Below are 218,235 nucleotides of genomic sequence, written 5' to 3' on the forward strand. Positions count from 1 at the left end.
GCTGAGGGTGATGGGGTGTGGCGGAGGCTTTTTAATTTAGAGATTGACACAATCAGGTTAGCATGGGGAAGATTTCTCTGGCCGCAGTGTAGAGAACACATTGCCAGAAGGGCAAGAATGAAGATGGGGCCCCATTAGGGTGCTGTCGGAATAACACAGGTGTGAGATGAAGGCCCAGATGAGGAGCAAGGAGAGTGGCGGTGGGGTCTGGAGGGGAGAGGAAAGCCTCGGGGCATTTGTAACTGAGTAAAGGCAGAGGCGAGATGGACGCCCAGGCTTCTGAACTGGGCAGCCCATGGAAGGAAGTGGCATTTCCTGAATAGGAAACCCTGGAGGGGACGCAGGTTTAGGGGCTGAAAGGCTGTGTCCAGGTTTGGACATTTTGAGTCTGAGCTATCTACAAGACAGCCTAGAGCAGGCATTCAGCAGGCCGTGGGCACCCGGGGGAAAGTCTGAGCTGAAAACTCGAGGAGGCATACACATGGGGTTGGAACCAGGGGCTATGGTAGATCAAGTTCCCAAAGATCTTCACAAGACCATCTTCCATCCCACGTGACCTTGCCAACCCCCACCCAGAGGTGCAGCCCTGTTGCTCCACCCCCTTGAATCTGGGAGGAACCTGTGACTGCTTTGACTCATAGGATGTGGGGCTGGAAGGTTTGACCAATAGAACACAGGGATGAAAGTCTCGACCAATAGAATGCAGGGATGGAAGCGGTGCCCAGCCAGGTCCAGGACTGGCCCTTAGCTGTCCTGGTAGCTTTTGCTTCCAGCCTCTCAGAGGCCAGCCACTAAGTTCCAAGTGCATCTTCCCCAAGACCCCTGTCCCATGAGAAACCCAAGCCATGTGGAGACAAAGAGAGAGGCCAAGGAATACTGAGGCCCAGCATGTTCTTAAATAAGTCACTTTATAAGTGAATCTTCCAAACCCTGCCCCTGACTGATGCCACCAAGATCAGATGCAGGCTGCCTAGGTAAACTCTTGCTGGTACCCAAGAGCTGCACAGATTTAAGCCATTAAATCTAGAGATAGTTTTTTATTCAGCAAGATAAATAATGAACCAAGATAACAGCAAATGGGTCCAATGAGTGGCTCCTGCGACAGGAAGACAGGTAGGGGAACAGAGGGTCCAGACTCAACTCTCAGAATAATCCCAGAGGGACTTCCGTGGTGGTGCAGTGGTTAAGAATCCACCTGCCAATGCAGGGGACATGGGTTTGATCCCTGGTACAGGGAGATCCCAAATGCCGCGGAGCAACTAAGCCCGTGCGCCACAACTACTGAGCCTGCACTCTAGATCCCGCGAGCTACAAATACTGAGCCCACTTGTCACAACGACTGAAGCTTGTGCACCTAGAGCCCGTGCTCCACAACAAGAGAAGCCACTGCAATGAGAAGTCCACTCACTACAATGAAGAGTAGCCCCCACTCACTGCAACTAGAGGAAGCCCACATGCAGCAACAATGCAGCCAATTTAAAAAATTTATGTGTGTGTGTGTGTGTATATACACACATATATATCTGGGATTTTATATATATATATATATATATAATCCCAGAGCCAGGAGGAGAGCGTTGAGGTATGAGTGATCGACAATATTGCTTATTCTCCAGTCTTCTTCCATAGTCTTTCCTTCTTCCATACTCTTTCCTTCTAGAGAAGGAGAGAGCTTGGATGGCAGGCATAACACTCCTAGCCTCTCTCTGCCCTTGCACCAACCCCCACCTCCTGCCCCCAGCAGGAGTTGCTCAATCTGGTTGGTGAGTTTAGAAGGAGAAAGTGGACACGTAACTAAGCCCCTTCCTCTCTCTTTCTCTGGAGCAGAGTCTGCTCTGTGCCCCACCCCCACCCCCACCACTGAGTCTTACAAGGTAGCCCTGCAGTTACCTGTGCATCTCCCTCGTGTCCTCTGAACTATGGCTACCTTGTTCTCCCCAGGCTCTCAGAATTGTCTCCTCAACTCAGGGAGTCTGCCAGGCTCTGCCTGGGTCCCGCCTCCCTACACTGCAGCCTGGAAACTCTCTCCAGGCATTAAGCTGGGACAGTCATAAGGCTCACTTCATTCGTATCCATCCTTCAGGGATCACTGTCTCCCTCCCTCCCTCCCTTCCTTCCTTCCTTCCTTCCTTCCTTCCTTCCTTCCTTCCTTCTTTCCCTCCTTTCTTCCTTCCTTCATCATTGAGCCTTGATCAGTTGATGAGGGAGGTACTCATACCCCCATTTTACAGGTACACCAATATGAGGCAGGCACCAGCATTACCCGCATGTCACAGATGAGTCAACTGAGGCTTAGGGAGGTTAAATGACTTGTACAAAGTTGCTTAGCAAGGAGCAGGACCAGAACTTGGACCTGGTTCTTTCTTTCTTCCAGGATCTTAAATACCACACTCTATTGTCTCTCCAAACGCATGCCATAACCAAATGTAACATTCCAGGTCATTCTCCACTGCCCAGGTTGTTGTCTTTCTGTGTCCTTATCTAGAACAACAGGAAATAAGAACCTGCAGAAATAATAACATGAATGTGCAAGATATACTGACCTTGATATTTATTGCAGTTTTGTTTATAATTTTAAAAAATTGGAAACAATGTAAGTGCCCACCAAGCAGAGGATGCTTACAGACTTCCCTGGTGGTCCAGTGGTTAAGACTCCCAGCTTCCAATGCAAGGGCCACAGGTTCAATCCCTGGTCAGGGAACTAAGATCCCACATGCCATACAGTGCAGCCAAAAAAGAAAAAAGGGGGTGCTTAGATACATATTGATACAAAAATACAATAGAATGCTACATAGCTGTTAAAAAGTATCAGGAAGATGTATACATAGTGGCATGAAAGATGTTCTATATATATATATGTATCCGTATAGTTCATACCTCAATGTATATACATGTATATGTAAAATGATAGTACCCTTCTTTAAAAAATCTACCTATCTATCGATCTATCCATATCTCCAGTCCTATGCAGGTCCATGAGGAGGAGTGATGCTCTGCTCCAGACAGCCATTCAAGGACTCAGACTCCTTCCATCTTCCACCCTTCATCACTGCAGAAAGAGGAGAGAGAGAGTGGAGGATCAGGTCTGGGAGGGTTTTTTTGTTTTGGTTTGGTTTGGTTTTTGGCTATGTTAGGTCTTCATTGCTGTGCGCAGGCTTTCTCTAGTTGCGGCGAGCAGGGGCTACTCTTTATTGCCATGAGCGGGCTTCTCAGTGTGGTGGCTTCTCTTGTTGCAGAGCACGGGCTCTATGCATGAGGGCTTCAGTAGTTGTGGCTCATGGGCTCAGTAGTTGTGGCTTGCAGGCTCTAGAGCACAGGCTCAGTAGTTGTGGTGCACGGGCTTCGTTGCTCCACTGGATGTGGGATCTTCCTGGACCAGGGATCGAATTCGTGTCCCCTGCATTGGCAAGTGGATTCTTAACCACTGCACCACCAGGGAAGTCCCAGTGTGGGAGATTTTTATGGGCTGGGCATGGAAGTGGCAGTCATTAATTACTTCAGCCATATTCCGCTGTCTGACTTTGGACATATAGCCACTCCTCATGGCAGCGGGAGGCTGGGAGATGCTGTCTAGCTGTGTGCCAGCAAGTGAGCTTGGTGAGCATTATGCCAACTGATATGTACCTTTTAAACCGATTCATATAAAAAAAAAGTACATAGACATTTTTAGTATGGAAAAGTCTGTAAGGATATACATTAAGCTGTTCCTTCTCATGAGTGAAAGGGAGACTCACTTTTATATGTCTTATTTTTCACAATGAAGGCATGTATTTTCCGTGATTAACACTTAAAGATTTGTAAAATGACAGTACATTGCTTTTCCAAAAATGACTGAGCCAACGGAGTTTAGGCTTCTAAATGTTCACTAGGGGGCAGGAAAGATGTGTGTTTTGTGTGCTTCTGCTATTTGCTTATCGCTGTTTACTACATTTCTTGCGTAATTTCCTCCTTCAGCAGGCCATCTGTAACATTTGCTGAACTGTTCAAGGAAATGACAGCACCTGGGCCTCTCACGCTGGCAGGCTTCAGCTGTGGGCTCAACCATCACATTTTAATCAGATTCTCAAGGCTGTGGCTACCTTATGTGTCAGGAGTGAACATGTGTCTCTTTCATACCAGCTTTTGAGTACACAGAGCAAGACGTCTGTTAACTTGCCCAAGAAAAGGCCAAAATACCATGAAGCCATCGTACTGCCTGCTCTGCTGGGATCAGTCTGGGAGATGCCACATTTAGATCATGAAGTGATGACCCAGACATCTGTCCCCACCTTTTTGATGCTGTCTATGGACATTTCCCCAGTTTCCTGAGCACAGCAACCAGATGGGGGATTAAGCCATTTAGGGGTGTGGGGCAATGTGGGGGACTCATGTCACAGGAATGAATAATGAGGTAAATCTCAATGAAAACAAAGTCACTAATGCCACTCAAAGTCACTAAAACATTTGTCTCTTCTATTTGGACTTTCCAGATGTTCCGAATTGAGATGGATACCCTCACACCGAGACAGCACGGTGGGCACCCCCTGCTGGAATGTTCCTCATAGCCAGTCTCATGGAAGAGTTGTTCAGGGGCCTGGGAGTTCCCCCTCAACTCCCTTGGAGCTCCTGGAGACCAGGACCCAGGTCTTGTTCGTCTTTGTTTTTCTCACGAGGCCAGCACACTGAGGACATATGATCTACATGAATGGAATGGAACTGAGCTGAGCTGAGCTGAATTGAACAAATATGGAGCATCATGTAAAGTCCTGTGCAGTACCTAAAGAGAAGTCTGGGTTAGGGAAGTGGTAGCACAGTGTTCAAACATGAGCCCAGGGGTGGGGGTGGGTGGATGCTAAAAAAAAAAAAAAAAAAAAAAAAGAGCCTGGAGCAGGCTGACTACTTACTAGAAATATGTCACTGTGTAACCCACTCAGCCAAGGGAGTGGGAGAATGTCTGCCTTCCTTCACCTGACCAGGAAGGTTAGACCCTAGCAGCTGTTTGGACTGTGTAACCCCGCCCACCTGGCCAGCCCCGATTGGACCAGGGGTGGGCCTCTGACTGGAGCTGGGCCAATCAGATCATCTCAGGTTTGGGATGGCGCCTCCTTCACCGGTCTGGTCTGTTGGCTGAGCTGGGAGAGGAAGGGACCTGGCGGTGGATGGATAAAGGGCCATGTGTGCGGTTCAGGTGCCGGTGCGGGCACTTGCTGCCCTTCAGTTCTACACGTGAGACACTCTTTTGCTTTCTCTCTCTCTCTCTCTTTTTTAACCCCTTTGCTTTCTAATAAATTCTTTTTGACAAGCCATTATTAAATTGATTGGTATCTGTAATTCATGACCAAACAAATATTCCCTGGTCTAGACCCCACCCTCCCAGAGTTACTGTGAGGGTTGAAGCAGTGACTGAGCATACGCCAGCCACTGGCAGTCCTCATACCATTGCTGCTATTATTAAGGGGCTCCCCTCCCCTTCTGATCTGCAATAAAGATACAGTGATGAGATCATCTCTGTCCTCAGGGCACTGACGATGTAGTTGGGGAGTTCAGGCAGGTACCTGTGAAGTGAGATAAGCCCTGGAGCCACCAGGCTCACTGTGGCTGTTTTCTACCCTAGTCTCATGAATTCCTGTTGTCTCCATAGCTGACTGTCGTCTGCAAATGCCAAGAAGAGGATGCTACCCTTTTGGGGAAGGCCCTATCTTAAAAAGGCTCTCTTAGCAGGCTCCTTGCCACCTCGCTGTCCCTTCCACCATGGAGTCTGCAGAGCTGTGTAGTGGTCATCTGGTCTGGCCTTCCCTGGCCTGTTGGGAGAGGGCCCAGCAGCACCCATGCAGGTGCTGACTGAGTTCCTTCCCTGTGTTACTGCCATGTACATGAGCCAGATAGGGTCCCAGTACTAATAATGTTTTTCATTTTCTGTATCTCATGATTTATTTTCTATATTGAAATTTTATTTTATATATTTTAAAAATTGAAGTATAGTTGGTTTACAATGTTGTGTAAGTTTCAGGTGTACAGCAAAGTGATTTGGATATATGTATATATCTGAAAATGTATATATTCCTTTTTAAAAAAATTATTTTTATGTATTGGCTGCATTGGGTCTTCTTTTTTTTAAATAAATTAATTTCTTTATTTATTGGCTGTATTGGGTCTTTGTTGCCTGCTTGCAGTGGCTTCTCTTGTTGTGGAGCATGGCCTCTAGGTGCACGGGCTTCAGTTGTTGTGGCACGTGGGCTCAGTAGCTACAGCTCGCAGGCTCTAGAGCGCAGGCTCAGTAGATGTGGCACACGGGCTTAGTTGCTCCATGGCATGTGGGATCTTCCTGGACCAGGGATCAAATCTGCATCTCCTGAATTGGCAGGTGGATTCTTAACCACTGTGCCACAAGGGAAGTCCCCGTGTTGGGTCTTCATTGCTGCATTCGGACTTTCTGTAGTTCCAGAGGGTGGGGGCTACTTTTCAGTGAACTGTGCAGGCTTCTCATTGCAGTGGCTTCTCTTGTTGCAGAGCACAGGCTCTAGGCCTGCAGGCCTATATATTCCTTTTCAGATTCTTTTCCCTTATAGGTTATTGTAGGTTATTGAGTATAGTTCCCTGTGCTATACAGTAGGTCCTTGTTTGTTATCTCTTTTATATATGGTAGTGTGTATATGTTAATCCCAGACTCCTAATTTATCCCTCCCTCCCCCGTCCCCGTTGGTAACCATAAGTTTGTTTTCCATGTCTGTCTCACGATGTTTTGACATCTTAAAAGTCTTGCTGACTTGGTAGAGGCTAACCACTTCTTAGAGGTAGGAAAGGGAGGGCGCCTTTCATATGCAAACCAACCCAACCCGGAGTCTTTAGCCCCCAACCACCTTATGAGAGGACACACCTGCCTCCATATGGTTCTCTAATTTCTTGTATCTGTTACTTAATTCTCACACACCACGTCAATATTTCCTCTGCCCTAAATCATCCCAGGGCCAGGCAACTAGAGACTACCCCCTTTACCCAGAGCCTGTAGGAATTGTTCACACTATTCAATCCTAAACTGTTTATCCCACCCTGCCTTGCCTTTCCTGAAAAAACAAAAACAAAAAACAGTAAAGATCCTGTTCTAAGCTTTCCTCTCACTCCGCTTCTGCCTCCTGACCACCCTGGTGCTCCCCAGGTGGCCCTGCATGGTATGGTGTGCCTCCTTAGCTCGGGAAATGTAAGTAATAAATTCTTCTCTCAACGGCATTGCCATCTCCTTGTTGTCACTCAGTCACCTCCATAAATTAAAATCCCATGGGTACAAATGAGACGGTCCCTGCCTGTAGGAGCTCACAGTGTCCTGAAGGGGACAGACACTAAACAGGTACAATAAATTAACTATATGGAGGTGTGTGCTATCAAGGAGACCTATAGGATGCTGCAAGCCTCTTGATGCTCCAAGATGCCAAGATGGATGTCGTGGATTTTGCCTCATTAGCATCTCTCCCTCAGGTATCGCTTTGAGCATCACTCTTCCCCACTCCCAGTTGCTGGTTGTATGGCATCCACTCCCAAGCTTTCTTGCAGTTGGTGCAATTCTCAGGCCTGGCCAATTTATGCATTCTACACACCTTTGCCTGCAGTCACTGGCTCAGGGACAGGCATGTGATTCAAACTAGGGTAAGGAGAGGAGGGAGAGAGAATATTCTAGACAGAAAGCAGCATGAGAGAAGGTCTTAAGGTAGGAAGAACAAAGCTGTGGGAATTTGTTTGCTTCACTACCTTGCATGTGTTCTGTTATAGCTCTAAACACCTTTGATGAATAAACTTTACTAAATAAGGTCCATGATCCTTATTTACAGTAATGTCCATTTATAAAAGTATTTTATTGTTTGAGGATCTCTTGTTATTTGGTAGGTCATGATTTATTAAATATATTTGGTTCAATTCTCACAAACCTCTGACTGGGCCTACTATTCAATTTTCTGCTTAAGCTGAGGCTTTTGGACTTGAATGACTGATTCAGAAACCTGGAAGGATTGGAGACAGCTTTGGGAGCATGGGGGAGGTGGTCTGGGGCCAAGGGCCCATTTTGCCTGGTGGTGCAGCTACCTAGAGAACTGAGCAGTGCCACCCTGGCTCAGAGCAGTCATTCATCAGCTTGAAAAAAGAGATGAATTTGTCAATCTTTGGCTTTGCCTTTGACCCCTAGAGAGCTGGAACTGACCACTCTGGAAATTGGGCTGCCACCCAGGGCCAGCTCTCAGTCACAGAATCAGCAAGCCCACCAGAGTGTGTGAGCAGATGTGAACAGGAATGTCTGCAACATCAGTTACCTTTTCTCCCAAACCCTGTCCCCATCACCAGATTATTTAATTTACCTGAGGGAAACAAGAGGGAAAAGTGAGTTTATTTTTTGTCACTTCTTTGTACTCCATCTTGGGCCAAGAACAGCAAGCAGGGGGCAGGATGTAAACATCCCTTGTGTTACTAAAATTTGTTGTGATTTATACTTGCATCATATGATTTAACTTTGGCTCCCCAAGTTACAAACTCTTTGGAGAGAAGAATTGATCGGGCACATTTTTGTAGAACACATAGCAGCTCACACAGTGCCTAGCCCTAAAAGGATCTTTGATTCTTAAATCAGTGACTTTACTGAACTCATTGCTGTGCTAGAAAAGGCCCACAAATGAGGTCCAGGATGGAGGATACCCTGGTCCCCATTTGGGGGTCAAATGACTAGAGCGGGCAGTGGTCGCTGTCTCCTAATGGGTTGGTCCCAGGCCTTGGCAGGGGGACTCTGGGCCTCTGCAGACACAGAACCTTAAAAGGAGTTTGGCCTAGACCTGGCCAGGTGGCTCCTGCCCTCAGGGAGTGCCTCCTCCTCTCACCTGAACCCCTGGTCAGGTCAGATCCTGGCCTGGAGCCTCTGGGAGGGTAGGGGCACTGGCTGCTGAGACCCAGGTGGATGGAGGGAGGAGGGGTTGGTTCCAGGCCTTGGCATGGACTATGGGCCTGCAGGGGGCTCTGAATCCTGGGGAGGGGGCGGGGCTCAGTCACAATCCTGATATAGAGGCTACAGTTAGAGTGGGGGTCCTGTGTTCCAAGGTGGGGGCGGGGGGCAGGCCAGGCCCTGGGCAGGGGAGGGCACTGAAGCCTGGGTTGGCGTGTCCGTCCCAAGCCATGGTATGGAGACTGCAGGCCAGCAGGCGGGGCTGTGTCTTGGGTGGGAGGATCACGACAGACTGTCAGCCAGCTGGGCAAACCAAGCCCTGGTTGGGATCAGACTCAAGGCCTTGAGCTGGAGACTCCAGTTCTCCGGCAGAGGATGCTGAGTCTGGGATGGTGTGCAACTCCAGGCCCTGGCGTGGAAGCTCCGCGCGGGCAGGGGACACTGAGTCCCAGGTGCGAGGTTGGGGCAGAGAGGGCGGGCGGGGACGGGGTGGGAGGGGTGGGGGGGGATCTCGCCCTGGCGTGGAGACTCCGGGCCGGCAGGGTGCGCTGAGTCCCGAGCGGGAGGCTCCGTCCGGCTCCGGGCCGGCAGGGGGCGCTGGGCTCGCGGCGGCGCGGAGGCCGCCCGGCAGGGGGCGCTCTGGCCGCGGCCGAGGCCGGCGGGCGGGCGGCGGCCGGCTCGCGGGCCCCGGGAAGCGGCGGCGGCGGCGGGAGCGGCGGAGGCGGAGCGGCGGCGGCTGGCGGCGGGAGCGGCGGGCCGGGGCGCCGCTGGCCGAGCGCACAGGCCGCGGCCCGCGGAGCCCGCCATGCCGGCGCGGCTCTGAGGCGCGGCGAGCCAGGGCCGAGGCGAGCGGCGGCCGCGCCGGCCTGTGGCCCCGCAGCGGCCCGGCCCGGGCCCGATGAGCGGCGGCCTCGGCCTCCGGCGCAGCCCGGAAATGTCCGGCAAGATCGAGAAAGCAGGTGAGGCGCGCGGCCGGCGCGGGGCGGCCGGGCTCCCGGGACCAGACGTGGAGGCGCCGCCGGGCCTGCCGCGCGCGTCTCGGGCGGCGGGGCCGGGGCGGGGCGCGGGGCCCTGCGGGCCGGGCCGGGCCGTGCGCGCCGCTGGGCCCGCGACGTGAACTTTGAGACAACGGCGGGGCCGGGGCCGGGCAGGGACCGCGGCCGCGTGTGCGCGTGGCCCGGCGGCGGGCGGTCGTCTCTCAGGCGGTGCGCAGAGCCGGGCCATGAGATGTGTCATTTCTGCTGAGCCTCGGGTTTAAATGGGTTTCAATTGAACCAGAAGTATCCATTTCGGAGGCTTCAAAGGAAGCTGGCAGGATGCGTCTGGGCGTTTTCAGGGCGCGGGCGAGCCTACCTCTGATATCAGGCCGAGCCCGGGAAGTGGGGCGTGTGGGGAGCCGGTCTGAGGTGGGCTAGAAGTCTGGATGCCAGCCCCATCCCTTTGTGTGTTCCTAGAAAACTCGGAGCCTCGCCGTCCGGTTACCTGGGTTTTGCCCGGCCTGGGAATAGAGTCTCCAGCTCGGGCCGTGCACCTGGGGCCCGGGGCTTAATGAGCCAGCGACACCTGTCAGGACGCATCCCTGGGTCCCAGGTGAGGGAGGCGGGCGGTCCAGGGCTCTCGTAGCGGGGACAACACTGGTTGTTGTAACCTGGTACCTTGTCATCACCTTGGCAGCCAAGCTGTGGAAGGTGGGCTGGAGAGGGGGAAGGTTACACTGATTTTGGAAGTTGCTGGTTACCGAGGTTAAACCAGGACACCTCTCTGAGAAGCGCCTTGGAAGTGGACCCAGCAGGCCTTGTAACTTGCAGGCTGTGGCTTGAGCACAGGAAGGAAATTTTCGTTGCCTTTTTTGAGGGTTTTCTATGTATCCGGCTCTGTGCTGAGCACCTTAATCTCTGAGCACAGATTCTCTGTGACAGAGAGTGTGTTCCTGGTTTGACAGGCTTAGGGGTTTGCAGGCTACCCAGCGGGTGGGCAGGGCTCTCTGTCCAGAAGCCTGGGTGCCTTCCTCAGGTGCAGGGCCCTTGGCTTCAGGTGCTGTTTCTTGGGTATTTTTCTCACTGTTCTTCAGTCCCAGCGCCGTGTCCAGGGACCACGAGTTCCCTCCCAGCGTACATGCCATTCCAGAAATACGTCTGGTTAATCTGTGCAGCATTTCTCAGGATGCGTTGTGTCTCTGAATGCTATTGTTGGGAAACTTGGCTGGTTTATTTTCAAGATAGTATTAACAGGGTTTTCTCTAATTATAAGGGTAATTGGAAAATTTGAAAATCATGGAAGAGTCAAACAAGTGCAGTGAGAAGCACCTGCCACCCCACGAGCTGCTGTCCACAGTGCAGCCCTCTCGGGTGAGCCATCACATGCGTCCTTTACTCCCTGGAGGAAGGAGGCCTGATGCCAGTTCTTTTCAGCACAGGTTATCCCCGGGCACCTCCCTCTGCCAGTAGATGCAGAATCTAGGGGTGCCTGCTTTCGGAGGAGCTTGTATAAGAGTGGGAGAGCCGGCCCCAGCATCACCTCTGGCTGCCAGGTCACAGGAGCTGTGTGGCAGCAGGAGGCGGGGCCGTGGCACAGGTGAGGGGGTGGTCTGTCTGCTGAGGGCATGGGGAAATCTCTGGAGGAAACAGTATTTGTGCCAGGCTCTGAAGAGAGGGCGAGGGTGCTCCAGGTGGTGGGGGAAGAGCCCCCCCTCCCCCCCCCCCCCCAGTGTAAGCTCTTTTGCTTGATTCACACACAAAACTGTCAAGGAAGACGGGGACACTCTGGAACGAAAGGTGCATCTTCTCGGTGGTTTCTGCTGGTCATTGTAGGTGGCCTTCAACTTTGCATTTTGACAAGATTTCCCATTCGGTTTCTGCTGGAGTTTTCTAAATGGACCTACTGTGAAGTCACCCTCAGAGGAAAGGTCCTTCTTAGGTGAAGTGGCGCCTCCTGTTAGCAGGTGAACAGTCTCTGGTAAATTATAGTCTGACACCCAGTCAGCGATCATTGTTGTTAAGTTTTGCTATTTTCTGTTGACTTGAGCAGAAGAGTTGCTTACATGTGTTTATAATGTCTTCTCTCTGAAAATAGGACCAGTGCTTTCACTTCTCAGGGCTTAAGGGAGCCAAGGTTTTTTGAGTGTAAAAGAGAACTGTGTGCATCCCTTACAGCCCCGGGACTCTTGCCCGTCCTTCCCACCTGATACCTCTCCTGAGCCAGAGCCTCTTCAGCCTCCAGGGGAGATCTTTTTGAGTCTGTCGTGCTGCTTTTCAACCTGTTTGCTCACTCAGCGGTGCCTGCCTGAGGTGGGGGGTCGCACGTACCGCCCTCCTCGGAGGGCCTAGCCTTCCATAGGGGCCAGATTGGCCAGGGGATCGAGACAATCTGGGCTCCCAAGGGTGGCACAGGGTCTGCTTGCTGGCTGGTTGGGCCTGTCCACTTAGGCTTGGTGGAGAAGGGTTGAATGTGGAAGGCCAGGAAGAGTGCTGGGGTGGAGGGGAAGGCTCCTTGGTGTCTTCCAGAGATAATGGGGAGGCGGGGAGCAAGTGGAGCCAGATGGATTAGGGAGCTCCCGGGGTGAGCTTGTGGGCAGGCTTGGCAAGGAGAAGAGGCTCTTCCCTGGGAACCAAGAGGGACTTGTCCTGGGAGACCCACACCGGCAGGAGATGTGTGCAGCACTGGGGCCACTTTGGGGGACCAGTGAACCTGGTTCCAGTGTGTACACGGTGACAGTGGGTCTCAGTGTGCTCATGTTTACTCCAGCAGACACACCGAGCGGAGGGAATTGAAGCCTTAGCCCTTCTGGAGCTGAAACACCTCTCTTGCCTGGTGATTGGAGGTGATGACTGGGGGCTGGACTCAGGCATGCATGTGTTGCGTGTGATCCATACATGTTTTCAGAGAAAAAGAAAAGAATCAGTGGTCAATATCTAAAAATCAGGAAATCACTTACAAATCTCTGGTAGCACTGAGCCCTTGTGCCTCCGAGGCCACTGTGGTGGGGGCCTCCCGTTCCCACTGCCAGCCGCCCTGCTGATTCCTGCACCCCACTTGGACTGTTGACATTTGAGTTTGCATCCCTTTCCTTGCAGAAACTACTCGTGTGTGTTTGCTTTTCATTCGGACTTTGAAATCTTTGCCCCATTCCTTCACGGGTTCATTCCGAGCCCTTTGCTCGGCACTGATTGAACTCCTCCTGTCCAGAGCTGTACGGCCAGGGAAGCGGCGGTGAACTGGGTGGACATCACACTGTCACACAGGCCTTTCCTCTGGCAGCGTGGGGAGCGCTGGGGGGGTACGAGGGATCCCATCAGATTTAGGGTGGGAGCTGCCTCTGGGAGGGGTTGAGATTTAAGGTGAGCCATTAGATGTAAATTACACAGGTTTTTTTGTTTGTTTGGGGCGGGGGGGGGGGGGGGGGGGTCTCTTTCCCTGCTGTGTATTCTCAGCAGACCCCTTGGGAGTCTGCCTAGGAGTTTCATCATTTACTGAACCCTCTGGCTGCTGTCCAGGCTCCCCATGGCCTCAAGCTACTACGAGGGGCTGAAGTGGCAGCAGGCGCAGCCAGTGCCTGGCCGGAGGACAGACTAAATACTGTGTCTCAGACGCTGCTGCTGTGTTTTTCAGATGTGTGAAGATGCTTTTGTTATAAATTAAAAAGAAAAATTTACATTGTATGCAGTCATAGTAACTTTTTGTCATTATGTACTTTTTCAGAGCAGATTAAAAGTGCAAGTACAATCTGTCACATGAGGCTGCACATTTTTGGCCTGGGGGAGAGTCCTTGTAGATCAGGGGTCACTGTATTTTGACCAATTTTAAACTCCTCTCAAATTTTACACTTCTTTTTTTCCCCACGGTTACCAGTCTTTGTGCTCAAAATGTGTCCAGTCAGTAACTACAACACTTTCATGGCACCTGCTGGCCATCCCCTCACTCATGCAGCACTTACTGGACCCTCCTCATTGGCAAACACTGTGCTGCCTTGCGGACCCCACAGAAGCCTGGCCCTCCCGGGCTCTCGGTCCAGGGGTAGCATCAAAACGGTGCTGAACATGTGTGCCGTTTCTATAGTTTCCATCCAGAGTGCATCGACAGATGACCTCATTTCACTTGATCCCCACAAAAAATCCTGAGGGACAGAGCAGGGCCAGTTATCCCCATTTTACCCATGAGGGCAACTCAGGCCCAGGGAATGTTGGTGATTTGCGCAGGGTCACAGCCTCAGTGCAGTGGGGTGCCCACCTCGGCTCCAACTCCGCCAGCCCCTTTACGGAGCATGGCTTAGAGCTTCCCATGTTGCTGGAGACACAGTAGCTTTATCTTAATTATTGTTCATGTTTCTAAGGTTTTTTTCTGGTTTTACCAAAAAAAAAAAAAAAAAGGCTCCATTAAATTAGAGTAGGCCCCATGCAGTGTTTAGGCTGCATGTGATACTAGGAACACTAATATCACCAGCAGTACTGTAAAGAGATGAGAAGTAGCACAGACACAGGCTAAATATGTTTTAAAAAATCAACCACAGTAGCCTCAGTGTTTCCTGGTCTCCTGAGCAGCTGTTGGCAGAGGTGGTTTGAACGGTATTACATGTAGCCAGCAGAGCTGATAGGAGGCCTGTGAGGCTGAGTCATGTATGAGCTTGCAGAAAAGTCATCTCCCAGACCAGCCCGGATTGGAGAGAGCCTTGAGCGCAGGGCTGGGTCTTACCTCAGTCCAGCTGAATGTGTTCCCGTTGCCATAATAAGATGACGCACTGGAAAGAGTAGCGGCCTGGCAGGGCCGTCTGCCACCGCACCCAAGTGGCCCCGACTGGGCGGGCGCCGGGCGGCTGGGACAGGTGTTCCTCTGGCTCGTCATCTACCTTGCCCCAGAGGCTGTTTTATGACTTCAAAAAAAAAAAACCCAACAGTTTGTGAATTATTAAGGGATCTGTCATCTTAGTTTGTGGTCATTTGTTTTAGACCGTTTCACCATTTACACCATTGTGACCTTGGGAGATTCTTTCCCTTTTCTGGGTCTCATTTTCTCTGTCAGTGCCATGGGGGCGGGGTGGGGGATCTAAAATTAGTGCTTCCATGTTGTGTTTTGTTTTAAAGCAGCAGGCCCTTTTTTAATACATAGGAAGGCTGTTAGCTAACCATTAACTGGGAGCACTTCAGGCACAGTGGGCCCTTACTGCTCAGCTGTGGCCCCTGAGGCCCCTCCTCGGGTCCTCCACCAGCACAGTGTGAAAACCCACTTCCTGGATGCGCTCAGCCTCCTCTACCCAAACCACCTTCCTTTGGGCTCTTCATGCCTTCCCTTCCTATGGCAGATAGTAAATTCCATGGGAAGGCCCTAGATAAACCCTTTGGATACAGTGATCATTCAGAAACCGAAGCCCCAGTTTCCTTTCCTCAAGTTAAACATCAGCAAATACAGTCGTAAATAGACCGTTAGCCCCTCAAGGGAGTGTGCCTGTCTGGTCCACTGTGGGGTTTCCATTGCTGTACTTAGAACATAGTAGGTGCTCAAAAACTTTACTAGTGAATTTATTTAATGTTGTCAAAGAATGAACTTAGGTTTCTGATTCCAGGTCTCAAAATCAGCTTTAAATGGAGCTGCTTCTGGGTTTTGAGTTGCCATTTAGGATGTCTCTTGGTAAATTAGTAGGACCAATACTCGGATAAGGTATGCATTTAGTTGGGGTTCTGTGTTAACCATATACATTCATCAGTGTTTTGGGGTGTTCTTCCGAAACCTGATGAGGAGGCTGAGGTGAAATCCACTCCCAGAACACTCTGTCAGGAGAGCTCCAGGGTGATGAGATCCTGAGGCTCGTGCAGCCCAGATAGCCTGGAGCTGCCGTTAGCGGTGACAGTGCGTGGTTCTGGGGGTGCACAGGAGCGAAGTACTCTTGGGCAGTGCTCATTCACATCAAGCAGTTGTGATTTTGCTTTTTATTTACAAACCACAGCACATGCCAGCTCTGCTCAGCCTTCCACAGTGGCGAGCGCCATGATGGGAGGCCCTGTCTGTACTTGTTATTTCTTTCATTCGGTGTCTGAGCGTTATCTGGACCAGCTCCCTGCACCGTCAGTTTATGGGGTGGCTGTACAGTGCATGCTGTCTTTGAGGGCTGGAGAGGCAGGTGTTCTGCTGGCACCCCCTTGCTTCTCTGTCAAGGGGTTGAAGCAGAGGCTCTCTTGCCACTTCTTCCTCTTTGTGGGCGAAGATGCAATGGAGAGACTTCCCTAAATGGATTAGAAATCTGTTATCAGATGGTCACAATTCCTCTTTCTCCCCACTTTTTTCTTCCAGGCTGTGGTTTGGAAGATAGAGATAGTTCTCTGAACCTGTCCTGTCCTGCAGTGTGGACTGCATCTTCCTAGAATACTGTCACTATGTCATAACAGCTCAGGCCCTCCGTTCCCAGTGATCCCTTAAAGATGCTCTTTCTCCTTGCTTTCCATTGGCTTGCTGGCTCCACACAGTCATTTTACTACAGATTAAGTTTCACAATCAGGGAGCTCTGCCCTGCCTTTAAAGCGTAGAAGATGGAGAGCTGTCAGGCCCAGGATGGCGTGTGATACTTCCTGGGCTGGGACACAGGGCAGAGTTCAGGCGTTTGGTGTGGACTTGACAGAGGAGGCGCCCGGCTGCACACTGTGCTGCTAGGGGTGGGAGCAGCCCGGGGTCCCCCTGAACATAAGTGTGGGGCTTGCCGTCTTTGGGAGAAGGAAGGCATGGACATGGAGCGGGTAGGCAGGACAGCGGAAGTCCAGTGGGATGAGATGGCGCCGCATAGCCACTTAGTTGGCCCAAACCAAGCAGACAGGAAAACCAGTGAGGCCTCTGGCTTGGAGACACGGTTGTATTCATTTGCTGGGTGTGGATCACCACGTGTGCCTCTCCCTCAAGTGGCTGTGAATGCACGGATGGGGGATTGTGCGTGGCTCAGGGAACTGTGCGTGGCTCGGGGAACTGTGCGTGGCTCAGGGGATTGGCTGCCCTCAACCCTCCTTTCAGTGATAGATACAAGTACTGAGTAGTAGCTCACACTCAGTAAGCACTTACCACGTGCCGGTACCAGGCTCTGTTCTGCATATTTTACACACGTGGTCTCCTTTCATCCTCACAGCAGGAGGAAGGTACGGTTCTGTTCTCCTTCTACAGAGGCCGAAACTCAGACACAGAGCTTTTCTTTTGTGTGTGGGATCCTGAGATCCCAAATAGCTGAGATTTGCCTATGATCATACCAAGTTGGGGCCAAGATAGGACTAAAGCCCATTTGACTAGGTCCCATTTACCCATATTTTCATTGGCTGTGATGACATTGTTCTCTTGGCTGCTGTGACTTGGCTCGAAATGAGCGTCCACATTTCCAGGAACTTCTGTGCCACTGAGGTGGCTGCTACACTGAAAGGGCCACCTGATAATGTTGGAGGGGATGGACCAGATGACGGTGGTCCCCTGGCTGTCCTGATGCAGCTCTCAGGGGCGGGGAAGTCCTGCTTCTTGCTGGGTGACCTTGGGCAAATTGCTTAATCTTTCTGAGCTTCTGGTGCTTCTGTCGTGACCTGATGTGGGGGACGACAGAGCCCTTCCTAGTGCTGATCCTTTGTGAGTCTAGTCTGCAGTAAAAAAAAAAGAGTGTGTGTGTTGGGTTGTTTTGTTGGTTTTTAATGACACTAGTGTTGCGATGAGGCACATAACTATTCTAACTATTCATCATCACGGTGAAACTTACGCAGTCCTTTGTAGCTTTCAAATCACTATAATAGGCATTCGTTTTTTTGTTGTTTTGGATTTCATTTCTCTGTTATTAAACGGTATTAGAGTAACACTGGTGAGAAGCGTAACTGCTCACGATTGTTGAGTACTTCCTGTGTGCTTGGGAGTTTACCTTCTGATACCTGTATGATTTAATTAGGTCTTTTGTTATAAAGAGAGAGAAATGGCAAGTGTGGTGCCATTTGATAGGTGAGGAAAGGGAGGCAGGTCACGAGCTGAGTGAGAGGTGGAGCTGATGGGGCACTTGGGTTTCCCTCATCACTTCTCTTCCTGCCTCCGTGTGTGCTTGCCTGGCCGCCGGGCGAATCTGGATCTGGGGTCTTCTGCTCCCCCACCACAGAGCCACAGGGAGGCTGGCTGGAAGGCTCTGTCATTGTCTTTGGTTGGAACCTGCTCTGGGATTCCCCTGGGACTTTCCAGCCTCTCTGTAGGACTGTTAAGGTGGCTTCACATCTGCCTACAGATTTATGAAGCAGCTTCTGGTTTCGCAGTTATAGAGGTGGCTTAAAAAGTGTGTTTGCTGAAAATATTGCAAGGGAATCTACTTTGGATGTAAACAGTGGGAAGTGGCCCTTAGTCGACATGGCTCTATCCACCCCCTACACACTCATCCACACATCCGGCCACCCATACATCCACCCTACTCACCTATTCACCCACCCACCCTTCCACCCACGTACCCACCGGACTCACTCACTCTTCTACCCATCCGTCCACCTAACGCCTCTCCATCCATACAACATTGGCTGAATGCTCATCGAGTGTCCAGCAGCCCACCAAGGCAATAGGGATACTGAGAAGTTTGGAGGCATCTGTGCCCTTAGGGAGTTGATAACCTGGCTACTGCCTGTGCTGTGTGCAGGAGACTTTTGATCTAGGCTTTCATACTTTTCTTAACATTCATCCGTGTTAGAGGCAGTGTGAGCCTGGGCTAGAGGTCAGGAGACCTGCTTCGTGGCCCCTGGGTCTGCACCAGTGGATCAGATCAGTGTCCCTCAGCCCTCAGTCTCCCCAACTGTGAAATGAGAGGATGGACTCATGGAGCAAGCGTGGGGGCATGGGTTTCGACTGAGTCCTAAAGCTCTATTTTGGATCCCAGTTCTGCTGTGGAACAGTGGAATCTTGGGCAAGTTGCTTTGCCTGTCTAAGTCTCAGTTCCTTATCTGTAAAATGGAAAAAAAGTGTAACAGTGCCTACCTTATGGTGCTGAGAAAGGATTAAATGAGATGATGCACATAAAGCATGTTAACAGAGTCTTGACACAGTGAACGGTAGTTTTTGTTCCTACCTTATGTCCCCTTCTGCTCTAAATTTCCTTTAAAATGGTCACATGGTAAGTGAAGTTCGGACCTCAGCACTCACAGAAGCGGAAGTCTCTGGCTATTGAGGTAGTTCCTGGAGGGGTGGGTGGGTGGGTGGGTGGGTGTGTGTGTGTGTGTGTGTGTGTGTGTGTGTGTGTGTGTGTGTGTGTGTGTGTGTGTGTGTGTGTGTGTGTCTGTCTGTCTGTCTGTCTCTCTCTCAAGTTGAATTCAAGAGAATAGGTTTTTACAGCTAAGTAGTAAACCTCCGAAGAGATCATTTATGGGACGAGGAGATTACATTTCATCTCAGCTACCCCCCGGCCCTAGCACATGCAGTTGTTGGAGGAAAGTCCTGATTGTGTCCTTTTGTAAATAAGTCTGTCTAAAGGGCCTGTGCTCGTGGGCAGCAGCTTAGCTCAGAGCCAGAGCAGGGCTGGTCACCAGCAGGTAGGTTTTTGTTCCATCCCTAGAGACACCACCTCAGTTTCTCCTTGCAGGGGTGACTCTCAGGATTAACTAAACCATCTTTGTTCAACACTGAACACTGACTGTGAAATGAACACAAGGTGTTGTTTTTGTGTTGTGACGCCTAAAACATCACGAGCCACTCGGACCTTGTGTGCAGGTAACCTATAAATCGCATTGAACATGGCAAATAGAGTGGTTTCATACCCTTTATTTCCCCTCCTTGATTAGTTTTCACAGTTAAGATAAATTCATAAATTCTAATGCATTGTTCTGAGTCTTCCTTAACCTGTGCTCTCCTGGGCCTTCTGATAAGTGAAAGTAAATGTGTGTAGTCTGCTTGCAGGTTTGTCAGTTCGACCAGCTCAAAGCACACGGCTGTTTGCAGAAAGACCAAAGCCCAGTCAGCCCTTTTCACTTTCTTCAGTCATTTGGTCCTGGAGCTAAAGAACCTCTCATTTAATTACCATAACTGCCCTAATTTGTACTTCTGCCTCAGCTTGTCGAGAGTACCTTACAAATATTAATTCTCTGAGCTCATGAGAAAACCAAAGGCGCAGATCAAAAGCATGCCTTCCTGCATGAGCTATCCTTGTTTTTTTCTGTTTATGGGGAGCTGTCTGTTAATTACCCTAAATGTGCAGGGTTGTAGAATGAAGTTTTTATATTTGACCAAGATAAGAATTGAACTAGGAACCTGGGCTCCATTTCAGACCTGTGTTGTAGGGAGACCAAAGTAACCTGGTCCCAGCTTGGCAGTGAAATGCACCTACTGCTGGGGAAGTCGTGTAGACTAAAATCAGCACGGGGAACATGTGAGTCACTGTCACCGGAAATGCGTGGAACTGTGTCATTTTTGGACGGTGGAGAGAGAACCAACCTGAGTGTCTGGAGCCTCCCCTCCTGGCCTGGCACTGTCACAGACAGTCTGTGTCCTCTGGGGCAGCCACAGCCCCTCCCTGGATCAGGAATGGGAGTGGTGGTTTTTTGTTTTTTTTTTTTTTTTTTAAAGAACTTTTATTGAGATACAGTTAACATACAGTAAACTGCATATCTTTGGAGTGTACAATTTGCTATTTTTTTTCTTATTAGCAATGTGTATATGGCAATCCCAATTTCCCAATTCATTCCCCCCCAACCCTCCCCGCTTTCCCCACTTGGTGTCCATGTGCTTGTTCTCTACATCTGTGTCTCTATTTCTGCCTTGCAAACCAGTTGATTTGTACCATTTTTCTATATTCCGCATACATGTGTTAATATACAATATTTGTTTTTCTCTTTCTGACTCGCTTCACTCTGTATGACAGTCTCTAGGTCCATCCGTGACTCTACAAATGTCCCAATTTCGTTCCTTTTTACAGCTGAGTAATATTCCATTGTATATATGTACCACATCTTTATCCATTCATCTGCTGATGGACATTTAGGTTGCTTTCATGTCCTGGCTACTGTAAATAGTGCTGCAGTGAACATTGGAGTGCGTGTGTCTTTTTGAATGATGGTGTTCTCTGGATATATGCCCAGTAGTGGGATTGCTGGGTCATATGGTAACTCTATTTTTAGTTTTTCAAGGAACCTCCATACTGTTCTCCATAGCGACTGTAGCAATCTACATTCCCACCAACAGTGCAAGAGGGTTCCCTTTTCTCCACACCCTCTCCAGCATTTACTGTTTGTAGATTTTCTGATGATGCCCCTTCTGACCGGTCTGAGGTGATACCTCACTGTAGTTTTGATTTGCACTTCTCTAATAATCAGTGATGTTGAGCAGCTTTTCGTGTGCCTCTTGGCCATCCGTATGTCTTCCTTGGAGAAATGCCTGTTTAGGTCTTCTGCCCATTTTTTGATTGGGTTGTTTGTTTCTTTGATATTGAGCTGGATGAACTGTTTCTATATTTTGGAGATTAATCCTTTGTCTGTTGATGCGTTTGCAAATATTTTCTCCCATTCTGAGGGTTGTCTTTTCGTCTTGCTCATAGTTTCCTTTGCTGTGCAGAAGCTTTGAAGTTTCATTAGGGCCCACTTATTTATTTTTGTTTTTATTTCCGTTACTCTAGGGGGTGGATCAAAAAAGATCTTGCTGTGATTTATGTCGAAGAGTGTTCTTCCTATGTTTTCCTCTAGGAGTTTTATAATGTCTGACCCTACATTTAGGTCTTTAATCCATTTTGAGCTTATTTTTGTGTCTGGTGTTAGGGAGTGTTCTAATTTCATTCTTTTACATGAAGCCGTCCAGTTTTCCCAGCACCGCTTACTGAAGAGGCTGCCTTTTCTCCATTGTATGTCCTTGCCTCCTTTGTCTTAGATTAGTTGACCATAGTTTATTTCTGGGCTTTCTATCCTGTTCCATTGATCTGTATTTCTGTTTTTGTGCCAGTACCATACTGTCTTGATCACTGTAGCCTTGTAGTATAGTTTGAAGTCGGGAAGCCTGATTCCACCAACTCCGTCTTTCCTTCTCAAGATTGCTTTGGCGATTCTGGGTCTTTTGCATTTCCATACAAATCGTAAAATTTCTTGTTCTAGTTCTGTGAAAAATGCCATTGGTAATTTGATAGGGATTGCACTGAATCTGTAAATTGCTTTGGGTAGTATAGTCACTTTCACAACATTGATTCTTCCAATCCAAGAACATGGTATATCTCTCCATCTGTTTGTGTCGTCTTTGATTTCTTTCATTAGTGTCTTATAGTTTTCTGAGTACAAGTCTTTTACCTGCTTGGTTAGGTTTATTCCTAGGTATTTTATTCTTTTTGTTGCAATGGTGAATGGGATTGTGTCCTTAATTTCTCTTTCTGATCTTTCATGGTTAGTGTATAGAAATGCAGGAGATTTCTGTGTGTTAATTTTGTATCCGGAGCAGTGGTTCTTGAGCTTTTTAAGATCCTAAGTGCTGCTAAGGATCTGATAGAAGCTCTGTGGACCCTGTCCCCCTGGAGAAAGATCACGTGTGGACGTGGTTCTGCCAACCCTAAATTCCTGCTACTGTATGATAGATAATAATTTGCAGACACCCCAGATCTTGGAAAGATCGAGTGGAATCTTGGGTATCTGAATAATCAGGACTTAGTTTCTCCTAGTTCAGTCAGACCTGGGCTCAAGTGACAGTCAATATTTATACATTTCTGCAGCTTTGTAAGGATTCCATGAGATGATGCTTGTAAGCTGCTTAGCGTAATGCCTATGTGGATAAAAAGAGAACACTTTCCCCTTCTGCATGAGAATTTCTTAAAAATTTTTACATACAGTATAATTGACCCTTTTTTGGGTGTATAGTTCTTTGAGTTTTAACTCATCTGTAGATTTGTGTAACCACTACCACTATCAGGATTGAGAACAATTCCATTGCCCCAGGGAAAAAAAAACCAAAAGCTTTCTGCTATCCCTTTGTTGTCAAACCCTTCCTCCGCTTCTGGTTTCTGGCAACCATTGATCTGTTTTCCATCACTATAGTTTTGTCTCTTCCAGAATATCATATAGCATGCAACTTTTGGAAACTGGCTTCTTTTACTCAGCATACTGCATTTGAGATTCATGAAATTCTTGTTTTTAATGAGTAGTTTATTCCTTTTTATAGCTGAGTAGTATTCCATTGTGTGGACATAATCATTGTTTATCTGCATAGAATTTGACTTTGCTTAAATAGCTCTGTTTCCTAGAAATAGATAAAGATGGCATTTGATCAACAAAAAAATCAAACAACCCAATTAAAAAACTTGAGTAGACCTCTCCAAAGAAGATGTGCAAATGGCCAATAAACACATGAAAAGATGTTTAGCATCAGTAACCATTAGTGATGTGCACATCAAAACCACAGTGAGATACCACCTTACACCCATTAGGCTGTCTGCTTTCAAAAAATCAGAAAATAACGAGTGTTGGCAGGGGTGTATAGAAATTGGAACCCTTGTGAGAATGTAAAATGGTGCAGCCACTATGGAAACCAGTGGCAGTTTCTCAAAAAATTAAACATAGAATCACCGTAGCATTCAGCAATTCCATTATACTTCTGAGTATATACCCAAAAGAGATGAAAGGGACTCAAACAAATATTTGTACACCCGATTTCATAACAGTGTCATTCACACAGCAGCCAGAAGGTGCCCATCATCAGATGATGGGTAAACAAAATCTGGTAAGTACCCACAGCGAACACCATGCAGCCTTAAAAAGGGGGTGCACTCTGACACATTTCAGCACGGGTGAACGCTGAGGACAGTATGCTGAGTGAAATAAGTCAGACACGAAAGGACAACTATATGATTCCACTTGTATGAGATACCTAAGAGTAATCAAATCATAGAAACAGAAAGTAAGTGGAATAGTGGTTGCCAGGGCCTGGGAAAAGGGAGCATGGGGAATTATTGTTTAACACTTAATTAATGTTTAAGTTCCGTTTTACAGCACAAAAAGAGTTCTGTGACTGGGTGGTAGTGATAGTGGCACGACAGTGTGAATGGACTAACTACCACTGAACTGTACACTTAAAAATGGTCAAGGTGGCAAATTTTATGTAGATTTTACCACAATTTGAAAAAAAAAATACTGTGGATACCAATTATTTTTCAATATTTATTTGTATAATACTTATTTAATCTTAAATGTCTTGTAATAAGTTATATTAAAGTATTTTTAAAGTGGTGGCATATGCCAAGTATATTACTAGGGAGCAGTGCTTATGGTAAAAATGACCTCTGATTTAATTGATTACATCTGGGCTAGGAGGACCTCTAGGTGAATGAGAAGCACCCAGTGGGATGTAGTACTCTGGGCTCCCTGAGTGCAGTGGCCCGTGTAACTGGGCATGCTTCTTGAGGGAGCCTGTGCGATTTTGAGCCGTGGGCTCCTGTGGGGCGGGAAGCTTTTAAGCCAAGGTGGATCCCTTCCCCACCAGATGTGGAGCTTCTCAGCTGTGCTGGGCTCCTCAAGGACCCTCACAGAGGGGATCGTCCAATGCCGCCCCCTGGCAACCTTTGGTTCCCGTCCTTTATTCATCTGAGTAGATCGGTGCCAAGCGTGGAAGAGAAGTCCTGGGGGCCTCAACGTCTAGTCGAGCCCCAGAGGCCGGGGGTGCTGTAGCCTGGCACACAGCGAGCACATAGTGCATGTCAGCTCCTAGTAAAGACCCTCACAGGCCTCTCAGTGGCTGCATCTGAGACTGCCTGGACGCTGTCGTCGGCACTTACTCTGAATTGACAACACAGATGGCATTCACTCTAGCACTGTTTGGCAGCATTCCAGGCTATCAGCCACGTTCATGAGAAGGTACCAGTGACTTGGGGGAGGGGAAGAGAGAGGCGCATCTATGGAAGCAGGATCAAGGCTTTCTCGAAGAGTCTTAAGGCCGGGAAGACTCTGTTAGATGGGATGGTGCCTCCGTGTGGGAGCTGTCACCTCGAGATTGTCATGATAAGGTCTCTGGTCCCATGAGTATCATGAACACATCTCCATGAATCTGCGATGATAGGCAGTCACTATGTTTTTCTGATACTATGACACCAACACATGTAAGACATATTAGTGATATAGTGACACTTCTCAGGAAACAAAGAAAAACAAAACACATTAGCAGGGTTGATTATAAAACAACTTACCCTGATTTCAAAAATTAAACTGTGAAGAAGTATACATTTTAGAATCAAGGAAATACAACAGGAAGCACTGATTCATTCTTTCAGCTGGTTTCTTGACCACTTGCTGTCTTTAGCTCATGACGGTAGATGCTGGGGACACAGTGATAGATGAGGCAGGCTCTTGCTCTCGCAGAGCTCGTGGTGACCATCCAGGGCTCCCCTGCAGGCAAGGTCTAGCCTTTGATTGGACAGTCAGACTGTAGAGCTTTGCTTAGAAACGTAGCTCTCATCCAGTCTCACAGTTAGATGTCTGGACACCAGAGGAAAATGACTTTGCGGATCACTGGGCTCATGCAGACATGACAGATGGGGCGGTGATCACACATCCCGGCTCACACCTGCTGTCCTGGCGTAATTATTAATAGCACCTCCCTGCCACTCTCAAAAGCATCCTGATTTGGATGGGAAAACAGTGAGGGAGGAATCATTTACAGCTATTGAGTTTCACACATTTGTGTTGGAGAGGGTCTTGGTTTTGCAGTGAGAGAGCTACTTCAGAAATATGGCCTGTTCGAAGGCGGGATCCGGCCCGGAGAGTCCACAGGAGGGTCAGCCGAACTTGGTTTTGGTCGCATTCTCCCTGTGGGCATCTGCCACTTCATATGTTGCAATCACTCAACTCATGGAAGCATCAGAATCTGGGACAATTTGGTTTAAAAAAACAATAAACGTGTACATACAACCAGAACGTGTTTTCCTTATGAGAAAAATTGGATTAACCAGATCTTAAATTCATATTCTTTGGAATGGATGGAAAGGATTTTAGTGTTTGTGTCAAGTCTTACAGAGAGAATTGAAAAAATAATTATGTAGGAACAGTAATCTGGGTTAAGTCAGAGATTTTCTTTTCCCTGTTGCTATAGAAAAGAGGATGGGGATTGAATTTTTGTAAGAATTTTTATTTTTATTCAAGTGATATAGTTGATGTTTAAAGAAAACAGCCAGAAAGGTAGGACGCTTTGTGTTTATGACAGAATGGCAGCTTGCAGCCGGTTACGTTAGCAGGTCACAGGATCGTCTGGGTCAGGTGGTCCTTGTCCTGAGGACCTGCTGGGTGTCCCAGAACGCTGCCCGCCTTCTCCAGTAGGTCTCAAATTCTAGCACCTGGAGGTTGCTGTGCTCCAACACCTGGTTTCTGCTTCAGTAGGTCTGGAGTTGGGCTGAGAATTGGCATTTCTAACAAGTTCCCAGATGACGTTGATGCTGCTGGTGGGGTAGGTGTGGGGCGGGGGTGGATGGTGACCCTTTGGAATCACTGCTTAATGTTAAGTATGGAGAGGAATGGAAAGGCTCCTAGGTTTTGACCTGCAAAGCTGCTCGTGGAGGGGAGGAGGGATATATGCATCGATGCCGGGAGCTGTGCTGCATGTATTCAATCCCGTCAGCAGCACTGCAGGGGGTGGTGGTGGCTTCATGTCACAGATGAGAAAACTGAGGTTTATGTGACTTGCCCATTCAGCATATGGAAGAGCTGGGCTGAACCATTGTCCGGTACTGAAACAAACCCTTTTTAAATGGGTAAGCGGCGAAGACACCACAGGTTGAAAAAGATTCTAATAATACAGGCACAGGTGAACAGTGAGAGAATGGCGAGGTTCACGGTTCTGCTACTTGCCATACATGCTTTTGTCAGCAGCTTTGTGAGGTAAAAGGCAGCGATCTAATTAGCTCTGATGAGAAGGTGGCCAGGAGATTGGCAGCTATGAAGAAAACACTTTGATGAATCTCACACTAAGTGTATATTGTGCCTTGGGGGTCATTAGCTAATTAATTAGTTTGATATATTAGTCATCATGATTAGCAAGACAATTTAAAACTAAGCATCGAGAACCAAACTCTAAAATTTAAATTATGTTTGAAGTCACACAGTAGTCACTTTAGTACTTTAAAAACATCATGGTGGGACTTCTTAGGTGGCACGGTGGTTAAGAATCCACCCGCCAATGCAGGGGACACGAGTTTGATCCCTGCCCCAGGAAGATACCACATGCTGTGGAGCAGCTAAGCCCGTGTGCCACAACTGTTGAGCCAGCGCTCTAGAGCCTGTGTGCCACAACTGTTGAGCTGGCGCTCTAGAGCCTGTGAGCCACAAATATTGAGCCCATGTGCTGCAACTACTGAAGCCTATGCTCCTAGAGTCCGTGCTCCACAATAAGAGAGGCCACCACAATGAGGAGCCTGCGCACCACAATGAAGAGTAGCCCCCACTCTTCACAACTAGAGAAAGCCCATGTGCAGCAACGAAGACCCAACACAACCAATAAAATAAATTAAAACAAACAAACAAACAAAACATCATGGTGAAAAACAAAACAAACAAAAAATCATGGTGAATGTTTACAGGCTTCTTCTGAGTTGTCGTAAGGTGTGAGTGTCCTGGTAACATGTAGACACCTCCATCTCAGCGCTCCTTTCTGGATCCTCCGCTCTTCCAAACTCTCAACTTTGGAATATCCTAGGGCCGAGTCTTCCAGTCTCTTCTTGGCAATCTAGTCCCATGTCTAAATGCCATCTAAATACTGGTCATTCCCAGATGTGTGTGTCCAGCCCTCACCTCCTCCCTGAACTGCAGACTGCCCACTTCACACCTCCACCTGGATGTCTTGTAAGCGTCAGACTCGATGTCCCTCAGTCAGGGCTCTTGGCTCACCACCTTACCTCCTGCCTGACTGGCTCCTCCTGGGGTGCCCATGACAGTAAATAATGTCATTTTTGACCTAGTTGTTCAGGCTCAGAAATCTTGAAGTTCTCCCTGACTCCTCTCTTATGGCCCATATCCGATCCGTCAGCAAGTCCTCTTGGGCTTACTTCAAATGTATCCTGCCTCCTGGTCCCTCTTACCACCTCCTCTGCCAGCTGGGGCCCAGGGCCACCACTGTCTCTCCGTGTACTGCCCTGGTGCCCTCCTAACTGGCTTCTTGGTTTCCACTTCGCCTTACAACCATCCAGTCTTCATTCAACAGCCAGAGCGTAAATTAGATCAAATCAGACCTGATCAGCATCGCCCCACGGCTTCCCTTTACACTGTGAATAAAATCCGAAGCCCCTGCCATGGCCGGCGTGTGGCGTCCTGTACTCTGGCCCCGGCACGCTTGGTCCACTGTCCCTTGCTGCTCTGTCCCAGCCGCTCGGGTTCTTGAGCTTTTCCTTCGAGTGTTCTTGGAAGATCCAAGCATACTCCTGCCTCAGAACCTGCACTTGCGCTTCCCTCTGCCTGGAACGTTCATTCCCAGGCATTGGGGTAATGCCTCCGAGAGCCTGTGGTCAGAAGGCTGGCTTCAAGTGCTGCCTCCACCATCTGCTGTTCAGGAGCCCTTGGGAAAGTCGCTCACCCCCTTCCTCCTAAAAGTCTTCCTCGTGGAGAAAATGGAGCCAATGGTAGGGTCCTTACAAGTTCACGCACAGGAAGCACTTAGGTCCTGAGTCTCAGGAAACATGAGCTGCCCTTCTGAGTGACGTTTGCTCCCTGACTCCTTTCGGGTCTCTGTTCCCGTGTCACCCCAGAGCAGCCTCCTGGAGCCACAGGATCCAAGGTAGCACTCCCACCACCGAATCTCCTCACTGTCCCCAGCCCTACTTTTGTTTGTTTCTTTGTTTAACATAGTGCTTAGTTGCTTCCTTCTCATCATCTCTCTCCTTAGGTGGTGAGCTCCTTGTCAGTTGCTGTTTCCAGAGCTGGAAAGGCACATAGGTGCTCACTAATTCTTGTTGAATGAGTGGATAAGAGCACACACTGGGTGTGGGCTCAGCCTCGTAATGGTGGGGGTTGTGTGTCTTTAAAAGCTAAGAGAGAGTTAACTGGAGGGCACTGCCGTGACTCCCACACCCGCCCACCCCGTCTAGAGGCTGCTTAGTCAAGTTGGGTGATTGTCTCTGGAAGTAGGGTGCTGTAAAGGGCAGGAGGCCACAGATCCGTAGTGAGTGAGTGGAAGGTGATGGGAGCCTTTCCCCAGGGAGGGCAGTGCCTCTTCTGACCCCGTTGTGTTGCAGGCAGAGCAGAGATTGTGTGTCCCCTTGGTGGCTGCCCATCAAGAGTCTGCTGGATGTTGACTGTTGGGTTTCATCTGCTTTGCTGGGGAGGAAGGAGGTAGGATTCAGTGCAGGCTGACAGGCAGGAGCAGGTTCACGCAGGGTATTGAGTGTTTGGCCAAAGTAAAGGCCCCTGAGGGGGCATGTGGGAGATGAAGGTGGGAGAGGTAGTTTGGGGGCTGGACTCCCAAAGGCCTCAAATGCCCGTCCAGGCACTTGACTTCCTCCTTTGGGTATTCCAGGAAGCATCGAAAGCTTTAGAAGTGTTCTCCACACATATTTAGACTTTCCCTGAGTATTCCAAATAGTATGAAATAAGTGGCAGAGGAGAAAATAACTATTTTTGTTCCCTTAAAAAAAAATAGCTCCTTTCTCGCAGTTTCAGGTAGAATTGATAAAGTCGAGGGTGTGGGCTTTCTCCCTTTTGTGTCCTGCAGGCTGGTTCCTGGCCCAGTCCTGACTTTAGAAAGAACAACAAACAAGCAGCTTCTTCTTTAAAAGTCTGGAGGCTGATTTAGCAGTGAGGACTCTGCCGTGACTGCCCTTCCTTTAGGGAACCAGCATCATCTGCAGGGCCCCGAGAACCCGAAAGCTTTCTTGTGGGAGTGCCTGCCCGCTGTGTTTTGCAGGTTAGGTCAGACCCCAAGAAACATGGACCAGCGGACTTTACAGTTCGCTATGTAGAGGGTCATTTGTGGGCTGCCTGGGCAGAAACAGAGCGGCCTTGTGTGGGATGCAGCATCAGCATCCAGTGAGCATTAGCACGCCGTTGCTGTTGACACACCCCTGCCCGAAGTGAGGCAGCTGGCCAGCTGTGGGGAGCATCAGCTGGGGTCCAATGAGGAGGGTTCTCCAGCTGTCTGTGAAACCTTGGAGAAATGTCTTTCCTTCAGAGTGAGGACCTCAGTTTCCTGGTTTTGGAATGAGAGGGTTGAACTAGCTCTGTGGATCTGAACCGTTCGGAACTCTTTGAGACTTTAAGGAAAGCCATGGACTTTTCTTCCCAGAAAAATGAATACACGTGATTTGGTCAACACTGTAGGCACCCTCGCAGCCCGTGAGTTGAAACCCTGGACCTCTAAGGCTCTGCGCCATCTGACCCCTATCCACCTGCCCCGTTCCTATTCCTCCAGCTGCACGTGCTGCTCCTGCCCAGGATGCTCTTCACCCGTTTGCTTGGTCAACTCCTGCTCGTCCTTCAAGTCTCACCCTTCCCTGACCTCCCGGATTAGATGAGGTCGCCCTGCTAGACATGCTTCCCCTCCCTGAACTTCTTAGCACTGATTACAGTGGTAACTAAGTGACTCTGTGCCCATGTTGTCTGACTTTTCCTGAACTCCACGTCGGTATTTGTGGGATGAACCTGAGGCCACTCAGGCTGTGACACTCTGAGACTGACCTGAGTGTGCAAGCATGTCATGAGAGACCCCGGTTTGTGTTTCCTGTGACGCACTATTCAAGATGTGCCTTTGCCTTCAGTGATTTCCGCGGCAACGGGCAGGAATGTCACTTCAAAGCAGGGACTAGGGCACCCAGAAGACTGGCTCCCAGACGTTCTGCCTCAGCGCTCTGCTGGCCTGACCCCCTTTTGTTTGTGCTCTGGACTGAGCTGGAACACTCACTTTGGAACATTCCCACAGCGCTTGGTGCTTCCTTGTATTGTTGTATTTTTCTCTGGAGGGGAAGTGACCAACATCAGACTTTCCTCCCAGCCTACAAAATTCCATGCACAAAGCTTCATGTCAGCTCCTGGGCACCCGCTGGAGAGCCGGGCTTCCATCTCCCTGCCCTCTGGGGGTTGGGGCGGGTGAGGGGAAGACGCGCCTTACAGCAGCCACTGGCCTCTCCCTTCTGAGCAGTGAGCAGGCCCTGCAGGGCTCCCTGACGCAAGTTTCTTCTGACTCCAGTTGCATCTTGGATTGAGGACAGGACTCTGTAAAATGTTTCAGACTTTAGTAACCACAGCATCATCTCCCTGGTGTATGTTGAGTTCCATAATCAAAAAAGTATTCTGATGATACAAGTGTTTTGAAGTGGAATTTTATTTTATTTGCACTAAGGGAGTGAGTTATTTACCAGAATATTGCAGTGGATCTTACTGTGTTAGAGGGGAAAAAAAACCCGTTGTGATGGTAAATAATTTTTCTTCAGTGTATTGTCTCTGAAACTGGATGTTCATGGATAATGAAATAAAATAAAAATAAAAACCAGCAATGGTAACTGTTTTCTTTAAGTGTGCCGGACATCTTTAAAACGTCGTATTGAAGCTTTGGACTGACCTACGAAGTAGGCAGTGTACCAGCACATATTCTAGAGGGGTGAAAAGTCAGGTCCAGGGAGGTTGAGCTCCTACCTCAAAGTCCCCCAGCTGGGAAGTGCCCACATAGAGATTCAGACCCAGCCAGCTCTCCTCCAGGGCCAGCACTTTCCACTCCTCCCCTGCCTCATCCCTCTGGTCAAGAGGAAGACGTAGCAGATTTCGCAGCCAAGAATTAAAATTCTGGGGCTGGGGCTGGCTCTCTCACTAAGGGTGTATCTCCTAGGAGGAGGTGATTTTGTCAGTCTGTGTCCTTAGGCCCTACCATTCTGTGAGTCAGTGGTCTGGGTCTTGCGGGGGTAATACCTCAAAGGGTAACTTGGCAACACATGGTCGAAGGCAGTCTGACTGAAAGCAGTCCGTGCGTCCACCGCCTCCTGGAAGCCTTTGCACAGGACACAGAGACACCTGATGCTGGCCGTGCAGCGAGCTTCCACTTCTGGTGGCATTTCGCTTCTCATGCGTCTCATCTGAGTCCCGTTTCGTCTCCCTGAGATGTGGACGGGGTGGCTCACTTGCCCGTCTTACATGTGAGCATATTCACCCTTGGGGATGACTTTAGAAGACACTGTTTCTGAGCTGGGAATTAGGGAGGAATTCTTCAGAATAGGCTATTCCATTTATCCTCCCCTGCCCCCAACCCCTGTCCAGTTCACGTGGAATCATTTTGGGAGGCTGTGGTTACCTGAGATGCAGTTGAACCACAGGGTTTTCACTTCAGAGCTGCTCTCAAGGAAATTTCTAGTTTGTTTGGAAGGTTCATCAGAAAATTAGCTGTTACAATGTGGCAGCCCCTAGCTAAGAAATGGCAGTGTTGGACTTGAGCCCAAGTTTCCCTGGTGGCCTGCTGTCCTGCGTGCGTGCAGGCACATGGGGAACTTACCCAAACCTAGTTCCTGACTTCAAGGGCTTTACAGACGAATGGGGATAAAAAAGATGTGGATGAAACTCCAAGTTGGGATGTGGCCCGAGCTGAGGGGCGGGGAGGGTGGATGGAGCAGCGCTCTGGTGGCCCACACCCTGGGTCTTTCAGGAAGGAGAGTTTATTTATGGATTAGAAACTCTGGTTAACCCATTGTAGGGTGTGGGGGGGGGGGGCATCATTTGTTTACCCATTTGTTTATTCCTTCAACTGTCTGCCCATTTTTTCAGTAGTTATTAAGCACCTACAGTATGCGGGTATTCTGCTGGTGCTGGGTGGCTTCACATGCAGAGCATTTCAGTTAAAACTTTCTTTAGGTGAAAAGAGATATTAACATGCAGGTTCAGAAGTAGAGCCTTTTTGATCTGTTATTCTTCTGTAGATATATTGAACTAAATGTCTTGTGGAAGAAATGAGGTCAGGTGTAATGTCTGGCATAGAAAACTTGCCTAAAGAAAATTGTTACCGTTTTTGGAAGGAAACAAGTCTCTTCAAAATGTATCAAAAGGGTGGGGCAGTTATTGATGGAGCTGGGGGTGGGGTGCTGAATTTGAATTGGGTGTTTTACCAGCTGTTAGGTTTCAGCAGCCCCCTCTGGCGCAGTTGGGGCGTGGGCCTTTGCTCTTTTCCAGTGGTTGCAGTTTGATTGGAAGGAGAGCTCAGCGTACAGTGTGAGGGAAGCAGGGATGGCAGTGGCCTTCACCGAAGCATTTGCTCTCCTTCCTGCCCTGTCGTTGGAGGTGTGAGATGGACACGTGTTATTTGCTTTAAGAAGTTTGGAATCTCAGGCTATGATTTTGTAAAAATGATTTCTATATTGGCAGATCAAAAGAGGAAACCATAGGATCTTATAGCGATTTGAATTTGGCGTCATTGATTTTGCATACACTGGCAGGATTATTTCTCTATCCCTCAGAATGGGCAGTGGCTGGGGCAGCATGCTGGCTGTGGCCCTGGGAGTGGTAACAGCGCACTGAACAGTTGGGTCACTAGTGCATTTAGTGCCTCTCAAACTCCATCTCTTCAGTTCTGTGGGAATATCGTCTTTAAATTTTACTCTGGCTGCCACGTTGTACCCCCCACCGCCAATAGAAGGAAATTCACTGTGATGGTGTGCCTTTGGCTAAATTGACTGAAGCCAGATAGCTGCCATCTGAGCTGCTATAGTTCCACAGTCAAAGAGTGTAACAGTGTTGGTGATAACCATTTATTTACCAGGGGCTTCCTCGGTGTCTCTTTTACTCCATCCTTGTTACAGCCGAGGAGGTGGGACTACTGGCATTATGCCCAGTCAGCGGATGAGGAAACTGAGACTGCTGTGTTCTCTTGGCAGAGGCAGAATTTGAACCCAGGTGGTTGGACCTGCAGTCACTCTCACCCACTGTGTGTGCTCCAGGGATTCTTTAAGAGCTTTCTTACCCTCAAACTCTGGTATCTAAATCAATGAAATCTTTCCATGTACCTTGACATTTTCTTTGTTTTTACCAAAAAGCATATGATTTCATGCCTTTCTTTCTTCCAGGAAACCTGTTGTTCAGAATTTAGGTGTCGCAGCATTTTCTCCAGAAAAATTAATTCCAAAATAGAGTGTAAGATTGGAGCTTGAGGTTACAAACTCCTACCTGTTTTGTCCTCTGAGGTCTTTTCTTCTTTGGAAACTGGAATGTAGCTTGCTTTTGATGTTTGCTTGTTTTTTCTCTTGGAAACACAGTATTAATGAAGTCAGTTTGTTTTCTCTGATGGAACTTGTCACATGATGCACACTGGTCTGAGGGCCAGAACTCTAAAAAGAAGGTGTGATATTAGGGTCTCTGTGAAAATGTTTCTTGTGGCACACACCCAGATTGGTCTATTTTTAACTTTGAGCCTTTTGATCATCTGATTTCCCACTCCTCCCCCAAGGAAAACAGTGTCGAAAGTGTTTGGAAATAAAGTTCATTCTTGGAGGCTGTGGCTGTGCCGATGAGTAATAGAGTGTTGAAGGAGGGCTGAGGAAGAGCTTCCTAATATAGACGGTACCAAGACCCACCTCCAGGGTGATAAAAAGCCTTTTATTCTGATTTCCTCCCTGGGAGTGAAGAGGGTTTGAAAGGCAGGAGGCAAAGACCTTTCAGAGTAGAATTCAAGTTTTTCTTGTAAGGATTTGCCAGGGCTCACCACTGGGTGATTGGGATGTCTGAGAGATGAATCCCCTTCCAGCTAGAGACTTGGTCCTTATTCGCTGTTCAGTGAAGACACCTGGGCTTGGAAGGGCCCTGTGATCCTCTGGCTTTAGAATGGGCAATGCTATTGAAAAACAGAAGCCCCTGAAACGAAGCCATCTGTGCCCCTGGAAACAAGGTAAGAAGGCCTTGCGCTTCGTCTCCAGGAAGAAGGAAGGAGGCAGCCTTCTGTTGGGATACTTTGGTTTAAAACCAGAGCTGAAGCTGCTTGGGTAAATACCTTTCAGATCAGAAAGTGCTAGCAATTCAACATACTTTAAAGAAAATTAACAGAGATCTCCTAAGGAATAAAACAATCTGCAACTCAATGTGATGGCCTGGCTTAGCTGAGAACTTAGTTCAGTTTGAGATATTTACTTACTACAGCACACGTCCATTGGTTGAAAATTTTCAGCTTTAAAAAATATCCCAAATAAAAATTTTGATATCCAGGAGTTTGAATCTTTTGTGACAGTTGGGTTTAGAGAATGTTATTAATAGCTTTTAAATATATAGCACCTTTCTTTCAAAGTACCTTCTATATAAAAAAAAAAATCTCTTATTTAACCATCCTAGATGTCCATGATAGGGGACAGCAACAGCTATTAACACCTTCTTGGTGTCACTCGGGCTTGTGGCAGTGTCAGCTTTGAGGAGGAGGAAGCCAGAAGAACCACACAGCAGTATGCTGTGGTGTGCCTGCAACTGGAGGACCCTGCATCAGTGTCCCAGGGCCCTTGGGTTTTCCAGTGTCCTCGGCTGCCCTTTTTCACTGTTATTAACCTAGCAGACCAGCAATTGGCAGACCCAGCAGGCACGAAAATACCAAAAATGGTGCCCACAGGACTCCATCAGGTATTTGGCTCTTTTATCTCCTCTTGCCAAAAAGAGTGGAGGTAGCATCTGACCTGTAGCAAGATGGTTTGACCGCAAACATATGTATGGATGTGTGTTTTTGAACAGAAGAAATAAACTGGAAGAAAATGCATGGAAATGTTAATAATAGTCTTCTTTTGTGGTCAGATTATGGATAATTTTTTTCTTAATAGGGAAAGGTAGGTTGGGATGCTACTTTACTGTTCAGTTCCAGCCCCTCCTGACTTCCCATCAGTCATTCATTCTTTTTTTTTTTTTTAATATTTATTTATTTATTGGCTGCATTGAGTCTTTGTGGGGGCTGCTCTTCATTGCGGTGCTCGGGCTTCTCATTGTGGCAGCTTCTCTTGTGGCGCACGGGCTCTAGGTGCATGGGCTTTAGTAGTTGTGGCACATGGGCTCAATAGTTGTGGCTCGAGAGCTCTAGAGTGCAGGCTCAGTAGTTGTGGCACACGAGCTTCATTGCTCTGCGGCATATGGGATCTTCCTGGACCAGGGCTCGAACCCGTGTCCCCTGTGCTGGCAGGTGGATTCTTAACCACTACACCACCAGGGAAGTCTCAGTCATTCATTCTTTGTCCAACAAGTTATTGGATTGGCCAAAAAGTTCGTTGGGGTTTTTCATAACTTCTTACAGAAAAACCCAAACAAACGTTTTGGCCAACCCAGTACTTTAAAAGAGGTGCTCTTTACTGGTCCTTGATCAAATCCTGGTTTGAACAAAACAGCGATTAAAGACATTTGGGGGACAGTTCAGGGCATTTGACTATGAACTGTGTGGTAGATGATATTTGGGAACTGTCGCTAATGTTGTTATGCGTGGTGATGGTAATGAGTCATGTAGGAGAATGTCCTTTCTGGGGTTGTTATGCTGAAGTGTTTGGGGTAAAGGGTTATGCTGGCTGTAATTTTACTCTAAAATGGTTTGGGTGACTGAATGACCACATACATACAGATAAGAAAAACAGGATCATTTTAACAACTGTTAGAATCCAGGTAATGCATATATGAGTTTTGTTATATTTTCTTTAACGTACTTTACTCATTTGGGGGAGAAAGACAAAGGTATGATGCTTACGCCATAGTACCTTGTCCTTCAGAAGAATGGATCTTAGCAGATGTGGGTGTTTACTGGTGGGCTGGGATGTAACACTCTTTCAGTGCCATGTGGGCTGGTATCTCCAGCCACCAAGAAGCAAATTGCATTGATCCAAAAACTCAAGCCACAACTTTTATAACAGGAATTTAATATTTTACTTACTTTTAAGTTGTCTGGTTTTCCTTAGAAAACTGTATGAGTTAAAATTTCTTAATACTTCCATTGGAAGCAGCTGGGCTTACAGACAAAAATTAAAGCTTTTGTGTTTTGTTGTGTTGTTTTGTTTCATTGTGTTCAGAAATGAAGGAGTTGATAGCAGGGATTTCAGGATCCGCAGTGAAATGGGGATAAAAAGAAGAGCAGCTTATTGCCCCTGGTTTCTAAGTCTTTGTAGATCCCGTTAACCAGGGCCACTTCTCTGCCAGTGTAGGGATTTGTTGGTTTGCGCAGGGTTAGACCCTGGACCTGCAGTTTGTTCTCCAGTCCAAAATCCACACTCTGCCAGGGATCCACAATCAGAGGTGTGGAGTTTATCTGTTCTTCACAGTTTATCTGTTTGTCTTTGTCTTTAAAGGTTGTTTATACTTTGAAACTGGGATTTCAGAACAACGTTTAAGAATGATGTAGTAAATCCCAGGTACCACCCTGACCCTGATCTGAGTGCATTTTTCGAAGTCCAGGCTCAACAGGATTGTGAAATCTCAGTGGATGACGGATGGCTCCAGGCTCTAGGGCAGGCAGCATGGTATCTGTGTCTGCTTTAGGGGCAGATGAAACTGGGGCACGTCCTCTTGTGCATTTGCAGCAGGCAGCTGAACAGCCCAGGCTGCCCCTGACTTCTCTCCAGTCTGTGTGTTGACCCACGGTGGCAGACTTTAACCAGAGCCAGACAGTCGTGATTAGGAAAGTCAAACCCAGAATAAATTCTGAAAGGACATTTAAAGGAAATCGTTATCTGCCTTTTGGATCATTTATGTTTCTGTTTTCATGCTGTAGACCTGGAAAGTTAAAAAACTGAGGTGATAGAATACCAGTTTGAGAAACACGAACCTCACCATTTCTGCTTGCTCTCACCCTAAAGAGCATTTTATACTTGGTAGAGAAATATCTCTCTAATGATTTTGAACAGTGTGGGACATGCACCCTTTGAAGGGACCAGCATTATGCTCTCTGACTCTTATAGTTCTAGTTTTTCTTACAGCTCTCAGAACCCAAAATAAGAAAGAAACTGTACTGCTCTTTTTGGTTTTTACGATAATGAATGCTTGCAGTGGTTGATAAATCTGAGGCATTTGTGTTACTGTTGTGAGTTCTAGCAGGCCCCCACCCAGAAAAATAGGATGGGAGATGGGATAAGGCAGTGGCTCCCTGTGATCCTGAGTGGTCCACCAGCCAGAGCTCTGCCCCGACTTGCTGTCTGACCTTGAACAAGTGAATTTGGTAATCCCAAATTGCTCCCTCAGTGTCCTTCTCCAAGTGACTGCATCTTATTGTGTTACCTATTTCCTTACAGCCCTCACCGCAGGGATTTGGGGGGGAATCTGTTTACTATACTACTGGTCATCGGGGTCATCGTTCTGTCCCCCTCAGTAGCACAGCGTATGGCACTCAGTGACCAACCTGAGTGCCGCCTGGCTCCCAGTGCCATCATGGATATAAACGATGTTCCTAGTGCGTAGTAGGTGCTCAGAAAATGGTAGTTACCAGTGCTGGCGGGTGTATGGTGGTTACATGGAAACATTCCTTCTTTGCCCTTCTCTGTCCAAAGTAGAGAAATCAGGGATGAAAACAGATACCCTTTCAGCAGTCCCACAGCAGTCCTGAATTTACAAAGAATCATTTATTGATGATTGTTCACACTGCAATGGGTTGCTTCACAAAAGGCAGTCAAGTCATAGTCAGCATTTAGTTGTTTATTCATTGACCCAGACACCTGGGGAAACCTTCAATTTAGAGCTAAATTGAACTTCTCTGAAATATACCTACTATCCTGTGCTCTCAGAAGACTTTTTGTTTCTTCTGTTCTTTTTTTTTTTCCCCAGGAATAATTTGAAGAGTTGCTTACAGTGGTCCTTTTGGCTTTTGGGAACATAACATGGGCAGAAGTTTCCTTGGGAATTAAAAATTGCAGCAGTGGTTGCAAATTGAGTTATCTCCTTCAGAAATCCCAGCAGCTCAGGGCCATACCGGCCTGGTTAATGGAAATGTTAATGATTTGCATGTTTGTACACAGTTGGGTGTGAGTGAATGAAATTAACACCCTCAGTGGAAGAGCTGACTGTGAAAAGTGTGTCTCCCAGGCCTGGGCTGACTATGGGCTTTGCAATGCTGGGAAGGAGATTGCCTGGTGGGGGTGGCGAGTCAAGGATTTGTATACATTCCGCTTGCTCTATGGTTCCTGTGCTGTAGGGGCAAATTTATAATTGTTGGATTCCAGTGTTTAGACTTGCCTCTACAGGTTTGTACCTAGTTAGGTGGTGAAGAAGCATCTGGGGCCGCTGGACGCCTGTGTGCCAGATAATTAATACGATGGCTTTTCTGGCCAAAGCTGGAGCCGGCCCACCCACCCCCCGCCGTCCCTCGGTCCGTTGTCTGGTCTTATTCCATGGCTTTGGGGCTGCAGTGGTGTCTGGTGGCAGCCTCTCTTGCAGTGCTCCAGAAATGTGCAAGGAAGGGCTGGGTGCTGCACTCAGTCACCTGGCTCAGGGCCTTCTAGCTGAGGGGGCGAGCCACACCACTAAATGTTTCCAAGCCTGGTTCCTAGTCTCTACGTGAGATTAATAATAACAGCTACCTTGAAGGACTGGGGCGCAAAATTAAATGATATAATTCATGTGAAGGGGTTGAGGCCCTTAGCATACACAAGCACTTAATGAATCGTAGTAATTTTGTTATCATACATTGCATAATAGAAAGAAAGAAAGAACCCTGGTTTCCCCAGGTCCACAGACATGGATCATGGGCCTGGATCTGTCCCAGTCCCAGCTAGCAGTATGAGTTTGGCTAACTCTACCCATTTCCTTCCCTCAGTTGAAGGGATCACATGCCAGATGACCTCAGGGGTGCCTTGTGGGCTGTGAATCAGTGACCGTCAGCACTGGTCACTGCTGTTCATACCTGCAAGCTCCCCTGGCGTTCAGTACCTGCAGCAGACACCAGTTCTGCTGAGCCCTGTGGTCACGGGGGCACTTTCATGGTGTTGAATTTCTTTGAAAATAGTTACTGCAGAACTAGACGTAGTTGAGCTATTCCTAGTTAACTAGAATATTTAACTAACCAGGCAATCCATTTTCCCCTCCTGAATAATACTGAAATGTTTTCCTCATAATTACATAGTGGTGAAGAGCCTGTACACTGGAGCCCGGATGCTGGGGTTGACTCCTTGCTCCCCCACTTCTAGCTGGCTGATTGTTGGCCAGTTACTCAACTTCTGGACCTCAGTGTCCTCAGTTGTAAATAGTACCGACCTCCCAGGGTAAGGTGAGGATCAAGGGGCTTATACACGCAAAGTGCTTAGAACAGTACCTGGCACGTAGTGTATGTCCAGTAAGCTTTTATTATTATTGTTATTTTTAGGTTAAGTACAGAGAAATTACATTTTATTTTAATTGAAAAGATGTTATTAAAGAAGAAATTGGGAAAAAATGGCAAAATGCAAAGGGGAAAATGTATATTGAGTGTCTAGATCTAAAGGGCCTAAAACCCAGTGAGTGAGCAGAGCAGTTAGCTGTTACTGTTAACCTTTTCCAGAGCTGCTGCACAGGCAAGCATATTTGTCATAGATGGTCTTCAGACCTGCTGTAATGACTGACATCCTATCGTGCTGCTGTTCCGTAACTTATTAAGTCATTCACCTGCTGCTGGACACTGAAATTATGTCCCCTTTTTGCTGTTACAGGTGAGGTGACAATAAGTAGCTGTGCTCATGTATATTTGAGATTTGCTAGATGACTTCCTCAGGGTAAGTTCCCAGCGTCAAGTTCCCAGGCCAGGAACCTGTCATGGACTATTGCCATGTTGTTTTCCAAGAGGGAGCTGTTAACATTTTCCCAAGTGGTACATAGATTTATCAGTTAGCCACAGCACATCAGTGTTGATATTATTTTGAAATTGTTTCTCTTGTAAAACTTAAACTGTTTACTAATGCCATCATGATGAGTTACCTAAAGGCATGGGGCTCAGAGAAGGGAACGGGAAGTTCAAAAGTCATTATTAGGGCTTAGAATCTACCTTGATTTCAGAATTCTATTTCTCCATGGTCTTTTGCGTTGGACTTGGCCCAGTCTCATTCAAGTGCTGAGTTTCACACAAAAAAAGGCATGAGAAGACTTTAAGGATACTCATTTACCATCGCAACTTTTTGTCTTCTATCTCCCAGGGAGCAATGATTATTAAATACTTTAACTTCCTCACATGAAAGGGACAGAGTGAGCCCAGAGAGTTATTAACATGGTTAGTATAATGCTTCCTGTAATGCTTACAGACCCAGCTCTTCCTCTCGACCGTTTCTGTTGAGGGATGACTTGTTATCATTTTCCCCAAATGCGCGTGTGTGATGGGGGCACCAACCCAGTTGTTATTAAAATAGATATGCTGCTATTAAACAGCTTACTTCAGGCCTTGCTGCGAGGGCATTTGAATCAACAGGTGCCGAGCACCAGGATGTTAATGTGATGGACAAAGATGGTGTCCACGCCTGTTCATTGTGGGTTCCAAGCCATGATTGGGTGTGACCATGCATAGGCTTCAGGGTAGGAGAAGAAGTTTTCAAAGGAAAAGTTATTTAGCATGCTTTTGGAATTAGTCTTGAGCTGGAAGAGAGTGATAAAAACCTGAAATGGTTCCCTAATTTTACCAGTGAAGAATTGCGGCTTAGAAAGAAATGACTTGTCTGAAGCCTCACAGCTAGTTTGTGGCTTCGTAGCCCCTGTGTTAGGATAGTAATATAACAATGATAATAACGTACATAACAATGATATAAAACAATATAGCATATTGTATATATAATGATTATATATTTTGTTTATATTATATATTTACATGTTCTAGAATATAACATGTTCAATACATTGTTATATGTTGTACATTATATATTGTATCTACCATAAAGTATATACTGTGATACAGTAATAGATATAATAATAATACAAAATATGTTGGATGTAATATTAAAATAATGCTGATAGTTTCTTATATGCCAGGCGTGGTACTAAAAAATCCGTATACATCATGGGCTTCCATTAATCTTTTTTTTTTTTTTTTTATTAAGTGAAAGATCAAATGTAGGAAATGGAAACTATAAGTGTGAAGGAATTTTTCTCATGAGAATGTAGGGTGTTGTTTTGGGTGTGGTAAGAAAAGGGAAGGAAACTTCGCTTTGTCATCAGATATTTCCAAATTTAGAACAATATCTATCCCTAGCCGTGGGTTTTAGGAGGTGCTTCACCCTGGGAACGTGCGTAAGATACATTTCCGTGGTTGGCTGTTTCTTTTCCAGCTGTGTAGTGGGTGTCACCAGATAGTGATGATAATAGCAAGGGCCACTGGCCACTTCATAGCTCCTTACCTTTTGCAGCTGCTTACGGGGCACTTGGTTTTGGAAGTTACTTCATGCTGAAACACCCAGGTGACTCTTTCTGGGGACTGTGTGGTCTGCAGCTGAGGAACTGGCCCCAGGGTGGCTTCTCTGTGTCAGGGGTGGGTGACCTTCTTAAAGAGCCGGGGTGAATGTTGTAGGCTTTTCTTCAATAAGTAGTGCTGGGGAAACTGGACAGCTTCATGTAAAAGAATGAAATTAGAACACTCCCTAACACCAGACACAAAAATAAGCTCGAAACGGATTAAAGACCTAAATGTAAGGTCAGACATTATAAAACGCCTAGAGGAAAACATAGGAAGAACACTCTTCGACATAAATCACAGCAAGATCTTTTTTGATCCACCCCCTAGAGTAACGGAAATAAAAACAAAAATAAATAAGTGGGCCCTAATGAAACTTCAAAGCTTCTGCACAGCAAAGGAAACTATGAGCAAGACGAAAAGACAACCCTCAGAATGGGAGAAAATATTTGCAAACGCATCAACAGACAAAGGATTAATCTCCAAAATATAGAAACAGTTCATCCAGCTCAATATCAAAAAAACAAACAACCCAATCAAAAAATGGGCAGAAGACCTAAACAGGCATTTCTCCAAGGAAGACATACGGATGGCCAAGAGGCACACGAAAAGCTGCTCAACATCACTGATTATTAGAGAAGTGCAAATCAAAACTACAGTGAGGTATCACCTCAGACCGGTCAGAAGGGGCATCATCAGAAAATCTACAAACAGTAAATGCTGGAGAGGGTGTGGAGAAAAGGGAACCCTCTTGCACTGTTGGTGGGAATGTAGATTGCTACAGCCGCTATGGAGAACAGTATGGAGGTTCCTTGAAAAACTAAAAATAGAGTTACCATATGACTCAGCAATCCCACTACTGGGCATATACCCAGAGAACACCATCATTCAAAAAGACACACGCACTCCAATGTTCACTGCAGCACTATATACAGTAGCCAGGACATGGAAGCAACCTAAATGTCCATCAGCAGATGAATGGATAAAGATGTGGTACATATATACAATGGAATATTACTCAGCTGTAAAAAGGAACGAAAATGAGACATTTGTAGAGTCATGGATGGACCTAGAGACTGTCATACAGAGTGAAGCGAGTCAGAAAGAGAAAAACAAATATTGTATATTAACACATGTATGTGGACTATAGAAAAATGGTACAAATCAACCGGTTTGCAAGGCAGAAACAGAGACACAGATGTAGAGAACAAGCACATGGACACCAAGTGGGGAAAGTGGGGAGGGTTGGGGGGGAATGAATTGGGAAATTGGGATTACCATATACACATTACTAATAAGAAAAAGAATATCAAATTGTATACTTTAAATATATGTCATTTATTTTATGTTAACTGTATCTCAGTAAAAGTTCTTAAAAAAAAAAAAAAAGAATATTGTAGGCTTTGCGGGGCCAGGAGGCACAGTCAAGACTATGATGTAGGTACTTCTTTGAAAAATGGGGAAACCATTCCTCACCAGCAGGCTATAAAGAAGGCGTCCGCGTGAGCAGCCAGGAGGCTGGCAGGAGTTAGGCTGCAGGCACGAGTGTGTCAGCCCCTCACCTGCAGGTCTTTTGGTTTGGTGCTCTTTGCTGTTGTTATGACTCGGGAGCTCAGAAGCAGGTCGCTCATCAGTCACCAAAAATATTCAGGCCAGAAAAAGGACAATAATATCATCCTCCAGGTGCCTTATTTTAAAAATCGGGATTGTTAAGCTGAGCCTTCTGGTTTCTAGTCTCTCCCACACCATTCAGGTCTTTATCTATAAAAGTGCTTCTTATCGCTACAGGGGTAAGAAAAGAGATCATGGAAGGTTTGAAGAACCTGGTGCTTTGCCTACAGAGGCCTTAAATAGTCTTCCTTTCCCATTAAATGGGGGTGCTGTACTAAAAACGGTCCAGGTTTCTGTGCATTCATTCATTCATTCATTCAACAAATGTTCATTGAATGGGTCCTGTGTCAGACAGTTTTAGGCACAGGGGGTACCTACTGAAAAATTAAGATATCATTGCCCTCTGAAGTGTATGCTTTAATATAAACAGTAAAATATATAGTCAGTTAGATGACAGGCATCATAGAAAGAAGGCAAGGAAGGTGATAGGAGGTCCAGGCCTAGGAGATGTGTTGTTCATTTCACAGAGCAGGAGGGGGAGAGTGCTCAGCTGTGAGGCGTTGGGATGGGAGAGCTGAGCCATCTGAGCAAGCGCACTGCAGGGGAGAGGGGAGCTGGTGCAGAGGGCCTGAGCTGACAGGAAGATGTAGGCCAGTGTGGCTGGAGTAGAGGGACTTGGGAGAGACTGGTAAGATATGAGGTCAGGGAGAAGCAAATCATGTAGAGCCTTGTGGGTGATGGTAAGGAATTTGAAGGGCGAGTCAGTGGGAGTTGCTAAGGGGGGAAGTATGGGATGGGAGGGAAGAAGGTGTTCTGGCCTGAGCATGTTGTCTGTTATAAACAGAAGAGTGTCACAGGAGCAGATGGGGGCAAGGAGACAGATTGGGAGTTGTGTTTGGCACAGGTCGAGTTTGAGATGCCTATTAGAGACCTAAAAGGAGGTGGCCATTAGGCAGGTGAGTGTCAGAATCTGGATTTCAGATAAGGAATCTAGGCCTTTTTGAGCCTTTGACTTTTGAGACTGGATGAGATTACCAAGAAAGTGAGTTAGAGAAGACGCTAAGAACTGAGCCCTGGGGCACTCCAGCATTGGGAGGTTGAGGTGATGAGAAAGCTCCTCTGGTGAGGTAGGAGGAAACTCAGAGACTGTGGTGTCCCGGGAACCAGGTGCAGAAAGTGTTCAGCACAGAGGACCAGTGGTAACAGATGATGCTGATTTGAGCTAGGACACATAAGGACTGAGACTTGACCATGGGATTTGGTAACTGACAAGAAGTTTGAGTGTAGTGCTGGAGGTGAAAGAGGATGTGAAAGCTAGCAAAGGGGCAGAGAGGAATTAGACGCAGTGGGCATGGGCGATTCTTTGAGGAGTTTTGCTGCAAGACAGCAAAGACGAGGTGGTAGTTGTTGAGGACAGTGGGGTCAAGGGAGAACTTTTTTCAAGGGGAGAGATAATGGCATGATTGAATGCAGGTGTGAATGGTCCAGTAGAGAAGGAGGAATTGAGGACTGGGGGGGTTACTGGGGAAGAGAGAAGGTGTAATAGCTGCGTGTTGTGAGTACTGCTCTCGCAGTCAGTCACTGCTAACACATCACCCCAGTATTTAGTGGCCTAACAACAGTTTAGTTCACGCTTCTGCAAGTGGCAGTTTAGGCTGGAGTCCTGGTCTCAGCTGGGGTGCCTCCTATGTCTGCGGTCAGCTGCTGGGAAGGCCCATCTCTGCCTCCGGCAGACAGCCCGGGGTCACTCACCTGGCAGCTGTAAGCTTCCTAGAGAGCGAGGCACACGTGGCCTCCTGAGGCCCAGGGTCAGAACTGGCACAGTGTTGCCTCCACTTCATTTCATTGGTAAAAGCACGTCCCAAGCCAACCCAGATACAAGACGGGAGAGAGACCCCACCTCTTGATGGAAGGTGCCTGAAGGCAAGGTCTGTGAGCCGAGTATATTGTGTTTGAGCCTCACAGGAGTTTTGTATGGTAGGTTGTATTTTATCTTTGTTTCACAGACGGGGAAACGGGGTCAGTCAGGGTCTGGTAACTTGCTCAAGACCACACAGCTGGTCAGTGGCAGAGTTGGGACCCAAACCTTGGTCTCTCCCGCGTCAGAGTCCCTTGCACTGTCTTCTGTGCTCCTGAGAGTGTGGGTTTACAAGTAGACCAGAGTGTTGCCTCCTCTCTTGTTAGGCAAGGGAATGATATTTTTGAAGATGATTATTGTCTCATCATTAGAATGGACTGAGGGAGGCGATTATCTTGTTGTGGTTTGCATGTTTACTGTGGGGATTGGACAGCTGTATTTACTAGAATCCCTTCGAGGTCACAGTGGTGTATGTAATTAGGGCCTTTATTGACACAAACTCATTGACTGCCCTCCACTGTCAGCTGGACTCTCAGTGCCCTATGACAGTCTTTGTGCGTGTCCTTGGTCAGCTGACCGTCCTGTTCCTTGTAGCAGCCTGTCCAGATAGTCACCACTGTCTACAAGACCCACTTCAAACCCCCTTTGCCTCCAAGCCTTCTGACTTTCTGTGTCCGCCTTTATCCCTGCCTCTCTCTTTCTGTCCCTGACATAGACACCCTGCCTCTCTAGTCCAAGGTCACCTCCCTCTGCTCAGGTCCTCCTTCCTCCAGAACCTGTCTTAGTCAACATCTCTCTCTTCAACCAGCTAGACTGCAAGCTTTCCAAGAGCAGAGTCCAAAAGGTAGAAGAACTAGTCTCAGCATAAGGGAACTTTGGCTCTGCCGCTGGTTGTGTAGTCTCGGGCAAGCCGTTTCTCCTCAGGTTCATGACCCTGAGAAGAGTGGACAAGCTGAGCCCTGTCAGAGAGCAGTCAGGGAGAGTGAGGTCTGCTTCTGTTCACATAGGAAGCCCTCGGCCTAGAGCTCGGTTCTCTCTGCAGTGGCTCCCAGTGTGTCCTGGGTCCTGTGTGTATCTGACAGCCCTTCTGGTTGCTGCAAGGGCAGCAGCATTCTCTTTGCCCTGTCATCATTCCAGTGTCAAAACTTTGCTGGCCCCGGGGCTCGAGCAGCTGCCCTCTGCTTAGCTCATTAGGGAAGCAGCTGGAGAGATGGCTGGTCTGGGTGCTGATTCCACAGTCTCAGAAAAGATATTTGGTTGGAAAGCTAAGACCATGGTAAAAATATTTTGTAAAGCTCTCTTTGAATAAAGGGAGCACATAAATGAGTATTTAGGTTAAATCTAGCATTTCAAGTCTCTACAACCTTGCTTATAGGGAGCCCAGGAGCTTCGCTCTTCTGTCCCTGGGTTGGGATTCCAGGAGGCTGAGCAGGAGGGAGTGCTTCCCTAGAGGAGAGGCCTGGGGCCAGCGGGGAGGCCTCCCGCCTGTCGGCTGTGCTCTCAGCCAGCTGCTACTCAGGCATAAAGATTCAGGGTGCAGAGTTGATCTTTGTTCTCACATACTTTGCTGTAGGAGTAAATCGTCCTGCTACTTATTTATCATGTAACCTTGGGGAAATTATGTAATTTCTGTCAGCCTCAATTTCCTTATCTGTAAAAATGAAGGCAACTGATAACCCCTACCTCATAGAACGTGAGGAGGCATGAGTGAGGGAGTATTTGGCAAGGAGTTAGCTATGACTGTAATTATTATGTAAAATTCACCTTTTGTCTTGTGTTATAAATCATTGATTAAAGATTTTTCATACTTTCATGGTTACTCTCTGCTTTAAAGATGTGTCCTTGTAGTATTTCTTATTTATTTAGTCATTCATTCACTGAGTTTATATTAATCAACCTCTTATGGGCAAGATGTGGTTGATTGTTTTCTTTCTGCTCAGGTTATGATGAGCTGTTCATTTCTTAGTGGTTGACATGATAGTGACTTTCAGAGCTGCAGTTTGCTGAGTACCTACTTCAGTAGAGTTGCTTACCTGGGGGTTAGTTTCTAAAGTCAGGGCATAGGGGAACATCACCTATAGTCAAAATTACCCTTGAAAACCCCTTAAAGCATCTATAATAGACAGTCTACATTGGGGGAGGGGGTCATCAAACTTTTTCTGTAAAGAGTAAATAATTTGGGTGTTGCAGGCCATGTATGGCCTCTGTCACATATTCTTCCCTTTAAAATGTAAAAAACCATCTCAGCTCTGGGCCCTTTAAAAACAGGCCTTAGTCTGCATGAATAACCTGTGGTTAGCAGCCTCTAAGATGGCCCCAGGGACACCCCTTCCTCTCCCCCGCCTCCCCCCGCCAGTAGTCACAAGCCCAGGTGCAGTGCCTCCCCTTTTGTATCAGGGTTGATCCCGTGACCAGTAGAAGACTATGGCAGAAGTGATGGATGGGTTGTCGCTTCTGACTGTGGGCGGGTTCTGCCCCCCTGCTTCTCTCTTGGATCTGCTGCTCTAGGGGAGACGAGCTGCCCCGTCACGAGGAGAGGCTCACGAGGTGAGGAGCTGCAGTCTCCTGCAAACAGCACGGAAGTGAGCTTAGAAAGGGCTCCTCCAGCCTTGGTCAGGCCTCAGATGATGCCGCCCTAGCCACACCTGAGACCCTGAGCCAAAACCGCTTGGCTCTTTTAAATCTTTCTGTCTTGAGGTAATTATAAAATCCTCAGCAGCACAAGGGGGAACAGTGAGGAATTCTAAAAAATGCCTGCTTGCCTGCAGAGTTTAATCCATTCATGTTTGATATTGTGTCTTTTACCAGTTATCCACGTCACCAGGTCTGTTTGTGGCCAGGGTGGTTAGGTTACCTGGGAGCATGAAGAAGCTCCTCTGGGAGGGCTGGACATGCACATGCACATGCACCGCTTAATCCCCGCAGCAGCTCTCACTAAGGTCAGTATTGGGAGCTCAGCGTCAGCTCTGCTCTGAGCCCTCCTGCTGCCTGTAACATCCACGGTGGCAGTGCACCTGTGATCTGTGGAGAGTTTGTGCTCCCACACCCAGCAGCTCCAGATGGCTTCGCTCCTTTTCAGTTGTGCCCAGAGGACCTTCTGGACTTAATGGCTCTTCCATGGGCAGCTGGCCATCGACTTATGTCATGTGGCCTGCCTTGCAAAGATGAGCTGGGCCCAGGAATTTGAACCAGGGCTCAGAGAGACAATCTAATCACTGGTGGACAATTGAGCGAAAGAGTCTTAGAGAATTGGAGTTAGGCAGCCACGATGTGCTACCAGATTAGAGTAGTAACTCAGAGGGAGCCTTTTCATAAATAAGTCAACAGTTAACAAATACTGGTTGAGCACCTACTCTGTGCCAGGTGTTGTTTTAGTCCCTTAGGTCTCCATCCTTGTGCAGCTTCCATTTCTATTGGTAGTAGGGGGAAGTAGACAGTAGGCATGTACACTACACATTAGTGAATTGCAGGGTACGTGAGAAGGAGATGAGCGCGGTGGGAAACAGAGTGAGGGGTGTGAGGAGTTCCAGGTATGAAGGGTCAGATTGCAGAGTTGAATAGCACGGACGGGCGGGCGTCCTCGTCGGGAAGGGGAGATGTGCATCAGGACTTGGAGGGAGGGAGTTGGCCCCGCAGGTATCTGAGGGACAGACATGCCAGGAGGTGCAGTGTCAGGTAGGTGTGTTCAGGGAATAACGAGGAGGCTGGGTGATGAACAGAGAGGGAGGGGCCTGTCAGGCCTTGAGGACCATTGTGAGGACTTTGCCTTTTATCAGGAGAGAAAGGGGCAGATGTTGCAGAGTGTTGAGCGGAGCAGTGAAACCACCTGACTTAAGTTTTCCTAGGGTCGCTATGTTGTGTATATAGGGGAATAATGGAGAGCCAGAGCACAGGTAGGGAGCCCTGCTGGAAGCTGGTGTGGTGACCCAGGGAGCTGCGTGCAAGTGCTGGAAAGTGGTTGGATCTGAAGAATTTTGAAGATTAGGGCCAACAGCGTTTCCTGACTGCTTGGATAAGGGTTGTAGGAGAAAAAGAGGAGTCAAGGATGACTTCAAGGTTTCTGACCTGAACATCTGAACATCTTTAAGAATGGAGTTACCATGGGCTGAGACTGTCATTGGCTTGGGTTTTAACTCTCGGCTCTCAGTGCAGTGAAAGGAATTGAAGCATTGGGTGGGTAGTTCATTGATTAATTTCTTTTTTAATTTTCTATCAGCAAATATTGAGCGCCAGCTATGTGAGATGCTGTTAGGCACAAACCTCTCCAAACCTGAATCCCTCATCTGAACTGCAGAACACAGAATTACTTGAGTGACTGTTTCCTCAGATCTTCGGGATGGTACCTAGCTAGAGTCACTCTAGATGCATAGGAGAATTCAGTTCATCCAGTGGTACCTTAGGGTCTGACTTCATTCTCTCCTCCTCAGTTGAGAAAGGCAGAAACCAAAATAGTCCCCAGGTGGGTACTAATTACAGACTATGAAAGAGGAGAACTGAAGTCTGAAGGGTTAAGGCCGAGTTAACCAGGTGAAACAAGGTGGACCTGTGGGTGGGGGTGAGGAGGCACACAACACTGTCTCGATGAGGAAACACTGTGTAAAGGCCCCAAGGACAAGGTCTGGGGGTGGTGACAAGGCCACTCAGTCGGGTGTGGCATGTACCTATCTAGTCAAAGCCTTGCGTTTAAGAGCACTGACAAGCTAAAAGGCATTGGATGTTTTATGTGGTGTGTGTGTGTATGTGCGAAAGAGACTGAGAGGTCAGATTTGTGCTTCGAAGATTACCCTGACGTCAGTGGGAGAATGTACTGGAAAGGGCAAGAATGGACTCGGAGGCTGTTAGTCGTCCCTGCAGGTGGTGGCTGCATGGATGAGGGTGGTGGCAGTGGGACAGATCGGAAGGTGAAATGGACAGGACTTGGCAGTGAAAGGGATCTGGGGATAACAGGCTTGAAGCAGGTCAAAGATGACAGCCCGGTTTTTAGCTCCTGTTAACGAGTGGTCACCATCCACTGAAATAAGAAGTACAGGAGGAAACCCATTGTTGTTTATTTGGTTTACATATGAACAGTGAATTGTGTCTCTTTTAGGTTTTTTTTTTTCTGTTTTTATTAATCACAGGAAGCAAAACGATTGGTTGCAGGTGTTCACAAACTCAGAATAATTGACTGAGTTCTCCCTGAAATTCTTAACTTATGGAATTTGGGAGCTTTTAAAGGGAGTGACTTAGAGGAACAGTGTTCCAAGTCCATCTTGAAAGGTCTTCCCTTTGCCTGCCATGGCATATCTAGCGCCATCTCCTCAAGGTAGCCCTGCCCAGGGAGATAACCGCACACGTCCTGACCTTCAAAAGCGAGAAGAGCCCTGGCTGTGGCTCATTTTCATTTCTTTTCATGGGCAGTTGGGCTCCTAATGAGAATGTTTTCCATTAGGAGGCCCCAGGATGCCTCCGTGCGTGGGTGACTCCTATGACTGTTGGGAGAACTGCTGCGTCGAGGGTGCTCCTGTGGGTCGCTGACCCTAGTCCAAGCAGCCAGAGCGTGTTGTCGTCCAGAGGCTGGGACCCGTGATGATGGGGCATCAAGACTGACAAGTGGGTTTTCTGTTTATATGGAGACAGCTAACTTCTCTTAAGGCTCGGGGGTGGGCAGTCCTGGGAGCGATGGCACAGAGGGAGGGAAGACGGGGGTCTCCTACTTGGCATTAAGTAGTTGCCAACTACCTTTAAGCTCGTCATCCTTGGCACCAACCCAGGGGTTAGGCAAGCTCTGAGTTCTAAATAGGAAGGTGCTTGTACAAATGGCTAAAGTCCTTCTGTGTCTCTCTTCCTTCTTCCAATTAAGAAAAAGCTGAGGACCGCCTCGCTCTTGAGACATTTTAAAAAATGAATTCTAAAGGGAACATACTCAGCTGAGAACAGGCTTGTGGGGAGGAGTGAATAGAGTTCCCTCTGCAAGTTACTCGGCCACTCAGAAAGAATTGGTTATTAATTGAATCCTTCGTTCGGGCTTGCCTTCTCAAATTTTCCAGTATTGTTAAGAAGCCAGCGGCTAGCAATTCGGTTTAACGTAACTGATACTATTGGTAATTTTATTATCTGTGTATGATTTTTGAACCTCAGCAGTTGAAATGTTCAGTTTATTTTATATCTTCCTTTTCATCCCCATTCATACCCCATTCACACCCCATTCATAGTTCAACTAAATAATTATAGTACGACTATGTAATTACATTCAAGTGCTGTGAATGAAAAGTATCTGGGGCTGAGGAGGCATGTAACGGGCCCTAATCTTTTACTTGATTCAGCGTTTGTTAATGTGGACTTCACGTGTGTCCAGCACTGTGCAGGGCCCTGGGAATACAGCCGTGAGCAGGAGAGAGACAGCCTTGCCTCTCGCTGCCCAGTGGAAAAGAGAGGCGGACAACTTACCTTGCCGTACAGAGCAGTGAGCTTCATGCAGAGTCTCTGAGTCACCTGGCCTAGGGGGTCAAGGAAGGGCCGTGAGGAGCAACAATTATTTAAACAGGAGCTGAGCGTATTGTATGTAGAGAGTCTGGGGGGTGACTTGACTTTGATTTCATGCTTAGTTATATAGTGGAGCTGCATTTTATACAAGAAGAGATGGGTTTGAGTAAAAGTACAATAAAACAACGGTATAGCCAAATTACTCTTGAGAATCCCTGTTGGAGACCAACAAAGTGAGCTATCTTTTCAGCATTGATACAGAATGCCTTTTCTTTCGACTGGGGGTGTGCAAAACACCACCCGTGGGGCCAAATCTCCTTGTCTTCTTGTTTTTGTAAATCGTTTTCTTGGAACACAGCCACACCCATTCATTGACACATCACCTATGCTGCTCTCCCATTAAAACAGCAGGGTCAAGTAGTGTAACAGACTGTACGCCCCACAAAACCAAAAATATTTACTCTCTTGCCCTTTAAAGAAAAAGTTTGCTAACCCCTGATTAGTTTTATATTTGGGCACCATGTAGTAGAAGGAAAATTATCTTTAAACACCAGAATCCTGTGAGTGAGGTGAGATGTTCACACCACAGAAGCCATGAAGGAACTGAGGAAACAGTCATTTCACCTCTCCTGTCTTACTTTCACCTGGGGTCATTTGCTCATTAACAGAAATGGAGAGTGATTTGCCTAAAATATTTCTACTTCTCCTTTTCCCTTCCTCCCATCCTCAGTCTGTCTGTTTTTCAAGTGTACATAATTGAATTCATCCGAGGTTAATGGAGTCCATCATATCCTCTTTGTGCTTCAGTTGTGGTGGGCTGAGGAGAAAAGAACAGGTAGAATTAATAGGTAGATGGTGCGTTTCTGCTACCTGAAAAACTAAAATGATGTCATCATGATTTCAGTGGAGAAAAGTGGTACGAGTCATCATTTTGACATAGTTAAGCATCTTGAACCCAAAACACTGTCTTGCAGCTTCCACCCTGTGTCCATATCATAACTGGTGTTGCAGTCTCAAGAAACCGTTATCTATGTGTGTAACCAATATTGGTAAATGTTTTAGGGTATAAATTTAATTTGATTTTATAACCACATAGGAACTGGAAGCATGTGGCAGACAGACTTTCAGGTGGCCCTCACGATTGTTGTCTCCTGCTGCTCACACCTTTGTTCTCATCCTTAAGTGTGGGCAGACCTGTGACTCACTTCTAACCTGGAGAATGTGGCAGAGGTGATGGGAATGTCCCTCCCTGATTGTGTTTTGTTATGGGAGACTGTCTTTCTAGCAGACACACTAGAGACATCCTTGCAAGCTTTGGAGAAGTCAGAGGCTGTGTGTGTCAGGAGCTAAAGGTGGCCTCCAGCTTACAGTCAGCAAGAAGCTGGGACGCTTAATCTTATGGCTACAGGGAAATGAATTCTGCCAGCTGCCTGAGGGAGCTTGGACACAGACCCTTCCCTGGTCGAGCCTCCAGATGAGACTGCAGCCCTGCCAACACCTTGATCGCAGCCTTGGCAGGGGACCCATCTGAGCTGTGCCTGGACCCTGACCAACAGAAACTTTGTGCTAATACACGTGCATTTTTTGGTTACACAGCAATAGAAAACTACTACAAAGCATAAGGAGTGTACACCAGTCTTTATTGGTTCATACTTAACATTATAAAAATCCAGGCTAACGTTGGGAATCTGCAGTAGGTTTTTTTCTCCCCAAAAGTTGTCCTTAAATTATTGACAAATTGGAATATGAAAGGTGGCTTAGATAACTGCGTTATGTGTTATGAAGCTGATCACTGCACTGCAGTGGTGTCGAGCCTCCCTGCTCTTAGGAACTACTCACTGAGGTATTTCAGAGAACCCACTTTGATGCGTGACACTTACTCTCAAATTGTTCGGAAAATATTTGCCTATGTGTCAAGTAAATAAATGCGTTTATGTAGTATTTTCCCCCTGCTTTTTAAATGTGAAGTCAGAGAAGGTCTAGAAGGTCTTCCCTCTTAGGGTGGAGCATTTTACCTTTTGATTTTGCTTTTGCATTTCCTTTGTGCTTTGTGTATACCTCCTGAAGCAGAATGGACAGCCCAAAGTGTCACTCAGTGTTGTTATTGTTTTGCCTAAGCAAAAGAGGCTAGTGGGTATAGGACCCCTATCCAATGTGGTTACTTGTGTAAAAAGCTTCATTCTCAGGTAAATACATATCCTCTCAGTTATTACTCACAATAGCCCTTCGTAGTGGGTGCCATCATTTGTCTCTGTTTTGCTGACGAGAATGTTAAATTAATGTCTGAGTTTTCAGAGCTAGTTAGTGGTGGAGCCAGGCTTGACCGCAGCCCTGTCCCTGCCTGGTTACCGTAGAACTTCAGCCCAAGAGTGCTATTCTTCTGTTTCTCTTCTAAACTGGCCCTGGGAAGAGGTGGACCTCTCACACGATGCTGAGGTGCAGCAGTTCACCTCCAACGGCACGTCTGATCTCAGCCCAGCCAGCTTGCCGTCTTCAGTCGTCCCCTTCTGGCCTCACCCAGCAAATCCTGAAGTGGCCCGGCAGTCATTTCTACAGTCCTGACAAGATTTTTCTGGCAAGACCCTAATGGGAGATGCCCTGCTCATGATGTTGCCGTGGTCACGGTGGAAGGGATGGACACCTCACACCAGCTAGCCCAGTGTTCTTCTGCCAGGGGACAAATGGAGGACAGGCCTGTCCTCATGCGTGTCCTCCCTGGAGTCAGCCTCATTTTCCAAGGCGTCAGCACCTGGAGACTTCATAATCCATCCTTCACACAGCTGCCTGCGTGCCCCCTTCTTGTCACTGATGAGGTTTTGGCCCGACTTCTTCCCCTTGAGCTTCAGTGGGGTCCCCACTTGCCACACTTGGGGGCTGCGTGGGTGACGGCCTTCTTGTTCACCCCTTAACCTCAGTGCCGCTTCTCCAGGCTGAGGGATTCTTGATCTGTCTTATGCGTGCTGTCTTCTTTGTCTTTCTACTGCCCTTCCAGTTTACTCACAAAAAGCTGGGGGAAATGGTAAAACCAAACCTCCAGCCTCCCTGTGTTATCTTGGCCGCATGTCTGCATGAGGGGCCCTTTGAAGAAAGATTCTCCCAGGAGGAAGTGGGCTCTGGTTCTCCTCCTCCAGCTCATCTCCCTCCCCTGCATGGGGGCCTGCCTGCAGGTGCACCTTTTGATTGGTTTTTCTTTTGCACCCGAAATCCCCGCTAGTGTCAGGAGTGCTGATAGTCCTGTGGGTGTGGACTGGGTCAGGCCTTTGTCATCAGTGCTTTAACTGCACTGAGTTTAGGGCTCCAACCGACATCTCATTTCTGCCAAAAATAGATGGGGAAAGACCACATCTCCATTAAGTTCTTTAAGGGTTATTTCTGTATTAAGCCAGAGCTCCTGGAAACAACACATCAGGCTTTATTAGCAGCTTACATTCCTAAGAAATGTATTCACTGATATAAAGTTATTGGGTTATTGGTTTTTTAATAGATAGCAGATATTAAGTGGTTATATGAAGAACATTGTAGATCTTGTAAAGCCAAGATTGAAGAGTCAATTCACAGTGTTACTTTACATCCTCCTTGAAATTTCTTTCTAGAATGTTGTACTAGGAAAAGTTTCCCTCTTCTGTTGAGTTCATGTATTTTCTTTAAATGGTCCAAAATTAACCCATCTTTCTGCCTTCTTACCTTTGCTACTAGGAAATTTAACAAGCAAAGGATCATGGCTCGGTCACAGTAACTACTGTGTTCCAAGCTTTTGATTATGTTCTCTTTTAAACCATTGTATTAGTTATGTGTTTAGTGTTGCCTAAATAAACACCTACCTAGGGGAAGAGTTGCTTTGTTCCTGCCTCTGAGTAGAAGCAGCTGTGAGGGTGTTACGTGAATTATCAGGTGCGTGTTTTAACTGGCGTAAACAAGAGCTTGTTGACCTGTGCTCTGGGTAAGATCTCTGATTTCTGCTTCTGCTCTCGGGGTCAAATCCCATGATGTAATTTTGATTGAGGAGAATTCAGTTCTGACCTGGAGTGTATCTGTGGACTTGATGCAGACCAAGACCCTCTTCTGCAGCCAGTGTTGAAGAGAAGCTCTGAAGCAGCCGGCTGTTTGTTTGCCTTCTGGCCGGGTTTCATTCACCCTCCCTGTCCGAGGGGGAAGGAAGAAAAGCCTTTGGCACAAGCTTTTAGCAGGACCCTTAGGCGTAAGGGAGGAAGCTAATTTTAGTTGTTTTTAATGTTATGGTAGTTGGGTTGCGTCTTTCCTCTTAGAGTAGAGCATTTTAGCTCTTGTTTTTGCTTTTGCATTTCCTGTGTGTACCTCCTGAAGCAAAATGGACTGCTAAAAATGTCACTTGGTGTTTAATTTGTGCCTAGAATAACAATCAAGACTTGTAAACACTGTGAGTCACTAAAATAGTTTTAGGAGGAAAGAAATGTTATCTGTGTTACTCTTTTCTGTATTTCCTTCTAGAAATTTTCCAGTGGATTTGCTCTGCTTACTTTAATTGGACACACATAGTCTAGTTCTTTCGTCCGCAGCCGTACAGTAACATTTTATTTGCTGGCACCTGGCTCTCTGCTTGTATGCAAAACACCTTATTTTTAAAAGTGCAGTGAGTTTTGGAGGAAGATCGCGGTTAAAGAGGAAAGTTGCTGGAAAATAGGGTGGTGTTGCGGGTCCACCAGCAAGCAGGAGCAAGCTGCGGGCACATCCGTCATCATCAGAGCGTGCTCACCTGCCACCTGCCACAAAACGCTCTTGGCCTCGTTCCCCAGACGTCCCCAGCACACAGTGCACGCTTCGTAAGTATTTGTTGGATAAATGAGTCAGTAGCCTGGCAGGTAGGGAAAGGGTCAAGAAGAGTGGTCTTATAAAACAACGAAGCCAGAAGGGAAATCAGCTAGGCCAGGGGTTCTCAAACTTGCTGTGTGTCAGCATCACTTGGAAGGCTGGTTAAAGCCAATCTCTGGGTCCCACCCCCCAGAGTCTCCCATTCAGTAGCTGTGGCATGGGGCCCAAGAGATTGTGCTTCAGACCAGTACGTCCTAGGTGAGGTGCGCTGCTGGTGGCGCAGGGCTGCACTTGGGGAACCACTGATACAGGCTTACTGCCCTTGTTTTCCAGATGAGACGAGAGGCTTGGAGAAATTACGCTTTGACAAAACTAATTAGCGACTGAACTGACACTAAATGCCGAAACTTTCCTCCCACTTTCTGACTTCCAGGAAAGAGAAATGTGCAGGAAGTCCCCTATATACAAACGAGTTCCGTTCTGAGAGCACGTTCATAAGTCCAGCTTGTTCATAAGTCCAACAGAGTTAGCTTAGATACCCTAGGCTAACACAATCGGCTACATAGTACTGTGCTTTAATAGCTTTATAATACTTTTCACACAAATAATACATAAAAAACAAACAAAAAATAAAGAAAGCACTTTTAATCTTACAGCACCTTGAAAAGTATAGTAGTCCAGTACAACAACTGGCACACGAGGCTGGCATCGAGTGAACAGGCAAGAAGAGTTACTGACTGAAAGAGGGAGAGGAGGTGGGAGATGGTAGAGTACTACTGTACTCTCTACAGTGCTGTACAGTAAAGTACACAAGAGCACAACCAGGTAGAGGATGCACACACGTGACAGTGTATATGCCAGACACGTGAACTAACTTACATGATTGGACATGCAAACACACATTCGCGTCTTTGAAAGTTAGCAACTTGAAGGTTCGTATGTAGGGGACTTACTGTAATCTGATGTCTCTAAATTGGCAAACTGTTATGGTGACCACATTTCCCAGTTTCTTTCTTGGGAAGAAAGACAAATTGGGGCAGTAAGAGGACAAGAGGTGTTGTTCCAAATATTGGTTAGTTACACCTGCAGAAGTGCTGTATAGCAACTGCCCGTTTGTGACTGGACGATATCTGCCACCCATCAAAGGGAGTGGTTTGTTTGGGAGCTGAGTAGAGTCCTTGTACTGTTGCCAAGTGCATCCCGTCTCTTGACTGTCTGTGAGAGGTTAGCACTTCCCTCGTGCTTGGTCAGCTGTGGATGGGACCTGCCTTGACAGAAAGTCAGCCGCCCTCACAGGTGATTTCCACACTGTGAGGTTGGTACTGAGGTTGGAGTGGAGGAGCACTCTTTTTTTTTTTTTTAATTTATTTTATTGAAGTATAGTTGATTTGCAATGTGTTAATTTCTGCTGTACAGAAAAGTGATTATTACACATTTCTTTTTATATTCTTTTCCATTATGGTGTATCACAGGGTATTGAATAGAGTTCCCTGTGCTCTACAGTAGGACCTTGTTGTTTATCCATTCTCTATATAATAGTTTACATCTGCTAACCCCAAACTCCCACTCCACCCCTCTCTCACCCCCTCCTCCTTGGCAACCAGAAGTCTGTTCTCTATGTCTGTGAGTCTGTTTCTGTTTCATAGATAAGTTCATTTGTGTCATATTTTGGATTCCACAAATATGTGGACAAATATGGTGTCTGTCTTTCTCTTTTTTACTTACTTCACTTAGTATGATAATCTCTAGGACCATCCATCTTGCTCAGATGGCATTATTTCATTCTTTTTATGGCTAATACTCCATTGTATATGTGTACCACATCTTCTTTATCCATACATCTGTTGATGGACATTTAGGTTGCTTCCATGTCTTGGCTATTGTGAATAGTGCTACTGTGAACATAGGGGTGCGTGTATATTTTCAAATTAATAGTTTTTTCCAGATGTATGCCCCGGAGTGGGACTGCTGGGTCATATGGCAACTCTATTTTTAGTTTCTTGAGGAACCTCCAGACTGTTCTCTGTAGTGGCTGCACCAGCTTCCATCCCCACCAACAGTGTAGGAGGCTCCCTTTTCTGGAGGAGCGCTCTGGATGGGCTGCTGAGTTCCATGGCCCTTTTCTTTCCTCTGGCTGGGATGGTGAGGGTCCCTGATGGGCAGCCAGGCTTGGAGCAGAAGCTGTGCAGTTTGGGCAGGAAGAGGTTATTGTAGGCGTTTCCTGTGCATACTTTTTCATTTTCCATCACCCTGGCACCACCTTCCCAGCACCTTCCCACTCAGTAACGCACAGTCACTGGTGACGCTTAAGGAAGACACTTTCATGCATGATTGAGTCAGCTTGCAGCAAAGCGAGCAGAGTCTGAGTTCAGGCTATTTCCCCAGTCACTGGGTGACTTTGGGCCTAGTTATTTTCTCTGAGCCTTGGTTTCTTCACCTATAAAATGGCTTTTACATTAATTTCTGACATAGTAAGTGCTCAGTAAATTATGGGCTATTTTAAGGAGCACATGATGTGGAGCAGGTTGGGTTTTAGGCAGTATGTAGCTAACACTTGCCTTAAATTCCTGTTTACTCTCACTTCCTGTGGTCTCTGCCGGCCTGCGAACAGCATAGCTATGCCTGCACACTTGGATTTTGCCTTGTGGCAGTTTGCATTAAGACAGGGTTGGGGGAATTCACTTTGACTAAACGGCAAGACCACCAGTACCTTGGTAATGAACCTCTTTGTTGAAAGGAAGATGGCTTCAGAGTGATCGGCTTCTCACCCTGTTGGGGACCATATTTAGATTTCTGCAGCAAGTGAAGAAAGCACGTGCTGGACCCTGTTGTACGTCACCTGCTACAGAATTCACCTCCCAGCACCCCCAGGGGCCTCAGGCTCCCTGATCCATCAGGGCCCACCTCGCTGGCCTCGGCTGCCATACTGACCTTCTGTCAGGTCTTCTGATTCACCTTGACCCTGCTGACTGTAGCCTTCTGAAACATGCCCTTCCCTCTGCCAGGAACATGTCTCCCCAGTCCAGTCCGCTAGCCCCACCAGAAAGAAAATGAAAATCTGGCCAACTGCAATGAATGTTTCAGGCATCAGTTTAAACTGCCTCCTTGCAGGGTTGAGTGTGGTTGCCCACCGTGAAAGAGGGCTTTCAAGCGCACCTTGGCTCCCTTTCCTTCCCTGTCTTCTTCCCACTCGCCGGCCAGCGTTCCCTGCATCTCCCACACTAATACCTGCACCGGAACCCTTGTCTCAGTCCACCTCTGGGGAAACCCAGGCCAAGGTTCTCGCATTCACCACCATCCCCTGGCGCGGTTAGGGAGCTTTGGCCCCACTTTTACAGCAGTTGTCACCCTTGTGGTGGTGTGTTTCAGGTCTTTCTTCCCTGTTCCTTTTAAGTATTGGTGCCTTGTCTGGCTGACTCACCGCTGCCTCCTGGGCATTGAGTACTTAGGGGTTTGAGAAGTGCCGTGTGCCGTGTTAACCTCATGCAGTCATCATCTCCACAGCATTTCTTTTCCTCCTCCTCCGAGGAGTTGAGGGGATGTGACAGAGGCTCTTCCTTGGCAGACAGCCAGCTCGGATTGGATTTTGCCTACAAGGCCCTCTCTTCATTGCCTTATGGAACAGGGAGGCAATGCCCGGGGACATCTTCATTCACCAGACAGAGGCCGTCTAACAGTTTACACGCTCCAAGCTCCTGCCACGCCCAGCCAGCAGAGTTACGTCAGCGCCCTGGGCCCCGCGTGGCTATAGCCCTGGAAGGGGGAAATCGTGCAGGAGGAAAGTTTTTTCCTGAGCCAAGTGTGCAGCACTAGATTTCTCCTTCCTGGGGGGGAGGCCCGGAGTGGGGCCTCTCATGCTTTGGGAAATTGGCCCAGGGCCAGTTGTACAGCACAGAGGTGTGAGTTGAGTTTTATGAGGCTCACTTCTTTAAGTAGGAAATCAGGATTTTAAAGCTAAACAGTGCTCCATGGGATCAGATAGAAGAGGCTGCCTGTTTCAGCATTTCAGAACTGGCCTGTCCAGGGTTGGTGTGGTTCATGGCCTCAGAAATGAAAGTTGAAGATAAAGTGGGGAACCCCATAGAGACGGACTTTAACCAAGCTTCAGGACACACAGTTCTGTGCTAATATTTTTGTTTTGATGAAAAATTTAAAAACACTACTCTCAACCTCTACCACAAAGAATACAAAAATATTATTACAAAGAAACTAAATCTATTTTGATCCCTGCTCTGTGGTGATGTTTCAGTTTGTAAAGAAAGTTGGAACTGAAACCATTTGAAAAGGTGGCCTTAAAAAAATATGCCACGCTTTCTTCAGAGTGTAGACCCATTTACAGATTCAATCCACTGATTTTCATGCATTTTTCAAACATATCCGCGAGCTTTTTAGAAGCTGTGTATTTTATTATTAAAGTGCACTTAGTTTTGAGGCCATTGTGACTGGCAGACACCAGTTGCAGAACAAAAACTATATATATACATACACACACACACACACACACATACATATATTTGTTTTTTATATTATTTTTATTTTTGGCTGTGTTGGGTCTTCGTTGGGGCATGCGGGCTTTTTGCTGCTGCGTGTGGGCTTCTCTCTAGTTGTGCTGTGCAGGTTTTCTCTTTAGTTGTGGCACGTGGGCTTCAGAGTGTGTGGGCTCTGTAGTTTGTGGGGCATGGGCTCTCTAGTTGAGGTGCAGGCTCAGTAGTTGTGGCACATGGGCTTAGTTGCACCAAGGCATGTGGGATCTTAGTTCCCTGACCAGGGATCAAACCCACGTCCCCTGCATTGCTGAACAGATTTTTTACCACTGGACCACCCAGGAAGTCCCCCAGAACTATCTTTTAGGAGATTTAAGTCACGATGATGAGTACATGACGGGCCCACGCTTCCTGGAAGAAATGAAGTGACATGTTTCTCTCTCTGGCCACTTGGTGGCTCTTGGAAACTTTGGTTGAATGCCACCAGCCTTTCTTCTGCCATACCCTCTCCTCCAAGGAAGGGGTTTCTGTAGACCCCACACAGACTGGGTGGCAGCAACATCCTACTTGCTGTCACATCTGGGAGAACTGTGCTTGGGGAGGCTGAGTCCCGGGCAGATTCCTTTCCTTTGCAGTTGATTTTGTTTTCCTCTCTAGGAAATATAAGATTTTCCATCTTAAATGTAAAATGTGGTTTTCATCTTAGAATGTGCTTGAATTTTAAAGATACTTTAAAGGATTTTAAAGATACTTCATTTTCCATGGAGGAAACAGTTCATTCATGGGTTGGGGTCGGTGTAGTGGCCTCTCACCCCCCAGCCCTAACTGTGGTCGTTCAGATACCTCAGCCCCTCCCCTTTCAGCTTCTGTGTATTTTGTCCAGATTTGCTTTCTTCGGACTGCAAATGTGAATGTGTATGAGTGTCTTGTTAATGCCTTTTTAGACCAATACCCTGTCATTGGCCCACCTCTCTACCCTCTTGAGAATCACTGTCTTAGAGAAATTGAGGGCAAAAATCACATTTTTTCCCACCGCAAAGTAGGTGCCAAATGTAAGTGAGCACGGCACTAAGCGGGAGGAAGAGCAGTGATTGATCACCTTGGTCATCGGTTCTGGGTGAAATACGTTGTCCCAAGAACTCTGCACGTGGTAGGTCCTGTGTTATTTATTGGCTTACTCAAGCTCTGAGCCCGTAGCTAAAGATTCTTGCTTGGGGTGCTGACTGGAATTTGTCAGCCGAGACTGTGGTCACCCCCTCTCCCCCAGGCCCCACGGCTGTGCTAACGCAGGTCTGCTCTAGGTACAAATCCACATCCCCGTCAGGAGGGGCTTATCCTGAGGAATGTTCTGATCTGAGATGAGACCCTCGCCTTCTGTCAGAGTCAAGGGTCCCACTGCCTGTCCCTTCCTGTGTGCACTTGGCTCTGCGGGGCTTGCAGTCAGCCCCTCCCCGTCTTTGGCCCAAGATTTGGAGTCTCTTATCACCTTTACTGCTTTCCCCCAGATCTTTGTCTTCTAAAACAGGGCTTCTCAAACTTGCGTCTGTTGCAGAGTTATCTGGAGGACTGGTTGAAGCCCAGTTCCTGGGTCCCTTCCCCAGAGACCTCAGTTCAGTAGGCCCAGATTGGGTGGAGATCTGGCATTCTCACCAGCTCCAGCTTATGGAGACGCTGCCGTCGGCCACACGGTTTCTCCCCCTTCTCCTTACGCTCAGTCGGGGGAGGGATTAAGAGACTATTTGGTCATAGAATCCACTCAGTGGATTAAAAAGTGAAAATCTAAAACTTTTAGGTTTTTTACATACTTTGTATATTTGATCGCAAAATAAAATACATTTCTTACTGTGGTATGTGGTCAGAAAAGGTTTGAAAGCTACTGGTAGCCTCTGCCTTAGAAATGACCCACCTGTTGGCACCACACCTGTGCATGAGTCTTAGTTCCAGACCCAGGTCAGGAAGCTCAGCCGGTGTCCTGGTGACTTCGGGTAAAGACTAGATTTGCCATCCTGATTGCCCCTACAGGGATCCCTGACCTGTAGCTCCTCTCTGTCCTAATGAGAGGGTTTCTCCACCCCATGCTCCCCAGGGAGAAGGGTCTTCAGCGTCTCAAGTTGGTTGTAAGTGAAATAAGATTCATGAAATATTTAGCCTTACTATCTGCAGTGCCCTCTTATATTTTGTATTCTGTTTCATGTTTTAGTCCAGGAAATTGATTTGGGGCCCTACTGGTGGGTTGCGACTTGCAGTAAACATTAGCAGGAGGAATAAACCACACGTCTGCCCCCCTGTGTAGCCAGGGCTCACTCAGCTTAGTCTCTCAAGGATGCCTTTCTCACCCAAGAAAATCCTCATCCCTTTGCATTTTTCACAGCTAGATTCTGCAGTGTCTGCTTGGCTTACAACTCTAGGGCTTCCTTCATAGATGTTTCATGGCTCTCTCAGGAAGTAAACCCTTTAATTCTTCAGCAGTTGTCTCGCCCTGCTGTGTGTGGGAGCCCTGGGTGTACGGCTTTACTTTCTTGTTAGCTTGTAAGCCACTTGAGGGCAGGGCCTACATTCCTGTTCAACCATAGACGCTCTGTGGTACCAAATGCCTGGCATCTGGCTGGTGGAAGGAGCCACGCTGTGCCCTATGGCCAGGTCCTGAACTCAGTTTTTAACATTGTTCCCGTGGAAAAGTGAATTCTGATTGCAAACAGCTGACTTCAAGAAGACACGTCTCTGCCTTCTCCTCCCACGTGGCCTGTGCATGCTCTTCCTCCCTGACCTGCCGAGATGGAGGTCTTCAGACAATTGGCAGGAAGCCGCCTCCTGTGCAAAGATTTAGTCCTTTAAAAAGACCTTCAGTTCTAGGAGACTTAAAGGATAAGGCTGCTGAGGGAGAACAAGGGAAAATGAGATTCCTTCTCAAAGAATGCACAGTGTTTCCTGCTCTGAAGATTCTAGAATGAGGCAACTGGATTCTTCCTAAAGGCATTCACTGGAGTGGGGTAGGTTTTTGGAGAGTTCTGAACAAGGGAGAGAATTTGGAGAGAGTTAGAGGAATGTTGTTTGGCTGAATCCAACATCCAGGAAAGGGGCTGGCAGCCACTGAAGAACTGTCTTTTAAAAATACATCTTGTGAGGCCATTTTGTTATTTGTCACAGATTGTAAAGGTGTAAATTCCGTGAGAACTGGGAGGCCTTTTTGACTTCAGAAAATCCCTTTCTAGCCAAATGTTGGCAACTCCAACGGTCACTGAAATATGTATTCTTCAGCAGCCTGTTGTTTAAAATAGTGTCTTGATTCCATCGATAATCCCAACCCCCAAGTTGGAAGAGTCAGTGTGTAACTTTGGCCTCTCTCCCTTAGCTGAGAGACTGCGCCTGAGATTTCATCACCGAGGGTATTTTTAGCCCAGGTGCTAGCTCCGCCAGGAGGCCTTTGATGTGATGCTGTGAGTGAGCCATCTTGGTCTTGGACTTTTCCAGAAGGGTGTGATTCACTTTTACAAGCAGTCCCGGCCTAAAAGTCTTTTCTTCTACTCTTGTGACAACTTGCTTCCCTGGCGATCAAAGCTGTGAACACTTCAAATAAACGGCATATTTGCTAGGCTGTGGCTTAAAAAAGAGGAAGCGGAGCCCACGCTAAGATGTGCATCTGAGTCGGAAGCCAGGGTGGATGGGGCAGTGGTGTTCACAGGCGAGCACAGGGCCCTGCACCCGTGGGCACCGGCTTGTATGAGTGGGACACACGAGCCCTCCTTCCTCCAAACCTGGACTCGGCTTCATTTGAGCCATCTTTAGGGTATTTACTCACTTCTCTCTCTACTAAGTTTGGAGACCGTGTGGCTGGCGTGTGAAGCCACACTGGGTTCAAATCCAGTCTGTCCCTTGTCCCTCAGCCTCAGTTTTCCTGCCCTGGAGGGTCACTGTGAGGATTACCTGAGACAGACCCAGAGAGTGCCTGGGTGGTGCTGGGCACTCACTGCACAAGAAGTAGTCCCAGCGAGTACAGTGTTGCTGTCATCAGCTTCACTTGGTGCATGCAGTACCTTGTACACGGGGGGCCCGTGCATCTGACTGCAAGTGATTTCAGGCTCCAGGCTAATGAAATTCTGGCTTTGACTAAACCAGCCTGACGTCAGATTTTCGAGGCCCCTCAGAGCCCCAGTGGGCGGTTAGGCCATCTGTGGCTGAAGTAATTCACAAGCAGAGAGTCGGTGGGTGTCCCCAGCCCTGGAGCGGGCTGTCTTCCATGCTGGCCTTCTTTGCATGTTTACTTACTGTGCTGAAGTCGTCCCGTGAGGAAGAGGAACGACTGGAAGCTGGTTAATGCTTTTCAGCCATTACTGAGGAGGGAGCCCGGGACTGGCTTTGTTCAGGAGGCCTGCGTCCCAGGCTGGCGGGAAACCAGTTCCCAGGGCCTGGGCTTCCTCGGTCAGTAGACTCAGATCCTTTCAAGCTCCCACACTTCGTGGAAGCTGAGAGCCCACCACTCACTCGGCACCTGGTGAGGAGCGGGGCCTCTGAAGCAGGGCAGCCAAGGATCACCTTGGTCCTTGATCAGCGCTTGATTCCAAATGTGTAGCGCAGAGGAGGGGTTTGTTTTTGGCCCCCATGTATGTACGAGCTGACATGATAGATATTCTTGTGAGAACAGACCCCTGGCCACGGACGTATTTGAGGGACAGGAGCAGAGGGGCAGGGTCTGTCAAGAAACACTCATCAAAGGGCAGCCAAGTAGACCCTTTACTCATTTTGTTCCAGAGCAAATGCGCTTCCTCTGGCTGGGCGAGAATAAAGGCTGCCTCTCCTCCACGCCCACCCCCCTGTCACCCCCACCCCTGTGCTTGGGAAGCCATGTCTTTGGAGAAGTGGTCATTTTCAGATCCCTCTGTGTCCTTCAGAGATTTTTGAAGCCTTTTCCTAACCAGCACCTGTTTGCTGACTGTGCTGTTTTTCATTGGCCCCATGTGAAATGTCAAAGCCTGTAGGCTCAGCTCTTTCTCCTGCCCTGCGGAGCAGGCTGGGCTTTCATGCAAGGACCCTGGGTTCCAGAGTGCTTCCACTGGCATCAGGAGCTGTCCTCCTCCTGAATGGGCTGTGAGCAGCTGGAAGGGGCCGGCTTTCACTGAGCACATCTGCACCCCAGGACTCCTCCCTGCATCAGGACTGAGGATTTCCCTGGGTCTCCCCCCACGAGATTAGGGGCTCCTTAGAGGGAGGAGCTGTGTCCTGCTCCTCTTTCTGACACCAGCACTTTGCTAGCACTTAGTGTATAAGTGTGTATGGAACAAATGAGTGAGTGAATGAACGAGGGTGCTGTTGTGCCTGCCCTGCATTATCTGATGCGCCCTGTCTCTCTGAGGTATTGGGAAGTGAGGGCACTTTACAGGTGACCCTTGTCCCTTTCGCTTTCTTCGATATTTGCCCAGCGAGCAATTCCAACAGCGTCCTGCTGGGGATTGTGACTCCCAGCTGCTTCTCCTGTTGCCTAGGAAACAAATAAGTGAACATGTGCTCACTGACAGTTGAAAATGTTGTTTTTCCTTCTGGAAGCCCAGAGGGTGACCTGACAAATCATGAGTTCTGAGGGGTCCCTGAGCAAGGCCTAGAGCAGCTGAGGTGGATGGAGCTACTGTCCGCCACAGCCTCGGCCACCTGCAGGTGCTGCTGGGCCCCGAGCGGGGCCTGGCGCCATCCAGACACGCCTTCCTGCCCCCGACTCGGGCTGCTGGGCGGGCGACACTGTGCTGCGCAGTAGGCTCGGTGGCCCTTGAGGAACGTTGTTTGATTCTAACCTGGCAGCAGGCCTAGCATACAGGTTCCTCTGAGGGGCAGAGGCTGCCCTAGCAACTCCACCGAAAGGATGAAGGCTGGGGCGGGCCGGCTTTCTGTTGTAGCCGGGATCCTGATGATGTGATGAGCTCTGGCCCTGCCTGCGTTCTGCCCTGCGTACTGGTGTGTTTCCTTGAAATAAACTGATCTCTCTCTCTCTCTCCTCTCTCGTCTCTAGAAATAACACTCTGGAGAAATGACTAATTTACATCTCTGGAAGTCTGTGAAGTCTGTGGCTTTAAGAGTCTCTGGGTCAATTCCAAACAGTCACAGAGAAGAAATCCTTCCTTGGGAGTGGGCCACCCTGGGGACAGGCTGACCTTGAGTGGTTCACAGCATGTGTTAGGGCTACAGTTGCCTTGTCTGTGATGTGTGTGTGCGTGTTCTGGGGGTGGGGGGTGGGGGATTAGGCTCCTATGACTTGGTTTCCACATCTGTCAAATGGTGCTAAGAATCCTTCCCATCCAGTGTTAATGTGAGGATGGCCCTGGACAGGGCCTGGCTTCCAATAGGGTGTTTAAACACACGAGCTGCTGATTTAGCTGCTTGATTGGGCTCTAGGAGGGAAGCATCTCTCAGTCCCAGAGGGTTCCCTTTCATCTTGTGGGATATCTGTCCATTATTTGATGAATTATTCATAGTAGGAGTAAGTGTTGGGAAAACTTTGTTCAGTGCCCTCTCCGACAGGTAGGGGCGGGAGGCTGCCCAGGAGATCATCTCCAGGCTTTGTTCACATCAGAAGTTTACCTGGCGGGGGCTGTGGTTTCTATTTAAATCCTGTAGGATACCTACTTTAGTTACTGGATTCTCCTCTTTTTTTTTTTTTTTCCAAGCTGCTAGAAATTGAGAGGCAGTTGAGCCTCAGACAAATAAAACTGTATCTAACAGCCCAGACAACATCACCAAGAATCCAGCTTGCCTCATTACTGCTCTGCTTTTTTTTCAGTGCAGTTTAATTGAAGTAAAACACTTATGTAGAAAAGCTCTCAAATCGTAAGAGCACCAGCTCAATGAATTATCCCCTCTATTTTAAAATTCTACTGTGTCAAAAAATAATAATTGCCCATTCAAAACGGTGGCATTTATCTCAGAATATTTGGGTAACAGCAGATCACATTTATTTAATGTTGTCTAATTGCCAGTACTATGCTAAGTGACTTTACATGAGTACTTTATTACATCCTTGTAGCAGCCCCGTGAGGTGAGGTAAGGATCATTCTTCCCATTGTATAAATGAGAAAAGTGAGGCCCCAGTGGGCTGCTTACTCAGAGTCACACACATTGAGAGGGTTTCACTTACATCAGAGGTGCTGGTAGGGTGGGAATGAGTTCACAGGGCTGTCCTTGGCCGTGTGTGGAGGTCAGTTGTCACCCCTTTTGCCCACATGTCATAGCAGAAGATGGGATGTCACTCCCACCATATATGTCCTTGGTCCCTGCTGCCAAAGAAAATCAGTTTGTATCGTTGGGAAGCTATGATTATCAGAAATTTCTTTTGTTGAAACAAAGTCTGCCTCCTTTACCCTGCACCTCCCGCCTTGCACAGCGAGTTTCCTCAGTCTCTGTCCCTGTACCAGGGGGTGGCTGGAATGAGATTCTGCAGGACCTCCATGTGGGCAGTGGTTAGGGGAGGGCCTCAGAGCCTGGAACTCACGTGCTGCCCTGGAGCCCAGCCTGGGGGTGAGGGGTCCCCCGTGGTGGGTCCTTCTGCATCTGCACACTGTCTGCCTTTTCGGGGGAGGCAGAGCAGCCTTAAAGACCTCAGCAGCACAGTCCGGAGCACTTGACTCCAACCAGCCCAAGGCGCTTTCTTTGGAGAGGCCAGTGGACCAGCCTTCCTCACGGGGCAGAGGAGAGCTGGCCACTCCCAGGGCCTCGAGCTGCAGCAGCGCTGGAAGTGTGTCTGGTCCAGCTGGAGACCACGTTCTGAAGACTTAGTGTGAAAGAAAAAGACAAGTGAAATGTCTTGTTGATGGTTTTTACTTAGTTACATGTTGAAATTAAAATATTGTGGATAATTTAGGTTAATTTAAAATCATATGTGGCTCTTGTATTTCTGTTGGATTGTACTGGCCCAGAGAGTCCGTGGTGCTCTGGAGACCTAGAGGGGGAGGAGGGAAAGATATGGTTTTTCTCCTGTCTTCTCCCTGAAAGCAGCGTGAACAGTGTCCCCTTAACCCAGGTGACCCAAACTGAACCACCACAGCAGACAGAGTTCTGATTGTCTCTGGCTCGTGCATTGGCATTCCTCAGAGAATTATATTAAAAATCAGTATAAACCGTCCCATCTACATCACTAATCAGCTGTTACTCTCTGGGGTTGGTTGAATGTAGTAGTTTTAGTGGTTGCAGAATTCACTCACTGGTCCTTTTGTCTTGTGTTCAGTAACCATCATTTATTTGTTTTCACCGTGTGCCAGAGTTCAAAGTGAGTAAGATTTAGTCCTGGGCCTCGAGGAAGCGTGTGCTCCGCTCCCGCCCTTCCTTGCCCTCTGCAGCAGTGAGGAGAGCGCCGCCGCTCTTCATCCTCCCCAATGCTAAGTGTTTCCTTTTTTTTTCTTTTTATCCATTCTGGTGTGTATGTAGTAGTATTGCTTTATGGTTTTAATTTATTGCTTCCTCATGGCAAATGGAATTGGTCACCTTGTCGTCTGTTTATTGGCCATTTGGATTTCATCTTTTGTGAAGTGTCTCTTCAATTCCGAATCTGTTTTTAATCCTTACCAGTTATGCAAGTAAAGCAAAACTGGTAACTCTGTCAGATTTGAGCCCAAATCCAAACTGAAGCCTGGTTTCTTCTGTAGGTGGCAGGAGCCCCCTGGGCCTGGTCTCTTCCCTGCACCCCAACTCTTCTGCTTGCACCCCGAGTCTCACTCTTTGGCACAGTCCCCGCTGGCCTGCATCCAGCTCAAGGCAGCTGGGTGGTATCTTGGCAGGTTCAGTGCTTATGCCCTTGGGCCTAGCAGTTCCATTTCTAGGAGCCTGTGTCAGACAGGTGCTGAGAGCGAGGCATGAGGGCGTTCACGCAGGTGCTGCTGTGTGAAGGGCAAGCATTAAGGACCGGCACCACCAGTCAGGAGACTGGTGACTGCGTTGGGGTCGGCCTTTTGGCAGAACATTATTCACCTGTCAGCTGTGTCCGCGTGGCAAAATGCCCACAGCATATCAGTCCATTAACAAGAACAAGTCAAGAAAATATTTCAGCTCTGCCATACATGGAGTTAGGAAGGATTTTCATTTTCTCTGTGATATATTTTTGCAGTGCTTGGATTTTTATAGTGAGGTTGTTTTACTTTTGTTACTGGAAAAAGGAAAAGGGATATGCCTAGTATCTCCTTTAGCATCCACACCAGCATCGTAGCTGCCAGTCAGCTTCCTGAACCAATGGGTAACATGAACAGATTTTCATGTCAAAAGAGCCTTTGGTGTTGCAGAATTCCAGAAATTATCTTCCCTCTGTCTTAACGTGAATAGTTCTATATTAAGTAAGAAAGAGGATCTTTTAATATGAAAATTGTTGGAAAAAATGAAACATCAGGTGACTTTGCGCTCTCCTAGGCTGGGATTATTTTTAGCCTCTGCTGTACTGAGTGTCTGCGGGGGCTTGGCCGTGTTCGCCCCTAACAGTGAGGCGTCGCGTACTGAGCCTTTGCTGCGTATCGGGTCCTTTGCTACATGCTTGACACGCAGGATCACATTTAACCCTCACAACAACCCGAGCCGACCGGGTTCTGTAGCTGAGGGACCTTCAGCTCAGAGAGGCCGCGTGCGAGGGAGAACACGGACTGCCTGACTCCAGAGCCCGCGTGCCGCCTGCCGTGCCCACGACCCCCTCACTCTCACGCTTGTCTTTGTCTTTACATTGCAGTCTGTACGATTCTAGATAAGTAAACACACCTTTAAAAAAAACCTGAAGTCGTTACGTTTAAAATAGTTCTTCCTAACATCCTTGTGTCACTTCTCCACTCTACTTGTCCTTTTAATGCATTTGGGAAACAGTGTGGATGAGGGAAGCAGAAGTGCACAACCCCAGAGCTCACGTGCGAAAGAGTGGGAGTCCTTCCGCACGCCGTCGGGACGAGGGATGAGCAGCCACTGTGTCTCCGAGGAACTGCCTCAAAGTGTTATCCACCCGCCCTGACCCTGACTATGTGGTCCCTTGTGTGACTGATATGTAGGGACTCCCCCCATCCAAGGTGAAGTTAAGCCCTGACAGAAAGCACTGCTAAGTTGGGATCCCAGCTGCTGCTGCCCATGACGTCTGAAAGGCCAGTTGATGTGTACAGTTGTCAGCACCAAGCAGAGATTGTTATTAAACCCGGCGGGAGGGGGGTGGGGGTGGTTTGCAAATTGAAAATTTAAGGTAGAAATACTGACACCTGGCAGACTTCTTGGAAGAAACTGGTTTGGCTTCGGTGTGTTTTTGGTTTTGGTCGAGACATGATTTTGTGAGCAGGTTACGTGCCTCTTCTCCAGCCCGTTCTCTCTCTCTCTGGGTAGAAAAGGGCATTCACACCACTGCCTGTCTGCAGCCTGTGATGGTTGCCCAGGGGCCTGCTGCTCTTAGTAACGCTGTGGCCATCGCTCCAGAAATTGATCGTGAGGTCACGGAAGCTTTCCTCCTCTGGAAGAAATGAGTAGCAGATTGGTCATTGGGAGTTCCAGACCCTCCTTGGTGTAAACGCCACCCCAAGCGATGCTTGAGGGTTTGTTTTCTTAAGTTCTGTCCATGACCTTTGAAGTTGTTCTGGCAGATTTGGTAGAACACAGTAAGATACACCAGCTTAAGGCACTTCCCTGTGGAGGAGGGCATTTGTTTCCTTTGTTTAGGTGTGGCCCTATGAAAAAGTGTGCCGGTCTGGCAAGCCTAGGTGTTGGTGGGGGTGTGGAGCAGCTGGGACTCAACCTTGCTGGTGGGGCTTCAGTGGCGCAGACCCTTTGGAGAAGCATCTGGCGACATCCATAGAGTGAAATGTGCTGTGTGCTCTCTAGTCCAGCGGGTCTAGTCACAGAAGCTCTTGCGTGTGTCCCAGGAGGCACGTATGAGAAGGTTCACAGCAGTGATGTTTATAAAAGCAAAAGGCCGAAAATGACCGAGTGCTCACTGACAGGAGAGTGGATAAATAAAACTGGTATTACAGAACATGTGGAATTTCACAGCACTGAAAACAAAAGCACTTACATACACTTCACCTGGTTACATGTCAGACCTACATTGAGTGAAAAAGCAAGAACATAGGAACATTTACAACATAATACCATTTGGCTTCACAAACCTATGCATTAAACTATATTTGCAGGTATAAACTATGACAGAAAGTAAGGGATGATAAGCACAAAACTCAGAATCAGTTACCCATCGTCGGGAAGGAAGAGATGGTTGTGACAGAGCGTGTGGCGGCAGCAGCGGGACTGCTGATGTTCCACTCCTAGGGCTGTGCTGTGCGGTACGGCAGCCACCAGCTTATGTGGCTGTTTAATTACATTTCAATAAAAACTCAGTTTCTTGGTCACACTAGGCACATTTCAAGTGCTTAGTAGCCTCAGGTGGTGACCACATTGGACAGTGCAAATACAGGACATTTCCATCGTTGCTGAAAGTTCTGTTTGATAGGCTAAGTTGGTGGATGCATGGATTCGATGAATTCTCTGTCCGTTGTACATATATATGTATGAAATCTTTCAAATTTTTTGTTTCGGTTTCAGTACTAGAAAATATCTAAACACACACATTGACAAAATCTGAAGTGTAACGTCCTAAATGAAAAGTCAGAAAGTGGTCGGTAAAGTTACCTGAAACTCAGCAGTAGTGTGAGAGCATCTCTTTGGCATTGTCCTCTACCCAAGGTGATTGATACACATGAGGGACGTGAGAAGAGGGGCAGGAAGTGTCGGGCGGGGGAGGGGGGCTGCTGCTGGCAAAATTACCCTAACATAGCTGCCACCTTTACTTCCTCCCACTCTGCTACCACTGGTCATTATAGTGGTTTATCAGCACTCAGATGTGTAGTTTGAGTGGCCTTGCAAGTCTCCTGAAACCTGTGTTGAAATCTATGTTGCTAAGCTATTGTTTCAGGGAAAAGGTGACCGACGGCCTGCAAGTCAAAATGTGTCCTAGCTATTGCTGTCCTTGATTTTCAGACTCAAGGAGGTTGGTTGTCATTACAAAGAACCTGCTTTCTCTGCTTGATTTATCGCCTCTTGTTCTAGAGCTGGCTGCTTTGAGGCTGTTAAACACTCCAAGGAGAGAGATTTATTGGTAGATGTAACACTTTCTTTAAATGCGGATGTGAATTCCCAGCTGAGACCAGAGTCTCAGGCTGTGCCTGGCAAAGCAGAGGTTGAGAGAGTGTGTTGTGAATATGTCCTGGGCTCTGTTTGCTCTCAGGTGGAGTTGTCCTTGCTTGGCCCCTGGGTCATGATCAGGGGTTTTGGGGGGCCTCCACGCCTTGTTTGCCTACCCTGGTTCCGCCCTAGTGGTGATGGCAAAGATGTGAATCTGGCCAGTCCCTCAGCCCCCTGCCTACCCATAGAGCAACTCAGGGCAGCAGACCAGAGGAGGCGGAAGTTGGCTCGCCCAGCCTGTGTCTCTGAACATCTTTGACCACCAAAGAAACCATGCATCCTGTCGATACTTCCCCATTTATGTCTGCTTTTCTTGCCCTACTTTCAGTCTTACTTGCCAGGGTGGAAGTCATACCCTGACATCTGACTTGGGAACCTGTCCGGTGAGGGATGTGCTGTGACTTTAGGGATGCTGAGGCCAGCATCCAAAGAAGTAGGATGGGGGGCAGCAGTAAGGGCAACATGGAAGGAGGCGCCAGAGAAGGACACAGATGAACTTCTGGTCTGGGCTGAAGGAAGAGGAGAGGGGGCGTGCGTAAGGCCCTCAGTTCCTTGGGATCTGAGTCAAATGTGCAGTGCTGCAGAGGACCCTGACTCATCTGTGAGCAGCTGGGACATAAGAATTCAGAGTTTGGTCAGACGTGCTTCCCATCCAAATCATATAGTTAGTTAGGTTAGCTCCCTGCATTGAGCAGGCTCCATGTGCCTGGGACGTGGATGAGTACCTTGCGGCATTATCCACAAGCAGCATCCCATTTAACCTGCATCACATCAGCCATCTCGAGAAGAACAATGTCATCAGCCCCATCTTCCAGGCAAAGCAGCTTAAGACTTGGAGAGGTGATGTTGAACGTTGTAGTCAAACAGTGTGACTACAAAGCTCACCCTCTTAACTACCACATGAATTATTAGACTGTGGACATTAGACTGGTCCGCATAAAGAAGGAAGTATAAACTGTCCACGGGGCCCTCCCTGCTTGGGTGGGGAGGGGAAGAGGGGGGCTGGAGCAGTCACACCATCCCAGTGTAGCTGCTTTGACTCCCAGGGGAGATGCAGCAAGCATGTAAGGACTGGTGCTGCGAGCCCCTCTGCCCTGCGCTGAGCAGTTCCAGGTGAGGAGAGAGGGGCACGCGCTTCCTGTGGATTTGTGTCCACATTGGGGCTCCAAGAAGGGCTGCCTACAGTTCTGGCCAGCAGACAGACAGCTGTGAAGCTGTGTTTGGTGTGACTCCACTTGCGAACGAAGGTCGGGCCCTGGCTTCTCTCTTTGGTGCAGAGGGCAGTGGGCTCCTAGATCATGGCAGAGGGCAGATAACGCATTTATCTGATCCTGCCTGCCACCTGGAAGGCCGTTGACAAAGGAAGTGAACTTTGGCCCTATTAAGTCACATGCAACACTAGTAGACACAGTGACATGCTTGTAATACAAGGTGCTGTATCATTTATTTGGAAGAGTGGTTTTGTGTTTTTTAATTTTTTGTTTGTTTTGTTTTAGTGCTAAATTGCTGGGAAAGTTGAAAAGGATTGTATTATTTTAAAAATACAGATACTTTTTCCATTGCATAGGATTGCATTCTCCCTAATTTTCAACCAATTTCAAGTATTTTCTGTGAATTTCTGACGTTATCCAAAGAAGCAGCCCTTTTCGTGGGGTATTTTTTCATTGGTTGATTTGTTCATTTGTTGAATTAATGTTTCCTGAGCATCTTCTATGGGCCAGATACCAGGTGAGCACCAGAGATGCAGGCTTGAACAAGGCAGGTGCCGTCTTCAGTGAGTTTGCATTCCTATGAGGAGAAACACACAAGTAAATAATTTAATAAGATGGTTTCAAACACTGGAAAGTGCTGTGGTAAATGAAGGAAGGCTGCTCGTTGGACTTGTTTTTTTAACACCTTCATTGTGGTATAATTCACATACATGACTCCTGTAAAGTGTAGAACTCATTTTTTTTTTTAATACTAACTCACTGGGTTGTGTAACCATCACCAGATTCTAATTTTAGAACACTTCTATCCTCCACCAAAGAAACCTCTTACTAGCAGCCCCTCTCCGTCCCTCTCCGTGCTCTTCAGTCTTAGGCAGCCACTAATCTACTTTCTGTCTCTATGGATTTGCCTATTCTGGACATTTCAGATAAATGGAATCGTATACTATATGGTCTTTTGTGACTGGCTTCTTTCGCTTAGCATAATGTTTTCAAGATTCATCCATGGTGTAGCATATCAGTGCTTCACCTAAGTGCAATTTTAGGCCTAAGTATTTTACTCTTTTTGATGATTGTGAGTGGAAGCTTTTTAGACATTCCTTTTGAATGTTCTTTGCTAATGTATAGAAATATAATTGCTTTTTGTATATGATCTTACGTGTGATTTTGTATATCATCTTGTACCCTGTGAGCCTACTAAATTTATTTATTAGTACTAGTAGTTTCTTAGTGGATTGCTTGGGATTTTTCATATACAAGGTTGTCATCTACAAATAGAGAGAGTTTTATATCTTCCTTTCCAATCTGGACGGCTTTGATTTGGAGTATTAGAATACAAAATCGAATAACAGTGGTGAGAATGGACACCCTCATCTTGGTCCTGATCTTGGCAAGAAACCATTTAGTCTTTCACTGCGTCCCCAAGGGTTCTGAATACCTTAGTTCTGTTTCAGTCTCTACTGCCAGCTCTGAGGCCTTACCGTATCACTTGTTGCAGTTCCCTAAACCAAAAAATGAGAAGGTTGATTCCAAAGGGCCTTCCTTTCCAGTTCTTACATCCAGCACTTCTGTGATTCTACTTTGGTTCCTTTCATCCTAGCCAGTTCCCTTGGACATTGGGTAGATCATCAGACAAACTCTATAAGGACACTTGAAAATATTTGCACGTTCGTTTTCCAAATCCATTTTGACTACTTTCAACCTGACCTAGGTGGAAACTGCAAAAATTGAGACATGCAAGCAGAAATGTTTTAATAGATCCATACTTCCCTTTCTTTGTAAGCCTGAACAGCGAAGGGGAAAGATTTGTTTGAGAACGACGCTCGTTTCCACAAAAGGTCAACGAACCATGGCTTCTTCCCACTCTGCCTCTAACAGTCATTACCTTCTTTGTTTTCAGACTCTCAGCGTTCTCATCTCTCCTCCTTCACCATGAAGCTGATGGACAAATTCCACTCGCCCAAAATCAAGAGGACGCCATCAAAGAAGGGGAAACCCGCTGAGGTGTCTGTGAAGATTCCGGAGAAGCCTGTGAACAAAGTGAGCTGACTCTCTAGGTGTTTCTCCTGGCCTTCACCTGCTTTGAGCAATAAGTTTGTGCTGTTTTTAAGCTTTTCCCCTGGGAATTGAGATTTCAGTACAGAACACGTATTCCATAGCATTCCACAGTTTCAGGCGGGGGCCTTTAGTGTCCCTGTGAAATATGAACCTTCGGGGTGATGAGTGTGTCTCCTGTTAAGCGGAGTCCAGCTTGCTTGGCTAGAACAGTTCTTTTCCAGCTGTGTCATCCTCTGGGCACTGAAAACAGCTCAGCTCATCATGGTCGCACCCCAGGGTGCTGCCTCCGTGCCTCAGACAGGCCCACGTTGCGCGTGCACACACACGCGCACACACACACGCGCGCACGCACACACACACGGAAATTTGTGATGTCCGAAACACCCATCATTCAGCTTTAGGACCCGTGCTCTGATACGTGCTAAACCCTTGAAACCCAACCAGAGATGTCCTCAAACACCAGTAACCTCAGCTGGGCCAGTTAAGCCAGATGTGTTGGAATAGCTGTTGGTTTTTGTCAGCCCCTCCCTTCAGCCTAAAACGGCCATTTCAAGCTCTGTAGGAATCCAGGTTTCCTCTCTTCCAGGAGGCAACAGACAGATTTCTGCCAGAGGGCTACCCTATCCCCTTGGATCTGGAGCAGCAGGCAGTAGAATTTATGTCCACCAGTGCTGTGGCTTCCAGGTCTCAAAGGCAGAAGGTCAGTGTGATATTAAGAACAATTGGGTTTGCCTTACCTTCTACTGCAGAATCCTGGCCCATGGTTTTGGGGATGGAAAAAAAGAATCTATTGCAATATCATTGTGTTCAGCTGGGTGGCAACTGTGGGCTTAATTGTTCAGGAAACAGTCCAAGGAGCCTTGGATAAAAGTAAGAGTTTATCCAAGCCCCCATGGCCTTTGGAGAGAGCTCAGTACTCCATGGCGAAAGCTCGGGGATTTTGGGGATTGGTTTGGGTGTGCTGCTTGGTTCCAACGGGTTCGGGGGAAGTGGGTGAGTCTCACCTCTTAAGACCAGCTCTTCTTTCCTTGAGTTGCTAACATGATGTGGATAGTTGAGAAAAGGAAGGGCATCTAAAGTGTAAGGTACTCTGTTAAATGTCTCTTGAGACTCGTGAGTGTGATGAGACTGTGTGGAACCAGTGCACTCAGAGCCAGGGACACCTTTTGTGCTGCTAACGTTTACCAAGCCTTTTCTTAGCCCCATGCTAAGTGCTTTACACTTGTTCTCTTACTTAATTCTCATTATAACCCTGGGAGGAGGAAATTTATCTTGCAGAAAAGGAAACTGGGACTGTGGAGATATTAAACATTTGGGCAGTCACACAAAGAGTGGTAATGCTGAGATTTGAATGCAGGCCATCTGACATCAAGTCAAAACTCTCTTGATGCTGTGTTTACTCTTTATGAAAGTCAGTTTATTTTTTAATATCTAACAAATCTAATGTTAACCCTCACACATAACTGAGCATAAAAACAAAATTAAACTCAGCAATGTAAAATAAAAACAAGCCTCATAAATAAGTAGATTCTTAATCCTTTAGTGACGAACCGCAGTGTAGTTTGTAGAACTGTTGTCACAGCTGTCAGTTTAATGCTACTAGCAGACACTAACCTGTTATATAAACACATAATTCTTGAATTTTGCAGCACAACTACTTTTGTTTTTATGTTGGCCAGCAGAATATCTTAAAAGTCTAGTTAAAAGTGGAGAGAATAAAGGTTTTAAGTCCGAAGTCTTTTGTTGAATAATCGTTTTTCCTGCCCCATCTGTTAACAAAAAGAGGCTAAAGAGCAAGAATGAAATACACAGTGTTTGCCAGATTGATCTAAATTCCAGATTGAAGAAGAAGAAGAATGTGGAAGATTTGGTCTGTACCACAATTATTCTTTATTACAATCTGTTTAGCAACCCCTTGGAGCTGGATTTTATATTAAACGCCAAGAAGAGTGTCACTTGTCATCTGACGCTAGTCCAGGCCGCCCAGAGTAAAATGACTTACCACTGTGTTTTGCTAGTGAACTCTGATTAGAAACTGCTTCAGCCACTCCCTTCTTGGAATTTTCCCCCCTTTCTTCATTACTCAGCAGAGGTCATAGGGGAAATGTGATACTAAAGTACCCTTTCCTTGGGAGGGATTCCTGCAGACTCCAGGGGACATTTGGCAATGTCTGGAGACATTTTTGGTTGTCACAACTGGGAGATTGAAGCAGGTGCTACTAGCATCTGGTGGGTAGAGGCTGGGGGTGCTGGTAAACATTGTACACCCCCCCCCCCCGCAACAAAGAAACATCTGTCCTAAAATGTCAGTGCCATGGCTGAGAAACTCGGTTCCTTGTGAAGGAGTTACAGATGCGATCTTCACCCAGGGAAGAGTGTTACCCCGGTTTCTGGTCGTTGCTCTTTGAGAAGGGTTGAGTCACTATGCTCTGCCCCAGGTCACCTGCATGAGATAAAGTGAGTACAAACCCACAGTGGAGGCCCACAGTCAGAACTGGAAGCGCTGGGGAAACCGCCAGGTTGTGTGACCTTAACCTGCTCTATCGGAGAAATCTTACAATAGGTCTGTCATTGGCTGTCATCCTTAATTATTACTTATTAGCTGTCTTACGCCTTAGTGTTTCCATATGTATTCTCATTTTTCCCAGGTTATTACATGGGAACGTGCAGCTCAGGTAGATAGAAATAGATTCGGAGTCATCTACAATTTACCGTGGGTCTCTCCTTGCCTGGGCCCTGTCCTGGGTCACATGCTGTCTTGCTTACTCCTCACCTTGACCATGTGCACAAGCTTTCACTGTTCTCAGTGTACAGGAGTGTGGGCTCTGGCCCAAGTGTTCTTAATCAGATCTGTTTTTCCCTTATGAAGCACTCCCATGTACATTCTCACCCAGCGCCTACATGAACCTCTTTAGGTCACCCAGGGCAGGCATTGTTCTCCACATTTTGCACATGAGGAGCCTGAAGCCCAGCAGTGCCTTCGGATCGAGGCCCTCCCCCAGCACCACTGGTCTCATGTAGTTCGCAGGTGCGTTTGCACCAGTGGTGGCACCTAACCCCTGATGCAAGAGCAGGTGCGCAGGTGAATGCACCTGCCTCTCTGAGGCCATGGCCTCGGGTTCCTGGTTCCTGGGGATACTCGGTCTGGGTGTCTCATTGTAAACTCTTCCGACTGCTGGCTGCATTTTGCAAGAAGCCATAGTTTAAGAGCTGAAGGGGACTTCCTCAGTGGCGCAGTGGTAAAGAATCCGCCTGCCAATGCAGGGGACATGGGTTTGAGCCCTGCCCTGGGAAAATTCCACATGCCATGGAGCAACTAAGCCCATGCGCCGCAACTATTGAGCCTGTGCGCTAGAGCCCGTGAGCCACAACTACTGAGCCCATGTGCCGCAACTACTGAAGCCCACGCACCTAGGGCCCGTGCTCCACAACAAGAGAAACCACTACAATGAGGAGCCTGTGCACCACAATGAAGAGTAGCCCCCACTCGCAGCAAATAGAGAAAGCCTGTGTGCAGCAACGAAGACCCAACGCAGCCAATAAATAAATAAATTAATTAAAAAAAAAAAAAAAAAGAGCTGAAGGGCTAGGGGAATGCACAGTGTTCAGAGACCATGAATTCTGGGAGTGGAATTTGCTGAGAGCTAATGGATGAAACCTGACTCTCTTAGGTTGTCAGCTCTTTTATTAGGAGCCCAGGGCAGCCCGGGTATTCAGTGGCTCATTTGATCTCTTGCAAATGACTTGCTGTGAAGCGTCTTACCCCTTTTTGGATGCCTCCCATCTCCAGGTTAGCCCCTTTCCCCCAGCAAACCTGATGACACATTTTCTTAAAATGTTTCCTCCCCACGTTTCATCTTTGCTGGCTCCTAACGCATCCCAGTGTGCTGAGACGGCATTGTTGTAGCCATAGTCCTCTTGCCCAACTGGCCAACGTGGTTTTAGTCGCATTTGATGTCTGCAAGGCACCATGATTCCTTCCTGCTGAGGTTCCTCCCGGCCCCACATAGGCCATGGCAAAGCAGAGCGCTCTTGGCCACAAGGTGAAGAAACGAGTGCCTGGTCCTTAGAAACAGACAGTAAATAAACAAATGTGTCAGGTAGTGAAAAGAGAAACGGTAAGGGCAGAGAGGCCACAGTGATGGAATGGGGAAGGGGTGCTTTTTCCTCCCTTGGAGAATTGTATCTTAGTGGTCTATAGAATACCTTTTGGGAAGTACCCCCATTGAGAGAAGTTAAATCAGGTCTTTGAAAGTTGTCTGACTAAAGGAGCTAATTACTTCTTGATTCCATATATATATATTTTTCCTTTGATATTCCCATGAAATCCACTATTGAAATTTTTTATTTAAAACGACATTCTCCATTGTTTTTTCAAAAGAGCTAGTGTTCAGAATCATAATTACTTTTATTGTGTATCACTTTTTTATCTATTTATAGAGTACAGTTTTAAATTACTTTTTCTAAAAAGTGTTTTCTTGTTCTTGGTGGTTTTTATTTATATATTCGCTGAACCTCAAAGAGCCCACAGGTGGCAGTTTTCCTCATACATACCACTCTTAATTTGCCCTGAACATATAATCAGTTCTACGTGAGTAGATTATCCATTTGGGGATTTATCCATTTTATAGATTATTCTTGAATTCCTTTTCCCTCCCACCCAGCTGGGGCCTGGGTTGTTGACATTAGGGCCAGTATAAGGAGAAAGGAACCAAAGGGGTGTGTTCACCCACTGACTGGATGCAAGGTGTCCCATGGTCAAGGAGAAGAGGTTTGGGTGTGGGAGTGTGAGTGCTGGGAAGTACAGGACTCTGCTATCTCCCTTCCAGGCGGGCTTTGCTCAGGAGCAGAGGGACCCTGAGTGCTGGTAGCACTCGCTACAGGAACAGTGTGAAAGTGGCCATCTGTCCAGCTTCTTCCCCTTTTCACCCCAGAGCATCTTGCCCCTGCTAACCCTAGGGTTTCTAGTTCCTTTGGGAGAGCCATGTCATTTCACTGAGGGAGGCTGCGTCTTTCTGTCAAATAGGGAGTCCTGGGAGAATGGGTTTTGAGCAGTCATGCCTCTGACCAGTCTTATACAGCCCCGAGGACCTTGAAAGGCCTGGGGTTTCTTGATTTGATTTACTGGATCGATGTGCACCTTGGGACTGAACTGCTGGTCATCTGCTGCTCCTCCAGCCATCAGCATATGAGTCCTCACTACCCTTACGAGATTAGCGGTGATAGCTCAGTGGGGTGGAGGAAGAGACCCCAGGCAGATCTGTCTCTGTCCAGGAAGGCAATTAGGAATCTCTGAACAGCGTTCCTCTGTCAGCCCTTCTTCTCCTTCAAGTCTAGCCTCTGTATCCTGATTGCAATCCTTGGAACAATTGGACTTGGTTTCTGCAGCAAGAAGCCTCTTCCATTGGCATCAATCTCAAACTGGTTCACAGGAAATTTTATTTTATTTATTTTAAAATTGCTCCCTTTAATCTCTCTCCTCCCTCCTTATGCTTAACATTTCCTTTCAGAACCTGAGCTGGCTGGAAGAGAAAGAGAAGGAAGTTGTCAGTGCCTTGCGCTACTTTAAGACCATTGTGGACAAAATGGCTATTGATAAGAAGGTACTGGAGATGCTTCCAGGGTCCGCCAGCAAGGTGCTGGAGGCCATCTTACCCCTGGTGCAGAGCGACCCTCGAATTCAACACAGGTGAGTTCCTCTGAAGTCCTGGGCTGTGTCAGAGCAGTGGAGGCCTAGCAGCACCTTGGTGTGGAGGCAGTTCACACTCAGTGTCTCTAGGAACAGTGAGGAGTGTCAGGAGGGAAAGGAGCCCTCCCAGCCCCTGCCCCCTCCCCTCCCCCCCGGCTATCACTTGGTATTCTCCCAAGGGTGGGGTCGTTGTTACTCATGAGGCCTCAGCACTGAGGGAGATAGCCACCATTGCTAGGGATGTAGCCACAGTTAGTCTGTGGTTATTTTTTCATACTGGCTAGCTCACTGGCAATAATCACATTGATTTGGACACGTTTTTCCCAGTACCCTGTGTTAACCGTAGTTTATTATGACATTAAATCCTGCCGATATCTAGCCTATTAGATACCTTGACTGCTTAGATTATTAGGCCAAAAGAGGTAGAGGATAACTTCATTAGAGCATGGATTAGTGAATCATTTAATTGTATCAAGCCAGATCCTCCCAAGCAGCACTTGGACGCATTGGAAGCCAGGTATGGAGGTGTCACCAGCTTTTGTTAGGTAATGCTTTTCTTGCTAGAGCTCCTTTTCCTCTGAAAGGTTCGTGAGCGGATCGCCCCTATACTTGTCAAGTACAGAAAGAAAAGAAGTATCAAATGTAATCTTCAGTGAGAGCCTAGCAGGAGCTTTTTCCTGAGAGGCTGTCAGATGCCTTTTGGCTTTGCTTTTCTGCCCTGGTACCTGTTCAGGATAAACATCTCTCTGTTTCAGTTCCTCAAGATGCTTTAGTGTCTTCGTAGCCCCACGAGGCTCAGCTTTTATGAACTGCTCTCAGAACTTGGCGACGAAGTGCATAGTTTTCTTCTTCTGGGAGATGAAACAAACAGTATCTTTATATCCAAGAAGCTCTCTGCCCTGGAGCTTCGGCTGACCCCTGTAGATGATGGTCTTTTGGCTGGAAGCTCACTGAAGCCAGTTGGTGGGGAAGGGTAAGATGTTGGTAGGGCTTTGCCGTGCTCTGTCTTCACTTCCCACGCCAGGCTGCTGTCGTGTACGAGACGCCGCTGAAGAAGCGAGTCCCTTCGGTGCCCTGTTCAGTTGCTGTATATGGAGAACTCTGTGAGGCCAAGCGCTATGCTTTTCCTGTCAATAACCCAGTGCCCAGCTCCTAAACGGCCCAGTGCTGTTCTCCTTTGAGGGAATGTGCCTGACAGTGTGCTGGGTTTCACGTGCATAGATAGCTTTTTATGAAATGCTCTCATATACTTCTTCTCACGGGATAGCCCTACCATGGGAGAGTTCAGATCTGGCTGAAAAAATCAGCTCCCCCCACTGTATGACAGAGTGCTGATTATATGGTACTGAGTGGAAGCTCTGTTGGGATTTGAAGGAGGGAGAGTTACAAGAGACTTGCACTGGTTAAACCTCCTGGGGGAGGATCGGCTGTAGCTGGACCTGAAGGAAGGGCAGGATTCGGATGGGCAGTGGGGGCAGGAGACGAGCAGAGGAACCGAGGCCAGCGGGCACGGCGTCCTGGAAGGGAAGACACCAGCAGTCACGTGAGCAGAGTGCAATCACACCAGGGCGGGAAGTGAGGGGGAGTCCCCTCGCCCGCCACCCTCAGGAGCCAGGCCTCTTCGGGAGAGTCCAGGACAGTCAGCTTCGCTGCGTCCTGCAGCAGCGTCGGCAGGTGCTGCTATAGGGTTGTCCCTTCCCAAGCGTCGGCAAGCCGCGCTGCTCGGGAAATTACTTTCTAGACACACGCCTTCTGGGCGGCTTGATCAAGTAATATGATGGTGGTCTGGGGCATTTTTGTCTACGAGGAAGCTTTATAATTACTTTATAGTTGACAAAAATTACTTAATGTCTATAGCAGTTTCCTAGAGGGGAAAAGAGAAATGCCTGGGTGTGGCCATAGGGAACAATGATTTTTTTTTTTCTTGGTAATCCTTTGACTAACACCATGTAAGAGATTTTTTTCCTCCTGAAATTCTTCTAAAGCCAATTGATTAAGCTTTTACTGATCCCCCTGAGATGATGGAAAATGCTCCCTCGAATGTTTCTTTTAGCTTCCTTCCCTCGCCTCATTCCTTCTGGTGCATTTCCTAGCTGGCAGGCTCTTCGCCACCCCCGCCTAGGTTCTGAGGGCAGCGGTGACCGGCCTGTGAACAAGCAGAGAGCTGTTCAGTATGGGAATGAATGGGGGCTTTTCCTGATGGTGGAACATTCAGAGATGCTGGAGAGGAGGATCCCTGCTTGCCCTCAGGGTAGATAGCTTTGCTCCAGTTCAGAAACAGACCAACGACTGGTCCACTGGACATTTTTATGATACAGGACCCTCCTTCCTTTTTTAATGTCCTTCCTGTGACACTAAGACACAGGAATAGTCTTCTTCCAAGCTAACGATGTGAAGGGTGGACACAGTTACCAACATCTGTAGGTGCTTTCAGGGAAGCTTAACATCCAGTACAGGCAGTGACCTCTCCCACCTCTTTCATCTAATTATCTCCAGATGCTTTGGTGGAATCCCCCACCAGCATGGGGTAGGAGGCAGCAGTCTTTGTTTAAAGAGGCCTGACCTGGCCTGGCTAGGGAAGAGGAGGCAGAGCTGCTGGAAGCACATCCCCCTCAGGACAACGTCATCTCTGACCCAGCCCCCAGGAAAGTCTGCAATTTCTGTTTTCTTCTCTCAGTCCTCCTTCCTAAGAGAATAGGTCTGACACCAAATACCTTTCATTTGTATTATCCCCTCAAGCAGCCAAACCCTGGCTTTCTTGTGGCTGCTTTTGTAAGGGGACTTGGGGAGTTTGCTTTCATTCTTTCTGACTCTTCTTTTCTCTTGTCAGCACATGCACAGAGCAGAGTGAATGGCCAAGTGGAAACTTCAGATTTCCTGGAAATTCTCTTCCTTCTTACCTATTCTAAAGAGCTTCTCATAGAGCATTGCTTGGTTCAGGAGCTTTTTTTAATGGCTTTGTTTTTAGAACGTGTTTTAATCATATCTTACAGTATTACATATTTTTCTCAAAATTACATCTTTGGGGAAAAGTATATCTTTGGCTCCCAAATGTCTGCCTCATTTTTTTTTAAGTGGAGGAGGTAGCAGCCCACAAATTTTCTACATTTTTGCTCTTCCTTCTATTGTAATACGTAATATTTAAAATAGAAAATTTGTCCTTTCCATAAATCCTAGGGAACATTATCTTTAGTTACTCAAAAATATGTGGAAGATATAAAACTTCCTCCCTTTGGTCTCCACTCCACAATCACTGGGGCCTCCAGAAGTGCTCGGGGCTTCTGTTTTGTGTAGTTGGCATCACAGTGACGTTGGTACCTCCTCCCCCCCCCACCCCCGCCACACAGATCACCTTGCCTCTGACTTGTCCTCCTTAAAATACTCTTCATTAGTGCATTCCTCTGACATCTCAGAGTTTATTGGTTTATTGCAGGGAATGACAAAGCTGAGCCCATGTTAGAAGGAATTCTAGTAAATTACGCATCTCTTTGAGCTCGTGTTTAAAGGCTGTTCCTTGGGACTTCCCTGGTGATCCAGTTTCAGACTTCGAGCTTCCACTGCAGGGGGCATGGGTTTGATCCCTGGTCAGGGAACTAATATATACGAAATAATTAATTAATTAAAGGCGGTTCCTTTAAAGGATCCTGCCCGTTAAAATTCCACAAACCTGTTGGTGCCTTGTGACACATATAATATGAATTTGTGTCTAATTCAGAACAAGAAGTGTGCAGCACTCTGACCTATTAGAAAGAGGGGGATATGCGGCACTCCTTGAGAGATGTTATCAGAATCTTGTGGGGGATGTGAAGTCTGATAAAGTATTAACTATCAGGGTGGAATTTTTATACATTATATTTAAAAACTGAAAGAAAACTTGTAACAGACTAGAATATAAAGTTCCATAAAATCTTCATTGGATGTAAGGAAATCGGTTCAGGGAGGAAAACTTTATGTATTAAAAAGAGGTGCAGATTTTATAAAGAAGGATTGAGAAACCCTAGTCACTAAGAAACTATTTCTGTGCTAAACAGATGACTTAAAGTGATGGTCATGCTTTAGATTTTTAATATTCTTTTAAAAATCTTCTCCTGCCTCCAGCTCAGCCCTCTCCTCCTGCTATAGCCGTGTGTACCAAAGTCTCGCCAACCTCATTCGTTGGTCTGACCAAGTGATGCTAGAAGGTGTGAACTCAGAAGATAAAGAGATGGTGTCAGCTGTGAAGGGGGTCATCAAAGCCGTGCTGGACGGAGTGAAGGTACGTGCAGGTTCCACACGGTCGTCACCTCATCAGGGACTTGGAGCAGCCTCCCTGCTGGGTGTTTATCACATGAGAACCTGTTCCTCAACTTTGTACGTTAGAGTGAACGTCTTCCAGTGTCTCTGCTGTTGGATGCTGCTGTGCCCACAGCTCTTTCTCTCTGGTACAAATGGCTCTTACAGCAATGCAAGCCTTCGGAGTGCTCGTCCCAAGAGTCAGAAAAGCTGCCAGAAGCAGTCACTCTTTACTGGTCCTCGTATTAAATCTACAGTGAGTCTCTATACTACAGCTCTGGCTGTGCACGCTTGCCAGCAAGACAAAGTCCGGTGGAAATTGGTTTTGCATTGACTTTTAGCAAAAGTCCCAGCATGTCAACTGCTACTGTTCATGTTCTAAGAACTTCTGGGATTCTTAGTAGAAAAGCGGGATTGAGATGAGTAAGAAATGAAACTGTCTGTATTTGAAATCCATGATGTAGTCTGTGAATTTACTACCCAGGGAAGTTAGAAATGGCATAATAGGAAATTATAAATCATTGTTAAGGTGGGAAGCGAAGTCCTTAGAGGTTCTGGAATTGAGGTCCAAAGGACAAACCTGATTGAGAAAAGAAGTCCCAGTGGATGAGGAGCAAGGCAGAGTGCAAGGCGTGAAGCAGATGAGAGGCTGCGGGTCAGAACGAGAACTATGAGCAGGGGGGAGTGGGAGGCCGTATAAGGTAGTGGAAAGAGGCCTAGACTAGAGCCCAGCTAGATTTGAATCCCAAGTTCACCACTTATTTACTAGTCTGTGAACTTGAACCGTTTACTCAAGCGCTCTGTACCATAGTTAACTTGTCTACAGCATGTGTGCAGTGATGGCGTCCTAGACCTTGGTGCTGTAGAAGGACTAAGTTAGTTAATATGTAGAAAGCTTTGGGAACCACGTCTGGCGCACCAGGCACTCAGGTCTTCGCAGCTGTTTATTATTCATTATGTGGTGCTGCACGAATGTTCTGCAAACAGATCTCTTAGCTTGAAAAACTCTTCTCCTCCTTTCTAGACCCTCCAGTCCAGACTTGTAGCCAAGGTACTTAATGCTAGATCCAAAAAATCCCTGCCCCACTCAGACATGCCATTAAACTCCTGAGAGCTGCCTCCTTGGATTGACTTTCCCCAGGAGCTCTGGAGAGTAGCATGAGGACCCCCAACGGGTACAAATTACAGGTGGGAGGCTAAGAAAGCACCGCTTAACATTACACACTGCTCCGAATGCACCGTGTTGGCTGGGGTGGTGCTGGCCCCCCACCTCCAGCACCGTGTAAGCAGGGCTGCTGTGTCTGCTAGGGCTTTCTGGAGTTCATTTAGAGGAGGGCTTGACTAGATGGCATCGCGGTATCCTCTGATGGCTGCCACTTCTCTGCATTCCCCAGAGTTACTAGGTCCTACGTGACCAGTTTTGGCCGGCGATACTTAAGGATGTAGAGCAGGGCAGCTACTGTGTGGGACCTGATGTCGCTTTCCAGACTTGGCGCACAGTCACACGTTCTCCCATCCGAGCCTCCCAGTCGCTCTCTGAGGTCAGCGGGACAAGTGAGACGTGACCTGGGTCACGCTTCTGGCTCGCCTCGTGTGCTCTTCCTGAGCAGACTTCTGGAAATGCTGTTATTGACAAGTGCTATTTTTCAGGTGACATTGTTTGGGTTTCCTTCCACCAAATTGGTTATAATGAGATGTTCAAAACAAGTCAGAACATCCAAAATAGAAGAGAGAGTTTAAGCATAAAGCTTTGTGACATTCCATTTGTGGAATCATCAAAGTACCACTGTATCAGTTGAACAATTGTCTGAAAGAAAAATTTCTCAGATTTTTCAAATTGACCAGGATAAGAGAGGGGGAGGGAGAGAGAAACAGAGAGACACCCATTGATTATGAACCTGTCAGTGTCTGAACTTTTCCACAATTGTTTTTAAAACATTTTAACCAGAACAGAGATTCTGTAGGTGAGGAGCTCTGTACAGTGTGGTCAGGGACAGGCAGGCTGAAGCCTAGAGGAAGAGCAGGAACTGGCCTGTATTGCTAGACGTTTTTCATAGTTGGAGTCAGTCAAGGCAGTAGGGACGATTTGGACGCTATAGCGTTGGCGTTTGTTGTGAAGGGCTGAGCTGTGATAACAGCTGCTGTTTATTACCCTCTTAATGCTTTCAACGACTGCCAAGGGTGTGCAGTCCCCTTCTTCACAGCTGTGGAAACTGAGTCTCAGGCAGACCCCCCCAGGCCTGCGGGACCCCAGACCCTGCGTCCTCACCATCACCCTCAGCTACCTCCCACAGGGAGGCAGTGTGTCTCCCCTCCAGGCCAGCTGGCTCCCAGCCTCTCTCACTGTCCCCATCAGGCTTAGGACACCTTATAAGCTCCTGGGAGGGACGGGACTGCGCAGAGACGAACTACATCCGTGAGGGCGTCATCCCCCTTGGAAGGAAAACGTTGGCATGTTCCTGTAGACTCACTCACCATCTTCCAATAACTCATTCACTTGTTAAATGGAATTTTTCTTTTGAGGGTTGAAAAAGTGTTTTAAAACAGGATTACTTTGTTTTTGTCCCTGAGTGAATAGTACCATCTATGATTTAAACCCCCACATAAAGGCCACTTGTTAGCTCTGTAACCTTGGGCAAGTTAGGTCACTGAATTTCAAACAGGTTTTAAAGTATTTACTTTGAAGATTTGAAGAAAGACTAAGTAAGATAATGTATATAAAGTACCCAGTAAACTGTGGGTAAGTACCGTTTTCTATAGAAATGTTACTTTCTAGAATAGCTAATAACATTTGCCAATCCTTGACAATGATGGTGGCTCTTTTCCATGTAATTTTATAATTCAGGTCAAAAGATAGACCTTTCTTACTATCTGATCTGGCCTAGGCAGGTGCTTTACTAGTGGGAGCCTGAGACTCAGTTGGTCGTGTCTCTCCAGAAGGAATTCAAAGGCCCTCACTTTCCCTTTGCTGTAGCAGCCACCTCCAGCCTAGAACTTGGCTGTTGGAAGACTGATCTTCTCAAGGTCAAACAGATACATGAGTTTGTCCTTTCAAAACCAAGACCCCAGCTCTTCCTAATTTCACCTTTTCAGCTTTTCTTCTTATCTCAGATGTACAGCTTCTTACCCATTTCTCTGGACTGTGCTTTACCCTTTTTGCAGAGCTTCTCGGCTCTCCCTTCTAAGACCTCAAGCCTCTTCCCCTGACCTCCAGCCTCCTCCCCCACAACATACACACACACACACACACACTTTTTAAATTGGGGAGGAAAAAAAAGCCTTCTTACACTGACCTTGGGGAAAAACTTTGGAATACCTGCAGTTCAGTCATTTAACCATCACCACCCAAAATTGGGCTTGTGTACCAGACTCACTTTGAATAACAGGAATATTTTGAAAGAAATATTTTCCTGACTATATCAGTTAGGGTTAGATTCGACTACAAGAAAATCCAAAATAATACTGGCTTCAAAAGGTAGAACTTTATTTCTCCTTCACGTATAAGAAGCCTAAAGATAAGCAGTCCAAGGCTAGTGTGGCATTTTTACAGAACGGCCGGGGCTGTGGTCTCCTTTCCTGCTTTCGCACCAACTTAACACATGGATTCCACCTCATGGTCCAAAGTGGCTGTTCAGTCTCCATCAATTACGACTACATTCCACCTAGCCAGGAAGAAAAGAGAGTAGGAAATTGTGGCTTTTCCATTTAAGGGTGCTTCCTCAGAGCCCTCACAAAACTTTCACTTAACATTTTGTTGGCCAGAACTTGGTCATGTGCCCAAGTAGAGCTCTGTTAATAAGGAAGGGCAGACACTGTGGGGCAGCGAGCCGCCTCTGCCACACTGACGTTTCAGATGAGCCTTCTCTTTTATTCCTTGTTCAGCCTATTTGAAAATTTTTATTCATAACAAATTTCAGACATTTGCAAGAAAGAGAACAGTATGATGAGGCCCCATCACAGCACGCTCACAGCTGGCCAGTCTTGCTTCTTCTAGACCTCTTCCTTCTCCCCTGGGTGAATTCCAGACATCGTGTCCATTCATCTGTAAATACCTTAGTCCTCACCTCTAGAACAAGGCAAACTTTTCCTGTGAAGGGCCAGATAGTAAACACTTTAGGCTTCTGGGGCTACACGTAGACTCTGCTGCAGATTGGTCTGTTGCATATTCTTTGTTTTAACTTAATTTTTTAAAACAAAGCATTCTTACCTTGAGGGCTTTACAAAAGCAAGCCATGGGCTGGATTTGGCCTGCAGGGTATAGTTTGCTGTTTTTAAACAATTTGTTTTTCAATTTCAGATCCAAATAAAGTCCAAACACTGTAATTCAATAATATTTGTCGAGAGTTCTCCCTTCTCTGTATTTTTCTCCTTGCACCTTACTTGATTTTTTTTAAAGGAAGAATTGTTTCTCCTAAAAGTCTCCCACACTCTGATTTTGCTGATTCCATCTGTGCAGTGTTACTTAACGTGTTCCTCTGTCCTTTGAATTTCCTGCAAAACTAGGCTGAATCAGATTCAGGTTTTTTGTATCTAGAAGAATGTTTCCCAGGTGCTGCCCTGCACTTCTATCTAGAGGCATCTTTCCCTTTTTGGTATTAATACTATTGATGGTTATTGCCTAGGTCCATTCATTCCTTAGGGTTGCAAAATGATGGCATTCTCATTCTTTCTGCTGTCCCTTCCTCATTCCTCAGCGGGGATACGCTAATAGAGACCTACCCTTGTTATCCTGTGTTATAATTCTCAGGGGAAGGCAGGATCAGTGCTTAATTCCTTCCTTCATTTACCAGTTATCCACATGAATGTTTCTTAGCATCCTCTGACATGAGCAGTGGCAGGAGTTTTAACACAGCATCCCGGACTCGGCAATGGAAATACAGTTTCCCCGTCCAGCCCGTTGCAGTGATTATCCTTAGTGGTGCTCACAGCCCATCTCTGGACAGTGACAGCTTCTTCAGATTTCCTGAGTTCATTTTGACCTTTGTTTTCTCACTTTGGGATATGAGAAGATCTTCCAGGTTCATCTTCTACTCACTTGTGTGTGTATGTGGCAATAGCTTTACTGGGATATAATGCCCATACCATACAAGTCATCCATTTAAAACGTATAATGTAGTGATTTTTAATATATTCAGAGTTGTGCACCCATCAACACCATCAACTTGAGAACATTTTCATTGCCTCAGAAAGTCACCCCACACCCTTTGTACTCTCCCCATACCCCACCCTCATTTCTCTTCATTCCCTCAGTCTTAGGCAACCACTGATCTGTTTTCTGTCCCTATACACTTGCCACTTTTCTTCCTTTTTTTGGCCACGTCACTTGGCATGCGGGGTTTTAGTTCCCCGACCAGGGATCAAACCCGTGTCCCCTGCAGTGGAAGCATAGAGACTTCATCACTGGACCACCAGGGGAGTCCCTGAATGTGCCTCTTCTGGACACTGCATATAAATGGAGTCGTGTGCTGTGGGGCCTCTTGTGCCCGGCTCCTGTCACTTAGCGTGCTGTTTCCGAAGTCCGTCCATTTGGTAGCATGTATCAGTACTTCATTTCCTTTTATTGCCAAATAATACTCCATTGCATGGGTATACCACATGTTATTTATTCATGGACGTTTGGACATCTCAATTGTTTCCACCTTTTGACAGTTCTGAGTAAAGCTGCTGCAGACACTCAGGTACAAGTTTTTGTGTGGGTGTGTATTTTCATTTTTCTTGGGCATACGCCTGGGACTGCAGTAGCTGGGTCATATAGTAATTCTGTATTTGATCTCGTAACAAACTACCAGACTACTTTCTAAGCAGCTGCACCATTTTGCATCCCTACCAGCAGTACATGAGGGTTCCAGTTTCTCTGCATCCTCACCAGCACTTGTTATCACTGGCTTTTTCCATATAGCCATCCTAGTGGGTATGAAGTGTCTCACTGTGGTGGGTTTTTTAAAATTTTTGTTTGTTTGTTTGTTTGTTTATTGGCTGTGTTGGGTCTTCGTTGCTGCACACAGGCTTTCTCTAGTTGTGGCGAGCAGGGGCTACTCTTCATTGCTGTATGCGGGTTTCTCATTGCAGTGGCTTCTCTTGTTGTGGAGCACCGGCTCTAGGTATGGGCTTAGTTGCCTCGTGGCATGTGGCATCTTCCCGGACCAGGGCTTGAACCCACGTCCCCTGCATTGGCAGGCGGGTTCTTAACCACTGCACCACCAGGGAAGTCCCTCACTGTGGTTTTGATTTTCGTTTCCCTGATGGCTAATGGTATTGACATCTTTCCATGCGCTTATTGGCCATTTGCATATCTTATTTAGAGAAATGTTTATTCAAATCTTTTGCTTATTTTTAAATTGTGTTATTTATCTTTTTTTTGTTGTTATTGAGTTATAATCACCTTGTACATCTCTTACCACCAACCTGGAACCAGCCATTCCTTTAAGGAGCTCTCGCTCCCTTTACTGGGGAATGGTGTTTAGAGGCCTCACTCCAAGGCTCCTCACTGCTTCTGATTGATCACATGTTTAGTTTCTTTAAGAGAAAACACTTCTTGAGTTTATACTGGTACTTCCAATTCACATTCAGGACTGCTGGAGTTTTTACTTAACCTCATCAAGCTTGTATCTTAATTTTCTTCCTCCCACACTGAAAATCCCAGTTTTCAAAAATATCAACATTTGGTTTTGACTCACTTGTTTTTGCACAATACAAACACAACAGTTTCAGAATAATAACAACTGCCTCCATCAGTGTGATTATTAGAAAGTATTAAAGATGTTTCAAAGTTATTTTTGACCTTCAGGTTATCCATCATTTTGCAGTCATTTGAAGTAGTCCTTCTCTGTGTGGCTACATGGTCCATCTTATGTATCGTGTATTTGAGTACTTCCTGTGTACAGTGATCTGAGTGTTTATTCCACTGCTTTACAAAGGAGGAGGAGGAGAGGAAGAAGAAAGGGGGAAGAGACAGCGGGTCATGTGTAGTAGGAAACCGCCATGGAGGAATTGTGTGGATATACTTTTCATAAGTCAGGAAAATCATCATGCTTCTAGTTCAGTTTCATACACTCAGGGTTTGGGGGCGCTTTTGTTGTTATGTTTTTTTAAAATAATAGGATGGCCTAAAGTAAGGTAAGCCCTCCCCAGCCTACTTTCTGAGCGGTTCAGAGTACTTTTTCTAGCAAATCTGCTGACCTGAAGCGCTGCACCGACATTGCCAGCTGTCCATCCTCGGCGAGCGGATGTAGACGCACTTTCTCCAGCTTGGGGCCGTAGCAGCAGCATCTCCCTTCCTGGCCCACATGTGTTCTGCTTGGTTATGAAGCTCAAGAGAAGGTCTTCAGTGATCTGTAAGCTTGTTTAGGGCCTTTTCTGGTGTGACCCCTGAAAGCTTTTATTGTTCGAGTTGTAGTGTTTTGCCCCAACTCATTATTTCAAAGACACCAAGTGCCCAGTTTTTAAGTTACACCCCTCCCCCCATACCAACCCGGCCTGGCACTGCTTCTGGGCTGGTCTCTTCAGCATCTTTCGGGGTGGAATTTGAGGTTTCCACTGGCTGCCTTGCTTTTAGGCTCCAGCCACTGACTCCAGAAGTCACCCACCAGCCCAGTGTACTTGGGCCTCTTGTCTGCTTCGCACTTGTGTGAGAAGGAAGACACTTCCTCTGTTCTGTCACTGCCTCACGCCTACTTAGGATGTGGGCAGGGAAGGTCCCTTTTTGTCACCATAAGAGTCACACTGGGGCTAGACAGCCCTCTGATTGCATTACACCACTTCAGTTACAGGAAACTCCCCGCTGGCCTGTATCAAGTGTCTTTAGTGAAGAACTCGTCTTAGGACAGCTCACTGGTAGAGGGTCTGTGTTGTAGCCATAAGCACAGGACCCCATGGTGACAGAGGACGGACGATGACAGGTCGGGAGGCAGCCTGAGCTAGAGCAGCTGGCTCCAGGGTGCAGGCTGGGGCGCTTCCCAGTTCAAGTATGTTTTCTCTCCGTGTGAACCTGGAGGACATGGGCCTCTCCTCATGCAACCTGTGGCCCCTCTGCTGGGCAGGGCCCGAGAAGGCAGGAACAGATAGGACTGTTTCTTACCTGAGCACTGAGCTGTGCTTTGACTGGGTGAAGGTCATTTAAGATGGAAGCATCTCTGTGATCACTCCCAATGTGAAGAGAATGAACATGGAAATGAAGTAGTATGCATTTAGAAGGGTGCTTTTCCAGATTCCTTTCTGGCTTTTGAAAGCTGCTTTTCGGTGAACTGACAGTTGTCTGGTTTACAGCCGCTGGCTCTGGGCACAGCCTCGTGTGCTGTAGGCTCAGTCTTCCCTAACCTGTGCCTCAGGAGAACTGGAAAGTCTGACAGCCTCTCAGAAATCCAGCTTCAGCAGAGGAAGTTGGGCTCTGGCCAGGTTATAGACGGTGGGCTCTGAGTGAGATGAGGGTGTTGGCATGGTTGCTGGGTGTGTGCACTTTCTAAGGGTGCCCTTCTGCCAGTGAGAGTGACGACCTCCTGGCCAGCGGTCTGTTTGTGTTTGGGCTGGGAGGTCGTGGCGAGTATGGAAAGCTGCCCCCTGCTCTTAGGCTCTTGTTGGGCTGAACTGGGGGGAGGGAGGATGGGTACTGGGGTCTGACGTCGTCTTGGAATTCGGGTGCACACGTGCACACGTGTGCCTGTCATCGCACGGTTCTTTTGCCATCGTTCTTTAGTTGAGTTCACACAGCTGCTTCTCCAGAAAGATGGCATTCTAATTATAATTGCTCAGGAATCAATGAGGAATTAGTGGAATTTTTTTCCTGCCTCAGCAGATGCAAGTGTGCAGGCTCCTCCCTTTTCCCCTTTTCCTCTGCCCTGCTTGTAAAGAGAGTGAGCTGAGTGTGGGGCTTCCAAGGTACTTTGACTCCCTCTGATGCCGTGATGCTCTTCTGGGTGGCCTGGCGATGTGCTTCTAGGATGAACTGCCTTCCCCATCCTCCTCCAGGCAATGGGTGCAGGGGGCTGCCTCCACGCCACTTGCTTTCTCTTTAATTATGTCACCTCTTGTCTCTCTACCTCGTCTGTAATCACCAGCTCGGTAGTTGTTCCTTAAATCTCTGTGAGATTATGTTTGACTTCTAGATGGTGACAACAGGAAAATGCCAGCCTTCTCCTCTCTTCTTCCAGTACCTGATTCTTGGCGATCTCAACCCTCCACGTCTCTCCAAGAATAGGCGTCGACTGTTGCGGGGGGAGATGCTGATTCTGATTATATGGAGTATGCCTTTTTTTTCTTTTTAATTAGCATTTCAGAAGTAATACATGTTCATTGTAGCAAATTAAGAAAAAGCAGAGAAACAAAAACAAGAAAATAAGGGGTGTTTCATAGCCATATTTTTTCTATTCATGTGTACTTGGTTTTGTTTTGTTTCCAAAACATACTGTGTATACACCAGTGTTCCATCTGGGCTCTTTTTCCACTTAACATTGTAGTGTCTTTCCACGCTATTACATATTCTTATTGTGAGGTTTTTTTAATGGTAATATAATGGTCCATTGTTTGATTCTGTCATAATTTATGTAATCAGTACCTAGTATTGAATATTTAATTATGGAATAGTGAGTTTGATTTTATCTGTCACATGCAGTGCTATGGTGACCGTGCTTTGTGGCTTAATTTTTGTACACATCCGTGTCATTTTCCTTGGGCTGAATTATTGTAAAATGTACACGAATATGTAAAGCTTCTTATGCATACCGAGACGTCACCTTTTAGAGAGGCTGTATCCGAGGCATTACTTCACCTGTCCTATTAACTCTGTGCCTTACCACGCTTGTCAGGATTCCTGTGTGGGGCATTGTGAGTTGGGAGAGGCTTTGCAGTCTGATTTAGGGGCACTCCGCTGCATTACCCACTTTCTTCCATTGCTGCCTCCTCTGTTCCTTTAGAAATAGACGTTCATGTTGACAGCTTGAACTTGTCATGAGACACAAGTAGGTCCTACCCAGGTGTGCATCAACAGGAGGACGGATGAAGAAGTTGTGGGTTTATCCACACACTGGGTACAACTCGGCAGCAACAGGGAACTCACTGCTCTTGCACACGGAGACGCGGGTGTTTACACTGAGCAGAAGAAGATGGAGGGATGGAGGCAGCGAGTGGATTAGTGGTTGTGGGCCAGGAGGGTAGGGGGGACATGAGGAGGGGCCACGGCAAGGTCCAGAGTTTCTCATGAAAGTCACATCGAGCCCTGAAGTTGATGGTGTTGATGGTTGCACAACCCGTGAACAGACTGAAAGCCATTGAATTGCACACTTTAAGTGGCTGAGTTTTGTGGCATAAAGCTCTTCAGAAAAAGAAGATGGACATGAAAGAGTACATACTGTGCGGTTCCATTTATATCAAGTTCTAGGCAGAAGTGATCCAAGAAACAGAAGTGAAAAAGTGGCTGGGGTGGGGCAGATTGAGTGGAGAGAGTGGTGGAAACATTACTTTTTGAGTGGTTCCCGTATGGTGATGCAGTCATCAAAACTCATCAAACCGGGGCAAAATGCATTCTAGTTGAAAAACCAAGTAGGCCCTAATCACCCCCTTTTTTTTTTTTCCATATCTAAAAAAATGTTTTCTAAAGTCATTTCTTTGCTGGTAATATGCCCTGAACTTTCTGTCCATTGACCAAGATTCCCACCCGTCGTCTCGAGGTACCAACTGCCGCCACACCCACGGCCAGCTCACTGCGGGGAGCCCCCTCCCCAGGAGCAGAGGTTTGCTTGTTCACAGGCGCATTGTGGCTGCAGAGGACTAGCGGGCAGTTCTTCTTCCACAGACTAGACTGGGGATTCTTCTGCCAGGAATTTGCTCTCTGTGGTGAACTTAGTCACTCTGAGACAGTGGGGCTAGTTCCCCTTCCAAGAGGAAGTGCCTTTATGCCTTTGAAACGTCTCGACATGCTGGGAAGGTGTTTTTGGAGGGTGGGGGACATGTCGCCAAGTCATGCGGACTACCTGAGTCAAACAGCACTTGCACATGTGGTGACTGGGGACTCTGGGGCAGCGGGGGCAGACAGCTGACCCACCTTGTTGGGAGCATTCAGCGGTGAGGGACTCTCCTCATGTCTCACTGCTTTTCTCTTGTGTGGGGTGCAGGAGCTGGTCAGACTTACCATCGAGAAGCAGGGGCATCCGTCTCCTACAAGCCCAGTGAAACCCAGTTCCCCAGCCTGCAGACCTGACAGGTGAGTGCTGACTAAACCCTCCAGTGTCTGTGGTCTACACTTGAGAAAGAAGGGGAGCCAAGTCCAGAGCCCATGTCAGGCAGGCCCTGTGAGGCCCACGTTCCCTTCTCAGTGAATTCTGGGTGAGGGCCTGCGTTACTTTAAAGTGTGTGGAGCTCACACCCGTTTTGAAATATTGCCTGATCTCCAGGTTAATAGTCAGCGAGCCCTTTTCTAAGGATAGTGTGTGATGTGCACAGTGACCCCACCTGTGCTTTTCTTGACCAGCTTCCTCTCATAATTAGAAAGAACTTGGAAGGGTTGGGTTTTAGGGGTTTGCCTTGAGAGCATTTAGTTTTATCAAGAAAGGGAGCTGAGGGTGATATGGACAGTTCTAAGGCCTTGCAATAATTTCTACTGCGAGCCCCTAGTAGAAATATAAGTCCTACATTTGGAGCATTTTAGAGCATCGTCTAGTCCAGAGATTCCTCTTACAGATGAGGAATCTGAGGTGCAGAGTCAGGGGGACTTGGCCAGGCTTCTGCTGTCTGTGGGTGATCGAACCAGACTTGAAACCCCATCTCTGCTGTGGAGCCCCGGGCACAGTGTCAGCTCTGTGTCTGGGGCCCCTCAGCCCCTGTCCCCCCATCACTTCCCTGCCCTGGTCACATCCTGATGCTCTCAGGACCTGCTCTGTGGCCTTCTGTAACCCTGCATTCTCTCCAACTCTCCAGCCAGTCTGAGCTCCCCCTGACAGATCGAGAGATGGAGATTCTAAACAAGACGACCGGCCTCTCTCAGTCAACCGAGGGGCTCCCAGACTCTACAGATGAAGAGGTCGCACCCCCCAAGCCTCCCTTACCTGGCATTCGGGTAGTGGATAATAGGTAATTTTCCATTTTTCTAGCAGCCTCCTCTGTTTATGTCATAATTTCATGAATGGATGGGTAGGATGAGCCAAAGAGAAGACAGTGCCATTAGGGTGAGAGCTTGGCCCAGCGCCCTCCCCTGCCCCATGCCCCAAGAACTCCCAACCACTGGCCTGTTAGCCTTAGCCAAGCAAACACCGGTACCGTTTCGTTTGTTATGAAAAGAAAAGCAAGGACTTTCGGATATTTGTTTCTTTGGCACGGATGGGTTTTATTTTGGCAGGGGGGAGGGGGATGGGAGTTGAAAATGTGAAAAGTAGGTGTGAAGTGTCTAGTGATGAAAGAAGCCCACGCCCCGCACCCTAGTATCTGTTTAAAGGACGTTTGCCTGGGTCGCCTGGGTTGATGGGACCCCTTGCTCTGTTTCAGCCCTCCACCAGCACTGCCGCCGAAGAAAAGACAGTCGGCTCCGTCGCCTACCCGTGTGGCTGTCGTGGCCCCTATGAGTCGAGCCACCAGTGGCTCCAGTTTGCCTGTTGGAATTAATAGGCAGGTAATTGGCCCCATCAGGAAAGGCAGAGGAAGGCTTCAGGGTCGGGGACTTGGTTCCTGAAGCTGAAAGAAAACCAGTGGTCCTCAGTCCCTGGCGTTGGTCACGGGAGGAGCTCTCCCGGGGGCTGTCAGGGTTTCCTGAGTGGTGGAAGTTCCCTCACGGGGTAGGGAGGCTGAGCCCAGCCCAGGGCCTCCCGTGCACCAGCGCCCTGAGCCTGGCTCGCCGAGGCCCCTTTCTCGGAAGGCGTGGAAGTGGTATTTACTGCCTGCAGCAAAGACGGGCCTTTCTAGCCAGTTTCTGAGCTTGGCAGCTTTTCCTTCTCCAAGTGAACACACCGCCTCCCTCCCCGGGTACTCTGCCACCGTTTCCCAGAAGTGACTTGGGTTTGTTTTTGTTTTTGCACGCGAGGACTTTGACGTGGACTGTTACGCACAGAGACGACTGTCAGGAGGCAGCCACTCGTACGGCGGCGAGTCGCCCCGCCTGTCCCCTTGCAGCAGCATAGGCAAGCTCAGCAAGTCAGACGAGCAGCTGTCCTCTCTGGACAGGGACAGCGGGCAGTGCTCCCGGAACACAAGCTGTGAAACACTAGGTGAGCCACGGGCGTCTTCATCACCACTGCTGCCTCATCGTTTCTTGCTTTCTTTGGGGTCAAACAGTGGTGCCAGTTGCTGGCCCTGCTGACCTTGGCCAAGTCATTCAAAATCTGAGCTTCAGTTTCCTCATCTGCAAAATGAGGGTACCAGTGTCTGTCTCTGAAGGGGCCTGACAGTTGAAGTGGAATAACAGTGTGAGGCCACATAGGAGATCCTGAAACAGTAGCCGTTGTTATCATTCATCTGTCACTATGTCATTTGACTCCCTTTGCCAAAATTCAGAGCCGTCCATGCTCAGAGCTACAAATGAAGGACGAGGGGTCCCCGACAACTTCTGACAGAGGGTGAAGGCAAGTGAGCAGCACACGCTGACCGCGGGCTGTGGGGCCCGATGTGGGTCTGGCGAGCACTCTGGCAGAAGGCTTACAGGGCATCACACTGTTCATGTCCTGTGAACTAGGTGTTTCACTTCTCAGAGTTTATCTTAAGAACATAAGCAGAGATTTATAACAAGAGTTCTGTCCAAAGACGTTTGTCTCAGCATTATTAAGAGTAACGATAAACTGGAAACAATCTTCTCGGTGGTGGGAGATGAAGAGACCTAAGATACGTCCATTTGGTGGAATAATGCACTGCTGTGTTAGAAACCAATTATGATGTAGTGATCAGTGGACAAAATCCAAGGCCACTTATATGGCATTTTCTCAAAGTTTAAAAAAGAAAGGAGAGAGAATCCAAGGAAGAAAAGACTTTTAAGGAAATACGGTAAGCAGAGATTATAGTTAGATTATGGGACTGTGGGTGATTTTTATTTTCTCAGTAGGGTTTTTTGGCCACGTTTTCTACAGTGGTCACTCATTTTTCCTTTTTTTTTTTTTTTTAAGTAAGTTTTAAAAATCCAGGAAAGTACAAAGAATAGGATAGCGAACAGTCGTATTCCCATCTGGTTTTACTTTTCTAAGCAGGAGAGAAATGAAGAATATAAAGGAAAGTGGGGGTCTATATGGATGAGACGGGAGATGTGTTTTCGTCACTCTGCAGTGAGCAGGGAGGAAGACTGGGAGCTTTTCCTTCTGTGGGGCCGCTGGCTCATGGTGTGTCTCTCCTTTTGTGAATGCAGATCATTACGACCCTGACTACGAATTCCTTCAGCAAGACCTCTCTAACGCAGACCAGATACCTCAGCAAGTGGCCTGTAACCTCAGCCCGTTGCCAGAGTCCTTGGGGGAGTCCGGGTCTCCATTCCTCGGCCCCCCTTTCCAGTTGCCTCTGGGCAGCTGTCCCCAGCCAGAGGGGCCCTCGGCCCCAGGGCAGCAGACGGACGTGCCGCCTGCTCTTCCTGAGAAGAAGCGCAGGAGTGCAGCCTCCCAGACAGCGGACATCTCTGGCTGCAGGGCGTCCTATGAGCGACACCCCTCGCAGTACGACAACATCTCCGAGGATGACCTGCAGAACCCGGCCTCGGTCCAGTCTGTCCCCTTCACGCCCTTTGCTGCTATTCTTCCCTTTCAGCAAGGAGGTTCCTCAGCCTCTGTCGAATTTGTGGGTGATTTCACTGTTCCTGAGTCAACGGGTGACCCAGAAAAACCGCCTCCTCTACCAGAGAAGAAAAACAAACACAGTAAGCTTTTGTTGAGCTGTTGTCGGGAAGCACCGCTTGTAACCTAAAATGGTGTTGTTTTGTTGAAACATTAGATCAGAATCAAACCAGAGGCCTTGTAATTTCATAAAAGGTAGAGCCACAGGTACATGGACACTTCCAGGAGCCTTGTGTTGTCAATACTCGGTTTCGTTTTTAAAGCCTGACAAGCTGTCCTCTCCTTATGGTCTCAACAAAACATCAGGCCTGGTCTCCGCAGTGTTTGACCTCTTGTAGATGGCAGTCAGTTGACCTTCTGGCCTGAACACATGGTGACAAAGAGAAGCAAGTATCTTGGCATTCAGGACAGCATTACAGCAACATCTGGGTAAAGCGGAACAGACGTTTGAATTAAAATAGCCCTGCTCACACCCACAGGGGTTTTCTGAGGCTCCGGGAAAGTGTGCAGGGGGATGTTTAGAGAGAACCTGGTACCACTCTGTCTTCTGTTTGCAGACACTGAAATGTCACATAATGACTTGGAATCTGAGATTGCCTGGTTGGAGTTGCTGAGGACACTTCTTGGACCAGATATTCTGATATATGATGCTATTAGGGCCCAGGGGTAGAGCTGAGATTTTGGATTTTTGTATTTTGAACATTTTCCAAGTGTGAATTTGCCATCCAGTTCCTAAGTAGAGTTCTGCTGGAATTTGCTTTTCTGCTAGCTCCCAGACTGCTCCTCCTTGCCTGTCTCCCTGCCCCGCCCTCTCCGCATGTCATTTGCCTCCTTTTCCTCGGGCAGACTGGCTGTCACCGTTTCGATATGTGTGTGGCCCCGTCAGCCCACAGCCCCAGGATTCCCTGGCCTCCGTGGAAACATCCAGCAGATGACTTCTGTGACCTGGAAATTGAGTCTCCATTCCAAATTCCCACATGAGAGCGTCTAATTGGTCCTGCCGAGAGTGGCCCATTCTCAGAACGGGAGGCCTGACCCAGTTACCGCACTGGGTGTTGCCCAGCTTGTGTCATGGCCTCGGTGGTGTGGTCCCCTAGCTGGAGGAAGAGCTGGCTCTGTAAGGCTAATGATGTCATTCCATCTGTCATGCACATTCGCTCACTAGAAACCAGGCTGCTCGCGGAGGGAGCTGCAAGCAGCAGTGCTGGGTCTGTTTCCTTCTGCACCTCTCCGTCTGCACGGCAGGTGGTGAGGTGCTGTGGGCCCCTCCCCGCCACCCACCTGGCCTTGACTTGAGCGCCGAGCCCTTGAGGGCTCACACCTTTCCTAGGAATCTTCTGAATCTGAAACCAAGAGCAGGCTTGCGTCTGTGCAAACCACAGCAGGTGTGTGGTGCCGCCCGGGTGCGGAGCCAGGAGCCTCACCCTCCAAGCTTCTAGACCTGATGTGGGTGGCTGGCCTCGTGCAGGGGCTGCAGAGAAGAGAAGCAAAGGGAGGGGCATCCACTGTTGTCTTTGAACAGCCTCTAGTCTCATGTGTCTGAAAATATTTCCTATTAATATAGACATCCATTTTTAGGCTCTGTCTCATCCGTCAATGTTGGTAGCTCTTGTACCTGCACACCTTTAAAATCTACTGAGAGCTCCAGGTGTGGTGCCCTGGGCTGAAGCCTGACGTACCCTGTCATGTTTCGTCCTTCCCAGCCTCCTGGCTGGCTGGTGTCATTAGCCCCCATCTTATAGATGAAGACGCTGGAGCTCAAAGGAACTGAACCTTTGCCCGGGATCAGCGGGCAAATGGGTGGCAGATGCGGGCTCCAGAGCAGTGTTTTCCCAGCTCAGCTCACAGCCTCACGAGCTGAGGAGGAAGGCCTGCGCCCTCCTTCCCTGAGCCCCGTTCCAGCTCCCTGTAGTGACCCCCATGCATCCTGTGGTCTCTTCAGTGCCCTGTGAAAGGACCCCAAACTTGAGGCTCCCCGAGGCTTAGTCCTGATCTCAGGTCTGCTCTTCCCTTCCCAGGGGGACCCTTGGAGAGTTTCAATCTGTGATCCCATGGGAATGGCCTCGCAAAGTTGCTTTGAGGAAGAGGAGATAATTGTCATCCTTATACTCGGTTAATGCTGGACAGAGCTTATACACGTGCAGTCCTGGTGTTGGAGAGCATCCCCGACTTCAGGTTGCTCTGAGGGTCCCCGCGCCGTGAGCCCCTTGTGCCAGCCAAGCTTCCTTGTCACTGTCTGCCCACAGCTCTGGAGCCCGCTGGGCCTTCCCATTGACACCGGTCGCTGTAACCTCTGGGCCCTTGTGCTGGGCGGCCTTTGAAACGGATTGGTCCCCCTTGTTTCTAGAAGGTGGCAAACATCACTGCTGCTTCTCTGTGCTTGGTTAGCAGTTCTCTGCAGGGACTTCAGCGTTGTGGAGTTTGTGGAGCTCCTGAGAAGATCAGCCTTATTGAAACTTTCCATTCTGGTCAGGCAGAGGCGGTTGCGCTCAGGCGTCTTAGGGAGAAATTGGTGGGCATTTGGGGTCGCCTTCCTAGGTGTGACCTTCCCCTGGAACCCATGGCGTGGGTTGTGCAGTGTTAGAGAAGAGGCTTCGTGGGGCTCCAGGGCGCTGGGGCATGAAGTCCAGCAGCAGCGAGGTTATGGGGGCGCCATCTCCTCCTGCCCACCTTGAGCAGCCAAGCGCCACTCCGTGCTTTCTGGAGTTGAGACATTCTTGTTGATTCCTTTACATAAAGAAGGTAACTTTGAACCCCCTCTTTCAGTGAAGGGTGCCAGAAAGACATATTTAGAGAAAGGCATTTCCTGTCTACCTGGACCCGCAGTGAGGTGCAGAGAAGAAAAGGGTCACCTCCCTACCCTCATGGCTGCCTTCCGCAGCAAGGTGTCTCTGTCCTTCCATTTCTGACTGGTTTAGGTCTCCAGTTAAGCCCAACTTTTTGGTTATTCGAAAATACAAAGTTAAGCCCTGCAAACTTGTCCCTGCCATGGTTTCTTAGTATCTGAACCTTGGCTTCACCTAGCAGGTGTTCATGGCACTGTGACGTGACCCAGGGGAAAGCGTCTGCTGGAGGTGGTGACTGAGAGCCCACCCCCCACCCCCACTGGCCTGCACCTGCCGCACAGGGGCCGGAGCTCCTTTACTTTCAAACTCAGAGTCTTTTCCTTTCCAGCCGTCATCATCCCTCAGCTCCCTCCCTCCGTGCGCGGTAACCCTGCAAGTTAGTGCTTAACTCCTGACACAGGTTTCAAGGGGCGTAACAGCACCTTTCCCTCCAAACACGCGTGTGTATAGAGGATGCCCTGACACGCAGGCGCTCCCTCCACTACCTAGAGAAGGGGAAGGGCGGGGCAGTTCAGGCCTGCTTTGACCTCAACTTGGCCACGGGGAGTGTCACATGCGGGATCCTGTCCACCTGGGTAGAGTGGGGTTGGAGAAAGGGCTTCTGCTCCAGTGCAGCCCTCAGCTTCGTGAGGACTCCAGATGGGTGGGCTCAGTCAGCTGCAGACTGTTGCTCCCCCCAGAACCCTCTGGAGTCTTCAGAAAGGCCAGCTCTGAAGATGGAGCTGGATCACTACCCCCCACACATCAGGAGTAAAGGGTGCGCTGATGCCCCCGCGTGAGGGCGGCAGGCTTCACGCCTGCCACCGAGCCAGCTGTCTGCGGCCCAGGGCTCCAGTGGTGATGCTGCACCGTGCGGCGCGGGAGCCTGCCCACTGCGCCGGCCCGAGGTGCAGGCAGCCCCGCCGTGAGGCCGCAGCTCCACGGCACATGGCAGCGGTGGGAAGGGCTAGGGCTTCTTAAAGGGCTTTTAGAGAGGAGGGGATCCGTACGTTTCATTATGAGCGCTTCTCCTCTCACGGTTCGTCCCTCTGTACAGGGGATGTTCCATACGGTCTCTGGGCTGGAGGAGAGAACTGAGCTTAGTGACTGTGGTTTCCTGCCTACCTAGTGGGCACGCTGTGAGCCCCTCCCCGGGGGCTGCAGCCTGGCTCAGCAAGTCACTCAGTAGGGACAGATGCTGGGGGGCATGTGTTCACTTATTCATTCATTCATTCATCCTGTAAACGTGTGTGGACACCTACTGTGTGTTAGGCACCAGTGATACAGCAGCGGACGGGACGGACAAGGTCCCTGCCCTCCTGCAGCTTCAGCTCCTGCGTGAGAGGCAATAAATCCCGTTGTATCTGCTTTGAAGATTTTTCCTGAACCGAACCACTCTTACCACCTCCACCCACACTGTGATCTTTCACCTAAACAACCACAGCCGCCCAGAATTGTCTTCCCAAGACGAAGCAGCTCCAGGCACTCCCACTTGGTGTGGGGCGGCGGGGGAGCTTCTTTGGGTTCCTTCCAGTTCAGCATCCAGCCCACTTCCTGCCCCGTTCACACAGCCTCCTGGGTCATCCCTCTCCTCTCGCCAGCTGTGCTCTGCCCACCAGACCCTCGTCCTGGCTGTGGGCCTCTGCCTGGCTGGGAGGACTCCTCCACCCGTCCTAACCCACATTCTAGAGAAGCACTCCCATTGCCACCCTATTTCACTGTCTTCCACAGGACACACATACCCCACCTCAGCCTGTTTTCTGTCTCCCCCGGGAGGGTGTGAATGCCTCGCGGGCGAAGGATTTATTTTGCTGGCCCCTGTGTAGTCCCAGCACCTAGGTCAGTGCCTAACACACAGTAGGTGCTCAGTTAAAGTCAGATGAATGAAAGAAGCCCAGCTAGCTCGGGACATGCCGTGGGAAGGGCTCAGAAGGGAAGGAGCCGGAGGCCGGGGCTGGGAGGCGGGTGAGGGGCTCAGTGAGAGTCAGGGAATCGGATCCTGAGTCACAGAGGAGGGAAGGAGTCAGGCTCTGCAGGGTTTCGGGAAGAGCAGCCGGATGGGCTCTGCGGAAAGCCCCGAGGGCGGTTCAGGAACTGAGAGAGCAGAGGGATGGCAGTGTGCGCCCTGAGCCCCGCACCCGGGCCACGGCCAGGCCCCTCGTGAGGCTGGAAACCCCCAGGGGCTTCTCAGGAAGGAGTGGAGTGCCCCCCCTTTGCTTTTTTAAAAATAGACTTTATTTCCTAGGGAGGTTCTAGGTTCATGGGGACACGGAGTAGAAAGTACCAGGAGTTCCTGTAGACCCTTGCCCTCCCCTCCCCCTCACACACACCTCCCCCAGGTGACCCTCTCCACTGTGAACCGTCACCCAGAGGCAGGCTTCGCGTTGCTCTGACAGGGGTGTGCACAGGGTGGTGTCGAATAAAGCACCCTCACCCTGGCTGCTGTGGGGGGAGGGGGAGGGGGCGGGGCCGCGTGCCCGGAGGCCCCCAGCCCAGCGCCCCCTCTGTGTCCGCAGTGCTGGCCTACATGCAGCTGCTCGAGGACTACTCGGAGCCCCAGCCCTCCATGTTCTACCAGACGCCGCAGAAGGAGCACGTGTACCAGCAGAAGAACAAGCTCCTCATGGAGGTGTATGGCTTCACTGACTCCTTCAGCGCTGGGGACGCCCCGCAGGAGCTCGCCCCACCCCCCGCCCTGCCCCCCAAGCAGCGGCAGCTGGTAAGCAGCCCCTCCCGGGCGTCCCTCTCCCTTCCAGCCCCTGGTGACCAGAGTCTCCCATCCTGATGGGCCTCTAGGAGCTGGGACGGTCCTGGGGCAGGTTTCGGCGTCTCTCCTTCCGGGCCAGGGCTCTGGGCCATGCTCTCGCTGTGGCCTGTCTCCTGCAGCCCCATCTCCCCACCCTGGGGGCTGGCGCCTTTCTTTTCCAGAGCAGCCCCCTGCAGCTGGGACTGGCTTGTACTCAGAGTGTTTGCTTTCTCTGTTGACAGTCTTTTTTCTCTCTTCTTTGGCTCCAATATAGACCTCCCAGAAAGGAGGGACTCAATCAGAGCACAGGGCACGGTCTGTGTAGGGCCATCTGTGGACTTGATTTACATAATGGGCCTAAGTCTGCCCAGTGACTTACACCCCACCCTGGCCGGGGAGGGCCCAGTGAGAAGCAGCTCTATTGAAGCAGGATGGCTTTACACAGAGTGGCTTTGTGTTTCAGGCACAGCGCACCCTTCCTCCTTTAAAAACCCCTCCTGTGTAAGGACTCCATGTAGGTAGCACAGAGGCAGGCTGTCCAGCCGTGGACCGGCTGTGAGGCTCTTGGACCAGGGGGGGGGCACATCGGGTGCGCCTCTCAACCTTTTTCTCTTTGCCACCAGTTTACCAACTGAGTGGGCTCTGGTCAGGTTTTAGGATCCAAACGTTCCACCCCGCCGTGCTCTCAAGGAGGAGTGCACCCCAGGAGGGGAGTCCCGACTTTATCAGAGCTGCATGTGCTGTCTTGCCCTTAGGCTGGCCAGGCTGCTAGTGTTTTAACCAGAGAGGGGCCCAGTGTGGCTGGTCAGGCTGCCCTTTATCCATTGCGAGAGGATGTGAGGTGCTGCCCTGACTTTTCTGGAAGGCAGCTGTGGACCAGATGGCAAAGGTCCCCAGAGAACTCCTTGAAGCTGCCTGGGCCTCAGCAGTCCTGAGATTGGGCCTCGAGCCTGTATGTGGCCCCAGGAGTCCCCAAGCCTGCCTGCACTGAGTGGGCTCTGGGGCTGGCCCTGCAGAGCCACAGCCAGCCTCTTGAGGAACAGCCTAGTCTGGTAGAGGAAGGGCCAAGCTTGAGCTGGGAGTCCTGGGTCCCAGTCCTGCCACCAGCTAGCTGTGTCTCACCAGTTGTGCTCAGGGTCTCAGCTTTTCACTTGCCCTGCTAACCTCATAAACACCTGAATATGCCCAAATGTGAATCTCAATTGTTCCGAAAAGATTTCAAGAAGGAATTGTCACTACAGAAATATAAATGCCTGCCCCAGGGACCCCTGACCTAAAATGTTTGGTTACACAGCTGGGCCAGTCTTGTTGAGATCTGACGTATTCTCAGCCCCTCCTGCCAGAGTGTACAGTGCCTGTGGGCCAACCTTGAGCACCTTCTTTGTACCGTGGAGCCCACAGGCGTCAGAGCACTGGGGAGGGATCCCCAAGGAGCGCCCTGTGTCCCAGCCCACGGGAGGGAGCCGTCAGGCTGCCTCACCTCACGGCAGAGCGGCGGTGAGGACAGCTCTGGGGAGAGGCCTGCCAGGGAGCCCAGGAGGGGGCCAGACACCCTGTCGAACACCACCCTGTGTGAGCCCCGGGGCTTTCGTGTGGCGTCGCACGATCCTCCCCACGGCCCCATCCCCCCCCACTTTAAGTAAACTGAGGCTGAGAGAGCTGGAGAGACTGACTCAGAGCCCATGGCCAGCAGTGGGAGCCGCGCGCAGCTCCGACTGAAGCCCCGGCACACACACGTGCCGCAGTCCCCGTGCCCTCTGCTTAACGCCCCTCCTCCAGCATAGATCGAGACGTGCTGCCCCGCTTTCCAGGAAAAGTGAGAATGGTCGTACACCTGTTAGCCCGTGTACGCTGGGGGGAGGCATGGTTCTAAGTGCTTCACACGTACGCAGCCCTACACCATGTTCCCCACATACTACAGATGAAACTCTGAGGCACAGAGAGCTTTGAGTAATGCCCAGGGCCAAGCAGGTCACAAGTGGTGGGGCTCAGACTAAACCCAGGCAGCCTGACTCCCGCCTTGCACTCTGCCAGAGCACAGTCACTCCCCGCAGAGGAGGACCTGGGGCCCTAAGTAAGCCCAGGAACTGGGACTCACCCAGGTCTGGCTCCTTCCACCTGACTGCCGCTTCCAGTGGACACAGACGTGAAGAGGGTACCCAATCCCCCAGGTCGCCTTCTGCAGGCATCCTCAATCCCTGAGCTGGGCCAAGAAGCCATCCCTCTCCAGAATGTCCCTGCAGAGTTGGGTAACAGCCTGCTTAGCCTTTATGTGTACATGCCTGACCGTTCTCTGCTTTCTCCCTCCTTCCCTGTCTTCTCTCTCGTTCCTCTGTCCAGCAGGCCTCCTATGCTGCTTCTTCCTTCTCCTCTGTCTCCTACTGTGTCCAGCAAACTAAAGTGGCCTTCACCCCCGAGGACGGCAGTGCCACTCAGGGCATCAGTGTGTCCGTCTCTAACTCCTTTCTCAGCCGGCACGGCAACTTACCTGTGCCCTCGGTGAGTCGCTCCCTGCTGCTCGCTACCGGGAAGCTGTTGAGCGAGATCTTTCCCTGGAGCCTGAGCTTCCCGACACATGTGCCGCTGCCCGTCGCCGGCTCCGTCCCTCCGCAGACCCCTGCACTAGATGGGAGCGGGGATGCGTGGTCGGCTGGCTGTGGCCTGAGGACTGTGTGAGTGGATGGGGTGGGCTGGGGGTGGGGAATGTTAGCGGCCGCCCTTGGAGCGTCATCACTCAGGTGTAAACTGACAGAGACGTTTTGGACTTTTTATTCTGTTCACCCCCTGGGCCTTGGGTCAGCCCTGTAGTGGTCTGTGTTTAAAAAGGAATATTCCTAACGTAGGAATCAAAGCCCTGGAGAGGTGGTTATAGCCGGCATGACGGAGTTTGAGAGCTGCATCAGTTAGCTTTTGCTAACTCTTGCTACTAACCAACCAGCCCAAAACCTTGTGACTTAAAACAACAGTAACCATTTGTCATTGCCTAGGACACAGCTTAGTACTGTTGTGCTGATCAGGGCCAGGCATGGCTGACGTGGGCTGCACTCGCTGACACTCCTGGAACCCCAGCTGGGGCTGGTCTGGCTGTGACCCCCATGACCCGTCAGCCCCTATGAGGCCAGCCTGGGCTTGTTCACATGGCAGCTGGCAGGGTTCCAAGGAAAGAAATGGAAGCTTGCAGGGCATCTTAAGGCCTAGGCTTAGAGCACTGTCACTTCCATCATGTTCTCTTGCTTAGATCACAAGGCAGCCCAGACTGGGGAAGGGGGCGTAGACTCCACCTCCACTTGGTGGGAGCTGCTGCCGAATCACTGTAGAGGGCGTGGCTGCAGGAGGAAGGATGGATGCGGCCAGCTCTGCAGACGGGTTCCTTCTGACGCCTCAGGAGGCACCGCGCTGGTCTGTTGTCTTTCGCTGGAATCTGTATCTGCCCAAGAACCTATGACGCCTCAGGAGGCACCCGCTGGTCTGTTGTCTTTCGCTGGAATCTGTATCTGCCCAAGAACCTAAACAGCTACCATTTCCTGTTTAATCTGTTCCAGTGAAACTCTGGGTGTCAGGGGAAGGGAGTTTGCCAGGGAGCACATTTGGACTCCACTTAAAATCGGTTTGTCCTTGGGCGATTTGCTTATCCTCCCCAGGCCTCAACTTCTGTCCTTCGGGATTGTACTTTCCCTTGCCTCTTATGAGACTTCATGAAGCGGGGAGGGTTGAGTAAACTCTTGGAAGCTGCCAGGCACATAGTGGCCTAGGGAGTTTATTACTGTTGCTCTAGAGTTCTGGATTCTGGCCTTGGCTCTGTTCTGATTCTGTGCACGAGAGCTTGGGCCATTGGCTCAACCTGCTTGAGCTTCCCTTTCCCCTCTGTGAATGACGAGGTTGACCTGGTGACTTTTGGAGACCTCCCCCAGCTTGGGTTCCCAGTGTGGTTTTGTGCGGCTTCCGTATCTGGGAGCCACCCAGCACCCATGTCACGCTGGGCCTGCCCATTGTGCGGACCATGGGGTGCAGTCTTCCCTTCAGTGCCAGGGCCTCACTTTTTACAGCCCTCACTAACCGTACATGCTGTAGAAAGGCTGAGTCCCACTCCCCACCCCCGGTGTACAGACGCCCTCTGTTTCCTCGGCAGGCACCTCTGGCAAGCTCCTTTCACAGATCTTGCAAAACTTGGCCTTTAGACAGTCCTAGCTCTTGACAGTTTTCTTCCCCCTCTGCAAACAGAAAGTAAGTGTGAGTTTTCATAAGAGTATCTACAATATCCCTTTTGAGTAGTTTGGGGTAGAAGACTGTCAATGAACTGGACTGTTTACTACAGAGTTAAAAAAAAAATTCGAGGGCATTTTAGTTACATTTGGGTATGAGTACGTCATGGTTTTCACCCCGGCACACAGGGGAGTCTTACGGCGTCCTGCATCGGAAATGCTGTGTCCTCAGCACCAGCTCCGCAAAGGAGCCCGAGGGGAGTGAGCTCAGAAAGGTGCTTTATTTCACTTAAAGGAAATTTAGGCCTCAGGAGCTGTTAGTAATGCCCTGAATGTATGGAACACTTGACATCTGAAATGCTGAAACCCCGTAGAAAAGAGTTAGTATAAAGCCAGCATATTCTTCGTGTATTCTCTGCTTATGTTCTAAAACGAGCCTGTGACCTTGGGCTTACACGCTGTCACAGCAGCCCTTCATCCTCGAGTGTCTTCATTTCTCTGTCCCTGGGCCTGTGTCATCAGTCCAGCATGGAATTCTCAAGCGCTTCATAGGAATACAGCAGGTGCCAAATCTGAAGACAGCTCACGCAGTTCTTGGCCCAGTGATCCGTTTCTTCTGCCGTGTAACAGGAAGATTGAAAACCTTGCCGGGGGAGTTGCAGAGCAGTAAACCTGCACTGATCAATTTAAAATGGAGTAGGTGCTGAAAGAACGTGCTCGTTCGCTCTTCCCAGGACCCCAGGATAAGTTCGATTCGGTGCGCGCGAGCCTCTCCTCGCGCGGGTCAGGCCGTAAGAAGCATCCAGAGGAGTAGGACGGCCCCGTCGTCCTTGAGAAGCCCCTGCAATCGAGTAGGCAGAGTAAGTGGAGCATAAAAGAGACTCACACCCGGGCGGGGTGTGAATAAGAGTGCAAGAGTCACAGGGGGTCTGGGGAAGCCCCATGCACAGTGGAGGCAGGACCATGTCAGGCAGTGCTTAGTGCAGGAGGGGGCACGTGCCTCGTGGTTTGAAGGACAGTTAGGATTTCAGGGAGGTAAAAGTCAGGGAAATCAAGTTAGAGTTGTTTCCATGGGGGGACCTAGCTGAAGATGGGCACTGGAAGGCCTGGCACACGTTCTGGAAGGTTGCCAAGTGTAAGCAGTCAGAACTGAGGTCCCGGGAGAGCAGGCCGAAGGGTAGTGACCACAGGCAGCCCCTCCGCGCGTCCTGCCCCTGAGCTGAAAGGGGCTCCCCGAGCTGCTCCCTCCTGGGTGCGGCCCTCCAGGACGCATGCCCGGCCTTGACCGCTCCTCCCCACTTGTCCCTGAGACGTGTTCCTGCTCCCGTTTTTGGGTGGTGCCCACCCTCCTCCTCGTGGTCGTCGGCTGGGTCTGCTCAGCCTCCCTGTCCCTCCCGGCATGTGCTGGGATCCTAAGAGACGCCAGCAGCTGCCCAGACACGCGGCCAGCCCAACGTGTGGTGTCAGGGCATTACGACCAGTTTGATAGAAGAAGGTGTTGGGGGAGATGCTGAGTGACAGAGGCCAGGAAGATGTGGAGAGCTTGGCACAGCCTCCCCCGGCTGGGAGGCCGACCCCTTGTTCCTGGTCTGATTCCGCTGGGCCTTGCGATGTGCCCACCCCTTGGCGGCACTGGTAGGTGCTTGAGTGATGGGCCCTCCTAGAAACAGCTCTCAGACGTGGTGCTGGCATCCCCTTCCTGCCCCAGATTCTCCTGCACCACTGGTACCCCCTGGGCAGTCTGCCCTGTTCTCACTGTGGCCCAGCCCGGCTGGCTGCCCACCACGCACCTCCACCCCTGTCTCGGCCCTCCAGCACCACCCTGAATTCCCACGGGCTGTCTCCTCGCCACGTCCCTTCCCTGGTTTGCGTTTTCTCTCATTCTGAACCCTTGTGGAGCAGATCTTGAAAGTTTTGGGTTCAGTCCAGATTCACGTTACCCTTAACCAAGGTATTGTTGAGAAGTTGTGAGTAACCATTAGGGTTGCTAGTGCCCTTTAGGTATTGCAACATCAGTATTAGAAAACTCACCTTCCTCCATCCCCCAAACTATTTTCTGGTACGTCCTTTCTTTGCTAACTGGTATTTACTATCACCAAGAGATCTATCTGGATGCTAGAAATTTGTTGAAATATTTTCTTTACCATCTTGACTTCCAGAATGATTCTGGAGAAGTAAAACTGCTAGAAGATCCAGGTTTTAAGAACTTCAGAAATACCCATAATAACTGTCATCTGTTTTTAAAAATCTTTCAGGTGAGAAAGTCAGGTGTGTGTCGTATTTAGGACTTCAGTTTAAAGAGGGAAGGTATGTGGAGCCACTGACAGTGGTTCTCTGGGGGCTGGGCCCCGGCTTTCGTGCCGCAGCGCCCCTGCCCTTTGAGGGTCCCGCCCCAGGAGAGGCGCGTTCTGTCTGCCCCCTCCTCAGCCTCCTGTCACAGGCATCCCAGAGACCAGGGGCACTCTGACAGGTCTAAAGAGCAAACGGGGACAGGAAAGGAGGCAGGAAAGAAGAGACAATGGAGTTGGGTGAGAAAGGAATTGTGGACCAGAGTCACAAGAGGCGCCAGGCCGCTGGGCTCGGCAGGTGTGTCCTCCTCCTGCCTCCCTCGCCTCTGCCTCTTGTTTCTTCCTGACGTCACCGTCTCCTCCCTGGCTTCTTGCCCTGGTCAGGGAGAACTCACTCAGAGAGGAGGGAGTGTCTGTGGGCAGCCCTAGGGGCCCGGGGACAGGCAGGTATGTCTCTGAGCTGACCTCTCCTGGGGGCTTTGTCCCGTCCGCCTGCCTACTCTCTGGGCTTGCCTGGAGAGCAGCCCCCAGTGCCGTCAGCCTCGGGAAAACCAGGGCTCTGCTGCCGTCCGTGCCAGAGTCTCTGTGGGCCCCTCTGTGGCCTGCTGCCGCCCAGGTGACCCAGGGCTGTCTTAGATGCCCAGAAGTCGTAGACTCTCCGGCTCTGCCTCATTCTTGGGGGCCTCACCACAGAGCGTAGCTGACCCCTCGCTAGACTCTGGGCTCCCCAGGACGAGGGATCGACCCCCACACGCCTAGCACGTGTTACGGGCCAAGGCCCTCTGTGCACCATCCTGGTGATTTCTCTGGATGTTTCCACCGTCCACTGAGTTCCCCAGGCAAGGACTGAGGTGTCATCTTGCCCCCGCCACCTCCCCCCCCCAACGTATGCACCTCGTTTACATGGGACCCGTGCACACCCAGTCACCAAGCCCCGCAGGACATCCCCATCACCCACCCCATGCTGGTCCTTCTCTCCACCCCATCGCTGCCCCCGCCATGGCCACCATGGCCTCCTTCACGGCCTTGCCGCGCCACAGCCGGTCCCCCTCCTTCCTCTCAAAGCACCACAGTCAGACAAAAGTGCCCGACACCCGCCTCAGGCCCCGCCTTCCCTCTGCTCTGTCCTGCCCCAGCCCCTTGTCACCGCCCGTCACCCTCCCCCACCCCCGTGCTCCTCTCCTCGCCCCGGCCTCTCCAACCTCCCCCAGTCCCTTCCGCACCAGGTCTTCCCCTCACTTGCTGTGTGGATTTGAACATGCCCCCCTCCCCCAGACTCCGCTTCCTCGCCTGTCGCTGGGGCATGAAGTTGTCAGGAGGATTTAAGGGAAAACGCACGTACGGAGCGTCATGTGGTGCGAGATGCACGCTGGCATTCAGTCAAAAGGGAGGAATTATCATAATATCACCGCATTGGGCAGGTTCTCTTTCTTTTGCCATGTTCAGGCTCTTTCTCTCTGAGGGTAGGGACTGGGCCTTTTATGTCCTTGCACCTCGTACCTGGGTCAGAGCCCAGCAGCAAGTCGCAGGTGCTCTCTGACGCTGCCCTGACTGGGAGCAGTGTCAGGGAGGCGTGCAGCTCTCCCCCTGCCCTGCCATCCTGGCCGTCTTTCCCTGCTTCCCAGCATTTCATCGGAACAACCTGAGCCAACTCATCACAGGATAGCCTCTCCGTCCCCATGAATCAGATGCACTGATCCCAGGCTGTTGAAGCTGCATTTACGTTCATGTTCTCAAGCCGCTTGTCGACGTGTCAAGGGGCCTTCTTTCCTGCTCTGTGATGGAATGTCTACCCCCGTTTTGGAGACGGAGACACCAGAATAGAGAAGCTGAACCATTTGCTCAGAATTTTAGGTCAGAGTTAAAGATAGAATCCAGATCTCCGTCGTGGACAATACAGTGTCAGGTGACATTTATGAATTGCTTAATGGCCGGTAAGCACTGAGACCCGATAAGGCTCAGTAGAAAGGAAAGCCCGTGCACGGGCTGGACGTTGAGAGGAGTGCCTTTGTCCTGCGTGTTCTGGCAGACTTCAGAGTGTAGCTAACGCTCTAAATAGAGTGCTAAGAATAAGTATAAATTAGAGCTCCTGTCGTGCTGTTTAAATCCAAACCGAGTAAAAATAGTTGTTGGATTTCTAGAACTAAATTCAGATCATTTTGGAATCTGTATTGCGTTTTTTTTATGAAGAGTTGATGTTATTAAGGTTAATATTTAATGACTCTGTGGAGCATCCTCAAATGTATCGGAGGATCTTGCAAGAATATAATCAGCCATGAAACCACTGGCCAAAAAGGTAGTGTTTTCAAGGAGGATCTTGTGATTCAGCTGAAAAAAATATGTACCATGAGAAGAAACATAGTAAATTTCTGCTTTCACCTGTCCTAAAATTCTGAGCAAAAAAACATTTTTGTTCTTTTACATGCTTTGTTATAAAATTACAGATTAGAACTTTGAAATGGATTTAAAAAATAGACTCCACCAAGAAGTTTATCCAAAGATCTGACATGACACTGATGTTGCCTTTCTCGGGTGAGCTGAGCGCTGTCTCGTTGTTCACATGTTGGGACCAACAGCAGTGTCTCCTCGCCTTGAGCAGAGAGACCGCAAGTGCAGAAGCTCGCGGCGTCGGCCTTGGAACCTGCCACTTTGGAAACTTTTCTTTTGACATTATCTAACATGTAGTTGTTATAAATTAACACAACCACATCAAAGAAGGAAGTTCCCTCTGGGTCTAAGACAGACCCAAAGGATGGCTTTTGTAAACACGCAGTTAACTGGGACCAGGAAAGAGGAGACAAGCAGTCTTCCCTCCAGTTTGCCACATGGAGTGACAAGGACCATTATCAAGGGTCCTTCCTAGTGACCTAGGAGGGATCATGTCCCATCTAAGAACCGAAACCAATGTGGCTCTTTCCAGGAGATCCCTCCCCAGGAAATCACAGAGGGTGTGTGTTTTGTAGCAGCTAAAAGCTTTACTTCCTTCCAAGAGAAATACCTGAGGCCCATGTTGTGTCGACGCTCACAGGCCATGGCTGAAGGAAGCGTCCTCTGTGCCCAGGACTGGCCCTGGGCTGTGGTTCCAACCGGCCCTCCATAGAGGAAGGAAGCCCAAACCACCCTAGAACAGCAGCTTCCCATGAATGTGTTTTCTCACAAATGATGGATAAAAATTTAAACCCCCAAACAAGCTGTCCAATAGCGTATCTGTTTTGCTAAGGAGCGTCCAAAAACACTGAAGTTATAAGCCTTGCTTGAGTCAAGAGTATACAGTAATTACCGATCTCTGACAACTTCTGTACTTCCCAAACACTTGCCCGCGACAGTACGTCCATTCACTCAGATGAGTGCTTTTTCCCCATGATTGAACGTTCTGCAGAGTGTGGAGCCCGAGTCACCATGGAGTAGCCGTTCCAGTCAAGGTCCTCTGGCACGTGGCTGCAGCCCTCAGCTGCTGGCGCGCCGACTGCCTCCTCTGGCTCCCCCAACTGTCTAGGTGATCAAAGGAATTAAATGTAATGTCTGTCAGATTGAGGAATCAGAATTTTTCATGTGAAGATCTGCTTTCCTGCCAGTACAGCCCAGGCCCTGTCCCGAGTCACTTTTCATGCCAGGATAGGATGGAAAGGAAGTGGCACTGAAACTGGTGCCACTGCTTCGGGTGGCCACACATCACGTCAGCCTCTTTCATCCTCTTGGCAGTTCTTTCAGGTGTATATTGTCAAAAGAGTGGGGTGCTGGCTCCTGTGTCTCGTGAGAGCAGGTCTTTGCTCTGTGTCCCTGGCTTGTATGTCAAGCCTTGGTTCGCTGCCTCTTGTAGGCTAGTCATCACAGAACACTCTGCTCAGAAGGCCTCCGAGTGGAGTGGACCCTGCAGAGCTGTGGGGCTGCGTGCTTATGACCTGTCGCGTGCCCAGTGCACAAGCCGAGCTGTGCCACGCGGTCATAGGTGCATGGCTTCCCCTGCGGCCTGTCTCTTCATCTATGTAATAAGGATCGTAACAGCACTTGGTGCGGAGTAAATGAGCGAAACCTTTAGCACCTCGTCTGACCAGCAGGAAGCTTTCAGTGAGAAGAGCCGTCATCGTCACCATTGCCATCGTGAGACGGTTCTTGCAGGTGCTTTGATGGTGTGCCCAGGGCTGACATGGGGGCCCGGTGCCCCTCTCCTGACTGCTCTCCTCCCCAGGAACTTGCTCCAGCACTCCTAGATCCTCCGCAGAAATCTGCCGTCTCCAGACAGGCAGCCCCTCATGTTACAGAGTCCTCAGCCCAAACAGTCTTACTCTGGCTATAAATAAAAATTCCTGCCGCAGAGCGCCGCAGCAAAGCCGGGCACCAGCCAGATCCTAAAATAACCTCCAGGCTGTGGTGAAGGGGTGTTTCTCCTCAGTGGCCAGCCCTGCTTTCTCCCTGTCCGTGTGACTACCTGTGATCTCAAAGGGCCTGGAAACATTTCTCTTGGGAGTCAGTGGAGACCGGATTTGTTGACTGTGGTATGGGAATGGGTGTGCAGGGCCGGAGGGGACCGCGACTCCACGCCGCCCCCGAAAGTGCTGTTCAGGCTTGGCTCCCATCCCAGCAGGACCGCATAGCTTAAATACCAGAGCAGCTGAGCCTTGTTGTTGCAGAGGGAGGGAGGGCGGGCGGGGTGGCCAGGACGCTTTGTCCTGGAGACGCCCTCCTTCCCTTCTCCTTGGTGGCTGCCCCTCTCCCCTGCAGTCTGCACCTGCGGTGGCCTCCCGCTGCGGACCTGCACCTGCGCAGCGAGAGGAGCTTGTCCACCACCCTTAACACTGCTGAGCCAGGCGATGTTCTAGGCACTTCAGTTAACAACATTAGAATTAATTCCTAAGTATTCCCTCATTCAGTAAACATGTATTGAATTAATTAAATGCCTCAGCTCTGTTTTCAGGGGAGTTCCTGAGGGTATTTTGGAGGCAAGAGAGGATAGCTGACATTGTTTGCTCGTCACACAGCAGGACCTACAGGGCGTGTCAGTAAATCCACACAGAGAGGCTGTAAGAGAGGAACTGTTGTTTTCATCCCCATTTTAAAGAGGAAGAGACTGAGGCTTGAGAAGTTACGTCACCTGCCCAAGGTCACACAGGTAGAGAGAGCGCCCAGGACCCGAGCACAGGTCTGTGTGACTTGAGAACGTGTCCTCTCAGCAACTACCCCATCCCCAAGAAAAGGCACCCGCCGTGCGTGCGTGCGTATGTGCGTGTGCATGTGTATGCCTGTGTGCAAGTCAGGTGCTTGGTTACCACAGGGCCCGCTTAGCTGCTCAACAGGTTTCCATGGGGCAGGCACCAGGGCGTCAGGACTCCACAGCTGGCATTTGCTTTAGTTCATTCAGGCAGCTATAACAATACCAGAGACTGGATGGCTTTAACAAGTTTATCCCTCCGAGTTCTGGAGGCTGGAAGTCCAAGATCAGGGTGCCAGCATGGTTGGGTGCAGGCCTTCTTCCTGGTCACTGACTTTTCATTGTCCTCACTTGGCAAAAGGGTGAGGCATCCCTCTGGAGTCTCTTTTCTGTCGCACAGATCCCATCATCTGTGGGGTTTAGGATTTTAACATGAATTTGGAGGGGCACAGACACTCCAACCACAGCAGCACTGACCGTGAGAGTCGTGGTCATAAACTAGATGGAGTCACGGCCAAGGGCGAGGTATCTGTTGGCACATCTGATAGCAGTACCTGTGTGCTGGGAACGAGCATCTGACAGGCCTGGGACCTGGGCTCCTGCCTGAGACCACGGCCACTGTCCGAAACAGGCTGGCCTCCCAGGACCCGGCCATCCCACCCCTCGGCTGATGCATTTCACTCGAGGTCTTCTCTGTGCACCTTCCCAGCCAGTGAGCAGGCCTCACTGTGGGGGAGCATCTTCCAGAGGTGAAATGGAGAGCTTCCAAAGCCAAACATGTCACCCCTTTGCCATCCCCAGCAAGGCCCAGGCCTGCGCGGCTGCTCTGAGAGGTCAGGTGAAACGTGGCGCCCGCCTGTGGAGGGCTTGTGGATGCTCAGGCTCTGCAGCCCAGGGTTGGGAGGGGGGAGAGCGGCCCAGCCAGGGGTCCACCGGCCCCCAGCTTCTCTCCAAAGAAGGGATGTGAACGAATCAAAACTATCAGGCAGCTAAGCCTTCAGTGTCAGTAAAGCACTTCCATTGACACCTGACTGTGTCCAAGGGTTGGCCTTGAGTTTGTGAGTTGGATGGGGAATAAAAATGTGCAAGGACGAGTTGGTTCCTAGGTGGGTATCCTGGGTCTGATATAAACCAGCAGCCACTGGGGTTCACGGGGTGAGAGGGCCTTGGCCCCACCCAGGAGGGGGGAGGAGCTCTGGCCTCTGACCTGCACAGCCTAGGAGGGTGGGGCTGGCAGCGGGGTACAGAAGGGGGCGTGCCTGTCCCTCTAGTAGCTGCAGCTCTCCATCCAGGTCAAAGTGTAGCTTCTTCGCAAAAACGCTTAAGGGTATGAGTGGCTTTGACCCCTCGTTAGGTTAAAACTTCATTTTTTCCTCCTCCTCTTCTTTGTCCATGGGTTTCAAAAATCCTATGCCAGAATGCGGAGGACATTTGAGCAAGTGGGTGCGTGTTTGTTTGGGACTGGCTTTTGTCATGTTCCAGCACCCGTAGTGGGAATTGAGCCTGACGGGGACTTCAGACAACCCCTGCCTCACACTCCTCCCCGTTTCCCTGGGACAGTTAGCAGACATTGTTGGCAAGCCCTTTACAGGACGTGATGACACTGTCGGATTCTTAGTCTGGCAGCCCTGGTTTCAAAGCCCCTCCATCCCTCCTGCCGCAGCAGAGCCCAGGCCCGGCGTGCACTCCTTGGCTCTAAGGAGCCGTGGGTATCTGCTATCACTCTCCAGCCTGACCTCAGGCTTTTCTCTCGAGGTGAGAATCTCAGAGAGCGTAGCCTTGCAGTTCTAAGGTGGTGTCAGAGGCATTACACTTCATTTGTTAAAAAAGAGAGAAAAAAGATTATGCAGAAGGGGAAATGAACTCAGACATGGTTAGTATTTTGATAGCACAATTCTTTCAAACATTTTTAAGGCTTATGCCCTTCCCTTCCAAAAGGATTTGAAGTGATTACAATATATAAAAGGCTGCAGTGTTTGACGTTCAAGGAATAAAACCAAAGAGATTCAGCCAAAAAACTCAAACTGAGTAAATAAGACCAGGTGTCTGGTTGCACGCACTGAATTTAGCCACAAGGTTCCTGAAAGGACAAGCGGCATAGATGGGGTTGCATGGGTGGGACCCCCATACAGTTGGGGAGGCTCGCTCTCCTTTGGGGGCACCAGCATCCTGTCGTTTAGACACTGAGGATGGCGCTGGTCAGTCTTCATTCAGGCCCTTCTCAAGGGAGCCGCGTGGGGCGGGGGGACCTCAGGCCAGAGGACCAGGGGGTGGTTTGGCCTGAGCCACGGTCCTCGTTAGAATGACTGTAAACGGCCTGTCATGGCTCAGCTGAGTGATTCTAATTACTTTTTCTTTTGTCTGTTTTCTTCTTCCCATCCTCTCGTGTCTGTGTCTGTGTTACACTCTGACTCTGTAGTATAAATCTGTGTTTAGGTCCTACTCCCAGGATTTCGTGCCTCACAGCCAAGCTTCCGTCCAGCCTTTCCTCCCGTCTACCTCCTCTTCCTCTCCACATTTCCCACCTGTCCACCAGTCTCAAAGCTCTGACTTAGTGGTGCCAACCGTAGCCAATCTGCCTCCCAGCACCCTGGACGGGCCTCTTTCATCTTCTCAGGAGAGCAGCTTTCATGGGAACACTGTCTGCCTTCCTTCCGAAACCTCTTTCACTGACTCGCCCCAGACGCCTTCGGTGAGAACTCAACACACACTTGCCTCCCCGCGGGCTGCGTTCTGAGAAAGCCTCTGCCCCCACTAGCGGTCGCGTCTGCTGCTGGCATGGGTCTGGTCGCGGCATGGCTGGACCGAGGGGTGCGAAGGTCACCAGGTGAAACCGTAGCCCGTCTGTTCCCAGAACAGAAATTGAACCTTACATGTGGAATTCCCATCCAACTATGGATTTTCCACAGACGGGTCGGTGACCATTTAGAGACAGCAGGTTGTCCTCAGCATCAGGCAGCGAGTGCTGCTGGTCTTCTGTGTGATCGGTTGTTTCCAGAGAAAGATGCAGGGCTCTCCGACAGCTCAAAGGCCGTTGCATGTTTAGTTGCCGCGGTGTGAGGAGGGAGGGCCTCTGGGCTGGGCTGTGAAGTCGGCCGCAGCGCTTCATCCGGGCACGGGGACACGCTGCCGTGCACGTGGAGGGGACCTGGCCAGGTAGATGGGGCAGAGCAGCGTGGGCCTGTGCGGCCGACGCGCCCGTGTGCGGTTGTCTGGACGTGTTGCCTCTTTCCCTCCGTATCTGGCCCCCCACGCGGGGCCCCTGCTGTCCCCACCACGGCAGAGTGGGGAGGAGCACACCTCCCCCAGGACAGTTGGGTGGTCCTTGATGTCTTTGGAGAAGCTCTGGCAGGAAACGTGGGTCCCCTCTGACAGAGGCAGGAGGTGGCAAAAGCAGCTTTGTTCCCCAACCCTGGAAGACGTCCCCAGAGAATGGAGGGCACGCCGCTGCCGTTTTCTCCTCGTGAAAGGGGCGTCCCGGTCAGGGCCAGCCTGGTGGGGGCCGTCACATGTGCATTTCCTCTCGTCCTGTCTTCCCCAGAGCGAACACGCCAGTGAGGGTGAATACGTCAGTCTGTATTCCTCTGGCCAGAGCAGCGAGGAGCTGGCCCGCTCTCGAGGAGTAAGTAACCTCGGGCTGCCTCGTGCCTGTGGCCTGGCCTGGCCAGGGTCGGGCCTGCTTCTGTCTGCCTGAGCCTCCCGGTCACCAGCAGCCCGGCCAGGGGCCAGCTCGGCTCCTTGGGGAGAGGACGGGGCTTCTGGCAGAGCCTGCCTTTGCTTTCGCGGTGTGGTGCCCCACCAGCCTGGCCGCTGGACCTTCTGGAAACCACAGGAGCAGCCTGGCCTTGGCCCTGGCCATGTGTCCAGTCGGTCTCATGGATTTCTTTCTGCCCCGTCATCTGTCCCTGCCCCGGAGGCAGGGACTCCTCTCTCCAAACCAAGCCTTCCAAGCCGACATCCCCTCCTACCCAGCATGCTCCACGCCTGTGGTCCCCGCTTCCAGGGAAGCTGGTGCGTCCGCCAGGCCTGCCTCCTGTCATGGTCACCCTTGTTGTACTGCCGTCCCAGTCGACAGTCAAGGTACAGCAGTTCTGTTAAGCAGTCAGCTTTCCAGGTTTTGCTGTAGCAGACGTGAGCAAGTGCAAAACCTTCGAAAATAACTCTGCCGCCACCCTGAGTGGGGGCCGAGTCCGTGGAGGGGAAGTGCCACGAGGACTCCATCCTCCTCAGGGGCGGCTCAGCGGGCCCAGCCCATTCAAAGCGTGGTCACTCTCGGTAAGATGGCCCCCCAGAAGGGCCCCCACAGACCTTAGATACCCACACAAGGCAAGCCCCACTTCAGGGTTAGCAAGTTATCAACATTGTGGCATTTTCACTCCAGTGGGATTCAGCCCTGTCCCTGGGAGCTAAGCTGTTTCTCCCCTGGTGTTCCCGCCTTCCCGGCCCCTCTGGTGACTCGGGCCCCCTGCATCATCCAGTTCAGCTCTGCACACGGACTCCATCCCAGGCAGGCCTTCCAGGGCCCTCCCCGCTGCCCGCGACCCCGTGCGGTGCCTGGCACCCTCCGCGAGGGTGTCCCACGTCTTCATGCCCCCCACGCCCTGTTCTCTGTCACAGCCTTGGAGGCAGACCGGGGGTGCCAGAGGGCCGTGTCATCCCTGAGTGGGGTAGGCCCAGGCTCCCAGGAGGCAGCAAGCCAGCTGGAGGAGGGGAGGGGGTTGCCGTCGTGCCTCAAGCAGCAAGACCCTTCGGAAGCATGGGGCGGGTGCTGTGGTGCGGAGGGCGCGCTGTGACAGGGAGGTCAGCAGAGGCCTGCCGCACGCCCAGGAGGGCACGGGAGGCGGGGCCACGGCCCTCCAGCTCTGGGGTCTGGGGCCGGGCCCTTCACTTCCCGCAGCCTCTGTTTCTTTGTGTGACTGGGCACGGTGATGCCAGCCAACAGGTAGGGTGTTGGTCAGGGCCAGGTGAGGAAAGGCATGCGCAGCGCCTGGCTGAGCTTGGCTGAGGGGTAGCTACTGTGACGGTCCTTCCTTCCAGGAGGTGGTTGGGATGGCTTCGTCTGGGTTGGCAGCTGACAGAGGTTATAAGTAGTGGCGCTTTTCACTCCTCCTGAAGGCAAGATGCTGCTCTGAAGAGGGCCCGTGCTTCCTGTGTAATGAGCCGCGGTCACAGTTGACGTGTTTACATCTCAGGTTGCTCCCTAGGAACTTGCACTCAAAAGCCACTTGCAGGCAGGAGTGCTGGGAAGCAGAGCAGCTCAGCGGGGCACCTGCCACACACCCAGCACTGCCTTCTCTTTTCAGGAATCACCAGCAGCGAAGGACGGACATCCCAGAGATGCCTCATTGGCCAGCAGTGCACCTGGGAAGGAAAGCAGGGACGGCGGGGACAGGTAGGAAGTGACCCACGTGGAGCCGGGTGCCCTGAAAGCAGCAGGCCCACCCACGCAGTGAGAGCCACCACAGCTGCCCCCCAGCACACCAGGCCTGCTGGGGCTTTGCGTTTACACTTGCGCTGTGCAGGTGTTGTGTTTTACACATTGAAGGTTTGTAGCAACCCTGCATCGAGCGAGTCTGTAAGCGCTGTTTTTCCAACAATATTTGCTCACTTCATGTTTCTGGTAGTTCTCCCCAGAATTTCACATTTTTCACTATCGTATTTGTCATGACAATCAGTGATCTCTGAGGTTACTACTGTAAGTGTTTTGGGGCACCACAAACAATGCCCGTGTAAGATGGTAGGCAATCGATAAACGTTGTGTGTTCTGACCGCACCACCAAGCAGCCCCTCTCCCGTCTCTCTCCCTCTTGGGCCTCCCTGTTCCCTGAGACACCACAGTATTGTAATTAGGCCAGTTAGTAACCCCACAATGGCCTCTGAGTGTTCAAGTGAAAGGAAGAGTCTCTCTCACTTTAAGTCAAAAGCTAGAAACGATGACGCTTACTGGGGAGGTGTACTGAAAGCCGAGATAGGCCTAAAGCTGGGCCTCTTGCACCAGCCAGTTAGCCAGGTTGTGAATGCAAAGAAAAGTTCTTGAAGGAAGTTAAAAGTGCTGCTCCGGTGCTTGCACCCGTGATAAGAAAGTGAAACAGCCTCCTTGCTGGTGTGGAGACAGTTTGAGTGGTCTGGAGAGACGATCAGAGCCGCCCAACATTCCCTGAAGCCAGAGCCTCATCTAGAGCAAGACCCCAACGCCCTTCAATTTTGTGGAGGCTGAGAGAGGCGAGGAAGCTGCAGAAGAGACGTCTGAAGCGGACAGGTTGGCTGAAGAGGTTTTGGGGAAGAAGCCGTCTCAGAACGTGGAAGGGCAAGGGGAGCAGGCGGTGCTGGTGTGGAAGCTGCAGCAAGTTACCCAGCAGGCCTGGCTCAGATCATCCCCGAGGATGGCTGCCCTGAGCAACAGACTCTCAGTGTAGATGCAGCAGCCTCTATGGGAAGAAGATGCCACCTGGGCCTTCCATAGCGAGAGAGAAGTCAGTGCCCGGCCTCAGGCTGACCCTCTTGTTAGGGGCTCGTGTAGCTGGCGGCTCTAGGCTGAAGCCGGTGCTCATTTACCATTCCCAAAATCTTAAGTGCCCTTAAGATTGACATTAGGGGCTTCCCTGGTGGTGCAGTGGTTAAAAATCCACCTGCCAATGTTCCCTGGTGGTGCAGTGGTTAAAAATCCACCTGCCAATGCAGGGGACACAGGTTCAACCCCTGGTCTGGGATATCCCACATGCCGTGGAGCAACTCAGCCCGTGTGCCACAACTACTGAGCCCACGTGCTGCAACTACTGAAGCCCATGCACCTAGAGCCTGTGCTCCGCAACAAGAGAAGCCACCACACTGAGAAGCTGGCAATGAAGAGTAGCCCCCACTTGCCACAGCTAGAGAAAGCCTGCACGCAGCAACAAACCCATCGCAGCCAAAACAAAAAAAAAACCCAAAACAAAAAAAACCCCAAAATCCTGGATGACAACACATCTGTTTACAACTTGGTTTACTGACTATTTTAAGCCCACTGTTGAGACCTATTGCTCAGAAAGAAAGATTCCTTTCAAAGTAGTACCACTCACGGATGCTGCACCTGGTCACCCAGAAGCTCCGGTGGAGATGATGGCTTGTGAGATCAGTGTTGCTTCCAGGCCTGCTAATACAGTGTCTGTTCTGCAGCCCCTGGATCCAGGAGTAATCTCAACTCTCAAGTCTTATTACTTAACCCATCTCATAAGCTTACAGCTGCCGTAGACAGCGACCCCTCTCATGGAGCTGGCAGCATCCGTTGAAAACCTTCTGGAAAGGAGTCACTGTTCTAGATGCCGTGAAGAGCATTCATGATTCATGGGAAGAGATCAAAATATCGACATTAACAAGAGTTTGGACAAAGTTGATTTCAACCCTCCTGGATGGCTTCGAAGGGTTCAAGACTTCAGTGGAAAAAGTGACTGCAGATGTGGTGGAAACAGCGAGAGAACTAGAATGAGAAGAGGAGCCTGAAGGTGGGGCTGAACTGCTGCATCTCAGGATAAAACTGTAACAGGTGAGGAGCTGCTTCTCACGGACGAGCGAAGACAGTGGTTTCTTAAGACGGCAAAGAGGCTGTGGAGGCTGTTGAAGTGACAGCAGAGGGTTTGGAATATTCCATACACTTCACTGACAGCAGCAGCAGGAGGGTCTGCGAGGTTTGACCCCGATTTTGGAAGAAGTTCTGCTGTGAGTAAAATGCTAGCAAACAGCATTGCCTGCTACAGAGAGCGTGTTTGGGACAGAAGAGCCAGTTGACGCGGCAGGCTTTACTGTTGTCTGATATTGAGAAACGGCTGCAGCCCCCACCCTGATCCGTCAGCAGCCACCACCCTCCAGTCCAGACCCCCACCAGCACAAAGATTACAGCTTACCGATGGCGCAGATGATGGTTAGCGTGTTTGATTAAGGTGCATGTACACTGTGGTTTTAGATGTAATTCTGTTGCACACTTAATAGACTACAGTATAGTATAAACGTACCTTTTACATGCCCTGGGGAATGAAAAAGATTCACATGCCTCACTTTATTGTGATATTTGCTTTATTGCAGTGGTTGGAATTGAGTCCACAGTATCTCTGAGATGTATTTGTACATTCTTCCCTTTTTTCGGATTCCCAAAATTATGCATGCTCAGGGTAGAAAACATGGAAAGTATAGACAAGTACAAGACAATAGGAAAAATCGCTAATAATCCCACCCCTCAGAGTCCTCCATACAGGCTGCCACTGCTCCTCGAGCGTCTCCACACACGCTGTCCACCCTGCGGATTACCCGCAGCAGCGTTCGCGTTCTCTTTTTCAGATCCTAGGCCACCCTTCCTTCTGCGTCTTCCAAGTTCAGATATAACAAAGGAGTGTAAAAGGTCCCCACCCCCCAAACTTTTCTCATGAGTTTCTAGAGGTGGTGTGTGTACTGTATGTAGTGTGTATATGAAAGTCAGTTATGGACATGACACTCAGCCCCTAAATGTTTCAGCACGCCTCCTAAAAATTTTAAATGCCTACCTGATTGCAATATGATTATTACACCCAAAAAGAGTAATAAATTCCTTCACGTTGTCTGGTATGCAAACGATCTTCCAGGTCCCTAGTTCTCCCTGATATGTCTTGTAGGCTTATTTTTGGGAACCAGGGTCAATCAGGAGTCATCTCTGCATTTAGTGATATGTCTCTTTAATCCTTGGTAACATTTCCAATATCAGCAGGAGTCAGACCTGACCAGGCTTGGAACCTGCACGTGGAAAGGATGACGTGCAGGACCTGAGAATCGACCCTGTGCCTGCGACCTTGTGTTGACCTCACCTTCTTTGTGAAATGTTCCACAGATTGAAGCTTTTCCTCCCTCTTTAGGCCAAGGTCCGGCTACGTCTGGAGTCCTGGGTGCAGAGTAGGCCGTACCCACCTGCCATTGTCAGGCCACAGCATAAATGGTTAAAGACGTGGTGAAACTAGCAAGAGCCAGGAAGAAAATAGACAGCATCTTCTAGGGGCCCACTGACAAGGGCTGCCCTCCCAGCCAGCTCTGGCCTCCCCTCGGTGCCATCCGTGCAAAGTCTGATTTGGTGGCCCAGGCTCAGGTCTCCCTGGATTTAAGGGGGGGATGGGTTTTCTGGTCTAGCACCCGGTGGCAGAGGCATCGGTGCCAAACAGCAGCAGCTCATGGGCTCCGGCTCCACTGGACCTGGGCCGCCACATTTCAGAGTCCAGGAGGCCCTCGTACGAGACACAGAGGTGAGCATGTTAGCTGGCGAGAAGCAGTCCCTGGGTGCTGTCCTCCTTCTGTGAAGGCCAGACCACAGGCCAGATGCGATGTGCAGCTGAGGGCTCTTCCCAGGACTGCACGTGGTTTTGCTCTGACCCCTCTGTGTTGTCTTACTGAAGGCCCAGGAGTTTTGGTTTGGTTTGGTTTGGTTTGGTGTGGTTTGGTTTTGGCCATGTAACACAGCTTGTGGGATCTTAGTCCCCAACCAGGGATCAAACCCAGGCCCCCTGCATTGAAAGCACGGAGTCTAACCACTGGACCGCCAGGCAATTCCCAGAAGGCCCAGGTTTTAATGTCTCAGATACTTAGGGTTAAAAATGAGGCCTGGGCCTTCCCTGGTGGCTCAGTGATTAAGAATCCACCTGCCAGTGCAGGGGACATGGGTTCAATCCCTGGTCCGGGAAGATCCCACATGCCATGGAGCAGCTAAGCCTGTGCGCCACAACTACTGAGCCTGCGTGCCGCAGCTACTGAAGTCTGAGCGCCTAGAGCCTGTGCTCCACGACAGAAAAGAAGCCACCGCAATGAGAAGCCTGCACACCACAACGAAGAGCAGCCCCCACTCACCACAACTAGAGAAAGCCCACGTGCAGCAACGAAGGCCAATGCAGCCAATAAATAAATTTATTAAAAATAATAATAATAATAAGGCCTGTGGCCACAAGGCCAGGCAGTGCCTCACAGGATCCGTCCTGAGAATGATGCGAATGTGGGAGAAAATGCGGGGGAAGTGAGGTGCCCACAGACCCCACACCCATCTGCCTGCTGTCCCACCCCCGGCTCCCCACGTGCTTCCTCTGTTTGGGGTTCTCTCCTCCTCCCCATCACCCCAAACTCCTACTCAGTGTTTCAGTCTCAGCTTGCCTGTCCCTTCCGCAGGTCCTCCCTGCCCTTGGCCCAGGCTGGACCCCTGCTCACACTGCTGCCCGCCGGCACCCGAGGACAGGGGCCTGGTTCACGCTCATCTTCGGCCCACCAGAGCAGGGGCCCTGGGAGAGACCTGGGAATGGCGCTGAGATCCTGCCGGCTTGTCCCTGTCCCACTGTCCCCTTGTCATTCTCTCCTTGCGTCCTGACCATCCGTGCAGTCGGCCTTGACACAGATGACTGAGACCATTACTTTTTCAAATTGCTCAGTGGAAGCTTCTTGATCTGTGTACTTAATCCCTTCCACTTACTGATGGAGCATCTGGAGAGAGCAGGGGCTGTCCCGAGGTCACCCAGCTTATCAGGAGCAGAGCTAGAAACCCAGTCTGTGTCCCGGCTTCTGTCCCCACCCCACCCCTGGGCCCCCTGTGGAGGTGGTGGGAAGCGGGTCTGGGCTTTAGCTGGAGCTGCAGTCTGGGGAGGACGCGTTCAGGGAAGCAGCTGTACCACACAGACCACATGCACGCACGGGGCCGTGGAGCCCAGGGCCTGTTGACGTAACACAACCCACTTCTCTCTCCAGGGCCCCAAAGTCACCAGATGCTCCCGAGGCTCAGGCGGAGGAGGAAGCAGACGAGCTGTCGCTCATCGACCACAGTGAAATCATGGCAAGGCTGACGCTCAAGCAGGAGGTGGGCTCCTCACAGGCCTTGACGTGTGGAGTCTGGGGTGGGGGCTTGGAGAAGGGAACCTGGAGGTGTCCCAGACAGCGAGGCCACAGCTGAGGGCTGACCCCCCAGGTGGCCCCCCCGGGCGGTGGGCTCTGGCATCCCATTCGTCCTGACCCTGCACCTGGGCCACCGTGGTGCTTCAGGACCCTGGGCACATGGGTGATTTCCAGGAGGAAGTGTGCTGTCCCCTTCTCTGACACTTCTGGGAAGTGATCTTGGGCAAGTGACACATCCTCTCTAAGCCCCAAATGGCAGGACTTTGGAGGGTGCCGTAAGAACAAAATCCACGTGGGTGCTCAGCACGGAGCTCCTGTGCGGTGGGCTCTCGTTAGTGCAAGATATTTTTATGTTGTTAATGAGAGAATAACCCCAGTGTAGTTTCAGCGTGGGAGGCACAGCGGATAAAGAAATTTCAGGCCTGGCACCGTGGCCCCCTCCACCCCATGTCTTGTCAGGAGCGCCTCACAGCTAAGCACAGGACCCAAACCCAGCACAGAGGAGCCAACCAGAGGGACCCTTTGGTCTCCCTGCCGCCGAGCGATCCTGGGGACACAGAGGAATGGCTCCGTGATAGCCTTGACTCCCCTTTCCCACCATCCCCAGGAGATGGCTGTGTTCTACACACACGGACGTGGCCAGGCTGCGGTCCAAAGGAAGGCAGGGCTGGCTCTTCTGCAGAGAGAATGCTGTTCTGTGACTCTTGCCAGAAATTTCTTCTGAAAAATCAGGTGGTGGGCATAGCTGCCCTGGCTTAGCTGGAAATCCAAGACACTTCCAGGACCCTGGATTCCAGGCGAAAAGCCTCGATGCCCTGGAGAGGCAGCTGCATCTCCGAGAGCGAGAGCTAGAGGCACGAGGAGGCTCTCGGGTGTGCTCTCCTTCAGAAGCACGGGGTGCGGGAGTGATGGCTGCAGGCCACACCTGGGGCTGTGCAGCCTGGGCTTCCTGGCCCTGGTGACAGCTTGTTTTGGCTCCAGGCCAGGTTTATGGGTTAAAGCCTCCATTTGCTCACACGAGAATGACTTCTTTCTTAACCAGCAGGCAGGCCACAGTCCATATACACAACATTGGGTGTAATTGAGTGTCTTTGTGGCCCTTTTCACTCCTCTAAGAAGGGCTCCCTGGAAGACCCTGTGACGTGACACGTGATTCCCTCCACCTGAGGAAGCAGGGTTAGATTTAGGGCAGCTCGCTGCAGTTTTAGGAGCAGCACATACCGAAGTGGTCTGCCACCTCCACGTCATCCTGAGAAGGGCCCATGCCGTGCCTGCCTGCCTGCCTCCCCATGGGCTTCCTCCCCCCCCGCCCCGCCCCCGCCCGACCCATGGGTTGGTGAGCAGGGAAAGACTGGAGCCATGTCCCCTGACCCAGATGTGTCCTCACAGCCCTGTGCCCTGGCACCCGTCTGCAGAGTGTGCTATGAGGTGGGTGGGCCGACAGGCATACCTGTCCTCTGCAGCCTGGCCACGCTGCTCCTGGGGTGACAGAGGGCACGGCACAGAGGACCTGGGGTCCCTGCAGCGCCATGTCTGTCATCTCATCCCTGCCTGTGACTCCTGAAACCAACATTAAGGCTGTGTCCTGCCTCACGCCCTCCTTTGCTGTGGTTTTGCAGGGCGACGACGGGCCGGACGTCCGAGGAGGATCTGGTGACATCCTGCTGGTCCACGCTACTGAGACAGACAGGAAAGGTACGGCAGTGCCGGCTGCAGCGGCCCCTGTGCCAGAGCTGCCTGGCGGGGCTGACTGTGCTGCCACGAGACACTGCTCGGCTCCCTGCCTGCTCTCTCCTCCCCTCCAGCCCCGAGCAGGTCAGAACAGCAGTCCTGGTGCTGCTGGGTCACCACAGGGAACATCCACCTGGGGGACAGGTGACCCACATTCAAAGCCAGACCCTCCACTCCCCAACCCCCTCGGAGTGTGTCCTTTGGAGGTGCAGGGTGGTGGGGACCTCGGGATCGCCGAGGACCCCAGGGCAAGTTTCAAGTGGGAGCTCGGCACCTAGTAGGTCTCTGCAGACGGTACCTCAAGTGACAACATGTTCAACAGTAGTGTTGAAATTACGCTGATGTGTGGGTAGCTTCTTATGCTTTTCCTGATGTTTGGCCCATCATATGATTCCAGGCAGCTGGACCAGGTTCCCTTTATCCCTCCTCGGGGAGCTTCCTGGAGCAGACGCTCTGTCTGGAGCGTCTGGCCTTACAGCAGCGTTACCTGCTCAGGACGGGTCTCCCCTCTTAGCGCAGAGATGCCCCTTCACCTCCTGATCCTTCTAGAGGGCTGGCAAAGCAGGGCCTGTTTTTCTGTTGGGTGGACTCTGCTAGCAGGGGAGCTGTCTTTCCAGCTGTGTTCTGGAAGGAGGAGGAAAAGGAGGGGCTGTGAGGCTGGTGTCCGTGACCTTGGTCAGGAGGGAGGGGCCTGCAGTGTGCACACGGCCCGCAGCTGGACCCGGCCTCTCCCCACACTCATTTCCTTTTTACATTTTTTAAAATATTAAAAAGATGATGGAGCAGCAGTATTAAAGTAAGGTATGAAGGAATTAAAACACCCCAGTCTTGAAACCCTAACCCTCCAATTTCATTTCTGTAAACAACCTGATCCCTGTGTCTTTATAGCAGGTTTCCCAAAGCATGTTACACAGATGACTCTGGGAATTTTTAAATTATGAAAGTAGTACAAAAATAATTGTTTGCATTGCTGAAAATCTGAAAAACAGAGAAAAAGAAATGGCTCCACAAACTCACCACAGCCATGCTTTTGCCCTCCGGGGTTTCTTCTGACCCGAGCAGCGTGTGGTCCTGCAGACTTTGAGTTTGAATCCTGCCCGTGCGTTCGCAGGCTGGGCGGCCGCTGGGCACATCCCTTCTTGGCCTCAGCTGACTCAGCTTTGTGAAGAGGTTAGAAGGTCCAGTGGGTGTGAAGACTGAAGGAGCGGGCATGTGGGATGTGCCTGGGGAGCCTCTCTTTACATTCCCAGGAGCATCCCGTGCTCTGCTGTCTGCAGTAAACCCTCCTCCGTGCTGGACAGGTCAGAGCTCCATCCTCAGCCTGGCATGAGAAACAGCTCATTTTTGTCCAGTAGTGAAAGGCTGAAGTGGGAGCTGGCCCCAGTCCTCAGCTCTAAGCAGTGAACCGCTGACCTGCTGGCTGCGGTCAAGGCCAGAGGGAGGCCCACGGCCAGGGCAACCCGAGGACCTTCCAGTCAGTGCCAGCTGTACCTGGGAGAGGAAGCTCTGCTGCCCGCTGGGGCTCCCACTTGGTTTTGTCAATGGAAAGATTTTGAGGCTCCAGTCATTTGTTCCTGGGATGGATGGTTGAGGCAGAGGCCCTGGGCCACACAGCAGGCTCCTTGCGCAGGTGGCTTCCTGCGGACCAGAGACCACACCAGTGGCCAGGAGGCCCCATGGCTCAGGGGGTGCAGCCTCTGACCCCTTCTTCCAGAAGCAGGCGTTGGCCTGTGCTGGACCCGTCTCTGCTTCCTTGCCCCTCTTTGAACAGAAGCCCAAACTTGACAGTGAGCTGGGTGGGCTTGGGGTCTAGGAAGGAACCTGAGCCCAGCGTGGCTGGCCCCCTGCTGCGACTCCAGCCCGTGAGCCTCCCTGCACCGGCCAAGCACACCCCAGACGCAGGTGCAGGTGTTGCTTTTCTCTCGCTGTCCTGGGGGGTGAGCAGCGGGGGCAGGGGACAAGAGCCAGGGCTCTGCCAGGTTAGCTGCTTAGCTGGAGAAGTGGGGTCCTTGAGGTCCCTCCACCCAGCAAGTCAGGGCAGGAATGAGAGAAAACAGGAAGGTGGTCTGTGTCCAGAAAAGAACATTTAAATAACATGTGCGTGTGTGCTCAGCCTCACGGTAAGGACCAGGCTTTGGAGTTTGAACCTCAGCTCCAGCACAGAGTAACTCTGAAGTTCACGATCCTGACCAGGTCATTGTCTCCAGGAGGGACCTGCATTTAAAACACGCCCCCCTGTTTCCCTGAGTGTCAGAGACGGCTTGGTGGGAGGGTGTGTCACAGCCATAAGTGAACGAGGCCGCTGTGACTCTGGAGAGGTTGGGAATCCCTGGCTAGAACCAGTCCCTCCAGAGGGAAGGAGAGATGCTGGGTGGGAGCTGCCAGCCCAAGTCCCACCCGACTGCCAGGCCAGCTCCTCTGAGTGGGCCTCGCCCTCCCCTGGCACCAGAGCCTGTTTACCTGTGTCCACCAGCGTGCCCAGCTGAGCCCCTCAGCCTTTTCTTAGGTCTCTCACGGTGTGGAAGTTCCCAGGATGTTTGTTCCCGGGCCTGTCTCCTAAAGTGTTACCTGTGATTTAGCCTCAGAGCCCTGCTGATGAGTTTGAACTGTATTCCTGTGCTCACAATGATGAAGACTCTTTGAACCATCAAGTTTTCAGGCAAACACGAAGCTCTCAGTGTCTGATCAGAGGTGGCATGTACTTGCAGCGGGTGGGCCCCACGCCGGTGGCAGGCCACGCTAATCAGCTGTTCTCCCTGCAGATCTGGTGTTGTACTGTGAGGCCTTCTTGACCACCTACAGGACCTTCATCACCCCCGAGGAGCTCATCAAGAAGCTGCAGTACAGATATCCTTCCTGTGCCCCAGGCCTGGCACTACCGCCTCACCGCACAGCCACTCAGCCCCCACAGGGAGTCGTGGGCGGCAGTGATGGGGGCACCTGGCCCGGCTCTGCCGTGTCCCGGCTTTGGGACCTCAGGCAAGGCTTCTTTGAGCCTCCTTCCTTGTCTGTAAAAGGGCTGAGGGACGTTATGAAGTGTCTGGAACACAGGGTGCTGTCTCATGGCAGTTGTGATCACTGGGCGATTCTGAGAAAGAATTAGAACTGTCACACCCTGAGGGGGAGGGAGCCTACGGAGACCCAGGTCACTGGCACCTGCGGCTTCTCAGAGCTGAGCCCCAGGGCGCTGGGGGTGATGGGTACGAAGTGCACAGGGCTTGGGGGAATCAGGACCCCAGGGAACCACCTCAGGGGCAGCCACGGCCATTCCCCTGGTGGCAGACCCAGCAGTGGAGGAAACCACGTCCGCGACACAGTTGGCTTCTGCCCCTCGACCACACCTGCCCCACGGGCCCACCCTTTCAAATATGACTCCCCACAGTGGTGGCCAAGATCCCAAGGCCTGGAAGGACCCTCTTTCCTTGTCTCTCTCGGGTCCAAATCTGCCCATCTGGCCGAGGCTCAGCTGGAGCTCGTGTTCCAAAAAGCCAGCCCGCCCAGGGTCCCCGCTCCTTGGCCTCCCCCTGCGTTACAGCCCGTGACTGCCATCTGCTGGACAGCCGCGTCCCTTGGGGCAGGACGTCTTGAGTCCCCCCAGCCTCGCCCCCCTCCCCCCCCCCACCCCGGTTCCCTCCCGCAGGGCCCCAGGCCTCCCCCACCCGACTTCCTCTCTCTCCTTGCCCGCCTTGGGCCCCTGGTCCCACAGAAGAGACTTCGTGCCCCCCCGCCTCACACCTCCAGTGGCCCACAGGCTGAGAACTTCCTGGTATCAGCTATGCTGCTAAGCGATTGCGGGCTGACCTCACTCAGCTGTACGGCTCTGTATGCGTATCGACCATGCGTAATGGGGCGCCACGGTGTGTTGCCTGCTATGTAACTAAGGAAACAGAGGCTCGGGGAGGCTAGGGGCCCAGCGCAGGCCTCTCTGACTCAGCAGCTCAGCTTCTCCGCATCTGCCCAGCTTAGCGCTTCAGGCGTGTTGATGGACGTGTTGAGCGTCGAGGTCCTGGGCACAGCTGCCTAGTGGGTCCTCTGTGCAGCCGGCGCTGTCCCTGGTGCGTGGCTCCTTCCTGAGAGCAGGTGGGATGGAGCCCAAGAAGGGGCTGGAGGCTCGGTGAACACAGGGCAGTGAGAAGCCGTGATCCTCAAGGTAGAACCCATGGCCTCGGGAGGAGGTGGCCAGGCGTTTGCAGGGCAGCCTCTGAAGCTGTGGAAGGATTCATGACGGGGGCGGGGGGAAACCCCTCCGGGAGCTGCGCGCCTTCCCAGGGACCTGGGGATTTGGGGGCACGTGATTTTCCAGCACCTTTCTCTGCCTGAGCTCAGCAGTGCAGCCTTCAGCGTTTCAGTAACAGAGAGGCGGGCCTGGGAGTGCAGGTCCTGCAGGCAGGAGAGGGTGGTGGTCAAGAAGTGTTCTGGGGGTCAGACGGGTCAGGGCTGAACCCCGCTTTGTAGCTCCGCCACCCCGCACAAGCCCTCTGCCCTCCCCATGCCCTCGTTCCCAGGGTTTGCTCAGCAAAGAGGACTGGAGGAGGGCGGCCCTCCCGCCCACTTCCCCGTCCCTGCCTGTGACGGCGCCTGTTTCTTTAACCCGCGCTCCACGTATGAGAAGTTCTCTCCTTTTGCGGACACATTCAAGAAGCGAGTCAGCAAGAACACATTCTTCGTGCTGGTGCGGGTGGTAGACGAGCTGTGGTGAGTCCTTCCACCCGAGGGATGGCGGGCAGGGGTCCCCACCAGGGTGCTGGCTTCCCCGCAGAGATCTGGGCCTCCCGTCACATTCGACCTGCGTCTCCCAGGCCACGTGCCCGCAGAGCCCTGCCTGAGGCCCTGGACGGGGCTCACTTCTGCCTGCTTTAACATGACCCCCGAGGGCTTGTCCCCTCAGACCCCCCTGGCCCGGCCCGGCCCTGATTTCCCTGTGGGCGCCATCCTTCCAGCACATGGCTTAGACCTCGTCCACAGGGGGCCATGCCCTGGGCCGCCGGCAGTGGTGGAGGCCCTCTCCCGCCCTCCTCAGCTTTCCATGCCCGCCCTGCCTTAGTGGTATCTGCCGTTTCCATTCATTTAACAAACACAGCTTGAGGTCCCTTTCCTAAGTCTAGAGAGCCCCTGGTAAGGAAGCCGCCCAGGCCCCATCCTCAAGGCAGTTACCTTCTGCTGGGGGGTGGCCTTAGTGACTGCAGGGCCTGGCGTAGAAAACACTGCAGAGGAAGTTCAGGGGTGTCCTAGAGGGGTCTGGTCTGCGGAGCCCCGCCCTCTTGGTGACTCACCACCCCCGTGTGACCGGGAGCTCCTCTGGGGCAGGATTTGTCTCGGTCGCCCAGGCCCCAGCACAGTCCCTGATGCTCATCCAGTGCCGGTGAGCGTCTGCGGAGAGAATGGCAGTTACTTGTTACCGTGGGACCACTCCCGCGCTCTGTGGGGCAGCCCTCTGAGACCTGCTCTGGCGCTCTTCCCACAGAGGTTTCCCAGCTCTGCAGCTAGGTGTCCCAGGGCCCTTGGGTGTCTTGAGGGGGTTCTGGACGCGACCCTCGTGTGCTTGCGTCCCTGCCCCTCACCACGTGGCCCTCGGCCCTTTAGCCTAGTGGAGTTGACGGAAGAGATCTTGAAGCTGCTGATGGAGTTGGTCTTCCGCCTGGTGTGCAACGGGGAGCTCAGCCTGGCCCGCGTGCTCCGGAAAAACATCCTGGACAAGGTGAACCAGAAGAAGCTGCTCAGGTGTGCCAACTCCGACCAGCCCCTGGCGGCCAGGGGGGTGGCAGCCAGGTGAGCCGCCCGCTGTCTGTCCTGGACTTCTCCGGGCCCTGCCTCTGGCGAGAGTCACGCCAGCAGCCGCCTCTCCATTTTGTTTCCCTTAGTCCCTCCCCCACCCCCACCCCAGGACCTCACGCCCGGGTTCTGCTCGGGCCCTGTGACAAGGTGCCTCGGGGACAGCCCAGGGGTTCCCCCGGGGCTGGGCCTCTTCTCCAGGCTGTGTTGTGTGACAGATCACCGCTTTAGCGAGAAGTGGGGTGGAGGGCGAGCGGGGGCTTACCTGGACAGGGCACAGGAGTGCCTTTCAGGCTGTGGTCAGCACTTAATTCTCTTCTGGCGGTAACGTGGCAACTGTTAGTCCTCACCGCCCCCCGTGCTCCCCTGACCGCTCCTGAGAACCTGTCACAGGCTCCAGTCTGCCGCCTGTCCTTCTCCTGCGGCTGGAGGTTTGCCGATATTTCACCTCCTTGTTGGCGTCTTGGCTGCGTTCACGCGGTACCATCTTTGTGCCCACCGGGCCAGGGTCGGGCTGTGTGATCTCAGGCTGCCGAGCCCGCCTGGCAGAGTCAGGAAGGCAGGCCCTGTGGTCCCAGGGAGGAGCGCAGTCTGGTCCTGCCCACCCCTGACCCGCTGCGTGGCCTCTGTGCTGCTGTGAAGCAAGCCGTGTCCCCTCAGCTCTGAGGCCTGCCACGCGGCCCCCGCCCTCCCATCCACTGACCGCTCGTCTCATGCCTCTGTCTTCCAGGCCCGGGACCTTGCATGACTTTCACAGCCATGAAATAGCCGAGCAGCTGACACTGCTAGATGCTGAACTCTTTTATAAAATAGAGGTATGGCCATGCGTGGGGCTGGGGGCTGGGGGCTGGGGGCAGGCTGTCCCTGGCCTGGGTGAGCACTGCTGCTCGTCCCCAGATGAGAGAAGCCACCGCGTCACAGCAGGGCCAGAAGCCCCAGTTCTATCTGGTCTACCTGCTTTTTTAGATTCCTGAGGTTTTGCTTTGGGCAAAAGAGCAGAACGAGGAGAAGAGCCCCAACTTGACCCAGTTCACGGAGCACTTCAACAACATGTCCTACTGGTAAGAAGGGGCTCGGCATGAAGCACTTCTGCATGGGTGCCTGTGCGTCCTTTGCAGAGCGCCCAGGGCAAGGAAGAGGAGGTGCCCTTTGTTCCAGCTCCTCCTGGGGTCCTGTGGACATGCGTTGTGAACCGGGGGCAGGACAAGGGCAGGGGCAGGACAGGGGTGTCTTGCATGTTTGAAGGGGCCACCTGGGGGCAGGCTGGGGAGGACTCAGCAGGAGTGGTGGGTGATGTCTGCCATCGATTGGGGGGCGGGGCTACGTTGCCACCCTACGCTGGTCGTTGCCAGTGTCCCCACTGCCAGGTGGCCTCAGGGCGGGCCTTCACCCTGACTCTGCCTGAAAGAGAACAGCAGCAAAGCAGTGGTTCTGTTAATACCTTTATTTAGCAAAGTGAAGGCCAAAAGTGCATTTACGACGTAACATAGAGCAAAGCTCTTCAAGATGTGACTCAAGGGTGCCCACAGCCCCTCGGCCTCCACTAGAGGATGGTTGGGTGTGGTGGCCAGGCAGTCTCGTACTACCCCCGCCCCCCACAGTCCATCCCCACCACCAGGGAAGAGTCTGGTGTGTTTTCAGGGCTCTAAGGACTGCTGGCTGGGGGAGAGCCGGGTCCTCCCCGACCCGCCCGCTTCTCTCCCCCGCACCACACACTCAGCCGCTCAGCGCAGCAGCCCAGCGGGGGAGGGGGTCTCTGGGGCAGACGAGCCAGCAGCCGGAGTGTGGCCTCCAGCCCACCCCTTGCTGGGCACCTGGGCTCCAGCCACACTCCCTGGGGTCTGCCTGGGAGGAAGTGCAGGTGGGGCCCCTTCAGAGCCCTGGCCCTCAAGGTGGACTCCGTGCTGGTGGCTTTTAACGAATCAGAAGAGGGGCGCTTCCTCTGGGTGACAGGCAGTGGCCCCTGTGAAAACACGGGTCTAGGCCACCGTGCGGTCCTCGTGCGAGCCTGGCCTTGGGCTTCAGTTGCTGCTAAGGCTCTGAGAGGTGTCCTCCCTCGTGGCTGGCAAGGTGGCCTCTTACCCCCCCCCCACCCCCGTGGCCCCTCATCTCTGAGCTAATCCTGAGGCCACTCACAGAGCGCTTCCAGGCGCCGTGGTGCTCGGGGTCAGCGCTCACCAGGAAAGCCCCCATCCTGGTGTTTAGCACCGGCCGCTAGATCTCTCTGTGGCCTCTAACCTACCCCTGGGGTGCCACGAGCTCCTTGAGAGCAGAGATGGGGGCTACACATGGTGCCTCGCGAGCCCAGGCACGCGGTAGACATGGGCTCGTGGCCAGCTGGTGCGGGCACCCCCATCCCATCGCCACAAGGACCAGCTAGGGGCCTGAAGGGAGATGGATCAGCTCAGCTGTCTCTTTCTGCCCTTGGTCTGTGCAGGGTCCGGTCAATAATCATGTTACAGGAAAAGGCCCAAGACAGGGAACGGCTGCTCCTGAAGTTCATCAAGATCATGAAGGTAAGGCCAGCGCCCTCCCCAGAGCCTGCCGGGAGTCCCCTGCCCCCCACCCCGCCCCGCCTGTCACCGCTCCTCCCTCTCCCTGCAGCATTTACGGAAGCTGAACAACTTCAACTCCTACCTGGCCATCCTCTCGGCGCTGGATTCAGCCCCCATCCGCAGGCTGGAGTGGCAGAAGCAGACCTCAGAGGTAGGCAAGCCGCTGTCACAGGACGTGCTTGGCCCTGCCCCGCCCCTGCCGCGAGGCTGGGAGAGCCTGCCCCACCCGGCCCTAGTTCCCTGTCTCTCATCTCCAGTCACTGGGGCTTGGTGTTAGGGCCGGGGTGGTCCCATCACTGCAAGTCCTGCTGCTGGCCGCCGCAGAGCCTGCCTGGGTCCCAGCTTTATCTGCTGTTCCCATCCTCTGCCCCTGCTTCTATAGGGGCTCCTTGGGCAGGGGTCACATTAGACGTTGAAAATGTCCTGGGTGCAGGCCAGGCCCGTTGTTAGGTGGAATTCTTCGGGGTAAGTGCTAAAGGGAGAAGGAGGGGTGCTGAGCAAGCATGTGGTCTGGCCCAGCCTGGGGTCAGGGAGGCCCCCTGAGGAGGTGTCGATCCCACCACGACCCAGATAGGAGCTTCCTGGGAAGAGAGGGGAAGGCCCATCAGAGGAGCAGGACAGACTCAGCATGGTCGCATCACAGGGGTCTTAGAGGAGCTGGCAAGGAATGGGGCCTTTATCTTGTGTGGGAGCTGTTCCTTGGGAAGAGAGGCAAAGCCCAGGGGGCGGAGTGTCGGCTGGGCTACATGGGGGTCGTCTCATGAGGCAACGTAAAGGGACACTTATGAGACAGTGGTGTTGTGGAGAAGTGGGATATTCACATCAGCTGCTCCAGGAACACAGAAACGTCCTGTGGAGGCAGGGAAGGCTTCCTGAAGGAGGTGACACATCAAGGTTAGAGATGCATAACAGCCGAAGGGGCGGGCCAGGCAAGAACCCCATGCTGCACATGCAGGAGCCACGAGGTCACGCCACCCCCGGTGGACTCTGCCTTGAGTGCAGTGAGGCGCTAAGGAGGCCCGGGGTGGGCGTGACACGGGAGTGTGTGCTTTAGAGGCTCAGCCGGGAGCCCGAGCTCCAGGTCCCGCACCCACAGTGGGCGCTGGCTGCCCAGAGATGTGGTTCTGCATCGACACCAGCGGCCTGAGTGCTGTTTATCCACCCAAGGCCTGTGGCTGGGGTGGGGCGGGGTCTGGCTCCAGGTTGGTGTGTGCTGGGGGCGGGGGGGGGGGGGGGGGGGTGGGCTCACAGACTGCACATCCCCCCTCCAGGGCCTGGCCGAGTACTGCACGCTGATCGACAGCTCATCCTCCTTCCGCGCCTACCGGGCTGCCCTCTCGGAGGTGGAGCCTCCGTGCATCCCGTACCTGTGAGTACAGCCTCCCGACTGGGTTTGCCCCTCACTTGCTCTGGGGAGGTTAGAGTGGCCCCCACAGCGAAACCCTCGCTTAAAGGTTCCAACCCAGACATTTGTCCTTCTGTTTTAACTTTAAAACATGCTCCTTATCAAACAATTTAAATGAAAGAGGGGTCTCATGAAAATGGCTCGGTCTTCCCCATCACCCAGTCCTCCTCCTCCTCCCTTCCCTCCTCTGCCGGTAGGCGTGCTGGGGCACACACTTGGACAGCCACGTGGCACCTCTTCCACCCCAGCAGGGGTGCCGTGCCGTATGCCCGTCCTCAAGCGTGGCTGCATACCACGACCGCCTGAGGGCCTCCAGTTGCCCCAGGAGCCCTGTGAGTGCTTGGCGTGAGGCAGCTCAGGGAGCGTTCCCCCAGGCGTGGGCCACGGGCTAGACTGAGTAAATAGTATTTCACCAGGAAGAGTCCCGCGTCATATAAGCTTGGGATAGAGTAAGAATCAAAGTTAAATAGGCTTCTTTGTGCGGGGCTCGTCAGAGCCCTCGGTGTGCTGGCGGACGTGGGAATCTCCAAAAGAGGTACAGGACATTCAGCGGCATCCCGGGGCCGTGTGTTCGGGGTACACCCCTCGGGCCTTCACGCCCAGAGCCCGTGCTTCCTGGCCTGTCTGCCCTCCCCGACCACGCCGCCCTTTCCCAGCCGGGCTCCTTGGGCAGCTGTGGGCTCTGCCCCTCTGGCTGGGCGCTCCCTGGTGGAGGAACTGCCCCTCATGCGCCTGGGGCTTCATGCCCTCTGTTTGAAAGCACGTGACCTCCGCCACTACCACTGAGGTTAGGGGTTTGTTATTTTTCCCTCTTGGTCTGTTACTTGCATGTTAGCGGACCCCAGCTCTGCCGGGCTGGGGCGATTGTGGAAGGGGCTCCGTAGCAGGCAGGCTGAGCCTGCTACCCGGGGACCAGTGCCCGTGAGTCAGGAATCCGCGTGGAAGCAGCACACACACCCCCAGACGTGCCCGGGCACCGCTGGTCCTGGTGGCTCAGCCCGCCAGCCAGCTCCCTTCCCAGTGGCCCTCCAGAGTGCTAACTGCTTCTCCGCCCTCCCAGGGGGCTCATCCTGCAGGACCTCACCTTCGTTCACCTGGGAAACCCAGACTATATTGATGGGAAGGTGAATTTTTCCAAACGGTGGCAGCAGTTCAACATCCTGGACAGCATGCGATGCTTCCAGCAGGCGTGAGTGCTGCCGCCCCAGGGGCCGGGCGGGCGGGGCGCACGGAGCGGAGACCCCCAGGGGCCGACACCCGGGGCTGGCTGCCAGCCTGTCCTCCGCGATCCCCAGTGGGGAGGCTGGCAAACCCTGGCCCTCCTGACTCCGGGGCAGTGGGGCCTCCCTGGGGCCTTGTGTAGAGGGAGCCTGGCTGCAGGGGGGTCGCTCCCAGAGCCCTGGCACAGAGCAGAGCACAACTCTGGGGTGCCAGCATCACACGCAGGCGCCCCAGCCCCGTGGGTCCCCTGGGGCAGTGCACGGGGCGCCTCCAAGGACCTTGGAGTTGTTGGGCCCAAACTAGCTCTCACCACCACCCCCCCCCCCCCGCCCTCCACCAGGCATTACGACATCCGGAGAAACGATGACATCATCAACTTCTTCAACGACTTCAGCGACCACCTGGCCGAGGAGGCCCTTTGGGAACTCTCTCTGAAAATCAAGCCCAGGAACATAACGAGAAGGAAAACAGACCGGGAAGAGAAGACCTAGGCGCAGCCACCACGAGTGAGGGGAACGCTCAGGAGAGGCTCTGAGGCCCCTCCGAGGCCAGAAGGGACTTCAGACCTGTTACGTGGTGGTGGCACGTGTCCTGGCCTCAGAGCCACCAAGCCCGGCTGGGCCCCTGCTGTGCCGGGCAGGCGTCCGGAGCCCGCGGCAGCTTGCTGCCTCCTTCCTCTGCAGGAGCAGAGCCCCGGCCCGGAGAGCCAGCAGGCAGGTCTCACTGCTGATGTGAGGACCGGTGGTTTGGGTTTGGGTTTGGGTTTGGTTTCTGCTTTCGCTCTGTCCTCTGCTCTCCCCCTCCCTCTCCCCGCAAGCCTGGGCGCAGCGCAGGGCCGCCGTCAGCACACAGGGAGGCTGGGAAGCTGCACCTGCTGCAGTGACAGGTGAGCAGAAGCCCGAGGACCCTCGGGGGAGGGAGCTGCTCTCCCTGTGACTTTGCATAAAGGGGACATTCAGTTGGGGGGGCAGAAAGCAGAGGAGACCTGGGGGAGACTCCTTTCACTTTCCCTGCCCTACTTTTTAAATGGAGGATGGGATGAGCGTCTCACCTGGCCCAGAAAGGTACGACAGGTGGCCCTGCGGCAGCCCTGGAGCTGGTGCTCCGGTCACGGTACTGGCCCGCCCTCGTCGGGCACGAGCAGCAGCCGTGTCTGTCATGGGTTCGCGCCTTCATCCCCCGCCCTTCCCGCTGGCCTCCCCCTCCTCTGGCACGGCGGGAGCTGGGAAGGAGCAGCTGGAAAGGAAGGACTTGACCATCCAAGAAACGCCCTTTACCTGAGCGGGGGCCAGTAGCTCTTGGTGCGTTAATTCAGGGCGAGAGGAGCGTGGAGGGGCATCTCTGTCCGGGGCGGGGGCCAGCAGCCCCTCCTCTGTCGCTTGCTGTGTGCCTTAAACTCCACCTCCTACCCCTCCCGCGCTGTGGGCTCCCCTCCTACCTTGCCCTGAGCCTGCTGGGGCTGGAGGGGCCCCTCCTCTTGCTCATCAGACCTTCTGCCAGTGTGGCCGGCTCTCCCATGGGAAGGACAGGGTGTCCCTGAGAGGCCGGGGCCTGGCTGCGGAGGCGCCTCTGGGGGCTGATGGCCTGGGCTCGCCCGCCCCACGGCACGCTTGCTCCATCCTCCGGCCGAGGCACAGCATCTTCTCCTCCTCCTTCAAAACCACTCGCTGCTGAGGTTGACAATCTGAGGCAAGGTCGGCGGGGGGGGGGGGGGGGGGGGGGGCGGTTCTCCGCACACAGAGGTGCCCAGTGGGAGCCTCCCACACCCACTGGGCTCTGTGCCAGCCAGACGTGGGCCTGCGGGCAGGCTGCCCTTCAGAATCGGACGGCTGCCCGCAGGCCGCCTGCCTCCTGTTTTATGTGATTGAGTGCTCACTGCTCCTGGGCTCGGGACTCGGGCAGGCAAACACCAGGCTTGGCCCAGCCTTAGCCCCGTTTAAACAGAACAAAGAGAAAAATAGAAAGCAACATCTGTTAACTAAAGAAACAACCATGTCACTTTGAGTCCTTAATGGGTTTTTGAACAGCTTTTATCAAGAAGCTGTTTGTTTGTCCTGTACACAGAGGGGAGGAGTCTGTGAAAAGTCGGTTATGACCCTCGGCAGCGGCGGGCGGAACGCGTCACTTTATTATTTAAAGAGTGTGTGTGTAGAGTCGCTGTTTATCAACAGTATTGTGTGTGGGGTTGGGTTTTAGTTTGTTCCCGCTTTTTTAAGTCCTCTCATTTCAGTCTTCTCTTCCTTCCCATCTTCCTCCCAGCCTGGCCCAGCTCTGCTGATGCTGCTGTGTGTGCCGTGCGGGGCCGCTGTGCACTCAGGGCCTGCGGGCTGTGTGGACCGCGGTTCCCCGGGGCCTCTCCAGAGGCGGGCGGCCGCGGATGCCATGCTTGAGCCCTGGAACCCAGCCGCAAGCTGGGCGGGGCTCTGGGGCTTCACGCCCCTGAATCCAGAACAGACCCTGCACCCGCACCTCCCCTCCTTGCCGGGAGCCCTGGGCAGGTGGTGCAGGTGGATGAGGGGCCGGTGTGGCCAGGTGATCCCTGCATGAGGACAGCAGATGCAATGTGTGTTTTAACTTATTGGCTGACAGGCTTCCCCACTTGACCTCACTGAGGCACATTCTGGCTTGGGGGGTTGCCAGCCTGGCTGTGGTTTGTCTGTCTCAGAGGCCAGGTCAGGTGTATAAGTCAGTCTTTATGACAAAGACACCCTCAGGAGGATTCGGTTCCCTGTGGAGTCAGTGCTCACCTGCAGGTATGGGTGGATCAGGGTGAGGGTAGGCACGTGCCAGGTCTGAATTAAACCCCGATTCTGAGCAGCGCCTCCCCCCCGCCCCTCCCCAGTGTTACATTGTAATATAGCCCTGACTAACCTGGCTGATCGTGGCATCTTCCTACAGACATTTCAAACCTGTAACTTTTATATGAAAGGAAAATAAACACAGATGAAAGCCATAGCCGCCTGTGTGTGCACCACATGCCGCATGTCAGTGACAACTGAGCTGCCTCCTTTCTGTGACCTCCTCGTGGGCTAGGTGTCTGCAACACTGAGGGCGGGGGGGGGGGGGTCTTCGGTCCCCATCTCTGTGGTCCCCAGTTTCTCCATCTGGACGTGGGGGTAATGACAGCTCTACCTTATAAGGTCAATGAAGGCTCAGCAAGTTATACCTGGAACAATATCTGGTGAGCTGTCAACTTATTACTTAGCATATTATCGAGTACCAAGCACTTTGCAGGCAGCTTTACCTCACTGAATTCTCTTAATTTAAAAATCATACACGTGAAACACTACAACCATAATAAGTACTACAAAGAAGAGGTACTTGACATTAAATTGGGTTTGAAATCCACCCATAAACATCAGGTCCAGGCAGGCTTAACAGGTAATTTATGCTAAACAGGTACCTTCAGTCTTAAGCAAACACCCCTAAGAACAGAAGAAGGGGAAACACTTCTCAGCTTGTTTTATGAGTGGACTACAACCTTGACATCAAATCCAGACAAGGACAATAAAGAAAATTACGGCAAAATTACTGATGCAAAAATTATAAAGTAATCTTAGCAACCCCAAACCAGCAATATGTAAAAATCAATACTCCCCATTGGGCTCATTCTCAAATACAAGGATGGCGTGATAGTAAATTGGTAAATGTACTTGACCCCTTATCCTAGACCCTTATTTGGGCATTCCCATCTGGCACACCTTTCCTTCCTGGGGAACTAACAACAGGTGTGCCACTTCCATGCTTACTTTCTCCATGATGGCAAACAGACTCTGGATGTTGAGATGGCAGAACCCTAATTGGAGGGAGCCCAGTCAGGGACCACTCCCACTGTTCCACATTGGGCTTTACAGGAATGAAAAATGAACTTGTGCTAAGCTGCTTAGATTTCAGGGCTTATAAATTTTCACAACATGGCCTAACCTCTCCTGAATAAACTGCATTAACAGATTAAAGGAAGAATACCATGTAACCACCTCAGTGGTCAGAAAGACCTTTGTTAAAAAATTAAAATACCCATTCATAATTATTTAAACAAACAAAAAAAAACATTTTTAAAAAATAAGTAGAAATCAAAAACTTCCTTAATCTGATAAAGGTTACTTTCTAAAACCCTATGCAAACATTATACATACTTAATGGTGAAATATTCAAAAAAGTTCCTTTAAAATGGAACAAGGTAAGGATCCCACTGTCAACTTTTCATTGTACTGGAGATACTAGCCAATGCTACAAGAAAAGAAAAATAACTTACAAGATTACTAAGAAAATCAAGGTAGTTACAGTCAAAAAATTAAACATGTTCCTATATACAGTGAACTACTAGAAAACATCATTCTTAAAATATCTAGTTTATACTAGCATCACAATTCTTAAGGTACTAGGAATAAACCCAATAAAAAATGTGTAAGACCTTATAGGAAAAAGGGTAATCTAGCAAGAGACTATAACATTTGCAAATATTTACGCACCCAAATAGGAGTGCCTAAATATGCAAAGCAAATATTAACAGACCTAAAGGGAGAATAAACAGCAATACAATGATAGTAGGGAACTTTAATACCCACTTACATCAATGGATAGATAATCTGGACAAAATCAATAAGGAAACATTGGCCTTAAACATATTACACCAGATGGACTTAAAGATACATACAGAGCGTTCCATCCAAAAGCAAGAGAATACATTCTTCTAAGCACACATGGAACATTCTCCAGGATAAATAACTTGTTAGGCCACAAGTCTTCATAAATGTACAAAGATTGAAATCATATCAAGCATCTTTGCCAATCACAATAGTAGGAAACTAGAAAATTACAAAATGGGAAAAATCCAAAAATCTGGAGATTAAACAATATACTACTGAACAACTAATGGGTCAAAGAAGAAAATAAGAAATACACTGAGACAAATGAAAATGAAATACAACATACCAAAACTTATGGGATGCAGCAAAAGCAGCTCTAAAAGGGAAATTCATAGTAATAAACACCTAAATCAAGAAACAAAAGGTTCAAATAAACACTCTAAATTTCAAGGAACTAGAACAAATGAAACCCAAAGTTAGTACAAGGAAGGAACTAACAAAGATCAGAGTGGAAATAAATGAAATACAGACTAAAAAGACAATAGAAAAGATCAATGAAATTAAGAGCTGGTTCTTTGAAAAGATATAATGGACAAACCTTTAGCTAAACTCACCAAGAAAAAAAAGAGTAGTCAAAATCAGAAATGAAAGAGGAGCTATTACAACTGATACCACAGCAATGCCCATAAGAGACTATTATGAACAATTATAATGCCAGCAAATTTGACAATCCAGATGACATAGATAAATTTCTAGACACAACTTACCAACACTGCATCATGAGGAAAATCTGAACAGACTGATTACTAGTAAGGAGATTGAATCAGTAATCAAAAACCTCTCGACAAATGAGAATCCGGGATCAGACAGCCTCACTGGTGAATTATACCAAATATTCAAAGAAGTAATATCAGTTCTTCTCAAACTCTTCCGAAAACTAGAAGAGGAGGGAACACTTCCAAACTTTTTTTTTTTTTAACAAGGCCAGCATTACCCTGACTCCAAAATCAGACAAAAATGCCACAAGAAAAGGAAATTACAGGCCAATATCCCTGAGGTACATAGATGCAAAAATCCTCGACAAAAAACATTAGCAAACAAAATTTAACAGTACATTAAAAGGATCATACATCACTATCAAGTCAAATTTATTCCAGAGACGCAAGGATGTTTCAACAAATGCAAATCAATACACCACATTAACAAAATCAAGGATAAAAACCAAAAGACCATCTCAATAGATACTGAAAAAGCATTTGACAAAACTCAACATCATTTATGATAAAATCGCTCAACGAGGGACTTCCCTGGTGGTCCAGTGGTAAAGAATCCACCTTCCAATGCAAGGGGACACAGGTTCAGTCCCTGGTCAGGGAACTAAGATCCCACAAGCCACAGGCAACTAAGTCCATGTGCTGCAAACTACAGAGTTCGTGCACTCTGGAGCCCATTCACCACAGCTAGAGAGAAAACCCACATGCCACAACGAAGATCCCACATGCTACAACCAAAAGTAAAGAAAATATTTTTTTTTAAATCTCTCAATAAAATGGGTATAGAGGGAACATACCTCAACATAATAAAAGTCATATATGACAAGCCCATAGCTAACATCATAGTGGTGAAAACCTAAAAGGTTTTCCCTTTTAAAGATCAGGACAAGACATCAGGGCGGGAGGGGAGGAAATTCCCTGGCAGTCCAGTGATTACGACTCAGTGCTTTCACTGATGCAGCAGGGGGTTCAATTCCTGGTTAGGGAACTAAGATCCTGCAAGCTGCACAGTGCAGCCAAAAACAAAAAACAAAAAACAAAACAAAAAACAAGATCAGGCCAAGACAAGGATGCCCACTCTCACCACTTCTATTCAACAAAAGTATTAGAAGTCCTAGCCAGAGGAATTAGGCAAGAAAAAGAAATAAAAGGCATTCAAATTGAAAAGGAAGATATAAGATATAAAACTGTTTGCAAATGACATATTATATATAGACAACCCTTGACGCAATCAAAATCTTAGAACTAATGAATGAATTCTGTAAAGTTGCAGAATGCAAAATCAATGCACAAAAATATTATGTCTCTATACACTAATAGTGAATTGTCAGAAAGAAATTAAGAAAACAATCTCATAATATACAATTTACAATTGCATCATAAAGAAGAGAATACCTAGGAATAAATTTAACCAAGGAGATGAAAGACCTGTACACTGAAAGTGAAAGAAACTGAAGACAACAACTAAATGGAAAGAGATTTTGTGCTCATGGACTGGAAGAATTAATGTTAACATATCCACACTGCCCAAAGCAATCTACAGATTCAATGCAATTCCTATCAAAATTCCAGTGGTATTTTTCACAGAAATAGGAGAAACAACCCTAAGATTTGCATGAAACCATAAAAGACCTTGAATAGCCAAAACAATCTTGGGAGAGAAGAACAAAGCTGGAGCCATCATGCTCCCTGGTTAAACTATATCACAAAGCTATAGTAATCAAAACAGTATGGTATCAGCATAAAAAGAGACACACAGATCAACAGAACAGAAGAGAGACCCCAGAAATAAACCAGCACATATATCATCATTATGACAAAGGAGCCAAGAATACACAATGGGGAAAGGACAGTCTCTTCAATAAATGGTGTTGGGAAAACCACTATCTTACACCATACCCCCAAATTAATTCCAAATGGATTAAAGACTTGAATGTAAGACCCGAGACCATAAGACTCCCAAAAGAAAACACAGGCAGGGGCTTCCTAGGTGGCACAGTGGTTGAGAATCTGCCTGCCAGTGCAGGGGACATGGGTTCGATCCCTGCTCCGGGAAGATCCCACATGCCATGGAGCAACTAAGCCCATGTGCCACAACTATTGAGCCTGTGCTTTAGAGCCCGTGAGCCACAACTATTGAGCCCATGTGCTGCAACTACTGAAGCCCACGCTCCTAGAGCTTGTGCTCTGCAACAAGAGAAGCCACGGCAGCAAGGAGTCCATGCACCACAACGAAGAGTAGCCCCCACTAACCACAACTAAAAAGAAAGCCCGCACACAGCAAAAAAGACCCAACACAGCCAATAAAATAAGTAAAAGAAAAAGAAAAGAAAAGAAAACATAGGCAGTAAGCTCCTTGACATCAGCCTTGATAACGAATTTTTAGATTTAAAAGCAGAGGCGGACTTCCTAGGTGGCGCGGTCAGTAAGAATCTGCCTGCCAATGCAGGAGACACGGGTTCGAGCCCTGCCCCAGGAAGATACCACATGCCGCAGAATAACTAGGCCCGTGCACCACAACTATTGAGCCTGCGCTCTAGAGCCCGTGAGACACAACTATTGAGCCCATGTGCCACAACTAACTGAAGCCCATGCACCTAGAGCCCATGCTCTGCAACAGGAGAGGCCACCGCAGTGGGAGGCCCATGCACCACGGCGGAGAGTAGCCCCCACTTGCTGCGGCTGAAGAAGGCCCATGTGCAGCAATGAAAACCCAACACAGCCAATTAAATAAATTAATTAATTAATTAAAAAGGCAGAGGCAACAAAAGCAAAAACTTTCAAGTTGGGACTACATCAAACTAAAGTTTCTGCACAGCAAAAGAAACCATCAACAAAATGAAATGGCAACCTATTGAATGGGAGAAAATATCTGCAAATCATATCTAATAAGGGGTTGATATCCAAAATATAGGAAAAAACTCACAACTCAATAGCAAAAAAAAAAAAAAACCACTTATAGAAAATGGGCAGAAGATCTAAACATTTTTCTAATAAAGACATATGGATGGCCAAAAGATACATGAAAAGATACTTAACATCACTCATCAACAGGGTAATGTGAATCAAAACCACAATGAGACACCACCCCATACCTGTCAGAGTGGCCATCATCAAAATGAAAAGAAATAGCAAGTGTTGGTGAGGAGGTGAAAAAAAGGGAATTCTTGTGCACTGTTGGTGGGAACATAAATTGGTGCAACCACCATGGAAAACAGTGTGGAGATTCCTGAAAGAAATTTAAAATAGAACTACTGTATGACCCAGCAGTTCTAGATATTTATCTGAAAGAAACAAAAACACAAACTCAAAAAGCTGTACATGGGTGTAGGAGAGGTTATGAATGCAGATAAATCTTTATCTTTCTGTAACAACAAACAAAAAAAGCTATATGCACCCCAGTGTTCAGTGCAGCATTATTTACAATAGCTAAGACATGGAAGCAACCTAAGTGTCCACCGACAGATGAATGGATAAAGAAGATGTGGGGTGTGTATGTGTGTGTGTGTAAAATAGAATATTATTCAGCCATAAAAAATGAAATTTTGCCATTTGCAACAACATAGATGCTCTTGAGGGCATTATGCTAAGTGAAATAAGCCAAAGAAAGACAAATACCATATGATCTCACTTATATATGGTATCTGGAAGAAAAACAACCACCACCACCACCTCACAGGTGCAGAGAACAGACTGGTGGTTGCCTGAGGTAGGAGAGGTGGGCAAAATGGGTAAAGGGGGTATAAAGGTACAGATTCACAGTTATACAGTAAGTCATGGGGGTGTCATGTACAGCACGGCGACTATGGTAAGTGATACTGTGTTGCATACTTCAAATTTGCTAATAGAATAGATGTTAAACGTTATCATGAGAAAAAAATTTCTGTAACTGTGTGGTAATGGATGTTAACTGGACTTACTGTGGTGACCATTTTGCAATATATACAAACATCAATCATTACCTTGTACACCTGAAACTAACGCTATATGACAATTATGCCTCAATAAAGTTATATATTTTTTAAATGAAAAAATAAGGTCTTATTTAAAAATAATAAAGACTGGGACTTCCCTGGTGGCGCAGTGGTTAAGAATCCGCCTGCCAATGCAGGGACAAAGGTTCAAGCCCTGGTCCAGGAAGATCCCACATGCCGCGGAGCAACTAAGCCTGTGCACCACAACCACTGAGCCTGTGCTCTAGAGCCCACAAGCCACAACTAGTGCGCCTGACAACTACTGAGCCCGACAACTACTGAGCCCGTAAGCCACAACTACAGAAGCCCACGTGCCTAGAGCCCATGCTCTGCAACAAGAGAAGCCACTGCAATCAGAAGCCTGCCCACCACAACAAACAGTAGCCCCCGCTCTCTACAGCTACAGAAAACCCACACGCAGCAACAAAGTCCCAACGCAGCCAATAAATTAAAATAAATAATAACATAAATAAAAATAATAAAGACTTTAATAGTTGAGAGATACACAAATTTATGGACTGGAAGATTAAGTTTCTTAAAGATGTCAATCATCCCCCATATTAATGTTTATATTCAAAACTATTCCAAAGAAAATCCCAACAGGATTTTATATGGTTCTTGCCAAGTTTCCTCTAAAAATGTTTAAGAAGGAATTTCCACTTCTGGGAATGGCACACTAGGTAATTCAGACCAGCCCTCCTGCTAGGAAAGCTCTACCAAGTATTTTTAAATGCATGCCTGAGTTCATCAGAGAGCTAGCAAGAGAAGGAAGAATTACTGGTTCAGGATTCAGCAGGAGACAGAAATCCGGGGCGGTAAGCCTAACATTTGGGGCCACATTCCTGCCAATTCCTGAAGAGGTGTCTGAGAAGCTCAGCTGCACTTCTGACAACAGGAAGACTTAAAAAAAAAAAGAGTCCAGAATTCACCATATTTTGAGACCCCCAAGGGATACCCTCCAGTACGACTACGAGTATACACAGGGGCTTCACAGGAGCCAGCTTAAGGTCATCTCAGGCCCTGAAAGTGGATTGCTAGCTCCCAGGCACCCGTCAGGAGCAAAGGCAAAGCCTCTCTGGAGGAGGCTGACATCATCCTAGGCCTCAAAGTATTTAGTTTTTCTTACACAACTAAAATAACCAGGAACACAAGGGGACAAGCAGCACAAACAGAAAAAGACCAGAAACAATGGACAGAAGCAGCCCTGCAGGGGCTGGGATTTGGGAGTCGCCAGATGTAGATGGGAAAGCACAACGCGTGCTCTGTCCTGCGTGTAAGACAGGACTGAGAAGGTGGGCAAAAAATTGGAAAATAGAAACAGAGGACAAGTGGAAATTCTAGAACCAAAAAAATGCATCAACTGATATGAGGCGCTCAATGAATGTGTTTAACAGAATTAGTGAACTGGAGATAGATTAGGAGCTGTGGGGGAACGAAGCGTGAAGAGAGAAAAGGATGGACAAAACACAAGGCAGGCGGAGACACGGGGATGAGAAGTCATAAGTGTAACTGGAGCACCAACAGAAGAGGGAAAGCAGCAGCACAGAAGCAGTGTCCACAGCAGAATTATTCTCCACGGCCAAAAAGTGGAAACAATCCAAATGTCCACCAACTGGCAAAAGGATGAACAAAACATATTTCCATACAATGGAACACCACTGACCAATAAAAAGGAATGAACTGACACACGACACGGAAGAATCTCAAAAGCATGGGCATGAAGGATGCTTCTGTCTAAATGAAACATACAGAAAAAGCAAGTCTAGAGACCGAGAGCAGACCGGCGGTGGCCTGCGAGTGGGGAACAGACTGCAGATGTCATGAGGGACCTTCTGGGGGGATGGGATTGTTTACAAACTGGTTTGCAGTAATAGTTACACCACTTTGTAATGTACTAAATTTAATGTTATACTCAAAATGATATGTAGAGGGGTTTCCCTGGTGGTGCAGTGGTTTATAATCCATCTGCCAATGCAGAAGACATGGGCTCAATTCCTGGTCCAGGAAGATCCCACATGCCGCAGAGCAACGAAGCCCATGCGCCACAACTACTGAGCCTGCGCTCTAGAGCCTGTGAGCTGCAACTACTGAAGCCCGCGTGCCTAGAGCCCCCACTCTCTGCAACTAGAGAAAGCCTGTGCACAGCAACAAAGACCCAATGCAGCCAATAAATAAATAAATTTTTTTAAAAAATGATATGTAGAGCATACCTCAGTAAAGCTGTTTTTAAAAAAGTTTTCCAAAACTGGTTGTGCCAATGACCAACTTCTGGTTCTTCATATCCAAATCCACCACTTATCTGCTGCTCTGCAACAAGCACTTCCCGTGTGCAGGGAGAACAGGGTTTTGTCACTGGAGGGACACTGCTGGCGGCGGTGGGTCCAGGTGTGGAGATCGCTTCTTTCTTCTCACTGTGACTGCAGGGCTACTAGAGGCACGTGTTTGGAGACATCCAGCCCTTCTGTCTCAGTCACGGCCCCCACCCCTACCCTGCTGTCTCTCAGCAGACCTGCAGCCAGGCCTGACCAGGCCATCATCTCACTGCATCTCCCAGGCCCCGTGCCACCCTCTCCGTATGCCCACCCATCATGTTTCTCGGCCCTGCCATGGGCTATAACCACACCCTCTCCAGCAAGTTCTGACTCCTAGCCTTGGGGACGTGGGTCCTAGGGTACTCACCTTCACCTGAGGGTAACTTTAGCATTCCCTTTACACCTTCATACTTACTTTTCTCTCACAGTGAATAAGTCTTTATACTAATCTTTCTCTGTTCAGATTATTCCATAGTTTATGCCTTCTGATTGGTCCTTGACTGAAAAACACCAAGCCCTAAATTCAAGAAGCCTTATGAATCCCAAGCAAGATAATGAAAAAGAAACACAGTGGTCCCTCGGCGTCCACAGGGGGTTGGTTCCAAGACCCACTGTGGATACCAAACTCCACCAAAGCTCAGGTCCCAGAGGGCACCCACGGGGTCAGCCCCAGAGTCAACCGCAAATCTTAAACACAGTACGTGACCCGCGCCTGGCTGGACCCCCAGATAGGGAAGGCTGACTGTACACAACTAAGCACAGTGTGGTTAACCTTCTGAAAGACAAAGACAAAAAGAACATCTGTCTGAAGATAGAGAAAGGAAGAAAAGGACACATTACCTTCAAAGGTACATTGAATGAGACTTCCCAGTAGAAGCACCTGGGGATAGAAGTCCATGGAATATTATCAGTACTGAACGAAAATCACCAAACACACTTCTGTGTTCACTCTAAATCTCTTTCACGAATGAAGGTAGGAGGAAAAAAGATGGTGGCGAAGTAGAGGGACGTGGAATGCATCCCTCTCCACAGATGCACTGGGAATGCACTGAAGGACGCAATAATTCCCACAGAGAACCAGCTGAACACCAGCAGACGACCTTGGACACCAGAAAGGACCGCAAGGATCCCGACATAACCGGTAGGGAGGCATCTATGATGGCTCAAAGAGGGGGAAGCGGCGGAGCTGTGGCAGACGGGAGGGAGTGAGAAACACACGGAGGGTCCGCACCGCAGCTCAGCATTCCCGGACCGAGACGTCGATCCACAGCTGAACAGAGAGTCCGGGAGCGGGAGCGTGGGAACCGGAGAGCTGGTGAGAAACATTGTTGCCAGTAAGGTGACGGACCGAGAGGACAGGAGGGAAGAGGTTGGCGGCGAGGAGTGCCCGCCCCTGAGAGCTGCCCTGCCATGATGGCGGCTGGAAGCTGCAGGCTCACGGGCGGCGGGGAGGAGCCGTGGGCATAGCCTCTCTCTCTCTTTCGGCGCCTCTGCAACAGGCAGTGGAGAGAAGCCCTGTGGGCCACCTAAGGTGCTCAGGATAACAAGCACACTCAGGCACTTGGGCGGGGCTAGATTAAATCTCCTTGGAACGCCGGCAGCAGGGAGGCTCCCGAGGGGAAAAAACAAAAAACAAAAAACCCAAGAGAGGCCCAACTCTGAGACTTTCTGTTTACACCTGAGCCACTGGCATCCCTCTGCAACAGGCACCTCCAAGCCTGACTGAAACAACAGTGCACCACTGCTCACTCACTCCCAGGGAAAGGAGCCGCTACTGTACCCTCTCCCTCCCCACACACCGACACTTACAGATGAACAATAAAGGAAGCTCTGCTGGCCACAGAATAATGCAAAAAAACCCAAGGCGAGTAGAAGGACACTTACAGCTGAGACTCTAAGGAAACAGAAATATTAGTATCAATCCTATTGAACTGGTCCATTCTGGGATCAGTTCTGGATTTTTTTTCCTTTAATAATTACAATATTAGTCCTAAGGGATCTACAAGTTTTATAACATAATTTTTTAATGCTATTTTTTATTCTATTTTTATTTTTTTCCCTTTTTATATACTTCTATTTCTAGCTAGGTTCTTGGTAGTACGGACAATATATCTCTCATACTTTCCTTCCATCCCTATCTTTTATACACTTCTATTCCTTTCTTTTTATTTGCATATTTCCAATCACACTACGCTCTTCTGTTCCCCTTTCTTCCAGCCATTTTTAGTTTATTTTATCTTAACATACTTATAAGCAACACTATCGATCTGCTCAGACTCCTTGCTCTATTCTCCAGATGACACACCACCTTGGTATTTAATATTAGGTTTTTGTCTTTATCTTAGTTCTTAGTACAATTGTCTAATTTCATTCTGAGAATCTCCATTCTGTCTGGTGGTACTCTAGCTCTTTTCTATATTTGATCCTAGCTTACAAAAATCTCCCTGGATTACTGTTGTATGTGTAAGGTGTTATTTGTTTGTTTGTTTGCTTTTGCTTTTGTCTCTGATTTGTTCTGTTTCAGTTGTCAATTTCTGTTGGGTTTCTCTTTGAATATCTGATAGCACACTGGGGTCCTGTCAGGTCTTTCCAGAGCCTTATGTCCTAATGGATTCAATAATTGTGTGTCTTATACATGTATGTGTTTCCTACACTTAGTATTTGTTTAATCCAACACTTGGACATTAGTCTGAGGCTAGGACAGTCTTTTATAAACACCTCTATCGCCAGGACAAGCAACCCCAAAAGTTTGGACAACCATGAGGAAACAAACAAACACCATGCAGGCAAAGGAGCAGGAAAAAAACCCACAAGACCAAATAAATGAGGAGGAAATAGGAAAAATGCCTGAAAAAGAATTCAGAGTAATGATAGTAAAAATGATACAAAATCTCTATAACAAAATAGAGAAAGTACAAGAAACAGTTCATAAGAACTCAGAAAAACAAACAGTAATGGATAACAAAATAACTGAAATTAAAAATACTCTATATGCTATAACCAGCAGAATGACTGAGGCAGAAGAATGAATAAGTGAGTTGGAAGATAGAATGGGGGAAATAACTGCCACAGAGCAGGAAAAAGAAAAAAGAATAAAAAGAATAGAAGACAGTCTCAGAGACCTCAGTGATAACATTAAGCGTACCAACATTCGAATTATAGGCATCCCAGAAGAAGAAGAAAACAAGAAAGGGCCTGAGAAAATATTTCAAGAGGTTATAGTGGAAAACTTCCCCAACATGGGAAAGGAAATAATGAACCAAGTCCAAGAAGCACAGAGAGTCCCATACAGAATAAACCCAAGGAGAAATACACCAAGACACATATTAATCAAACTAACGACAATTAAACACAAAGAAAAAATATTAAAAGCAGCAAGAGAAAAGCAACAAACAACATATAAGGGAAAACCCATCAGGATAACAACTGACCTTTCTACAGAAACGCTGCAGGCCAGAAGGGAATGGCAGGATATAGTGAAAGTCCAGAAAGAGAGAAACCTACAGCCAAGAATACTCTACCCAGCAAGAATCTCATTCAGATTTGAGGGAGAAATCAAAAGCTTTCCAGACAAGCAAAAGTTAAGAGAATTCAGCAACACCAAACCAGCCTTACAACAAGTGCTAAAGGAACTTCTCTAAGTAGGAAACACAAGAAAAGGAAAACACCTACAAATACAAACCCAAAACAATTAAGAAAATGGTAATTGGAACACATATGTCAATAATCACCTTAAATGTAAACGGATTAAATGTTCCAACCAAAAGACACAGACTGGCTGAATGGATACAAAAACAAGACCCTTCTATATGCTGCCTACAAGAAACCCACTTCAGACCAAGGGATACATATAGACTGAAAGTAAAGGGATGGAAAAAGATATTCCATGCAAATGGAAGCCAAAAGAAAGCTGGAGTAGCAATACTCATATCAGACAAATTAGACTTTAAAGTAAAGACTATTAAAAGAGACAAGGAAGGACACTACCTAATGATCAAGGGATCCATTCAAGAAGAACATATCACAATGGTAAATATCTATGCCCCCAACATAGGAGCACCTCAATACGTAAGGCAGATGCTAACAGCTATAAAAGGGGACATTGACAGTAACACAATAATAGTGGGAGACTTGAACACCCCACTTACATCAGTGGACAGATCATCCAAACAGAAAATAAATAAAGACACACAAGCTTTAAATTACACATTAGACCATCTTGACTTAATTGATATTTATAGGACATTCCATCCAAAAATGACAGAATACACCTTCTTCTCAAGTGCACATGGAACATTTTCCAGGCTAGATCACATCTTGGGTCACAAATCAAACCTCAGCAAATTCAAGAAATTTGAAATCATATCAAGCATCTTCTCAGACCACAACGCCATGAGACTAGATATCAATTACAGGAAAAAAACTGCAAAAAATACAAACACATGGAGGCTAAACAATTCACTCTTAAACAACCAAGGAATCACTAAAGAAATCAAAGAGGAAATCAAAAAATATCTAGAAACAAACGACAATGAAAACACCACAACCCAAAACCTATGGGATGCAGCAAAAGCAGTTCTAAGAGGGAAGTTTATAGCAATACAGTCCTACCTTAAGAAACAAGAAAATGATTGAATAAACAACCTAAACTTACACCTCAAACAATTAGAAAAAGAAGAACAAAAACACCCCAAAGTGAGCAGAAGGAAAGAAATCATAAAGATCAGAGCAGAAATAAATGAAAAAGAAAGGAAGGAAGCAATAGCAAAAATTAATAAAACTAAAAGCTGGTTCTTTGAGAAGATAAACAAAATTGATAAACCATTAGCCAGACTCATCAAGAAAAAAAGGGAGAAGATGCAAATCAACAGAATTAGAAATGAAAAAGGAGAAGTAACAACAGACATCTCAGAAATACAAAACATCATGAGAGACTATGACAAGCAACTATATGCCAATAAATTAGATAACCTGGAAGAAATGGATAAATTCTTAGAAAAATACAATCTTCCAAGACTGAACCAGGAAGAAATAGAAACTATGAACAGACCAATCACAAGTACAGAAATTGAGGCAGTGATTAAAAATCTCCCAACACACAAAAGCCCAGGACCAGATGGATTCACTGGCGAATTCTATCAAACATTTAGAGAAGAGCTAACACCTATCCTTCTCAAACTCTTCCAAAATATTGCAGAAGGCAGAACACTCCCAAACTCATTCTACAAGGCCACCATTACCCTGATACCAAAACCAGGCAAAGATGTCACAAAAAAAGAAAACTACAGACCAATATCACTGATGAATATAGATGCAAAAATACTCAACAAAATACTAGCTAACAGAATCCAACAGCACATTAAAAAAATCATACACCATGATCAAGTGGGGTTTATCCCTGGGATGCAAGGATTCTTCAATATATGCAAATCAGTCAACGTGATACATCATATCAACAAATTGAAGGATAAAAACCATATGATCATTTCAATAGATGCAGAAAAAGCTTTTGACAAAGTGCAACATCCATTTATGATAAAAGCTCTCCAGAAAATGGGCATAGAAGGAAATTACCTCAACATAATAAAAGCCATATATGAAAAACCAAAAGCCAACATCGTTCTCAATGGGGAAAAACTGAAAGAATTCCCTCTAAGAACAGGAACAAGACAAGGGCGTCCACTCTCACATTATTATTCAACATAGTTTTGGAAGTTTTAGCCACAGCAATCAGAGAAGAAAAAGAAATAAAAGGGATACAAATTGGAAAAGAAGAAGTAAAATTGTCACTCTTTGCAGATGACATGATATTATATATAGAAAACCCTCAAGACTCTACCAGAAAACTGCTAGCACTCATTGATGAGTTTAGTAAAGTAGCAGGATACAAAATTAATGCACAGAAATCTCTTGCATTCCTATACACTAACAACAGAAGAGCAGAAAGAGAAATTAAGGAAACTCTCCCATTTACCATTGCAACAAAAAGAATAAAATACCTAGGAATAAACCTGCCTAAGGAGGCAAAAGATCTGTATGCAGAAAACTTTGAGACATTGATGAAAGAAATCAAAGACAACACAAACAGATGGAGGGACATACCATGTTCCTGGATTGGAAGAATCAACATCGTGAAAATGTCTGTACTACCCAAAGCAATTTACAGATTCAAGGCAATCCCGATCAAATTACCAATGGCATTTTTCACAGAGCTAGAGCAACAAATCTTACGATTTGTATGGAAACGCAAAAGACCCCGAATAGCCAAAGCAATCTTGAGAAGGAAAAATGGAGTTGGTGGAATCAGGCTTCCTGACTTCAAACTATACTACAAGGCCATAGTGATCAAGACAGTATGGTACTGGCACAAAAATAGAAAGGAAGATCAATGGAACAGAATAGAGAACTCAGAAGTAAGCCCAAACACATATGGGCACCTTATCTTTGACAAAGGAGGCACGAATATATAATGGAAAAAAGACAGCCTCTTCAATAAGTGGTGCTGGGAAAATTGGACAGCAACATGTAAAAGAATGAAATTAGAACACTTCCTAACACCATACACAAAAAGAAACTCCAAATGGATTAAAGACCTACATGTAAGGCCAGACACTATCAAACTCCTAGAGGAAAACATAGGCAGAACACTCTATGACATACATCAAAGCAACATCCTTTTTGACCCACCTCCTAGAATCATGGAAATAAAATAAAGAATAAGCAAATGGGATCTCATGAAACTTAAAAGCTTTTGCACAGTGAAAGAAACCATAAACAAGACTAGAAGGCAACCCTCAGAATGGGAAAAAATAGTTGCCTATGAAACAACGGACAAAGGATTAACCTCCAAAATATACAAGCAGCTCATGAAGCTTAATACCAAAAAAGCAAATAACCCAATCCACAAATGGGCGGAAGACCTAAACAGACATTTCTCCAAAGAAGACATACAGATGGCCAACACACACATGAAAAGATGCTCAACATCACTAATCATCAGAGAAATGCAAGTCAAAGCAACAATGAGGTATCACCTCACAACGATCAGAATGGCCATCATCACAAAATCCGGGAACAACAAATGTTGGAGAGGGTGTGGAGAAAAGGGAACTCTCCTGCACTGTTGGTGGGAATGTAAGTTGGTATAGCCACTATGGAAAACAATTTGGAGGTTCCTTAAAAAACTACAAATAGAACTACCATATGATCCAGTAATCCCACTACTGGGCATATACCCAAAGAAAACCATAATCCCAAAAAAAACTTGTACCATAATGTTTATTGCAGCACTCTTTACAATAGCCAGGACATGGAAGCAACCTAAATGCCCATCAACGAACGAATGGATAAAGAAGATGTGGCATATATATACAATGGAATATTACTCAGCTATAAAAAGGGATGAGATGGAGCTATATGTAATGAGGTGGATAGACCTAGAGTCTGTCATACAGAGTGAAGTAAGTCAGAAAGAGAAAGACAAATATTGTATGCTAACTCACATATACGGAATCTAAAAATGGTACTGATGAACTCAGTGACAAGAACAAGGATGCAGATGCAGAGAATGGACTGGAGAACTCGAGGTTTGGGGGGGGCGGGGGTGAAGGGGAAGCTGAGACGAAGCGAGAGAGTAGCACAGACATATATATACTACCAACTGTAAAATAGATAGCCAGTGGGAAGTTGTTGTAAAACAAAGGGAGTGCAACTCGAGAATGGAAGATGCCTTAGAGGACTGGGACAGGGAGGGTGGGGGGGAGTCAAGTGAGGGAGGGAGGGAATACGGGGATATATGTATAAAAACTGATACTTGAACTTGGTGTACCCCCAAAAAATAATAAATAAATTAAATAAATAAATAAAAAGTTGGAGAAAAAATAAATAAATAAATAAAAGAATGAAGGTAAAAATCAAGAGATTGTCAGACAAACAAAAACAGAATTTATCACGAGCAGACATACACCAAGACAAGGCTGAACAGTGTTTTCAAGCCAAAGTGAAATAACCCCAAATGGAAAGTCAGACGTGCAGGAGAGAATGAAAGAGCCACAAAAAACAGCCAACATGTAGGTAACCCTAAGTGAGCGTGAACTGTAAGAAACAAGAATTGTGTCTCATGCAGTTTAAAACATGGAGAATTAAAATACGTACCAACAGGGTATGATTCAGGAAGAAGACATGTGGAGTAGTGTCGAATTGGTTCTTCAATTGTCTAGAAAGAAGAAGCACTAGGCTTTCAGAAGTCAAGAATGCAAGTGTGGAGTCTCTAGGGAACCACGAAAGAGTGAAAGAACGCATAATTGCCAAGCCAATAGAAAGGATGCAATGGAATAATACAAAAAATAATTGATTTAAAAGAAGGCAAGGAAGGAAAGAGAAAGAAACATAGCACTGGTAGGACCAGTAGAAAGCAAACAGTGAGATGGTGGGTTCAACCCAAATATGTATACATATATTTTTAACTACATTAAGTAAATGGACTAAATTCTCTAGTTGAAAGTCAGACAAAAATCTATACGCTGTTAACGAGATGTATCTACCTAAAATATAAAGGCTCAGAAAGACTGCAGAGTAGGTCTTTTTCCATATTTTTATTTTCATATACAGCCCCCACCCCAAAAGTTAGCATAGCTATATTAATATCAGAAAACAGACTTAAGGCAAAAAGCACTACTAGAGTTAAAAAACATAAGGTACACTCAACAGAAAGATTTAACAATTTCTAAATATGTATGCATCCAACTACATAGCTTCAAAATATCTAAGGCAAGGGCCAACATGGAGAAATGGACAAATCTATAATGGTAGTGGGAAGTTTTAACCCCACCCCTCTCAGGAACACTGTAGGAAATGACAAACCTCACACAGCACTTCCAAAAAGAAAATGAGAATCCCTTCCCAACTCTTGTAATGAGACCAACATAACCCTGCCACCAAAAACCAAGAATGAAAATTATAGATCAATTTCACTTATTAACACAGATGCCAAAAATCCTAAACAAAATATCCACAATCTTCAAATACATCACAATCAAGATGGGTTTGTTCCAGGAAAGAAAAGTTACTTTAACATTTGAAAATCAACATTCAGTCACCATACTAAGAAAATAAGCCGAGATAATTTTCTCAGTAGATATGTAAAAGTAATTTAATAAAATTCAATATCCGTTGATGACAAAAAAAAAACACTTAGCAAAATAGGAATAGAAAAGTACTTCCTTAATCTTAAAAAGGATATCTTTTTTTACAAAAAATGGAATATTGAAGATGTCCTTTTGAAACAAGGAAAAAGATAAGGTTGCCCTCTATCACCACTGCTATCTGTTGAGGTTCCAGCCAGTGTAGGAAGGAAAACATACAGAAGAGTAAGAACTGGAGGACTTCCCTGGTGGCACAGTGGTTAAGAATCCGCCTGCCAATGCAGGGGACACGGGTTTGATCCCTGGGCCAGGAAGATCCCACATGCCTCGGAGCAACTAAGCCCACAACTACTGAGCCTGCGCTCTAGAGCCCTCGAGCCACAACTACTGAGCCCACACACTGCAACAACCGAAGCCCATGCACCTAAAGCCCATGCTTCGCAACAAGAGAAGCCACCGCAATGAGAAGTCCACGCACCACAACAAAGAGTAGCCCCCACTTGCTACAACTAGAGAAAGCCCAGGCACAGCATCAAAGACCCAACACAGCCAAAAAATAAAAATAAATTTAAAAAACAAGAGTAAGGACTGGAAAGGAAGACAAGAAGCGCATTATATATAGATGATAATACTGTGTAAATAAAAAATTCAACAGAATCTCCAGAGAAGTTAGCAGAATAAGTGAATTTAGAAAGAGTGCTGGGTTCAAAGTCAATAATCTAGAATCAATTGCATTTTGGTACCCTAGCAAGCAACAAAAAAAGAAATATGAAAGTGATCATATTTATAATAGCATCAAAAAATCAAATACCTAAGGGTACTAACAAAACTGCAAATTTTCTGCACACAAAAAAACTCAAGGGAACTGTGTAAATGACCTACTAAACAAATAAGGCGATTCACCATGTTCGTTGGAAAAGAGCACTGTGAAGATGGCTGTTGTCCCCAAATTAATCTACAGATTTAAAGCAGAGTCAAAATCCCAGTGATTTTAGGAGGCGAAAATTAACACATTAATTCTAAAATGTATTATAAATACAAATGATTTTAAATGACCAAGACTCTTAAAGATGGCAGGAGGACCTGACCCACTCAACGTGGAGACTTACTGTCAAGTCCCAGCCATGAAGTACGATAGTGGGGACCAGAATCGACAAACGGACCTCTGGGACCTAGTCCTGGTGGGTGGCAGACCTACATGTGAAAATAACCAAAAAGCTTCTAGATCTTGAAGACAACATAAGAGGACATCTTCATGACCTAGGAGCAGGGAAATTTTTCTGAAGCCAAAAAAGCATTATCCATAAAGGAAAAGATAAATTTGAATACATTACAGTTGAAACCTTTTCATCAGATGATACCATTAAGAGAGTGAAAAGGGAAGCTACATGGTAGGAGAGGATATTTGCAATCCCTGAATCTAACATAAGACTCATATCTAGAAAACACTACAGAACTCCTCTGAACTGATAAGACACTCTAGCACAAAAACGGGCACCAGACTTGAACGAGGACGTTATAAAAAGAGAGACCCAAATAGCTCAGGAGCATAAGATAAAAAGTTCAATGTCACTCATTTGTCAGAAACATGCAAATTAAAGCCACACTGAAATACCACTACAGTTTTAATGACCAAAAGCACTAAAATGTAAGCTATTGACAAATACCAGGGGTTGGTGAGTTTGTGGAGCAACTGAACCTCCATCTGTTGCTGGGGGGAGTGCAAAATGATGCAACCACTGTGGAAAGGCAGCATCTCATTGAAGCTTTATTTTGTCCACTCGCAACTTTCTCAGGAAAGCCTTTCTTTACCACTCTCCAAGGGCTAACACCTCTATGCCACACTGGAGGGATTCTAAGACATACACATTTTAACACCTCTGAAATCAGGATGCACCCTAATGTAATCCGAGTTTTCATTCCAGATTTGTCCCAGCCACCTCTCTTCATGGCCTTTAGTAACAACACTGACAAATGTCGTCGAAATGGACTGCGGCATATGGGATCTTCCCTGGTGGAGCAGTGGTTAAGAATCTGCCAGCCAATGCAGGGAATATGGGTTCGATGCCTGGGCTGGGAAGATCCCACATGCCGCGGAGCAACTAAGCCCGTGCACCACAACTACTACTGAGCCTGGGCCCTAGATCCCATGAGCCACAACAACTTCTGAAGCCTGTAAGCCCTAGAGCCTGTGTACCACAACGACTGAGCCGACGTGCCACAACCACTGAAGCCTGTGTGCTGCAACTACTGAAGCCCGTGCACCTAGAGCCCGTGCTCTGCAACAAGAGAAGCCACTGCACTGAGAAGCTCGTGCACCACCACGAAGAGTAGCCCCCGCTTGAAACAACTAAAGCCCGCGTACGCGTGCAGCAACAAAGACCCAATGCAGTCAAAAAAAAAAAGGTGTTTCTTATTAAAAAAAAAAGACATGCACATTTTTTTCCAGTTATTTTTTAATTACACAACACATGAATACACCCATATTTTAAAATTCAGTACAAACCCTCCTAGTCCCAGTCCCTCCCCAAAGGCAGCCAGTCTCAGCAGTTTGGAATATATCCTTCTAGACTCTGTTCTTTGTACTTACATGCATATAATACATGGTACACATATTACCAATAGATACATTAGTCTACTTTCCACCAAGGTGGCAGCAATACACAACTACCAGTAATAAAATGAGAGGGTCAGGCCTTCACCAACTCTGGAATCAATCTTTCTAATTTTTTCCCAATCTTATAAGTAAAAATCATCTGATGGCTTAAGTCTGCACTTCCCTAATACACAGAACACGAATCTGTCAGTCTCTTCTTCTACAGTATTCCAGATTTTAGGAGGCCTCCCCTTTCCACACCACCTAACACCCTGAAGCTATACAAATATTCTCCTAAGCTTTCATCTACAATTAGTAGAGCTTTATCTCATACTACTTAGCTCTTTAATCAATCTGGAATTTATTTTTATGTACAATAGGAGGAGAATAATTCTTTTTCCAACCAGAGAGCCAACTCTTACTGTCAGCACTCCCTGACTCACTCAACCAAAATGCCATATTAGTCAGATATTAATGTCCCACGTATACTCGGAATGTTTTCTGGACTTTATTTTTCACGGACCCATCTCTGCCACAAAGCCACACTATGCCTTGTTTATTGTAGCTTTATCGTAAGTTTCAAAATCAGGTGAAGAAAGTCCTCCCTCATTAAACTGAAAAATTATTAGCAATTTTTGCCCATTTTCTTTTCATATTAATTTTTTAAAACATCTTCGTTAAGTTTTAAAAGCTTGGCTTTCTTGTTGGAATTTCATTAAATCTGTTTACAGAAGAAGGCTAGCTATTTTTACATTACATCTTCCTCTCCAGATATTGTGCTCTTCGCTCCTTGTAGGGCGGTTTGGGCTTTTTTGAGCGCTAGCTGTCCCAGACTCTACCACACCTCATGATACACACGCCTTTCCTTCCAAGAGAGCAAGTATTCCCTTCATTTTGATCTGGATCTTTCCTGTTAAGTTTATCCCCAGGTTTTACTGTTTTTATCACTATTGTGAGTGGAATTTTAAGTTTGTTCCACTTTTACCTGACTATCGCTATTGACTATCGTATACTTTGTATCCAGTCACTTTTCTGAGGTCTCCTATTCTAATTTTTTTCAATGACTCTTGGACAGTCTAGCTAGAGTATCACTTTGTTTCTTCTAGTTTTCATACTACAAATTTCATTTTGCTGTTCTTTACATTTGCTAGAACCTCAAAACAATGTTAAACAGAGACTCTAGGGGGCATCCACCGCCCAGTCCGGGTGATAATGGTTTTCATACTTTCCCACTTAATGCACCATACGCTGTTGGAGCATCTCTTAGCTTCTGCGGCACCTGGGAGCTCATTAGAAATGCAGGATCCTCAGGTCCTACTTACTGAATCAGGACCTGCATTTTAATCAGATTTGCCAGGTGTTTCATATATAATTTCAGGTTCGAGGAACACTGGTCTAGGTTTCTTTCTTTCTATTCTGATGTTACTAAGAGTTTAGTAACAGGAATAGCTATGGCAGTTGGGGTTTACCAAATGCTTCTTGGTATCTGTGGATCCCTAAAATACCGTTTCCTCCTCCTTTCTCATGGCAATCATGTATTTTAGGGATTGAAATCCTAATTCTGGGCCACCCCATGTCCCAGACGGGGAGGCCACCTCCCGAGCTCCAAGCATCGTCACCCCTCACTTCCTTCCACATCCCCGCCTCTCCAGCCCCTGGAGCATTTCGCGGCTGAGAGGGGATGTCCTCCCGCTTCAGCTCCTAGTCCCGGTCGGTGCTGGGCCGTGACCGACACACGGCGGGTGCTCAGGAAGCACCCGATTTAACTTGAGCTGTCAGTCTCCTGGCTCAGCCAGAGGGCCCCCTTCCTCCACGCAGACAGAGTTCCTTGCTCTCCCGTCCCCCTCGGCCGTGAAAGGCCCTCCGGAAATTCCCGCTGTCGGTACCCAGGCTGGACCTGGGGGAGGCCGGAGGCGGCAATGTCCTTCCAGACAGCTCTGAGGACAGCGAGGGCACCGATTCCTCTGCTGGCCTCTCAGGGGTCAGGTGAAGGCCAGGGCCGCGGGGGCGCTGCCAGCACAGTTCCAGAAAGGCCTCAGGCCCCCATCCCACAGCTGGGCCTGGGCCCCGGGGCCACCTCGGGCTAGGACACTGCCTGAGGCCACCTGCAGGGGCCGAGGCCCAGCCACAGACGTGCCGAGGGTTGCAAAGCCCACCTCCTTCTGACCCCGCCTGGGTTCCCGCTAGGCGACAGATGGCCACCGGCCGGGATCCAAGTCCGCAGAAAGAACCTGGCCCGGTCAGGAGTCCCTAGGCGTCCTGGCATCCCCTCAGGGCAGGTAGAGCGCTACCACCACGTAGATGACCCAGCTGGTGGAAACGAAGACCCCAAAGAGCAGGCTGAAGAGCACGAGCGAGCGGGCTTTGCGCGAGGCCTCCTCAGCCTGGGCCAGGTCTCCCCTGCCCAGGGCCGCGCGCGTCTGCAACGAGATGGGGGCGGTGAGCGGACACAGAGCCTCCACTCCCTCCCAGGGACACCATCAGGCCCGGCCCCAGTGAGCAAACTGGACAGCTGATCCCGTGCGGCGGTCGGGGGCCCACCCGGGCCACAGCTCACCAACGAGCAGGAGCGATGGAGGGGGCGGCTGCCTGCTCCCGGGCTCTGGCCGTGGGCCTGACCCAGATCCACACCCTCCACCCCATCACCTACAATCCTCACAACAGCCCTGAGTTTGGTGTCATCGCTGCCGCCACTTCGAAGATGAGGAAACGAAGGCTCAGAGAGGTTAAGTGACCCACCCTAGGGCCACACAGCTGGTGGTGGAGCCAGAATTGACAGGCAGGCAGCAGCCTCCAGAGTGCTGCCTCTGAGCTGTCCTGAGAGCTACTTTCTCCCCACAGTGCTGTCTTGCTTATGACTGGGGAGCTGGACCACAGAGGGAAGTCAGGGCTGCTGCCCAATCAGCCTTGAGCAGAAGCCCCAAGCCTTCTTACTCTATTAGAATGTCCTCACGCTGGCATCATGCCTAGTCTGCAGGGCCTAACCCCTTGCCTGGTAATGGTCAGAAACAATCAGGAGGGAGGAAGCAGAAAGGGTGTTACCGAGATGATGGATGGATGGATGGACAGGGATAGGTGGATGCATGAGCAGACAGATGGGTGCGTTACTGGATGAACAGAGGGGTGGATGGATGGATGAATAGATGGTGACTAGAGACATGGTAGATGGATGGGTGGGCAGTGGGTGAACAGACAGGTAGCTAGACAGATGGACAGATGGAGGTGCATGGGTAGAAGAAATGAGTGGATGGAGGGATGGTAGCTTCTACCCCATTAAACACAAGCCCCGCTGGACGGGCAGTTCCCTGGGCCTTAATCATTCACGCCTTCAGTGTGAATTGTTTCAGTCGAACTTTCTAGAGCAGATCTTGAGTGGTAGGGGGCAGAGACAGCAAAGGAGAGGACAAGGACCCCACAGACCACTGGGCACTGATTTTCCAATCCTGTCACCCTTCCCAGGGGGAAACACCAGGGACCCGGGTGCTGGGGAAGGGGCTGTGTGGACCCCTCCTGGGCCTGGTGGCTGCAGGCTGGGAGGTCCGTCCCAGGGGCCGCCCCACGCCCACCTACCTCGTGGGAGTAGACGATGGCAATGAGTCCGGTGAGCAGGCAGCAGAAGAGGGTTACCAGCACGGACTCCATCATGTAGTCCTTGGGCAGGGGCCTGTGCTCCACCGTGGCCGGGGCGGGCACGCCGGCTACGGGGCTGCTGTACTGCGGGGGCAGAAGCCACGGCCTGGTAAGGGAGCAGGCCTCGTCCTCCAGACACCGGAGTGAGGACACAGCCAGCGACAGCCACGCACCCCTCACTCCACCCACGGCTGAGCCCCACCCAGTGAGGCTGCAGGTCGCCCAGGGGTCAAGGTCCCCCTCTGCCCACTTCCTCAGCACCCCCAGCCTGTCACTCAGCCCCCAGGAGTCCTCGGGGTTCTGCCCTCTACAGACTGCTCAGTCCAGGGTCTAGCCACCAGTGTCTCCATGTCCCCACTGGGTCCCCACCAGGGGGTACCTCGAAGCTCTTTTCCACAGGCAGCCAGAGTTTGTGTTTTGTTTCTAAAAATCGAATCAAGTCATCTCCTATCAAAGGCCCTGGGACCCCTCATCGTGGAGCCCACCTTCCTACCCTCCCCTCCCCACCAAGCTGAACCAACCACCATCATTCCCAGAACACAGCAGCCTTGCCCGCCTGCACCCCTGGGCTGTGCGCTCCGCCTCTCCTCTGCCTCAACTCCCCAGTCCACCCCGCAGAACCCAGCTCAAATGCCCCCACTTCTGGGAGGCCTCCCCGGCCCGCCCAGGCTGAGGGAGCGCTGTTCTATTGCGCCCCTGGGCACAGAAGCGTCCCCTGCAGGGGTGGTTGCGGTGACCTCTCACCGCCTGTGCGCCAGACTCTCCCGCCCGGGGAGGGATGCAGGGAGAGAGGGAGGGATGCAGGGAGAGAGGGAGGGATGCAGGGAGAGAGGGAGGGATGCAGGGAGGGAGGGAGGGATGCAGGGAGGGACGGGTGAGTGGGTGAGGGAACGCGGGGACGCAGCAGCGGGGTGGGAGGGGTGCCCGCGGGCCGACTCACCACCGGGAAGGGCGCAAAAAGCGGCTGCGCAGCGGGCGCGGGGAAGAGCGGCGCGGGCGGCGGGTACAGGGCGGAGGCGGCGGGCGCGGGCGGGAAGAGCACGGGTTGCGGGAAGGGCGGCGGGTAGAGCAGGTGCCCGGCCTTGGGGTCGGGCGGCGCGTAGGGCGGGGGCTCGCCCACGAAGCCGATGTTGGGGACCCCGCCGGCCGCCGCCTTGGGCGCCTGCCGGGCCTCGCCCGCGGCCTGGGCGGGGGGCGCCGCGGAGGCCTCTGCCGGGGGGTCGCCCGGGGGGCCCTCCGGCGCCGGGGCGCTGCCTCCGTCCGCGGCCGCTTCCTGGCTGGGCCCTGCGTCCTCCTCCAGGAGCTGCGGGCGGCGCGGGAGCTGCGGGAGCTCGGGGCGCGCGGGGCTCCCGGGGTCCTCGGGGGCTGCGGGGCTGCCGCCGCCTTTCCCGTCCGCTCCTGGGAAGAAATGGCAGGGGCGGTGAGCCCCCCAGAGGCTGCCGGGCCAGGCGGGAGTCCTCCCCCCAGAAACACAGCCCCTCCAAGGAGAAAGTCACAATGACCATGCCCATCCTGACCCTTCGCGAACCCGGCACTCAGGCTGCTCCAAACTGGGCGCTTGAATCTTTACCCAAAGTGCAACAATGGGACAAGAAAACCAAGGCTCAGAGAGGTCAAGTGCCTTCCTGGAGGTCACACAGCCAGTACATATGGCCAGCTGGGATGGAAAGCAGGCCTTGCCCATGCCTGCCAACCAGCCCCTGGTCCAGACTGCCGCTGCGGGTAGGGCCCCGCTGCCGCAGCAGATGGAACCTGGGAAGAAGCATCAACCCAGGGCAGCCCCCCTCCACCCCCCAGGCTGTGCTGAGAACCGTCCAATGGGGGCTGGGCTGAGGCGCTGAGCTGAGCCAATCAGATTCTTGGCTCTGGAGTTATCAGACCCTGGCTAAAGGAGTGACCTCGAAGAGCCAGGAGGTCACTGAGGGCCCAGTGCCTACTGAGGCAGAGGAGGAACAGAAACATGAAGGGGGTGGGGGAGGGGCAGGGAGAAGCCAGGGGCCGCGGGTGGAGAGAAGCCCACTCAGCAGCTTGAAAGGGACTCAGAGGCCCTAAGCTGCCTTCCCTCTCTGGCCTCCAGCATCCACAGAATAAACTCTGGAGGCACCCTGGCTGGTCCCAACAAGTGCTGAAGGTCCCCCTGCAACTCCTGAGAGCGTCCTGACCAGCTGAGCACCTCTAGGCCTCAGGTAGGTCTTGGAGGAACAGTCTGGAAGGGTGCCGAGGCAGACCCCCGGACCTGGGTGGGCATTCAAGGACCCACAGCAGGGGCGGGCAGCCCAGGGCCCACGGCGTGGCTTTGGAGGCTCATTTCCTAAGTGTCTTTAAAGGTTATAGAAGGCAGAGAAATAAGTAAAACAGAGGTGACAGAGCTGGTGAGGGTGGAAGAGTCTGGCTGAACTCCCCCCTCCCATCCCTCCTCCCACCACCACCTCCCACACAGCTGGTGGGTGGAGTCAGATGCCAAGGATCCTTAGGGGAGGAGTCCCCAATGGCAGGGAGTACTGACGCCCTGAGAGCTCCTCAGCCACCTCCTCCAGCAGCCAGGGTCTCACTCAGGGCATCCGCTACAGACCCAGGCTGGTGTTCAAGCCGCCACACCTCTACCCATGCTGTTCCCTCTACTTCTCTACCCCTTGAATCTGGACTTGGCCATGTGACTTGCTTTGGCCAATGGAACCTTAATAAACAGCTTGCAAACAGAGGCCTTAAAAACCTCTGTCTCTCCATGTTGCCAGAGGCTGGTGAGGGATGAGGAGTTCCTGTTTAATGGAGACAGAGTTTCAGTTTGGGATGATGAAAACGTCCTGGAGGTGGATGTGGTGATGGTTGTACAACACTATGAATGTACTTAATGCCCCTGAACTATACACTTATAAACGGTTAAGATGGTAAATCTTATATGTATTTTACATATATGTTTTTTAAAAGCCTCTCTCTCCTGCTGATTACTACTAAAAATGCTAGACAAAATACTAAAGAAACTACCTGAAGACGCTGAAAAGCGAACAAAAGCAGGCAGATTGTGGAGTGCAGTCAAAACACAGAAGTGGGGGGCTTCCCTGGTGGTCCAGTGGTTAAGACTCCATGCTCCCAGTGCAGGGGGCCTGGGTTCAATCCCTGGTCTGGGAACTGAGATCCCACATACTGCAACTAAGCCCATGCATGCACTGCAACTACTGAGCCCACACGCCACAACCAGAGAAGCCCACACACTGCAAAGACCCAGCACAGCCAAATAAATAAATAAATATTTTTAAAAATAAACTTAAAAAAATGAGCTCCTTCTGCATTTAGAAAAACATGAAACACAGAAGTGACCGTAAAGGAGGTGAATTTCCCATTTTTTCCCTCTCATTTCCCTTGAAGCTCAAAGCTCCAGTCCCAGAGCCACATGATGGAGCAGCAGAATGAGTGGCTGAAACTCCACTAGAAACGCTGTCATTCTGGCGAGAGGAACCAGGAGAGAGCCCCTGTAGAATGGAAAGTGTGGGGAAATCCTAGAGAGGAAGTGGCTTCAGAGACGGGTCCCCTAGTTCTCTACGTGAACTGGGGTAACCAATGGATATTAGCTTGCCCAGGACTTCCTCAGGTTTACTACTGAAAATCTCGCATCCAGGCAAACCCCTTAGTCCCAGGCAAACTGGAATAGTCAGTCATCTTAGAATGGATCCACACAAGTCTCAGACTCATCCCCAAGCTGCATATGTAGGGGACAGACCTAGACCAATATAAGAAAGACTTTAAAAACTGGACCACTAAAACAGCCAGAAAACAATTAACAAAATGGCAATAAGTGCATACCTATCAATTACTTTAAATGTAAATGGATTAAATTATCCAAAAGACATAGAGTGGCTGAATGGAAAAAAAAGACAAGATCTGGGACTTCCCTGGGAGCGCAGTGATTAAGAATCCTCCTGCCAGTGTAGGTGACATGAGTTCAAGTCCTGGTCCGGGAGGATCCCACATGCCGCGGAGCAACTAAGCCCATGCACCACAACTACTGAACCTGTGAGCCACAACTACTGAGCCCACATGCCACAACTATTGAAACCCACTCATCCAGAAGCCCATGCTCCACAATAAGAGAAGCCACCGCAATGAAAAACCTGCGCACCACAACAAAGAGTAGCCCCTGCTCTCTGCAGCTAGAGAAAGCCTGTGCACAGCAACGTAGCCAATAAATTAGTTAATTACTTAATTAATTTTAAAAATAAGGCCATGAAAGGTTGATTGAGGCCCCCATGTTCGTGGGCAGAACTTGTCAACTGGTGAGCCCTATTAAAAAAAAAAAGATAAGATCCATCTATATGCTGTCTCTGAAAGACTCACTTCCAATGTAAGCACACACACAGACTGAAAATGAAGGAACAGAAAAAACGTATTCAATGCAAAAGGAAACCAAAAGGCCTGGAGTAGCTAAACTTACGTAACAAAACGACACTATAAAACAAAGACTGTAATAAGAGACAAAGAAGAGCATTACAAAACGATAAAGGGGTCAAACTCAACAAGAAGATATAACATTTGTAAATATTTATGCACCCAATATAGGAGCACGATAAATATGAAAGCAAACAATAACAGGCCTAAAGAAAGAAATCAACAGCAATACAATAATAGGGGACTTTAATACCCACCTTACATCAATGAATAAATCATTCAGACAAAAAAAAAAATCAATAAGGAAATGGCGACCTTAAAAGGACGGACAGGTTAGACCAGATAAATTCAACAGATATATACAGAATATTCCATCCAAAAGAAACAGAATAAACATTCTCATCAAGTACACATGGAACATTCTCCAGGATAAATCATGGTAGGCCACAAAGTAAGCCTTTATAAATTTAAGAAGACTGAAATCACATCAAGAATCTTTGCCAACCACAATTGTGTGAAACCAGAAATCAATTACAAGAAGAACACTGAAAAATTCACAAATACGAAGATTAAACAACATGCTACTGAACAACCAATGTGTCAAAGAAATCAAAAGAGAAATTTTTAAAAATACAAATGAAAATGGATAGAACATACCAAAACTTATGAGATGCAGCAAAAGCAGTTCTAAGAGGAAAGTTTATAACAGTAAATGCCTATACAACATCAGAAATCTCAAACACTCTAACTTTACAACTCAAGGAACTAGAAAAAAATGAAGCCCAAAGCTGGTAGAAGTTAGGAAATAAAAAGATCAGAGTTGGAAATAAATAAAATAGAGAATAAAAAGACAATAGAAAATATTAATGAAACTAAGAGCTGGCTCTTTGAAAAGATAAACAAAATGGACAAAATCTTTAGCTAGATCCACTAAGAAAAAAAGAGAAGATTCAAATAAAATAAAAAATGAAAGAGGACGTTACCACCAATACTACAGAAATACAAAGGCTCATAAGAGACTACTATAAACAATTATATGCCAACAGATTTGACACCCTAGAAGACCTAGATAAATCCCTACACACATACCAACACTGAATCACAAGAAAGAAAATCTAAACAGACTGATTACTAGTAAGGAGACTGAATCAGTAATCAAAAACCTTCCAACAAACAGAAATCCAGGACCAGATGGCTACCAAACATTCAAAGAATACCAATCCTCAAACTCTACCAAAAAAATAGAAGAGGAAGAAACATTTCCAAACACATTTTATGAAGCCAGTATTACCTTGATACCAAAACCAGAAAAGGATGCCACAAGAAAAGAAAATTACAAATCAATATCCCTGATAAATATAGATGTAAAAATCCTCAACAAAAAATATTAGCAAACTGGGACTTCCCTAGTGTCACAGTGGATAAGACTCCATGCTCCCAATGCAGGGGGCCTGGGTTCGATCCCTGATCAGGGAACTAGATCCCATGTGCATGCTGCAACTGAGAGTTCACATGCCACAACTAAGGAACCCACCTGCTGTAAGTAAGATCCTGTGCAAATAAATAAATATTTTTTTAAAATTAGCAAACAAAATTCAATATTACATTAAAAGAGTCATACATCATTATCAAATGGAATTTATTCCAGAGATGCAAGGATGATTCAACGCCTGCAAAAAAAAATCAATGTGGTATACCACATTAACAAAACGAAGGACAAACATCATATGATCATCTCAATAGATGTTGACAAAGCATTTGGCAAAATTCAACATTTATGTATGAAAAAACACTCAACAAGGTGGGTATAGAGGAAATGTACCTCAACATAATAATAAAAGTCACATATGGGAAGCTCACAGCCAATGTCATATCAGTGATAAGAAACTGAAAAGCTTTTCCTCTCACCACTTTTTTTCCACAGAGTACTGGAAGTCCTAGCCATAGCAATCAGACAAGAAAAAGAAAGAGAAGGTATCCAAATCGGAAAGGAAGAAGTAAAACTGTCATTATTTCAGATGATATGATACTATATATAGAAAACCCTAAAAACTCCACCAAAAAACTTAGAATAAATGAATTCAGTAAAGTTGCAGAATATGAACTCAATATACAAAACTCTGTTGCATTTCTATACACTAATAGCAAACTACCAGAAGAGAAATTAAGAAAACAATCCCATTATCAAATAGAATAAAATGCCTATCAAATAGAATATCTAGGAATAAATTTAACCAAGCAGATGAAAGACCTATACACTGAAAACAGTAAGCCATTACTGAAGGAAATTGAAGAAGACAAATAAATGGAAAGATATTTTGTGCTCATGGATTGGAAGAACTAATGTTAACATATCCACACTACCCAAAGCAATCTACAGTTGCAGTGCAATTCCTATCAAAATTCCAATGGCATTTTTCACAGAAATAGGAGAAACACTCCAAAAATTTCTGTGAAACCACAAAAGACCTCAAATAGCCAAAGCAATCTTGAGAGGGAAGAACAAAGCTGGAGGCATCATGTGCCCCAATTTCAAACTCTATCACAAAGCCATAGTAATCAAAACAATATGGTAGTGGCACAAAAATAGACACACAGATCAACGGAAAAGAAGAAAGCACCCAGGAGTAAACCAACACGTATATCACAAATTAATCTGTGACAAAGGAGCCAAGAATACACAATGGGAAAAGGACAGTCTCTTCAATAAATGGTGTTGGGAAAACTGGATATCCACAACCAAAAGAATGAAACTGGACCACTATCTTACACCACACCCAAAAAGTAACTCAGAATGGATTAAAGACTTGAGTGTAAGACCTGAAACCATAAAAGTCCCAAAAGAAAACACTGGTAGTTAGCTTCTTGACATCAGTCTTGACAGTGATTTTTTTTTTTTAGATGTGAAGCCAAGGCAAAGGCAACAAAAGCAAAACACACAAGTTGGGACTACATCAAACTAAAAAGTTTCTGCACAACAAAGGAAACCATCAACAAAATGAATTGGCAACCTATTGAATGGGAGAAAATATTTGCAAATCATGTATTTGATAAGGGGTTGATATCCAAAGTATATAAAAAACTCATACAGGGCTTCCCTGGTGGTCCAGCCATGCTCCCAATGCAGGGGGCCCGAGTTCAATCCCTGGTCAGGGAACTAGATCCCATATGCATGCTGCAACTGAGTCCACATGCCACAGTTAAGAAGTCTACATGCCACAACTATAAGCCCACATGTGGCAACTAAAAAAAGATTCCGCATGCCACAACGAAGATCCCTCATGCCGCAACTGAGATTCAGCACAGCCAAAAAAAATTTTAATTAAATATTTTTTAAAAACTAATAGAGCTTATACAGCAAAAAAATAAACCCACAATTAAAAATCAGGCAGAGTTTCTGAGCTGACATTTTTCCAAAGACATATAGAGGGCCAACCCAATACGTGAAAAGATGCTCAATCAGGGAAATGCAAATCAAAACCACAATGTGCTATCACCTCACATCTGTTAGAATGGCCATCACCAAAAAGAAAAAAAATAACAAGTGTTGGTGAGGAGGTGGAGAAAACGAAACCCTTGTGCACTGTTGTGGGGAACATAAATTGGCTTGACCACCATGGAAAACAGTATGGAGACTCCTGAAAAAATTAAAAATAGAACTACTGTATGACCCAGCAATTCCACTTCTGGGTATTTATCTGAAGGAAACAAAAACACCTCAAAAAGCTATATGCACTCACATGTCCACTGCAGCATTATTTTCAATAGCTAAGACATGGAAACAACCTAAGTGTCCACAACAGATGAACAGATAAAGAGAATGGTATATATATGCATACGTATTATTATTCAGCCATAGAAAAAAGAATGAAATCTTGTCATTTGCAATAACATGCATGGACCTTGAGAGCATTATACTAAGTGAAATAAGTCAGACAGAGAAAGACAAATACTGCATGATTTCACTTAGATGTGAAATCTGGGGGGGAAAAACCCCACCAAATTCGAGTTCATGGATAGAGAGAACAGATTGGTGGTTGCCTGAAATGGGGATGGGAATGGGCAAAACGAGTGAAAATATCAAAAGGTACAAATTAGGTTATAAAGTAAATAAGTCCTGGGAATGTAGTGTACAGCATGGTGACTATAGTTACTAATACTGTATAGCATATTTGAAAGCTAGGAGAGTAGTTCTTGAAAGTTCTGATCACAAGAAAACAATTTTTCTAACTATTATGGTGGTAGATGTTAACTGGACTTACCGTGGTGATCATTATACAATATAAACAAATATCGAATCATTACATTGTACACCTGATACTAATGTAATGTTACGGCAATTGGACCTCAATGAAAAAATAGAAAACTGGACCAAGCTTGGAATGATACTCATAGAAGGTGAAACAACTAGTGATCTGAAACTACCCAGATTGATTGCCTGCTAAAACAAAACAAATCACTTTCCAGGGAATTACAACAGGACTGAGAATCTACACAACATAATAGTCACAATGTACAGGACACAATCAAAAAATCATTCATCATACACATGAAAATGTGACCAGTCCTCAAGGGAAAACACAATCAACACATGTCCACCTGGAGATGACCTAGACGTTGGAATTATCAGAAAAAGCGGCCATTGTAACTAGGCTCTATGAGGAAAGACAAACACACTTGAAAAAAGTTCTCAATAAAAATTAGAGGGGTTTCCCTGGTGGTGCAGTGGTTAAGAATCCGCCTGCCAGAAGACCTAAATAGGCATTTCTCCAAAGAAGACATACGGATGGCCAAGAGGCACACGAAAAGCTGCTCAACATCACTAATTATTAGAGAAATGCAAATCAAAACTACAGTGAGGTATCACCTCACACCGGTTAGAATGGGCATCATCAGAAAACCTACAAACAGTAAATGCTGGAGAGGGTGTGGAGAAAAGGGAACCCTCTTGCACTGTTGGTGGGAATGTAAATTGTTACAGCCACTATGGAGAACAGTATGGAGGTTCCTTGCAAAAGTAAAAGTAGAGTTACCATATGACCCACCAATCCCACTGCTGGGCATATACCCAGAGAACACCATAATTCAAAAAGACACATGCACTCCAATGTTCATTGCAGCACTATTTACAATAGCCAGGACATGGAAGCAACCTAAATGCCCATCAACAGATGAATGGATAAAGAAGATGTGGTACATATATACAATGGAATATTACTCAGCTGTAAAAAGCAATGAAACTGGGACATTTTTAGAGATATGGATGAACCTAGAGACTGTCATACAGAGTGAAGCGAGTCAGAGAAAAACAAATATCGTATATTAACACATATATGTGGACTATAGAAAAATGGTACAAATCAACCGGTTTGCAAGGCAGAAATAGAGACACAGATGTAGAGAACAAACATATGAACACCAAGTGGGGAAAGCGGGAGGGTTGGGGGGGAATGCATTGGGAGATTGGGATACCAAATTGTACACTCTAAATATATGCAGTTTATTGTAAAAAATAAAAAATTTAAAAAAGAAAAAAAACCCTAAAAAAAAAAAAGGTAACTGTGGGGTGGTGGATGTAAGTAACTTGATTGTGGTAATCGTTTCACAGTGTATTTGTACAGTAAATCATCATGCTATACACCTTAAAAAAACAAACAACATATTTTACAACTTAAATACATACAATCTTTATTTGTCAATCATACCTCAATAAAGCTGGAAAAAATTTCTCAAAGAAAAACAAGCAATGAAACTGGGACAAATGTAGAGACATGGATGGACCTAGAGACTGTCATACAGAGTGAGTCAGAAAGAGAAAAACAAATATCGTATATTAACACATACATGCGGAATATGGAAAAATGGTACAAATCAACCAGTTTGCAAGGCAGAAATAGAGACACAGATGTAGAGAACAAACATATGGACACCAAGTGGGGAAAGCAGGGATGGTTGGGGGGGAACGAATTGGGAGATTGGGATACCAAATAGTACACTCTAAATATATACAGTTTATTATCTGTTAACTGTATCTCAATAAAAGTTCTTAAAAAAAAAAAAATCCGCCTGCCAGTGCAGGGGACACGGGTTCGAGCCCTGGTCTGGGAAGATCCCATATGCCGCGGAGCAACTAAGCCCGTGAACCACAACTACTGAGCCTGTGCTCTAAAGCCCTCAAGCCACAACTACTGAGCCCGCATGCCACAACTACTAAAGCCCGTGTGCCTAGAGCCGTGCTCTGCAACAAGAGAAGCCACAGCAATGAGAAGCCCAAGCACCACAATGAAAAGTGGCCCCTGCTCACCACAACTAGAGAAAGCCCGTGCACAGCAGCAAAGACCCAATGCAGCCAATCAATCAATCAATTTATTTAAAAAAAAAAGAATTAGAAAGTTTGACGAGGGACTTCCCTGGTGGTCCAGTGGTTAAGAATCCGGCTTCCAATGCACAGGATGTGGGTTTGATCCCTGGTGTGGGAACTAAGACCCCACATGCCACAGGGCAACTAAGCCCACGAGCCACAACTACTGAGCCCACATGCTCTGGAGCCCATGTGCCACAACTAGAGAGAAGCCCATGCACAGCAACAAAGAGCCCACATGCCAGGGCTTCCCTGGTGGTACAGTGGTTAAGAATCCACCTGCCAATGCAGGGGACATGGGTTCGATCCCTGGTCTGGGAAGATCCCACATGCAGAAGAGCAACTAAGCCTGGGCACCACAACTATTGAAGCCTGCATGCCTAGAGCCTGTGCTCTAGAAGAGAAGCTACTACAATGAGACCACCGAGCAACACTCGCCACAACTAGAGGAAGCCCGTGCACAGCAACGAAGACCCAACACAGCCAAAAAAATAAAATAAATTAAATTAATTTATTTAAAAAAAAAAAAGCCTGCGTGCACATCTAAGACCCGATGCAGCCATAAATAAATAAATATGGAAGGAAGGAAGGAAGTTTGATAGAAAAAAAATGAACCGACTGGAAATTGTCAAGTAAAACACATAATATTCCAATTTTTTTTTTTTTAATTCACTGACTGGTCTCAATCTCAAAATGTAGATGACAGGGAAAAAAAGTCAGTGAACTTGTGGCACCAATCTGACAAAGATTAAGGGGGAAAAAAAAAAAGAATAGCGCCTCAGGGACCTGTGTGGTAACACAAGAAGGTCTTTCCTCCATGGGTCAGTCAAGTCCCAGGACAGATTTTGAAATATATTTGAAGTCATAATGGCTGCTAACTTCCTAAATGAGGTGAATGACAAATTCATAAAACTCAGAAAATCCAGAACAGCCACTCTGTGGGAGAGAAGCGCCTAGATACATCATCGTAAAACTTCTCAGGGACTTCCCTGGCGGTCCAGTGGTAGGGCTCCGAGGTACCACTGCAGAGGGCACGGATTCCATCCCTGGTTGGGGAGCTAAGATTCCCGCATGTCTTGTGGCACGGCCAAAACAAAACAAAAAAGAATACTTCTCAAAACCAAACATGACAACAAAGCCCTGGAAACAGGCAGAGAAAAGTGACACATTACATACAGGGGAATAACACTTTGAATTTCCATAGAGAGTCAAGAGACCACCAAGGTCGGAAGACAGTGGAGCACCATCCTAAAGTGCTGAAGGGAAAGAACTCTCGACCCAGAAATCAACAGCTAAAGGAAAGGTCCTTCAGGGGTAAAGGCATGTATTCGTTTTCTGTTGCTCTGGAACAAATTACCATAAATGCAGTGACTTACAACACCCATCTACCTGACACCCATTATAATGGCTACCATTAATAAAACAAAAACCCAGAGGCTAGGATGTGGAGGAACTGGAGCCCTTGTCCACTGTTAGTGGGAACATAAAATGGTGCACCCACTATGGGAAACATATGGCAATTCCTCAAAAAATTAAAAATAGACTCTCCAGAGAATTCCCGGGTGGTCCAGTGGTTAGGACTGGGCACTTTCACTACCATGACCCACGCTCAATCCCTGGTCAGAGAACTAAGATCCCACGGTGCGGCCAAAAAGAAAACAAACAAACAAACAAATCATTTCCACAGGATCCAATAATTCCAATTCTGGGTATATACCCAGAAGAACTGAAAACAGGAGCTCTAAGAGATACTTATACCCCCACGTTCATAGCAGCAGCATTCACAAAAACTAACATGTGGAAGCAACCCAAGTGCCTACCTGCAGATGACCCGGTAAACAAAGTGTGGTCCATCCATACAATGGAATGTTATTCAGCCTTTAAAAGGAAGGGAAGGACTTCCCTGGTGGTGCAGTGGTTAAGAATCCGCCTGCCAATGCAGGGGGCACAGGTTCGATCCCTGGTCCAGGAAGATCCCACGTGCCACGGAGCAACTAAGCCCGTGCACCACAACTACTGAGCCTGCGCTCTAGAGCCCACGAGCCAAAACTACTGAGCCTGTGTGCCACAACTACTGAAGCCCGTGCACCTAGAGCCTGTGCTCCACAACAAGAGAAGCCACTGCAATGAGAAGCCCACGTACAGCAACAAAGAGTAGCCCCTGCTCGCCGCAACTAGAGAAAGCCCATGCACAGCAATAAAGACCCAATGCAGCCAAAAAATAAATTTATTTAAAAAAGAAAAAAAAGATGCTCCATGCCTTTAGTCATCAGAAACGCCTTCCAAATTAGAAATGCCAATTAAAACCACGAGATCTCACTACACATCCATTAGAAAGGCTAAAATTAAAAACAAAAGCAACCACCCTGACCTTAGCAAACGCTGGCAAGTATGGAGAACAACTGGAACTTGTAAATAGGGAGATAAAATAGTACAACCACTCTGGGAAACAGTTTGACAGTTTCTTAAGAAGTTAAACATACATATACCATAAGATTCAGCTATTCCACTGCTAGGTATTTACTCAAGAGAAATAAAAACATATGACCACACAAGTCTGCAGGAACTCTGTCTGCAACAGACCCAAACTGGAAACAAGCCGAAAGTCCACAAGCAGATGAATGGATAAAGCACCTGTGCTATACCCATACACTGGAATACAGCCTCGATGATCCCTGCCTGACAAGTAATTCTCTCCCCTTGAAGTGTCGGCTGGACTGCACGACTTTTTTTTTTCTTTTTCTTTGGCCGTGCCATGTGGCTTGTGGGATCTTAGTTCCCAGACCAGGGATTGAACCCAGGCCCTCAGTAGTGACAGCGTGGAGTCCGAACCACTGGCCCTCCAGGGAAGTCCCTGCATGACTTCTAATGAAGATACTATGGCAGCAGGTACAGGGTCACCTCTGAGACTGGGTTTTAAAAAGGTCGTGGCTTCCCGTCAATCACCCTCTCTTTGTCTCTGGCGACTCCAGGAGGAAGTGAACCATGGTGAGAGGGGCCCACGTGACGTGGCAGGACCCTGAGGCCTTCATCCAACAGCCAAGACCCCAGGAGGCACCAAACTTGCTGACAACCAGGTGAGTGAGGTTGGAGGCAGCCCTGCAGCCTCTGCTGAGTCTTGAGGAGACTGCAACCAAGGCTGATGACTTGGCTGCAACCTCAGGAGAAACTCAAGCCACAGGCACCCAGCCCAGCCGCCCCAGGCTGCACGGTAATAAATACGGGCTGTTTAAAACCGAAGTGTTGAGAGTACAGATCTTCCTTCACTCACGATGGGGTTACCTCCTGATAAACACATCACGGGTTGAAAATATCGTTAAGTCAAAAGTTCATTTAGCACACCTGACCTCCAGAACATCGTAGCCTAGCCCAGCCTACCTTAAATGCGCTCAGAACACTTACATTAGCCTAGAGTTGGGCAAAATCATCTAACACAAAGCCTATTTGATACTAAAGTGTTGAGTATCTCATGTCATTTACTGAACACTGTACTGAAACTAGCAAACAGAATGACTGCAGGGGTACGGAACGGTTGTAAGTGAATTAGTTGTTTACCCTCGTGATCCAGTGGCTGACCGGAAGCCGTGGCCCTGCCACTGTGCAGCATGGTGACTGCGTCTCATACTGCATGTCACTAGTGCGGGAAAGATCAAAATTCAAAATACAAAATACGGTTTCTGCCAAATGTACATCACCTTCGCACCATCGTAAAATCGACAGATCTGAAGTTGAATCATCGTAAGTTGGGGACCATCTGTAATTTGTTTAACAGTCACAACTACTCAGCAGTAAAAAGGAATGAACTCCGATACACACAGCAGCCCACGTGGATGGATCACTAAATTATCAAGCCAAGGAAAAGCAGCCAGGCGAAAAGAGCGTCCAGGCTATACGATCCCATGTGTATAAAAGCCTAGACTATGCCACCTGGAGGAACAGACAGCCAGTCAATGATTGCAGTGAAGGGTTACCAAGGGCACAAGGAAACTTTTTGGGGTGATGAAGATTGTTATTTTGATGTTGTGATAGCTTGACAGATGCGTAATATGTCAAAACTGACCAAAACGCACATTTTAAATATGGGCAGTTTGGTTATACCCCCAAATAAAGTTAAAACATTATTTAAAGAAAAAAATGTTCAGCACTTGCACATTGGAGTTTGTCCTCTCCCACTGCTGGGAATCCTTCTGCCACCATTGTGAGGGCGCCCAAACCAGCCCATTGGACCGGCCCCAAGGAGGAGAATGGGGGCTCCCAGCCAATGGCTTGCCAATCCCCAGACCACCCAGCCCCAGTGAGCTGGCCAACGACCTGCTGACCTTCATGAGAAATAAAAAATGCTTGTTGGGGATTTCCCTGGTGGTGCTGTGGTTTAGACTCGGCGCTCCCAATGCAGGGCGCCTGGGTGCAATCCCTGCTCAGGGAACTAGATCCCACATGCATGCCACAACGAAAGAGTTCACATGCCTCAACTAAGGAGCCCGCCTGCCGCAACTGAGACCCAGTGCGACCAAATAAATACATCAATTTTTTAAAATGCTTGTTGTTTTAGGCCACTAAGTTTTGGGTTGGTCTGTTCCACAACAAAGCCAACTGAAAACAGACGCTGGAAGTGACCAGGACGAGGGGAGGAGAGTGGGGAGGAGGCACAGGGCTGGATGGGACACAGACAAGTGGACGAACTCAGGCAGTACTGAGTGGTGCACCGGGTCTCACAGCACCCGGAGGGGAGGAGGGGAAGGAGCTGCGGAGAGCAACAGGGCAGATCAGACCTCTTTTCTCTCCTGAGGTTCCATGTGGATTGCAGGATCTTAGTTCCCCCGACCAGGGATGGAACCCGGGCCCCAGCAGTGAAAGCGCCAAGTCCTAATCACTGGACCACCAGGGAATTCCCTGGGATGAGGTTACGTGTCACGATCAGAAGCTGGAGCTCAGAGGCCAGACTGCCTAAGCAGCTTCCCCTCCCTGTGCCTCCTCAGTTTCCTCATCCTTAAAATGGGGACACCACCATCTCTCGGGGTTATCATGGGGATGAAATGAGTGCATGCACGGATAGTGCTTGGGCACTCAACTAAAACAGGCTACGGTCATCGGCAGTTAGTAAGAGGCTGGGAGATGAGAAACTGGAAGGATGTTCTGGCCAGTTTGGGGAATCTGTAAGAAGCAGGGGAAATCAAAGCCAACGAGGGATGAGATCACATGTAACGTCAGCAAGGTTTGTGACTTCTGAGTTTGATCCGGAGAGCGGGGCTCTTCCAGAAGGACCTTCATGGGGGAGCTTTCAGGGTGGCTGATCTATGGCAGAGTGGGGCTGACCTAAGTATCCCTGGGGGAGACGCCAGGGCAGCTCCCAACCTCACCCACCCAGCCAAGGGCTGAGGTTTTTAAATAACCAAGGCAACAAGAACAAAAGGAACGTTGTGGGGAAAATGAGACGTTGCGTTTGCTGTCTACGCTAGAGGGCGTTCCTCTCGGCCCAGGGGCCCCTGGCTGACCTACTTAGGAAGCTCCCAGACAAAATCCACCACCACTGGTACACAAAGCCCCCAAACCACCCTCTGAATATGCAACTAGGCAGAGGCACTTAGCTAGCCATTCAATTCCACACGTTTCCACTGGGCAACTCCTGGGGACTAGTATTCTAGGCTCAGAAATGCAGTTCTTCCCCCCCCAAAATAATAAATAAATAAATAAAATTAAAAAAAAAAAAAAAAAAAGAAATGCAGTTCTGGATGGACCTAGAGATGGTCATACTAAGTGAAGTAAGTCAGAGAAAGACAAATACCATATGATATCACGTATATGTGGAATCTAAAAAACTGATACAGATGAACGTATTTACAAAACAGAAAGAGACTCACAGACATAGTAAACACACTTAAGACTACCAAAGGGGAATGGGGGGAAGGGATAAATTAGGAGCTTGGGATTAACAGATACAAACTACTATATATAAAATAGATAACCAACAAGGACCTCCTGTATAGCACAAGGAACTATATTCAGCATCTTATAATAACCTATAATGGAAAAGAATCTGAAAAAGAATAGATAACTGAATCACTTTGCTGTAAACCTGAAACTAACATAACATTGGAAATCAGCTTTACTTCAAATCAACTATACTTCAAAAAAGAAAAGAAAGAAAAAGAAATACAGTTCTGTACACAAACCCTACAAAAATACCATGATTTCAGCAAGGTCAGGTGCCTGTGGGGCTGCTAAGTGGGTGAAGCTTTGCCACTAAGATGTCCAAGTGAACAGCAGTGACAGTGCTCTCAACAGCAGCTACCGTTTTTAAGCATTTATCAGGTACCAGGCCCTGAGGAATAGACATGACATCTGCATTAACACTGAGCCAGCTGTGCCACCCCGTGAACTCTGGCTGCGTGACCCTGGAGGCAAACTACTCTCCATGCCTCCCTTTCCTCATCTGCAAATGAGGATAATAAATAATAGTAACGATCATTTAAAAATAATAAGAGTGGAGCTTCCTAGGTTAACAGTGGAGCTTCCTAGGTGGTGCAGTGGTTAAGAATCCGCCTGCCAGTGCAGGGGATGGGTTCCATCCCTGCTCCAGGAAGATCCCACATGCCTCGGAGCAACTAAGCCCATGCGCCACAACTACTGAGCCTGTGCTTTAGAGCCTGTGAGCCACAACTATTGAGACTGTATGCTGCAACTACTGAGGCCCACGCTCCTAGAGCTCATGCTCCGCAACAAGAGGAGCCACACCAATGAGGAGCCCGTGCATTGCAACGAAGAGGAGCCCCTGCTCGCCACAACCAGAGAAAGCCCGTGTGCAGCAACAAAGACCCAACACAGCCAATAAATAAATAAATGCATAAATACATAAAATAAAAATAATAACAGTGGATACATGCCCAGGCTCTGTTCTGAGAGCTTCCTTAGTAGCGCAGGTCAGCCTCAGGTGCGCCTTATTATCCCCTTTTACAGGTGAGAGAACGGAGGCAGGGTAACCTGAGCCTCCTTCCGACGCTGGCAGGGGAGTGCCCCGCGGAGACGCCGAGCCCCTGGCCCAGTTATCATAACAAAAACCGCAGCTACCCCGGGCGGCCTGAGCAAATCCCTGGCCCGATGGCCCGGAGATAGGACTGCAGAGTAAATTAACTTTGCTGGCGGGGCTGCCCGGCCGTGGCCTCGGGTTCTCGGGTTCTCGACACCCGAGCCTCTGCGGGACATTCCAGCCGGAAAGGGGGGCCGGGCGTGGTGTGGGGAGGTGCTCGAGGGTCGGGGGGCGGGGGGGGGGGGCTTCCCGGACATCGGGGGTGGCGGCGGCAGATAAAGACAGGCGGGGCCGGGTCCCCCATCGAAGCAGCAGCCCCCTGGGAGGCCCTTGCAGAAGACATCTAGGTGCGCCCCGGCCCCAGGTTTGTAGGGGGGGATGGGGGGGTGACAGGCGGACTCTGCACCGTCGGGAGCTCCTGGTCCCGTCGCCGTCACCACCGCCCGCTGCCCCGCCAGCCTGGCACTCCGGAGGGCAGGCCCGGGGGGCTCGGTTCACCGGCCCCCGCCCCTCGCAGTGCTGGCTGCGCCGCGCGCCGCCCGAGCTGCGGGGCTGAGCTTTCGCGCGCCGCCTCCCCGTCTGCCCAGCTCTCTAGCTCGTCCCCCCCACCCCAACCCCGTCCCGCCTCTCCCCGTCCCCGACTCAGTCTGCGCGGCCTCTTCCCATCTCTTCCCGCCTCCAGCTCCCTCCCTGGCCTTGTCTCTGCCCCCCTTGCCAGGGCGGTCCCCTTCCCCGCTCCAAGGACTGGCCAGAGGGGTGAACAAAGTCACTCGAGGAAGGGCGGGGTGGGGGAGGGGAGGCGTGGGGAACCTGCCCCCCGCATTGCCACTGCGCGGGCACCTGCTGCCCCCTCGGGCGGCCGCGCCGCGGGCTGCCCGTCCCCAGCGCTCCCGCAGGGGCGCCCGCCCAGCGGAGGGGGCCACGGCCAAGGTGCCCGAACTTCCCGCAGCAGCCTCGGGGGGGCCCCCCAGTTCCGGGCGGGAGGGAGAGGCGTCCCAGGGCAGGCCAGGCTCGGGGCCCGGGACGGGGTCGCCGCCGCCCTTACCTGCGTCCATGGCGCGACCAGCCGGGCTGCACGCCTCCCGCGCCCGGCGCCTCCCGCCGCCGCCGTCGGGCCCGGCTCCGCTGTCGCGGGCGGCTCGGGTTTCCTGGTGTGGGCCGCGCGGCCGGTTAATCATTGACCGCCCGGGCCGCCCGCGGCGGGGTCAGCGGGTGACGCCACGCGCGCCCCGGCGCTGGGGCCCGAACCTGCGGCCGCCCGGCGGCTCCTGGGCGGGAAGCCGAGTTGGAGGCGGGTGGGAGGAGGGAGCAGCCCAGGCCCAACGTGGAACGGGCAGGGGGAGCCGGTAAAGGAGGGGTGGAGACTGGGGCAAGCCGGAGAGCACAGCTGGAGGCATCTGTGGCCAGCAAGGGCCTTGGCGATCCCAGGTGCCGAATCTTCCCTTTTAGTTTTCCCAGCAAGAGAAGCCAGAAATACAGATTTTCATATGAAATCTCCTGGGTTTTAAAACAATGTGTGAAAGACTTGTATTCCCTGAAACTTAGACTGGAGAACTCAGAGCAGGTCTCAATCCAAACACCTAGAAATGCTAGGCAGACCACACCAGCGAGGCGGACAGCAATTTAAACTCACAGCTGAGCTCCCGACAGTAACGGAGGTCCCCTGGGGGCGGGGGCGGAGGAAGAGGAGGCGCTGACCCACCCCGGAGGGGATGGTGGGTCGGTGGTCTCAGCGTCTAGGCTTCAGCTTCACATCCAGGTGTGGACAGGAGATGAAGCCTTGGGTCTGTGAAGCAGGGAGCTGGGATGAAGAGAAAGAAAAAAGAAAACCTGCGCATGTTTCCTAGAGCTGACAAGGAAGCCTAGGTTCTGGATGAGGAAACAAAGTCTCCCTGGGAGTTGTAACCACAGGCCTGTTCCTCACATGGGTCTGGGGTTCAAATTCAGCCTATGGTTGTGGTCCAGAAACCCCTACTTTAAAAATTGACATTAAAAAAAAAGTGACTCCTTGGGACTTCCCCGATGGTCCAGTGGTTAAGACTCCGTGCTGTCACTGCAGGGGGTGCAGGTTCGATCCCTGGTCAGGGAACTAAGACCCTACATACCACACAGTGCAGCAAAAACAAAAAACAAAAAAAACCTGGCTCCAGGAAAGAGCGCTGGGATTTATCCAAAGCAAAAGTAAAACTACTCTGGTGGCACAACCCCCATCCAAGCTGACAAGATTCCCACAGAAAAAGCACCCCGGTGACGCATGCCCCACCCCCAAAGGCAAAACGCACAGGGAAACAAAGGATCCACCGTGAGAGAGACTCCAGACGCAGTTGATAGCAGGACTTGACGCTGGGGCAAAAGGGATCCAACCAGGAAAGCAGAAACCACTCGGAGTATTTAAAAGGAACAGAGGACATTTGATGCAGGGAGCTGGCTTTGGAGCTGATGGATGGAAGAGGCCAAAGCTAACCCAGAGAGAGTGAAAGAGCTCAAGGAGGAGGAGGATGTTACGGACACACCACAGGCAGCAGGGTGGAAGGGGTCCACCCTGGGTGGGTGCTTGGCAACAAGGGGCTGCATTGTTTGAAGACAAAAGTGACCGAAAGCCGGTCCGCTTTTAATCACCACGGGACAGTAATTCTAAACAATCTCCCTGAAAAAAACATTCTGTTGGTCTCAGTCCTAAAACAATTGCAGTGGTGCTCACCTCCTGTGCTCACAGAAGGCTGGCAGTCACGACTTCATCCCTGTGGCAGAAGACTGGAAGAATTCTCTCCTGGGATTATGACCAGCCCCAGAGAAAAGACCAACAGACGTCTAGACACATCAGGGTCTCCTCAATGAAAGTACCCACCACACAAACCTCACCCGCACACTCAGAACTTCGACCTACCTCTCGAGTCCCCGGCTCTAACATATCATCAGGGACAGGGATCGTCCTCCAGAGCTGGGACGAGAGAATCTCACTGAAAGAGACAAACAAACAAATGGGAAAAGTAACCACGAGGAAACAGAAGTGATGCGGGTGACAGAGTGGTGCGGGTGATAGACGTGATGCAGGTGTTTTGAAACATGTTGTAACTCCCTCCCAGGAATTCGCAGGAGAGAAAACATCAGACAAACCACAGCTGGGGCAGGGGGAGCTCTGCACAACATTTTGAAGTCTTTACTTTTCACGATTAGAATTTTCATTTGGTTTCCTCTGCATGTTTTTCATAATGTCTTTTCTGTGGTGATGAACTCTGTTTCCTGTGCTTTCTCTTCAAATGGCTTTTTAAACTCTTTCTTGGAAAATAATTTTGAGCTCAGAGAAGAGTTGCAAGAGTGGGACACACGAGCCAACAATGTCTTCTCTAGCGCGTGTTTTGCCAGGACAGAATCCAGTTCAGGGCGACGTGTTGCATTTAGCTGCCATGTTTGCAAACACTTCTATAGACCTGGTTTTAAATCCTTTTCAAATTACTGTGATTTCTTAGATGCGACTCGGCCCATTTGCCGCACCTGCTGACTGTTACACAGGAGGCAGGTTTCCTCGTGGCCTTCGGTCCTGGGTTTATAGTCAGCAGACGTGAACGTCTAAAGGCACCCAGCGTGTGCCACATGTGTGCCTTGGATACGAGTCAGGTGGTTTCTCTGGTGGCTTCTACGGAAGTCACCTGCTGTGGACCATCTCTTATTTTGACACGTGGGGTTTCTGCGCCATGTAGGTGGGCCACGTGCTGTCAGGCCCAGCGTTCCACTTTCTGGGGGAGGACTCTGTAGAGTCATTGGGGTAGCAGTGTGCTTCAGGTTCACAAAAGCACCGTCCCTTTCAGGCGCCCGCTGTCTGCAGAGGGCCAGTTCCAGAACCCCGCCGCTGTGCATGGGGTGTGGCTTTGACTCCCGTCCCGAAGGCACAGTCTAGTCCTGGCCCTTTTATGGGCGACTTGGTTTCAACCACTGGCAATGAGGACCTTCTTCTCTCAGGGGCCTGGATCCCGTATTTCCCTTTCCTGTCTTGGAACCAGGCGATGCTGCACTCCTCCGTGTCTGGAGCATGTGTGTGTACAAACACTCTGGCTCGGCCATCTTGACTGGAGGTCCATTTGCCGCCGCAAGCCTTCGGCAAGCCATGTAATCTCTCTGCTGCTCAATCTCCCCATCAGGAAATTGGGTTGGTTAAAATCAAAAACAAAGACCAGCCTTGAAAGTTCCCTGAGCAGACAAAACCAGTTTTGTAATCGAGCAGGACGTTATGGGACCTTCCCAGAACAAACCCCACCCCCCACCCCACCATGTCCTCCACCTGCCTCTTGTCTGTAAGAAAAGAGGCCTTCCCCGAGTTCCAAAGAGTAAATCTAATCAGAGAAGTGAGAAAACGCAGAAAGGAAAACAGTCAAACAAAACAAAATCATAATAGTTCAGCCATTAAACAAAGTCAAGGATCTTTAGTTACCCCTCAAGGGCTACAGTTAATATTCTGTGCCATGTTCTCTGAGCTGTTTTGCAGATATTTAAACCCCCACCAGGTGGAAGAAGTTAACTGTATGTTGCCCACAAACACATAGACCCCAGACTGGCTGGAACCAGAATGTTGCTGATGTTGACTCCTGATTACCTCACCACCAACAAATCAGAAGAATGTCTACCAGCTGATCACACAGCCCCACGAGCCCCCTCCCTCACCTGCTCTTTAAAAACCTTCCCTGAAAGCTGTTGGGGCGTTCGGGCCTTTTAAGCACTAGCCGCCCTGGACTCCCTGCTCGGTGCCTGCAATAAACGCTGCACTTTCCTTCACCACAACCCGGTGTCAGTAGATTGGCTTTGCTGCGTGCAGGCAAACAGACCCAAGTTTGGTTCGGTGACAGTTTAGCCATTCACACAAAGTTTAATTTAGCTTATTTTGCAAGAGTAACTTGACCAGGGTCATTCCTCTCTTCTGCCTCTGGCAGTCATAAGCACAACTGAAACTATTTCCCAAAATTGGCATGAGGTAACCAATTCCCTATCATTTAAGAAAATCCTAATATTGTAGCCAATCAAGGGGAAAAATAAAGTCACTGCCTCCTCACTACAGGAGCTGCTTTAGAACAACGTACCCGGAGCCTTACTCCATGTTTTGGCTTTGAGAGCTTTCCCCTGGAGAACTGTCTTCTGCAACTTTACTCATTGCCACTTGGGTGATTGGTGGGTTTACTCCTGCTGTTTCTGCACTTTTGACGGGTTGTGTGAGGCTCTACCGCTATTTAAGATATGTAACCAAACCTTGTTTAACTTTGCACTATCTAGCCACGGCCATATCAGACCAGAAGAGCAAACACCAGAATACAAAACCACGGTTTTCCCTGGGTGAGGGGTTATGGATGATTTTAGTTTTATCTGTGCATTTGTGCATATGCGTTTTCTGCAATAAGCATGGGGGACACCTGCGATTGGGAAAATGGCCATAAATACTCTTAAAACGTCGGTCACCTGGTCAGCTCTTAAAGTGCTGAGCGCCAGCTTGTGTTCAACAAAAGCTTAAACACCTTACAGGTGGGGAATGAACTGACATTTTTGCAGGCAGTGGGGATGGGGGAGGAGAGCCACCTTGGAAAGCTGTGTTTCCTGTGCTCCTGTGAACTTGGCCTGGTGGGGGGATAGTGAAAATGGGAGCAGAGGATCCCAGAGTTCTGCCTCACCTGGTTCTGAGAAAAGCAAACCTATGAGTCTCAACCCTATTGCTCAATCAGCAATGACAGGCGCTTCCTCTGTGTGGCAGAAAGATTTGGCCAAACAAGCCAGCCACCGGCCTGGCCTCGTGGAGCTTGGCTCTCGGGACAAACATCAAGTGGGTGATTGCAGAATCTGCTACATAATAGCAGATGCGTTCCATGCTTTCTGGGGCCACAGAGAACAATGAAGAGGCTGGCCTGGTCCAGCTGGGGAGGGGCTGGAGCATCTTTGGGGAAGGGATGTTGGGAAGAGTCAGCAAAGGGTGGGGTGGAGGGTCTGGGAGGGTGTCCCATCCTGGGCCTTGGTGGGAGCCAGTCTGCAGGGTTAGATGAGAGGTGGTTGGGGATTTGCTGGTTTGCATGTGAAAGACGAACTCCCTTTGCTATCCCTAAGGCTTGGCTAGCCTTGGGAGGGGAAGGATCTATAACGCCCCCAAGTGCCAGAGCATAAAGAATACAAAAAAAAAAAAAAAGAAAAAATATAGTTAATATAATTGGCCCTGTGAGGCATGCGTGCCCAACAGACACAGAAATGAAGAAAGCACAACAGAACCAGCATCTCCTCTGGGCTGGACCCTACACCAGGCCCTTTGTGTGCTTTCTGGCATGGAAGCCTCTCCGTGGCATTTCTCTGTTAAGAGTTTAGCTAAGCTGCTCCATGGTACTGCTGCCCTGGCACTCTGCCCAAGTGGCCTGCAGAGACCTCAAGCTGACATGAGCCCTTTCACATATGTGCACACCCTAGATAGCAGCCTTCGGAGTCACCAGCAAACGTAAGCTCTTGTGATGAACAGTCTCCCCTCATCCAGCGCCTGTGTGCTTTAAGTGTCCCTGAGATAAGACCCCCGTGGGCCTTGCCAAAACGCCACCCTTCTAGTTGAATTAACCAATCCAGCCCTAGCCGGGAACCCGAAAGCACTCCACCCAAGGACCCTGATAAAGGAACATACCCCAGGGCCTGCCTGCTCTCTGTCTGCCCTTTGCTTTGACCTCCACTGTGGCCCCTCAAGGCATGCCGAGGCAAGCCATGTACCTCCTCCAGGACCTGTGAGTAATACATTTCTCTGTTTCAGTTTCTCTTATGGTCTGTTGTTGAACCTCTGCCCGCCACCAGGTTCCCTGTGCTTCCCTCACATATGTTAATTTCACAGTCATAACACTTCCCCATAAAATCTGGGAAGTAAGGAAACACCATGATCACATCACTGCCCAAGGTCACTGGGTGCAGGCAAGGTTTGAACCCCACTCTCACCTCAGAGCCTGGTGCCTAACCCTGCCATGCCCGCCGTGAATGTGTGAATGGCCTTCCCTGTTTTGAGCTTCTGTGTAAGTTCTCCTCAGCCAGGGGGTGGCTCTCTCATGCTGATACAGCTGTCCCTTCATAGCTTCCCTCTTTCCAGGTCCACAGGGCTCAGGAGGCCCAAGTCCCCTTGTACCCGCCTCCCGTGATCAGCAGAACCATCCTTAACCCTTTCTGAGATGGGTTAACACCTCTGAAGTTAACATAAACAGCAACTTCATCCGATGTCTGCACATCCCTCGTCTCTCCAGCGTCATGTTTCAACATCATCAAATATTCATGGACTGCTCACAGTCCTTTAGGAGCCAGACCTGCGAAGAGACTTGTTGCCTTGGATAAACATACAATTGGAATCGCTGCGGTATTTGCCTTCTCTGTGCCAGGCACTGGGGGCACGGGTGGAATCCAGCAGACATGGTCTCTGTCTTCTTGGCTCACAGCCTGACTAGTGCTGAGCCTAAAAAGTCATCCCATGACTTCTGCTCACTGAGCACTGGGAAGGTTGAGGAGGCCAGGGACTTGCTGCCGGACGCAGTGGGGAGCTACTGAAGGCTCCAGCGGGGGAGTGGGTGGGTGACGCGATCAGGGCAGTGCTGGGAAACTCGGGGGGCCAGTGTGGAGGCTGGGCTGGGGTGCGGGGCGAGCCGAGGTAGGGCTAAGGCTGGGTCCAGGGAAGAGGGGTTGGTCCAGGTGGTGGAAGTAGGCGCTGAGCACACGGCACAGGTGCACAGGTGATGCCGCCCTCTCAGAGTGACCGCGGCAGAGCCGGTTCCAATTTCCGACCCGGGTCACGGGGCTCAGGAGTCAGATCTGCGGGTGCTGGCGCCGGCCCACGTCCCCACTCCCGCCCTGCAGTCCTGGGGAATCATTCTGACGCCCCCGGCAGTGGAGATGCGCGTGGAGAGAACCTTCCCGGAGGCCGCCCGGCATCTGGAGACTCCTACAGCTAGTTTTGATACCGAAGGGCTTTTGTTTTGCGGCAAAAAAAAACCCGGGCCTCGGGGCAGCGAGTGTAGCAGGCCTCCGCAGCCTCCCGGGGCAGCGGCCCAGCCCCGCCCGGCCAGGCCCACGCATGCGCGATGCCCTCGGGCGCCGGGGACTACAACTCCCGCCGTGCCCCGCGCGCCAGCAGCCCTCGCCCCCGCCGCGTGCCTCCCGGAAGTGGAGCTTCAAGGGGCGTCTCCAACCCTTGCGCGGGGGTGGGTTGTCCGGCAGGTTTGGGGGGGCGGCGTGCGCAAGGAAGCCGATGCGGGCGAGCGGCGCCCGAGATGGCTTCGGCTGGAGGCGGCGACTGCGAGGGCGGCGCGCCCGAGGCGGACCGTCCTCACCAGCGGCCCTTCTTGATCGGGGTGAGCGGCGGCACCGCGAGCGGCAAGGTAAGGGGCTGCGCGGGGCGGCGCGGCCTGCGTGTCTTCCGCGCCCCCGGCCCCCTGGGACTCCGGGCGGGAGATCTGGCCTCCGTCCAGAGAGAGACCCCGGCCCCTGGCTGCCGCGGTGCCCTGTCCCGGACGCGGGCGTGCGCAGGGCGGGGGGCAGAGGGGCTGCGGCCGGGGGCCGGGCCAGGCTTTGGCCGGGGCGCAGGCGGGGAGCGGGGCGCTGGACCTCGAGCCCCCCCGCAAGCCTCCCGCAGGCCTGGTCTCTCGTGGCCTCCCGATCCGCGCTGCTCCTGCCAGTGCCCCCGGGCCCTCCTGCCAGGCGCAGCCCCAGCTGTCACTGGCCGGCCTGGCGGCCCCTCGGGAACTGGCGGGTCGGGGTGTCTCCAGGCGGGGACCGTGTGTGTGTGTGTGTTCCCAGTCAACTGTGTGCGAGAAGATTATGGAGCTGCTGGGACAGAATGAAGTAGACCACCGGCAGCGGAAGTTGGTCATCCTGAGCCAAGACAGGTTCTACAAGGTCCTGACCACGGAACAGAAGGCCAAGGCCTTGAAGGGACAGTACAATTTCGACCATCCAGGTGGAGACCCTGAGGGTGGGGAGGGACTAGGGGAGGAGGGCAGACCATGAAGACTGGGTCCTGGGCTAGACCCTGACAGGGAGAGACCTAAGTGGTTCTGTGAAATCACCTGGAGAACCCGTCGGGGAGTAGGCTGCGTGGTTAAGCCAGGAGGTCTTTCCCGCACACTCTGGGCCCTGGGTGGCCCTTCAGGAGCTCCAGGCTCCCCTGGTTGGAGCCAGTCAGGGAGTCTGTGCCTCAGAAGGGTCTTCAGGACCACGCTGTGCCACAACTGTGGCCATGGAGAAATCCACACACCTGCCTGCTGTTCAGGGTCTTCTGCACAGACGGTGTCCACTGTGGCCTTTCACCCTGCCACCTGTCCTGGGGCAGAGTCCTCTAGAGGCCAGCAGTGGAAGCAGTGGGTAAACAAGAACCAGAGGCCTTGAAGCTCCATTTCCTGCTCTGATCAGGGGCCAGGGGAACAGGTGGAAATGGGGTGAAAGAGGGGGAACAGCCAGGCTGCCCCTCCCGGGTGCTACTAGAAGATTCCACCCAGTGGCTGGCTCCCATTCTCATTCCTTTCCAGGGGACACATGGGAAGAAGGTCCAAGAAGCGTCAGTCTGTGTTGTTTCTCAGAGAGAAGCAGCTGCCTGGCCCACCTACCTCCCGGGCTGGCTGAGGAGATCCCTGTGTTCAAACTTTAGCGGGGGGACAGCAGCCCGCGCGGGGCACTGGCTGAGGGCAGTGAAGACAGGTCCATCCTGTGGTTTGCAGAGGGCCCTGCAAATGTAAACTGTAGGGGCAGCTCCCAGTGCAGATGTTCCTCAGGGTCGTTGGTAGCACCAGCACCCAGCTGTGCTGACCCGAGTGTCCTGCAGTCCCCAGCACAAGGACACGGGCTTGTCTTGGCTTTTGTTCCATCCCTGCAGATGCTTTTGATAACGACTTGATGCACAGGACTCTGAAAAACATCGTGGAGGGCAAAACAGTTGAGGTTCCAATCTATGATTTTGTGACCCATTCAAGGTGAGCAGGCGGTTCCTGGGAGGAGAGGGCTGTGCCTTGGGGGCTGGTGAGGACATCCTCCGCCCCCCCCTCCCCGGATCTGTCCCCAGCACGGAGTCCATGCCCAGGGAATGAAGCTGACAGCAGGGCCCCGTCCCGGTCTCACCCTGCAGGTTAGCAGAGACCACGGTGGTCTACCCCGCAGACGTGGTCCTGTTCGAGGGCATCCTTGTCTTCTACAGCCAGGAGATTCGGGACATGTTCCACCTGCGTCTCTTCGTGGACACCGACTCTGACGTCAGGCTGTCGCGAAGAGGTAAGGCGGATGAAGGCCTCTCTGTCCTTGGCCGGGCCAGCCTCAGATCCCGGGTCTGAAGGGCCCCACCCTGCTCCTGTTGCTGCAGTTCTCCGGGATGTGCACCGCGGCCGGGACCTGGAGCAAATCCTGACGCAGTACACCACCTTCGTCAAGCCGGCCTTCGAGGAGTTTTGCCTGCCGGTACCGCCTCCGGCTTGCTCGGGGACCTCCTTTTCTTCCTTTTCAGAGGGACCCCGGTGCCCCGTTCTGTGAGAGCCCAGTTGTGGAGGGACGTAGTCTGCTGTATAAATGGAGAAGTTAGCTTCTTGTACCCATGTTCCCAGGGGGCCGTTCTCAGCTGTGAATGTGTCCTCTGTTCTTCCCCCACCCCCAGGCCTTCACCCTGACCCCGCCTCCCTCCCAGCCTCTCTGTCTGCATTTCTCCAGGGTGTTGCTGACCCACGCTGTGCATTTCCTTCCCCGCTTAGAACAGTGGGCCCCACGGGGGCAGGGATTTTTGTCTGTTCGCTGCCACAGTGGTGTCTTAAGAACCTCATCCTTGCCACGTGGTTGTCTGCCTTTGGCCGGCCCTGGAGGATCGGCTGGCTTGTAGATGGAGGAATTCACTGTGTGTAGCCATCTATCTTTTCCTCCATCTCAACATTTCTCACTAGATAGGACTTGTGGAGGGATTTAAAGGGAAATTTAACAATATTTTGCTTCTTAAAGGGAAAAACAAGGCACAAAGGAATTAGAACCAGAATTCCTGCTTTAGATAAGTAGAACAAAGGAGTTCTATCTCTGCTATTTCAAGAAAACATTTTTTATATTCATGTTCTCTGAAGTTTCTGGTAGATGATCAGAAAAGTAAATTGACTGTTTTGCAGTCTGTCTCTTATTCACAGAAAGACATCTAGCAGAGTAGGGCATTTACAGCAAAACTGTGGACACCAAATATGACGGGTGCCCCCGGGTGGAGGCAGGACTGTTCTCGGCCAGAGCCTCCGTCTCCTCCTCTCCTTTACATGTAGCCACACGGCAAGTTGACTAAGCTGGCCACGTCCCCCACGTCCCCGCAGTGAAGACCCTTCTCAGCTCTTTGCTGGACTCCACTCGGCCCAGTGAACCAGGCGGTCAGCACAGGGAACGGACCCTGCAGCGGTGCTCATGAGAGACGAGCATCTCAGAGATGCCAGGAGACAAGTGCTGTTTCTTCGGCTGCCTCAGCCCACCTTCCCTCCCTCCTAGGGTCGCAGTCTCACCTGGTTGATAACTGTCTCACCTGATTGATAACTATCCCAGATCCCTCCCCCCCCCCCCATCTGCCACGATGGGCAGGCTTGCTCCCCTGCATCTAGCTCCGAGCAAGCTGAAATCATCTCGGGGACAGATGCTCACAAGACCTTCCTTTTCTTGCCTTGCAGACGAAGAAGTATGCTGACGTGATAATCCCTCGAGGGGTTGACAATATGGGTAAGGACCAGGCCCGACGTCTGCCCCCCTCCTCCCAGGGCCACGAAGCAGGCACTGCCCGTCCTGTCGTGGTTACTGAGACGCCCCCAGAGCATAAGGCCCATCTGTGTACATCTGTGGCACAGGTTTAAAGTGCACTTAGAAAAACATTGAACACGTTGTACACCTTAAACTGATACGTGTTATGTCAATTATATCTCAGTAAAGCTGGTAGGAAAAAAATATATGGCAAGCTGTTTGACGGGAAGTCACTTATTAGCAGAAAGTATCTTAACCAGGGTTAGTTAACAGAAACCCTCGCCAGCCAAGCCAGGTAGGTTTCGTTTTGTCAGGCCCCAGCGTGCCCTTGTCTGCCTGAGCCACACGGTGAGGTGTGCCACACGGGGCCTCGGGGAGGAAAGCCGCGTGCTTCACGCGTCCCACCAGGCTCTCGCTGGGCAGGCCGCCCTCCTGGCTGAGCACCGCGAAGGAGAGCGGGCAGCTGACCACTTGTGTCTCTGTGCAGTGGCCATAAACCTGATCGTGCAGCACATCCAGGACATCCTCAACGGCGACGTCTGCAAATGGCACCGCGGAGGGGCCAATGGGCGCAGCCACAAGAGGACGTTCCCCGAGCCGGGAGACCACCCTGGGGTGCTGACCTCTGGCAAACGGTCGCACCTGGAGTCCAGCAGCAGGCCCCACTGAGGAGCGGGGTGCTTGGCTCCTGGTGGGTCCAGAGGTGCCTGTCTGCCCCTAAACACGCAACCACAGACGGGGTGGCGTCCGGGTCCAGGCATCCCTCGCTAATTCGGGAAGCCTGGACGAGTTATTGAGACCAGGTCGGAGAGGACGTCTGCGGGCAGCCCTGACGTGCTCACCCGCTTCCTCACATCACAGAGGCGTACAGGTCTCTTCAGTTACTGAGGAACCCACAGGACATGCGGTAAGCAAGTCACGTGTTCTGGGGAACGCTGAAGAAATAGCCCAGACGCTGGGGTTGTGACGGTGAACCGCAGTGAGGCTAGTATGAGCTGGTTCACACACGTGTAACTGAAACAGAAGTTTAAAGAGAGAACACTTTCCCATTTTATGTGTTATACGACCTGTTTTCTGTTTTGTTCTGTTTCCTAACACCGTGCTCGCCGTGACCTAGCAACCCACTGTCGTGACCCACCAGCGGCTCGTGACCCTGGTCCACACGGATCCGGTACACGAGAGCCACAGAGGCTTCCTTCCAGTCTGTGCTCCGAAGGCAGAGCCGGGAGGGAGCTCTGGGGAGCAGGCTTTCCCCTAACCAGCACCAGACATGTGGGCGGGCCGTACCTGCCCGCCCGGGCCTGCTGCTGGCGAGCACGGCGTCCCCGTGCAGTCCTGCTCGGGGCCCGAGCCCATGCCGCTGTCTGCACCGGCCTTTCCTGGGGTCGCTCTCGGCCAGGTCAAGGGCACACTGCCTCCAGTCAAGGCGTGTGTGCACCAGAGAGGTGTGCGCAGACACCGCAGCCCGAAGGCAGCCAGTCCCCTGCACTCAGCCAGCGTCCGCGCCTCACAAGCACCCGTGGTCTTGTCCTGGTCTGTCCTCCCTCCCACGTGGCGGCTGTTTCTGTAGAAGCCACCAGCTGTCAATTAACTGTAGTTACACAGACGTCAGCTGAGCGTGGCTGAGCACGGTGGCTCGTGTCTGGTGACTATGTGACAGTTTTGTCAAACTTATTGTGCCCTTTTGGAGAGCAATCCAATAAATAACACCAAATATGAATGCCAACTTGTCCCTTTTTAATTACATAAAAAAAGGCAAATTCAGACAAGGAAACACACAGATGACACAAACCTCGACTGCTGAAGAGGCTACCTGCTCACGCGCCTCTCAGGCTCTCTGGGCGGGGGGTTAAGAGTCAGCGATGGTGAGGCGTCCTGGCCAGCGTCCCAGTAGCTCATGTGCCACTGAACCGTGAGGGTGACTCCCCAAGGCCTCACTGGCTCAGCGGGTCGGCAGGCCTGTCAGCCCATCCCTGCTCGGGGCCATGGCAAGTCCCCCACCAGCCGCTCCATACTCAGCTCGCACACGGGGCTCTGAGGCGTCAGTGGACGTGGGGGGCGTGTTCTTCATGGTCCAGGAAAGACAGACTTTGCTCAGAACAAGGTGCTCATCAGAAGGCTGTTTCCACGATGAAACCAGAACAGGATCCCTCCGAGCCCAGGGCTCCCCCAAGCTCAGAGCCACTCTGCTTGTCCAAAGTAAACATGCTCATGAAGGTGGTTCTACCTGGTCCTGACCCGGCCCCGCTGCCTGCCACCATGTCCGTGTCGTGCTAGTACTTCCGGACCAGGATGTCCCAGCTGTCTTTCCAGCGCAGGGCCTTGAGTTCGCTGGGGGAGAGCGACCTGTCGCCGTAGGTGAGCGGGCGCAGCGTGTTGGATACGTGGCAGGCGGACGCGAACCATGCCACAACCAGCGCTCTGAAGAGGCTCCTCTGCAGCTGGGACCTGCTGGCCCGGAGCAGAGCACGCCCTGGGGAGGCCGGCCCTCCCCACCACGGTGTCCTCTGGGCACCCGTCGCCCACGTGGTCACCTACCCTGGCCTTACTTTCCTCCGGCCACCCCCTGCCGGGCCATCAGCCCTCACCGTGTCCTGCCTGACATGCCGAGCCCTACCGACCTCACTCGCGCCGCTTCCAGAGTTCCACAGCTGCTGCTCCATCTAAGCTCGGGTTCCGGAGTGCTGTCCCCGAACCCCGTGAGCACAGCACAGCCCTCCTGAGATGCCCTGAGGCTCCTCGTCACCAGAGAGAGCCTCCCACCCCGGCCTGGCCCCCAGAACTCGCTCCAGTTTACAAAGCTTCCTGGTTTATCACTGCTGCCCACCATGCAGCACGGTCACGGACCGCTGGCTGCTCCGGGACACGCCCCGTGTTTCCCTTTCCTTTTCTTTGCTCCTAGCGTTATCAAGGCCCAAAGGTCCTTCCCCATTTCCCACGCGCATCAGCCGCCTTCATCTCCCACCAGCCTCAGCTTCATCCTCTGAACCCCTGTAGTGTCTTGCTTGTGCCTCTCTTGTAATCCTAACCTTGTCTGCATTGTACTGGAATGACCATTCATGACTCCCCTCGACCCTGACCCCCCAGGGGGTGCGGCTGGGAAGGCCCCTTACCTGCACAGGTGGTCGCTGACATGCTCCAAGACCACAGGGAGCAGGAGGGTCTGGAAGGTGAGCGCAGGCAGGTAGTGGTAGAGGAAGAGTGTCTTTTCCATCAGGAAGAAGGGGATGTAGTTCACGGCCCAGCCCCCGGCACACAGAGCCCCGGCCAGCACCCAGCGCAGCCAGCAATCTGTGGAGAAAGGTCGTCTGTAGCCGGTGCTGCCGAAGGCTTGAGCCGGGAAGCTCCCTGCGGTCCAGCAGGCTGGCTGCCTCATCCGCAAGGTACACGAGCTCTGGCTCCTAATTTCTCTGTGTCCCCTCCCAGCCCTGCCTGCTGTCTCTAGAGGAAGAACAGAACCTCCTATAACTAAGAACAGGGGGTTCTGTGTCCTAAGAACCTCCTGCGTGTCCTACTGTTTCCGAGAAACGCCAGCTCCCTGGGGGCCAGGCCTAGCTTATGCCCAATTCCCTGCTGGCCTCGCTCCCCTGGGGATTCTGAGCTGGGTCTCCCTCCTCAGGGAGCAGTGGAGGGGCTGGACCCGTGCATCCCCTCCCTGCCCAGAGGAGCTGGGAGTCCGTGGCAAGAATGACCAGCTCGGAGCTGAGCCCAGAGGAGGGGCCTCCCCGCTCCTGATGGCCGGTGGGACCTGGCCCTGGCCTGGGTGTTTGCTCCCTTCCTGATTCAGGACGGTTTTAAGGGGGGGGGGGTTCTGTCCACCCCTGATTAAGTGCCCACTGGCAGCTCTGTCCCATCAGCCACTTCCAGGGCGTCCTGGGGTCAGGGAGCGATTCCTTCCTGACACCTGCATGTTCGCAGAGATGCCTCAAAGGCCACTTGGGGACTGGATTGCAATGGTCTGTCTCCAGGGGAGAGACAGACGTTCCCTCGAGGCAGAAACAAAGAGGTGGCCTCAAGGCCCTGCTTGCTGATGTGGCCAGCCTGACCCCCGAAGCACAAGGAGCTCCCGTCAGAACAGAAGGAGAGGGCGTGAGGTGCGCGTGGGCAGCTGCATGCACCCTCAGGGAGGTCGCAGACTCTCCTCCGGCGTCTGAGCAGGTACCAGATGAAGAGCAGGCCGTACAGCACGGTGGCGAGGCTGGCCGAGGCCCAGATGACAATGTTCCCCAGCAGGTGGATCTGTGCCTGCGGGTGCACAGAGAGGCTCGTCCACGGCCAGGACGCCTGGGGCCCGCAGCCCGCCACGCCCTCCGCCCTCGCTGCCAGGAAGGATGGACGTGCTGCGAGGGTTCTCAGCTCTGTGAGCTGAGACTGAGAACCGGAAGCAGGGGGGATTCTCTTCTGACCACAGAGCCGCTCACCGGGGGCCTGATGCAGAGCTGCAGGGCGCTGGGGACCCGCCCACCTCAGACCCTGCTTCTCAGGGAGCCGTACCCTCCCCCCACACGTGGGGGGAGGAAAAAGGAGAGCATCGTGGGCACACACCCCCCCCCAGCAGGTAACCACTGAGTGCCTGCGAAGACGGGCTAACTTTGCTCTCCAGGGTGGAGACGATGTTCAGGAAAACAGCACTGACTGGCCAGAGGCCAGATGCTGTGGTTCACGGGAAGTCAGGCGGGACCTATTTTAAAAACCATGTCTGCCAGAGAATGGGAACCACATGTTCCCACCTCCGCAGCAAAGCCCGGTTCTCCTCAACCTGCAGACACGCTCGGACCTGACTCCTTGGCATCTCCGGGGAGCTCTGGCCTCGAGCTGCCAAAGCACTTGGAGAAAAGCAACTCCTAGGCTTTGGTTAGGAAAGCGCAGGAAGGCTGGGACGTGGTCGGATGTTCTTAAGATCACAGGACCCTCGGGCGTGGGACGACCCCGCCTGCGCAGACGCTCCGCTTACACTGGTCCTGGGGTGCAGCCAGTAGGCGATGTTGGTGTCCAGCGTGACCCAGTCCAGCGGCGTGGAGCTGTACTTATGCTCAGAATCATCACTTTTCACCGTCAGCATCCGCCACTGCAGAAAGCAGAGCCACCGGGAGTCACACAGCCAGCCAGCCCAGCCGCCTTCATTGCCCAGGGATCTGCCAGGGGGCGGAGCAAACTACCACCCCTTTTAGCGGGCGTCCAACCTCAAGTTCAGTTTAAAGGCTGACGCTGGGCAGGCAGGGGCTTTACAGCTCCTGGCGAGCAAGGTCGCCTGTCCCTCCGCCCGCCTGTCACCTGCAGCTCCCAGAATCTGGCCATGAAGCTGAGGTTCCTGCTGATGTCCATCTGCGTCGGGGAGTGCAGCTCCAGCTCCCTGTCCTTCTGCTCCTGGCCTGGCAGACACACCGGAACCCAGGAGACACGAGCAGAACCAGGTCAGGGAGCTCCCAAGGGCAGCTGCCAGCTGCTTTCCAAACCACCCGCCAGGACGCGTCAAACCGTGCCACTCCATGGGCTTTCCCGACCGCACACGGTCCACCCACCCGCTCAGCATCTTTCAAGTCACAAAGCTCCGCTTGCCCTGCCTTCCGGTGACCCCCACCCCCACCGGAGTCCCCTCGCCACTTCGGCTATAGGGGGAGGGAGAGGGTCCGCAGTGGAGCCAGGCCGGGCCTCACTCTTGCCATAGCGGTGCTCCTCCACGTTCCACACGGTGCTCTCGTGGTAGCCCCGGGACAGCTTCTCCCCAACCACCTCCAGCTGCCGAAAGCCCCAGTCCGGGAGGGGCGCCCCGCTCAGCTGGCGAAGTGAGGGGGGGAGGGCGTGATGGAGGGCCCAGCTCAGCCAGGCTGGGGGGACCCCACTCCTGGTCATTTGGCTGGCAGCCGACAAGGGGCCGCGGCTCTCATCTGGGGAGCTTCACGCTAGGGTTCAGTCCTGAACAGTTACAATACAGTCCCCACCCCCCGCCCCACCTTCTGTCTGTCCCGCCAGGCAGGATGGGGTGAGGCGGTGTCGCTGACCTTGAGGACAGCGGAGGTGTTCACATGCATGAAGCGGACCTCCGACAGGATGGTCTTCCAGATGTCTGTGTCAGACTCCCTGTTCACAATGTCCTGTAAAAGCAGGCCCGGTCCGTTATTGCAGTTTTTCAAATTTCCTTAAATGTAAAAATGAAGACCAGGCACCAAACAGTGAGACTGACTTGGTCTGATATGAGGGGACAGTCCCCCGAGGGGAGCTGATGGCTGATCCCAGACGTGCCATCAACTCTATTCCTGACGCCTGTGCGGCCTGCTGGGGGTGGGGGTGCGGGGGAGGGGGACACCGCCTTCCTCCAGAGGCTGCACGGGGCAGCCTTTCCAGTGGGTCTTAAAGACGATGCCCCTCCTCGAGCTTCTACGACACCTGTTCACCGAGGGGGCTCAGAGCTTGAGCCAAACGCAAAGATGGCACAAAGGAAGGTCAGAGGCTGTCCCTGAAAAGATGTCCTGAGAGGAACCCCTCATACTGGTCATAAAAAACTAACATCTGAAGAGCTTGGTACTGTCACGTTTAACTTCTAGAGCCTGGTGACGACCCCAGGAGGCATGTAGCTACCGACAAGCCAGGACCGAGGGACTAAGTGGGAACAGGATGAGGCGGCCAGGCCACACCCTCCCTTGGTGGTCCTCCCTGCCTGTTCCCGGAGCTTCAGTTCCTGGACACAGGGGCAGGTGGGGCTGAAAGTGCCCCGGAGGGGCTGAGGAGCAGGCAAGGGATCCGCAAGGGGATTCAGCAGCGAGGGGGGCGGGTGGGACCTTCGGGAGAATTCTGGTGACAAGGGGCGGGTGCAACACCTCACATCAGAGGAGCATTGGGGGAGGGGACAGAGGCAGATACACAGAGCACCTGCATGTGGCACAGAGCACCAGGCCCCACTGTGCACAAAGATGGAGGGGGCCCCCACTTCACTGAGGGCCAGCAGTGCCTGGCCTCACATCGAGAACCCATTAGGGGCCAGTGCTATGAGGGTGCGGCCATGAAGGCTGAAGGGGAGCCTGGCTTTCCCAGCAGTAAGCTCAGTGCAGTCACTGCACCGCCGCTGCGTTCTGCACTCACGTCCCTGACTTCAGATGGTCCGCTGGCCCAGTGACAGCACTTCCCTCCTGCCGCCTTGCCCAGGGCGCCGCCTGACGACAGGCCCAGGGCCCAGGAGGACAGTGCCAGGAATCACCCCCCACCCCAAGGCCCAGCCTGTCCCCTGGGAAATCCTTCTTAATCCCAGGGGAGGGTTGACAGAAGAGGGTCCCAGTGTGTTCAGGGAGCTGGTCTGGAGGCCAAACAGTAGGCAGGACCTCCTCCAACAGTGCCGCTCGAGCTCCGCATGGAGCGTCCACCGTCTCTCACACCATAAGCCCCTTCCCCTGATACAGGAGAGCCACCTGATTCCCGCTTTCCATAGAGCAGGGAGTCACTTGTTCTAAAGCACGGTCTGGAAGGGGCTGTGTTGCCAGCGAGCGTGGTCGCGGTGACTCACCAGCCTCCAGAGGTTCTGGGCTGGCATGGAGATGTTGTAGTCGATGTAGCAGGAGACCTCCTGCGAGTGGGGGCTCAGGGGGGCCGCGACATCATGCCTGAGAAACAGACAGCGCTGCTGAGGGGCTTCAAAGCTCCTCTGAAAGGTACTCACTGATCTTTAAGGGGAAAAAATGCTTTTCGGGAAACAAAGCCAGCTCAGCCTTCACGCACCAGGGCTGCCGGTCCCCAGAGATGCACCAGCTACGAGCTGGGCGATAAGTCAAACGCAAAAGGGCAGAGGCTCTGTGATCACCACGTCTCCGGGGGAATATGGCAGACGTCCGCCTACACTGTGGGGCTCACTGTGCCCCTTTCAGAGGATGAACCGAACCCGGGGGGTTGGCCCGGCAGGCTGGCGGCTCCCTGATGCCAGGTCTCAGAAATGGCTGGGGCACGAAGAATATCGTCACAAGACCAGGTGCCCACAAATGCCAGTTCCCGTCGTTCACGCTGAAATCACGCTTTATCAGACTCTGCAGGCCCGTAGAGGAGCTAGGGACCCCGCCCGCAGTGAGCAGGAAGTCAGTCACCGCAGGCCCAAACAGGGCGGGCACAGCGTGCGGGAAACGCTTTTGGTGCGGGGACATCTCAGGTGGGTGAGGGGCCCGTGGCGGGGCCGGGAGGTGGGGGTCTGAGCTGAAGAACGTTCCAGGCAGACAGCACGTGAAGGCCCCGGGGGGCTGCACATGGTTATCTTGGGGATAGCAGGGGACAGGTGGGGGGTTCTCCCGAGTGTGACAGTCACACTGGGAGTCGTGACGCCAGTAGAGCGTGTGCTTTTCAGACGGAGCCCGTGGCTACTGTGCAGAAGGGGGTGGGGGCAGGGGTGGGGCGGGGCTGGGAATGAAGAGAGAAGGAAGCAACCTCCACGGGTTTCCTGACACTGCGCAGTCAGGGAGAGGATGAGGGCCGAGCCACCGGCTCCTTCTGGGGAGGCGGAGAGCCCAGGTGTCCAGCGGGGAGGCCGCGGCTAGGGCACGCGTATGGGGTCACCGAGACCCATAAGATGACCTGAGAGGCCAGGTGGAAGGAGAGCAGAGGCGGCCCAGGCCCCTCCATACGTGGAGGCTGCCCAGAAGTCAAGTGGGGGGCGGGGGGGTCCCTGACTCTGTCCCCCAGTTGAGATCCTTCCTGAACTCACACTTCATTGCGGGCAGGGCTCTCCTTGTCGCCCCGGGCCCCCAAGAGACGGGTGAGAGGCTGCCGTCCTGCTCAGATCACTAAGGCTCTCCTCCCCACCGCCGCCCACAGCCATCCCTGGGGACCCCCCCACCCCCGACACCGAGTGCCAAGCAAGACCAGAGGGGGTGACGCGCAGCAACAGTCACACCGTGCTCTGGACAGAGGCGGCACTCACGTGTTGAGGAGGCGGGTGGTCATGCCGTGCACCAGCTGCACGAGGTCGCCGTGCCGCACAGGCCTCGGGGAGCTGCTCACCACCAGCTGGTGCCTGCAAGAAAGCGCGGCTGGGCTCCCGGGGCGGCAGGCCCAGGTCCTCGCTCGGGCAACGTGGAATCTCACAGCCGCCCGGTCAGTGTGTTCCGTGAACAAGGTAGACGTGTGTGAACACATAGCACGTACGTTTTTTTGAACTCTTTTCTGAAACCTCAGGCACTTTCCACGCTTCCTGGCATGGCCCCGTTAGCAGCCATCATCGCACTGACCGCGGCTGCGCTGCACTTGCTACAAACGCCGCACCTGTCCCGAAATTCTTCTAACACACAGACTTCAGCTCCACACTTGCTCGGAGAAAGTGACCCTGGGCTGGGTGGTGAGCATCTGGTGGAAGCCAGACGTGGTCGCCACCCTCAAGTAACTGCCCTGAATGGGAACCAGGGAGCAAGCACCTGGGCAGCCGGATGGTGGACATGAGGAAGCCAACAGGACAGACAGGGAAGAGGGCAGCCAGGCAGCCCCCCAGAGGAGCTGACCTTTAGGTGCTAAGTAAGAGGGCGCCCCAGTGGGACCCTTTCAGGCTGTGAGGACAGCAGTGTAGAGCCCACGCCTTCCTGCAGAAACGTGGGGCAGGCCGGAGGCCACGGCCCTGTCGGCCAGGGAGGGGCTGCATCCGTTCTGAGGCCCATGAAGCTCGTGGAGGGGTCTGAGCAGGAGCGTGACCTGACACCTGGGGGGCTGCAGGAGCTGCAGCGGCGCGGGTGGTGGGGAGAGGCGATGGGGGAGGCAGGGGCGGAAGCAGACTGCAGGGGAGACAGACACCCCGAGGGCTCCAGATCCCAGACCTGGAGAGCTCCTTGTCCGGAGGCAGAACCAACAGGGCTGGCCGGGGCGGGCGGTGGGGGTGAGCGGGGGTCGACCGCCGTCTGCACAGGGGGCGCGGAGTAGGGGCAGACCCTGGGGGAGAGTTTGGGACACGCCTGGAAACACCTGGAGGAGACACTGGGCACCTAAGTCCCTGACCGTGGGCTTCTAGGCACAGAGCTGGTCCCAAAGCTTCGAGGAGGGAAGGTGCACAGAGAGGAGGTGGGGACTGAGGCCAAAGCATCCCCAGACCTATACTCACCTCCCGGGGTCCTTTACAATCCACCAGTTATTGACATCTTTGAAGGGGTAGCAGGTCACCTGCTGCTGGTGGGAGCTGCCGCGGCCGTTCTCATATCTGCGAGAAGAGGAAGCATGTGCGGGCAGGATGCCAAAGGGCCTGAGGCCTCTCCCCACCCCAAGGTCCCTACAGACACCACCCAGCGAGGTGTCCAGATTCGTTCACGTCCCAGCAGGGCCAGAGGACATGAGCCAGGCAGCGTCCGGGCCTCTGCTCAGCCGGTGTTACACACAGAAATAATGAGACTCGTCAATCACCAGCACCTGAGAGTTCGATTTCTTTTTGTCTCACAAACTCCTTCACGTAAAGTGAAGGTTGGTAACAGCAAACGTGGAAAAACATGTTATAACCTTCAAATTAAAAACGTCACTTTCCTTACATCATAGGGTAGGTGCTCTGGTGGGAGTGCAGCCAGCAGGGCACAGGTTGGCCAAAGACGTTCTTCAGGGTGACCTGGGAACCGTAGGCCACCTCCAGGGGCTGGCCTTGTGTGATACGCGCTAGCCCGCCCTGAGACAGGAGCCAGGGGTGGCCAGAGAGACGGGGGCAGGGCGGGGGGGGGGTGGTGAGGAGAGAGAGAGAGAGAGAGAGTCCGCGTGTGATACCTCCGCCAAGCCCTCCTCCCCCCGGGGGCGTGTTCCAGGTGGGGCAGTTATCTCTGTATCACACAGTCACTATGACTGCACATGATACCATCCCGACATGTTACAGACATGTTACACTGTGTGACCACTGATGGGAGACTGCCTCTGGGCCAGGTGCTCACCTAATCCCTCCCTGCTCATCCTTATTTTTTAAACTTTATTTTTTGGCCTCGCTGCGCAGTTTGCAGAATCTTAGTTCCCAGGCCAGGGACTGAACCCGGGCCCTCAGCAGTGAAAGCGCAGAGTCCTAACCACCGGACCACCCAGGTACGAAATCTGCCCACACACACAGAACTGGCCGTCAGCAGAGCTGGGACTTCGGAGCCTACATTCCTGACACCTCACTGGGGCATCTGATTGTTTCTACAGAGCTGGTTGAGCGAATACCAGAGCTGCACTTGTCTTGCCTGGCAGGTCACACTGCAGAGTGCAGACCCCATGTTCCCACCCACACCAGCATGGTCAGATTCGTGTAAAAATACTGAAGCGAGGGCTCGCCTCTCGATTTGGCTTTTTCTCTAAGGCTTGTTTGGGGTTCATGTGAGAAAACTCCAGTCTACTGTGGCCTTTTTTCTAGGGTGGCCGGGGCGTCACTTTTACCTCCAAGCTGGCCTGGAAAGCACTGGACATGATCTGGTCATGGGGCCCGGAGCGGTAGAGCAGCAGCAGGTGGACATAGAAGAACAGCAGGTACACGAGGACCGGGATGAGCACCAGGGCCACGGCTCGGGCCAGCAGGTGACAGAGCACACGGACCTGCCAGAGATGGAGGGGAAGTCACCCCCACTTCGGGGAAGGCGGGCCCAGGCCTGTCCTCCTCCAGGGCCTGTCATCCAGTGCTCCCTGCCCCCCGATTGCCCAGGGCCAGCCTCACCCAACCCGTGATGTCAGCACCTACGTGTGACAGTGTGTGGTCTCCAATCAGGTGCCAGGTGTGGACAGCTGCAACCCCGAGCACAAGCAAGTATGTGAACACACCCACGTACTTGATGCTGAGGAGACATGATGCAGGGAGGTTAAGACAAGACACACATGGAGGACATGGCTGCTGCCCCAGACCCGTGGACCAAACTCACCCAACTGCACAGGAGCAGGCCACGCCTGTCAGCAGCAGCCAAAACCACCAGCTGGGAGAGAAGGGCCTGGAGCAAAGCACAGAAGTGGAGCTGGGAACTCCGAGCGTTTCCCGAAGGCCAGAGAAGGCGCCCTCGGCAGAGATCTCGGCTGGCTGTGCCAAGCTTCAAGTACAAGGACGTGATCCCTCATCCCCCCAAACAGCAGTCAGTCCTGATAGACCCTTTCTTTTGGGCCAGAACACTTTTCCAGTGAGTGTGAATTACAGAAGACGAGGATTATTTATGAAGTCACGCGCCAAGAGCCAGTCAAGGTGCCCAGGGCAGCTCCCCCACGTGGAAAGGTGTCAGACCTGCTCAGGTTGACAAACCCCCCGGACTCGTCTTTCCTATTTTCCATACCTGTGCTTCTGGGAGTTGGAGAACTTCAGGTAAGACAGCACGGCCAACAGATTGAAAAATATCAACACGGATTCCAAAAGCATCAGTCTTGACTGAGTGATGAGAGCATTCTCTGTCAGGAAGATGGCACGGGTGTCAGGCGTCGGGTGGCAAGGGCAAATGTCCACAAAAAAGGGCCCTTGCCAAATGTCCCAGAGCGTGAGGGTGGGAAGTTCGGGCTCAGGGTGGCTGGAAGGGGATGCGCCCCAGAACCACGAAGGCCAATTCTGAGGTATGAATCGTGCCTCCTGAGACCTGGGGGATGCCGGGGAAGTCCCTGGCCCTTCCCGAGCCTTCATTTTCCTCGGCAGCAGGACAAATACCGACTCTGCAGGGCCGGCTGGATGCTCTAACACTCTGTGGGCACCGAGCCCTAGTTAGGGTCATTGCTTGACAGACATGAGTTCTTTTTATTTTCATCTAACTTAATTTCATTTGCTCACAGACCTGGGCTGAGAGATCCTTTCTGAGGAATACCCACTAATTCCTGAGTCCGTCTCCACTGTCAAGGCCTGGGGTTGGGGGGACGGGGAGGTTCTCATTTGAGGACAGGCTTGGTTGCAGGGGAGGTGCACATACAATCCTTGTCTGGGGAGCCCCGCCACACACGGCTGCACTCCACAATATCACAGTCTGAACACACAGCACCACAGCCCCCCGGCCTGGGAGTGGGGTGACTCCCAGAGTCCAATCTGGACACACTGCATGTGCTTCCTTCCGTCCTGCAAGCAGCAGACGCTGCCGGGGGCACATCTACTAAACCCTTAACCCCCCAGGCTGCACAGACACGGACAAAGGCCGGCGCTGGGATCTTCCCTGCTCCCCACCAGGCCTTACCGATCAGTATCAGCAGAGCGGCCCCCATGGCAGCACAGTTAGAGAAGCCAAGCTCCCACACGATCTGGTAGGCCATGGGCACCGACAGGGCCCCTGCCAGGGCGGGCAGCAGGCGCAGGGACCACACGGGCACATTGCTGCTGTATTCTGGAGAAGCAACCACAGCAAGGCTGAGCGCACTACGCACACACCACCTCCCTACCCACAGTGTCTTTTCACACAGAGTACTAGGCTCACAGACTACAACACAAGTCTGCAAGGCTGGGGGCTGCCTCAGGGACAGAGGGTGCAGGCCAAGGGCAGAGGCTTTGAAAGGAGCTTCATGTGGTCCAGGGCCAGTTCTCAGTAAGCATGGGAATGACACCGAGGACTAGGACATTTATAATTTTACCCCACCTATTCCCAAAAACATTGTGGCAAAACAACATTTCCACGTACAAAAGATACTTCCAACAAGATGCCACATACGGAGAGAGTGCTACGTGTACCAAACACCAGGGATGAAATACTAACTGTAACGAAACACTAAGGAATTTACCAGATTTTTTGAAAGCCTTACACTTGCACCCAAACATTTATCATACCTTGGATTCAGATGAATAAACCATAGTGTTAATCCCTGTGAAAGCTACTACCTCTCCATTCTCATACATGCAAGTTAATAAGGGAAATAAAAATATTTTACCTGCTCCAATTCTGTTCCACAAAAAGTTACCATCGAATCCTCCTAAATAACCTAAAACAGAAGATTAATCAGTAACTATCCTGTTCAGTAAATATTTCTGAAGCACCAAACTGTGGCAGGCAACAGGAAACAATGATAAAGAAAGAGTAAGACACTGCTTTTGCCCTCAAGAAATTTCACCTCAGGGCTTCCCTGGTGGTGCAGTGCTTAATAATCCACCTGCCAATGCAGGGTTCAACCCCTGGTCTGGGGAAGATCCTGCATGCTGTGGAGCAACTAAGCCCATGAACCACAACTACTGAAGCCCGCGAGCTGCAACTACTGAAGCCCGCGCCTAGAGCCTGTGCTCCGTAACAAGAGAAGCCACCACAATGAGAAGCCCACAAAGCACAATGAAGAGTAGTCCCTGCTCGCCACAACTAGAGAGAAAGCCCTCATGCAGCAATGACGACCCAACATAGCCAAAATTACATAAATTAATTAAAAAAAAAAGAAATTTCACCTCTAAGCGTTAAAGGACCACTTCTCTTACTAATGGATCCTACCTCCCAAGGCCAGCAGCATGTGGCCAAACGGCGGTCCACTGCCATCCAAAAAGAAGATCCGCTTCATGTAAAAAGAGATGTACTGCCCATAATATACTTCATCAAAACTGCAAAGCAAACCCACGTTATATTCAACTAGAAATCTTAACTGTACACCAAAGACATGAGGATAAATGTACACCTGTGTTTCCAAATGACTCTGGAGAGTGACCAGCAAAGGGTGTATCTTTTGCCCCGACCACATGGTGTCCCCCAAAACTAAGGCACGTGTGTAGCATCACACGTCCACAAGGACAGGAGGGAAAATGCCCCACGAAAGTCAGGCGTTCAGGTGATCCAGATTCTATTTCTCTCCCTACGTTTAGGTTTAGGGTGTACTGTGAGCCAGTCAACAAAAGGCCTCCCAGACACAAAGCTGATTTGCCTGTCCCCCAGCGTGTCTGCAGCTAAGGGTCGGAATCAGACCTGGTGACCTGACAAAACAGCCGCCGGTGTGAAAGGGAAGCATGCAGGCAGGGAGGTTTGCTGACACAGAGGAACTGCTGTCAATGTCTCAGGTGTGATGATGCTACTGTGGTCACATGATTTTTAAGATTCCTGATCTTTTAGAGATAGATACTGAATTGTTTATGAATGCAATACAGTGTCTACAGTGTGCTTCAAAAAAACCCGCTGCAGGGAGGGGTTGGCTATGAGCTAGTAACTGCTGAAGCTGAGTGATGAATACACCATTCTTTGTAATTTTACATATGTTTGATGTCTGTCATAATAAAAAGTTAAGCAAAAAGGAATACATGCCCTTTAATAATAACACCAATCATTTCCCATTATGACAAAGAATACACTCTAAGATCAGTGGGGACTCACTTCCAAATTTCTCAATCTTCCACCCTCCACTCTCCAGACTGTCAAAGGTCACGCAAGGCTACTGCACCCACTACTGACCTCCGGGGCAGGACCGAATAGGTGGACTCTGCAGGGGCTGTCCAGGGGACACACTGGGCTCTCCTCTAACTGCCAAAGACACCTATCACCAGGAAGCCCGGAATATTACTTTGCCATTTACGCTGTTCAAAAAGGCACTTCCTGTCACCACTGCACTGAACAAATTACAGTTCTTTCTGAAACACCCAGAATGGAGTTGCTTGGCTTACACCACGGCCCTCGGATAGGCAAGCTGCCATAGTCGGCTCAGCAGCCCCACCACGGTCAGAGCCACGACGTTCAAGTTGATGTCAGCTGTCACCACCACAGGGCGCTGCAAAAACCCCAGCATCCTGTAGAAAAGCAGGCCCGGGAGGATGCCCTGGAAAAGTGGGGAAGAGTTGTCGTCAGAACACGGGCGGCCCCCTGAAGGCTCAGGAGACTGTGACAGGGTCCCGCTTCCCCCAGCAAGCAGCCAACCGAGGTGGACACCCCAGGCCTGAATATCCCCTCCCTCCACCAACCCCCGCCGAGCACTTCCGGTCAGGGAGCCGGCCCCGCGGCCCCCGCCCACCTGGGCAGCGCGGCGGCCCCCACCCCGAGCCTCAGCACCGCCCCCCCGGGCGCCCCCTTCCTCGCACCGAGGCCGCACCCGGCCCTCGGCAGTCCCCGCTGGGAACCGCCAGGGCTGCGTCTACCCTGGACGCCCGCCCCGAGCGCCCCCGCCCTCCCGAGACCCCCCGGAGGCCCCCGCCGCTCTCCCCGGCACGCCCTCCTCTCCCGCAGGCCGCAGTCTCTCCCGAGAGTTTCACCCGCCCCGGCCGCCCCTGGGCCCCGCCGGCCGCGCAGGACCGGTCGCCCCCGGCCCCAGGTCCCCGCAGGCCGCGCGCGCGTCCGTCGCTGACTCTCCCGGCCCCGACCGGGCTCTGGTCCCCCGGACGTACTCGCGTCTCTTCAGGTCCCCGCAGAGCCGCTCCCCGCGCCCGGCCACCCCTCGCGTCCTCCTGCGGGCGGGAGGCGTGGGCGCCGACCGTTGGGGGCGAGGCCGCCCGGCACTCTGCGCCGCGCACCGGCTCGCTCGACGCTCGATTCGCCGCGCCTGCCGGGCCCTCAGGGGGTGCAGCGCGCATGCGCACGGGGCGAGCCCCGACCCGGACTCGAACCGCGGGCAGCGAGCGTGCCGGAGAGCTGCCCGTGTCTGGTCGGTGATGCATGGCTGGGCGGTGCAGGCTGCTGTGCACACCAGGCACATGGCTGCCTCTTTAAAACGACACAGTGGGACCGTATCGGCATTTTTCTCAGTGTGGCGCGGGCGGGCGGAGGCGGGCAGGGTCAACCCCCCGCCCCGGCGGTGCCCCCCACCCTCCGGCCCGCGCGGCCCGGCCGAGCCTGCTCTGCGGCGGGACACGGCACCAGGTCAAGGGAGTGACCCGCTCGGTTAACCGGCACGAAGGCAACCCTGCTGCCCAGGCTGCCCCTTATTCGTCCCCTCGTCTGTAGGGGAGTTAATACTCCTGGACAGAAAGGGTCCTGCAGGTTTCGTAACTGGCGTTACGGTTCTTTCCTGTTTGCCCACGTTGGGCACCCAGCGTGAGCGTAGTGCAGGTGACTCTGACTTACCCGGGTTGTGGAGGGAGGGAGCGGCCAGAGGGCGTCCTGGGCCCCGGAGGAGTGGGGCTGGGCTCTCAGCCTCTGGCGTTTCGGACGAAAGCAGGGGCCGTCTGTTCCTGAGGAGCCAGAGCCTCCCTCCTGTGGGTCCTCGGCTCCTTCGCGGCCCGGCTCCTCCCGGTCTGTGAACCGCCGGCCCCCAGGAGCAGGGAATCCAGGGGATGAGTGTGGCCCTGAGAGCTGCAGGCCGCCCCTGCCCGGGTCCCCTGCCTCCCCAGTCGAGAGGCTCAGAAGGAATCTGCCGGCGGGGTTTCCTCTTGCAAAGTGTTAAACTTACTTGGGCAGAATGTATAAGTTTTTTGCGTTCTTATCTGGGGCCAGGCACTGTGCGGACCGCTGCCCGTGACCTCTTTGCATCCACACTACCCCCACGAGCTAGGTACTGTTTACAACCCGCGTTTTACAATTATGGAAATTGTGACTCCGGTGAAGTGTCTTTCCCAAGGTCACACAGCTCGTGGATGGCACAACCGGGAACTGGGCTTGAACCCAAATCCAAGCTCCACCCTTCACTGCCCACACCTGGCCTGCTCTTCTTTCCTCGCCCAAGTGCAGCAAAATCCTCTCCTACTCACAGCAGAAGAAAAGGGACTTACAAGTGGCAACAAAACATGACAAATCAGATACCTATCTTCTCTGACCCGCCCACTTCTCAGGGGGAGTGGGAGCCTGGGAGGAGGGAGGGCAGGGGCCAGGTAGTGCTAAAGCCCAGCCCCTTGGAACACGCACCTTAACCTCAGGTTTCACCCCCTCCTCGCCCTCACGTTGCCATAGGGCACTTCAGCCCAGTCATTCCTAGTTTCCACGTAAAAGGAAAACTTCCATCTCTAAGTCTCTAGTCACTAAATGGCAAAACCAAGGGACACACAACCTGACAAAGCATGTTCAGTTTCGGGTTTTTTTTTTTTTAACTTTTTTTTTATTTAAATAAGGAGAATTCTTTCATATGGAAAGAGCTAGTACAATCACATATTTGAAAGGAGAAACAACAGGTATTGAACCGGAGGGAAGGGTGAAGGGTGAGTGTGCCACCATGGCCTGGTGAGTCCACGGTTCCATTTCCCATCCAAGGGCAAAGCTCCCCCAAACAACGTAGAAACAAGCTGCACGTTACACCTTTAGCCATCGTCTGCCCTTTCAAATATCTGGTCTACATGAAAAGACAAAGAGAGGAAAGGCCAAAATAAGAACAAAAGGAAAAAATAAAACAAAACACAACTCTCTCAAGAACAACAACAAAAAAACCCGAACCCTTTTTACTATGCAAGGCATGAGGTCAAAAGCTTGGAGTACGGTATCCCCTTTACACAATGGAAGAAAGTCAACCACAGAGAGCCTTAACAGAAAGTTCCACTCCGAGGCTTTGTAACATGCTGAAGACGGGGCCCCGGGGACACTGCTACCATCTCAGAGACCACCTAACTGGGGCGGAGAAATGGTGAACAACAGCTCGATGTGCCTGGAACATCACTAGCCAAATATGCGCCGGTGGTCCCGGTGGAGAGCACGGCTGGGGACAGAGTGACCCCAACACTGAGCCATTCCTGTCCGGGTGATCTGTTTGTCTTAGGTCCAGGTCATTTTTCAAACAGGAAGAGCCGGTGTTCTGGAAGTCTGCATTTCCATCATCACAGAACAGTACAAAGTACAAGGACCCTGGTGTCCTTGGTTGCCGAAAGCCATTTCCAACAGACCTTCTAACCCAGGCTAGTTCTGCAAGAAGGGAAATGGGACAAATACAGATTTGACAGGCAACACACAGCTGGTTGGCGGAGGGGAACCACAGAGTACAGAGGGGGCTTCAGCAGTTGACCACACACTGCCACGGCGGACCAGTTCTGAGCGTCGCCTGCGTGTGCACACCCTCGGCCTCCTTGGCTTGACCATCAGTCACAAACCTCATCAACAGTCCAGAAGGCAGATCCAGACGACAGGTGGGTGAGGGCAGAGCTGGAGAGAACTGATGCCAGTATTTAATGACAAGATACCCCAATATCCCCAGAAGTGGCTGGAATGACCATGGCTTTGGAACTGGACCAACCAATTTTTCTGAATGTGTAACAGTCATCTTTAGTTTTCCCCCTGAAGGAACCTAGAGCCAAAAGTGTATGAATTCTAAGTTTGAAAACAATAATAATGCTGATTAAAAAGGGGAAGCAAAGAGAACCAGACCAAACATAGCTGGCAAAGAAGTCTTCAGTGGGTGGACAAGGCCGCTTGGATACATGAACCCACGCTCTGGGATTTTACCTCACTGAGTAATTGATGCTGGACATACACTACTGCAGGGTCAGTGGTTGCTAAGCAACAAGCTGTACCACCAACGGCCAGGGCAAAGCGGCCAGCATGGGAAGGGAGGATAATTTTAGTAGGCAAAGGCGCAGTGAGAAGGCGCTGACACCACCCCCACACCCCAGCAGCAGAAAAGGTAAGTGCTACTCTCCATCTGTTCCAGCTGAAGGCCCAAGGCATTCTGACAGAGGCCTCTGCTTGGATTTGCACTCTGAGGATGGGGATTTGAAGGTAAAATATGACCCTAAGTCCTATTACCTTGACTCTAAAACCACATGAAAGGAGGAGAGATATTGCACCTCAAGACATCTCTGCACTAAAAACT

At 50.2% G+C, this 218,235-nt stretch overlaps 4 protein-coding genes across 20 annotated transcripts; 2 read left to right on the forward strand and 2 right to left on the reverse strand.

Moving 5' to 3' along the window:
- Nucleotides 1–9,641: 9,641 nt before the first annotated feature.
- Nucleotides 9,642–143,913, forward strand: RAPGEF1 (Rap guanine nucleotide exchange factor 1). Of its 11 annotated transcripts, none has more exons than XM_057719901.1 (27): nt 9,642–9,855; nt 76,592–76,731; nt 77,336–77,449; nt 82,260–82,438; nt 86,537–86,693; nt 97,816–97,904; nt 98,618–98,770; nt 99,182–99,305; nt 99,714–99,897; nt 101,022–101,522; nt 106,781–106,983; nt 109,351–109,509; nt 121,069–121,341; nt 122,191–122,271; nt 123,953–124,041; nt 129,369–129,477; nt 131,132–131,207; nt 134,006–134,090; nt 135,846–135,938; nt 136,827–137,012; nt 137,746–137,830; nt 137,982–138,076; nt 139,453–139,531; nt 139,620–139,721; nt 140,842–140,939; nt 142,036–142,164; nt 142,537–143,913. In XM_057719901.1, exons 1-27 carry the CDS (start codon nt 9,795–9,797, stop codon nt 142,685–142,687), a joined length of 3,795 nt encoding a protein of 1,264 aa, XP_057575884.1. In that variant the 5' UTR covers nt 9,642–9,794; the 3' UTR covers nt 142,688–143,913. The 11 variants fall into 11 exon arrangements, with proteins under 11 accessions (XP_057575884.1, XP_057575886.1, XP_057575888.1 ...); XM_057719900.1 differs by lacking the exon at nt 9,642–9,855 and adding an exon at nt 34,406–34,657; XM_057719903.1 differs by lacking the exon at nt 122,191–122,271.
- Nucleotides 143,914–167,847: 23,934 nt separating this feature from the next.
- On the reverse strand, nt 167,848–188,162 carry PRRT1B (proline rich transmembrane protein 1B). Its single transcript, XM_057725299.1, has 4 exons — nt 188,030–188,162; nt 170,154–170,611; nt 169,154–169,297; nt 167,848–168,003 (listed from the first exon to the last, which is right to left on the reverse strand). The coding sequence occupies exons 1-4, from the start codon at nt 188,160–188,162 to the stop codon at nt 167,854–167,856; spliced, it is 885 nt and encodes a 294-aa protein (XP_057581282.1). The 3' UTR covers nt 167,848–167,853.
- Nucleotides 188,163–195,120: 6,958 nt separating this feature from the next.
- On the forward strand, nt 195,121–200,421 carry UCK1 (uridine-cytidine kinase 1). Of its 2 annotated transcripts, XR_009051258.1 has the most exons (8): nt 195,121–195,347; nt 195,766–195,925; nt 196,838–196,934; nt 197,087–197,229; nt 197,318–197,412; nt 198,636–198,684; nt 199,190–199,609; nt 199,820–200,421. XR_009051258.1 is itself a non-coding variant. In XM_057721222.1 (7 exons), exons 1-7 carry the CDS (start codon nt 195,240–195,242, stop codon nt 199,369–199,371), a joined length of 834 nt encoding a protein of 277 aa, XP_057577205.1. In that variant the 5' UTR covers nt 195,121–195,239; the 3' UTR covers nt 199,372–200,421. The 2 variants fall into 2 exon arrangements, 1 of the variants encoding a protein (XP_057577205.1); XM_057721222.1 differs by having other exon boundaries at nt 199,190–200,421.
- A 3-nt stretch (nt 200,422–200,424) lies between these two features.
- Nucleotides 200,425–215,051, reverse strand: POMT1 (protein O-mannosyltransferase 1). Of its 6 annotated transcripts, none has more exons than XM_057721218.1 (20): nt 214,895–215,051; nt 214,181–214,332; nt 213,027–213,133; nt 212,482–212,532; nt 211,797–211,943; nt 210,921–211,032; nt 210,522–210,587; nt 210,344–210,437; nt 210,046–210,201; nt 209,181–209,311; nt 208,763–208,858; nt 207,599–207,691; nt 206,201–206,297; nt 204,705–204,797; nt 204,366–204,480; nt 203,977–204,074; nt 203,657–203,770; nt 202,821–202,947; nt 201,816–201,993; nt 200,425–201,153 (listed from the first exon to the last, which is right to left on the reverse strand). In XM_057721218.1, exons 2-20 carry the CDS (start codon nt 214,300–214,302, stop codon nt 200,976–200,978), a joined length of 2,175 nt encoding a protein of 724 aa, XP_057577201.1. In that variant the 5' UTR covers nt 214,303–214,332; nt 214,895–215,051; the 3' UTR covers nt 200,425–200,975. The 6 variants fall into 6 exon arrangements, with proteins under 6 accessions (XP_057577201.1, XP_057577202.1, XP_057577200.1 ...); XM_057721219.1 differs by having other exon boundaries at nt 200,425–201,048; nt 204,360–204,480; nt 214,895–215,050; XM_057721217.1 differs by having other exon boundaries at nt 200,425–201,150; nt 204,360–204,480; nt 214,895–215,050.
- Nucleotides 215,052–218,235: the final 3,184 nt, after the last annotated feature.

Source organism: Hippopotamus amphibius, chromosome 2, assembly GCF_030028045.1.
Source record: "Hippopotamus amphibius kiboko isolate mHipAmp2 chromosome 2, mHipAmp2.hap2, whole genome shotgun sequence".
Taxonomy (NCBI): domain Eukaryota; kingdom Metazoa; phylum Chordata; class Mammalia; order Artiodactyla; family Hippopotamidae; genus Hippopotamus; species Hippopotamus amphibius.

Excerpts from the sequence above, each read along its gene's own strand:
- RAPGEF1 (XM_057719900.1), top strand. The coding sequence starts at position 34,594 with ATGGGCAATGCTATTGAAAAACAGAAGCCCCTGAAACGAAGCCATCTG. Across the intron at positions 134,091-135,845 it reads ATCAAGAAGCTGCAGTACAG|GTATGAGAAGTTCTCTCCTT; the intron begins ATATCCTTCCTG and ends CCCGCGCTCCAC. Across the intron at positions 142,165-142,536 it reads ATGCGATGCTTCCAGCAGGC|GCATTACGACATCCGGAGAA; the intron begins GTGAGTGCTGCC and ends GCCCTCCACCAG.
- PRRT1B (XM_057725299.1), bottom strand. The coding sequence starts at position 188,162 with ATGATTAACCGGCCGCGCGGCCCACACCAGGAAACCCGAGCCGCCCGC. Across the intron at positions 170,612-188,029 it reads TGGTCGCGCCATGGACGCAG|GAGCGGACGGGAAAGGCGGC; the intron begins GTAAGGGCGGCG and ends ATTTCTTCCCAG. Across the intron at positions 168,004-169,153 it reads CCATCGTCTACTCCCACGAG|ACGCGCGCGGCCCTGGGCAG; the intron begins GTAGGTGGGCGT and ends ATCTCGTTGCAG.
- UCK1 (XM_057721222.1), top strand. The coding sequence starts at position 195,240 with ATGGCTTCGGCTGGAGGCGGCGACTGCGAGGGCGGCGCGCCCGAGGCG. Across the intron at positions 197,230-197,317 it reads CGTCAGGCTGTCGCGAAGAG|TTCTCCGGGATGTGCACCGC; the intron begins GTAAGGCGGATG and ends CTGTTGCTGCAG. Across the intron at positions 198,685-199,189 it reads TCGAGGGGTTGACAATATGG|TGGCCATAAACCTGATCGTG; the intron begins GTAAGGACCAGG and ends GTCTCTGTGCAG.
- POMT1 (XM_057721216.1), bottom strand. The coding sequence starts at position 214,302 with ATGCTGGGGTTTTTGCAGCGCCCTGTGGTGGTGACAGCTGACATCAAC. Across the intron at positions 213,134-214,180 it reads GCCTATCCGAGGGCCGTGGT|TTTTGATGAAGTATATTATG; the intron begins GTAAGCCAAGCA and ends TTTGCTTTGCAG. Across the intron at positions 204,798-206,200 it reads CCCAGAACCTCTGGAGGCTG|GACATTGTGAACAGGGAGTC; the intron begins GTGAGTCACCGC and ends CTGCTTTTACAG.